The 285,634-nt window shown below is 45.9% G+C and overlaps 2 protein-coding genes and 1 long non-coding RNA gene across 10 annotated transcripts in view, besides 27 other annotated features; 1 reads left to right on the top strand and 2 right to left on the bottom strand.

Moving 5' to 3' along the window:
• ARK2C (arkadia (RNF111) C-terminal like ring finger ubiquitin ligase 2C) overlaps positions 1 to 88,722 on the bottom strand; it is a 129,123-nt gene extending 40,401 nt beyond the window's left edge. For 3 of the 5 annotated variants that reach the window (NM_152470.3, XM_011526016.4, XM_017025788.3), the window contains exon 1: positions 88,405 to 88,722. In NM_152470.3, coding sequence (NP_689683.2) covers positions 88,405 to 88,465 — 61 coding nt within the window. In that variant the 5' untranslated portion in view covers positions 88,466 to 88,722. Of the gene's footprint in view, positions 1 to 85,088; positions 86,853 to 88,404 lie in introns of those variants that run through there. The other 2 variants (NR_046357.2, NM_001256758.1) reach the window with 2 other exon arrangements.
• Positions 7,178 to 8,126: an enhancer, noted in NCBI's record as "H3K4me1 hESC enhancer chr18:43994577-43995525 (GRCh37/hg19 assembly coordinates)". NCBI's record gives its function as "activates a minimal SCP1, AML or CMV promoter by ChIP-STARR-seq in naive and primed H9 embryonic stem cells {active_cell/tissue: H9 hESC(naive and primed)}" and the evidence as "EXISTENCE:reporter gene assay evidence [ECO:0000049][PMID:30033119]".
• Positions 10,027 to 10,977: an enhancer, noted in NCBI's record as "H3K4me1 hESC enhancer chr18:43991726-43992676 (GRCh37/hg19 assembly coordinates)". NCBI's record gives its function as "activates a minimal SCP1, AML or CMV promoter by ChIP-STARR-seq in naive H9 embryonic stem cells {active_cell/tissue: H9 hESC(naive)}" and the evidence as "EXISTENCE:reporter gene assay evidence [ECO:0000049][PMID:30033119]".
• Positions 29,543 to 30,076: an enhancer, noted in NCBI's record as "H3K27ac-H3K4me1 hESC enhancer chr18:43972627-43973160 (GRCh37/hg19 assembly coordinates)". NCBI's record gives its function as "activates a minimal SCP1, AML or CMV promoter by ChIP-STARR-seq in naive H9 embryonic stem cells {active_cell/tissue: H9 hESC(naive)}" and the evidence as "EXISTENCE:reporter gene assay evidence [ECO:0000049][PMID:30033119]".
• Positions 33,202 to 34,637, top strand: LOC105372095 (uncharacterized). The gene is made up of 4 exons (XR_007066354.1): positions 33,202 to 33,342; positions 33,482 to 33,611; positions 33,864 to 34,038; positions 34,439 to 34,637. It is a non-coding gene; the product is annotated as an uncharacterized LOC105372095 (long non-coding RNA).
• Positions 35,075 to 35,575: an enhancer, noted in NCBI's record as "H3K27ac hESC enhancer chr18:43967128-43967628 (GRCh37/hg19 assembly coordinates)". NCBI's record gives its function as "activates a minimal SCP1, AML or CMV promoter by ChIP-STARR-seq in primed H9 embryonic stem cells {active_cell/tissue: H9 hESC(primed)}" and the evidence as "EXISTENCE:reporter gene assay evidence [ECO:0000049][PMID:30033119]".
• Positions 48,925 to 49,425: an enhancer, noted in NCBI's record as "H3K4me1 hESC enhancer chr18:43953278-43953778 (GRCh37/hg19 assembly coordinates)". NCBI's record gives its function as "activates a minimal SCP1, AML or CMV promoter by ChIP-STARR-seq in primed H9 embryonic stem cells {active_cell/tissue: H9 hESC(primed)}" and the evidence as "EXISTENCE:reporter gene assay evidence [ECO:0000049][PMID:30033119]".
• Positions 78,654 to 78,833: an enhancer, noted in NCBI's record as "active region_13279". NCBI's record gives its function as "activates an Ori minimal core promoter by ATAC-STARR-seq in GM12878 lymphoblastoid cells {active_cell/tissue: GM12878}" and the evidence as "EXISTENCE:reporter gene assay evidence [ECO:0000049][PMID:35858748]".
• Positions 88,669 to 89,279: an enhancer, noted in NCBI's record as "H3K4me1 hESC enhancer chr18:43913424-43914034 (GRCh37/hg19 assembly coordinates)". NCBI's record gives its function as "activates a minimal SCP1, AML or CMV promoter by ChIP-STARR-seq in naive H9 embryonic stem cells {active_cell/tissue: H9 hESC(naive)}" and the evidence as "EXISTENCE:reporter gene assay evidence [ECO:0000049][PMID:30033119]".
• Positions 89,280 to 89,891: an enhancer, noted in NCBI's record as "H3K4me1 hESC enhancer chr18:43912812-43913423 (GRCh37/hg19 assembly coordinates)". NCBI's record gives its function as "activates a minimal SCP1, AML or CMV promoter by ChIP-STARR-seq in naive H9 embryonic stem cells {active_cell/tissue: H9 hESC(naive)}" and the evidence as "EXISTENCE:reporter gene assay evidence [ECO:0000049][PMID:30033119]".
• Positions 110,615 to 111,248: an enhancer, noted in NCBI's record as "H3K4me1 hESC enhancer chr18:43891455-43892088 (GRCh37/hg19 assembly coordinates)". NCBI's record gives its function as "activates a minimal SCP1, AML or CMV promoter by ChIP-STARR-seq in primed H9 embryonic stem cells {active_cell/tissue: H9 hESC(primed)}" and the evidence as "EXISTENCE:reporter gene assay evidence [ECO:0000049][PMID:30033119]".
• Positions 127,759 to 128,260: an enhancer, noted in NCBI's record as "H3K4me1 hESC enhancer chr18:43874443-43874944 (GRCh37/hg19 assembly coordinates)". NCBI's record gives its function as "activates a minimal SCP1, AML or CMV promoter by ChIP-STARR-seq in naive H9 embryonic stem cells {active_cell/tissue: H9 hESC(naive)}" and the evidence as "EXISTENCE:reporter gene assay evidence [ECO:0000049][PMID:30033119]".
• ARK2N (arkadia (RNF111) N-terminal like PKA signaling regulator 2N) lies at positions 155,748 to 249,187 on the bottom strand. Of its 4 annotated transcripts, none has more exons than XM_011525822.3 (5): positions 249,028 to 249,187; positions 206,145 to 206,929; positions 182,553 to 182,735; positions 168,917 to 169,043; positions 155,748 to 159,811 (listed from the first exon to the last, which is right to left on the bottom strand). In XM_011525822.3, the coding sequence occupies exons 2-5, from the start codon at positions 206,857 to 206,859 to the stop codon at positions 159,622 to 159,624; spliced, it is 1,215 nt and encodes a 404-aa protein (XP_011524124.1). In that variant the 5' UTR covers positions 206,860 to 206,929; positions 249,028 to 249,187; the 3' UTR covers positions 155,748 to 159,621. The 4 variants fall into 4 exon arrangements, with proteins under 4 accessions (XP_011524124.1, NP_659492.1, XP_016881044.1 ...); NM_145055.5 differs by lacking the exon at positions 249,028 to 249,187 and adding an exon at positions 248,410 to 248,706; XM_017025555.2 differs by lacking the exon at positions 182,553 to 182,735.
• Positions 160,675 to 161,176: an enhancer, noted in NCBI's record as "OCT4-NANOG-H3K27ac hESC enhancer chr18:43841527-43842028 (GRCh37/hg19 assembly coordinates)". NCBI's record gives its function as "activates a minimal SCP1, AML or CMV promoter by ChIP-STARR-seq in primed H9 embryonic stem cells {active_cell/tissue: H9 hESC(primed)}" and the evidence as "EXISTENCE:reporter gene assay evidence [ECO:0000049][PMID:30033119]".
• Positions 162,552 to 163,115: an enhancer, noted in NCBI's record as "H3K27ac-H3K4me1 hESC enhancer chr18:43839588-43840151 (GRCh37/hg19 assembly coordinates)". NCBI's record gives its function as "activates a minimal SCP1, AML or CMV promoter by ChIP-STARR-seq in primed H9 embryonic stem cells {active_cell/tissue: H9 hESC(primed)}" and the evidence as "EXISTENCE:reporter gene assay evidence [ECO:0000049][PMID:30033119]".
• Positions 163,116 to 163,680: an enhancer, noted in NCBI's record as "H3K27ac-H3K4me1 hESC enhancer chr18:43839023-43839587 (GRCh37/hg19 assembly coordinates)". NCBI's record gives its function as "activates a minimal SCP1, AML or CMV promoter by ChIP-STARR-seq in primed H9 embryonic stem cells {active_cell/tissue: H9 hESC(primed)}" and the evidence as "EXISTENCE:reporter gene assay evidence [ECO:0000049][PMID:30033119]".
• Positions 171,937 to 172,572: an enhancer, noted in NCBI's record as "H3K27ac hESC enhancer chr18:43830134-43830769 (GRCh37/hg19 assembly coordinates)". NCBI's record gives its function as "activates a minimal SCP1, AML or CMV promoter by ChIP-STARR-seq in naive H9 embryonic stem cells {active_cell/tissue: H9 hESC(naive)}" and the evidence as "EXISTENCE:reporter gene assay evidence [ECO:0000049][PMID:30033119]".
• Positions 171,992 to 172,051: an enhancer, noted in NCBI's record as "active region_13278". NCBI's record gives its function as "activates an Ori minimal core promoter by ATAC-STARR-seq in GM12878 lymphoblastoid cells {active_cell/tissue: GM12878}" and the evidence as "EXISTENCE:reporter gene assay evidence [ECO:0000049][PMID:35858748]".
• Positions 172,102 to 172,181: an enhancer, noted in NCBI's record as "active region_13277". NCBI's record gives its function as "activates an Ori minimal core promoter by ATAC-STARR-seq in GM12878 lymphoblastoid cells {active_cell/tissue: GM12878}" and the evidence as "EXISTENCE:reporter gene assay evidence [ECO:0000049][PMID:35858748]".
• Positions 172,573 to 173,209: an enhancer, noted in NCBI's record as "H3K27ac-H3K4me1 hESC enhancer chr18:43829497-43830133 (GRCh37/hg19 assembly coordinates)". NCBI's record gives its function as "activates a minimal SCP1, AML or CMV promoter by ChIP-STARR-seq in naive H9 embryonic stem cells {active_cell/tissue: H9 hESC(naive)}" and the evidence as "EXISTENCE:reporter gene assay evidence [ECO:0000049][PMID:30033119]".
• Positions 202,330 to 202,530: a silencer, noted in NCBI's record as "peak3131 fragment used in MPRA reporter construct". NCBI's record gives its function as "represses an SCP1 promoter by STARR-seq MPRAs in K562 erythroleukemia cells {active_cell/tissue: K562}" and the evidence as "EXISTENCE:reporter gene assay evidence [ECO:0000049][PMID:32103011]".
• Positions 229,205 to 229,294: an enhancer, noted in NCBI's record as "active region_13276". NCBI's record gives its function as "activates an Ori minimal core promoter by ATAC-STARR-seq in GM12878 lymphoblastoid cells {active_cell/tissue: GM12878}" and the evidence as "EXISTENCE:reporter gene assay evidence [ECO:0000049][PMID:35858748]".
• Positions 247,693 to 247,822: an enhancer, noted in NCBI's record as "active region_13275". NCBI's record gives its function as "activates an Ori minimal core promoter by ATAC-STARR-seq in GM12878 lymphoblastoid cells {active_cell/tissue: GM12878}" and the evidence as "EXISTENCE:reporter gene assay evidence [ECO:0000049][PMID:35858748]".
• Positions 248,423 to 248,472: an enhancer, noted in NCBI's record as "active region_13274". NCBI's record gives its function as "activates an Ori minimal core promoter by ATAC-STARR-seq in GM12878 lymphoblastoid cells {active_cell/tissue: GM12878}" and the evidence as "EXISTENCE:reporter gene assay evidence [ECO:0000049][PMID:35858748]".
• Positions 248,503 to 248,762: an enhancer, noted in NCBI's record as "active region_13273". NCBI's record gives its function as "activates an Ori minimal core promoter by ATAC-STARR-seq in GM12878 lymphoblastoid cells {active_cell/tissue: GM12878}" and the evidence as "EXISTENCE:reporter gene assay evidence [ECO:0000049][PMID:35858748]".
• Positions 249,083 to 249,132: an enhancer, noted in NCBI's record as "active region_13272". NCBI's record gives its function as "activates an Ori minimal core promoter by ATAC-STARR-seq in GM12878 lymphoblastoid cells {active_cell/tissue: GM12878}" and the evidence as "EXISTENCE:reporter gene assay evidence [ECO:0000049][PMID:35858748]".
• Positions 254,572 to 255,433: an enhancer, noted in NCBI's record as "H3K27ac-H3K4me1 hESC enhancer chr18:43747273-43748134 (GRCh37/hg19 assembly coordinates)". NCBI's record gives its function as "activates a minimal SCP1, AML or CMV promoter by ChIP-STARR-seq in naive H9 embryonic stem cells {active_cell/tissue: H9 hESC(naive)}" and the evidence as "EXISTENCE:reporter gene assay evidence [ECO:0000049][PMID:30033119]".
• Positions 257,084 to 257,583: an enhancer, noted in NCBI's record as "H3K4me1 hESC enhancer chr18:43745123-43745622 (GRCh37/hg19 assembly coordinates)". NCBI's record gives its function as "activates a minimal SCP1, AML or CMV promoter by ChIP-STARR-seq in primed H9 embryonic stem cells {active_cell/tissue: H9 hESC(primed)}" and the evidence as "EXISTENCE:reporter gene assay evidence [ECO:0000049][PMID:30033119]".
• Positions 257,584 to 258,085: an enhancer, noted in NCBI's record as "H3K4me1 hESC enhancer chr18:43744621-43745122 (GRCh37/hg19 assembly coordinates)". NCBI's record gives its function as "activates a minimal SCP1, AML or CMV promoter by ChIP-STARR-seq in primed H9 embryonic stem cells {active_cell/tissue: H9 hESC(primed)}" and the evidence as "EXISTENCE:reporter gene assay evidence [ECO:0000049][PMID:30033119]".
• Positions 266,649 to 266,855: a silencer, noted in NCBI's record as "fragment chr18:43735851-43736057 (GRCh37/hg19 assembly coordinates)". NCBI's record gives its function as "represses an EF-1alpha promoter that drives an FKBP-Casp9 reporter gene in an ReSE screen in K562 erythroleukemia cells {active_cell/tissue: K562}" and the evidence as "EXISTENCE:reporter gene assay evidence [ECO:0000049][PMID:32094911]".

The raw sequence follows: 285,634 nt of genomic DNA, 5'->3' as shown, positions 1-285,634 counted from the left end.
AGGGCCCTTTTTGGCCCACCAGGAGATGATGCAAATTCCCTGCAACATCTACCCTCCTTTTGGCCTGATCATAGTTAAAGTTGCCAAACTGGACAGTCACCATCTGTGAAGGCACAGAGAGCTGGACCTCGGTCGGGGGGAAGAAGCATGGCAGTAAGGAGAGAGCAAGTCTTGGGTCCTCAGGGAGCAAGCCGGTGGGGCTGCGCCCAGGTGGAGGGAGATGTAGTCCAGAGGAGGCCCATGTCCAAAGACAGACTTCACGTTCTACTCAACATGGCCCCCAGGGAGCCTCCTCTCCCCTCTGCATGGATACAGCTCAGAATCTTGTTTCCTGTATCTTCTGAGTCTCTCAATGGCCCACACTGACTTTTCTAGCCTGGGAGAAATTCGGATTTCATGCAACTAGGTAATGCACCCTTTGTGAGTCATTCAGAGGCAGGGTGCTTGGGAAAGTGATACAGGAAAAATGAGGGTGTGGGGAAATTGTGGGGAACCTTGAACGGCAGAACTGAGAGTCTGGGGTACACTACATAAGCTAACTACTTGACTACACACCAGATAAATCAGAGATGAAGAAAACGAAAGTGGGCCATCTGCCCAGAACCCAGCTTCAAAGGCCATTCTTTCCGGGTTCCTTATGTACTCCAGGTGTATCAGTTTAACCTCTTTTGCTCCAGTCTCATCAACCCCAAGAGGCCTATTGCTTGGCTTAGCCCCCAGGGCTGCCATGGGTCTGCTTTCCTCCCTCTCTATCTATTGGTTCCCAGTCCAATGGAGTATGCCAAGGGCCTAGAAAGAAAGTGATATGCCCAAAGGGATCCTTTACAGCCAAGAGCAGCTTTGTGATGCTTCCCCAGGGCCAGGCTTTGATCTCTAATGAAAAGCTCAGCTTCTTCCAAGGAACTGAATTCCTGCTCTCAAAACACTGATGGGAGGGGACTTTGCATCCTAAGGAACCCTACTTGCCCATGGGTATGAGACAATTAAGCAGCAAGCTTCCAACAAGCAGCAAAGGGCCAGTATTTAGCTCCAGTTGCCATCATGGACCAGGAGTAAGGGAAAGAAGCCTAGAAGATTTGGTTAGAGACAGGATACAATTACAGAAGAAAACCTCTGTGCATAATGGGACAATATTCTGGGCATGATCCATCCAAGAAGATACTTTCCCCATCTAAACCAACAAAGTGTATGGACACATTCCTGCCACAATCCTAACAAGGCATTTTGTGGAAGGCATATGTGGTCAGAAGACTGTACACTCCATGAAGGCAGAGCCTAGGTCTGTCTCATTCACCTTTACCCCTACTGCCTGGCACAGATCCTAATACACAGTAAGAACTCACTGAATGAATGAATGAATGAATGAATGAATGATCACGAACAGGTGAGCATGGAGGAAGCATCATCTTGCCAAAAACCTTGGTCATGTGCAAGCAGCTGCCTCTCAGCATTTTAAAACTGCATGGAATTTGATGGTGTCAGAGGGAGAAACAAAACTAAAGCAGATAAAGTGCAAGGTAGAAAGACTAGCTTTGAAGAATTACAGACAGAAAGACTGGGAATTCTTTGCAATGAGTATAGGGGCCCAGTTGCAGGTCCAGCATGAACTGAGGAGACCCAGGACGGAGGTGGTCAGTGTGCATCACAATCAACTAACAGAAGAAGAAGCAATTTCAGACCCAAAACAGAAGTCCTCATCCTGCCATTCCTGGCCAGGGAAGGAGGGGTCTGCACTGTGGATGGCATTGGGTGGCTTTTGCAAACCATGTAGAGTTCGTCTTAGGTCATGAGTTCAGATATTCTCCTACTATTATATTTTTAACAAAGACTCAAGTAAATTAAAAGCAGAAAAGCAAATCTCCAAACCCCAATAACTTTCTTTCTTTTTTTTTTTAAGATGGAGTCCTGCTCTTGTTGCCCAGGCTAGAGTACAATGATGCGATCTAGGCTCACTGCAACCTCCACCTCCTGGGTTCAAGCAATTCTCCTGCCTCAGCCTCCTGAGTAACTGGGATTACAGGCACACACCACCACACCTGGCTAATTTTTGTATTTTTAGTAGAGATGGGGTTTCACCATGTTGGCCAGGCTGGTCTCGAACTCCTGAACTCAGGTGATCCACCCTCCTCAGCCTCCCAAAGTGCTGAGATTACAGGCGTGAGCCACCGCATCTGGCCCAAACCCCAATAACTTTCAAGACATGCTAGGGTGGCTACCTGGACCACGTTAGCATTGTCTGGTGCCAAAAGGAGGGGACCCAGTTCAGAAAGCCACTTCGATGGGGCCCCTTCCTATTGAGGTGTGCAGAACACACAGTATGCTTACACAAGCCCGGCCCTGTGAATACGGTGGACAGGACAGAGAGTAGCTTTATTCCTCTGCCTCCCATTTCTCCTGGGAGAATTGTTTCGTCTGATGCCCCTTTCTCCTGTGCCCTCCTCTGTTCTGCCCCAAGCCTGGCTCCCGAAGCCATCCATTCTGATGTGTGATGATGGGGAAGAGTTTAGAAGAAGAGCTTGGACCATGGCTTTTCTCAGGAGTGGTTACGTTTTAAGGAGCTGGTGCTATGAAGTTCTAATGGTGGGATTTCAGACAGCAGCCGGTGAGTGGAGGCGCCATGGGAGTTGACCTCCACACGCCCCTGAAATCAGATCACATCAGTGAGTGGATATCTGCTTGCTTTCAGAGGGAGCCAGGGTCAGTAAAATTAGATTCCCAACCATCACTGCTCATGGGGCAGCCCTGTCTAGCACTCTGGGGTATTGGGGAGGGGAGGTGTGCATGAGAGAAAAAGAGACGGTGGACGTCAGTGGAAATACATGAGAAAGGAAGACAGGAAAGAAAGAAGGTTAGAGGAGAGCAGGGGAAGAGAGATAACAAAAGGATGCAAAGAGGAAGGGGGGAGGGAGGAGATGCCTGGGAAAGGCAGAGCTATAGGCTTCTTGGAGCTGCCAGATCCCATATGCCTAACAAGCAGCAGAGGCCTGTCCGTCTCCAGTTACCTCGAGGGGCTCCATCAGCCCCTTGGCTGCCCCTGCCTTGTGACTGCCCTGCCTCCCACCCCTGTTGGCCTTCCCCAGGTAGGCCTGGTCCAGCTGTGCGCTGCCCACTCCGCTCATTGCTTAATATCATGCAGTTATTTCAAGCCAGCAGCCCTTTGACCCGGTCACTCCAGCTAGACCCAAAAGGCCCCTCAGGCCGAGATTGTGCCTGCTCCCCTAGAGGAGAGTCCCGGCAGGCTCTCAGGGGAGTGACTTGGGTACCCACTTCCTGTCTCTGGACTTCAGCTTTCCAATCTGCAAAACAAGCATGTTGTGTCTTGCTTGCCCACCTAGCAGGGGGAATGCTATGAAGTTCCCCCACCTCCTCCCCCATTGAAAGTGTCTTACAAAGTATAGAGGCTTTTCACCCTCCCTGAGGTCTGGCCTAGGGCTGGCTACGGAGGATGGCTCAATGATTTCCTTGAACTGGACATATTCCCAAACTCTGAGAGCACCTGCACCTCCCAAGTCCCCCTCTTCCCATCAAGCTCCAGTGCCGTCTGTAGTAAAATACCAGGCAGGGGAGAGTAGCAAGGGCACCCAGCAACAGGCCACCCAAGGGCAGCCTGTCAACAGAAGCACCCTGGCTGACAGCCTACTTCTGGGGTGAACTCGGGGACATCAGAAAGACTCATGGTCCAGTAATAGCGTTCCCACTAGAGCCAAAAATTCTCCAGGAGGGAATCATTGCTTTGGATTAAGCATTGCTCTCTCTCTCACTTTTACTTTCAATGTGCAAATGCCCAAAAGAGGGCAACACATTAACTCGCTATTGTTTCCTAGTGTGGATGAACTTGCAAGATTTTCTGTCTGTCCAGAGAGAATGGAAAACCACGGAGGTGCTGAATGACTTGGCAAGACTGAGACAGAAAAACTAACTTTCTCCCCTTCACAGTCCTGCCCTCACAGCCCAGAGCATGGATATAGCCAGTTGATAGCTCTTTTCTGGGTCTGTAACTATCTTTCCACATAATTGTATTTGATTCAGAATTTGACTTATTCAATCATCAAATATTTATTGCATGCCTTCTACATGTGAGACATTGTTCTAGGTGCTAGGGAAGCAGCCGTGATGAAGCAGTTAAAAATCCTTGCCATTGTGGAACTGCAATCTAGTTCTGTCCTGTCCTGTATGGTTACCAAATGTGAAATATGGCTAGTTCAAATTCACATGTGCTGTCATATGTAAAACAGACACAAGACATCAGAGACTTAGTGCAAACAAAATAATGTAAAAAATTAGTAACTTTTAAAATTAATTAAATACTGATAATATTTTGGATGTAGTTAATTAAATAATGTATATTATTACAATTGATTTCCCATTTTCACCTTTTTTTTGGAGACAGTGTCTTGCCCTGTCACTCAGGCTGGAGTGCAATGGCATAATCATGGTTCACTGCAGCTTCTGTCTCCTGGGCTCAAGCGATCCTCCCATCTCAGCCTCCTAAGTAGCTGGGACTATGGGCATGTGCGACCACACAAAGCTAATTTTTTTATTTTTTATTTTTTGTAGAGATAGGGGTCTCACTATGTTGCCCAGGCTGGTCTCAACCTGCTGGCCTCAGGTGACCCTCCTGCCTTCAAGTGCTAAGATTATAGGCATAAGCAACCACACTTAGCCTGTTTTCACTTTTTTAATGTGGCTGCTAGAAAAAAATAAATTATATATGTGTCTTACATTATACTTTTTTTTTTTAAGAGTCTTGCTCTGTTGCTCAGGCTGGAGTGCAGTGGTGTGATCTTGGCTCACTGCAACCTCCACCTCCCAGGTTCAAGCGATTCTCCCACCTCAGCCTCCCGAGTAGCTGGGATTACAGGCGCCTGCCACCAAGCCCAGCTAATTTTTGTATTTTTAGTAGAGACGGGGTTTCACCATGTTGGCCAGGCTGGTCTCAAACTCCTGACCTCAGGTGATCCACCTGCCTCGGCCTCTCAAAGTGCTGGGATTTACAGGCGTGAGCCACCGCTCCCGGCCTTATGTTATACTTCTATTGGACAGCACTGGCCTATCCAATAAGTAGATATATAAGAAAATATGTCATGTATTGATGATGACAGAGCTATGGAAAAAATGAAGCAGGAAGAAGAAAAGGTTGGGGGGGTTCCATTTTAAATATGACTGCCAAGAGAACCTTCACTGAGAAGATAACTATTGTGTAAAGAGCTGAAGAAGGTGAGGACTGAACTGGCAGATATCCAGGCAAAGTGCTTTCTGGGCAGACAGAACTGCACACGCAAAGGCCCTGTGGTGAGGGCAAGCCTGAATTTTGAGAAACTTCGGGAGGCTTGAGTGGTAGGAGTTTAGGTGATACTGATCTTGGGGGCTGGGGAGACAGATGGTGCAGGACCTCACTGGTCATTACAGGATGTTGCCTTTGACTCTGAGGAGGGTATCTGAGCAGAGAAGTGACAGGTCTTGACTCTCTGGCTGCTGAATAGAATAGGCTGCAGAAGGCAAAGGTAAGAAGCAGGAACCAGGGAAGAGATGATGGTTTCTTGGACTAGGGTGGCAATCGGGGGAAGGTGAAAGGAATGGTCAGATCCAAAATATATTTCATTTCAAGGGTACAGGTGACAAGATTTGTTCATGGATTGGATGTAAAACCTGAGAGACAGAGGACAAGATAGACTCCATATCTTGCTTGCTAAGCAACTAGAAGATTGGTGTGGCTGATAGTTTGCAAAAATGGCCTCAATTTCTCCCCTCCTTGTATGCTTACCCTCCCATACAAGCTCCTCCCATTAAAGGCAGAGTCTACTTTCCCACCCCTTGCCTCTGGGCATGGCCACGTGACTGGCTTAGGCCAATAGAAGGTAGCAGAAGTGACATCATGCCAATTCTGAGCCCAGGCCTCAAGAGACCTTGCAGTTTCCACTCTCTCTTGGTCTCCTGCCTCTACCATAAGAACAAGCCCAGGCTAACCTGCTGGAGAATGACAGACCATGTGATATACAAATAAACTGTCCTAGACCCATCTGTCCCAGCTGACTGCAGCAATGTGAGTGAGCCCAAGAAGACCAAAAGGACTTCCCAGCTGAGCCCAACCCAAATTACCAACCCACTGACTTGTGAGCTGCATAAAAGGTTGTTGTTTTAAGGCCAAATTTTGGAGTGATTGTTATACAGAAAAAGCTAACTGATACAAATGGCGTTGTCGTTTATTGAGGTGGGGACTCAATTTTGAGTTGTGCTCTCAATGTTCTGAATGTGAATCTGAATGCTTAAAGAGAAAAGTCCCTGTATTGTCTCCATGCAACACCCAGAGCACCCTCAGGACAGGGCTGGATGCAATCTGGGTGCTTGGCGGATGCTTACGGATGGAGGGAGGGAAGGATGGATGATGACTTCTTCATTGGCTTCCTTATCATGAGCCAGGTTTCTGTGTCACCCTTCTCCTCACAAAGCCAGAAGAGCTTTAAATGCCTCCTCCCTCCATGCCCACTGCTGTCTCAAGAGTTTATAGTTGAGCTTTGACTTCCTAGAGCTTTCCTGCAGATCCGTGTGTTTCCTTGAGAATGCAAAGCACTGATTTTTAGCCTTGATTTTGACCTCCCACACCCAGCCTTTTCCCAGATGTGCTGGCAAATAGACAAATCAATTGTTTTGAGTTTTTCTTCCTCTCCACCCCCATGACATGTTAATTAGCCATGAAAATGCCAGCAGCAAAGTCAGGAAGGCTGAGGACAAACCCCAGCCCTGAGTGGCCAGCTGGTGCAGCACTGGGTGTCCAAATTGGTTTCCATTTTCAAGGCTTCAGGCACTGTTTTCTGCCTCCCTGCTTACCTCTCCTCCCACCTGGCACTCCAGGTCCCTCGTGAACTCTGCTTCAGTCCCTCTGTGATGATCCCAGTCATATCAGCATATCACTTTACCTGTCACAAAGCTTTTCCCAAATTCAGCCCTACAACCATCCAGTGCAATGAATTATGGGCATTATTCCCATTATTCCCATTTTAGAGATGAAGAAACTGAGGCTCAAGGGTTAGAAAGACTTGCTCAGCATCACTTGGCCCAGGTTGGGAATCTGGAGCCTGTTTGATTCCAAGCCCGTCTTTCACTCTCAGCACCACCAAAACACGTTCTCAATAAAGGGCCTAGTGCACCAGGGAGGGGGCTCCTTCAGCAACTTTTTTATTTTTATTTATTTTTTTATTTTTTTTATTTTTTTTGAGACAGATCCTTGTTCTGTCGCCCAGGCTGGAGTACAGTGGCACGATCTCGGCTCACTGCAAGCTCTACCTCCCAGGTCCACGCCATTCTTCTGCCTCAGCCTCCCGAGTAGCTGGGACTATAGGCGCCCACCACTGCCTATAAATATAAAAAATTTTTTGTATTTTTAGTAGAGATGGGGTTTCACCGTGTTAGCCAGGGTGGTCTCCATCTCCTGACCTCGTGATCCGCCCACCTCGGCCTCCCAAAGTGTTGGGATTACAGGTGTGAACCACTGTGCCTCGCCTTCCTTCAGCAACTTACTGGTAAGGTCACTGCCTTGGGGCTCACGTGGGTATTCACATTTCGATGAGTGTCAGTCAAACTCTGGCAGAGGTCATGTAGGCCTGGGGAGGGGACACTCTGGACTGACACAGGGACTCCACCAGGCCCTGAAACTGCAGCAGCGCACAGGCTGACTTGGCTTCTGCTCCCTCCCCTGCCCATTTCCTGGGCTTTGGCTCCAGATGTTATCTGAAGCCGATGGAGTGTCCATGAGCTGAGAATAAAGGCCCAGCAGGACTGCGGCTTAGCTCAGCCCCTACTCCCTCACACATCCTCCTGCAGCCCTGGGTGGAAGTGCACGCTCCCCATTCACAAGGCTGTGATGACACAAAATGAAAATGTTTCCTAGGGGTGAAATGGCTCCCAATGAATCTAACACGGCCACTCATATGGCCTTTCCCAGAGGCCTCTGCAACCTGCCCTCCGCACTGGGGCAAAGGAGGACCTGAGGACCAGGATTCCACGTGCTGTGTTTGCCCTTCTGGAGTCTCAAGGCTGTGTGTATGTGCATGTGTCTGTGAGCGTGCATCTGTGTATGTGTGTATTGTGTGGTACGTGGCATGATCATGAATGTATAAGCATGTGTGTGTGCATGGTGTAGGTATGGATATGGGCATGTGCGAGCATGTGTCTGTGGGATTTGTGTGAACGTGTTCATGTGCAGGTATATGTCTATTCATGGATATGTGCATGTACATGCATGTTGTGGCACCTGTGATGTGTGTGTGTGTACATGTATGTCTGCACGTGTGTGTGTGCACACACAGAGAGCAGCTGTGGTCTGAGTCTCCACAACCTGCCCCATGGCCTGCTGGGGTTAGTCAGGTCTGCCTGTAAGCAGCACCTACACAGAGCCCTGGTTTGGAAGGCTAATGATTTTTTATAAACATCTGCTGTTTACCAACACAGCATAGGGAGATTAAAGCAGTTTCCCTTAAGGAAGAAGACACATCTGCCCAGAGAGTCAGGCAGGTTGTGTTCAGGTCCCGTCTTAATCAGTCACTCACTATGTGGCCTTAGGCAAGCAGCCTGGCCTCTCTGAGCCTCAGCTTCCTGACCTGCAAAATGAGCATAACGATATTGCCATCTCTACCTCCAGAAGGCCGTGGATTCAGATGAGAACTGCTGGGGGATGGTGCCTTGAAAATTGTAGAGCACCCTACACAAATGAGGCCTGGTATTAAGGACATTATAGCAAACATTTCTAAGAGAGGAACCCGAGCATGCTGCATGACTTTGAATTAAATTATGTGGTTTAGATTACAGTGTATGTGCAGAAAAGTAAACATGCAGATGATTCCTGGAAGGATCCATGAGACATAACAACAAGGCTCCCCATGAGGAGAGAACCTGGGCAGCTGGGGCAGGGGGAGGAGTGTTTTTCTCTGTATGTACATCCTTTTGCACCATAGGAATTCTTACCACGTGCATATGTAATGTGCTTTTTAAAACACACAGAGCAGTTTTTAAGAGTAAAATGATTTTTAAATGTGAGTAGAGCAGAATGGAAAAAGCGCTGCTCTCCTGCCCTTTCTCATCTCCCACCCCTTTGCCCTGGGTTCCCAGGGCCTCAAATAACTGTCTCCCACTCCTCTTCCCAAATGTCAGCTCACCTTCTCTCCCCAGGTAAGAGATAAGTAAACTGAGACTCAAAGAAAGTAAACAACTTGCTATCCCGTAGTCCAGGTCGCAGGGCTAATAAGACAAGGCAGATGTGGTTTCCACAGAGCCTGCAGAGCTCTGTAGGACTCCAAACCCAGGGAGCGCTCACCTATCCCACTCAGAACTGACTATAAAGCTCAAGGAAAGCCCTACAAGGCTGTGGGTTTGGGCACGGTGGGACAGGCTAATGCAGATAGATTTGGGGATGGGAGCATCTTCCCAGGGTCCCTGGGACGTCACCACATGGTCCACTTCTGGATAGGGCTGGGCTTGAGCGACGCTGCTTTATAAAACTTGAGGATCAGTACCCTTGGAACGGGTCGGGGCAGGCTGCCTTATTCTAATTCCACTCGAGAGAGAAGAGGACCTGGCAGGGTTCCCAGCTTGCAATGTTTTAACCAAACAATTTTCAAAACCGAGTTCAAGATCTGTCACCCAAAGCAACAAACTTGAACAGAGTGCCACAGAGTTGAGCTCCCCCATCCCCCGGCTAAGGCGGGAAGACTCCTGGAACTCCTCCAGCTTCTCGGAGAGGGGGCTGTGTTGTTTGACGTGCAAGCATCCCTCATTCTTTGCATCCAAAGGCCTCAGGAATTCTGGGGGATTTTGAGGGTCCTAGTCAGGGAGAGAGGGAGGATCTGCTAGTGACCTTGACCAAAGGGCTCCCCTTTGGGCCTCGGTCCTTATCTATAACAAGATATGGTGGCCCCTGGCCCACAGGTGTGCCATCTGAAGCATGAAACGTGGTCACTCCGCGTTGGCTGTTAGCAGCATCTCCGTACCTGCCCGAGGCGGCCTTGTCATTTTCTAAGAGTTGGGAGGGGTGGGGGTAGTCAGGACCACCAGCAATTCCCTTCCGGCCTGACCACATCCTCTGGAGGGAGAGCATTTAACAGCCAGCTACTGGAGTAGGGAGGAGAGAGGAGGTGTGACAAGTGAGAAGAAACTGACCAACCAGGCAGCCTCATCAGCACATGACTGGACATCGGCCTCCCTGATCTCCTCCCACTACCCTGGGCTGCACTCAGTATGAGGCTCATCTCCTAGCAGGACATTTGGCAGGAGGGTGGCTGCTTTCTGCTCTGTTTTCAGAGCCTGACAGGCAGCTGTGAGCTGCTACCAAGGGTCAAGACAGCAGCAGACTGGCAGGGACATGTTTGCCTGCAGGCTTAGTGGTAACCCTCTGGGGCTGCCAGGCAACCAAGAAACCAAGGCTGTGGGTCTGCTTCTGGCCAACTGGGCAACCAGCCCAAACCAGCCCTTGACCCCATGGCCCCAGGAGTCCATCCTTCCCCAAACTGGGACATATGATCATGGCAGGATTTGTGGGCAGTTGCCCAATTTGAGATCTGATTTTGAAGAATGGGGTTGGAAGGACTTAAACCTTGAGGGGAGGGGGCTGTGCTTTGATTCCCAGGGCTGTGAGATGAGCCGTTGTCTCCCGCTGAGCTGAGATCTGCACTTGGGGAAGAGAGGGCATTTAAAAATAGCACCAACTGACTCGAATACCTCTGCTCCCTGCCTGCTGCAAGTCAGATCCAATTACTCTGCTGACAAGAGGCTTTTAGCCCAGGGAGCCTGGCATCATCGACCCCACTCCAGGGAGCTGGGCTCCATGGTGCCCCTGCCCTTCCTCCTCTCACTGGGCATCCACAGGTTCAGGAGAAAGGGACCAGGGAGGTGTAAAGATCACACATACACGGCTCAGCCCCAGGCTGTGATTCCTGCATGTCCAGCTACTTGACTGAATCTGGCTTGCTGGAGTCCCCCTTTTGTTCACATTGGGTGAGCAGCCCCAAGTATCTGACCCATATCTGAGATTCCTTCAGTAGGGCCTCACCCCTTTGGAACATGAAGACTTTTTCAAGGTCCCCAACTAAGATCCAAGTGCCCCTCCCTGGGATGGGCTCTCGTCACAGCTGGGGACAGGAAACTAGTACACATATAGAATATCAACTCCGTGAGGCAGAACCTCAGCTGTCCAGCTCACTGCTGGCACATAGTAGGAACTTACCAAATGTATGTTGAAATGAATCAATCGATAGCAAAGGGGACTTGGTGAGAAAATGCAAATGGCTCCATGCAAATCCTTGCTCAACTGCAAGAGTGAAAATTAATCAGCTGACTCAGAGCATACGTCCTATTCAGGATAGTCACATAGTGTCAGCTCATCTGCAAAGGCCAAGTACAGAGGCCTCTAGGAAATCTCTTTCCTTTCTCCAGCCAATGCCACCATAATTATCTTTCAGCAAACTCACCCAACCCAAAGCTACTTGCCAGTGACCCTATTAAACCAGCAAATGCCAAGAGCTAAGCTCTCTCCTGCAATGCCTCACACTGCCTTCCCCAAGGGGCTGTCGTTTCCTTTCTACCCTGGCTCTCTCCCTTCATTCAACTCTCAAAATTATCAGGTGCTAAGGGAATGCCAACAAAAAGAGCTGTCATTAAGGGGTGCCTGAATCCATCAGGCGTGTCTTACCTGCCTTGTCTATGACACCTGTCACTTTTCACTTTGGGAGGCTCATCTCAGCAACTTCCCCAGAGTGGAGACAGAGCCTTGGGCATCTGCCACCCATGCACAGCCAGCACCTGACACACACTGGTGCCCAGGAGATGTCTGATGAATAAATAATTGGGGGTGAGGCAGGGCCTCCCGTAAACATTACAAAGGCATGTGTAGAGTTTAAGGAGGACTTGCTGACCACTTTCATGAGCCTGGACAATTGAAGAAACGATGCTTAAAGTGAGTTTACCATGCAGCAGCCAAACCAATGAGAACAAGAGGAATGAGTGGCCCTCCTGGTCATGGGGTGTGTTTGCTTCCTTTGTGACAGATTTCCACTTGTTTGTTTGTCAGGGAGGCTCCCCTTCAGCCAGGCCCATGGACAATTATTGGTGATAGATTTGAGTGTTTCTGGGCATGGCTCCAGGTCATAACCAAGATCTAGGTCCTGCCAGCATCTTCCTGGGACGAAATTGACAGCAATTGTCAGAAGGCTTGTTCAGCTTGTTAAGGGTGAGCCTTCAGCTGAGGCTGTCAGTGCAACCCTGGATGGTGAGTTTGCCCCTCAGTCTCACAGCCTAACGGGTTCAGTCCTTCACACAGCTGGCTGGCTGCCTCCTCCTCCACCTTAACTGTGGGAAGCCAGGTGTGTGTACACAGAAGCTGGAATGATGATAGTTGCAGGCACAGCACCAGTAAGACATTGAGCACCTGGAACACATTCTCTGTCTCTAGCTTTCTCTCTCTCTTATTAGGGATAGCTGGAAAGCAGAAAAGCCAAGGTGAGAGGAAGCAGCAGAGCTGAGGTGCAAGAAGCCAAGCTTGGCTAAGCATTTGGGGCCTTAAGAAATGGGATCTGACCAGAGCAGGGCCCTGAGGTCATGTGACCTTAGAAGTGGAAGATGTATTGATCGCTTGATCACCAAGACCTCCCACCCACTACTCCTCACCACATAAGTAAAACAGCAGGGCCCACAGTTGGCAGTAAGATTATAATTTGGTGCAACCTCTAAGGAGAGTGATTTGGCAAGATCATGAAAATCACAAATGCTCAAATCCTGTCTACTGCAATTCCACTTGGCATCTTAAAGACAAAATGCATATAACTCCATGCAGATACACAAACAAAATGTGCTCTATGGCTGGTAAGTACAAAAGACTGGAAACAACGAAATGTCCATCAATAGGAGAACATGCATTATTGGGGAATATTGTGCAGTTATGAGAAAGAATGACAGTAATCTCCAGGATGCCTTGAAGCCAAGAAAGCAAGACGCCTGAAGGGCCCATCTATCCTGAATCCTCCCTTTTACAAAAGGGGAGCCTAAGACCCAGAGTGAGGACTGAGTGGCAGAAAGCCATGCCCCTGCTACTCAGAGGCAAGTTCAATACCAGGACTGAGACTGCCTGACCCCCAGACCAGAGGTCCCTCCTCTGCACCACAACTTCCACTCTGGTTAGATGTGGCCAGGAGCCCACAGCCTCTTAGCTTCCCCCAATCCTAATACTCAGCAGCTCAGAGTCAGACGTCTCTTCTACTGTCAAATCCAGATTCTCAGTGTCATTTCTTCACTTCATTTCCTCCTGCCCTGTCCTCGGCTAAACTAACGAAGAGTGCATCACCACCACCGTTTACCTGCAGATGGGCCAAACCTCAAAGGATCCCTTGAGCTCATTCCTTCCCTCTTTCTCAGAAGATCACGTCAATCTCACCGGACTTGTTTGTTCTAGATCATGATGGCTGCTCCCAGGACAGTGTCTGTCCTGGCAAAGGTATCTCATATTGCTGTTCCCCTTTTTTCTCCTTTGAAGTGGAAAATAAACTTGCAGACTATCCTTTCTTTTGAGGCATCAACATTCTTTTCCTGATCTTGAAGGCCTGCAGTTGTAATAATGGCTGACATTTCTATTGCACCCCCTGTATGCCAGGCACTGTTAGGTGCTCCACATATATTAACTCATTTAATCCTCAGAACTCCATGGTGTAGCTACCGTTATTATCTCCACTTAACCACTGAGTGACCAAGGCTCAGAGAGGTCAAGTAACTTTCCCAAGGACAAACTTTAAATAGAAGATGGTCCTGCGGGCAGCTAGGCAATGAACAGGGAACTGAGACTTGGAACAAAAGCCACAACTTGCAGAAAGTCCTGTGTGATGACTCAGAAAACAGATAACAGTACCACTGGGATGAAGGCTCATCACAGACTATCTAAGCTCAAAGTCTTTTGACACCAGCTCATTCACAACCATCTGTTCCAAGATAAGACCACAGACAAACTGATCTGACAGCAATTCCCTAATGGCTGGTGTGTTCTAAGGATGTGACCTCGGACTGTTCCAGCAACCCTTCAAATTCTGACCAAGATGATGCTCTAATTAACTCCAGCCCCCAAACTCTGTTAAGTGTCCCTCCTACAGTGCCCCCTTTAGGATGCCCCACAGTTCCCATGATGTGCTCTCTTCCTCCCCGCAGCAGGCTGATAACCTTAACTCTGTTTGACTACGGGTAAGTTCCTCATGGCCCTCTGCTGGTGGGTTTTAATGGGTTAGACCTGGAATTTGAAGGCTCTGTGTGCTCTTTAACCTCTATGGACATTCTGCTGCCTCCAGATTGTCATCGCAGGTGCGTGTGCCAGGCTGACACCAGTCACATCAGCCTAAGGCCAACTCTGGCTCTGGGTAGAAGGGAGGTGGGACCAAGAGATGACAGGACAAGGCTAACTCCTTGGCAGATGCCCATCTTCTCAGTAGCCCCTTCACAGTTTCTTAAAGCAGACCTAAGACACCTTCTGCGGACCTTCCCCTGAATCAGTAGCCTCCATCACAGCCTCTTTATCAGCCCCCACAATTCCTTGCTTCCTCCAGGGCAGACTCCTCAACCGAGGGGTCATTCCTGACTCCAATCCACTGCCCCGACCTATCTGAGCTACTTCCAGGCCTCCAGACATCCTGGAGCTTCCCCACTTCCAAATATCTCCCTTGGCTTTTTCCCCAATCCCTGCCACCCCATCCATGATGTCCAAACTGACTCAGACTTCAAAGCTCAGCTGCTATGCCACCTCCCCCAGGAAGGCTTCCCTGACCACCTCTCTGGATCTTTGCCACTGTGAAATCCTGAAGACGCCACCAATCTCTGTGCTTCTCAGTATGCCAGGTTCTCCAAGCAGCTTTGTGACATTTGTGATGATGTAATGCCTGTGGTGTCACCCAACTTTTCACATGGGTGGATCTCATCACTCCAACTATAATGTAAGTTCTCTAAACATAGTATTCTCCAGATATGTCTCAAGGCATTGAGCCCAGCACCAGCTCCCAGCATGTACTGCCCTGCTCTTAATTTTTAAAATCCAACTATGAATAGCAACTGTGACTCATTTTTCCCACGCAAGCCACGGCTGGAGTCTCAGGTCTGGAAATACCCTCTGCATTAGAAGGGATTAGCCTCCAACTTCAAAAACAAAACAAAACAAAACAAAAAAACACTAAACAAGACCTCTGCCTAGGAGAAAATCTACAAGGAAGAACGTCAACAGGCTAACACTGTCCTGTCGGGTGATAGGATTAGAAATGATATTTGGGGAGAGAAATAAAGCCACATAATAATAATGATGATGACGACAATATGTCACAAAGAAAGAGAAAACATGTGAGCAAGCAAGAAAGGGCCAATCCCCATGCTATCCATGGGCAGCAATTCTCAGTGGGGTGTCAGGAGACTGGTTAGGAGGAGAAGAAGAATCTTACCCCAAAAGACTGGGTAGGTTTGAAGCTGGACTCTCAAGCTGGAGCTGGTCTCCCACTCTGTGGGGTGAAAACTGCACAGGCCCCAGAAAGGGGAGCAGAAGCCCTGGCCACTGATCCCAGTGCCTCAAATAGATCTCAAACTCAGGGGAATTCAAGGCAAATCAAAGGTAACCCAACTTTGTGTGGTAGGATGCAATTTATAGTACTCATTTCCCTCCAAGAGGTGGTAGAGGCCGAGGCAAAAGTCGAGTTCAAGAAGGTTTTAGATAATTCTTAAATAAAAGCACCATAAATAGTCATTTTTAAAGGGAAACTAGGCTGTTCAGGGACATGATGAGGGTGATCTCAGGAAAGACAGCCACCCTTTCCCTACCCTATCCTTATGTGTCCCATCAGGGTAAGGATTCTGGGCTAGAGGGGCCAGAGCCTGGAGCTGCCTGACATCTGCCCTCACCATCCGCTCCCAGCCACCTGCCAGGCCCAACGCCAAGGAGGCAGGTCCCTGTGGGACAGGATGAGGAGCAGAAGCAGCCCATAGCCCAACACCTGGCTGCATTACCGGTGGCTGGCCCTGTGCCCAACCTGTACACTGTGAGCCCACATGTGATCCCTCTGTGGTCAAACTTGTCAGCCAGGGCACACTGAGGGCACCCGGGCCAGGTAGAGTCAGCCTGGGGCCCCAGCCTCCCATCTCCTGGCAGGGAGACCCTGGGCAAGCCAGGACCTCTCTGAGCCTTGGTTTCCTCAGCTGCATGAGACAGATGAGAGGCACTCTAGAAACTCTCCCAGTTCCCACCTGTGTTCCACTCCAAGGACATCCTGCTCTTGGGTTTTCTGGAAGCCTGGGATTAAGAAGACCAGAAGGGCTTCCAGTCCTCAGAGGCTGGATTCCAGCTGGCCAGCCCCGGCCAGCACCCACAGGGCAATGGCAGTAAGAGGCTGGGGCCATCCCAAGTGTGGGCTGCCTGGCTGTCGCTCTGCTGCAGCTCCCACGCCTGCCCGGGGCATCCAGTCCCGTGACAGTGGCCACTCTCTGGGGAGGTTGAGAGGGGGGTTCAATGCAACAAGAGCTATTGGGAGTGGAAGTTTGTGACGACTCTGGATGCAGGCGTATTGGGGGTGCACATGGGGTGAGTGTCTGCATGTGTGTTGGGGTAAGTGTGTGTCTATGAGGGGAGTGTAGGAGTGGATATGAGTGTACACAAGGTCAGTGTGTGAGTGTGTATGTGGGAGGAGTGTGTACATGGGTGTGTAAGGGTGTACACACACACAGGGGTATGTATGCGAGTGTCTGAGGGGAGTGGGTGGCATGTGTGGATGAGTGTGTAGGGTGTACACATGTGTGCACATGCCTAGGCAGAATCCCACTCCGGGAGGAGGAAGGGAGTGTGGGTCCTGCAGGAAGGTTGATACAGGGGATGGCTTCCCTGCCAGTGATTCTAGAAAATAGTGCCTCTCACAGCAGTAACCCCAAACCTTAAGAACCTCTCACCATCCCCAGACCTTAAGAAATTCTTTGCCTGGATGGCTCACATAGACATCATATTCAACCCATCCTGGATGGCCCAAATACACATCAGACTCAAACCATCCAAATCAAGTCCATTTACCGGGCCCTGCTCCTCCCCAACCCTACCCCTCAAGCTATATAGAAGCCTCATGGCCCCAGGGGCCCAGGTCAGCATCCCAGGAACCTTCTTAGCATTTTTCCTCTTGCGCTGTCTCCTTCGCCCTCTCTCTCCAACCTTTCACCCACTTTTGCTGTTTCCACATCGCCAACAGCCACTCCCACCCACCACTCCATCCTATTGCCTCAGCTGTGTCTGCAGCCCTCCTGTCCCTGCCTGGGCCACTGCTGTAGCACCTCACTGTTCCCACTGTCTGTCTGGTCTATGCTGCCTGCACATTTCAGCCAGGCCCCCTTCCGAGTGCCAGCCCTGTGGACCTGCAGAGCTTCCCTGGCTCCCAGCAGCAGCAGGGACAACCTGTCTGGCCACGGGCACCTCCCAGAGACTCTACTATTTCTGGGGAGCCCTCAGAGCTGATGAATTGCTGACCTCTGAGCTACACATTTTACTATGGGATACTCTCCAAGTCACTTGACCTCCCTGTGTCCCAGAGAGCAACCCCACCAGTATGCCACACTGTACACCATAGACATGTTGAAAATAATAAACTGCCATTTTATGAATCAGGTCCTAGATAAAAGGGGTTCTATGATGAGCCTTACCAAAAAAAAAATTGGTGGGGTCTTGCCATATCATAGTTGCCAAGCTAAGCTCTGTGGTCCAGTGGAAACAACAGAGACTTTGGAGCCAAACGGAGCTGAATATGTCTTCTGCATGTATCATACATACCAGCTGTGTGACCTTGAGCACCTCACGTAACTTCTCTGAACTTCCTATGCCTCTGTTTCTCCAACTCTAAAATGGAACTAATAATCCCTACTTCATTGAGTTGTTTGTTTGTTTGTTTTGGTGGGGGGGTTGTTGTGTGTGTGTGTATGTGTGTGTGTGTGTGTTTGTGTGTGTGTGTTTTGAGATGGAGTCTCGCTCTGTGCCCCAGGCTGGAGTGTGGCGGCGCGGTCTCGGCTCACTACAACCTCAACCTCCCAGGTTCAAGCAATTCTCCTGCCTCAGCCTCCCAAGTAGTTGGCATTACAGGCTCCCGCCACCATGCCCTGCTAATTTTGGTATTTTTAGTAGAGATGGGTTTCACCATGTTAGTCAGGCTGGTCTCGACCTCCCGACCTCACATAATCCACCTGCCTCGGCCACCCAAAGTGCTGGGATTACAGGTGTGAGCCACCACGCCTGGTCAGTACTTCACTGAGTTTTAATGAGAGTGAAATGATACAATGAAGATGGAGTGCATTGCATGTCCCACACGAAAAAGGTGCTTAATACCTGCTCATGTCTTCCTGTCATCCTTCTTCCTATCCTTGACCCACATCCATCAAAATTACTTGGGAATAATTCATTAGCTTAAGAGAGGAAGCGAGCCATCCAGCATACTCATACCACCTACATCTTCCAACAATGCTATGCTGTAACGTAGCACCAGGAAAGAACTCGCAGGTGTGACCCTAAAAACATTGAGCAGTTTTCGAGAAATCAAGAATCATAGCTGAGGGGTTTTAGACCGTAAATCATATTTAAATTTTTGCACAAAGAAAAAAGATGAAATCCTGAAACTTTCCATGGGAATGTAAAAACACCTTGACAAATCTGTAATGGATTTTGAAGTGGTTTGGATCACTTAAAAAGAGAAAGGGGGGAAAGAGGGAATTGTTAATCACACAGGGCAGTAGAATCCCCTAAAGAATGAGCTTCTATGATGGGGTCACCCAAGTTGGTAGATGAAGAATACCAGAGTGCAATGGATCTGATTTTGTTTTGTTTTGTTTTGTTTTTTTGGACAGAGTCTCACTCTGTTGCCAGGCTGGAGTGCAATGGTGTGATCTCAGCTCACTGCAACCTCCACCTTCCAGGTTCAAGCAATTCTCCTGCCTCAGCCTCCCAAGCAGCTGGGATTACAAGTGACCGCCACCACGCCTGGCTAATTCTTATATTTTTAGTTGAGATGGAGTTTCATCATGTTGGCCAGACTGGTCTCGAACTCCTGACCTCAAATTATCCACCCGCCTCGGCCTCCCAAAGTGCTGGGATTACAGTTGTGAGCCACTGCACCCAGCCGGATCTGATTTTCATGAGGCATCTGACACATTGCATACGGAAGCATTCAATAAGTAGTCATTGAAATGAAAGAGTCAAGAAATTGAAGACTGTTATGAAATGTCTGTGGATAGAAATAATAAATGTAGTCTAGGTAATGGATACTACACTTAGGTGAGTTGGCCCAGTGAGTATGGGTTGATGTCAACCTAGAGGGAGACGGGGGGCAGGGAGGGCTCTCTCCGGGGGCAGGGAGAGCTTTCTCTAGGAGCACAGCACAGGCTTCTGTGCTTAGCCTTGGGCTGTTCTGCATTTCCATCAGTTACTTAACTGATGATCTAAAAGTCATGCTTATCAGGTCAGAATAGATTCGAGTCTGGGAGAGATGGACATTTTGCCAGGTGCCAGACTCTGGCACACTCTGGAATTCACAAGATTCCAATGGCCTGGAAGCACAGACGAACCAACAAGGTGAAATATCACAGGCCTAGATGGAGAGGCCAAGGTTTCATGCAAAACCTCTGCCTGGGGCTGCCTAAGGGCTGGAGGGGCAGCCTGCCTGAGAGCAGCTGAAAGGAAGTGAGTCTCGTGTTCTGAGAGCAACAAGCTCAACAGGAGCCACAGACGTGGCTCAGAAAGGCTAAAGTAATCATAGCATCATTAATTAAACCCATGGTGTTGAGACTAGAGGAAGCACTGTCTAGTGTCCTGAGACACCAGGAAGGTTCAGAATACTAGAGGTACTGAGACCTGATTCTATACAGCTCAAGAGGGGTGACTTCAGGATTCCAGAGTTCACAAATAAAAGGAGAATGGGGCCAGGCGTGGTGGCTCATGCCTGCAATCCCAGTACTTTGGGAGGCCAAAGCCAGAGGATCATTTGAGCCCAGGAGTTTGAGATCAGTTTGGGCAACATGGCAAAACCTTGTGTCTACAAAAAATAAAAAATTATCCAGGCATGGTGGTGCATGCCTGTGGTCCCAGCAACTTGGGAGGTTGCTGATGGGAGGATCACTTAAGCCTGGGAGGTCAAGCCTGCAGTGAGTCACGCACTCCAGCGTGGGTGACAGAGAGAGATTCTCTCGAAAAGAAAAAAAAACACACACATGTAGAAAGCCCAGTTAAAGTGGAATTTTACACAAGAAACAATTTTTTAGTATAAGCATGTTCCATGCAATATTGAGATATATTTACATCAAAAATATGTTCATTTTATCTGAAATTAAAATGTAACTGGGCATCCTGTATTTTATCTAGCAATTCCATTGGAGCTGGATTGAGAAAATCAGATTTAGAGGGAAGGAGGTTTTAACTAAATACAAGTTTTTAACAGATTCTAGCACATAGTATATAATACCTGCTCAGTAAGTAGCTGACCTAATCAATGAATTAATAGATGTGCAAGAAGAGTTAACCAACAGGGTATAGATGCTTTCATAGGTATATACATGTCAGAACTCACCAAATATACACTTTAAATTCATGCAGTTTATTTAGCATCAGCTATACCTCAATAAATTTTTTTAAAGGAGGGTGGATTGCCTCACAAAACAGTGGAGTGACTGCCTCATAAACCGTGAGAGATGGCTCCAAGGGAAAGTTCAGTCCAACCACTTGTGAGAGCAGTGAGGAGAGGTTTTCTGAATTCACATCAGATTTGTAGTGTTTAATTTTTTTTCTGTGTAAATAAACCTTCCTGAAAGCGCCACTGTGTAAAGCAGATGCAAGCTGATGGTCCCTCCCAGTGTGAAGCCTCCGGCCCTTCAACCAGAGCTACATGTGGTCACCAGAGGTGCCTTCCTACCCTATTTGGAAACCATAGAAGGAGATCCTCTCCAAGGCCTCCTCAACTTTAAAGTCCCATGACTCCAGGAAGCTCCGTGGAGAAGCCTGAACCTCACGGGGCTGACTTGAGGATTTGTGTTCACTTAACGAGCAGCCTGAAGCATGCTGAAATTTGTTCAAGAGGGCTCAGTGGGAAGATCACAGGAGGGAGTGAGACCCAGTTTCATTTGTGTGTTCCTTGGCTCTGCTCTGTGACCCAGGTGCAGTCTTGGCACCACCAGGCCCTGAGTAGCAGGGTGATCATGGGCAAATCACTTCACGTCTCCAGAAGAGGATGAAGAATTGCTAAGGTCTTTTTGTGCTCTCATGCTCTTGCATCTGTTGAAGAGCTTAAATACAAGGAACCTCCATTTTTAATTGAATGACACTGAGAGATTTGAAAAATTGCATAAGAAAAAATGTCCCTGACTGACATTTGATGTTGGTGATGGGAGAAATAGGGGGTGGGGTGAAGCGCACCACATCCCCTCTGCCATCAGCTGGAATTTGGTGTGGCCATGCCTGGGATGGTGTGGCCAGTGTAACAGCTCCTGGGAAATGGGTCTGCAGTCCCCAAATCCTCACTCACGGACAGGCCTGGGAGGAGCAGCTGTGAGTGAGGACCAAGTAGGCCCCTGGGGACCCAGGGCACAGTCTTCCTGTGCCCTCACCTCCTCCTAGGCTCCAAGCTTGTGTCCCACGTCCCTGTGTCTCTCAGCCAGGCACAGTGTGCCCCTTGCTCACTTATGGGGAGGGGGTCTGGCCTCCCCAGCGTTTCCAGTTCAAGGCTTAGCTTTGCGGGAGGTCATCTCTGCCTCCAGCATCTTCATGTTCCCCGTATCCCATCTCCCACCACTTCCACCTGCCCAGTCAAAGCCCAGTACACCTGAAGGGGGTAAGTGGTAAATGTCTGCACGAGACCTGATCCTGAGGCTTTACCAGGATTTTCATTCTAATAGAAGACCAAGGGGGAAGATTCAAATGGTGGAATGGCAGGATTTTGCCATTAGGAGCACAGTGACGGGGCTACTGAAAGCCGACACAATTTAGGCTATTCAGACCTAGGGAGACAACAGAGGCTTCCCGACAGGCTGTCTGAGTCTGAGCCCACTGCACTGAGAGGCACGCTGACACACCCGGGAACTTCCTGAACAGATGGAGACCTGTGAGAATGGGGGAGTTCTGACTGCCTAGAAACCACCCTAAACAGGTGCGGGTGTTCCCTGTTTCTCTTCTCCTTCTCTGTTCCCCAAACACTTAACACAGGATGGTGGCAGGTCACACAGTCTTACGAACTGCCCGTTACAGACTGAGGGTCCCCACTGGATCTGAGTTGAAGAGGTGACAGGGGCCATAATGGCACTCTCCCAACAGCCAGAAGGGAGACATCAGAGCTCTTAAAGCCATATCTATGCACTGGGAACCTGCCAGGTGTCCAATCCCTGTTCCGGGGAACACAGAAATGAACAATCAGGTTCCTGTCATCACTGCAGGACACTGGCCAAGCCCAAGTAAAGAGAGTCCCCCAGGCCTACCCACATGGCCAGGGTGAAAGGCTCAGAGGAGGGTATAGGAGCAGAGCCCATGAGAGGGGTGACCAGCATGAGGGTCGGGAATATCCAGCCCAGCCTTAGAAACAAGGCCTAGAGCTGGAGCTGGAGGAGCAGGACACCCGCCAGGAGAAATGAAGCCAAGCGATGGGTAAGAGGTACCGTGGGGGTCCCAGTGCTCCAGGGACCAGAGTGCCCAGCACCCCAGGGGCCCAGAGGCTGAAGATCAGAACACCTGGGGTGTGGCCCCAGCTTGCACCTCACTAAACCTGAGCCACTTGCCCTGATCACCTTGCAGGGTTTCATGTGAAGATGCACACTGAAGTGCTTTGGAAAAGCCACCTGCCATGTGGGTTGTGAGGGGCCACCCTCAGGGAATTAGAGAGAAAATCAGAGAAACAGCCAGACCTGAAGGAGAAGAATAAGAGCAGGGCCTGGTGAGGGGAGGAGGATGGCACAGACTCTGAGTCTGCTCTGAAGAAAGGGCAGGGCCTCGGGCCGGACACTGTCCTCCTCTGCCTCTCAGTTCCTCACCTGTGAAATGAGATGCCTCCCATTGCTATAGTCTACTGCTCCTAGAGCGCTGGTGGCCCCAGCAGTAAGAGGGCAGGCCTGGCCAGGCAGCACTGGACACTCATTGCCAGCCCACCCTCCCATCATTGCCTCACCGTTTTCCCATCAAAGTCCACTCATCCTGCCCTGGCCCCCTGACTCTGTTCTCCACTACATCAGTAACCACAGCAACACGAGCAAATCCCATAAAACCGGCTCCTCACAGGAGGTCACGTGCCGAGGCCCAGTACAAATGCACACATTCCCTGGAGGCCCCATGGCCTGGCCCAGCCTAAAATGGGGGGCGGGGGACACATGATGGAGGGAAGGGGCCAGCACCCCAGCATCCTTTGATGCCCGCGTGATCCCCATGCAAGCGCAGCCCACGTCCAAGCTTTGTCCTTTTGCCCAAGCTGCCGGAGCACTGCCCTGGACGTCCAGAGTACCAGTCCCACCCCCACCGCCTGTGTGACCCTAAGGAGACCTTCTCCTCGAAGGATTCACTGTCCTCACCCAAAAGATAAGCACAGCTACCTCTGCTTGGCCAACCTCGTGGGCAGCAGCAAGTTCTGAGGAGACCCTATAGTTGAAGGTATCTTGTCAGTCATAGAAAAACGACAGTTTCTCCTGATCTCCTGGGACCATGTTGAACTGCAGACTCCCGGGTGTCGTGGTAACTCACAGAATCAGGATCTCTGGCGGCCACACCCAGGAGCCTGCCCTTTAACAAGAGCTCCCTGGGGATTCTTTGGCACAGTGAGGTTTCAGAACCACTGCCCTACATGTGCATCCTAGACGATGACTAGATGTTGTCGACGTGTCTCATTTGAGATAATGACCAGACGAGAGAGGGCAGAAGCCAGCAGGTCAAAGGACAGTAACCACACCCCACCAGGAGCACTGAGCCATGAGGGAGGAGCCCGAGTATTTGGGATATCTGGCCCCTCCTGTCACAGGTGCCAGGAGCTTTAAGGGCACTGGTCTTACAGAGCCTGTGGGGCTAGACCGTGTGCTCTCAGTTCAGCAGCGTGGACCCCTGCAATTCAGACCCACCAACCCATGGTGTCAGCCCAACTCCAGCCCTTCTCTTCCCACTCTCCCTGATCTCCCACCCATGGGTTCCTCTAGCACTAAAGTCCCGGCCACACTCTCTGATATCTCACCGGACACTGTCCAGATTTGCTGGCCAATTGTCTCACCTGTGTCAGCTTCCTGTGCCCACCAGCAGGCACCTTGGGGGTAAGGGGCTAGGTTTCTTCTGCCAGACCCTCCACAGCCCTGATGAAGGCTCGGGGCACTTGACACACACTTCACTTGCCATCCAACACCTGCTCGCCTGGTGTCGCTCCCCCTCCCTACCTGCTTCCTTCTTCCTGCCCTGCGGCCTCACTGTGAACACACACACTCACACACACACCACATGCACACACACCCTCACACCTCCGCATGACCCCACACACACACCACAGGCACACACACCCTCACACTTCTGCATGACCACACACATACACCACATGCACACACACCCTCACACCTCTGCATGGCCACACACACACCTTCCCACCCCAGCATGATCTCACACACACACCACATGCGCACACACCCTCACACGTCAGCATGACCACACACACACACCACAGGTACACACACCCTCACACCTCCACATGACCACACACACATACCACATGCACACACACCCTCACACCTCCGCATGACCACACACACACACCCCACATGCACACACACCCTCGCACCCCAGCATCATCACACACACACCACATGCACACACCCCCTCACACCTCAGCATGATCACACACACACATACGCACCACATGCACACACACCCTCCTACCCCAGCATGACCACACACACACACCACATGCACACACACCCTCACACCTCAGCATGATCACACACACACACCACATGCACACACACCCTCACACCTCAGCATGATCACACACACACACCACATGCACACACACCCTCACACCCCAGCATAACCACACACACACACACACACAATTCTGCCCCAGCATGACCCCACACACACACACACCCTCACACCTCAGCATGACCACACACACACACACACCCTCACACCCCAGCATGACCACACACACACACACACCCTCACACCCCAGCATGACCCCACACACACACCACCTCACACCTCAGCATGACCACACACACACACACACCCTCACACCTCAGCATGACCACACACACACACACACCCCCTCACACCTCAGCATGACCACACACACACACCACATGCACACACACCCTCACACCTCAGCATGACCACACACACACACAGGCACCCTTCCCTGTTCCTAGTGACTGATATAATCTCTGCTCTGTCACCTACTGAGAAACCACATACACTGGTCTTGTATTTCCTGATCTGGAAGGAATCTCACTTCCCCTCCCACCCCCAGTCCTCACTCCTGACCCTAGGAAAGGCTGAAGGAGGGAAGAGAGAGAGGCATGACATCTACCTAAGGCCAACCCTCCTCCTCCAAGTTGGAGTGCAGAAAGAGGGGACGCCTCCGGCAGGGCCCTCCCAGACAACACCAAGCCTGGGTTCCAGGCCGGGCCCAGGGGAAGCCAACCTCACGGACTCCTGACAGAAGAAAGCTTCCTGCTTCTAAGAATCTGGGCCACGCTCGCACAGCCAGCACTGAGGTAGAAGGGAGCCATAGGCCACCCTTCCAGAGCGATTGGGCTTGCAAAGGAAAGGGGAACCCCCCAGGCTGCCCAGGCACAGCTGGATGTGACTGAACTGAGCCAGTTGGACAATTAGCGGAAAATCCACCCAACCCACGTCATGCCAAGAACCTGGGAAGAGTTTCCAGAGACAGGGCCCCACCACGCCCGTCCTTGGATGCCCTGAGCTGTCCCGACATAGGCGTGGTGCACATGGCCAGCACCATGAAGGCTGCTGGTGTCCCTTCTCTGCAGTCCCCTATCAATTGTGCCTAAGCTTTGGTTCATGGTCCCGACAGCCAGGCCGAGAAGTGAACAAAATCTCTGACTCCCTTGGATTCAATAGGGCTGAGCTCAGTGGACAGTAGATACTTACCAAAGACCACTGAATTGAGTTCAAGAAAACAAATTGAAATAATTTCACATTTACCAACTATTATCTGAAAAGCTACTGTGTGCCAGGCACCTGCTAGGTCTTGGGACTCAGGGATGAATAAGGCCCATACTGTCATGGAGTTCACCATCCTGAGAGGTGACAGGAGACCTGCTCTGTGTCTGGGCAGGTAGAATGTCTCTGCAAGAGCCTGAACCCACTAACGCTTCACTTCTCTCTCTCACTGATGGGCCACGAGCTTCCAGGAACTGAGCCAGAAGACCAGATGAGCACTATGAGACAACAACTACAAAAATGGCCTCCATTCCCTCCTCTTCACTTCTGCTCCCTTGTGATGTGACTCTGCAGCTCTCTCAGTCAAGAGGTAGAGTCTATTTCCCCATCTTTGAATGTGGGCTGGCTTTGTGACTTGCTTTGGCCAATAGAAGAAGGTGGAAGTGACTGTTCTAGCTCCAAGCCTAAGCCCCAAAGGGTCTTGCATATTTCTCTTGGTCTCTGTGTCTCTAAGATTCCTGCCTTTGCTATGTGAGCAAGCTGAGCTAACCTGCTGGACCATGAGAGACCACACAGAACAACGCCAAGTCTGCCTGGTCATTCCAGCCAAGGCCATGTGACAGAGCCCAGCCAAGAGCAGCAAGCCACACGTGTCTGAGTGAGCCCCAATGAGCCTAAATGAGATCGGAAGAACTACTGGGCTTTCCCATAGAATGGCGAGCAATAATAAGTGATTGTGGTTCTCTACTCAACTCCTTCCTCCCATCACCACCTGGCCCCAGAAAGCTCTGGAAGTAAGAGAATTCTTAGGTTGAGACCCTTGCATTGGGCATGACTATTTGTTCACTTCTCCCAAACCCAAGCTTAGGCATTTTCCCAGGTAAACACCAGCTGAGATCCTGGGCTCCTTGGAGCTCCAGACAGTGAATGAGATCTTATCCCCTGCAGCAGGAATTATGGTAAAATCCCGGACTTTGGGGCCATACAGACTCAGGTTTGAGTCCCAGCTGCTGTAGATGAGTTACTTAGTATCACTCAGCCCCAGCAAACTCATCCTTAAAGCAAAGATGACAATAAAGCTGATTCTTCTAAGGGCTGCCATGAGGATTACGTGTGATGATATATGCACAGAAGTAGTTCTCAACAACCAAGCCAGGGATGCTACTAGCATCTAGTGGGGAGGTGCCAGGAATGCTGCCAAACACCCAACAAAGCACGGAACAGCCCCTGCAACAAAGAATCATCCTGCCCAAAATGTCAGTAGTGACAAAGTAAAGAAATCCAGTCTCTGGGCCAGTCCCTGGCACTATGGTAAGCAGCCATGGAGATGGTCACACAGTCCCCTGGAGACGTGGGCTCAAGGACCCCTGCACTCTTCCTGGAAAATCCAGGGGAAAGTACTAATAGCAAACGTGGTACTGGAAATAACTGGTTCAACTTCCATCTTTTAATCCCTCCACCCCATAGCTCCATAAAATGGGAGTCCAGCTAGTCAGCGTTGACTTCAGGCATAAGCTTGAGTTCCAGCGAGGAGAGGGGGTACCTGTATGACACTTCTGAGTTTCTGGCAGATTCTTGGTCCGAAAGAAGCTGTCTCCACAGGCTACATGAGGCTTTGCATGGACATTATAGCACATTCGGAGCAAAGCCCCACATACGTGAAAGTTCATGTTAGTCAAATGTTCCAGGTTTGCAGAGTTATTCTGCATCCTCTACCAGGGCATCTATTTTCAAAGAACTAGCCTGTAATAAAATACCTGCAACCTTCCTTTGTTTATTCAGGAAGCCTTTGGATCCTGCAGAAACACACTCAGGACCATTATCAGGATCCACAGTCGTCCTTGAACAGTGGTGTGGACATGAAGGAAAGCTGTGGGTTTCCTGCTTGTTTGGAGGAGTCTATCAGAGCCAATTTAGAAGTAACCTCGCCAGGGTCATTAGTTTGTTATGAATGTATTTCAAACCAGGGGAAACTGTATTCCATTTGCCCAATCTGGGCCTCAGCAGAGACTTCCCCTCTGTGGCTATGTGAGCAGAGATGAACTGAATGCTGAATGAGAGTGGGCACTCAGCCTGGCTGGGGGGAAGGTGGAGGATGGAGACTCGTGACCCACAGAACTGCACATCCCCAGAGATGCCTTAGGCATCAGGCAGCAGACAGTTCAGGAGGAGAGGGAGAGCTGTGTCATCTCCGAGAGTGAACCCCGTCACAATTACATTTCAGGGACACCTGGCAAGCTAGAAGGAGGGAGCTCTCTCTGTCTTGGGCAAAGGATATGACCAGTGAGCTGGGACGCAACTAGAGATTCCCAGGCCAGGGCTCTCGCTTTTGCCCCAGAAGGATTCCTCTGCCATGGTGAAATCAAGGCAGGCACCTTGTCCCTTCAGGCCCTTGTTTTTGCCCTGTGTAAATTCTGTCCCTCGGCAGGGGACCCCATCTGTCTCATCATCCCTAGTCACTTGCATCCAAGTGAAAAGGCTCTTGAGGGAGGAAATTAGAGTCTGGTGTGTGGCAGGATTTCCGGTACCCGAGGGCAACAGGAAGCTAACAGGGAAGGTTGGGGTTACCTAAGGCGAGCTGCACCTGCTTCCCATGATGCCAGGGGCCAGCCCCACTGCATCCTCCCTCCAGAATCCCACAGGATCCCCACCAGGCAGTGGGCACTATTGTAAGCCTCACATCAACTAATATTCAGAAGGATTAAGTAACCACAGAGCCACGAAGTGGCAGAGGCAAGATTTGAACCCAGGTCTGTCAGACTCCAGAGCCCAGCAGAGCAAGACCAGCGCTCATGACCTGCCAGGCTCTCCAAAAGGTGAGTCCACCATCTTTCTACTTACTGGCCTCTCTCCCCACTGGCCTGCAGAGTAGCCAATGTCCCTGAATACTGGGAAATGACTTCCCTGGGTGGAAGGTTTCAGGCATGTGGAAGATACATCAAGGTTTGAGAAGAACTGGGGGTGGGGTGACCTTAGACCTTAGTGGTCTAAGACCTTACACTTTGCTGATTAAACAGCATAAGGGCCAGCTCCAGTCCTATGTAGATGGGGTGGGGTGGTGGCGGGGGGCGTCCAGACAGGGTATGAAGCTCTGGCAGAAAGAGAAGGAAGCCTCCCAGCCCCATTTCTAAAGCCCTGGGCCAGAAGAGGAAACAGCGCACCCTTCTGGCGTCTGCCCTCAGGCCTGCCTCCCACAGAGAGCTGGTGGTCAGCGGGAAGGTGTCTGCCTGTCAGGCAGGGCCTGGCCAGATGCACCCCACACCTCGAGACTGCTCTCCACCGGCCCAGAACAAGAGCTGGGAACAGTCACCCCACAAAGTTTTCCGCAAACTTAAGTGGATGTTGTCAGGATGAAACCAGTGGTCATAACCTCTTGGCAAAGTTAGAATTCATATCACAATGCCCTTTCTTGGTGTTGCTTTTAAAAACAGACCCACGATGTCAGTAAATCTGATCAGAAAAAGTCTGGATTTGTGAAGCTCAGACAGCAGGAAGTGACTCCTCACATTGCGAAGGACTCATCCTGCCACTAAGTAGCTGTGTGCCTGTGAGCAAGTCCCCAGGCCCTTCTGGGTCTCTGCAAAATGAGGTGAGGAGGCTGCCTTATGGTTGCCGATTTCCCTTCCAGGGTGGTGTGTCTTGGGTTTCCATGGTGTTTCTTGGGTTTCTGGAGCTGGAATCCAGAGGGTAGCAGGATTAGGAGTCACTCCCCAAAGACCAGGAGGTCATCTCACTGAAGGGTCCAACTCCACCCAGGCGTGTTGTCCTCCTGGGTGCAGGAGCGGTGCCACTGCATGCGTGTTCCTCACACAGGCCCCGTCCGGGCTGGGTACCTGGCGGGGCACACTGAAGAACTGAATCAAGGGCTCTGGCACCCAGAGGGGAGAGACTGACAAGGCACAGGACCGTGTCACCCTCAGCCCGAGGCTGGCCCAGTGTCCCCCAGCCTTGGCCTCACTCCATGGGTCTTCCCCATGAACTGACCCATCACCCCGGACAAGGGCTCCCCAGAGCCTCTCCTCTGAGCCGTGTCCACTGACCTGGCAGGACAGGGGCTCTGGCCACAGGGAGCCTTCAGAGACTCCTGGAGTGGCTCTGAGAGCTGGCAAACAATAAAATACGGAGTTCTTGTCCATTCCCGCCAAATGTGGTCAGCAAGCCACCAAAAGAGGGCCCTGAGGGCCCTGAGGGCCTTAGCCTGGGGGAGCTTACAGAGTGGACACCAGGACAATCTGCATAGCAGGGAACCCTGAGCTGAATCTAATTAAATGTTCCTTCAAGCATTCAGGGAGCGGGGGGCATCCAGGTGTCTTTGGGCAAGAGGCGGATCTAAGGTGAAGGCCAGGTAAGGTGACCAGGTGAGAGGGGAACAGGATGGGGATGAGTTGGAGGCAAGGATGACCACAGTATGTGTGCATGTGTGTGGTACACGTGTGTGGTGTGCATGTGTGTTTGTTGTGTATATTGTGTGTGCTGGGCACAGTGTGTGTATGCGTGGTGTGTGTGTATGTTGTGTGTTGTATATATTGTGTGTGGTGTGTGTGTTGTATGTATTATGTGTGGTGTGTAAGGTGTGTGTGTTGTGTGCATATGTGTGGTATGTGTGTACGTGGTGTGTTGTGTATGGTGTGTATTGTGTCATGTGCGTGTGTGTTGTGTGCATGGTGTACGTGTATAAGTGTGTGTTGGTGTGTGTAGTATGTGTGCATGCTGTGTATATGGGTTGCATATGGGGGGTGTATTGTGCAGGGTATGTGGTCTGTACATGTGTTATATGTGTGTTGTGGTTGTGTATTATGTGTGTGGATGTATTGTATAGTGTGTGTGTGCGTGTGTGTGTTTGTGGCACAGATCTTGGGAAGGGTGAGTGAACAGAGGATGCTGACTGGAGATTGACATGTCCCAAGCCCTTTACACCAGGTAAGTGGTGTGCAAACATTTTAATATGTCACCAAACCAAGCAGAACAGCTCAGGGTGAGGGAAGGTGGGAAAGCCTGGCTGTGCAAACTACCCTGCTCGAGCAGGGCCTGCCCCATAGAGGCCTCAGGAGCTCCAGGCTTCCCACAGAACATGGGGCTACACAGAGTGTGTTCAACACACATGACGGATGAGGACACTGAGGGTGGAATAGCGGCAACCACAACCGTAGTGTCCTTTCCCTTGATCTGAGAGCATACAGTGAGCCCAGCCCCGTACTAGGCCTCGCCTCTGATTCCCAGGACAACCTGAAAGAGCTGTAATGTCGTCCCATTTGGCCAACAGAGAGCCCATGGGACACAGTGGTTCAGGTGCTTACCCCAGGTCACCCGCTACAGGTGAAGGTGCTGAGTCTAGAACCCCAGCCTCCCACCTCAAGACTAAGCGAGATCACTCATGTGAAATGAACCCATGAGCAAGTGCTCTGTGACCTGTAAACTGTAAGTGATGAATTGCGAAGTGGCGAACCCTGTTTATGGAGGCGATTGGTGCCATTTTGTCCTCAGACCCATGGGGTAGGAACTCTCTCCACAGCCACCCAGCCAACAAAAGCAGAGTTCAATTCAGACCCAAGGGCAGACTTTTACATCATTATTAAATGTGCAGAATTTCCATTTCATTTGCTGTTTTCAAGAATCCCAATGACACCCTTTTATAGATGGTAGAGGTGCAGGTCAATAAATAACCCATTTGGTAGAATAGTTGCTCCCATTTTCTGAGTGCTTCCTCAAGTGATTTATCCATTGTTTCATCTGATCCTCACACCCCATGAGGCATTAATATCCCCATTTTACAGACAAGAGAATGAAGCACCAAGAATAAGGGTGCCCGGCTCAGAAGTGGTGCAACTGGAACCTGAGCCCAGCCCAGTATAGGATTCCGAGCCACCGCCTTCCCACATTTCCTTTGTATCTCCTTAGCCTGATATTCCACACCCCATAAATGCTGCTGAATGGGGGCTGATGGACTAACTGTCCTACAGAGAAAAGAAAAGAGAAAACGGCTTATTTCTATCACTTTGAGAAGGGTTAGTATTTTTTTTCACACAAAGCTGGAACTCCACAAGCTTTAAATATGAGTTCCACTGAAAATAGATAGAATATATATGCCCGTCTTCTGAGAAATGAGTCACACTACCCGAAGACATAGAAGCAGTGACCCGTCTTCAAACACTGTCATTGGCTGTCAGGCCAAGGATGGCTGATGAAGTCAGCAAAATTTCCTTCAAGTCCCCAACTCTGGCTTAATCTCCACAATGCCCCATTCCTGCACCAACACCCAGCGGGCAGGAAGAGTCACAGGGTCTGGAGATGTTGGGGATGGCTGTGAGGCTTCTTCACCACCTGGAAAGATGGGGTGATTTAGACAGTGATGGGAAGGAGGAGCAGGACATCCTAGGTGAGAGTCCCAGCAGGAATCGGCCCAGTTCCCACCTGACTTGCCAGCCTGGCTCATCCCACAGGGGTTGGGGTGGGGAGGTCAGGAAGAGGGAGAGGAGCATATTTGCAGAAGGCAGGGAAGCCAGAGTGGCTTTGAAGACCCAGGGGAAGAATTGGGGAACAGAGCCTCTGGTCACTGGTTAGAAATGACCATTTCATGGTGGCTCACGCCTATAGTCCAAGCACTTTGGGAGGCCAAGGTAGCAGGTCAGTTGAGCTCAGGAGTTTAAGACCAGCCTGGGCAACATGGCAAAACCCTGTCTCTACAAAAAATACAAAACTTAGCTGGGTATGGTGGCACGTGCCTATAGTCCCAACTACCAGGGAGGCTGAGGTGGGAGGATCAGCTGAGACTGGGCAGTCGAGGCTGCAGTGAGCCAAGATTGCACCACTGCACTGCAGCCTGGGTGACAGTGTGAGACCTTGTCTGAAAAAAAAAAAGGAAAGAAATGACCATTTCACTTCCTGGAGAGAGCTGCTATGGCTTGAATAAAATCTAGTAGGGGCCTAAGACAGCTCCCGGGTGGGCCCAAGTCCCTGAAGTCTGGAAGTCTGGGTTTGGAGAAGCGATGAGGGATGGGCTGGGGAAAGCGTAATAATCCACCCCCACGGTTGCCCCTGACAACAGCAAACTCTAGACCGGGGTGGGAGACTGTCTCTGCTCTCATCAGCTGTGGGCCTTGAGCCAGGGGTCCCTCTCACTCCTACATATACTTCCGTGCCTACAAAATGAAGGGATTGAACCAGATGACCTGACACTCTTTGTTTCCTAAAACAGTGTGAGTCTGTCCAGTGGGACTTTATCCAGTGTGTTTAGAACTTACAGTGATGTTTTATTTATCAGCATTGTTGGGAAAGATGCACATAAGTAAATTTTCTCTATAACAGAAATTTACCCATTGAATCTCTATCTTTCAGTTTGGAAACCTTTCCTAAATGCTCGTGCACTTAACTTTCTTGGTTCCTTCAGAGGTGAATAAATACAGTGGATGTTTCCCTGTTTCCTTGTGGTCCTCACTACCTGATGGTGACTTATGAGACAAGATGGGTATGTGCCCACTCCTCTCAGCTATCTGCTCTGTGGTCCCTAAGCCTGTCTTCCCCCTCCAATAGTTGTTCCCAATCTGTTGTGGACCTTGAGCCAAGATAGGACCCTGATTCTGGTAGAATTCCTCGTGAACCGAGAGTCAATAAGCTATTAAAGAAATCCAATAAACAGCCACAGAGTTAAGTACATGAGCTTCATGGCAATTGCTTCAATGTTTCGTGTCTTTTTTTTTCTTTATCTCTGTGTTCTTAGGTCTGTTTTTAACTGCCCCTAAGTGGGGTGTGAAATTTTCACCCACACCCACCTCTCCACAAAAACACACCTCTGAGTTCTCTACGTTTACCCCTCACTCGGGAAATGGAAATTGCTTTGATTTATCCTGAGCCCACCTTCTGAAAAAGCTGCTTTTTCCTGTTGTCTAGGATTGGTGAGTAAACCCATGCCCAGCCCCAAGCCCCTTCTTCATGTCTTGAGGAACCTAAACCTCCCGAGTGAAAAGAAGTCACAGAGGTCCATCGCTCCCCAGATCCCAATTGAGGGCAGCTTGGTTCAGTGCCAACCCCGTGTGCTTCCTGCGCCCTTGATCATGGCCAAGGTGCACCACAAAAACAGAGTTGTGTGTGTCTTGCTGCCCGATCTCCTGCTAAACGTGCAGGTCCCAACATGTGTTTCAGGAACAAATTGTTCCACAGGATTGAGCAGCTGCTAGGTCACTGAAGGGTCCCAGGATCAAATGTATCTAAGAAGTGCATGGAAACATTATAAAGTTGAAAAAGTTAAACAAGGTTTTTGTTTTGTTTTGTTTTGTTTCCTGCCAACTTCTCCAGGTTTGCAACCTTTCCAAGTCTTTTGCATACTGTATGAGTGGTGAATCTTCGAGTTAGAGGTGGTATTACATACAGGATTTCTCCAACTTACTTAGCCAGGGAACCCAAACACCCCTTGAAAATGCCATCTTACTATGTAGCTATCTCCCTTCACCTCCCAGCTGTAATCCCAAATAAACATGTAACCTTCAGTAAGCCACTTTCTCTCTCTCAGCTTTATACTCTTTGTGTGTCAAATAAGGGTGTTCATCTAGATGGGGAATGGCAAAGAGGCCTGCTTGGAACGCAAGTGCCAGCTTGAATCTTGGAAATCCCCAGCCTGTGGGGATTGTTCAGAGGAATTCTGATGCTGCCTGTAGGCTTGAAGGAACAGCTGCCACGGTTGATTAGGCGTGACTGCCCCAGTCCTAAGAGCTGGACTGGCAGCCTGCGTTGCCCTGCACTGGCTGTCCCTGTAACTAAATAACCCCTAAGGTCAGCTTCTGCTTCAAGAGGCTGCTTTGGGTGCACACAGATCCCTGAGCTGACCCTGGGATTTCAGCAGTCCTCGATGATGAAGACTAGAAGCTTCTCCCGTCCCAGCGTTTGACTTCCAAACTGAAGCTATCTGTGGTTTCTGGTCTGTTCCCATTCAGGGGCCCTTGCACCCTCCACGGGTCTGTATGCCCAGCTCTGGACTTCTTCCAAGTGGGGAATGTTTTTCTTGCTTCATGCCCTCCAGAGCTACACCCAGGTGGTGCCGGGAAGCACAGGGACTTCCACATTTTGCACAGCCTGGAGGGGAATTTGGCACTAAAGTTGGGACAAGTTTCTCCCCTAGTCCTGGAATATTGCAAGTTCTGTACACATTTCTTGTCCTCAGAGCTAATGCTGTTTTTGTACTGGATTCACTCCCAAAGGCCTGCACTGTCCAAAGGAAAAGCTGCTTTCCTTACTTCAGAGTGGTTCCCCAAGCTCTGCACTGGAATCATGGAGGATGGGGGCTTGTTTCAATGCAGATCCCCAACCCCCTCACCCACTTGCTGAATGGGACTCTCTGGAGGTGGGGCCTGGTTATCTGCCTTTTTTTATGCATGCCTCAGCTGGACGTTGAAGTTTGAGAACAAGCCATGAAGAAACTTGTCTGCTAAGCTGGACAGACTGTAGCCCTCTGTTGACAAGCTATGTCAGAGTGTCACTGCTGTGAGACCACCAAAAATCACTGCTTCCCTGGCCTGGCGCACTCTCCTCAGCCTCTTTACCCAGCCTGTCTACTGCCCCTCAGAACTGTGTGAGGAATGAATTAGAAGAGAATGTTGGCCAAGTGCCTGGTTCAGCAGCGGCACGCAGCAGTGCCCAGGAATGTCAGTGTCCCCCGCCAAAAGGAGTAGCTGCTCCTCCGCCACCCAAACACTGCCCATGATGCCAAAGGTACTAGAAATCAGAAAGTGGGGGACTCCCAAAATGGCCTAAATCCTGTCTGCTGTGGGAAGAAGGAAGGAGGAAGTGATGAGAAGTGAAAACAAAATGTTCCTCTGAGAGCCGCATGTCCAGCTCCCCAGTTCTTCCTACCTATAAAGACAGCACCATGTCCCAGAAAGAGAATCTCCACTGAAAGGACAGCTGCCAGGGACAGGGAAAAGATCCTGTTTTGTTCACTACTCTATAGCTATCTACATGGTTGGAATGAAATGAGCACTTAATAATTATCTGCCGGATGGAATGATGGATGGATGGGTGGATGGGTGGGTGAATGGATGGATGGATGGATGGATTGATGGGGGGTCAAGACATAAGATAGCTTAGCAAAAGACCTGGATTCTAGTTCTGGCCCCAGTCCTTACCAGGCCTTAGGGAAAAAAAAATTGATATTAACCCCTCTGCCTCTGCTTCCTATAAAACAATGAAGTTTACACCTGCCCCAGCTCCACCATAAGGGGAGCTTGTGTCTCAAATGAAATGACTATATATTTGATGGTACCTGGTAAGCCATCAGATTTGTACAAATGTCAGAGATGAAGGCAACGATGACAATGCTGATGATTAAAGAGTAGAAGGGTGTCGGACAGTCTACAGATCTTTGTATGTGCAGAGAAGGCTTTCATTCAGCTCCCTCGCCAGTGTAAGAAATGAGGCAGCCAGAGGAAGAGAAACCCTGGCATGTAGGTAGCTAACAGCATTTCCCTGAGAACATGGCCCCTGGACAGATGGGCCTTGGCATTTGCTTCTAAGGCCTCACAAAACTGAGGGTGAACCCCAATACTTTATTTTTGGCAAAACAGCTGAGAAAGAGGCCCAGATGGTTGGAAGCAACTCCCTTCCGGAGACAAGGGGTTCTTGGGGCCAGAGCATCAGAACCACCACACACCGCCATGAGGTCATCTAGCCCCATCCCCTTATTTTATGAAGACAGCATTACAGTCTTCTTGGCATGTATTAGTAAAAGCAACTCTTCCAGCCCCAGATACCTCACCAGGCTCAGCTGAAACACTTATCACTTACAGAGGGGGCAAAAATCTCTTTTCCAATATAAAGGCAAACACTGATTTTTTAATTAACTGCCTCGAGGGGGTCCTGCCAAAAGTGCAGGCTTGGAGCAAGAGGCTGGGGAGGGGCACAGAAGCTCTGGGAAGAGCTGGTGAGGGCTCAGTTCATGCTCCAAAGGGGGACAGCTGACACTTCTAGATCAGGGGCTGTGGGGCTTGTATTAAGATTTTCTGTCTGTGCATTTCAAAGTAAGTTTTGTTCCTGCTTCTACCTATCAGCAGACAGGAGCAGAATCTGGGGGATTTGGAGCTCCAGAGCCTGTTCTCTGTCCACTAGAGTCAGTAGAGCCACGCTAGAAAAGCTCCTGGGTTTCAACCTGGACATCCTTGTGCAACACCTTCCTCTTCAGAATCCCTCCCTGCACACATATGCACACGCACACTCACACACACATGCACAGGCACATGCAAGTCCTTCCTTCCAGACAAAACAATCTGTTATCAGTCATTTACACCCACTTGTCCTCACAAGCCACCACTTTCATCTCCCAGGAGAGCTCTCATCTCTGTGCAATTAGATTTGAGGCCCAGGAAGCAACCCTGTAATTGGTGAGGCAGGACAAGATTCCCCTGGCCCATGACATCACACCACCCAACCAAACATATTCTCTAACCCAACAGACAAGAGCTGGCACCAGTGTGGTAAGCAGGATCTCTGAGAATATACGCCAGAGTTGGCTGGACCATCTCCCATGGAGATGTCAAAAGGTTTGCCAACTGAAAGGGAGCCCTGCACACCACTCTGGAAATCTTTGAGGGGGAGGGAACAGAGATACTGTCTACGGGCACAAAGGTGACCATCAAGAAGTGAGTGGAGCTGAACCAGCTGTGTGTGTGCCCTGGCTCTGGGCTGTATCTACCAGGGAAAAGGCAGGACATTTTCTTATTCTATTTTATATTTAATTTTGTTTTATTTTATTTTTGTAGAGACAGGGTCTTGCTATTTTGCCCAGGCTGGTCTCGAACTCCTGGCCTCAAGCAATCCTCCCACTTCGGTCTCCCAAAGCACTGGGATTACAGGCATGAGCCACTGTGCTTGGCCATGATGGGCCATTTTCTAATTCATGCAAGAGTGCAGAATGGGTTGGCCATGGTCCCAAGTGGAAAGAGGTGGGAGATAGGGAATGAGTCCCCTCTCTGTTGGGAGGCTTTGCTGCTTCTCCAGGGAATCTGAGTAGGTTTGGGTATATGGGAGGCATTATGTGTGTGTCCATATGGCAGGGGTGGAAGTGGTGTGTGTATCATGGGGTGTGTATCCATGAGAAATATTCAAGGAAAGGGCAAGGGATTCAGGGGAGGAAAGAAAGTCGCCACCAGATATATTTTAAGAAAGAGGGGCCTCCCAAGCCCCAGCTAGGGGCAGATCTCTGAAGAAGAGCATCTCTGCAATAAGAAGGAAGAAGTATCAAGAATCCCCCCCACACACATACATGTACACACCAGCCTGCATGTCCTCGGGAAGACTGGACACTACGGGGAGCACCAGGTGAGGCCTTGGGCATCCCAGCCCCCTGGGACTCCAGTGCCCAGGTGGTCTTAATAACCAGAGTGGAATTCTAGATGGAGGGAGGGGTTGGCCCAGTAGATGAGGTTGGGCTGGAAGCACGGCCGGGGCAGTGGTCTTGGACAGTAAAAGCCCTGCTGTACCAACTCTGTCTTCACCATCTCTGTGTTGAGCTCTCTGGCTAGAATCCCACAGTTTCACCCCGACTGCCTCTGTCTGCTGTTAAGAAAAAATATCCAAAACTTTGAAATAATACAGAAAGAGGACTGTGTGTCCTTTTAAAGTCATGTTACAGCATTGTCTGACAGACTTCCCTAAGAGTCACTGGCCTTCCATGGCAAGATATAACTTCATCGGACTGACTACTGAGCAGACCCTGGACTCTGTAAAGTTAGTCGTTATCATTAGAAAACCAACATGGTGGCCGGGCGCGGTGGCTCACGCCTGTGATCCCAGCACTTTGGGAGGCCAAGGTGGGCGGATCACGAGGTCAGATCAAGACCATCCTGGCCAACACGGTGAAACCCCGTCTGTATTAAAAATACAAAAAATTAGCCGGGCGCGGTGGTGGCTGCCTGTAGTCCCAGCTACTCGGGAGGCTGAGGCAGGAGAATGGCATGAACCCTGGAGGCAGAGCTTGCAGTGAGCTGAGATCGCACCACTGTACTCCAATCTGGGTGACAGAGTGAGACTCCGTCTCAAAAAAAAAAAAAAAAAAAAAACAGAGAAAACCAACATGGTGCCAAGGATTTTTGTCCAATGGAGAATATAATACCAAAGGTTATGGTTTTACTGTCCTGCTAGATATTAACTAGTCTTGTGTCTAATTTAGCAGCATTAGTTTTCTCATTAACATGTGTGTGTGTATACATATTTTATATATACGTATTTTTCCTTACATCCCCTTTCGAACCAGGTGCATCATCCTGCTGGTTCCCTCATTAGCAACTTAAATAAATCACTAGATATTTGTAGAAAAATTGTATTTTTCACATTTTGAAATTTTGACTTGATGCCATCTTGGACTGACCCTCTCTGTCTTCAGCCCCCAACACCCACTGCCTCCCCTGGGTGGGAGGGGCCTGACGGCATCTCCCTTTTTGGAAGCCATCATCTGGCCATGTCTGCCTGACCCAACCAGCACCTACCCCGGCCTAGGCTAGGCCCTTGGCCTGCTCCTGGCCCAGCATGCTGAGAAGAAGGCAGGCATGAGATGGATGCCATGATCTGGCCAAGCTGGCCCAGCAGGCTAGGGGGTGCATGAGGTTCCAGACCCAGGGGGTGGGGGGAGTGAGTATTAATACATGCCAAGAAGAGTATGACGTTGTCTTCATAAAATAAGGGGATGGGACTACATGAGCTCATGGTGGTGTTTGGCAGTCCCGAGGCTCTGACGGTCCAGGAGGGATGGGTGCTGCCAGTGACCAAGCTGCTCAGATGCCAGACCTTGCCATGTTTGAAACCTGCATAGTCTCTAATTTAAGAACCTAGGCTTGGCCCTCAGTCTGCTGCCTCTTCACCCAGAGGGACACTCCATGAGCCTGTCTTTCTTTCCCTGCACACAGAGGAAATCACACCTGCCTAACTTCACGGGGCTGTGGTGGACATCAGAGGAGATGGACAATAGACAGAGGATGGTTGGGAAAATGGGAAACTTAAGTCATGCAAGGCTAACTGAGCCTGCTGAGATTCATGGGGCAGGTAGGGTTTTACTCTCAGTAGTAAGTAAAATAAGCAGTGAGAAAATAAGAGACTGACACTAGATGAATGTATTGATTTTTAAAACATTCATTGCATATAAGGGGAGGGATTCCTCTTTGTGATGAAAAGAAAATGGTAAACAACTCATCTCTGAAAACCACAGGTTTGCAGACTCAGACCCAGCCAGGACCAACCCAGGGCTCTGAGCTATGTAGTAAATCTGAAGCTGGACAGAGCCTGTGGGCCATGAGGGTCTGACAGCATGGGCCAGGCACGGGCTCCTGCACTGCCTGATTTCCTCCCCAGATGCAGATCTAAGCAACCCCTGCCTCCATGGGACCTGTCCTCAGCAGGAGGGGAAGATGACAGACCGTCCAGGAGGGATGGGTGTTACCAACAACCAAGTGTTCAGATACCAGACCTTGCCATGTTTGAAACCCTCATGGCCTCTAATTTAAGAGCCCAGCCCCCAAAGCCAACCTGGCTCTACAGATGCCCAGGCTGAGGCAGGAGGGAAGAGAGCCTGCTCCAGCTGCAAAGTTCCATCTCCCGGCACTGCTGTGGGGCTCCTGCAGAGCATCTCACCCCTGAGACCTAAGAGAAGGGAGGCCCTGCGGGTGCTTAAGCCAAAGCCCGTGCCAGAGAGCAAGGGAGTCGCACATCTCTCCAAAGACACCTGCTCGCCGGTGGTGCCTGAAACCCCACCTTTGGAGTTTTATTCCTAAGCATCTTTTTTTTTTTGAGACAGGGTCTCGCTCTGTCACCCAGATTAGGGTGCAGTGGTAGAATCCTAGCTCACTGTAGCCTCAATATCCTGGGCTCAAGCGATCCTCCCACCTCAACCTCCAGTGTAGCTGGGACTACAAGCACTTGCTATTACGCCTAGCTAATTTTTTTTATTTTTGGTAGAAACAGGGTCTCACTATGTTGCCAGGCTGGTCTTAAGTTCCTGGGCTGTAGCAATCCTCCCGCCTCAGCCTCCCAAACTGTTGGCACTACAGGTGTGAGCCACTGCCCAGGCCACCTGAGAGTCTTGAAGGATGTTTTTCCCTCCAGGAGGCTTCTCTGGAAATAGAAGGACCGTGAGAAGGACCAAACAGGGACTCAACGGATGTCCCTGAGAGCACTGGGTGAGCAATAGATGGTGATCAACTGGGACAGACATGGGCTCTGACTGCAGAGGTGAGGCCCAGGAAGCGGGGAGAGAGCAGAGAAGCTCCAAATTCTCTTGGCATGGGTCACTGTTTCTTGCGGCTAAACCTGCTCTTGTGGCCCCACATGGCAGAACCTGACTCCTCAGAGACCACGGAGGGGACAGCAAGTCTGGATGGAAATCAGGCTTTGGCCACAGAAGACAAAGGCAGTGCCTGGCCTTATCCCAATGCCTGGCTGACAAAAACAGCAATGCCTCCTCGCTTCAGAACAGCGTTGCCGTCTCACTCCATGGGGAGGGCAGAGAGATAGCCTTGTCCCTATTTTACAGATAGAAAAACTGAGGCGCAGTAGTGTGGCATGCCCAGGGCTTCCCCCACACTCCCACACATGGCCAGAGGACATGAGGCATGCGTTCCTACTCTGGAGTCAAAGGTGCTCTCTGTGACAAATGTGCTTCTGAGAGAAGGAACTCCAGCCCGGCTGGGTTTGCTCTCTGTGTAGCCTTCCTCTGTCCCTGGCCTTCCTTCTCCACTGCAGTGCTGAGACGTGGGAAGGAAGGCTGGGGCGAGTGTGATGGGGACCTGCAGGAAGGGCACCTGGTCCTAGCCCCGGGGGTTGGGGGAGCACTAGCTTTGCAACCCCTCTTTGTCCTTAGCTAGCAGGCCACTCACAAGCAGACAGCCCAGATCACACAGGCTGGGTTCGAGGCTCCAGAGTCTCAGATACTGGGGGTTGGAGACCTCAGAAGTCCCTGCTCCCTGCTCCCAGCTCCCAGTCATAGGAGATTCTCCAGCCTCCCAGCGACCAGCTCAGCAACTCTCTAAGGCAGCAGCTTCTGAAGGATGAAGCACTAGGACCTGAGGAAACGCAAGCGCCTGGGTCAGAGTTCACACAGGTAGAGCCCTGAGAACGATGCCTGGCACACCACAAGCACTGTGCAAGCGCCCCTCATAACTATTCCTGCTTTGTTCTTGATGTTGTTATTGTCATTATTACTGTCACTTCCTTCTCAAAGAAACCTTAAGCAAGTTCCTCTGGGCCTCCTTCAGCCTGCTGGATGTCCCCTGCGCACACTCCCCAAGTCGCCAGAGGAAAAGGCCAACAGCCCCCGTGGGCACCATCTTCCAAGACGCCCTTCCAGGCCCCAGCCCAGGTTCTGCACCAGCTGTGCCAGATGCCATAGGAGAGGAGACTGGCACAGCCAAAAGGCAGCAGAGAGACCATCCAGTCTTCCATTTTATAGCAGAGGAAACCAAGGCAGAGACACGAAGATGGAGAAGAAGGCAGAGGTTCGAGGCCCCTGCACTCCACCCCCACTGGGTGGGCAGTTTCTAAAAAGTTTAACCCGACAGCAGAGCTCATGGATGGGGAAACTTTGAGGCTAATAGTTGGGAGGGATTTGGGGGTGGGGTGGCCTCTGCCTTTGGAGCCTCATCTCTTCTCTGACGTTCCAGTTCCATTTAAGATGAAGCCAGCCAGCAGAGCCACTGGCAGCAACGTCCCAGTGGGCCAAGGAGGCCAGGGGCAGGACAGCCATGCAGATGGTTTCTGAAGGTAGGAGTTTAGCAAGGGGCACCCTCTCAGGACAGCCTCTAGGCATCTCTTGAACGGGCCCTGAAACAGATCCCTTGTATCAAACTCCTCTTCCCCTGTCTGTGGTCCTGAAGTCACATGTCGCTTTAGATTCAGAAAGTACATTAGCTCCCCAGGGTGGCTGAATGAACTGGCCACCTCTGGAAAGGCCACACTTTCGCAGTTGGTGGGGAGGGCCTCAGGGAGTGGGGAGAAGAATTCTGAAGGTGGCTTCAAAGAGCGACTTTGCCCTGTGGGGCTGGTGGGAAGAGAAGGCCTCAAGAGAAACAAATGAGGGCGGTGCTGTTGGCCAGGCCCGGAAGCCGTTACTGTGTGACCTCAGGTAGGTCACTTAACCTCTCTGGACTTATTCCCTCATCTGTAAAATGGACTCGGGGAGGGAAGGTGGGTGTGAGGGTAAGTAGAGGCCTTTAGAATCTGGAAGAATAAGATATGAGCCCTGAAAAGAAACCAGCGCTTAGTCTCGTGAGATTGATTTGTTCTTTTAAATTTCAAGTTAAGTTTAAGGAGAGGGTTTTGTGTTTGTCAAAGTGGAGACAAGTACGGTCAATAAGCTTAAAAACCTGTGGACTAGATGCACCCCAAAAGAGATTAAAGAGGTTTTCCTTGACTGAGTGACTTGCCAGAATGATAGCGTTTCCAGCAACTCTTGTATGACAGGATAAAATCAGAGGGTTGGGGGGCCTGGGGGCTCCCAGCAGGGAAAACGAGGCCCCCAAGCCTTCCCTTTCCTTCATTGCCCCCAACACCCACACACTCTGAGGAACAGATGCTGGCTGATGCCCTCTGGTGCCCCGCTCCTTCCCTACTCCAGGCCTAATTAGGAGCAGGTGAGCCCTGGGGACAGTGAGGTCCCTTCATTTGACATATGGTTTGTTTCAGCTGCTTATTCATCAGAGCCACACTGGGGAGGAAGAGTGGAAGGTGGGTTAGACAGGACCATAGCGGGGTGCTTCATAGGAGGGGCACCTCTCTATCCTGCACCCCCTCCGTTGTGCAGCTCCCCACCATCCATAGCAGCGCTCCTCTCCAGAACTTCCTCTTGGATGCTTCGTGATGCCAAGCCCCACCCTCTTGCACCCTCTGCCCTAGACATGGTGGCCTGAGCACCACACCTTAAGTAGAATGTGTATTTATGGGTTCATGCCACTCCCTCTGCCCAGAATGCTCTCAACCTTTGTTCATCAAACTCCTATTTGATAAACAGTGGCCCTGCCTGCTGGCCTCATCCTAAATGAAACTGGAACAATTGGACCATACATCAAATGGAGGGATCATCTGACACCTCTGGGCTTTCTCCAAGCTCCCCGAAGCCTTTCCAGTTTGGGTGGTGACTTACAGAAAGCGGTGCAAAAGCCCATCACTTCTCACGCTGCCCCTCCACGGTGGTCAGGGGGAATGAATGTGCTGGAGGACATGCCCCAGGCTGAAAAGACCAGGAGCCTGGATTCTGTCCCTGGTGCTGACTCACACTGCTGTGTGGCCTTCAGCAGCCACCCAGCCTCGGTTTTCCCATCTGTAGTATGGGCAAAGGGAGAAACTACGGTGTGTGTAAACTAGAGCTAGGGCACGCAAGGGCATGTGCAGGGTCCTTGTCTTGCTTTTGGACACCACGACCTCAAACTTGCTTCCCCAATATAAATTGATAAATGGTTTGGTGCAGGGGACGTACCTTGGAGCATTAATGGAACCTGCATTCAATCTGGAAGAGCAGTTAGCTCAAATGCAAATCTCAGGGCCAACTTCCACTGGCCTCATTTCTCAATGTCTGCAACTCAGCAGTTGCCAAGACCCCTCACCCTCTTCCCAAATGCCTCTTAAACCCACCCCTCCTCTCTATCCTGCACCACCTCTGTTGTGCAGTCCACCACCATCCATAGCAGCCTTCCTGCCCCAGAACTTCTTCTTGGATGTTTGGTGATGCCAAGTCCTACCCTCCTGTACCCTTTGCTCTAGACATGGTTACCTGAGCATCACATGCTAAATAGACCAGGCATTTATGGATTCTGCCCACTCCCTCTGCCCAGAGTGCTTTCAACCTTTGTTTATCAAACTCCTATTCATCTCACAATGCCCCATCACATAGCAACTCCTCCCTGAAGCCTTTATTGATCTCTCATGCCTTTGCCCTCATGCGAAATTAATGACACCCTCCTCTGACCTCCCATACATTTGGTTCATAGAGCCTTCATATGTGCCTCTCCCTTTACCTGATAACCTCTCCCTGGCTCCCTAGCTCAACCTCCACTCCTTCATCTAACAAAATACTGCTCTGCTGCCCTTCAGGTCACATCTCCCACACTGCTTCCTCCAGGAAAATCCCCTCCAGCCACTTGCTGCCCCTCCTATGAAGCACCTTCCTGTGGGTTCTCGGGATGCTCCACACAGAGCCATTAGGGAGCTGTTACTGCTTTTTATTTGTCTGTTCTCTTGGCCTCACTGAAAGACACACATCATTGTGTGTCTAGACCAATTCCTGGCATATAGCGAGTTCCCATAAATACTTGTTGAAGGAAGGGAGAGAAAGAGGGATGACATGAACTGTCAATCTCAAGTTTCCCATCTCAGCTTTATGAAACTTTTTTTCTTTAAAGGATATTTGCTAAAGATGTGAATTTAAAAGGGGTACATTATATACCTTTTTCAGATATTTCATATGAATATATTTGCAATTTAAATAATCCAAGGTCAGGCCATGTGCTGATTGGAGTTCTGACACAGTCACCATATTCAAACCTCTCCTAGTACATGTAAGATGCATTGCTGCCTCCTCCTAGGTGCCTGACCACTCCCTGAGGTAGGGGCTGGGTTTTGCATCTTTGACTCTCTCACAATCCCTACACATAAAAGATTCTTGGCCGGGCCCTGTGGCTTACGCCTGTAATCCCAGCACTTTGAGATGCCGAGGCGGGCAGATCGCGAGATCAGAAATCAAGACCATCCTGGCCAACATGGTGAAACCCCATCTCTGCTAAAAATACAAAAATTAGCCAGGCATGGTGGTGCGTGCCTGTAGTCCCAGCTACTTGGGAGGCTGAGGCAAGAGAATCGCTTGAACCTGGGAGGCGGATGTTGCAGTGGCTGAGATTGCACCACTGCACTCCAGCCTTGGCATCAGAGCAAGACTCCATCTCAAAAAAAAAAAAAAAAAAAAAAAAAGATTATTAACCAGTGCTGGCTGAACTAACTTCAAATAAACTGAACTGAGGCCCCAAAAGAAATTTCTTTCCAAGTCACAGGGGCATAATCTTGCAACATCCCACAAAATCTGGTCGAATAGTCCAGAGCATAGGTGTGGTCTGAGGTCCCATCAGGGGATCTTCCAAACATCCCTGACAAAAATATCTCCACAAGAGGCTGCATCTTCTGTTTCCTTTATGCTCTCCACCTGCCAGGAACAAAGTTCAAAACTAGGCAGTCCAGGGCCACGCTGTGGCCTCTACCACATCCTGACTGTTGTCTGGCCATGCTCCTTAACCACACGGAACCTCAGTTTTCCTGTCCATTAAGTGGGCATCCTAACATTTACCTCATAGAGATTCTTGACACAGAGAAAGTACCCAACTAATGTCAGGCCCTTGCATGCTGTGTGTTGATTTTAGAGAGAACTAAAAGTGAACAGGAAGGGCAGGTGACCGTTTTGCTGCCAAGGCTGTTAACAAGCCAGGGGCCTAATAGCAGGTGCCAAGAGAAGTCCATAGGCCCCTCTGCCACAGGTGAGGGTGACACTCAGAGCAGCTGAGGCTTGCTGTGATGACCCCGGGCCCGGCCCTGTTCTGAGCTGTGCACACTCACTGCCTCATCTCACCCTCAGGCCACCCTCTGAGCTATTATCATCCACTTCGTAGACAAGAAAATGGAAGCAAAAGAAGATTAAGTCACTCACCCAAAATTGTACAGTCTCATCAAAGGCAGGGACTGAACCTGTTTTGCTATTTCCCCAGCCCTTAGCCCAGGGCCTGGAACCCTGATCAACCTCCAGTTGTTTGATGTAAGCAGAGTCCATGGTTGCCAGGTGGGATTGGAGGGACACTCAAAAGGGCTTCTGCCCTATGTGCTGCTCCCACCTCAAAATATCTCCTCCAACTTGCCTGTCATGGGGTCTCACCTTAACATAAAATTGCTGGGAACAAGAGAACTCCCAGGATGCATAAACCCAGGATGTGGCAGCTCATATAACGGCGCAATTCATTCAAGGAGCTAAGGAAATGGAAGCCAGGACAAGTTATTATTATTATTATTATTATTATTATTATTATTATTATTATTAGAGACAGAGTCTCACTCTGTCACCCAGGCTGGAGTGCAGTGGCACAATCTCAGCTCACTGCAACCTCCACCTCCCAAGTTCAAGCAATTCTCTTGCCTCAGCCTCCTGAGTAGCTAGGATTACAGGTGTGTACCACCATACCCAGCTAATTTTGGTATTTTTAGTAGAGACAGGGTTTTGCCCATGTTGCCCAGACTGGTGTTGAACTCCTGGGCTCAAGTGACCCACCCACTTCGGCCTCCCAAAGTGCTGGGATGACAGGTGTGAGCCACTGTGCCCGGCCAGGACAAGTATTTTTGATGAAAGGGAAAGGAACTATCTAGAGTCAATATATAGATGCGGCCAGTGACAGCACAAAAGAATGCGGCCAGGGCGGCCTGGAAGGAGCCTGGGGCCTCTGAGGGCGGGGGGAGTTGGGAGGGTGCCAGAAGAGACTCAGGCAGATGCAGATAAAGCCTGCCTGGGTGAGGTTTGTGGGGAGAAACCCCAAATCCTCCGGCAAAGCATGCTTGTGCCTCTCTCTGGTCCTCCACCTATTACAAGGGCCTGGGGCCTGGCTGGGGCCCAAGACCTGAAGAGGACATTTAGGAGGGAAGCCAGGAGGGCAGTAGGGAAGTGCAGTGACTGGGGAGGCCCTCAAGACCAAATGTCAGACTCAAGGGGCTTCTCACTCATGACCCAAGTCAATCAAATCGGCCCCTCTCTCCAGGCATGCAGGCACTTTCCATCCCCAGGAAGTGTCTCCAGGAATGCCAGGCTTGGGGTGTAGGGTCTCTAGCCCCCCCAGTTCAGCCAGAGCCTTGCTGCTTTTGTGTGCTGTATTTACTAGACCTCCGTATGAGACTCTGTTGAAGGGGGAAAAGATGGGGGAGGATTCCATTGCTTTTTTCTTTTTTAAGTTTAAAAACCAAAGAATTAGAGCACAAAGAGAAGGCATAAAGCCACCTGGCTGGGGAATGAAATCCTGACACAGGGTGCAGCACAGGTGAACCCTGAAGACGTTCTCCTGAATGAAATAAACCAGACACAGAAGGACAAGCACTGTGTGATTCCACTGACATGAGGGGCCTCAAGTAGTCAAATTCACAGAGACAGAAAGTGGAATAAAGGCTGCCAGGGGCTGGCGGGAGGAGAATGGGGAGTTCGTGTTTAATGGGGACAGAGTTTTCATTGGGGTAGGTGAGAAAGTTCTGGAGATGGATGGTGAAGATAATAGCACAGCGATGTGAATGCTGCTAATATCACTAAACTGTGGCACTTAATGGTTAAAATGGCAAATCATACAATATGTATATTTCCCCACCATAAAAATTCATTAATTAAATAATTGAAAAAAAACTATTTTGGTGGAAAAAAAAGGCTTCCTGGCTGACCCCTGAGTTTCTCGGACTCGTTCAAGCTGCCTGGGCCCCAGTCTTCTCGTGTGTGAGAAGTTTCCATAAGGGGACCCCTGGTGGGGAGGGGAGGTGGGGGACAGGGATGACAAGAATGCCCCAGCCTGGCCCTGCTCATGCTGCAGGAAGAAAAGAACACCAGGAGTAATTAGAAACATGAGGGGCCTGGGTTTACCATGGGAACCACAGCATGGGTGCCACACAGCCCCTTTGTCGGAGCAACTGTCCATCTGCTTCTGGGAAAACAGGCAGCTGCCAGGAGGGCTCAGGGGCACAGGGTCTGGGACCGGGGGTGGGAGGGGGATCTGAGGGCTAGCGAGCCCCAGCTCTGCCTTTCTCTGGCTGCACGGTCTGGCCTAGGCACTGAGCCTGTCTGAACTCAGCTTCCCCACGTGTAAGATTCAGATAACAATTCCCCCCACACCTGCAGAGATCCTGGAGACAGCCCTGTCCTAAGAGTTGTAAAGTGCCATTTACACACCTGTGAGCCTCTGGTGGGCTGTCCCTGGAGCCCGAGGAGCCAGTGTGGCAGCACTCAGCTCTCAGCCTCAACGTCACTGGGGATCTATAAAGCCCTCAGCGTCCAGGCACTGTGCTGTCTCTCGTTACCACATCACTTTCAACTGGGTCATCAACAGCCAGAGACATCATGCAGTGACCTGCTCCCCAGGATGCACCCAGGCAGGCCAGTCCTTCCACAGCAGGATACTGTGGGGCACTGTCAAAAGGCCTGGAGAGAGCCCACGACTTGCTGGGTGACTCTTGCCCAGTCCCTCCTGTACCTGGCAGGCCAGCCGCCTTCCAGATGACTGTCAAGATGAAGGGCAGGAATGGAATCTTAGAAAGCACTGGGCAAGCTCTGAGGAAATGTGCAGTGTTACACTCTCTGGCCTTTGGCTGGGCATTAGCCATGCCAGTCCAAGAGCCAGGGATCAAGCTTAATGCCCTGGAGGCCCATGAAGGAGATGACACCCTGGCAGGGCCTAGAGAATGGGGCAGGAGGCCCTTCTGCTTACCTGGGTGTGTGATGAGAGGGATGAGAGAGCCCTCTATTTACTAGTTACCTTTGGAGTTTCTAGCCTACCTTTTGACACATCCTCCAATGTGTGCACATGCACACGTACACACACACACACTCGCACATGCACAGACACACAGAGCTTCCAGTTTCCCAGCAGGAGGGTCCCCCTCCCTGAGTGAGGCTGATGATGGTGGCATTAGGAGGCTGTGGGAAAAGAAGGGAGAAGTGGAGGCCACAGTGGTGAGCAAGCTCATTGTTCCTGTGCCGCGGGAGGCTTCCTGGACACTACACAGTCCTTACATAATAGCACCGCAGTGTGGTTAGAATAAAGGAAACGTATGGATTTTGGCGCTCTCGAAATGCACAGGGTTTAACAAGTATGGATAAAACAGCCTGGCCACAGGTAACAGAAGCTTTTTGTTCCTATTAGCCAGAGCCCGAGAAGGCTCAGCTCCCTCCTCCTGCGTCTCTGCCCCCCAATTCTAACAGGAGACCCCCAACCCCTTAGGCCAGCCTCTCTCATTGGAACCCAGACACCTGCCTGTGACCATGGTCACGTGTCCTCACATGGTGTCACTCCCTTCCAGGCCTCCAACAAGCTAGAATGTGGGGTGAGCTGGAAGGGGGCTTACTAAGGTGGCCCCACATGGGGTTCATTGAGATGACAATGATGCCCTTTATGTCACTATTTTCAGGCTGCCCTGGGCACTATATCACTGGGTCTGTATGCAGCCTCTGGGAGGGGTAGTGGTGGGTTTACTGCTCTCAGCTGAGCAATGGTGGGACCGAGGCAGGAAGAGCGAAGTGACTTGCCTCAGGATGCACAGCAAGTGGGTGGCTGGATGAGTGCAACAACTTACCACCACATCTCAAACTGGGCTCTCTCCAGAATACTATGCTGCCAACCTGATAGCATCCTCAGGAGGGCCCCAGGGAGGACCCTTCAGTGCCTCTGAACTTGGCAGTATTGAGGTATAGCCCCGTCCAGCTCCTAAGGCCCTGCAGCCAACCTCCAGCCACCAGCACTGTCATCAGGGTTCACATCTGTGTGGATGCCAGTCCCTTTCTTCTACCCTAAAGGAACTGTGGGCCTCATCTTCAGGACATCTCCTGATATGGCCCATCCAGGACCCTACAGTCAGCTCTCGGAAGTGACATGGGACCAAGTCTAGTACGTTAGGAGTCAGTATTTAATAAACAGCTGTTAGTTGAATGGATAAGAGTAAATGATGAACCCATGAATGTCCCAGCCTATGTCTAAGTCTATCTGAACAGCGAGGATGCTGCAGTACAATAGAAAGGGCCTTGGACACAGGTAAATTCCACCTGCCACTTTGTCACTGTTTGACTTTGACCCAGTCACTAGTCTCTTTGGTCCTTGGTCTCCTCATCTGTATCACTGGGAAGAAAGCGCACCTGAAGCTGGGAAACACCAGTGCTTCTCAGAAGGGTTCTCAAACCATTGTTTCAGCTCTCATTTCCCAGAGAGGCTTATCATCAATACTAACAGCTGCTGTCTTCTGGGTACCAGGTGCCCAGGTGGGGGCTTCATGCCCAGGATATCATCCAAGCTTCATAAAGATCTTGTTTGCTCAAAATCCTCTTTTGGTCAGAAATGCTTTTAAAATGTCCAATCTCCTTTAACTTCTCCCTTAACCAGAGAATCTCACTGAGTCTCTCTGAGATGACTGAGAATCCAGTCAGGGCCTGGGTCATCCCTGGGATGAGGTTGCATTGTCAGAGCCTCCTCGCTGGCCTGGGCTGTGCTTCCTCCTTATCAGACCCCGTGACCCTCCTTGCAGTGGGCCATCTCGTTGGCCAGGGGAATGCTAGGCTCCTGTCTCCCCTGACCTCCTGATAGGGTTTGGCTGTGTCCCCATGCAAATCTCGTCTTGAATTGTAATAATCCTCACGTGTCAAGGGCAGGGCCAGGTGGAGATAATTGATTCATGGGAGCTGTTTCCCCTGTACTGTTCTCATGATGGTGAATAAGACTCATGAGATCCGATGGTTTTATAAATGGGAGTTCCTCTGCACACACCCTCTTGCCTGCCACCATGTAAGACGTGCCTTTGCTCCTCCTTTGCTTTCTGTAATGATTGTGAGGCCTCCCTAGCCATGTGGAACTGTGAGTCAGTTAAACCTCTTTTTCTTTATAAATTACCCAGTGTCGCGTACGTCTTTATTAGCAGTGTGAGAACAGACTAATACACCTCCCCTCTCCCACAATGTGCCCATCCTCCTTTTCGTGTACCTGATTCCCATTGGCTTCCAAAGCTCATGCTGACCTCACGCCCCCTGAGTTCCAACAGCTTGTAGGATCTTGGCCTCCCAAATCTCTCTGGGATGGCCTTCTGCCTCCTGTCAACCTCTGTCACAACCCAACTGTCCATTGGGTCTTGCCACCCAGAGAGTGGCTCAAGAGAACGAGGACAGAGATGGTATCTTATTCTATTCCTTGATCCCCTTAGCACCTGGCATGGGGCATTCTGGGGAGGCCTCACCCACACCTGGTACGTTTAAGATCAGACGTGAGAAGGGTGGCAAATAGCGATGACTGCCACCTGGGACCAGACACACTCTTGGATCCTGAATCTGAACACAATGTTTTCCCTACAGCCAAGGACAGAAAAGTCATTCCTATTCATCACAGACCCTGACTGGGGAGCAGGGTCCCCCTAAACCCCCTCCTCCATCCACCTCAGCTCATGAGAACTAGACCTGTGTAAAGAATTGGTTGAAGACACAAGCTCTGCACACTGATTTCCCTGCTTCTAATTTTGGCTTAGCACCTTATTAGTCTTATCTTGGACAAGATGATTATCCCTTCAAGGCTTCAGTTTTCTCATCTGTAAAATGGGAATAACGATGTTTCCCCTCCCCTGCCTATAGAGATGATCGTAAGGATATCATGTGAACCCCTTAGATGAGCCTGGTCCAGTATGGTCCTCACAAATGTTAATTACTATTCTATATCTTCCTTCTATCAAAGCAGGGAAGGAAGTGGGGACCCAGATTGGTAGATGAGCCTGGAAAGTGATGCTCAAAGGGAAGAGGAGCAGCAAGGCCTTTCTCAGCTCCTTCACATTGAGGGGGCCACAGGCAGCAAGAAGCTGTTATGGCCCCCAGAGTCCACACCAGAATCATTCCCAAGTCTAGGGTGCGTGTGTGTGCATGTGTGCGTGTGTGCGTGTGTGTGTGTGGAGGGCCAGCAGCTCTCCCAAGAGTGGTTTCTTGGTGTTAATTTATAGCAGATGGGCCCAACGGGCCCCGGGCTCTACCCTGATACCAAGATCTTAAGAGGAAAAGCAAGCAATGGCTCTCTCAATCTCTTGAAATGCGCATGCAAAGTCTTACTTTGTCCATTAGAAATGGGAAAAGGGTGTGCGTGATGAGAGGAATAAGGACCCCCCGGTTTATGAGTTACCTTTAGGGTTTCTAGCCCACTCAAAGCAAAGCAGAACTAAATGAGATAGGCTAGAAAAGTGCCCCCACCTCCAGCAAGGAGCTGTCTCCAGGCCAAAGTTTTCTGGCTACATTGTGTGTTAGGGAGTGGGAATAGGGAATCCCGCCCTGCAAACCTAAAGCAACACCTCACTGACCAGCAGAGGGATTCTGAGGCATTTCTCGTTCCCTGACTCCCTTCACTTCACAACCAGGACTTCAACATTCCCCGGAAGCTGGCCTGTCTCACCTCTTCTTCCCGAGTCAATCAGCTTCCTCCCTGCCCTGTCCTCTCCCACCCCCCTGCCACCCCAGCACACACACACACCAGGATTCTACAACACTCTCTGCTCAGCCTTATCCCCCTGCTTCTCCAGTAAATCCCAGCTCAGGCCACCCTGCCTCAGCCAGCCCATCTTGATGATGGATGCTGCCACCTTGAACCACCCTTCAATTGGCTCCTGGGTATCTGGAAACAACCACACGTTGCTTCTAGATACAACAAGCTTTCTTGTCCACAGAGCATACACACAGGGGAAAACAAAAACATGGCCTTTTAGATCATAGAGGTCTAGATTCAAATCCTGGCCTACCATTTATTAGTTGTGTAAACTTAAACACATAGATTAATTTCTCAGGACCGTGAATTCTTAATCTCTGTAGAGTAACACTTAAACTACATGATTAAATAACATCAGACAATCTAAGTAAGTACCATAGTGCCTGGCACATAGAAATGATGACAGTAAACATTCACTAAGCAATTACTGTGTGCCATGCACTGTTCTAAACACTATGTGTACTAACTCATCTAAATTCTCCCAACCACTCTATCAGGTAGACATTGTCATCATGCATTTGAAACATGAGGATATTGAGGTTCAAAGATGTTCAATGATTTCCCCAAGGTCCCACAGCAAGTGAATGGCAGAGCTGGGGTTTGAACCCAGGCATTCTTGCTCTAACCCTGACCACTACGCTAAACTTTCAGTGTGTGCTGCTCACTCCTGATGCTCAGCCAGGTTTAGGTACACAGTAAGCACTTCATGGTGCCTTGTGCAACTGATTAAGACTCGACTCCATAGAGCTGTCCTGAAAAGAACAGAATTGAATTGCCTCAGAAGGTCCAACTGGCTTTCCCTAAATGACCAGTGGAGCTGGGAACAAAACCCAGGCCAAGCTTTGATCAAGGTGACCTGGGCACACGCAGACCCACAGGGAAGTGGGGTACTCATGAGCTTCTGCCAGCTCTTCTATCTCATGACCAGGCACTATTCTGGAAGTCTTCGTTTCCCACCCAGTGGTTCTGGGGGTTTAGGGTGATGATATGAGCAGGGGGTGGAGGCAGAAAGGGAGGCAATGGGGGAAGAGTAAGTGCTTAAACCAACATATTTTATTCTTTATTTAGGCCTCCACGTCCCAAGCCAATCTCAGCTAACACCAGGTAGGCCTAACCTACACTTCCAGGATGAATGCATTTAGTGAACTTCCAATAAGCTTAGCCTGGAAAGGATGTTTTTCCTCAAGCACAAAGTCTCATGGAGGTCCAAGGAAGCAGATAAGGTCTAGAGCAGTAGTTTCCCACCATTTGTATGCATCACAATTACCCACGTGGAGTCTCAAGCCCAACCCAAGATTCTAATCCATGGTTCTGGGGCCAGGCCCAGGAATCTGCATGTTTAACAAGCCCCTCCCAGCTGGGGGTGCTGCCTAGGGCACCACACTTGGAGACTCACTGGCCTCAGATGATTCTCAACCGTAACTGGGCATCAGAATCATGGAGGAAAGTGGTTCAAAGTACAGATGCCTGCACCATCCCACACCAACTGCAATGAATATCCAGAAGCAGAGCCGAGAAATCCGAATTGTCTCAAGCACTGAAGTGATTCTGACACTCAAGAAGGCTTGAGAGCCATACCTCTAACCTAACATTCAGGGGATCTGGGCTCTGATCTTGACTAAAGCACAAAGTCACAGGCTACTGGTGGGGACACCGAGGCCAGTTTGGTAGAGTAACTTGCCAAAAGTCATATGAATACAACTTGTTCCATGTCAGAAGCTTTAGGCAATGTGGGTTTTAAGACCCAAGTTACAGTCCACCTCTTCACTGAGACAGCCTGATTATGAGGGCACAAGGCAATGGGTCCAATAGACCCACCTATTATTCAATAACCAATTCTACCCTGCCTCAAAGAATGTCAATGCAAGGCTTTGGCACAAATGAACAGAACCAGAGCCACTTCTTTTCCAAGAAGGAGACGGCTTCTTTTTCAGGTCACTACTATGGACAAATTGTTTCCTACCTCCCACACTGAACATAAATGCAATCCTCCAATTTGTGCTCAGACCCTAGATTATCCTGAAAATCACTGAACTGTTGACTTTTAAAGCAAATGGAAACCTCAGAGGTCATCTGGTCTACCCTATACCTGGAAAGCCAGGTATGACAGCCAGGATGGGAGGCGGAGCAGAATTGAACCAGTTGAATAAGAAGCTAAATATTGCATAAGGCTCTTGGAAAACCCCCAAAACTCTTCATCCGTAAGAAGAGATCCCACATCCCCCAGCAGATGGGCAGCCGGTAGGAGCCTTTCATCCACCCAACTCCAGTGTCTTCCTGTTGTGTTTGCTTTATGAGGTCCATAGCGTTATTTTGCTTGGTGATTTTTTCTTGGAAACTAAGTATACGATGAATTTCCTCTTGTTGTGAATCTCAGAAGTCCAACGGGATGACTGGGCCCTAAGCCAGTGTTAGAAAATCTGTTCCTTCCAGCAAGACACAGAAGACCTTTTGCTGGACTTGGATTTTTGCTCTCCAAGACTGTTTTGTTTGCTGTGGTTTCCCTAGTACCTAGCACAGCGTCTGACTTATGGCAGGTAGTCCACACGTACATGTTGAGTAAATAAATGAATGAGCATGTGAATGAATAAAAGAATGCACATAATCTCAGGACTAGGAAGGTCAGAGAAAGCTTCCGTGGCAGAGCTACATTTAAGCCTTCCTCAAAAGAAACACCTTGCTCCCAAGTGTAAAACTTCTCAGAAACCCTACTATTCCTCTCAGCCATGACTCTCATCTTTAAGGACCACTGGGCTGTGAACAAGTTCTGGAAATTCTGCATTGCTAGGCACTGCCATTTACTAAGGGCAGAAGAAAACCAGTGAGCAATTCTCCATGCCTCCTCACCAAATTGTCTGGGCCTCATCATAAAATGAGTATCTGAGTGCAGTATTTGGGAGAATGAGAAGTCCTCTGCAGGGGCTGGGCTGGGCTTGCGGAGAAGGGAGAGGTCATATAGTCAGCTGTTCCCAGCTGTCTCTCCCTAATCTGCCAGAGGGCTTAGGCCTATATCACAAGAATTATCTCTCTCTCTATTTTTTTTTTTTTTTTTTTTTTTTTTTGAGCCAGAGTTCTGCTCTTGTTGCCCAGGCTGGAGTGCACTGGCGTGATCTTGGCTCACTTCAACCTCCACCTCCCGGGTTCAAGCGAGTCTCCTGCCTCAGCCTCCCGAGTAGCTGGGATTACAGACATGTGCCACCACGCCCGGCTAATTTTGTATTTTTAGTAGAGATGGGGTTTCTCCATGTTGGTCAGGCTGGTCTCAAACTCCTGACCTCAGGTGATCCGCCCTCCTTGGCCTCCCAAAGTGCTGGGATTACAGGTGTGAGCCACCGCGCCCAGCCAAGAGTTATCTCTTAATTAGACCCCACTTTGCACTGATCCTCCATTGTCTGTTCACAAGATGTGACTTTTCCTTCTCAGGATTTGAACTTCCTTCTGAGTGACCCCCATGTTTCTACCTCCCCTGCAGTCATTCCTCAGTCATTCCTTGCCCACACCCTCACCCCCATGCAAATCTAGCCACAAAGCTGGAGCTTCCCTACTGAATGAGGATGGGGAAACCCAGCAGCAAAGTGAGATGTCCCACTTTGGGAGGCCAAGGCAGGCAGATCATGAAGTCAGGAGTTCAAGACCAGCCTGGACAACATTGTGAAACCCCATCTCTACTAAAAAATATAAAAATTAGCTGGACTTGGTGGCATGTGCCTGTAATCCTAGCTACTGGGGAGGCTGAGGCATGAGAATCGCCTGAAACCAGGAGGCAGAAGTTGCAGTGAGCCAAGATCGCACCATTGCACTCCAGGCTGGGCGACAGAGCAAGCCTTGGTCTCAAAAACAAAACAACAAAAAAAAATTCAAGATCACAAAATGAGAAAGTCATCCAGCCAGACCTCAGACTTGGTGCCCTGCATATCAAGAGCCAGATTCTTGTGAAGACATAGGTACATCTGTTCATTAGTGGAGAAAAGGCTCTTCCAGAGACTTCTAGAGACAGACATAGGTCATCCCAAAAAAGACCTCCTGGACTCGACCCTGCGTAACCCTGAGTTGGGGAGTGTAGGGTGGGGACCACTGACAGGGGGCGTGGGTTTCTGAAGAGCCCACATGGGAGCCTCAAGGTCTGAGCTTAGGCCACTCCCTGCCATCCATACCCCCTCCCCTTCAGCCAGGTTAAGTTCCAAAGAGCAACTCTACTTTCCCACCTCTAACAAGAAGGCAGGATGCTGCCTGGAGAGGACATGGCAGAGACGCAGGGAATGGTGATAAAGCAGGAATATCAGGAGAACCAGAGACTTATAGGGCATTAGAAGAAAGGGAACTCCCAGAGACCCCCAACCCCTCACTCTTCTCCTGTCACAGAGGGAGAAACAGACCTCTGAGAGTGTAGGAGAGACCCAGCTGGGACCAGAGGGCCAGCTCTCCTGAGACCTGGGTCAGGGCTGTTTTCTACCCTGAAGTTCCAGTAAAGCTGGCCAGAGTCAGCCGCCTGCTGAGGCCCCAAGCCTCCTGCCCAGAGAGCAGGAGCCCAGAGATATCCAGTGGACCTGACTCTTCTGCAGGTTCTATGACCTCGGTGGCCGTGCGATCCTCAGAAAAGGCCACCCTCCATCAGTATGTGAGCACGGATGGGCAGAGAGAGCCTCAGGACAGGAATGTCCCAAGAAGCCATGTGAATCACCAAAGGAGAGGCTGTGGTGCCTCCAGCCTCACTTTTGGCCACATCTGAAGAAAACAAAATCCAGCTATAAGCCAATCCTAAAATCCAGGCATCAGGCAGTAGGTGTGAAGGCTTTTCCAGTTAGAGGGGAGGTGGCCTGAAATGATATGTCTGGTAGTCACCTTGTCTGTCGGCATCACGAAGGGTTCTCTGGGGAGCCCACAAAATGTGTCCCTTTCCAGTTACTTTAGAATGCGTGTTCTACGACTTTAGAGCTTTTTTTTTTTTTAAGTTTCTTAGACCACACCAAAACATGTTTTGTTTAATGTTGTTAACTTCTGTGAATTTTTGACCCAAGCAAACTTTGGTTGGTAAAAAGTGCATAGGTGGAGGTGGGGAGGGCAGGAAGATCCCAGAAAACCTTTGTCCTCAGAAAAGCAGGTCAGGGGCCTGGCACAGTGGCTCATGGCTATAATCCCAGCACTTTGGGAGGCTGAGGCTTGCAGATCACTTGAAATCAGGAGTTCGAGACCAGCCTGGCCAACATGGAGAAATCCCAGTTCTATTAAAAACACAAAAATTAGCCGGACATGGTGGTCCCTGCCTATAATCCAAGCTACTCAGGAGGCTGACGCATGAGAACTGCTTGAACCCAGGAAGCAGAGGTTGCAGTGAACTGAGATTGCACCACTGCACTCTAGCCTGGGGGGCAGAGAGAGACTCTCTCTCTCTCAAAAAAAAAAAAAAAAGAAAAGAAAAAAGAAAAAAAAAGAAAAGAAAAAGAAAAGCAAGGTCAGGAAGCAGAGTCAGGGCCTCAGACCCACTGAAAGGTGACCCTGGAGGTCACACCCTCAACGGTGGCCCCTATGAATTCATGTGACCACCTCAATTCTGCTCAGAAAGTCCAAGGAGACCCAACCTTAAAAAGTATGTTTCCTGCCCTCAAGGAGCTTATAGTCAGCTGGGACTACAAGGCCAGCTCATTATAACGGTGAGAATCTTAGCTCCTCAAGCAGCCCATAAGTCTCCCATGGGCAGGGCTGTGACTTGACAGCTGCTCTCCTCCATGTCCCCTCCCCTGGGCCCGTGATGGGGCTGTACACTGAGTGGACATCAACCAGCACACAGGAGGGAGGTTTGCAGGGGTGAATCAGGGATCCAGAGACCACAGGGTGCATCCTGATTTGTGGATGTCTCAAGTGAAAGAGCCCTGAGGCCCTAGAGAAGCCAGGAACGGGCACTGTCTCCAGGCAGGCACATGCCCCTGATGGCCGGAGAACTGCAAAAAAGAGGAGCTCTGGCTGAGGGCACTGTGGTGTGTTCCTTTCGATATTTTTTAACATCTAAAATACAGCTGTCTCTTCTGCAGGGTAGAAGACCTGGCCTTTGCTTCCTCTGCAGCCAAAGGTGGTAGAAGAATTAAGAGTGCTGCTCATCTTCAGGGTCCCGTTCAAAGCCCAGAGAAGGAGGGATGTTCTTGGCTGACAACACAGTAAAGCCACATTCATTTAGACTCCAGTGATTTAGACTGTTTTGTCATTCCCATTTATTCAGTCTACAAGTACTTATTGAGCACTTATTATGTTCAGCACTGGGCCAGACAATGGGGATATAGCAGTGAACAAATCAGGCAAAACTCATGCCATTGAGAGCTTCCATTCTGGTAGCAGCAGAGGTTGGTCTGGTTTTAACTCTACACTTTTTCTGTGGGCGTGGAAAGATCTCTGTGGACTCCACACAAGAGCCCCGGGGTCTGTCTGATTCTTGGCCACTATCCCTCCCGGTGATTTTTCTTCCCCTTTAGAACTCAGTTTCCATATCTGAAAGTGGAAGGACTGAGTGAACACACCTCTAAGATTCCTCTTGGCTCTCGTATGTTGTGCTTCTAGAATTTAAGGAAGAGGACTAGAGGGAAGTGCAGAAAAGAGAAACTTGTCAAGCACTTTGAGCATGTGTACTTAAGTGCCATTCAACCTGATGTGGTTGTCGCAGGGCATTATTCTTTGTTCACTGAAGCAAGTTCCCAAGGTTTCACTGGCTAAGGCCAAGAAACCATATGTCTGGAAATAGCAAAGCTTTGAGGCTCTCATTAGTCAAAACGAGTGAGGCTTGGCTGTGCCACTATCTATTTGGGTGGCTTCTATGCTGTTCTTCAGGGTTTGCAGGGACAGAAAACCCCTGAGTGACAGAGAGGGCTTCCAGGATGAAATTCTTGGCTTTGCTAATGAGTGAGCCAAACCCCTTGGGGCGCGCACACACTCCTCCCCTCAACACACTCTCCCCTCAACCACTGGGGTAAAGCAGGCATCTTATTAAAAGTCTGTTATTCCTTTTAGGGGTGTCCTGAAACACTCACCTAGCAGGCCCTGAGACAGTAAACCGAGGCCTAAGAGTCTCAGTTAGAAACCAGCTTTCTTGCAAAACCCCTGAAGGAAAACCCTGCCTCCCCAAGAATCCATCCCAAAGGCCTGCTAGGGCCCACTTCATGGCCTGGTGGAGAAAAGATTGACCTTGGAGGGGACAGCGACTGCCCCTTGACTCATTTGTCACCTTGGGCCTGCCCCTAAGCCCAGAGCTTGGGCACCCCATTACACTCCCATATGAGTGGGGCTTGGGGTGGCAGGGGGGCCTTTGGCAGGCTAACTCCAGCCCAATTCAAGCTCCATTTTGCTTGCCATCTGTAAATGCCTTTGAAATCCTCAGGGATATAAATGAGCTATTATCTTCAATGCTGCCCTATTTCTTAATTTCTGTAAGTGGGGAAACGGGGCATGAAGTAGATAATAGGATCATGGAAATTTGAGCTGAAAAGGATCTTCCAGAGCATATCACCTAACCTCCTCATTTGCTAGTGCAGGAAGCTAAGGTCAGTGGGGATCAGAGTCTCATTCACTCAGGAGCACACAGCCAGCAACAATGGGTGGTGACCTGCAGCAGCTCCTGGCTCCCGCCTGGGGAGGGGATAGGACTTGGTGCCCAGGCCAGTGCCCTGCACCTTGAGTAGGGTAGGCTCTTCCTCAGACAGCCAGCTTGCTTCATGCTCCTGCCATAATCATGTATATTGAATGATAGTACTGAGAAGAACATTAACAAGGATCAAGAGGACCAAATGGAATAAGCAAGACCATCTTTGAAAGCATCCAAAAGAAACTGTGGAGGGGAACCGTGTGGCCGGGCACAGGGGAGAGGAAGCCTTGCTTTGCACTGTGGCACTGTCTGCCTTTTTTTGGACACTGGATCATGTGCCTGCCATACTCAGTTAAATATTAATGTACATATATGCTGCATATGTACAGCAGATCGACACAGATATATACACAGACATATGTAATGATTTCTATATCATTATAAACATATGGAAGTAATATGTTCTTTTTCAGAAGAGCAAGGCTACAGGGATTCAGTTGAAATTTCACTTTGGAGAGCAAGGTTGAGAGTTCATCTTTGTCTTTTGTTTTCCCATCTGGAGCTGGGGTGAAGCCCAGCTTAGAGCACCCAAAGGCTCTAAGGAGTTTCAAAAGGTATTACTAGAAAAGACTCAGTATGGTGTCAAGGGGTTAAAAAAATTTTTTTACACTGGGCATCAGGAAAAATGTGCTCACAGCCCAGTTAGCAGCGTGATCTTGGGCAAGTTCCCAGCTGCTCACTGAGAGGTTAGCTGGAGTCTTAAACCTTTTCCACTTGCAGAAAAGGTAATGTTTCAGTTCCTTCAAGTGCAGTGTTCTGTGGACGTCCACTTGGAAAGCTTGGGACAGCTATGGAAAGTCACTTGCTGTGGGGCTGACGCCTGGCCTCTGGGCCAAAGCTCCTCCACAGCTTTGTCTCCCCAGGAGTTCCGCTGCTGAACACCCCAAGGCTGAACAGTGTTTAGGTGGGCCCTGTGACCCTGCCTGGTGCTACCTAGGTAGGATTCCACATACCCGCCTCGTGTGCCCAGGCGTATTAGAGGGCAAGGGGGGCCTGCAGGAAGGAGGTGGTGAAGGCAGGCCAGGGGCAGGGCAGGGTTCTCCCATAGCACCCCATCCCCTGGCCCCCAGGGAAGAGCTGACTGATTTACTAATGCAGGGGTCTTTCGCCTGGGGCTGCCTGGTGCTTCAGCCCCAAAAGAGGAGAGGAGAAGAGAGAGGGAAAGTCTGGAAGGCAGGGGTTGCCATGGAAATGTCTTTCAGAAAAGGACACAAGCAACCTGGGCCTCCAGGGTCTGTTTGTAAATGAGGTGTTTGGAATTCCAATTGCATTTTCCTCAGGAACCCTGAGTTCCCAGGATAGCCCACAGAGGCAGTAAAACTGCTTGTCCAGCAGGGCCTACCCTCCAATTTTGAGCACCATTGTGGGGAGCACCTGCACTGTTGCAGGGGAGCACCCTCTGTGTTCCTCCATGGCTGGCCACAAACACATGATACCCCGCCTCTGTGCCCAGCAGCAGGAGTGAAGACCTCCAACACCATCAGCACCCTTGGTGGAGACTGAGGGCCCCATGCGGGAGAGGAGGAAGCCCTTGAATGAACCACACTGCCAGGAGAGAGGACAGCTCTGTTTGGAGGAGTGAGCTGGAGGACCTTCAATGGGGCCATTGCATGGACTTGTGATGCGTCTCAGGGTATTCTGGACCTAGAGTGCTCCTCATCAACTGAAACACTGGACATGATGACTATGGTAGAGACCTTGAGATGTCTCCCAATATCCTTCTTCCTCCCATTCTTAGCTGACACATGGATATCTGGAATAAAGATCCTTTTCCAGGTTCCCTTGCAGCTAAGTGTGATCCTGTGACTAAAATCTGTCCATTCAGATTTAAGTGAAAATGTCACGTGCAATTTCTAGGAAGTGCCTTAGTTTCATAAGGCACTCCCATCCCATCCTCTGGCTGGAATGCAGACTCAAGGGCTGGAGAGTTAGCAGCCATCTTGGGCCATGTATGACTTTGAAAAGGGAAGTTGTGAATGGCAGAGCAATAAGTAGAAGGAGCCTGGGTCTTTGCCACTGAGGGGCACCACACCAGCCCTGGATTGCTACCTCCAGACCTCTTCCTGAACATGTGACAGAAATAAACTGCAGATTTTAAACAAAACAGAATCCTAGCTCATACATGGGCTTTCAGGTGGAGTCCATGGCTCTCAGGCCTCAGTTCTTACATTCTCTTGGCTCTCTATCTCCAGCCCCACCAGTCAGCTTGCTATTCCCAGGACAAGCCATGAGCCCTGGCCTCTAAGATGCTACTCCCTCTGCTGAGAACCCTTTTTTCTACCTGGCTAACTGCTCATCAGTGGTCAGGTCCCCTCCATGTGCCACCTGCTCAGGAGGCCTTTGCCTGACCCTGGAACCAGCTGAAATCCCAGCTGTGCCTCCCCACAGCTGCCTGCACACTCCCTTTGTCACGTTCATCGTTTTGTGAACTGCTTACATAAGATCCCTCTCTCCCAGCAGACAGACCATAACCCCACAGGCAGGGAACAGCCCACCTGGCCCACCCTGAACCCCTGGGCCTGGCATCATGCAGAAATTGCCATGTGGAAACTCAGATTGTCAGACTGAATTGAATTGCATTGTTCTAGCTTCTAACGTCTTCCTCTCATGGGAGCCCTATGAAGGAAGTGGATGTTACTGCCTCTCCTTTTACGGGGAGGACAACTGAGTCCTGGGAGGGGGAAGTGACTTGCCCAAGCTTTGTGTCTGCTCAGTGTCAGGACTCGAGCCTAGCTCTCCTGACCCACACAGTGGCATGGACAAAGGGGTAGGGGACCTGGGGCTCTGTGGGGACAAGAGTCCGGGGGTGTGACTGAGAGAGTCTCTCCTCTCACTGTGGTCTTTAAGTCAAAAGCACATTTCTTGTGAGGCTGCTCTGAGCAGGCCCTCCTCTAGGCACCGGGACACAGTGATGACCAAGGCGTGTGTCACTCTGCCCATGGGTTTCTCCCTGAGCATGTGAGAAGGAAGGGGTGAGAAGCTGGTCAGTGTAGGGACAAGAAGGAGAGGAAGGGGTGTTCCTGGGGGTCTGGAACCTGTCAGTAAGGGCCGGAGGCTCTGGGCTTTGGAGAGAGGGATCAGCTCATTCTACGAGCCTAGGTGACAGTCACCCCTCCTTTCTCCACAGCCACCACACCTGAAGGCCAGAGCTGCAGGAGTTGAGGAAGGTCACAGAGGGAGGCTGAGGCCACTCCAGAGCCCCACAGCTTCCTTCAGGGGAGGAGCAAGTGGGTTACCTTTCGGGTACGCTTCAGGCTTCAAAATTGCCGTGGCCTCATTTTACGTGATTCCCAGTCCCAGAGGGCAGCTCTGAGGTCCGCAGATCCTGTCCTATGGCTGGGTGTGCTGTGTACATTCCTGCCTCTGCTGTCCTTCACTCGTTCACTTCCTCACACTAGGCCCTGCTCCCCATGTACCTGGATTCTCTCAGACAGGGAGGCCTCCCCTTCCTGGAGCCCACTGCCCTGTCCACCCCAGCCTGCGCAAAACATGCCCTTTTCTCTGAACGCTTGCAGCCCTCACAGGGGGTCCAGCTCATGAGGCCTGCATGACTCATCCTAGCTGTGGTTTGAGTTGTGCCCCCTGAAAAGATAGGTTGATGTCCTAATCCCCAGTACCTGTGAGTGTGACCTTATTTGGAAACAGGGTCTTTGAAGATGTGATCAAGTTCAGATGAGGTCATACTGGATGAGTGTGGCCCTAATACAATGTCATGATAGGCCATGTGGAGACACTGAGACACTGTGACAACAGAGGCGGAGACTGGAGTGATGCGGCTACAAGCCAGGGAGCCCCAAGGACTGTGACTGCCAGCAACCCCCAGAAGAGAGGAGAGATGAGGAAGGAATCTTCCCTGGTGCCTTCAGAGGAGACGGCTGGCCCCGCGGACAGCTTGATTGCAGCCTTCTAGCCTCCAGCACTGTCAGAGAACACTTCTGTTGTCTAAAGCCACCCAGCGTGTGCTATTTTGTCACAGCAGCCACAGAAGCCAACAGACCCCTCATCGGAGGCAATTCCTGCCTCCCTAACTGGAGGGTGACTCCCAGGCATCTGGAGGCATCTTGCTGTCCTCTGTGCCCCAGGCCTCGAGCCCAGTGCCCCACAGAAAGAGATGATAGAGAGGGACTGGTGGCCTGACCAAGGGTCCTGAGACCCCCAGTGGTTCCTTCACAATCACCTGGGATTCTGCAAAGGAGTTCAAGAAATTCTCATCCCACCTCCACCTCTGCCAGCACAGCCCACCAAAATCAGGCCACACTGCTGTTTTCTTGCCTGACACCCTGTTCTTTATTTCTGATCCTCAGCACTTTTCACAATTTCATATTGACTTGTGGATCATTTGCTTACTCTCAGTTACCTCCACTAGATTCTAAGCTCCACAAAGGCAGGGACCACCTGGGCTCTGTTCACTACAGTCTAGGCCGTGGCTAGAGCAGTGCTTGTTACTTAATAAATGCTGGGTACTGACCACTGTTACCACTGGGGAAGAGACCTGGGTAGCAAGGGTGAGGTGGGAGGAACAGGAGAGAAACTTACTATTCAGCGAGGAGTCCTTCATATTGTTTATATTTTTCCTATGTGCATTCTGTCCTCTTTAATGATAAAACAACGAGTTCATACTTGAAATTCGCAAACACATAAGAATACAGATTCCTACCTCAGAAAGGTAGATCTGGTGTAGGGCCTGGGAATGTGGATTTTGCAAGCTCCTCAGGTAGCCCAAATGACAGGTGTGGGAGTTGGACAAAGCCACTTGTCCCCCACCTGAACTCAGCATTGCAATGCAGGGCACAGATCACGCCTTTCCAGCCGGGGCTCCATCTGGTTCCAGAGGAAGCCTTTTAACCTCTGGAGTTTCCGTTTTCCCTGAATGTAAAGCCTCTGTCTCTTGCACCATGCCTGAATAAGACCAACATCTAGAATTGAGGCAGGAAGCTGCGGGGAGAAGAGGTGACACGGTGGAAGGAGCAGATGACAACGCCATCAGAAGGGCTTTGGGGAGGTGGAGCCCTGGGAGAGGGTGCTAAGCCCCAGGCACCCTCTCAACCTTCAGCTGCCTGTGTCTGGGGCTGGACATGTGGGAACCCATGATGGAATCTGAATACTCCCTTCTGTGTGTTCAGAGTGAGTAGTTAGTCCCTGATCTGGAGGCAAGAAGTACGCATTCCGTGCCTGCCCAGGACAACAGAGGCAAGAATCAACCCCTGGGATCTGCAGGGCTCCCTCTCTCTCTGCCCTCAGGCTCAGGGCTCTGGTAAATATCACACTGACAGCAAGGCTCTTTCTGAGTGCCAGGCATAAAATAAGCACCTCCCCACCCCCACTCCAGCATCACCACCCTTTGACCCTGCGCTATTTTGCACCATGGCACATGTCACCTCTGATGTGCTACCTATTGGCCTGCTTGTTTGCTGTCTGCCTTCCCCACTAGAATGCAAGCTTCTTAAAATCAGGTGATTGTTCAATGCTGCATCCTCCGCACCTAGAACACACCTGGAACAGGGTCGGCTGGTCACGGATTGACATTTGCAGAATGAATGAATAAATGGACAATAAGGCAATTTGTTTTTCAGCTTCTGCATATCACAGAGTGAGGGCTTAATTAATACTTCAGTAGTCAATAAAGGAGAGAATAAGGGAAGAAAGGTGGAGATTTGGGCCAGGGGCCTGCATGGAGCCAAGTTCGTCCTGGCCGAGGGCTGAGGGCCACGGGAATGCTGCCAAGGACCAGACGGGTGGCTTGGCCCAGCAGCCCCATCCCTCAGCCATGCCTCCGCCCACTACAGAGGCCCATCTGCATCATCATCATCATCATCATCACCATTGTCGTCATCATCCACGGCAGTCACATACCCAACATGGCAGGGCCATACTGGATATTTAAGGGTCCTCCAGGCACAGGGGTGCCATGCAAGGCTTTGGATCATGTGCAAAGCTGGGTTTGGAGAAGGTCTTGAGGGGGCATGTGTGCACATGATGGGTGGAGAGATAGAGGGGAGCCACAGCTCTGCCAGGAAGCCAGGCAGGCACTGAGTTCAGGGGCAGCCAGGGGCACTTAGAGATTGTGGCTGCTGGAGGAGCAAGAAGAGAAGGAGAGGCCAGCATTCCTGGAGGTCCCCAAGTGTCTGGAAAAATAGGCGGTCCTCAGATAGGCACAGATGGGAGCTGGGACCGCTGGTTTGGGGAGGGAAGGAACATTGAGAAAGTCAGTGTTTTTTCTAGAATATTAGACTGGGGCACTTCTGTCCTTTCCAAGGCTTTCAGACAGCAAGGATCTCCTGTGATCCTCACCAGAGCCTAGAGAATGAGGCAGAAGGAGAATCCTCATCCCATAGAACCAGTGAGGAGCCCGAGGCCCTGAGAGAGAACCAGGCTGGTCCTCTTCAGAGGGACCTCGGGACCACTGCTCCCCTCAGATATGTTCATCCTCAGTTCTTGGGTGTGAGCTGCCATGTTAAAAAAAAATATTAAAACAGGCCGGGCCCGGTGGCTCATGCTTGTAATCTCAGCACTTTGGGATGCCGAAGTGGGTGGATAACCTGAGGTCAGGAGTTCCAGACCAACCTGGCCAACATGGTGAAACCCTGTCTCTACTAAAAAAAAAACAAAAATTAGCCAGGCATGGTGGCATGTTCCCGTAGTCCTAGCTACTCCGGAGGCTAAGGCAAGATAATTGCTTGAACCTGGGAGGTGGAGGCTGCAGTGAGCTGAGATTGTACCACTGCACTCCAGCCTGGGTGACAGAGTGAGACTCAGTCTCAAAAAATATGTATATATTAAAAGCAAAATGAAGGAGTGTGTCTATGGTGAAAAAGAAATCTAGGTCTCATAAATCACAAACTTGGCACTGATGTTTGTCTTTAAAGAGTCAATAGATTTACTTATAGGCCCCAAAGCTTTGTGTATGGAGCACACACAAAATGAATGTCAAATGTCAGCAGCCCTAAAAGGCCATCTATTGCACAGTGGACCATCGCTTTATGAACCACTAAAAGATTTTTAAGAGGCAATTAAACTAGGACAAACTGTCATTTATAAGGCGCATCCCAGTTTCCAAGATGTGAAATGTGAAAGCGCATGCATCTTAGCATGGTGCTGATGCTGTGGCTGGCAGGGAAGGTACAGTCTTTGAAAACTCTAGAGAGGATCGGGCAGAGACCCTGGAGATATTCTAACCAGCTCTCAAGTCTCTTGTAAAGGTTTCTCAAGTTCGGCCTCTAAGGGAGCTGAGAACTCCATCTTGTCAGCAGCACTACTGGGTTTGGGCGCCTATGGGCCCTGATCATGTGTTCTCCAATCCTGCACTTCGTGCATGAGGACCCCCCATCATTACAGCCTGAGTGTGTGCATGGGCCCTGGCAGTGTACAAACCTGCATCAGTTAATCACTCTAATGCTGGGAGGTGTGTCCAATTCTGCCCACACTTGTAGAGCTGAGCCCAGACCCCCAATCCCTGGCCTAGCAAAGCTCCCCTACATCACAGCTACCTCCTTCAAGAGGTGTCCCCTGTCTCTGGTGCTGGCATCTCTGCTAACATACATGCCCTTCCCTGGGCCTTCGCTGGACATAGGGACTGCAGTGTGGGAAGAAATGAAACAATTCATAAATTTGGGCAAAAGGAAGAGGAGAGAATTGGGGAGCCTGGTGAACGTTGTGGCTCCTGCCTTCCTGGTTTAGAGTGAGAGTGGAGACTGAGATGTGGGGAGCTTGTCTTCTCCCCAGCTGAATGATCTTGGCCAAGTCCCCGTAAAATGAGGGGGTGAGCTAAATATCTTTGGGGTCCTTTCCAGGCTTCCAATAAAACCCTTAGAGCTGGGTCTTGGTGAATGGGAGGCAGAGTGACCTAGGGCCCAGCCAGGCCACCCCACCACAAGGCCCCGCTACTCCATCTCCCAACTCCAGGTCTCTGGGTCCTTGACATGGGCTGTCTGTATCTGGTTATCTCTTCTGGAGGGCCCGTTTCCTTTCCCTTCTCAGATCAAGGATCCGAGGCAGCAGCATGGGAGGGGGCCACAACGCTGTGGGAAGGAGCCAGAGTCCTGGCCCCCTGCCTACCAGCAGCATGCGTCTCCAGGGCCCCGTCACTCCCACTCTCTGACTTTCAGAGTCCTCCCACACACTTCCATTTGTAGAGGGATGGAGTGGGATTAAGGGTTTTTAGGTAACATCCCTTACCAGTGACAGTGGGGTAGCGGACGGGGAGCAAACTAGCATTCATTGAGTGCCTACGACCTGCCAGGCACCTGTGCTAAAAGCTACACAGATTTTCACTCCCACAGCAACCCTGTCAAGAGGTCACAGACCCTTGCTCTCACCTAGCAGCCTGACTCACGGCCCAGACATTGCACCTGGTGCTTTCCATGGACTCTGGCTGAATCTCCCCAACAATCCATGGAGGAGGTCACGATGACATCCCCGTCTCTCAGATGAGAAAAGTGAGGCACCAAGAGGTTAAATATTTTGCCCAAGGATGTGCAGCTTTCATTCAGTGTCTACTGTCCACCACACCCTGGGCTGAGCACTTCACAGACATCATCTCATTTTTAGATCTAACATTCTACTATAGTCTTTTGGATAAGATGGAAAATGCAAGCTAGTCATGAGACAGGAAGATTTGTAATGAGATGAGTAATCACATCCAATCGCCACAGGCCGGTGGTTTGACACCAACTTGGAGGATGGCTTCTCACTTCCTACCTTGGGGATGTCTTTGCCTATTTGGGTGAAGCCATGGAGGGCATGCTAGTCCCACCCACAGTGCCACTAATGCAAGAAGGGTAGACAAAGGAGGAGCTCCACCCAGGATCAATGTAAGACCTGACGTGTGGGTTCTAAGCACCAACTGAGGCAGAGATGACCAACTGAGTGCTCCCCCCATTATCTGTTCTCTCCTTCTACGGTAATGCAACCCCTAAATTCAGCTGGGCACATGGCCTTCAGTATATAAGACTTCCCAGCTTCCTTTACAGCTAAGGGTGGTTACGTGACCCAGTTTAGCCAATGGGGTGTGAGTGGGGGTGGCTTGTGCAGTGCTGTGTCATGCTCTTTCTAACCTTTCCCTTCTTCCTCCATCTTGATGCTTGGAAAGTGGATAAAGGTGTGAACCATCCTGGACCATGCAGAAAAGGGCCATATCCTAGGGAGGGTGGAGCAACAAGAGAGAAGGCACCTGAGTCCTTGATATTGAGCACCACTCTAGGCTGTTCTGAGAGTTGCTATCCCTTTAAGCCACCTTTATTTTGGATCTCTGTTACCACAGCCAAACTTACATCTGACCCAATAAACCTACTCCACTAGGCTGGGACATGAGAGTCTCCATAGCAGGTGTTATCAGATTTGGGAGCTCTGGTCCACATGAAATAAGCTTGGGACAGGATGATGTGTACCCAATATAGCCAGTGCAAACTGAGGCTACATTAACAAAAGTGTAGATTCTAGGTGGGGAAAGAGTCTGATGGAGTCCATACTGGCTGCCTTCCCATTTTCTGGGCTTTGACCAGCTGGAGTTCATCAAGGTGAACCTCCTGGATAGGACCCAAGGCCCCCAAGGAGGAGGGGAGCCTGGAGGGTTCCCAAATGTCTCCAGCAGAGCCCTGCAAAGGCTGTCCAGGGCCAATGGTGGGGAAAGGAAGGTCAAGGCCTGGGAGGTAGAGGACAGGGCTGCCATCCTGGGAGTGACAGGGTCTGCCAGGCCACCAGGGCAGGAAGACTCCATTGCATTCTGAAGGCTATTCACTCCAGAGGCTCCCAGGAAATATACCCACCCCTAGGAGAAAAACTGCGTAGATGCACGGTGCAGGAGGACCTCTTTATCACCTCACATTCTTGGTATCCCATCCCAACACACACCAATAGATTTACCGTTTGCTGAGGCTGCAATGTTTGTGCGCAGTGGATTGACGTAGCCAGGCCCTGCCGCCACGGTGGGACACTGCCTCAGGTCATGGAAAGAGCATGAGCTTGGGGTCCAAGCTGGACTTAAACCTAGGCCTCTGTTTCCAGGCGATGTAACTGAGAACTGTCTAAGTTATCTTTCAGTGGGGTTTCATAAAAAAGTAACTCAAAGATCAACATCAGAGGACAAAGAGATGATGCCTATAAAGCCCCTGATGTGCCCCTCATGAGCGGATATTTCTGTCCTGCTTAGCAGGAAGGGGCTGGGCTTAGCAGGAAGGGGCTGGGCTGCTGAGGGAGGACAATGGCAGGGCGGCTCTGCAGGTGCAAGGAGACAGCCTTAGCAAACCTTACCATTTGGCTCAAGGACCCAATCTCTTTAGCTTTTTGCTCCAGGTCTATTATTTGCCAGCTCTTGATCTTGTCTTTTTCTGCTCAGATATCCACGGAAGGGACGCCTTTGCTTGGAACTAGGGGCACCTGGAGGGAACTGCTCCAGCCCATCTCACAGCCCATCCCTGCCCCCAGCCCTCAAACTTCAGACTGGAGGGAAGTCCCGAGCTCCACTCACAGAGGTGGTGACTCTGTAGGGCTAGGTCATCTGTATTTTAACAAGCTTCCAGATGATTCTAATTTAGTGTCGACTCCAGTGGGAAGCTCCTTGGCAGGGTGATCTTCCAGGGCCTCCTCCCAGCAAAGAAGATTGTGCATCCCTGCCTCCCTCCCGGGCTCTGCAGACTGGCATACCTGCCAGGGAGCCCCTCTGCCACACGTGAGCTCTGGGGTCTGCCCGCTAGGGCAGCTCCCAGCCCTCTGGTCTCAGCGCTGCTGGCGTCTGCCATGATTTATGGCTGCACCTCCTGCACACACGCCAGGGGCAGAGGGACTCAGCACACTGTTCACAAATTAAACCCGGCCCTCTTCTCCTCCCAGGTAATGGGCCCATCTGATGATGAAAGAGCTTATAAACAGCTATCGTCAAATTAATCTCTATGTCAGAGATATAATATTGGCCGTAAATAAGACTGAGTGTGCCTGGCTCGCCAGCTTGTTAGGACACTTTATAAAGCAGAACAGTGACATTAGTATCATATGATCTCTTTCATTCCCCCAGTGTGACAGCTGAGCACTAGCTAAGGAGTCTCTCAGCTACTGGTGACCTCAGCCAGGTGTCAGTGCCACCACCGAGCGTGGCAGGAGGAACGCCAGCAGAGAGCTTCTGGCCATTTCCTGGCCCTGCTGCTTCTTCCTCCACCTCTACCCAAATGTTGCTGTAACTGCTGCAGGGGTTCTTGGGGTTGGGGGCGCTCCTGACCATGCTTGCCCCTCTTGACACCCCTCGTGTGACCCCCATACCTCAGCGCTCCCTTCTCTCATGCTCTACTGACATGGACCTCACGCTTCCATCCCAGCTGAAGACTCAACGCCTCCAGGAAGCCCTCCCAGGCCACATGGCATCCAAACAGAGCTTTGTGATGATTGTTTTCTCCATCATAGTGGGGAGCACACCAAATGTGGCCTGGTATCAAAGGCCCAGGCTCTGCGGCTGGCCTGCAGATGTGGACACACGCATACGCATGGTGTTTTCCTAGATAAGGCCTGCATCTCCTGTTGAAATATTGTTTGAATTCAGCGATGGTGGGGTAGGGGCTTCATAGGGGCACAGGTGACATGTCAGAGAAAAGAAGGGGAAGGCAGTACCTTCTGGAAACATTTAAGCCTGTATTTCTCTGGGTATGTATCATGGGGTATGCATGTGTGTACATGTATGTGAGTGGTGAGTGGTATGAGTCTGTGCATGTATTGGCATGTGGAACATGGGTGTGTATATGTACTGTATATTCTCATCTAATACAGATACGTACGTGTAAATGAATGCGTGCTGCTGTTATAACTGTATGTGAACTGTGGATGAATGTGTAAATGCATATTGCATGGGGCCCATAGAGGGATGGGCATGTGTCAGGGTGACCATCTGGGTGCACGATGATGTGAGCATCAGGTGCTGGGTGGATCGTGTGCAGCGTGTCAAATGTAGCTGTGGGTTACTGGGCAAGGGGTGCCCAACTAGATAGGCAAGAAACTCCACTTCAAGGAATCTGGACAAGGTCAAAAATGTAAGACAGAAGGTGGGAAGGAAGGCCCTAAGCTGAATAGGGCTTTGGCACAAGGCAAGCACCCCCAGTGGCCAAGAGCCCACTCCAGAACTGTGACCACTGGCAGCTTCCCCTGGCTGGCCAGCAAAAATGCCACTGGGAATGAGAGGCCAGCTCACCGCTGACCTCCCTCTAGAGTTCTCTAGAGTAGGTGCTATGACTTGAATGTTTGTGTCCTCTCAAAATTTATATGTTGAATCTTAACCCCCAAGATGATGGTGTTAAAAGATGGGGTCTTCGAGAAGTGATTCGATTCCAAGAGTGAAGCGCTCATGAATGGAATTAGTGCCGTTATAAAAGAGGCCCCAGAGGAGTCCCTCTCACCATCTGCCATGCAAGGTTACAGCAAAAAAACAGCCATCTAGGAAGTGGACCCTCACCCGCAACAAACCTGCTGGCACCTTGAGCTTGGATTCCCAGCCTCCAGTACACCGGGAAACAAACTTCTGTTATTTATAAGCCACCCAGTCTATGGCATTTTGTTACTGCAGTCCAAATGTGCTAAGATAGTGGGAAAAGATGGCACTCTGGGATGAAGACTATGGTGGGAAGTAATTCAGGCAGTCACCAATCCATGAGTTCCCTTTTATGGCCTTTTTCTCAGTCTCCCTACCTCCACAGTATAAGGGAGTTGCTTCTGGCCAGTCTTGAGCTAGATGACCCAGTTCCCAGGCTAGCATTCCCAAACTGTGCTCCATGCAACCAAGTTCAAGGTATGCTTCTAGAAATCACACACACACACACACACACACACACACACACACACACACACACACAGAAAGAGAGAGAGAGAGTTCTGTGGTCAGATAGTTTTGGGAAATGCTGCTAAAGCAAAACCAAAGGGCTCTCTTGGTTGCAGGACTTACCAGGGACTTTAATTTGCTAATACGCACACCGACTCTCCAAGACTGGGATATAGTGTGTAGTATTTCCAAATTGTTGGAATATGTAACCTTTCTGCAGAAACAACTTTTAACAGCTCAAGAGGCCCCAGTGCTTGCTTGGACACTGTGGAAAATGCTGCCCTAAGCCCCTACTTCAAGGATCAGTCCCACCCCTGTGTCTTCCAGGAGGTCTCCCAGATACCACACCACTCTGCTCTTTTCTCTGAAGTTTCCCACCCTCCCAGCAGTAGCCCATGGTACCTCTTCCTGTGGAGGTAACTGTCCCAGCATTTCTTCACCAGGGTTTGTTGAAACTCCTACCTCACTTTCTTGTACCCTCAGCCCTTAGCTCAGGACACACAGAGGTTCTGTGCACTTTATTCTTGACAAAAGACAATCAACCACCAGCAACGCTGGCCAATAGGCAAAGCTGCCATGTTGACCAGGAGGGCCAACAAAGCCTTAGCTTCCCTGCATGCCATCAGTCCCCCAGCTCCCTGTCCCAGTGACCCCTCTGCATGACTCTCCTTCTCAGCCTGCCCTTCCCCTCCCCTCACCCCCCCCAGCCCCTTGGCCCACAACGCCCTCACCCCACCCCTTCCTGGGCAACCAGTTCCTTTAAGACTCACCCAGGCATCAGCTCCCCCAGGCATTGCCCTCCCCAGGATGTCTGCCGCAGGCTAAGAGAACACCCAGCACATACCTTAGGGCCATGCTGTTCCTGCGTCTGTCTGTTTCCCACGAGGTTCAGTATTTTTAAGGCAGGCAAAGTGCTTAGGAGGGTGCCTGGCACAGAGTAAGTGCTACGTGAGCATCTGCTACTGCCCTTATGGTTATTATTATTATCCTTGTGTCCCCCATGCCTGCACGGGGCCTGGTCCAACACAGGTGCTCAGTGGGTATGTGTTAGATGAGCTGAACAAATCCATGATCAAATCTGAGCCTCACTATCACCCTGCCGGGGGACTTGCTGTAATTATTCCCATTTTACAGATAAGAACACTGAGGCTCAGTTTCCCCCTTCCTTTTATTTCCCTTATAAAATTCAAAGTGCCTCCTAGGAGCAGGCAGGGGGACTCTGTGCATGGCAACTCCCTAGCAGATAGCCATATAGAACAATTAGTGTAGCCCCTACTCTGTGCCAGGAGCCACTCACGGTGGGTACATTACATCCACCGTCTCGTTTAATCCAGATGAGGATTAAACTCACCTGGCAGGTAAGAATGAGTACCCTTTTCTGCAAAGAGCAGAACCAGTGCCCCAAGAGGGTTGCCCGCTTCAGAGGGAGGACACGAAGCCCCCAGCTCCCTCGAGCAGCGACCCCTCCACGTGACTCTCTTTCCAGGGGCGGCACGATGACCCATTGGAGCACTCAGGCAGCTCGGCTGGGCAGAGGGGCAGGAGAGGAGGCAGAGAATTTCAGCAGGATGGCCAGGGCCAGGGGATGGCAGGGAGGATGGAGACTGGAATGGGAGGGATGACAATGAAATGAGAGGGCCCGATGCTCCAGAAAAGAAAAAGAAAATTCAGACGAGGGTGACAGCCACAGGACTCTGACATTTACCTCTTGGATCAGATCTGGGCCTACATGGGAGAGGCGCAGGGAGCAGGGCTGACCCGATCACTCCCCAAGGCAGCAGAGCTACAGCTCTTCCTCCTCGGGGAACAGCTCCAGTCCTGCCTCCTCCGGGAGGCCCTCCTGATTTTCTCCAGGCCTCAGTGACCTCTCCCCATCCCGTGCGCTAAGATATCTCCCTGCTAGGCCACACTTTCTGGCCAGCATGACCACTGTTTGGCCATTCTTGTTGCCCATTCTCCACCCACATCAGGAGTGTTCGGGGGTCTCCCCAGTTAGGCTACAGGTCACAGGCTGTCTGTGCCAAAGCAGGTTCTCAGTAACTGCTTACACAATTAAGCTGAAATATGCCCAGCCCTTCCCTGACTGCCCAAGGGCCTGCTTTGCACTCCCCTAAGACCCCTAAAACTGTCCCAGGCCTGAACAAGCAGAGGTGTGTTTGCATGGGGGAAGTGGGGTGTGTGGTGGGAGTTGGGAAATGGCCATCTTTTCTAAACACTTCCCAGGATTTCGGGTGTCTCGTACTTTATATGAGTGAGAACTCTCTTTCATCCTCACCACTCTGTGACACTGGTATTTACATCAATTATTTCCATTTTTTTAGAAGAGACTGAGGCTCAGAGAGGGCCAAAGTCCCGCAGCTGGTAGGTGGTCAAGCTAAAGACTGCCTGATGGCAAAATCTGTGTATTCTTTGCTACAGCTTAGTTTCCCATCCCCTCGGCCCCCAAGAAGTCCCAGCAAACACAGCCCTTAACCTGCCTGGGAGGAGGCCCTAAACCCAAGGGAGCTCTTAGTTTCTGTTTCGGGTGATTTAAAAGTTTTGGAAATAGAAAGTAGTGATGTTCGCACAGTACTGTGAATGTACGTAATGCCACTGAATTGTAGTACACTTTTAAATGGTTGAAACAGCAGACTTTATGCTGTGTATGTTTTACCACAATAAAGAGTCCTGTGCCCCCCTCAGAAGATCCCCTTCCCACCCACTGGTGGGGTTCTCTCCGTCTCCTGGCCTCCCCTCTCAGGCTCTGGTTCCTAGGCCTGGCACACTTGAGGATCTGCCACCATGTTGAAATGCCATCCCTTCTCTCTCTGCCCAGTTAAACCCAAGCTGTCCTCAAGCCTCACCCAGTCATGCATCCCACACAGCACCCCATGGCTGCCATAGCTCGTGCCACTTACAAATGGCATTGAGTCAAAACACAAAACGTCCACCAGCCCTCAGAGTCGAGAAACCGAGTTCCAATCCTGACTAGAGCTCCAAGAGCCAGCTCTGACTCTCCAGCCACTGAACAACTTGGGTCCCCAAGCTCTGGGAAGATGAGGCCTTGGGGTGACCCTGAAGAATTACTCTCACTCACCCCTGGATGGACCCAAATGCCAGAGGAGTGTATAGCCACCCCGGGAGTCGGGGCACAGCCTGGACTGACCTGCCTGAATGAAATGTCACCAAATTCTGTATTTGCATTCAAAGGTTTATGTAAAATTTGCAAATAGAGGTAGAAGAGTTGCTTGTTTAGTTTAATATAAACTTCATGTTTTCCCCAAATTGAGAGGTAAAACTAGAAACCGTGTCCATCCTGCAGCAGGCCCAAGCCCTGTTTTGCCCTAGGAGTCAAGACTCTGCTCTCTGCTGCGCACACGTCTAGTCCACCCCCCAGCCAGATGCTCCCCAGGTGCACCTGTGCAGGGATGGGGCCTGACTTAGGGAATACCCAGGAGATGGCTGAGAGACACCAGCTGAGAAGGCGGGAACCTGATGCCTCCCTCCTCCTTCCCACCACCTCTCTGCTGGGGGAAACTGAGACTTGTCAGGGACCTTCAGGATGGGACTGTGCCATCTCAGGTTGTCATCTGGCCTTCTCTCCCACCTCAATCAACACTCCCACCGCACCTGCCCGGGGAAGACCAAGCTGGGGGCTGGCTGCTGCCCCCTCACCCCAGATGACCTCTCTTCCCTCACCCCCTCCTTTAGTTCCTTTCCTCCTGGCAGGAAGAGGGCTGGACTCTTCAGGTTCCAGCGGGCGCAAACTTCCTTCCAGTTGTCCCTTGCTGCCCTATCCCTCTGGTTCCGTGGCAGGTGGCAGCCAGCAGCCCTGCATCGCAGGCACCCCTGCATCCCAGGCACCCCTGCCCCGAAGCAGCCTCAGCATCAGCTTGGCCAGAAGGAGCGAGGCAGGAGCTGCCTCCCAAGCTCAGCTTCCCTCCTGACCCAGCCCTTAGGGAGGGAGACAGGTCTGATGTCCCCCTCCGTCCTGAGGGACATGAGCCCACCAGAGGGGAGGCCTGGGCCACAGCCCACCACCCTGGTGTCCAAGATGAGGAACTCTGGAGAGTGCTGACAGAACCAAGCCAAGGCTCTGGCCCAGCTACCTCCGCTGTCTCTCTCCTCAGCACAGAGGTTGGGGACACACACACCTCTGGGCCATGCGAGGACCAGTTCTTTGGGCCCAAGTCCCCCACTGTCACTCCCTCACCTTCCCAGAATCTGACTTTTCAGGTCTGGTCAGAAGTCCCAAACGTCACAGGCAGAGGGGGCAGGTATGGTCCCTTCCCCTGAGTCCATGCCTGCCCCTCCAGGGAATGAGCCCACTGTGGATGCCGAGGTCCCCTGTGGAGGCCAAGGTCCCCTGGGGAAGGGCCATCCTTCGGCTTAAGGAAGGCCAGTGTCTCCACGCTGGGGGTGGGAGTGGGCACATTCTCCCATTAGCTCGAGGGAATTTGAGGAGTAGAAGCAGGTGTTCTAGGAGGTGGGTGGTCCTCGGGCACAGGCAGCCCGGAGGGGGCCCCTGAGCTTTTGAGGAGGGGGTGGCATGGGGGAGGAAGGCTGGAGCTAAGCAAGCTAGCTGGGGGCGGGGGGAGAAGGGGGAAGACATGGAGAGCGCCTCCACCCCTTCCCTCCCACTCAGCTTCAGAGGGGGCACAGCAGCTGTTCCAACGCTTCCTGCCCTTCCTTGAGACAGGTGTCCACTGAATTCTCACTTCCTCCCAGCCTCAGAGAGCTCCTCCACCCCCTCTCCACCTGCAGGCTGGTGCTGAGTCAGCAGCCGCCGCTTCCTTTCCTAGGTGCAGTGAGGCCAGCACTTAGATCTAAGGGATACAGTGTCGTCAGGGGAGGCCAACGTGGGTGACTGTCCCCCTCCTTCTCTGGCAGGGAGGACTTCCTGGAGGGCTCAGCTGCACACAGCGGCACACCCAGGCATGTTTCAAGGAAAGGACAGCAGGAGGAAGCAGCAGCATCCGGGGGAATGTCCCGCTCAGTGGCCCAACAAGAGCAGCAGCACCAGACTTATGCCAGCCTTGAGCTCGGGGTCAAGGAGCCCTGTGTCTGTGCTTCCAGGTTTAGCCCATGCCCTGGGTGGGCTACTAGCCAGGCAGGGGCAATTACTGCTCCCTTCCCACCTACTGCATGGTATGACCTGGCCAGTGGAAGTTCACGTGCCTACTGAGTCCTAAAGGTCATGTGGCTATCTTCCCAATGAAAAAGCAAAAAGGTGATAGGAATAGAAGCTCTTCTCATCACGAGGAAAGCACAGTGCTTTAGAGCAGGCAGGGGCAATCCAGTCAATTCTCTCCCTTGGCAGATAGGCAGTGAAGTCGCGGAGTACTCAGGCTTGGCCAAGACCTCACACGGGTAGTTACTGGCAGAGAGGCCATGAAGCCAGGACTATTTCCACTGTCCCACATGGCCTGTCTGAGTGCCACCACTATGAAGAATGTCAGTGATGATCTTCACTGTCGCCTTTGGCTGGCTTCTCGACTTGTTTCCTATGCATTACTTCATGTGACGAGTCCAGTAAGGCACAAGCCATAAGATGTGCCCATTTGACTGATGGGAAAACTGAGAATTGATGGAAGGAAACTAACCTGTTCAAGATCACAGTGGAAGTTTGTGGACCAGAATCTAGGTCTCAGAATAGTTTATTCAAGTCATATTCCTTTCCCCAGCCTTCTCTTATCTGCCTCCACTCCACTTATTTGGGCCTCTCGATGGAAGGGGCTGCTGGTGGGCAGAGAGGAGTGAGAGTTGTCACACCTGATCCACTCACTACCTCCTCCCCACATGGCTGGACAGCAGTCCAAGGGAGGTGGGTTAGAGCAGCACCAAGCGGCCTAGAACCTATGGCATTTTGAGTGCATGCGAAGCCAGCAAACTTGGCTGTTGAGCCACTATTCAAGTGGAATATTATGTAGCCATTAAAAGCAGTGCTTGTGAAAACAGCATAGCAGAATGTGAAAATGTCTGTGACATTAATGTAAAATAGGAAATAGAGAATGTAAAAAGTATACATATATTGTGTTTACAGCTCCACTCCCCCCCAAAAAACAACAAATAGATGAACAAAAATATGACTGCATTTCACTCACATGATCACAGAGGGATGGACTCCTATGAGGTTTTTTTTCCTTTGATTTATTTTCTAAACTTTCCAGAATGTGATTCTATCATCTCCATGAAACAACATAGATACAATTTGTTAAGGCTTCAAGAATTTCTAAGAAAAAATGCAAAACGTGCCCTCATCTTGGGGCTCAAGGCCTCAGGAAGGGGACACCTATTATTTCTGTGGAAATCAGGGTACAGACTCCACCTCCCTGGAGTTCCTCCAGCAAGCCAGCCAGGCCTGCTCTGAGACGGCATCTGAGGGTGAAAGGACTCTCCACCCTGGGTTCCAATGCCCTGTTCATTTCCCACTCTGGAGAGTTTCTGGTCCACCATGCACCCTCCCTGTCTCTCAAAGTCCCCTTTTGGGATGTGCAAGGCTCAGGGTTGGGGGTCTAGACCCCCTCGAAGCTTGGCAGGCCATTAGCTGGAAAGATCCTTTTCCACTGTGGACAAAGAGCCTAGCATTCAGAATCGGTCCCACCAGCTATGGCGGGAAAGCAGGTATTCCTTTCTCATTCTTGCCTTGGTCTTGATGAGGCTCCTTGCCGTATGCAGGCCATGGCAGGCAGTGCAGGGGGCCATAGTCGAGTGTCCAATCACCTAGGTTCCCCTTCTGGCTTAGCCATTTACTAGCTAGTCAGGAAGGGTGGCAAAGGCTTTCACCACTCTTGGCCTCAGCTTCCTCCTCTGATTCTCAATTAACTCCTCATGGGCTGTGCCAAGGAGGAAATAAGATAATGGAAGAGAGAGCTTTGAATTGCGAAAAAACCCCTCTTTGCAGACAGGACCAATCTTGAGATCAGAGCCCCTGTCCTTGTCCTCAGTCCCTACTCCCTGCCCTCTCCTCTCCCAATACGCTACTGGGTCGGGCTCCCTCCCGTTCCCCCTGCTCCCATGTGTAGGGATGGCCTTTTGCAAAGTAGTGGAGGCAAAGCTCCTGGTACTTGCCCACTTTGGGGTCTGTCTTTTCAAGAAAGACAAAGTTTGATAAAACTTGTTCCAACTCAGATTTCGGGATACTGATTGGTACAACTCCGGGAGGAGTTCATATTGTAAGAAAGCTTGCTCAAGGGGTGACCTAAGCCAGTAAAGACACATGTGAATAACATCACAAGGGTTTCAGGCATCAACAGAGAGTCTGGGGGGGACAAGTCATGTGAGTATGAGGAATTTTTATTGTTGAAGTTCATTTCCTACCCCAACCAGGAATCTGTATGTAAAGGACTAGAAGTCTCAACTCCCAGACGTTGCCACAATCCCCTTCCATCTGCCATTCTGGCGTCTGAAGTTCTATGTGCTTATCTGTACACTAAACTCAATTCTCACCAAAATGGACTGTTCCTCCCATGTTCCCCGTTTGTCTTCATGGTCTTCTACTCTCCAAAGCACCCCAAAGACCTCCTGCCCCTCAGCCCCTTCCACATAGACTCAATCCTGCTTACTCCACCTTACAGTAAACTCCCTGATGTGAGCCATCTTCTCCTCCCTACCCCCCACGCCTGTCCCACCCCCCTCCCTGACCTCAGCCCTTAGCCCCATCCCTCTGTCATCAGCTGCAGAATAAACTGTTTAAACAGCCCTCTCCCCTCAGAGCTCCCAAAGGCCAAAGAAGCCAGTCCAAACTCTCCAGAGGCCTTCAGAAACTGGCTTCAAAACCTCTTCAAGCCTTTTCTCCCACATTCTCCAGACCTCGTGCTGCTTAACTCCTAGAGTTGTGCTCTGAGGAGAGCCATTCAAAGACAGGACAATGATCCCGGTGCTCCCTGTAGGCCTGCACATGTGCCTCCGCCCCGCCATCAACACACACTCTTCCCTCCTGCTACGTACTTTCTGTTCTTGCCAAATCAGCAGAGCCACTGGCCTTGGCCAAAATCACTCATTCCCTCCACCTGGGGTGCTCTCTCCTCTTCCTCCTCCTCCCTCCTGTATACACACTACCCTTTGAGGCACATTGCAAACCCGCCTCTGCAGCAAGCTCACCTCTGACCTTATTTGATCCTCTGGCTAGCAAACACCTACAGTTGTGAAGGGAAGGGGCAACTGTCTAGCACATCCTAGGCACCTGCCGCGTGCCAGGTATCTTGTAACAGCTTAGACATAGCCTATCAGGTAGGTTTCATGGCAGTCATCAGTCATTGTTCAGAGGATGCTCAAAGCAGTGGCCTAAGATCACCCTTCCAGGTCAAGACTGGGCTAGGACTCAAACCCTGGACTGCTCCAAGCTCTTTTATCTCAGCAGTCAGGACGTTCTGCCATTCGTGTGGACATTTTGGCCCAGAACATCTTAGACAGTATCTGGTTTCCTAAGCATTCTTCCCTCAACCTCAGCATAAGCCCCAGGAGGGAGGCACTCAGGTCTCCATTTCTTCTGTATCCCCCTTAGCGCAGTGTTTGGCCCCAAGTAAGTATTCAATGAACACTCATTAACTAAATGAACAAACAAGTGAGTGAGTGAATGAATGAACAACTAAACACATGAAGTACAGGCATTGCATGAGGTTTGGCTATGGGGTTATAAGGGTTTGCTTTTGGTTCTTAAATCATCCTGAAAATCTGAGTCGTTCCAAGATAAGCCCTCCCCTTTCCCCCAATTCTCTTGGAAATATATTGGTTTATCTGTAGCTAAACCATACCAGAAACTAATAAATACTAATTCACATTCATACAATGTTAAGCCGGGAATTTTTACAAAGCTGTTTAGATCCATAGAGAAACTAAGGCACAAGTGTCTTGCAGATTTGTGTGACAGTTGTGGAGTAGGATTGAGGGAACCAAAGTCACACCCTGAATCAGGGTCAAGGACCTGTCGTCTCCTGCCCTTTGCTTCAGAAAAGGGGTCCCTGCTGCCCTTGGATCCAGCACAGAACTGTTGCTTCCGTAGCCTAAAAACCATTAAATCATCTAATGTGCTACTGCAGGATACTTATTTAAAGATGGGAAGGACAGGGTGGGGCAGGAGGTGAGAAAACTGCAAAAGGAAGATGAGTGGCCCAGGCCCTGACATTTGCACATTAGGGCCTCAACACTTTTGGTGGTCTTTTCCCTAAATTTGAGTAACTAATAGTATTTGCTGGTTTGCGGAAAATTATTATTAAAGAAAACTCATTAACTTAGTGGGTCTTTCTGATGCTAGTTTCAAGAGAGAAGTTCTCTTGTTCAGAAAGAAGAACTGTGTTCCATCTTATTACAAAGCCTATGACATAGGATTCACTGAACTGATGGGGTTTCCAAAATCCTGAAGTCAAGGTGCTAAAACAGACATGTGTCAGGTGGTTGAGAGAATAAATATAAAGAACAATGGCCTTGTAGTTCCTGAATCGTCCAGTCACAGGGAAAGTCTCCTTAATATGTAAGTGTTTAGTTCAGACAATCTGGGTCAAACATTAAATACACTGCATACATTGCTAAAACATGATTTCCCATTAACCCACAGCTTGCTATATTATTACTAGGTTACTAATCATCCTCAAAATGTATTCTCAAACAATTCTGACATACTTAACAAAAATTTAGAAAAATGAAATCCTGGAATTGGTTAAGATTGATCTAATGAGCCACTGTTCTCTAGGGCAAATATGAGAGTGATCACTCAATTCAGGGTAGTTTTATTATTGTTGAGGTTGGATTGGAGGCTTTCTAAGTCTCCTGTAAATGAAAATTTAAAAAGAAGAAAACGAAACAAACAAAATCTTCAGAGGACTAGCCTTGTAAACCTGTATCTCTCCTCTTGCACAAACTACAGCAGAGCCTCCACTGGGAACATCCATGTGTGTCCATGTGTCACAGTAAATCAGCTCAGCTTTCCCATCCAGGCTGGGAAGAGCACGAGAACAAAGAGGGCCAGAGCAGAGAGGGCAGCCATGGGGGGAGAGGAGAGTTGCATGAAGCCACAAAGAAGGCAAGGAAGCGCTGTGGTCAGGCAGGGGTGCACCCGCCAGCGAGGAGCAGGGTGAGCCGGGGAGTCAGTCAGCCCAGGGGAGCAAGGACAAGGCACATCGGCCAAAAGAGGAGCAGCTCCAAAATGATGACCCTTTGAAAGAACCAGGAATTTCTTTAATCAACTCATTTCCTCAGTGTCTAAAATGCCTCATTTAGCAAGGCTTGTTCTGGGCTGAAATTGAATAGGTGTAATTGACAAATGGCTGAATTTGGGTTCCACTCTGGGAAAAAAAATACCTCTCCACTGGCTTCTCCAGTGTAATTATGGAAAAAAAAAAGATATTTTAAGGGTTCTTTTTTCAACTCAATTTGGGGTTAGGTCCTGACTTTACTCCTGATTTCCCCTTCCCCCTTCCCCACCTCAACACACACACTTAGACAATGGCTGAGATCTTAGCTGTCTTTCTCTTAAGAGAGGCCCTAGGGCCGTAGATGAAGCAGCTGTCAGGAAACTAGGCTATAATCAGCTTTAACTGGCTCACAGCCTGCAGAGGGCACAGACCCTCTTATTCCTACAGTAACAGGTCCGCTGCTGGCCCTGGATAGGGGTGGGAGTGGCCTGAGTCAGCTTCTGTTTCAAACATCTTCCTTATCCAGGATCTCAATGCAAAACTTATATTGCAAGTCCTAAAAATTTAAATATGCACATAGAAGAGGGTACTTTAAAATTCCAGATCATGGCTTCAGCTACATGTAACATGTCACCCCCAGCATGATTTATAAGGACAGTAAATCAATGAGACAGCAAACAGAAAAGTTAAAACACAACTCAAAATGGGTTTTTAGGCGAGTCTGAAATGCTACAAGATTGCTAGTTAAGAACAGTATCCCTTTTCTCAACCTAAGTGTTATATCCCCTTCTCTTCACCAGCATCATAAACCCAGTGCCCATGTATCTTGAAAACTAAGATGAAATGTGGAAGCTACTGAGTACACAGGCGGCCAAAGGTAGGGGTTCTCTCTAGGCAGGTGAACTGTTTCAGTGTAACAGGACAACTGGCCCCTCCTATCGCTCCAGACATCTATTGTGAAAAGATATGGACTAAATGAGATTAAAGTCACCATATCTGTACCACAAAAAAAAAAAAGTAAAGTAAAAAGAAAAGGCATTCACTCAAATCTTACAATGGGAGGTGGGAGTGGTGGGTGGGTGAGGGTGGGGATAGAAAAGCAAGGGGGGAAAATCTAAACAGCAGGATACGACAATAAATGGGAAAACAGCAAGAGAAAAAGCACACTAGGTTAATATAGGAAAACTAGTTCTTTATTGAGAGATTGTATATTAGTATTAGTGGATTCTGTGTGTAACAATGTCGTCATGCACACGATACAAAAAAAAAGGCTGGGCCCACCATGCTTCGGAAGGGCAACAGAACAAAAGCAGCGTACAATGAGCAGATGGCCCGGGCTACACGACCACAGTACGTTTCAGCAGGGTAACATCTCTAACCGAGCGCTGTACATTGTCAACTGGGGGATGTAAAAAAATACAGATCATGCTTTAGTTTTAGTACAAGAAAAGGTGAAAAAGATACACAACCAAAAGGATATTTGATACAGAAAAAATTACCCACAAAATAAGAACAGGAAGTAATTCAGCACAGCAGAACACGCTACCCCTGTTTAATGGAAAACCATTTTGCTGGGATTCTTTTTTCTTTTCTTTTCTTTTTTCTCTTTCTTTTCAGATTGCCAAATGGCAGTCTGGGGAGGCTATTTGGGACTTTATTTTGGAAGGGCCCTCAAAGTAGGGGCCTTATTCTTTTATTATTGCTGCTGTTTTGTTTCAGTTTTCAAGCAGGTCTGGCTGGCGAGCAGCAGAAGGGAGCCGGCTGTTAAAGGGGCAGCTCTGAGGGCCAGGGCGGATGTCCAAAGATGCTCTTGACATTGTACAATTAAACAATTAAGACGCTATGGCCATGGCTCCCACTTAAGCCAGGGACCTTGGTGCACCAAGTTTTCAGAGGCTATGGGATAGCAGCAACTGTCATTTCATCAAAGATTTTTTTAATACATATGTTTAACATTTTTTGCCTCCAACTAAGTGCAATCTTCAGTTATGCCTGGGTGCTGCCAAGAAGCTAACTGATAGTCACCCAGATAACTGAAAAATGAAGTGCTGCAGCCTCTAAGCCAAGGCAAAAGGAATCCACTTAACAGGGATTTACAGTGCAATGTACTCGGCTAAACAAGATGAAGATACAAAAATGGTTATTTCTCTACATCTATTCTGAAATGGCCTACATCCTACACTACTACAATGGAAACTAAAAAGAACAGATTTAAGCTGGCAAACTCTCTAATAGTTTTACAAGAAGATTGTGGTTTAGGACCTTGTTGAGTTAAGCATTAGTATCCTCTATCGGAAGGTCATGAACTCTTATCACATTCTGCGAAATTTTACCCACAGACCAACTCACCCCTCAGCCCTTGAATTTCCTGTGGGCATGTTTGCCGTGAAAGTAAACTTTAACTGATGGGCAGAATTTGTGTTGTTGGATTTTTTTTTGTTGGGGGGGGTGAGGGAGAAGGTAGTATTAAAAATAAAATTTAAAGGCAGCTGAGCAATTTGAATTTCAAAACATGGAATCAGCATCCTGCAATGGTATTTAGAGATTGGTGGTATTAATGAGGATGGTAATGATTTAATCAGGATAATTATACTTTCAGGCTCAACATCCTTCTTAATCATTTTTGAATTTCTGCCTAGTGTAATGTTCCACACCCGTTTTAAGAGGAAATGCCAAGTAATAAGAGATAATTGTGTATTGAGAGAGGGGGTGGCATTTCAAGGAGATCGCATCCAGCCCCCCTCTTTCTTCCTCACACACCCACTCCCCCTCACCCCCATGGCTAGGCTGGCCTGAGATAGGGGATACTGCCGCTTAAATAGCAATGCCTTCCTCAGATGGAGACAGGAAATGGTTAAGAGGGTGTCACAATACAGCTAAATGCGGAGGCAGAAGGGTCACAGCGCACACAGCAGCGAGTTGACCATTCACTGAGCTACACAATGAAGAAAAAAAAAGATTTGATAAATGCAGAATGTCATCATTCTATCATCACACAAAAAACTGCGGTTCAAACAGGCCTAAGGGGGCCAAGCTTGCCTTTTAGGTTCTGGGGAGAGGCGCGGGGCTGGGGACAGCTGGGCTGGATAAAATAGGGCTGGGCTTTCCTTTTCTTGCCCAATCGGGCCCCTGGGGCGCACTAAAGCGCTGGCCCTGCGACCCCACCCCCCACCCCGACTTGGTAGAGGAGCCCTGGTCGGCCAAGGGAAGACATCATTCTGTGTATGAGGGAGTGGGGAGAGGGGGAGGAGGGCCTGAGCCAGCAGGGATTTAAGCAGACGTGGAGTGGGAGAGGATAGAAGAAACATTTCCAAGACGAGAAATGTGAGTCCAGAGGCAGAATACAAAAAAGAAAAAAAATGAATCTAAATGCATCTCGGATTTGCTTGGGAGGTGGGAATTTTTTATTAAAAGAAAATGAAAGAAATGTGGAGTGGAGGTGGGGAGAAGAGGGGAAAATCAAGCTATTGTTGTAGCAGAATGTGAGGGAGAGGGGATGTGGGGAAAGGGGACCGTGCAAACACACCCCATTTATCACAGTTAAAAACAAAGCCCGCGCCGGCCCGCTGCTTTGTCAACCGCTGCCCGGGGCAAAGGCCTGGCGTGGGGGCAGCTTCCCACCTCATCCTCACACACAGCACAACACCCAAGGGCCGGACGCCCCGCTCCAGCCGGACCCAAGGAGGGCACAGCAGCGCAGGTCTGACTCTCCGAGGCGCGCGCGCACACTCGCACACATGCACACACACATACAGACACACACACACACACACACACGCGCCCAAGCATCTTGAACCCGTGTATGCAACTGTCATACAAAGACAGTTGCGGGGGGCGGGGTGAGCAGGGCAATAGCACAAGGGCGATGCACAAAAAGGGTTAAAGACGAAAAAAGGATGGGATGGAAAATCGTGCAAGTGCCCACGAGAGGGTGGGGGCTGGGGCATGGGATAGGGCAGAGACCCAGGTCCCAGCTAGCCAGCCATCGGTACTAATGAACAAAAAATGAATACAAAACACACATAACACAAAACACACATATACCTCAAAAAAAGCAAACCACAGAAAACCAAGCATGCTCTCGCGCGCGCGCTCTCTCTCTCTCTCACACACACACACACACACACACACACACACACACACACACACACGGTCATGTATCTTTCTCCTTTCGATCATACAGGGCTAGGTATTAGGGGAAGGGGCTGTGATTTGGGGGAACCACGTCCGCCGCAAAAAATAAAAAATGGGGCTGGGGAGGAAGGGACCCAAATTCGCCAAACCCTAACTTCACTACAAAAGCTCCCACGAGGGCGGCCGCCCCCACCCTCGGGGGTCCCCCTAAAATGGGGTGGGGGGAAGCCACCGCTCGCCCTGCGTCCTCGCGGGTGTGCCCTGAGCCCCCGGCCGCCCGCGGCGCCCGCCCCCGCCCCGGTGCCTGCGGCGATCCACGCTCCGAAGCAGACCCCGAAAGGAAAAAGCGATACCTCTGTTTCGCACAGAGCCAAACACTGGAAGCACGAGATAGCCGACGTGGACCAGGACCATCCTGGCTCCTCGCGCGGCGGCGGCGGCGGCGGCTGCGCGCGGGCCCTTTGTGGCGCGGCTCCGGGGCGCGGGCGCGGGCGGCGGCGGGGCTGCGGGAGCCGCCGGGGCGGGAGGCGGAGCGCGGGGCGCGGGCGGCGGTGGGGCGGCGGCTGGCGGGGAGACAGATGGCCCATGGAAAGGCTCCCTTCCCGGCCCCTCTCGACATTCAAAGGCGCTGGGGCCGCAGCTGCCGCCACACAAAGGCGCGCGCAGCCAATGGGAGCGGAGCGCAGCGCGGCGCGGCCTCGCCGGAACCGCGGGGGACAGCGGGGACCGCGGGCGCGCGGGTGGCGGAGGGAGGGAGGGGTGACGGCTGGAAGGGGGCCGGCGGCCAATCGCTGCGGCCCGCTGCGGGGCGCGAGGGAGGGGTCAGCCCCACGGGAAGCGTGGAGCCCAGCGCGGGTCCCTGGCCGCCCGCGGGCCGGAGAGGGCGCGCGTGAAGCGCCCCTGCACAGACATGGGCGGCGTGAACACGGAACGTGCACACATGGAGAGGGACGTGCACTCAGACATGTGGAGGTGCGTTCCTTAGTGCAGAGAGACGGGCACGAGCGCCCTTAGTGCACACGACCCTGAGGTCCCTGCACACCGCGCACGGGTCACTCGGGGACGTGCGCTCGGAGGCTGGCGCACGTGTAGAGCCTGACTGCGGGCACAAGGGAAGCTGGAATGCGAACAAGCAGCCGCAAACAGGACCCAGGCACTGTCACACAGACATGCACACACCAAACGCCTTGTTAACGCAGGACGCGTGCCAAGAACGCATTCTCAGAGACACACAGAGGGAACACACGATGCAGACACAGGTAAGACACGCACACTCCCCAGGCTCTCTGCCTGGCGCACCGCGTCGTTGCTCTTGGAGAGCACAAAGCTCACAATAATTATTTGCTGAATTGAAATTCACTCATTCACTGAGGTCTTTGCCAACAGTCTACACAGAGACACACTGCCCAGAAAACCCAGGGCCACTCATCTACCTTTTGCCCTGATCTGAGACAGGTACACCCAGCCATGTGCACAGACACGCCCACTTCCACAGCCAGCAGGCGGATATGTAACATCAGGCTCTGAGGCTCCTGCAAATTCACACGTGGAGGCGCAGCCACCGTGTCACATGTGCCCTGTGACAGTCCAGCTGGGGACAAGCAAGACCCAATCAAAGAGCCTTCACCGCAAGCTTTGTTGCCAGGAGGACGACTGAGGCGGTGTTCTTGCATGCTCAGCTGACCTTCTGTGAAAACTCCCAAGGCAACCCTACGCCTACAATCAGGCTCACAGTTCACACACTAAGGCCAGAGAATGCTTCAGGGGCCCACCCACGGGCAGAAAGACAGAGGACATTCCCTACATTGGGACTTGTCTTCAAAGCCCAGTGGTTTCTTTCTTTAATGAGTCTGATAAATAGGAGATGGTAAAAATCACAGTATGTGGAGCTGGAAAGAATCTAATCCAACCCCAACCTGCCCTCACCTTGGAAAAGGAGGGTCATTCATTTAATCCATGCTGTGTTGAGCAAGGGCATAGGGAGGTGATCCCGATCTGCCCAAGATCCCAATTCTTGGAGGCCAGAGAGGGCCTCAGAGATGCCAACGGGCAATCACCATAGAGCTTGTTCCATGCAGAAATGGGCAGCACGGGAAGCTGGGCAAACGGGGAGCCTTGGAGGGGCACCCAGCCCAGTGGGTGGCAAGGGGAGGAGTTGAGGCTGACTCCGGGAAAGTGACTTCTAAGGCTTTTGAGACTTGAAGAATAAAGAATGGGAGAAGTGAGGTAAGACAATGGACAAGACAGCAAAGGGAAAACCACAGCCTGGCTTTACCCAGACAGCTACCATATTCCCAGTGGCAAGGGCAGAACCCAGGGTTCACCATTCTCTCTCCCATAAGCCCGTGGATCTCTCAGGCCTGAGCTCTCTTTCCCACCCTAAACTCTGGCTGCCCCCAGAGAACTCAGGGATGAAGACGGCCAGAGGCAAGTCTCCCAATAGCAGTCCAAGTCTCACCCTAGGCAATTTTTTTCAACCCACTTCTACCACCAGCTCTTTCCTTTTTTCATTATCTGATAAATAAACACAATGCCACTACTAATTGAAATCTGAAAAAAATGAAAGGATTTTAACAAACACCTAACTACTAGAAGTTTTTCCTGTTCTATTTCAGGCTTGGACAGTATGCATATATATCAGAATTGTCATCATAATCTACATATTTTTCATCCTGCTTTTTAAACTTAACATTTTATCAGAAACATTTTCCTGTCCTTTTACGTAGCCATTGTAATTATCATTTCAAATGCTTTTATATATTCCAACTAGTGAACGTATCATGATACTACTTAATCATACCTTATTCTAGGGCATTTAATTTGCTCCCAGTGTTCCATTATTACAGATCATACAATAAACTTCATGCATATGGCATCTCATTTTGGTCGAACTATAAACGTAGAATAAACTTCTAGGATTGACATTCATGGATTGACAAATACGGAAAACTATGGCTCTTGCCACAAATTGCTTTATAAAAAGATAAAACTCATTGTCAGTACTATCAGCAGTATGTATATGGTATGCCAGTTTCTCTGTGCAACCTTGCTAGTTTTGGATGGGCATTCTTTTTTAAAAATCTTACTTTGTACCAGAACAGCTTGCAAAAGCTTATGATTACCCAATCTGACCTTGACAGGAAGGAGGTCAGGGTTCAAACTCTGTAATCAAATTGCCTGGCTTCACATTCTGCCTCTGACACATAGTAGCTCAGGCAAGTTATTTAACTCCTCTAGGCCTTGGTTTCAACATCTGTAAAATGGGCTTGATGATAGCAACCTTCTTGGTGGGGTTCTTTTGAGAACCAGATGAGTTAATACTTGTAGAGTACACAGAATCGGGCCTGGCTATTAGGCTCTTAGTTCTTTCCCTTCACTTGTCCATCTCTCCTTGCTCACCACCTCTTGCCCTCCACTTGCTATTTATGATTGCCTAGTTAATGCAGTTAGTGTAAATTATGCTATAGCATGGAACATCCCTCAGAGAAAGGCAATCATCAAAGAACAGACCAGCAATGCAAACCAAGGGAAATCTATGAGTCCACCTAATAATTGCATCCTTCGTATTTGCACATCAGAGAAACCTGACAGACAGATGCCTGCATTTTCAGTACACCAACATATAAACACAGGCATGAGCCTCCTGCTAAGAAGGAATTTTTGTGGATTAGGAGGAGGAGTTTCATTTTTAATGAAACCTTGTTAACTACCTAACATTTCTCAGCCCCAACACACCCATCTGTATAATGGGGATTAGCACAACCCCTGCCAGACCTACCTTATAGGTTTATTGTGAGGATTCAGTGAGAAAGTGATAAAGAATCTGAAAAAAAAAAAAAAAGAAAAGAAAACAAAATTCTAGAAGCATAAATTCATTGATGTCTCCAGAATGAAAGTCGATTATTGTCTTGCCCGTCTCTTGTTTTTCAGGTGAGGAAGCTAAAGCTCAGAAGGTTGTAAACAAGGTCACAGCCATTCATGGCTGAGCTAGAACTAGAATCCATATTTCCTAGCACATAGCCTAGTCTTGCTTCTACTTTCTATCTGTTTCCGTCAGGCTGGGATGACTGTTTTCCACTCTCCCTCCCATTAGCTAAAGTCCATAGAAGTACAATAAGAAGATTTCTGGAGTAGAAAGATTTGTAGAAATATTCCATTCTTCAGGGTTTTTTCTTTGTATGTTCTGCACCCCCTCAATCCCTGCCAAAATCAATGCCTAGTGCATGTTTGTGGCATAGCATGTAAGGCTCAAGAAGTATAAAAAAATGAAAAGTGAAGGTTGATCTATAATTCCTAATCCAAAATGGAAAAACATGGCCTTAGAGGATGGAGAAAGCGCTGTCACTTTGGTCTCTGACCCACACTTTGAATCCCCACTCTCTTTTGGCTCCACTATGACCACCTGCAAAAAGATTTCTACAGATCATCATGTTTCTGGAGCCCAGAAGTATCTGTTTTAAGAACAGCTCTTTTGGAGCCCAACCTTACATCTAGGTTATGACCACATTGTCCTTTAGTCAACAAATGAAAACAAACCCACCACATCAGTCATGTAGATAACAAAAATGTTCAAGAATGATGACAGCATTCCTGCTCTTCTCCATGTTGTGTTGACATCAAGTTGACAACTTGCAAAAGCTGTGCAAAACAGCTATGCGTCAATCAGTGAACCTACTGGGACTGGTGTCACGACAGCCCTGTGCTGAACGTGGCAGGGGATTCTAGATGCGGTCTGCTGCAGAAAGAGCCGTGGCCCCAGGCACTGATGGCCGCTGGGGAGCCAGGGCATAAACACAAGAAAGTAAAGAGTAATCAGGACAGGCTGCCCATAACGAAGGATGATGGTGAGTCAGACAGAAGTCACGGTAGGCCTGAATACTCAGGAAATCCTCTGGATGGATCAGGGGAGATGAGGACCCTAAAGTGTGGGTCTATTTTGAACAGGCTGAGAAAATGGGAGTGGCATTGAGTCAAGGAAGCAAAATATGAACAAAAGCCCAGAATTAAAAGCAGAAGAAAGAGAAGGAACTGGAGCCAGGCGTGGTGGCTCAGGCCTGTAATCCCAACACTTTGGGAGGCTGAGGCGGGCAGATCACCTGAGGTCAGGAGTTCGAGACCAGCATGGCCAACATGGTGAAACCTCGTCTCTACTAAAAATACAAAAATTAGCCAGGCATGGTGGCACATGCCTGTAATCCCAGCTAGTAGGTAGGCTGAGGCAGAAGAATTCCCTGAACCTGGGAGGCGGAGGTTGCAGTGAGCCAAGATGTTGCCACTGCACTCCAGTCTGGGCAACAGAGCAAGACTCCATCTCAAAAAAAAAAAAAAAAGAAGGAAAAGGAACTGGAAAAGGTGGAAGTGGAGGGGAAGGGGAAGAGGAGAAGGAGGAGAAAGAGGAAGAGGAAGAGGAGTGAGAAGGTCAGAGAAGAATAGGAGAAAGAGAGAGAAGAGAAGCAGCAGCTTGGAACAAATGTGCTATATAGGAAGGAGCTCAATGTTCTTGGCCGAACTGGGAACCTGGGTCATGGAAAGCATGGGAACAGTGAGGACTGCACCATTTATTCATATGTTCACTGCACAGTCACTGAGTAGAGCCTTTTGCATCAGAAAGTGCAAGGGATACAAGATAAGATGAATGAAGCCACTTCAGCCCTCAAACAGGTATGGGCCAACAGGAAATGAAGCAGTTACCAGGGTTCACAATCCCCTTCTCCAATGTAATTGGGAAATTACCTGAGCACCTGGCTGCCCAGGTTAAATCCCAGCTGAAGATCCCAGACCCCCTGGCAGTGAGGGAAGGCTGTATGATTAAGTCCTGCGGACAGGGATGAAGATAGGAATGTTGTGGGATATCTTTCGTAGAAGATAAAGCTCGCTTGGAGGATGCTAGAAATTGGTAAATAAAGAGAAAGAATCAAGTATGTGTCCTGGCTTTCCCATACAAACTCTATTATTTTAAGATAATGAAATATTTAATGAGAGAAATTTCTTTTTATAGAAATATTGGCAAACAAATAAGAAATGATATCATGAGCATGTCATCTTGATGAAATAAAAGTTCTAGGCAATGACCGTTAATGGCTGCTAATATCAGCAAAAGAGAGACAATGGGCCATGATGCGTTTCTGATAGAACACACCACCATCCATGAGGTGGTCTTTCCAGAAAATGAAACCTGAGCCTGATGAAAGCTCCAGATCTAATTTCCAATTGTTAGGAAGCACAGGAAACAAAGAAACGTAGTAAAAGATAACATTGGGATGCAATCTGCAAAATTCAGATTAGGGAAACTCTATAGGATAAACCAACCATTTTCTTCAAAAACCAAATTAACAGGTGCTAAAAGGAGATGGAGGGGGAGCCTATAGAGACATAAGGGATCTATCAACCAAATGCAGTGTTTAGATTTTCATGAGATGGAATTAGAACAAGTAAACTATAAAAGTAATTGGGGGCCAGGCATGGTGGTTCGAGCCTGTAATCACAGCACTTTGGGAGGCCAAGGCAGGAGGATCACTTGAGCCTAGGAGTTCGAGGCCAGATTGGGCAACATGGTGGAACCCCGTCTCTAAAAAAAAACTTGCTGAATGTGGCCAGCTACCCTGGAGGCTGAGGCACCTGAGCCCAGGAGCCCGAGGCTGTAGTGAGCCATGCTCGTTTCACTACACTCCAAATAAATAAATAGTAATTGGGGAAATGCACACTGACTGGATATTAATGATATTAAGGAATTATTGGGGTATTTTTAGGTGGAATAATGATATTATGGTGATGTTCACACAGAAAACCCTTACACAGTCAGTTCTATGTACCTGCAGGTTCCACATCTGAAGATTCAACCAACTTCCAGTTGAAAATACTTGAAAAAAAAATACAAATAACAATACAACAATAAAATTAATACAAATTTTAAAATACAGTATCACAACTATTTTCATAGCGTTTGCATTGCATTACATCTTATAAGGACTCTAGAGAGGACTTATAAAGTATACAGGAAGGTGTGTGTAGGTCATATACAGATACGTGATTTTATGTAAGGGACTTGAACATCCTTGGATTCTGGTACCTGCAGGGGTCCTGGAACCAATTCCTCCACAGATACTGAGAGATGACTGTATTTACAGATGCTTTACAGATTATATTAAATGACGTCTGGAAGGTTCTCCCTCTTTGAAAAAGGGGAGGGGTCAGTGAGAAGCCATAGCGATGAAACTAGATTGGCATTGTGTTGATAATTGCGGAAACTGGATGAAGAATACCTAAGAGGGTTCATTGCATTATTCTCTCTACTTTTGATTATATTTACAATTTTTTTCAAAAATAAAAGTGAAAAAGGCCAGGCACGGTGACTTGCGCCTGTAATCCCAGCATTTCGGGACGCCAAAGTGGGCAGATCACTTGAGGGCAGGAGTTCAAGACCAGCCTGGCCAAATTGGTGAAATCCCATCTCTACTAAAACTACAAAAATTAGCCAGGTGTGGTGGCACGTGACTGTAATCCCAGCTACTTGAGAGGCTGAGGCACGGGAATTGTTTGAACCCGGGAGGCGGAGGCTGCAGTGAGCCGAGATTGTGCCACTGCACTCCAGCCTGGGCGACAGAGTGAGACTTCATCTCAAAAAAAAAAAAAAAAAAAAAAGGAAAAGGTAAAAAAGCTAGCACATATCCTTGCGTTCTGCAGGCACACAAAAAGATGTTATCTCTGGGTGGATAAGTTAGGAAGCAGCGCTCTTTCTCACCTTTGACACAGACGTAGGCCAGAACTTCAGGCTGAATTTTAGTCCCCACTCACTCCCTTGGATGGTCTCCCCTCTGCCGCTGAAGCCCTCCTTGGACGGTCTCCCCTCTGCCGCTGAAGCCCTCCTTGGACGGTCTCCCCTCTGCCGCTGAAGCCCTCCTTGGACGGTCTCCCCTCTGCCGCTGAAGCCCTCCTTGGACGGTCTCCCCTCTGCCGCTGAAGCCCTCAAGAACACAGACGGCTCCCACTCACCACACATGGCTGCGGTGGACAGTGTGTCCCCTTCACAACCTCGGTGCAAGAAAAATAAACTCCTGTCTTTTTTAAACTACTGAGACTCGGGTCTCTGTGTTCATGGCCAGATCTAATCCTAACTGAAGGTAGAAGTGATTCGTACCCTAAAACGAGTCATTAAAAATACTGCAGGCCTGGCGCGGTGGCTCACGCCTGTAATCCCAGCACTTTAGGAGGCCGAGGCTGGCGGATCACGAGGTCAGGAGATGGAGACCATCTTGGCTAACACGGTGAAACCCCGTCTCTACTAAAAATACAAAAAATTAGCCGGGCGTGGTAGCGGGGGCCTGTAGTGCCAGCTACTCGGGAGGCTGAGGAAGGAGAATGGCGTGAACCCGGGAGGCGGAGCTTGCAGTGAGCCGAGATTGCGCCACTGCACTCCAGCCTGAGCGACAGGGCAAGGGCAAGACTCCATCTCAAAAAAAGAAGAAAAGAAAATACTGCAGAGGGGATTAGACAAGGGAAGAGCATGTCTAGTCAGGTGGATGCGTTAGCGATTGCTACCAACCTATTACATCATTAATAATTATCAAACCGGCAGTGGCACACAACAGTAAGCATGTATTCTCCCTGAGCTGCAGGCTGGCCAGCTCCAAGGCGGCTGCGGCTGTTGTTTCTCATGGCGTCTGTGCATTGCTGGGTGGTTCTGACCCACATCTTTCATCCTTTTTCCGCTGGCCAGGACATGTCCTTTTCCTGCGTGGCAAGTGGACACCTGCAAAGCCTCTTAGGACATGCCCAAAGTGACAGCTCACACGGAGATCCAGGGTGAGTTAAGGAAACATGAATTAATGTGATGGGAACAAAGAGTGTGTGTGGGCACACCTGGTGAAGAAACCAGAAGTTTCTCTGGTACGCAGTGGGGAGCACCGGGGGATTCTGAGCATCAGAGTGAAGTGTCAGGAAAAGTAATCTACCATCTAGGCACAACATGAACAAAGGTGGGGGTAGATTCTAGGGGCTGGGAAATCAGGTGGGATTGAAAGTCAGGCTTAGGAATGGCACATTGATCCTGAATGCAGGGCCAAGGAGGAACCAATGACATGCCTGATCTGTTTTTTGTTTTTGTTCTGCTGCTTTGTTTTTGAGACAGAGTCTCACTCTGTCACCCAGGCTGGACTGCAGTGGCTTGATCATGGTTCACTGCAGCCTCGATCTTCCAGGCTCAAGTGATCCTCCCACTTCAGCTTCCTACGTAGTTGGAACTACAGAGGTGCACCACAGCGCCCAGCTAATTTAAAAAAAAAAACAAAATTCTTTTGTTTTGTAGAGACAGGGTCTCACTATGTTGCCTAGGCTGTTCTCCAACTCCTGGCCTCAAGTAATCCTCCCACCTCAGCCTCCCAAAGTACTGAGATTACAGACATGAACCACCACACTCGACCAACACCTGACCTTTTTAACCAGGGAAAAGAATGTTCTGCAGGCACTCTTTTCCTTATGATGACGTTAAGATTTCAGTGGTGGTCTCTAATCCAGTCATTCTTAAATCCAAACGACACCATTCAAATGAATCACATGTACTCATCTCTGAAAAGCTAAACTTTCCTCTTAATCCTTTTGTAGTTATCTGATTCTAACTTCTACTGACTTTTCCACATGCTGTCTGATTTTGCTCTTATTGGACATGAGACAGTTTCATATATTCATAAATCAGCTCAAATATTGGGCTTACCAAGGCAAACCTGCAACTGGGGTAGGCTGCCAAGGTGTCGCAGGGAATGCTAGCAGGCCCTGTTATCTATTCCTCACTTCTTTCTGGATAATAGAGTCTCTGACTTTTAGTTCAGCATATGGCCACCTGGATTAAAGACTACATTTCCCAGATTCCTTTGCAGTCAGGCATGATTAATTCTGAGCAATGGGATGTAAGCAGAAGTTCATGTGTGACTCCCAGGAAGTGTTCTTTAAGGCAAAGAGCTGTGCCTTTCTCCACCTCTTTATCATTTGCACTAACTGGAAGATGGATTGCAGGGCTGGACTGGAACAGCCATGTAGGACTGGAGGAAAGTACACCCTAAAGACAGTGAGGAAGCATGTTTGAAAGAGGCTGGATACTGGATGATTTCATAAAGCTACTCTACCAACCCCAGACAGCCTCCTATGACTTCTTTGAAATGGGAAATAATTAGATTGCAGTCTCACTGAAGCTGTTGTTATTTTGCAACTCTCTCTCACTCTCTCCTACTTGCAGTCAGGCGTAAAATCATCACATGACCACTGATTCCTCCCCAGGTGGGCCAAGACAGAGATGACATGTTTTGGTTGTGATACAAGATTTTGTTCAGGTTTATGGAACTGGGTAAGTTGTGTGCATAAGAAGAAGCACTGCTTTAATGCACAAGGAGAGGCAAGCAGGATGGGGAAACATGGGGAAGTGGCCCCAGTGTGTTCAATGAATGCTAAGAGCAGACTGAACAAGCGAGATGTGACAGGTGTGATGATTTAGGCTTTCCCTGCAGGCAAGGGAGACATCATGACCTTATTTCATTCCTTACTTCTTCATTTTCCCTCAGTAACTCCCTCCTTGGTCGGGGAAGCAGGTGACTGGTAGAAATCCACAGAGAGGGCCGGGCACAGTGGCTCACGCCCATAATCCCAGCACTTTGGGAGGCCAAGGCAGGAGGATCACCTGAGGTCGGGAGTTTGAGACCAGCCTGACCAACATGGAGAAACCCCATCTCTACTAAAAATACAAAATTAGCCGGGCATGATGGCGCATGCCTGTAATCCCAGCTACTCGGGAGGCTGAGGCAGGAGAATTGCTTGAACCTGGGAGGTGGAGGTTGCGGTGAGCCGAGATCGTGCCATTGCACTCCAGCCTGGGCAACAGGAGCAAAACTCCATCTCAAAAAAGAAAAAAAAAAAGAAATCCACCAACAGTGCAGGGCAGTCCCTGGATGCATGTCCTTATGGGGCTGGTTCTCACACTTCAGTGTGCATAAGAATCCTGTGGAGAACTTGTTTAAAAGATAGATCCTGACTGTGTGCAGTGGCTGGTGCCTGTAATCCCAGAACTTTCAGAGGCCCAGGCTTGAGGATGGCTTGAGACCAGGAATTCAAGACCAGCCTGAGCAACATAGCAAGACCCCATCTCTACAAAAATAAAAAATTAGCCAGGTGTAGTGATGCATGCCTGTAGTCTCAGCTACTCGGGAGGCTAAGGCGGGAGGATCGCCTGAGCCCAGGAGTTTGAGGCTGCAATAAGCCATGATTGCACCACTGCACTTCAGCCTGGGCAGAGTGACAGAGCGAGACCCTGTCTCAAAAATAAAAAATAAAAATAAATAAATGGTAGATCCCCCAGGTCCCATTCCCTGAGATTCTGACCCAGGGAGGCTAAGGGCATGGCTGAGGAACATGCATTTTAGCAAGGACGACCTCTTGGCAGGTGAATCTCATGCAGATGGTCGGAGGCCCCTCTTTGAAAAACATGGCTCTGAGATCTAGCCAGTCAGTCCCTGAGGCTGGGTGGCCCTGTGTCTGCTTTGCTCTCCACTGAACACCCAGCACCCTGCGCGCTGCTGACCAGAGGCTGCTCACTGTCCCTCTATTAGCACCGAGGAGCCACTGTGCATTCTTGAGCAAAAGCGTGACCTAAAGAACACTTCCACTTCTCCCAGCTCTGCTGCCCTGGAGCCTGCTGAGGGAGAACAAAAGAAATGTCTAATCCTACGAGAACTGAGGATTTTCTTTTTTAAAAAAAAAAATCAGGTTCTCAGGCCAGCATTTTGATAGTGTTGTGGCTTAGCCTCCTTTCTGACTTTGCAGCTGGTGTCTGACTCCCGCGGTGAACTCTGTGCTTAGTATTAGGTGACTCGTTCTTTTGGAGACAGGTCCTGAGATGTGGGTCTGAGACCTTGGGGGAGGGCGCTTGCAGAGCTCCACACCAGCACTGCTCTGTCCCGTGTCCTCGTGCCTTCTCACCTGCTGCTTACCATCCCTCCCTGCGGCTCAGCTTGTCCTCCTCTCACTGGTGAGGAAACTGAGAGGTTGGGATACTTTATCCAAGTTGAGGCTGCAAAATTGGCATTCGGGCACACACCCGGGTGTGCCTCCCAGCCCTGGTCGCTCCATCAGGAGAGACGTGATGCACATTGTTTGCATAGTGTTACTTTTTGTCCCAACCCCCAGAAGTGAGGCTGGCCACACCTAGCTAGAGGAACTGGCCTCACCTTCCAGTGGAATTTGAGTGGCTCGGGATTCCAACGGATGCCCTCAGCAGTCTCCTCAAATCAGGCACAGTGCCTTAAAATGCCACCATCTCCATCCTTTGGGTTAAGGTATTGTTTAAAATGTGCCCTTCGGAAAAGCAATAAGTTTTCATGTAAATTTACGCAGAAGCACCCGTCTGATCTGTCAGCCTTCTGGAAGCTGAGTCTTCTCACAGCTCAGGAAACACAGGCACAGCCCTCCTTAGCATAGTTACTGAGGCTGCTGAATTTCCCTCTCTTTTGTCCGTCCCTCTCTCCCTTCCTGGGTCCCCTGCCCTCCAGTGAAATCTGAGAGCGTGCCTCTCTGGGTAGTCACAGTGCCTTGAGTCAAACACCTCAGACTCTAAAGATAGAGTTTCAGGTTTGGGTCAGGCAGAAGGGGTAGATTTGAGAGGCCTTCAGAGTCCCAGGAAAGACAACTGCTGATTTATAAGACTGGTCCTGGGGACTTGAAGGAGAGAGGCCAAGGGCAGAAGCAGGGCCTCTATGGGTCCAAAGAGGGGTGGGAAGAGGTCAGAGGTCATCCAGACCTCCTGGGAATGTCACCCTGCAAGGCAGATGTGGTCCAGGCTTCAGCCAACAATGTGTTCAGGCTGCATCATTAGAGATGAATTGATGGTTGATTACCAATAATAACCTCTCCAAAGCAAAGCCAGATGAGGAATGAATTTAATGAAGAGGGAAATGAGCTGACAGTGGCTTCATGGGGGGCCTTGGATCAGGGACTTTCAAAACCAGAAGGGTGAAATTTGAGCCTGACTGTTTCATTTTGTTTTATTGGTAATGGCAAAACACACATAACATAAAATGTATCATTTTAACCATTTTAAGTGTACAGTCACATCAAGGACATTCACATTAAGTACATTAGCAATGTTGCATAACCACCACCACAATTTCCAGAACTTTCATCATTCCAAACAGAAACCCCCAATCCATGAAGCACCCCATTCTCCACTTCCCCAGTCCCAGGTAACCTCTAATCTACTTTCTATCAATGTGCCTGTTCTAGGTACTTCCTGTAAGTGGACTCATAAAATATTTGTGGTTTTATGTCTGGCTGATTTCTTGGCATTATATCTTCAAAGTTCATCCACGTCATAGCATGTGTCAGAATTTCATTCCTTTTTAATGGCTGAATATCATCCCATTGTGTGTATATACCCACTTGGTTTGTTCATCCACTGATAAACACTCAGGATGTTTCTACCTTTCGCTATTGTGAATAGTACTACATAATAACTGAGGTACAAATACCTGTTTAAGTCCCAGTATCCTGTGCTTTTGGCTATATGTCTAGAAGAGGAATTGCTGAGTCATATGGGAATTCTATGTTTAACTTTTTGAGAAACCTCCAAACAGTTTTCCTGAGCCTTGCTCTTAAATCCTGGTAAAATATCACCCCCATTGTGCAGCGTTCAGTCCCCAGCTCTCTCCCCTTCTCCTAAGTCAAAATCCACCTAGCCCTCCTTTGTGCTCCAAGGCCACCTGTGCACATGATGAATGCAGCTCCTATCACTTGGCCTCTGGTCATCTGCTTACTGGTGTCCATGCTACAAGGGCCCTGGAGGCAGGGACAGCGTCTTGTCTGGTCTCACATCCCGGAGCCTAGTGCAGTGGTTGCTCATGGTAGGCCCCATAAATGATGACATGAACCCACATTAGTTTGAATGGGTGATCTGTTGCTCACTCACTCACTCCTTAGCTGTCTGATTGACCAACACAGCACTTCTCCCTGTTCTCTGCCAAATTACACCCTTTTCTTCTTGGCTGCAAAAGGGGTGCTCATGACCTGTCTACCTGTGAAGTGCTTAAGTGTAGGGTAAAGGATTTGATGCTCACTAGCCAAGTTGCCATGAGAAAGTTTTCTAAGCTCTCAGAGCCTTAGTGTCTTCATCTGCACAGTGGGGTTAATACCATTACCTACCACAGGAGGCTGGTGTGCACGTGAAGTGATATGTGCTTATCACAGTGCTTGGCCACGGCAGCGCTCCGCATGTGTTCACTAGCAGTCAGAGCATCAGGAGGACCCTGCTTCATCTCTTTCTTGTTGATGCCTCCCACATCTTCCAAGTTTGGTTTTGGATTTCAAATCCAGAACCTAAGTCAGTACCTGGCACACAGTAGGGACTCAATAAATATTGAATGAATAAATTGCTAGTTTATCTTCAACTCCAGTGAGCCATAGCTTTCTTTCCGGAGGCCAGAACAATTTGAGACCAGTAACATGGTCTGGGAGTGTTATTAGTCAGGCTGTTTTCACCTGTAATGAAGAGAAAATATTATTAATGGAGGCTTAAACCACTAGTTCATTTATTATTGACTTGGCACGTCCTGCAGTGGGAGTAAGTATGATATTAGATGAGTTCAGAGGCTCAACAATGTAATCAAGGCTCCATGCTCTTTTCATCTTTTCACTCCTTTAACCACAGTATATGGGCTTCAATTTTCTAGTTTATTGCCTCATGGTTGCAAGATGACTGCCCAGCTCATGAATCATACCCTCACATCATAGCATCCAAACAAGAGGGAAAGAAAGAGAGGAAAGGCTTCTCTGTGTCTCTCTTTTTTATCAGAAAGGAAAATTTTCCCTAGAAATTGCACCACACACCACACCATTCCCTAGCCTATAGGCATATCCCATTTGCCAGACCTGGGTGACATACTCATACCAGTGGGGGTCTGGAGGTCTAGTCTCTGCAGAAGATAAAGCCAGGAGTCCTTGGCAAAGAATGAATCAGTGCCCTGACCCCCACCAAGGTCTCCATAACTCAGCCTTCAAAACACTGGCACCAGACTTTTCTCCTTCAGACAGGACATCAGAAGATAACTCCCCAGGCATTTCACCACCCAAAAGGAAAAACCTGAAGACACAGACCCAGGAGTTTCCCAACAAAGGGCCCATCAGGATCACCTTACACTGAAACTCAAAGTTGACGTGCCTCACTTACCTACTCAGAGTTTCCAATTAGTATTTTGTTTCCTTCCCATCCACCACTACATTTAATTACAAGGAGATGACCAAGGGTTATCGGACTTCCTAGAAAAGCCTCTAATAAGGAAGACAGAGACCACACAACCTGGAAGCAGCAGAGATGATGCAGGAAGAAGAAGAAGAAAAAAGTGCTTAAAGATCATTAATATCTCTAGAGAAATAAGAGAAGATGTCACATACGAAGAACAGAATGTTATTTTAAAAAGAACATTGAGAGAACAAAAAAAAAAGAGTTCTTGGAAATCAAAAACATGAGAGCAGGCACATGAAATTCAATAGAAGAGGTGGAAGATTAACTTGGGGAAATCTCCCAGAAAGTAGAACAAAGAGTCAAAGACATGGAAAGCCCAAGAGGAGCTCTAGCAGGAGAAACAGGAGAGAGCGAGAGAACACACAAAACAGAGATGATGAAATCCTTCTCAAAATACTTCCAGAATATTTCCCGATCTGGAAGAATATGAGTTACAGAACTGTTGTGAAAATGAGTTCTTCTGGGTCTTCATCTCTTGCATGCACCAGGATTCAAGGAGAATTTCACAGCATCCCACATTAAGTAGTAAGAAATGGCCTTTACTGGAGAAAGAGAAGACAAGGCCCAGGGTTGTAACAAGGGCCATGAAGACAAGGGATGGGAACCCCCGAGTCTACCCTCATTCCACAGAGGGTGCTGCTGGGATGCAGTGTCATTCTGGTTCCAGGAAAGGACCCCATCCTCACTGTGGATTCCACTTTTATATCCCCTTTTACAGGCAACGGTAAGAAAATTGCCTTGTCTTGAGAGTAACAATAGGCTTCTAGGCATCGGGCAGTCTGGATCCAGGGTACTTGATGTTTGTCGTTGTTGGTAACCAGCTGCCCAGCATCTGGAGGCCCTGGAGTCTGCAGGAACTTGTAGGCCCAGGCGCCCACTCGGGGACAAGGTTGGGGAAGGAAGATGTTGGTTCTGCTGAGCTCCTCCTACTGAGAGATGGGAACTTGGAGCCCAGCAGGCTTATGTCTAGGCAACCCAGAACAGGCTCAAGGGTCTTTTTAATAATTCTGCTCTCTGCACCATGAACACTGAGTGGCCCACTGAGCTTCCAGCACAGTGGCTGAAAACAGTTCCACTCCAATGCCTACCACTGGGAATTTTTGGAACACCGAGGACAAGGAGAAGATCCTATCAACTTCCGGGGAGAAAAGCACAGGTTACACATGAGGGGTCAGTGATGCCAATAGACTTCAACGTCTCAGCCTCCATACCGGCAGAGAAAAGGATGAAGCAAGACCCTCAATAGTCTAAAGAAACATAATTTCCACCCCAAAATTCTATATCCACACAAATTGTCAGTCAGGTGGGAGAAGATGTTATTCAGTCACGCAAAGTCTCCAAAAATTATCACCCCAATCCTTTCTTAGAGAGCTACTAGAAGTTATTCACCATTAAAACCAAGGAGGAGGATGCAGGGATCAAAATATACATTAAAGAAAAGCCAAGAGAATTTCCAGGAGGGTAGTACAGGGACACTCAAAAGGGGCAGTAGGCAGCCAGTCCAGACCAGTGCAGTCATTATTATGACTCTGCTGCTATGCCATAGTGTTAGCCAGATGATATGCTTCCAAAGAAAGAGAGTAAACCAAGGAAGAGAATGCCATGAGATCCAGGACACAGAGGCTCCAACTCAGAGGAAAGGCAAAGGGAATTTTAAGAGTGACAACAAAAGGAAGTCACAGGTTGACAACTGGATGGTAGGCCTAGAGAAGAGCGAATTCAGATTGGTGGAAAATGAGGTCTCCAGTAGGGACAACTCCAAGAAAAAACTGGAAATAACAGGTTACTTTCTATGATTGACTTTATGGAAAAGTATATGGTGGGAAGAATATGCAATGGGTACAAAGAAAGCTAAGCAAATGAAAACAACAAAACAATTATTAACTTTGGGAAAAACAAAAGCAAAAAAAGAAAACAACATGTATTACAATACATAGCTGTGAATAAATTTTGCAAAGGCATAATAGCCCAGACTGAATGTTGATTTAAGCAAAAATTGTAAAATAGCCATATCGGAAGGATGAGGGAGAGAAAGGAGAGAAGAGAGAGAAGATTCTTTTGTAAGACCACTAAACCTCATCTATCACAATAAGAAATCAATAGGTAAGACCTACGATTAAGGAATCAAAAGATACCAGCATAGGCATATTCTTCAAACATGTAGAAGTGAGTAATTTCCAGAAGAAACAATGAAGTTTAGTACTTGCCTTTAAGGAAGAAGTGGGATAGTAGGGAAGAGTGGTGCTGGGAACTGTCACATTATATCATAACCCGCTTAGTACTATTTGGCTTTTTCATTCTTTTGTTTTTTTGAGATAGGATCTCCTCTGTTTTCTAGGCTGGAGTGTAGTGGCACAATCATGGCTCACTGAAGCCTCAACATCCTGCGCTCAGGTGATCCTCCCACGTCAGCCTCCCAAGTAGCTGGGACCACAGGTGCATAGGGGTCTCACTATGTTGCCCAGGCTGGCCTTGAACTCCTGGGCTCAAGTGATCCTTTCGCCTCAGCCTCACAAAGTGTGAGCCACTGTACCCAGACTATTTGGATTTTTTAAATGGGTGTAGATATCATCCTGATTTTTATAATTAACTAAACGATTTAAAGTACAGCAATATTGAAAGGCAATGACTGAAATTTTTTCAATGTCTGATTTGATTGACTGATGAGCACTGTTCAAAGACTCATGAATTTGCTCTTACTTAGTAGTTTTGGGTCTGTGCTTCTCCCCAGAGGGGTGAATATTTCCAAGGTATACAATAAGCATTTGTGGACTGAAGTAATGAATCAACAAATGAACCAACAAGCTACAACCACCAAAGTCTAAGCATAATGTACTTATGGTCCATTATAGTGGAGCCCAGGAAGTCCCTTTCTCTCTAGGAGGTCTTGTGGTCCCAATTCCAGAACAAGGGACAGCTAACCCCAAGGCACAGATGCCTGTGTTTATAGGGCCTTGATCTTGGTTAGTTGGACTTCTTTGGTAGAAAGAAACCAAGCCTTACCTAGACTACCTTAAGAAAGTATAATGTACTTATAAGAACCCAGTAGGCATTGTTGTTGTGTGGACAGAAGCCATCTGTTAGGGACTTGGATTAGTCAGCGTTCTCCAGAGAAAAGCAACCACTAGGATAGAGAGAGATATATCAGAGGGGATTTATTATGGGAATTGGTTCACGTGGTTATGGAGGCCGAGAAGCCCCACGATCTGCCATCTGCAAGATAGAGAACAGGGAAGCTGGTGGTGGAATTCCACTGGAGTCCACAATCTAGAGAACCTGAGGAACTGATGGTATCACTCTCAGTCAGAGGCCAAAGGCCTAAGAACTTGGGCTCTGGGAAGTACCAGGGTCTGAAGATCTGAGAACCTGGAGTTCTGATGTCCAAGGGCAGGAGAAGATGAGTATCCCAGCCACAGAAGAGAGAGCAAGTGTGCCCTTCCTGTGCCTTCTCATTCTATTCAGCCCTTCAGCCAATTGGACAATGCCCTCCCATGTGGCGAGGGTGTTCTCTACTGTGTCCACTGACTCAAATTGCAATCCCTTCCAGAAACACCCTCACAGATGCACCTAGAAATAATGTTCACCAGCTACCTGGGCAGCCCTTAGCCTAGTCAAGTTGTCACCTGAAATTAACCATCACAGGGACCAAGGCAGGGGATGCTGCCCAAGATCCAGTGGGCTCTCTGTAGGGGATGGTGGGGCCCAGGAAGTCCCTTTTCTCTCTAGGAGGTCTTGTGGTCCCAATTCCAGAACAGGGAACAACAAACACCACGGCACAGATCCCTGTGTTTATAGGACCTTGATCTTGGTTAGCTGGACTTCTTTGGTAGAAAGAAACCAAGCCTTACCTAGACCACCTTAAGAAAGGCGAAAGTGCTGGGCAGGAAACTGGGCCAGACAGGACAAACTGGGAAAGCCACTCCAGGCCACCCTGGGGACCTGCCCCTCTCTAGGGTCATGCCTTCCTGCATGCTCTTCTCTGCTCCTCTAGGGGAAGTGGACAGTGCTGAACAGCCTTGCTCTGCCTGGGGGAATTTCCAGCCGTATGAGTCCCTCCTCCCCACTGCTGAGCTCAGAAACCTCACCTCTGCAGCCTCCTTGCAACAACACCCTAAGCAGGTGACCTAGATTGCACCATTTAGTCTCACCCCAACAGGCTTTGACCAAACATGGGCACCTGAAGAAGAAAGTACCACAGGGCAGAGGCACCAGCTTGGGACAGTGGCCCTGGCTTCCTCTGTGGCATGGTGTGGGCTATCCTGCCTGGTAGCTGCGCCTGCAGCCTGGCTCCCAGCCTGCCAAATGATTGTGTGGCTCTTGGTTTAGGTTCTCCCAGCAGCAGACACTGATTCAAATATTCAAGTGTAAGGATTTATTTGAGAGGAGATGCCAGAAGACAATGGTAGGAGACAAGGGAAGGAAGGGAAGATAGGAGAAGGGAAGGAAGCTAACAAAGTTATCAAATGTGGCAGATTGTTTCATAGTTGTGACTTCTCCCATTGCAGTATCCTCAATTCTTGTTAAAGAACTTGATCGCCCTTCCCATCCAGAGGTGGAGTATATTTCTCCACCCCTTGAATCTGGCCAGTCTTGAAGACTCATTTTGGCCAACAGAATATGGTAGAATTGGCATTGAGTGTGTTCTGGAACCTAGGCCTGAAGAAGCCCTGCCACTTTTGCCTGGGCCTTCTCGGAATGCTGCCCTGAGACCGTCATATAAGGAAGCCGGTCTAGCCTCATGCAGGATGAGAGATCACGTTGAGGGGAACCAAGGCACCCAGCCACCCACCAGATGTGTGAGTGAGCCCGTCTTGGGCCTTCTGTCCTGGCCAGCCTCCAGCTGAACGCAGCTGCATGCATGAGCCTGGGCAAACCCAGCAGAAGACCCACCAGCTAACCCAGACAATCATGAGAAACAATTCATCATTATTACCTTAGGCCACAGCATTTTAGGATGATTTGTTCCATAGCAAAAGCTAACTGTTATTTTAAGCCAGTTACCACTGAGGGCAACCAGAGCCCAATCCTGCAGGGGAACTCTGGGAGACAGTGTAGACCAGGCCTCAGTGTTACCTCGATCAAGGGAAGGGAGAGCTGGGGTACTTATTCACCACCTCCCCGCCCGTCATTGGTTGAGAGCTGCTCCACAGGCATTAGCTCCAGCACTTCCAGTTTGCCCCACACACAGGCCAAGCATGTTCCCCACGTCCAGTGAGCTGTGCATTGTCACAGTAAGCCGACTTCAGGGTGTGGCGGTGAATGCAAGGGCTCTGGCCATAGCACTAACAGGGCCTTCTCCAGTGCGTAGCCCAGAGCCCTTTGCAGAACCTTCTTTTCCATTAATTAAACTAGAGTCAATGCCTGTCAGTTGCCTCCTGGAACCCTGGCAGGTGAATGTATTTCTCCATTGCAGTCCTTCCTGGCTACCAGCTGACTTGGCCCCTCTCTATTCTGCGGTCCATTTTCCACAGTGGATTGGCTTTGCCAACCTCCATTTCCCCAGACGGCAGTGTTCTTTCAGCCAGGTGGTCACTAAGTGGCCTGCACATGGGCTGCCTGCAGCCGGGAGCCTGGTTGGGCCAAAGTTCAGTCGCACCCAGGGTCATGGAGAGTGTACAGGCACCATGGCCGATCTGCCCAGTGAGGTGGGGGAGAGGCATTCGTGTCTGGATTCCTGCCCCTGCCCCATCTCACTGTGGGTCTTTGCCCATTGTTCCTCAATTCAGAACCTTGGGGACATGGAGCTCTCCATCTGCAGTGGGGGTTCCTGGTACCCAAAAGTACTTGCCCTTCCTTCAGGTTCCCCACGACACCCCTAAACCCCCTAATGCCACATAGAATTGAGATGCATGCCTGTACTCCAAACTGGAACCTGACATGCATTTTCCCACATACGTCACGCTCTAAATGGTGACCAAGCGCAGTTAACGTTGCATTGCTAATGATAAACTCCAGGAACACTATGAGTTAAATAGGAATTTGTGGACTGGCCTGAAAAACCAACCACCATTTATAACTTGGTTTCTATGGGGAAATGCATTATGAGTTCCAAACAACTGGCTCACATAGAGATTTCTGGAACACAGCCTGGTCGACACGTTGGGAACTGTAGGTGGCTTCTCCGTATACCCAATTAACATGGTCATTGTAGGCAGTTAACGGTGGGCTCTCGCTCCAGGCTTGGCGAGCCCTGAAGAAAGGTGTGGGATACTCCAGGCAACCTCGTGGAGTACTCTACTCCTTCCTTCTGGAAGCTGGAAGTGACCTCGGAGCTGAGGGGGACGCGAAAGGCCACCTTGCTCTCCAGGATAACATTCCTGACTGGCTCTCCTTATATGCTTCCAAGCCCAAGGACCTTGCTGCCTCACAGAGATTATGGGGCCACCTGTCACTATCCAACAATTCTTTCTCTACTAGGCTGAAATCTACACTTCTCTTTCTAACCCCCCCTACCCCAATTCCACCCTTCAAACCTTGCTCAAGCATTAACTTCTCTGTGAAGCCCTTCAGCTGCTGTAACAAACAAGCCACAAGTGTTTCAAATTAGATCTCCTTATTAAATACTGGATATTCCTGGCTGGCAGGCAGGCAGCATTTCCCACCTGGTAAGTTAGGGTCCTCAGCTCCTGCTAACCTGCCAGCCTCCCCTGGGCAGGTGGGAAGGAGAACAGAGAGAAGGCATACATGCTTCTCAACAGCCAACATATCTTATCTTGGAAGTGACCCAGTATTACTACTCAGTGTCATTGGCAAGAACCAGTCACATGGAAAAGTAATGATCATCACTCTTATTTGGTAGGCATTCAGTGTGTGCCTGGCTTTGTCCTGAGAACTTGACGCTGTTAACTCTATTAGCCCTCTTTCACCCTAGGATTGAGTTCTATTGTCATGCACTATATTACAGACAGGGACGTTGACACCCTGAAGTTAAGTGACTTGCCCAAGGTCAGAACTAGGATGTGCGGGAGCTAGGCTGCAAATGCGCATACTCCGGCTGCAGAGCTGGAACATACTGGAACAAACTGCCCTGCTTGGGACACGTAAGAGGTCTTCAGTCTTGAGCACTGTATTTATTGTAAAGACATACAGCACCCTTCCATTCAAGGGAAGGAGGAGAGGAAAGGGAGCATGAAGACTAGTGGCTTCTTCAAGGCTGGAGAGGAGAGGAAAGGCTCCCCTAGAAATTAAGGGAGCCTGAACCCTAACTTGGATGATGGCCTGGGTCCCTCGCTTCCCGGGTGAGAAAGCAGCATTCATGGGGCAGTGTGGGTCTAAGGGCTGTGGGCTCACCTCACCACCACCTGGGTGCACCCCTGTCAGCCACTTGTTGCCAGAGGGTGGCACAGCAGCTGTGCCCGAGCACCCCCCAACCCCACACCCAACTTCTGCTCTCTGCAGCCAAGAGGCTCTGAGACAGGAGAGGGGAGGCCGACCGGGGCCAAAGACCCCAGTGGGCTTTTCTGCAGGGACCTGCAGCAAATCCCCAGCCTCTATCCCCTTCCTCCTTCTCCTCCTCCTCCTCCTCCTCCTCCGCCACATCCCACAGCATGATCCAGACCAGCTCCAGACCAGAGGCCCCTCACCCACCCACAAGGCTCCTCCTTTCCAACCAGTGGCCCCTGGGTGGCTGAGAGACCAGGGCTGGGGAAGAAGACTGGAGGAGTGTGGGCCCCACTGTTAGGTTGGGGGACAGGTGTGGGCTTAGGCTGAGACGGTGAAGGCAGACAGAGTAGGCAGGAAAGTGTTTAGGGGCCAGGCCCGGGATTTTCTTTGTCACCTCCCCCAAGAGCTCTGAGCAAGGAGCACCATGATCCGATTTGCTTGTTAGATCAGGCTGGCAGCAGGTAAGAAAAGTGAGGCTCTGAGGTCTTAAGAGGCTACTAAGATATTAAAATATACATGATAGGAAGATATGAGATTTGAGCCTCCCTTTTTATGTGTCCAGTGGCCCTGTAGTTGCAACTCTGTCACAGGGACTCAAGAAAGCTATCTGGTCTCTAGCCCTGTAAAGGCTGCAGCTCCCAGCTGTCACTTCATGAACACTCTATCCTTAGTCTGGCTCCCAGCATCTTCCAGTTGCTCCCTTCCTTGGCTTACCACACCCTTAATTTCAGGGTGCCCTGCATGAGCCCCTTATCCCCTGGACCAGTCCTCACCACCAGGCAGAGGAAGAGCTTTGGGCAACAAGTCTCTAACAAGGACTCAGGCCTAGGGCGGGCGGAGGGGACAGGTGCCTGGAGGATAGGCAGCATTCCCCTGCCCTCTGAAGGAGAGCGTGACGGAAGATGAAAGCTCCCCGGCAATGGGACCAGTGTGTACTGAGTGACACAGATGAGGGGCACAGACAGAGTCCAAACAGAGAGAGGACAAAGTGTGCCAGGCGTATGGGGGCTTCGGGGAGGAGGGTGACTTGAGCTTCAGCTCTGATTTGAAATGCAACAGGACAACACTCTCCCCTCTGTCCCCGCCTCCATGGGTGAGTCTCCTGGTGGAAAGATCCCAGCATCACCCTCCCCCTGCTCTCAGCACTTCAAAACAGGGACCCATGCTGAAGGAGAGGCCCAGGCCCAGCTCTGCCACCCTCCCCATTCAGGGGCCTGCAGTGGCATCTGGAGCCAGGGGATTTTTCATCAGCTTTTGCTCAGTAGGTAGCTCCCAGCTCTAACCTTCCCCTTTGAAATCTGCATGTCATTCACTTTTTCACCTACTCCACACGCACAGGCCTGGGCCCACCTGCACACCACCCACCCCCAAACCTCACAGTCTTTGTGCCCCACCCCAGGGTGAGCATGACACAGATGCTGCAGTTGCCAGCCTCTCCCTCGGGAACCTTCCTCCAAGGGCCCCTATTCTCCCTGCCTACTTCAGGTCTCTTCACATAAGCCTTTGGTTAGCGGACCATAGCAAGTCACCTGACCTCTCAAGGCCTGCATTTCCTCATCCAGGAAGTGGGATCATCATACCTACAGCTCAAATTGTTGTGAGAGGCACAGTGCCCAGCAAATGCCAGGACCTCCTGGGAGTGTGCACCCACTCCCTTCACCCAGCGGACAGATCTAGACATGAGCGCCTGAATCCCTGCCATCAAAAGGATTCAAATCTCTAGTGTCTTCTCTCAAGGTAAAGTCATGGCAGGGCTTGTCCTGATAAATATGATCTGGATTCCAGAAGGCATTGGTGGGAGCATGGGAGGGCACAGAGCCCTTCACAGAGCTTTAAAGCAAACCGGGTTTCCAGGTAACGCCACTTGCTCCATCGTGTCTGTAATCCACTCTCACCTGTGCAGGAAAGTTTTCATTTTCCCGTATGATTTTCTCTGGGGTTTATTTCTGGCTTTTAGTTCTGTGCCTGTTCTGGATCCTGCAGTTTACTCCTTGTGCTCTGTGTGCACCCCCAATTCCATTCTTTGGAGTTAGTTCAAGGGTGGGGGGAAGTTCATCACTTCTATCTCATACCCCCAGGCGGCCTGGGGATGCTGATCGCAGCCTCCTGGCATTTTGCACAGTGTCAGATTCTTGCTAACTTGGTGCCCCCGCTGCACCTACTCTCAAAACCCTTTGCCTCCCATAGCACAAAAATGCCCAGAAATTCCTGTATGTGTATTCCCTAGCCATAGAAAATGGATATCGTAGAAAAACACTTCATAGCATGGAGAGATGTTCACTGTATGTTGCTGAGTGAAAGGGCAGGTTACAAAGCAGTACATTTAGGTGATCCAAGTTTTATTTTTAAAATATATGTATAGGCTGGGCACAGTGGCTAATGCTTGTAATCCCAGCACTTTGGGAGGGCGAGCGGGGAGATCACCTGAGGTCAGGAGTTTGAGACCGGCCTGGCCAACATGGAGACCAGCCTGGCCAACGTGGCAAAACCCCATCTCCACTAAAAATACAAAAACTACCAGGGCATGGTGGCACATCTATAGTCCCAGCTACTCAGGAGACTGAGGCACGAGAATTGCTTGAACCCGGGAGACAGAGGTTGCTGTGAGCCAAGATCGTGCCACTGCACTCCAGCCTGGGTGACAGAGCAAGACTCTGCCTCAAAAAAATAAACACATAAATAAAAATTTAAAAAAATAAAATACATCTACACACATATATATCTGAAAATAAGAAGCTACCATAGTGTTCATAGGGTTGAGTAATTACAGGAGAGTTTTAATTTTCTTTTTCTTGCATTGTAGCTTTTAAAAACACATTTTATATAGGTATTTGTTATCAGATTAAAAATGTTTCATAGGCACCCAAAACCTTAATTTTACCATGTTCACTTTCCTGCCCCCTAGAAAACACCAAAGGCTCCTTCTAGCCCACATGATAAAGTCAGTGAGAGACCTTTCATGCAGGAAGCATCTGGGTTAGTGATTTTTAACTATTTGGGAGCTGCAGACCTTTTAGAGAATCTGATTAAAATTGTGGGCCTCTCTCCAGAAAAATAGCATAGATGCAAAACGTATGTGATTTGGCAAGAGGTTCTTAGACTCCCATGAAATCTGTCCATGAACTTCAGGTTAAAAGCTTCTGATCCAAGTAAATCCCCAGGTTTTATGGATGAGGAAGCAGGCCAGGAAAGTCAAACCAATTTACCAAAGTTTCCAGCAGGCTAGTAGCATTTAGATTCCTTTAAGGCCTTCTAGAGTTTGGCTCCCACCAAACCCACCTCCCACTACTGCCCTACACAGACAAATTGGTCTCCACTCCACCAGTTTCATCTTCCCCAGGCTTTCCTCCAGCATTGCTCCTCATCCCTCTGCTAAATGCCCTTTCTTCTCCCCTCTACATTCCTAATCCTCCTCATCAGGATCAAGACTGGCCTCAGCTGCATATAACTGAATCCCTCCTCCCCCAGTAAAAGTGGCTCAAACATCCAATGGTATATTCTATAATATCTGGGTAGAGTAAGTCCAGGGGTGAGCAATCCAGGGCTGGTGTGGAAACTCCATAAAATTGTCAGGAACCCAGGCTGCTTCTGTCTTGTTGCTCTGGCATCCCCATACACCCACTCCATACCCCAAGTATGCCTTGCAGACCAAGATGTCTACTAGGAAGAAAAAGAAGGACAGAGAGAACAGCAATGAATGCATATCTCCCCTGTGAGCCACTTCTTTTGAAGGAAACTTCCTCAAAGTCACAGACACCACCTCTGCTGCATCTCATCCACAGAACCCAGGCTCATGTCCACATCCAACTATAAGGGAGGCTGGGAAACTCTTCTCAACTGAGCACAGGGTTCTGTTACTAGGGAAGGAGAGTGCAATGGATATTGGCTAGGCAACCTTCAGCCTTCACTATGCCATCTCTAAAGCTGTGTTCAAATCCCACTTCATTTATAAAGACTTGCCTGCTCATTCCCAACTGCTAGTAGTCTTAGCTTCCAATGAAACCTTCTAATTTGTGTCTAAGCTCTTTATTTTCAATTTCCCATACCCAGCTACTATTTAAATATTTTATTGCCATTTAAAGTGGCTTTCTCCTACAAGATATCAAAGTTTGTATAATGCAGGTAAAGTAGTGCTTTGAGGGAAGTTTATAACACTAAATGTTTTTATTAGAAAAAAGAAAGATCTCAAATAGTAAAATAAGCTTCCACCTTAATAAACTAGAAAAAGAAAAGTAAATTAACCCAAGGCAAGCAGAAGGAGAGGCATAAAGAACAGAAAAACAACAAACAAAATCAATGGAAACAAAGCTGGTTCTTTGAAAAAATTAATAGAACTTATAAACATCTAGCCAGACATACTAGCAGAGAGAGAGAGAGAGAGAGAGAGAGAGAAGACACAAATTACCAAGATGGGAATTGAAAGAGGAGACAGCACTACAGACTTCACAGACATTAAGAGGATAATAAGGGAATGTAGGTAATTTCTTACACAAACAACCAAATTTACTCAAAAAGAAGCAGATAACCTAAATAGTCATATATCCATTAAATAAATTGAATCCATGGTTTAGTACCTTTCAATAAAGATAACTCCAGGGCTTCCCATTCTGTCAAACATTTAAGGAAAAAATAATACCAATTCTACATAATATCTTCCAAAAATAAGAGGAAGAAATACTCTCCAACTCATTTTACCAGGCCAGAATTACCCTAATGACAAAACCAAAGACATTACAAGAAAAATAAATTAAAAACAAATATCTATCCCTCATGAACATAGATGCAAAAATCCTTAACAAAATGGAAAATCGAATTCAGCAATTAAAATTAAAAAGATAACGTACTAAGACCAAGTGAGTCTTATCCTAGAAATGTAAGACTGGTTCAGCATTTGAAAATCAATGTAATTCACTGTATTGACAAAGTAATAAAGAAAAACAATGCGATTATTTTATTAGATATAAAAAGGCATTTGACAAGATTCAGCATGCCTTCATAACAAAAACTCTCAGCATACTAGGTATGGAAGAAACTTCCTTAACTGGATAAAGAGCATCTGTAAAAACCCTACAGGCCGAGCGCAGTGGCTCAGGCCTGTAATCCCAGCACTTTGGGAGGTGAAGGCAGGCAGATCACGAGGTCAGGAGTTGGAGACCAGCCTGGCCAACAAGGTGAAACCCTGTCTCTACTAAAAATACAAAAATTAGCCAGGCATTGTGGTGCATGCCTGTAATCCCTGCTACTCAGGAGGCTGAGGCAGGAGAATCACTTGAACCCAGGAGGCAGAGGTTGCAGTGAGCAGAGATCGCACCATTGCACTCCAGCCTGGGCAATAGAGCGAGACTGTCTCAGAAAAACAAAAAACAAAAAACAAAAAAAAAACCCCTACACCTAACAGCATACTTAATGGTGACACACTAGACGCTTTCCTCCTAACATCAAGAATAAGAGAAGGGTGTCCTTTCTCACCCCTCTTATTCAACATTGCACTGGAATTTCTACTCAATACAATAGGCAAGGCAAAGAAATGAAAGGCACATAGATGGGAAATAAATAAATAAAATGGTCTCCACTCACAAATAACATGATTATCTCTGTGGGAAATCCTAAAGAATCTACAAAATGCTCCTAAAACTCAAAAGTAAGTTTAGCAAGGTTGCAGGATACAAGATAAACATACAAAAATCAATTGTAGGCTGAGCATCGTGGCTCATGCCTCTAATTGTAGCACTTTGGGAGGCTGAGGTAGGAGGATCACTTGAGGCCAGGATTTCAAGACCAGCCTGCGCAACATAGTGAGACGCCCCCTGCCGCCGCCTCTACAAAAAATGAAAATGAAAAATTAGCCAGGCATGATGGTGCATGCCTATAGTTCTAGCTACCTGGGAGGCTGAGGTGGGAAGATTACTTGGGCCCAGGAGTTCAAGAGTTCAAGGTTGCAGTGAGCTATGATCACACCAAGGCACTACAGCCTGGGTGATAAAATGAGACCCTCACTCTAAAATAAAATAAAATAAAAATCAATTGCATTTTATGTACCCCAGCTATGATATGAAAAACTACAATTCAAAAAAATTTTAAGGTACTATTTACTATAGCACCCAAAAATGAAATTCTTAAGTATAAATCTAATAATATATATGTAGGATCTGTCTGCTGAAAACTATAAAATACTACTGAAGGAAATCAAAGATAAGTGGATAGACACAGAGTATTCATGGGAAAAAAGACTCAATATTGTTAAAATGTCAGCTATCCCCAGATTGATCTATAGATCCAACACAATCTCTATTAAAACCCAGTGGGAGTTTTTTGTAGATATAAACAAGATGATTACTTTTTCCTCCTGAGGCAGGAGCATTGCTTGAACCCGGGAGGCGGAGGATGCAGTGAGCTGAGACCATGCCACTGTGCTTCAGCCTGGGTGACAGAGCCAGACTCCGTCTCAAAAATAAAATAAAATAAAGGACAGCACATGGAATTTTGGGGTGATGGAACTGTGTCGGGCCACTGGTGGTAAGTATATGACTGTATGCACTGGCCAAAACCCTTAAAACGATACACCACAAAGAGTAAATGCTTATATGTAAAAGTTTTTTAAATTAAATGTTTCCTTCTAGCCTTTCCCATTGTAAATTTCCTCAAAATGGAGACTGTAATTGACATTCTCTGAGCAGCCCAGCTCCAGAGCTCTAGCTTTGGGGAAAACAGGAGGTAATTTAGAAGAGCAAGGCTGGAAAATGGGTGGAGAAAGGAGGAAACCACTAGAAATGGAAATGCAAATCCCATCATTTCCCATCATTGCTAACTTTTCCTGCAGCCTTGGCACCAGGCATGGCCCAGGTTGAAATACGGGAGAAAACGGAATTTCCCTTTGGATGCCTTCTCTCTTTTCCTGTCTTTCCCTTCCAGGGACCTTCTGCCTCCATCAGGGAATCCATACAGGGGCCCCAGGTGCTTCTATCTCAGGGATTTTCATATTAAAAGATACTGCAGGATATGACAGATCTTATCTGCATCCATGAAGGAATTTTGGACCTTAGTTCAAAAGTGTGATGAGCATGATGAGTATGATGGGGAAAGGGGAGGGAGGAACACTGTGTAATACCCAAAATTCCACCCTAAATTTGAGGCATCGTTTCCGGCATTGCCTCCTGCCCCCATCCCCGGGGAGAGGAAGTGCTGTAATCAGGTCTAGGCATAAGCCAGTTTATTAGATCCTCTTAAAAGTAATAATAGGGGAGGTGGCCAGGCACAATGGCTCACGCCTGTAATCCCAACACTTTGGGAGGCCAAGGCAGTTAGATTGCTTGAGTTCAGGAGTTCGAGACCAGCCTAGCCAACATGGCAAAACCCTATCTCTACCAAAAATACAAAAATTAGCTGGGCATGGTGGCAAGCACCTGTAGTCCCAGTTATTTAGGAGGCTGAGGCGGGAGGATTGCTTGAGCCCAGGAGGCAGAGGTTGCAGTGGGCTGAGATTTTGCTACTGCACTCCAGCCTGGGTGACAGAGATCCTGTCTCAAAAAAAAAAAAAAAAAGAAAAAAGAAAGAAAGAAAGGGGAGGTTACAGGCCTCTGACTTCACCACCTTCCGCTGCTCCTTCCCCTGACCCCTGCTTTCATTTGGCTCCTGGGCAGACCTGCGGACCTACTTCCCACAGCTTCTCCAGTCCTGGGCCAGAGCCTGGCCAGATGCCCCTAAAACATAGTGGATTAGGCTCTTTCTCTGCCACACAAGAGCAATCCTCAGATCCTCAGCTGCTTAGACAGCTGCCCCCTCCCCACAGCTGGAGCAAGGTGTGAATCTGGGGCTCAGCACTCTGGGAGAGATGCTTGCAGGCCTGGAGCCCTACCTCCTCCCTGGGCAAGGCTGAAACCCGGGCCAGGAGGTGGGAGGTAGCGGGTGACCTCTGTTGCAACTGAATAATGCAATTCCAGAGAGAGTCCCTGGGAGGGACAGAGCATCCAGGGAGGGTGTCTTTAAAGGCCCCCCTGCCCACTGGGTTTGTTTTCCAGGGCTGCCGTAACAAATCACCACAAACTTGATGTTTAAAACAACAAAAAGTTATCCTCTCACAATTCTGGAAGACAGAAGTCCAGAATCAGGATGTCAGCAGGACTGGACTTCCTCCAAAGGATCTAGGAGAGAATCCTTCCCATCTCTTCCAGCTCGTGGTGGCTCCAGGCTTCCTTGGCTTGTGGCCACAGCACTCCAGTGCCTGCCTCCATCTTCCCCTGGCTTCTCTGTGCCCTGGGTTTTCTCTCCTCTTCTGTTTCCATAAAGACACTTGTCATTGGATTTAGGGACCACCTAGGTAATCCAGGATGACTCATCTCAAGATGCTTAATTTAATTACATCTGGAAAGACCCTTTTTTCAGATAAGGTCACATTCACAGGTTCTGAGGGCTAGGACATGTGCATGTCTTCTGGGGGGCCCTCATTCACCCCACTACACTCATCAACTCCCAGAGGCACCTCACACCCTCTCTGCCTTCATTTCCCATAGCTCCTCTGAGGCGGGTCACCTTTCCTCTCATTTTGCTGGGGAGAGGCCTGGTTTATACCTGTGCCTCACTGTAGTTATCAATAATGTCTCTTTTCACTCTCAGAAGTTGAAAGCAAATTCCACGGTGACCCTGTGCAAGGGTCAGACTCCTCCTAGCCACCTTCACAGGCAGTGTCTCACACCATCCTCCCTTTCCGGGAGTGGTAGCAAGGCAAGTCTTGCTCCATTTTGCAGCCGGAGATGCCGAGACTCCCAGGTTAAGGACCTGCTCAAGGTCATGTAGCTGGTGGCAGAGACATGACTGGAGGCTGGAAGGAAGGGCTCCTGACTTGGTGCGCTGTATGAAAGACACTTGCTCTCATGATGAGCACCCTTGAGCCAGCTGATGCCATCAGTCAGGGACCGCTGGAAAGACACCTGCAGCCAACCAGAGCTACATCTATTGATGCAGCTGTGACGGGGGAGACCACACCCCTGGGGAGCTATGGCGCATCCCGGTTGGAGGGTTGTGTTAGAAGGAAGTTGCAGGGTTTGTGTTTCTTTGGTGACTTTGGGAAGGGTTCGGAGAAGTGGGGATTTCCTCTCCACTGGTTGCAGTCAGGGAGCAGGAGAATTCTATGATCGAGGACATTAGAGTATCTTTAGGATTCTGACCTAGAAGCGGAGGAATGAAGCAGTGCTAACGCTGTATTGGGTAAAGAAGCCGTAGCCCCTCCCATCGGCTGGGGGAGGCAGATGTTGGTTTATTTCTGTGGTTCAGCTAGTATTCTTGTTTTTGTCTGTGCTCGTGTGGAGGGGTCTTATTTCTGTCGTGGTCTGTCACGGTCACAAAGCAGCCTTGTTTGACATTGTTGTTCTTTGTCATTGTTTCTGTTCAAGGAGGAGGGCCGGCCAGCTCAGCCTCTCAGAGGCTGCCTTTCTCTTTTGCAAACTTTTGTTAAGTTTCCTCTTAGTTTCAATTCAGGTTTGGTTTCCTTAGAGGGTGGGGATTGAAGAAGCTGAAAAAGCTAGTGGAAGTGCTCCCGGGGAGCTAAAGATGATGGGGTGGGATGGGAATGGGATGGGGCAGAGTGGGGCGGGGTGGGATGGGGTGCGATGGGGTTGAATGAATGGGAGGGGATGGGATGGGTCAGGACCGGACCTGAGGGAACAGGATGGGAATCACTCATGGACCATACTCAGGATCTCATGTACCCTCCCCATGCAGCTGTCTCACCTTCTACCCACTCCACAGAGAGTGGAGAACAAGGAACATGCTCCTTTGCCCGGTGCTGGTTGAAGGGGGGTCTGCAAGAGGTCTGGCGGGTGGACCTATTTCTGGTCAGCTGGGTAGTCCACCTCCATCTCAGGACGACTACAGACATTCTTCCCCGGATCATAGATCATTAGTGGGGGTCTCCCTCAACCCCTCCCTATCATCTCCTGGCATCTTCCAGGAGGAAGCCCCCAAGTCTAGCTGCAGAGATGATACACTGGGGCAAATATTAGGATGTATGTCCAAACGCCCTACTCCTGTGGTGGTCGAGGGGAAACCAAACTAATGGAATGCCTGGGCCAGCCTCATGGTGGGTGGAGCAGCTGGGAGGCAGCAGGGGAGAATGAAGACTTTTACTGGCCGACCGGGGCATGGTTTTCATTCTGCTCTCCTGGGCTGAGCAGCCGCCCTCCGGGGGACAGGGGATGGGGAGGCGTCCAACACCCCCTCTCCCTGGGCTTAGATCAGAGCACCTTTTCTTTATTGTTTTGCTGATGGCGGTTCTGCAGATACAACATCACACGTGAACATCCCTGGGTTTGAACATGAGCCCCACCTGCTCTCGCCCACAGGGCATTTGTCCTACAGCCCTCCAGGTGTACTGGAAGGTATCTGAGCACCTGGGACCAGCCCACCTGTCTCTTTCATTCCGCTGAGGAATGAGCTGAACAATTCCTGCCTGCATCTGACTCCAAGAAGAAATAAACCAATCAGGACACATGGAGACAGTTTCTCCCTGAACAGGGTTGACATCTCCTTGGCGGGGGGCCTGAAGGAGGTCAGGAGTTATAGTAAGAAGTGTCCCCCTCTGCTCAACAGCAACCCAGTCACTTCTTCAATGTCATCCTGTCCGCCATCTCCCCCACACACCTGCTGGCCAGGGTGAGTGAGCCCCACTTGCCACTTTGTGTGTGTGCGGCATCTCCTGCTGCTCCCCACTCCTAGTGAAAGTCCTTGTTCTGTCTGCAGGCTCCCTTGTGCCCTCCCCCTGGCCAAGCTACAGCCCCTGGAACGCGTGGAGAACAGCTCTTCTGTTTGCCAAGCCACACTCACCACCATCACCGCACTAGCAGATGGCACACACACTGGTGAGGCAGGGAGTTATTGTAAAGATACGAAAACCAAGGCACAGAGTAGAGAAAGTCCCATGGCATGGCTAGGGAGAAATGACAAAGTGCTATTTGGGTCCCTTAGTCATTCATTCATTCATTCATTCATTCATTCATTCATTCAACCTTTTGGTAGAGGCAGTGGGTAAGGACAAAAGATTTTAGGGTCAGGCAGACCTGGCTTCAAATTATCCCAAGATCACTGGCAGATACAACCAGTAATTACCCTCACTGAGCCTCAGTTTCCTCATTAGTAAAATGGGAATGACGAAGTTCTGGTTTCAGAGTGTTGTGAGGATTAAATGAGACAACAGATGCAGGGTACTGGCAATGTCCAATGCACAGTTAAGTGCACAATACATGAGGGATCTTATTTTTTTTAACTTTTATTTTGAAATAATTTCAAACAGAAAAGTTGCACTACTACTTTAGCATGTATTTCCTAAGAACAAGAATATTCTTCTGCATAACCAGTGTTTAATATACTATAAACATAATTTACATTTGTCACATTGATACAATTATTTTTTCCTAATCTGAAATCCATATTCCAGTTTTGTCAATTATCCCAATAATGTTCTTACTATACTGCAAAAAACAAGCCTCCTAAGAGATCAAGACTTGCTTTTGACTCTTTTTGTCTGCAGACTGAGGGTATGTGATCAAAGTACTGTGTTCAAAAATTACTTGGGGCTGGGTGCAATGGCTCATGCCTGTAATCCCAACCCTTTGGAAGGCCGAGGCAGGAGGATCGCTTGAGCCCAGGAGTTCAAGACCAGCCTGGACAACATGGTGAAACCTCATCTCTACAAAAAAAAAAAAAAGTTAGCTGGGGATGGTGGTGCACACCTGTAATCCCAACTACTTGGTAGGCTGAGGTAGGAGGATCACTTGAGCCTGGGAGGTGGAGGTTGCAGTGAGCCGAGATCATGCCACTGCACTCCAGCCTGGGTGATGGAGTGAGTGAGACCCTGTCTCAGAAACAAACAACAACAACAAAAAACAACAACAAAAAACCAAACAACAAAAAGAATTACTTGGTTTCCTTTTTTTCCCCTTTACTGTGGTTATTTTAGTCATTTGAAATACATTTGGATTCATTTGTTTCCATTTAAACTCAATTTTAGGGTTTGCCACATCCTTGTTGATTTACTATTCGTTTTTTAATATATATAATATTTATATAATCTAAAAATGGAAACTACTCAGAGAAGCATCACTGTCACAAACTCCTCTCCAGTCTTCGTCCCCCACCTCACCCTTCAAAGATAATCAATTTTATTTGTTTCTAGTTTGTCTTTCCTGTGCTTCTTTTTGGAAAACAAATTAGCTGACATATACAATTTTTCTTATTTCCTGTATTTCTTACATAAAAGACAATATGCTACATATTCTCTTTGCATTTTGCTGTTTTCACATAACATTTCCTGAAAATCACTCCGTATCTGTTCAGAGATCTTCCCCGGTCATTCTTATGGCTGGACAGCACCCCGCTGTGTGGCTGTCTCCTAGTTTATTCAACTCATCTCTTATGCTCTGACATTTAGGTAATTTCCTATATTTTTGCCATTACAAATAATGCTGCCGTGAGCATGTGTACTTACGTATTTTCATACTGTTGAGATGTGTCTTCAGGGTAAATTCCTAGAAGGGGGTTACTGAGTGGAAAGGTAAATGTCTATGTAGTTTTCTCAGATGTCGACAAATTATTTTTCATGGGATTTTGCCATTTTTCATTTCCACCAGCAATGAATGTCTAAGAGGACCTGTCTCCCCACCGCTCTCAGCAGCGTGGATTGTCAAGCGATTGCATTTCTGCCTATCTGATGAGTGACTTTTAATTAGCATTTCTCTTAATATGAGTGAAGCTGAACATCTTCTTCTTTGTTTAAGGGCTATTTTTGTATCTTTTATGTGTGTGAATTGTCTGTTCCTATCTTTTTACATTTTCTTATAGGATTTTAAGTCTGTTTTCCTTCAGTTTGTCCATATTCTTCACTTGTTAGGGACAGCTCATTTTATTATTACTGTGTATTGCGTGCCTTCTCTGTGCCAGGTGCCATACTGGGTACTAGGAGTCCTGGGTCTGGGACAGCCATAGTTTAGAAAGAAAGATAAACTATGACACCACTACCTCAGGGTTGTAATAGGGGCATGAAAAAGGTGGGAGGGAATTCTCTGCCTGATAGAATTCAGGAAGGCTTCATGGAGGAGGTGACCTGTAGAAAGCTAACTATCAAAACTACAAAACATGGAAAGGCAAATAGACCCAGTGGGGAAAGGCCAGAGCCCCGCTCCATGACTCTCTCCAGCACCTTTGACACCCAGGCTTGGAACTGAGCTCAGACTCTCCCACCTAGACCTCCTCCAGGGTCACCCCAGTATCCTTCCCTGGAGTCCCAGCTCTGCCTGGTGTGTGGTCCACCAAGGTCTGCCAGCTGCCGCAGCAACTCTCACTTACCCACGTGGGTGAGGACCCAACTTCTCAGCTGTTTCAGGCACAACTGGCCTCACTATCTTGTTTGTGGGTCTGAAGACGTGCGTGCACACACGCATGCCTGTGTGTCCAAGAGAAGAGTGAGAGAGTACATAGAGGCTCATACCCAGGAGAAATGTAATCCATTACCAAGAGGTCCTGTTTCCTCCACGTGCCTGAAATCCGTGGGTTTGTAGCTAAAATTAGCCTTCACCTTCTCTCTGCGACCTGGGACTTTTACTATCCCAGTCTGGGAGGATCCACATCCCTGTCTCCCCCATTTTTCCCCCCAGGAAAGAATCCAGGAATGGGTTCATGGACTGGCCAGTCTGTGAGGGATCAAGCTGTCAAAGGCCTGGCCTGCAGTGCTCAGGGAGGGCTTCTGAGCAGGCAGCGGGTCTGAAGTAGACTGGGAAAATTGAGGGGGATTCAGAGAAGCTGAAGAGGCAGTGAAGAGTGTGAGCAACACAGGAAGACATGAGTCCTGCACCCGGCACAGTGTGCACATCCAAAAAAAGTCAACAGCATTTGTAGGATGAATGGGTAGATGGGTGGATGGATGGAGGAGTCCAGCAACTATGGAGGCCTAAGCAGGGACAGACTCAACAGGGGTAATGATGTGTGCAGGTACAAGCCTGGGAATGCTGAGTATTAGGGCAGGTAAACAGCTGAGATAACCAGGCCCTAGATGCAGAGAGGCTTGAACACAGTAGAAATCTATTTCTCCTGTCCGAGTCCAAGGCACAGTCCAAGTCCCGTCAGGGGGCAGCTGTCTTCCTTGTGATGATTCAGGCACCCAAGCTCATTCTCTTCTGTGGTTCCACCAACCCTGGCCTAAGGCCTTGTGGTCTGCAACTGTGCAGTGGAAAGAAAACTTAGAGGAGGCACACCCACTTCTTAAAAGCCCCAGCCTGGGGTGGGGAGGGGGCGGGATTAGAGAGATGTCTATCAAAGGATATGAAATTTCAGTTAGGAGGAGAAATACATTCAAGAGAGCTATTGTACAACAGGGTGACTATAGTTAATAAAATGCTGGACACTTGAAAATGGCTAAGGAAGTAAATTTTAAGTGTTCTCACCACATACACAAAAATGATAAGTGCATGTGGTAATACATATATTAATAAGTGTGATTTAGCCATTCCACAATGTTTACATATTTCAAAACATCATGCTGTATAGCATAAATATATGCAATTTTTATTTGTCAATAAGTAAATAAATAAAACCCAGCCCACAAATTCCCACCAGGGACACACATCATTTCCACTCATGCTCCTGGAGGTGGTGGCCACTCCTCCACGTACTTGGGGCCCTGAGCCCTTTTCTCTTTAATGGGTCCTGCCAAGTGACAGGCCTCAGGCCCCTCCCCTGCTGACCATGGCTTCTATAAACCTGAGCCTGCTCTCTTGGGTCCTCCAAGAGGTTTGCTGGCCTGCACCTCCATATTTCCTGGTGACAAAAACTGCAACCTTGGGCTTTCTTCACTGGGTAAATTTGGGCCCTAACCACCCCTTCCCTCATGGCTATGTGTACACAGGTGCTTGCCTGTGCATGCACACACACACACACACACACACACACACAAACACACACATGGGAACTGGCTGGCTCAGGAGGAGACTCCAGCCTGCCCACCACACTTGCCCCTAGAGGAGCCTCCTCCACAGGGCATGAAGAACAATGCCCAGCTCCAGGTTCAGACTCATGCCCCTTTCAAAGGTACTCAGAGAGACCAATCAAAGGAGTGTACGCAGGAGGTCTCGCATGCCCTCTTGCAGATGAAGGGGTCCAAACCAGCTACCCCTGCTTCCAGAGTGCACAGCACTCCTGCCCAGCCTGCTCAGCCTCTGGCTTGGTGCTTCTGGCTTCTGGTGCTCGCCTCCTTCAGGAAGCCTCCTGGATTGGCAGTCTCTGACCACAACCCACCATGCAAGACCTCAGTGAGGGCTCACTTATTTGGTTCATGCTTGCTTTGTGAAACGTTCTGGAGTCATTTAGTCTATGGGGCTCCTCTTCTTCATTGGAGAGTAACTCTCCAGTGCAGAGTGTGTGTAATTCTCCATCCTCTTTTTTTCTTTTTCTAGTTCAGGTATCACCCTGGAATCGTCTCGTACCTTCACATGGTCAAATTCTGACTCTCTCTGATTCCACTTGCAGGTGGCCTTGATACAGGGGCAGTGCGGCCACTGTAATGGCATGGGATCAGCTCAGACACACCTGTCCCTTCCTATGCACAGAGGGACTTCTTTTCTTTGTTTCTACCACGTTTTAAAGAGAACATTCTATCAGTCCTTTGCCCTTTGCCCTGCAAGCCATGAAACAGCCTTCAGGAAAAAGAAACACACACACACACACACACACACACACACACACACACACACACACACACACACGTCTGCTTTTAAAAAATGCCTAACTAAGACCTGGTGTGGTATGGCTCATGCCTATAGTCCGAGAGATTTGGTAGGCCGAGGCAGGAGAATCACTTGAGGCCAGGAGTTTGAGACCAACCTGGGCGACACAGCGAGACCCCCAACTCTACAAAAATATAAAATATTAGCTGAATGTGGTGGCGCACGCCTGTCCCAGCAACTCCAGAAGCTGAGGCGGGAGGATCACTTGAGCCCAGGAATTTGAGGCTGCATTGAGTTGTGATTGTGTTACTACACTCCAGCCTGGACGACAGAGTGAGAGACCCTATCTCAAAACAAACAAACAAAAAACACTGACCAAAACAATTTTCCATTTTTGAAAATCGTATAGGCTTTATTTTATGTGAAAAAAATATATATATATGTTAAATAAATCCAAATTTTATTCCCAGAGGAAACATTCAGAAGTGGCTTAAAGAGTTTGCTTGCTTTCATTTTTCTTCCTTTTTCCTCTCCCTCTCTCTCTCACTCCCTCTCTCTCTTTGTTCTCTGATTTCTTGTTGACCCCACTCCCTACTCTCTTCCTGTCTGCTCCATGGGGCACCTTGCTAACAGACTTCATGTTTTTATACATGCACATCCTCGTTTGGGGCACATTTATTTTAATTAATGTAAATGGGTTGTGTTGTGCATCTCACGCTGACTTTCTTCTCTCGGCTCTGTTTTAAGCTCCTCCATTTGGCCGTGCGTACATCAAATCTGTTACTTCTGACTGCTGTGTGTGGGGAGGAAGGAACACTGGCTTTGGCATCAGATGGATCCGAGGATAGAACAGGGAGGCTGGTGTCCAGGACACGGGATGTGTGAGGACCTGGGGGTTGAGTTAACTCAGAGGGCAGCACCAGAGGCCTTCAACACTAGAGCCCCTTCTGCCCTGCTCCAGCAGGGCCTTCCTCCTTGGTCACATTTATAAAATGCATGCTGTGGTTCTCATGTGTCCAGCCAGGGGCTGCCCAGTAGCCTGGCTGGATCAATTTCAGAGGGATTTGTTTGTTGGGGGTGGTGGCCGCGGCAAACACAGCAGAGAGTGTGGGACCTCCAGTAGCATTTCAGGGTACAGGAGGGAGTGATGGTAGGGACAGGAGGGATAATATGGAGTGACAGTTCATCTCATCAGCCCAGTTGGGCTCTGGGGACCCTGACTCTAAAGTGCTCTCATCCCTAATCCCTGGCGCAGGGAGGCAAGAGTGTTGGGAATAGGTGGGGTTAGATCTTCATTTCTGTCCCCTTCCTGCAAGCTCCCAGGACCAGGAAACAGAAAACCCCCAGACAAGGGCTGGAGACCTCAGGTTTGGGGCAGGAAGGGTCTGGCACACGGTCCATGCTCAAACACCGGAGTGGGTCCTCAGGCCTGCAGCCAGCCTGGCAGGATGGGCAGACGAGAAGGCTCCCCCTCAGTCCCCACCACCAAGGGCGCAACAGAAATCTGGTGACAGGGTTCTGAGTTCAAGTGCTGACTCTGCCTTTCTTGGCTCCAGGAGTGGGGGGTGGGGGGCGGTTGGCTCCCAGGGGAAGGGGACAGGGAGTGGATGGGCCTCAGAGGCTCTTGTGGCTGAGACTCCCTGGCAATCATCTCTCCTTTGCTGTTTGGTCATGCTTCCCTAGCCCCAGGGACCCAAGGGGTACCCCTGGGACTGCTGTGTGTGTGGCAGGGATGATGCCAAGCTCCCAGTCTCTTTCCAGTCTGAGCACTTGAGTAAGGAACATTTGAAGAAAGGGCTCTGGTGCCAGTTGCAAAATCACTACAAGGTATTGCCCCATCTTAAATGCGACACTTAATGGGTGTGGTTGACTGAGCCCTTTTCCCCTGCATGGAGGGCGCTTTCGTAGTGTGAGTGCCTGCACACCTTGGGGATCAGGGCTGCCAAAAAAGAGGGAAGAGGGGATTCTGGGGAGTCTGTGAATGTGCCTCCTTCACAGCCCTGCCAAACCCACCCCCAGCCCCCCAGCATCCTTCTCTGGTTCCAGGCTTCCCACCTGTTCATGCTGAAAAGGAATGCCTGTCTGTATGGCTCTCCCCTCACTGAGAACAGCCCCCAGAAGAGACAGAGCGCGGGTGACACTAGAGACTCTCCGGTTCCCCAAACCAGTTTCCCCAGCTTCAGACAAAGGAGGGTGGTCCCAGCTCCAGCCTGAAAGGAGATCTGGCTGGGCTGGATTTCCGGAGGAGCCTCTAGCCATTGGCATCTCGCCTGTGAAGGAGGGAGAAGAGTCTGCAGCTCGCTTGAGCCCCAGAGCAGAGAATATTCCTTCCCCTTCACCCTTGTCTGATGTCACCATTGGAAATAACAGCAGTGGCTAACATTCTTGAGTGTGGTGTGTCAGATTCTGTGCTAAGTGAGTTATCTCACCTGAGGTAAGGGCTTCCGTGATTTCCATTTTGTAGATAAGCAGGCAGAGGACTTCAGGGTCAAGTGACTTGCCCAAGGTCAAATAGCTCCTGAGGAGGTGGACCAGGGAAGTCTGGCTTCCCAGCCCTGGCTGTATACACAGCCCTGACTCCACGCTCCCCTAGGAGCAGGTGGTTACCTTCAGCCGTGAGCAGATCTGGGTCCCCACGAACTTGTTACTCCCATGAGCCCCTTGGGCTGTGGTTCTCACTCTGAGAATGGATGGGTATCAGATTTGCCTGGGAAATTTTCCAAAATGCACCTGTCTTCTCCCTATCCCTGCTGGTATTAGAATAGGTTGGGATAAGGTACACAGCACATATATAAGAAAAGCTCTCCAAATGTTTCTGATGCTGTCCCCTTGCCCAGAGATTTGCTGTCCAGGGATCTGTGCCCATCAGACCCCAGGGAGACACAGCCTCAGTCCTCTCCATGCTCAGAAGCATCCCATCAGCTCGGCTGCAGACAGCCCCCCAGCTGCCACTGGCTTCCTGCCCCCACCCTGAGGATCAGAGGTGCTGCCTGTTTCTAAGCCAGGCGGAAGGATGCAGATGTCACCACATAATTACACATGTCATGTGCCATGAAGTGTGGGGACAGCATGGAGAGAGGAGTCAAACTGCAGAGATTATACGTCTGGCCCTGCCATTCCGGAGCCCAGTGCCAGGGAACCTCACCAAGCCCATCCCGCACCGTGTGCCGCGGGTATTCACCTCCTTTTGCATACATTCAAACACTGCCACAATGAAAACATGGAGTTTTTCCCTAATGGTTTGCAGTAAGGATCAAATAAAGCCACGTGCTTTTGCCTCTGCAGGTGTCAGGGACGACCGAACAATTAACAGGATCATCTCTTTAATTCTCCCTGGAAGAGGGTTCAAGGCAAGGTCAGGGCCCCATCCCTGCCTAGGAGGAAGGACACAAGGCCCAAAGAGAGTGACCGAGTCATGGGTCTGCAGTTTACTGGGGGCGGCGGGGGAGGTTAGGTAAGAAAAATAACACCAAGGCCGGGCGCGATGGCTCACGCCTGTAATCCCAGCACTTTGGGAGACCAAGGCGGGCGGATCACCTGAGGTTGGGAGTTCGAGACCAGCCTGACCAACATGGAGAAACCCCGTCTCTACTAAAAATACAAAAAATTAGCCAGGCATGGTGGCACACGAGCATAATCCCAGCTACTTGGGAGGCTGAGGCAGGAGAATTGCTTGAACCCGGGAGGCAGAGGTTGCAGTGAGCCAAGATCGTGCCATTTTACTCCAGCCTGGGCAACAAGAGGGAAATTCTGTCTCAAAAAAAGAAAACAAAAGAAAAATAACACCAAATAACTAATACAAAATTAGCACAAACACGACAATTTATTAGGAATGAGAAAAGAAAGCATAACAAATTACAAGTGTTAAAAAGCGGAGAACTACCACAAATATCACAAAATCCAGAAAAATAAAACAACCTTTTTATTAGTTAACAGCCCAATCCACCTCTATTAAAATTTTCCTGTATATTTTTTGAGGGGCTGCATACCTTTTGATTAGCTCTTCTTGGGACAATTTTGTAATGTTTTTTCCATGGAGAAAATAGAAAGATATTTTAGTCTTTTCTCTAACATGGTTAATCCAAATTTGGTTTTTATTATGGACAGTTTAGAAAATTCACATTCACAAATTATTATTGGTATTGTCATGTAACTGTTGAGGGTTGTTGCTAATGTTGGGGAAACCTCTATCAGTTTTTGGACATGAGCTATAAGATTTGAGGGCATTTCAAGTTTTCTTGTTCAAATCAGCCAGAAAATTGCACACCAAAAAATCTGATTCTATTACAGAATAGAAATATATTCTATTACATATGATTCCCACTTAAAAAAAAAACAAAAAACAAAGTATTGTTACCAGGCGAGGTGGCTCACGCCTGTAATCCCAGCACTTTGGGAGGCTGTGGCGGGTGGATCACCTGAGGTCAGGAGCTCGAGACCAGCCTGGCCAACATGGTGAAACCTCGTCTGTACTAAAAATAAAAAAATTAGCCGAGTGTGGTGGCAGGTGCCTGCAATCCCATCTACTCGGGAGGCTGAGGCAAGAGAATCACTTGAACCTGGGAGGTGGAGGTTGCAGTGAGCTAAAATCATGCCACTGCACTCCAGCCTGGGCAACAAGAGTGAAACTCTGTTTCTCAAAAAAAAAAAAAAAAAAAAAAGTATGGTATGCATTATAGGATTGTACTTCCATTGAGACGAGCCCAAGCTTCTGATGTTATGCATTTGATGGTCAGAAGAATGTTCCCCAGACCAGCTTCTGGCTCTTTCATTTCAAACCTTACTTCTCCAACACTACCCACATATACCACAGTCCAGCCTCACCAGACACACTCATATTGCAAACAGCTGCTGGCCCTAAGCCTTCATGTCATGGCATTGGAGGAGTCAGTAGTGAGCCGCAGGAGTCGCCTGAGAAGCCATTTCTACACTAGGATGACTAGCAAGAAGCAAAATATACACGGAAGTGGCTGTGAGCCACGTAAGAGAACCCCACTTAACCCTAACTCAATGTACCTCCAACTCCACTTCCCCTTAGCCAGATCCCCAAATACCCAGAGCCACCCCAACACCATCTGTCATAAGAGGAAGTGTGACAGGGGGCAGCAGAGGAAAGGGACAATGGACTGAACCAGTGCCATTTAAAACTATCTTAGTCAAATTTACCAAACCAGATGGCCATGTGCACACCGTGCTAGGGCCTCTCCTGGTGCAACCTCTCCAGGTGGGGAGCCTCCAGTCTGAGGTGGGTTTAACCTCTGCCTCCCACCTTCAATTCAGCAAACATTCTGACCACTTGACCACCTGGCACAAAATATCATCCTGGGCGTGGTGTGGAGGAAGGACTAAGAAACTAATATCCAGGCTCCATTGTTAGGTGTTTCTTAGTGGAGGGGATGAGTGTGTCCAGCAAGGTGCTAAGGGTGGAAAGTTCAATGAACTTGGCTTCAGGAGTCCTGGGTCTGGTCCAGCTCTGCCACATGACCTCCCCAGGCCTGTGTGCTGTGCTGCAAAATGAGCATGGATGAGACCTTTTTTGAGATAGCGGCTGGGAAAGCACACTGTGAGCTGCAGATCCCTGTGCAGGTACCAAAGGTGACAAGAGTCGGCGGGTATGGCAAGGGTGCTCTGAGGAGAAAAGCTCCTGGAGGCGATGGCACTGAGCTGGGCCTGGAAGGCTCAGAGCAGCCAGGAGATGGCACTCCGGGCAGAAGACCCTGTGTGCAGATGTAGGCCCCCCGCTGGCTGCCTCTGAGGGACAGTGGGAGAAGAGAGGCAGGTTCTTTTGCTTTTTAATAGAGATGGGATCTGGCTTTGTCGCCCAGACTGGAGTGCAGAGGTGCAATCATAGCCCACCGTAAACTTGAACTCCTGGGCTCAAGGGATCCTCTCGCCTCCGCCTCCCAAGTAGCTAGAACTACAAGTGTGCGCCATCACACCCATCTTTTTATTTTTTGTAGAGACAAGGTCTCACTATGTCACCCATGCTGTTCTTGAACTGCTGGCCTCAAGCAATCCTCCCACCTCAGCCTTCCAAAGTGTTGGGATTACAGGCATGAACCATTGCACCCAGCCAGAGAGGCAGGTTCTGAATGACCCCAGCAAAGAGGGGTCCTGGAGATGTGGGGAGTGACTCCCTGAGAAAAGCAACACTGCAAATCAGCCAGTGGGTACGATGGGAGCTGGGGGTGGCCTGTTCTTGCTAAATGCCTCTCGAGGAGTCGTCTGATCATAAGGAATGAAAAATGCCCCAAATTGTCTGTCCTGGTCTGCAGGTCAGGCAGCTGGGGAAGGTGCCAGGTCAGTGTCTGGGCCACTTGCTTCCTGCTATTCCTCAGTGGTCAGTGGCACTGAGTGGTGTGTGAGCCCCTACTCAGGCAGCCTCGAGGGCCACCTACTCAGTAGAAATGTGCTCTCCCTTCATTCTGTCCCCACCCCCTAAACACTCCTATGATCTCTAAGATTACTACATCTGCCTTCTCACTGGTCTTGACTCTACGCTCTCTCCCCACTAATTTGCTTTGCATTCATTCATTTGACAAATACTTACCAAGTCCTGTTATGTACTGGGCACTACATTTTTCACTGGGGATACAGCTCTGGCCAGAAAGAGTGTGTGAAGGGAACAGACAAGTAAATTGACACCATGGTGAAATAAACTCCATGACCCAGAAAGGATGGTGCTCTAGGAGTGTGTAGACAGAACTCTTAGGCTGTGGGGAGGGGAGTAGGAACCCTATGCCAGGACTCTCTTTCAGTTATCTGGCTGTGACTTGAGAGGCATCAAAACCTTTCCTGGCGATAGCAAACACAGCGGCTGCATAGCAAGAAATATTTGGGAAGGCTCCAGAGATCTGTTTTCCCTGATACCACTCACTCTTCCCTGATATCCCCATTCCAGTCAACGAGGAGACATAATCCACAAACTAAAATCAGATTTAGAAATGATGCCAGGCATAGTGGCTCATCCCAGCACTTTGGGAGGCTGAGGCAGGAGAACTGCTTGAGGCCAAGAGTTTGAGACCAGCATGGGCAATATAGTGAGATCCCCGTCTGAATTAAGAATTAAAAAAAAAAAAATAGCCAGGCACTGTAGTAAGCATCTGTCATCATATTACTGGGGAGGTTGAGGCAAGAAGATCGCCTGGGCCCAGGAGTACAAGGCGGCACTGAGCTATGATCATACCACTGCACTCCACCCAGGGCAACAGAGCAAGACCCCGTCCCTTAAAAAAAAAAAGAGAGAGAGAAATAGGCTGTGTCAGAATTTTGCTCCTGTAATTGATCAAGGCAAATGGATTTCTGATCCTTCAGCCATCTCAGATGAGTGGCTTTTGGCAGAAAGGATTCATTACATCATGGCATATTTATTATTCTCTATCTACTTTCTGCCCTGGCTTAAAGTTTTTATCTCCACCTTTTAACACCTACACATATTAGAAATACATTCATATAGTGTATTTCTCTAAAATACACTGATGTAAAACATAGTGCTCTTTCACTGTTAAATTCCCTAACACTGGGTGGGTACATAGCCTGAGTCTGAAAAGAGCCACGGTTTCAGTGATGTCTTTACTGCCAGACCCTCCAGGATGTGAGAATGCATGTTACCCTTCACCTCACTTTTGCTCAGTCCATCTCCCACGGACCCCACAACAGGACTTCAGAAGTGGGCTGTAGCCAGGGGCTAGACCACTGGAGGACATGCAGACAGTCCCCTCCCAGTATGTCTCATCTTGGCCCTTCTTGGCATACCTATCTCATTTCTTCCTCACCGGGACCTGGCCCTCTTTGATGCCCAATTCACAAGATAGGATATTAGACCCGCAGCTCTCAAATTTACAGTGACTGCAAGAGATCACTGAGACTGATGCCAGCCAGTGATCTAGTGTCCCAGTTCCAAATTCCCTGGAGGGACTCTGAACATCCCAGTTTGGTCAGGATTCCATCCCTGGACCAGTCAACTCTGGCCTGACAGACAGGTATGTCCTCATAACTCTTCTTGCTGTAATTATGTAGACTGGGATGGAGCAGTTTTCAGAAGGGATAAAGATTAGTTGGGCTGACAGCCCTACAGATGTGCAACCAGCATTTTTGTTTTTTGTTTCTTTTTTTTTTTTTTTTTTTTTTGAGACGGAGTCTCACTCTGTCGCCCAGGCTGGAGTGCAGTGGCATGATCACGGCTCACTGCAGCCTTAACATCCCAGGATCAAGCCATCCTCGCACCTCAGCCTCCTGAGTAGCTGGGACCACAAGTATGTGCCACCATGCCCCGGCTAATTTTTTATTTTTTATAAAGATGAGATCTCCGTATGTTGCTCAGAGTGGTCTCAAACTCCTGGGCTCAAGCAGTCCTCCTGCCTCAGCCTCCCAAGGAGCTGGGATTACAGGCACCCAGCCCCCAACCAGCTTTTAAGGAATGCTGGAAATAAATGCAAACACAAAGTAGACTGAGAAGGACCATGCCATCGTTTCGCCACCATATCGTAGACCTTGTTTTTCCATCTGCTGGGAATGATTTCCACCATCCATCCCACCCATGGACCATCCCAGAGAATTCTCCGTGTGCCCAATTCAGATGTCACCTCCTCTCTGGTGTCTTCCTTGACCCCTACAGACTAGAATAATTGTACCTCTATCTGGGCTCACAGTTCACATTACATTAGTCTGTTCTAAGTGCTTTCATTGCTTACATTTGTGTCTCTCCTCTCAGACTGTCGTTTTGTGGATGCCTCTGGGGTGATGGCTACGTCTCTTCCTTGTAGCTTTAGCATTAAGCAATATAGCTGGCATACGGTAAGAATTCAGGGTATGTTTATTGCAACAAAATGTTGATTAATAATTATTCTTCATTTGAGGTTCAGTTCAAGCCCTTCTACCCACAGAAACATTCCCATTACTTACCTAATGTATGTTGAGTGCCTACTGTTTACCCTACCCTGTTCAGGGTAATGAAAAGAACCCTTAGCGCAACTGCGAAGCAAGCAAAGGCTTTCTTTAAATATCACCAGAATTCCTATCCTCACCACTCCTGTTCCTGAGACTTAGATCCCTCACCCAGATTTTCAGGGACCTGCTAACTGACCTGATGAATTTAACTTTCATCTTCCAGGGTGTCCCATACTCAGCTCCCACAAGACCTAATTACATCATATGCACATCAGCGTCTAGCACATAGCTAGGGCTTCATAAATGTTACTAAGCTAAATGAATGAATAAGCAAATGAATGTCACTATCTTAAGAATCCCATGAGGCTCCCAATTGTAATACTGATCGTTATGGACTGAATGTGTGTGTCCTCCTGAAATTCATATGTTGAAGCCCTAAGCCCCAAGGTCATAGTATTTAGAGATGGGGACTTTCAGAGGCAATTAGGTTTAGATGGGGTCATGAGGGTGTGGACCCTATGATGAAATTGGTGTCCTTATAAGAAAAGGAAGAGAGTATGGCGTTCCCTCTCTCTACCAGTCGGGACAAAATGGAAAGGTAGTCGTCTGCAGCCCAGGAGGAGAGCTCTCACCAGAACCTGAACTCTGATGGACTTTGATCTTGACTTTCCAGCCTCCAGAACTGTAAGAAAATTAATTTCTTTTATTTAAGCTACCCAATCTATGGTATTCTGTTATGGCAACCCAAGCTAAGACATGATTTTTCAGAGAGTTTTGCAATTTCAAATACTGTATTCTGTCCTCTTATCCCCATTAACATGCTATTGTTTGTTAGATTATCAGTCCTGAGTTTGGTTTAGCAAATAAAGTCATTTTCATTGCCACTATAGTGACCTTCAAATCTAAACAGTCCTGCCTGACTTTCAAGGCCCTCTGCAATCCATCCCACCCTATGTACATACCTACAAAAAAACTCCCTCCTGCCCCTGCCCTAATCTATTGTTTCAGTAGAGAAAGTACTTCACACATGTAGCAGATACATTACTGGGTTTTAAAATAAGTCAACTGTAGAAAAGTTGGAAAAATCAAAACAATCCAAAGGTGAAAACATCTCCCACAGTCCAAGCATTAATATTCACTTCTTTGCCATCTCTTTTCAATGAATTTAACTATATTCTTCCAACAAAATTGAGAGCACACTGTTTTGCATCATGTTTATTTCCCTTAGCGATAACTAAACACATTTATTTCTGCCTCCATGTCTTCACCTATAGATATACAATCTTAGCATTGAAAGGAGCCAGAGAAGGGCAGGGAATCTTCAGTAACATTCAGAGAAGAAAGTGACACAAGAACTAGCTTCCACTGAATACTCCCAGGAATGGGCACTCCCCTCCCTCCCAAGGCAGCCTGACCCCTGAGGGAGAATTTCTTCCTGGAACGCTCTTCCCATTGTCCATGAGCTGAAATTGGCCTCTCTGAGCCTCTGTGTTCTACTCATGCCCCCTTGAATGGTACCCGATAGACTACAGATTCTTCCTGACAGCCTGTTGACTCCTCAAAAACTGAGAGCATGACCCCTTTTCTAGGTTCAACAATTCTGAACCCCTTGCCATCTTCTATATTACCTAAATTCCACTCTGCCGGTAATTCTTGTCAGCCGTGTTATTAAATCATGCCATTCAGTTAGAATTGTAGGTGTCTTTTAGTTACTTCTTTACAATCTTCTGTATTTTCCCAATTTCTTACCATGAATGTATATTACTGCCATTATTACAAAGAATAATTTCATGTATGATGTTACTTCTCTGTTGTCCTGCTATTGCTTTTCACTCTTAAATGGCTGGCGCCTCCAGAGCCACTGACATTCTCTAATGTGCCATCCCTCCCCATCAGAGAGAGGGTCAGGGTGCTCCTCTGACCCTCCAGTGACTGGATTAGAGCCCCTTGGCTTCCACTGTCATGGACTTCGCCTAACGGGACATCCCCCTGTTCACACATCACTTTCTCATGACCACACAGAGAGCATGGGAGACTTCGTTCAGTGCCTTGTGATGATACCCTTTGCATTTCCTATGATGCTGACAATAAATATGTGACGTGAATGAAAAAAAATTATTGGCTGAGCACGGTGGCTCATGCCTGTAATCCCAACACATTGAGAGGACAAGTGGGTCACCTGAGCCCAGGAGTTTGAGACCAGCCTGGGCAACACAGCAAAACCCTGTCTCTACACAAAATACACACACACGCACACACACACACAAGAAAAAAATTAGCCGGGCATAGTGGTGTGCACCTATGGTTCCAGCTACTTGGGAGGCTGACACTGGAGGATTGCTTGAGCTCAAGAAGGCAAGGCTGCAGTGAGCCATGATTGTGCCACTGCACTCCAGCCTGTGTGACAGAGCAAGATCCTATCTCAAAAAAAGAAAAAAAAAAAAAAGGAAGAAAAGAAAGAAAAAGAAAACAAAATTATTTGATAACGCAAGTCCCTGGGAGTTTGATTTGACATGATTTTAATGAGTTAATTCCAGGATGGGCACAGTTCTTCGCAAAGTGCTCCCAAACCACCTGTTTAATAATTCTAGAATGCTACTGAGTGTCGTTAAGCTTACATCCCAGGAATCATGTTCTTCACTTTTTGGAAATCGGGACATTTTGCTCCCTCTGGCTGGTTGGTCCTTCCTCTCTTTCTGAACTCATCCTAAAAGTCCTGTCTCCTTCTCCGGCCATTCAGGACCACTCGGTGGACTCTCCCTTCCTGCAATTGTGGTAATTATTCAGAACCAGAATGAAACAACAGCAGTAGTAATAGCTGCCACATACTGGGAGCTTGCTCTATGCCAGACACCACGCTCAAGGACTTCACAATGCTTCATCACGTGTATCACTTAGCACTGTATCATACTTTTGAATATATATGTGTGTGTGTAAAGTTTTAATCACTTGAATAACAGCTGCTATTATGACCATTTAGCAGATGAAGAAACTGATTCAGAGAGGTTCAGGCTCCTGCACTGAGCCTTAGACAGTGAACAATTTCAGGGTCCAAACCTGGGTTTATCTGGGTCCAAAGTCCAAGTTCTTACTTCCTCTACCCTGGCATTGTTTCTGGGGCTTTCTATGATTTCTGAGGCTTCCATCTGAATATTTCTGGCACGTCCTGTGCAGCACCTAACATGGCCATAGGCACACAGTAAGGGAGTCCTTAGGGGCCAAGTGGTTTTTCTAGAGCACTGGCCGTGGTCCTGCCTCTTGTGGGTGCTGGTGTCATCTTTCACCTCTACCTCCAGGCACCGGGAGAAGCTGACTGGAGGGGATTTGGCAGAGGCCAAAGAGGGCTCAGCCCAGCTGTCTCCACCTCTCTTGCTGGATGGGAGAGGCACCACATTACAGAAACTGATATACCCAATGCCCTGAGACCCAGGGAGGGCAATCCTGTGAGAAGTTTCCACCCTTTGTTCTCTCCCACCGAGCCCCCAGGGGCTGATAATCTAATTCTCAACAAGTCCTTCCTGGCTGGTAATTGAATTGTGTTTTCCTCCCAGTCCAATCAGGGCCCTCATCCTACATCTGTCTGACAAAACACTAGGCCAGGCATCTTGGGAGGGGCAGAGACCTGGGAGGCACTTTTCAGCTTCCAGGAGCTTAATATTTCAGTTGCCACAGGTGCAGGGACTGACATCCTATTGACTAGCAATCCATGACTGCTGCCCACTTCCAGGACAATCGCTGAGGTCAGGAGGGCTCAAGGCGGTGAGCCTTAAAGGAGGGTTGTGTTGTGGAGGAGGGGATGATGGTCAGCTGGGTTCTGGTAGACAGGGAGGAAAGGCGGAGGTGTGGGCAAAGTCCTGGAGGTGGGAACATGCACGACACATTCAAGTAACAAGAAGTAAGTCTGCCTGGATGGGCCTTCACTGTCTTCAACCGAGGGATGACGAATGACTCCAAAACACTCAAATTGTTCCTGGGAAGTCGGGTGGGGGGAAGTGTGAGTCAGCAGGCTCCTCTCACTATGCCTATGGCCCAGCCTCGGTCTACAGAACAGAGAGAGCCTGGTGCTGGAACTGGGTGTGCAAGGGTGCCCCAAATCAGGACACAACCACCTCATTCGTCCAGCCCAGAAATAGGGACATTTCTTCATCTCCTCTCCCACTCCTACCTAATCTAATCTGTCTCCAAGTCCTGCCTATTTCACCATCTCAGCTCTTCAGTCATCTCTCTGGCAGGCAGGCACTGTCACATCTCCCCCGTCTCTTGGGGACGAGCCCCTCCCTGATTGCTCTCCTCCACCTTGTTGCTCTCTGGCACATCCACACATATCTCCATGTGGCTCCCCCATGCATGCCACTTTCCATGGCTTCCCAGTGCCTTTAGGTCCAGAGCCTTTTGTGGCTTTGTCCTCTCATCTGGCTGGTGCCATCTCTTGCGACTCTTAAGCTCCCCAAAACATTCTGGTTTAGTGCTGGGCCTTTAGCTCAATTTATGATTACAACGCCCATACCACCAGTGCCTTCTATATGTGCTTAATCCTCACGGAAACCCCGTGTGGAAGAGGAACAGAGAGGTTAAGTGACTTGTCTGTGGTCACACAGCTGGTAAGGGCGGAGCAGGATTCGCACCCAGGTGACTTATTCCCATAGCCCAGCTTCTTTATTTTTAGAGACAGCGTCTTGCTCTGTCACCCAGCCCAGAGTACAGGGACATGATCATAGCTCATTGGAACATTGAACTCTTGTAGTCCAGCTTCTTAACACTAGATTATAGTCTCTTCAGAAATGTCTATGGACACCAGTGGCCTCCTAGCCCTCCACATTCCCCTCCAACGTATGTTCACTATCAAGTCCCAACTGCATTTAAGGTTTCTGCTTATCTGACACCCCTCCACGAAGCTTTCTCTGGTGCCCCACTGTCCAGGTTTGGGTTAGGGTAGTGGTTCCCCTACTTTAATGCACACTGGAATTACCTGGGAATCTTTGTAAAAATCCTGCTGCCTGACTCCCACTCCTAGACATTGCGATTAAATCAGTACAGGGCGCACCCTAGACAAAAGCTCCGTAGATGACTGTAACTTGCAACAAATCTGGTAACAAAAGGCAGTGCAGTCATTCTGAAATTGGAGCAGGCATCAGAATTACCAGGAAGGCTGATGAAAACAGATTGCTGGGCACGGCCCCAGACTTTGATTCTATACATCTCGGTTAAGGTCCGAAAATATACATTTCTAGCAAGTTCCCAGGTGAGACTGCTACTGCTGTGGGTCCAGAGACCACATTCGGAGAGCCGCTGAGCTAAGGAGTCCTCCAGGTGCCCAAATGATCCCAGAGCACCCGGTGGTCATCGCCACCTAAGCCCTTATCACATCTATTCTAATTGTCTGTGTGCTCCTCCACTACCCCGGCCAGGCCACAGCTTTCTCTGTTATCTTTGGTAACCAGTGTCAACAGAGGTTGGGTCAATGAATCCACGAGACACCCAGGCAGGCTGCGCACTCCACAGCAATCCTTGTTTCTAACTGGAAAAAGTTAGAAACTGAACGCCTCCTGGGGGCAAGCACTGTCCTAAGCACCTCACACCAACGGCCCCTTAATCTTCACAAGCACTCTACAAGTAGGTGCTACTACCATTCCATTTCAGAGACCCTCAAGGAAACCTGAACACAGAGGGGTGGAGTAACCATTGTGCTGGGAGGCCCTTTATCAGGTGACCCCAAAGCTCTCCCCCACCACCGGACCCACATGCCCAGTCTAGACTCCCAGTGGGTTTCCGAGTACAAGTCTCCATCTATTGGTGGGTTGTGAGATCAACCAGTGGGTGTAAGCAGCATCTTTTAAATGACCCAATCTGGCAGACCTGAACAGAAATAGACAAGAATACACTCAGGTAGTGACAGTAAGTGTTGTTCAGCAAAACATCCATGTGCATAAGCCTATACTGGCTCATGATATAAAATCTATGTCTGACTGTGAATCATAGTCAACAAAGTTTTCAAAACATTAGCTTAGAGAAACAGCCTCCAAATCTCCAAGCAAGTCCTCCGTTCTCCTGCCAGAGACGGAACTAGGGAAGAGCTAGGTTGGCCTCTGCTGGGCACTGCCGGGACTGCATCATGAGCCTGGTAAAGTGCCCCTGGGCAGGAGGGCTCTGCTCTGCGTGGCTGTGGAGAGGGAGTTCCAGTTTCAAAATACAAAATAATAATAATAATAATCAAATAAATAAAATAAAATGTTAATTCATTTTTATTTCCAAAACAAATTCTTCCCTGGCCATCAGTCCCACACTGTCTCCGCTGTGGTCGATGGCTTTGTCTGTAATCATTTCATCTTCTCAGGTAGAGCAGAGGCTCCTGAGGGGCCCCAGGGATTTGTGTCTCCACCCAGACCACTGTGGCTGGCTGACTGGCCAGCATGGAAGAAGGAAGCTGTTGAATCATTTAGCTCATCATGTAGAACCATTTAGCTTATGATACTGAACATCCAAGCAAGAAATATTAAGGCCTGGGCCTTTCTCTTGTTGCAAAATCAAAGACGGGATATAGTGTGTAAAATATATTAAGTAGCTGACCGCGCACAGTGGCTCACACCTGTATTCCCGGCACTTTGGGAGGCCAAAGCAGGAGGATCACTTGTGGCCAGGAGTTTGAGACCAGCCTGTGCAATATAGTGAGATCTTATCTCCTGCCAAAAAATTGTTTTAAATAGCCGAGTGTGGTAGTTTGCACCTGTAGTCCCAGCTATTCAGGAGGCTGAGGTGGTGGGGATCACTTGAGCCCAGGAGGCAGAGGTTGCAGTGAGCCATGATGGCACCACTGCACTCCAGCCTGGGTGGCAACAATGAGACCCTATCTCAAAAACATATCAAGTAGCTACTGAGGCAGGTAAGCATATATCCTATATCACCAAATCTTTGTTCCCACCTCACTATACTCACTTTACAGATGAGAATACCAAGGCCTAAGATAATAGGCTGATAAGTAGAGTAGCAAGTTCCAGAAGCCAGGCCTCTGGACCTCTAGGCCAGTCCTCTGGAGACAAGCAGAGGGGGCAGGGTTGGCCGGGACCCTCTTCCCACCTGGGCCTTTCATTTGCCTCTACCTTTGCTGTGCCTTTCAACTCCCTACAGTGTCCCTGGCAAAGCTAATTCCTTACAGATGAGACTATGGTCTTTGAAGAGTGGGGCCTTCCCAGTTGAGACCTCTTTGAGGTTCCCAAACCCTAACTACTCAATTTGTGGCCTTACAGATAGTACATTTTCACTATTTTTCACAATAACCGCCTTCTATTGGAGCGTAAATTCGACTAAAAGGAGGCTTTCTTATCTACTGTGCACCATGATAGTTTGAGCTAAGCCTGTTTCGGGGTGGGGAGCTCAGGACAGCTGGGTAAATAGTCGAAGAGGGATTTGGAGATGGGGAAATTTGCAGGGAAACAGATGAGGAGCAGTGAAGAAACGAGGATCGCAAGGTGCTCACAAAATGGTACGAGGGTACTACAAGATCTACAGTAGACCCAGCCCACACCCAAATGCTTGGGCCCTGGCAGTTCTGTGGAGTAAGAGAAAGGTTTCATGTCCAAGTTTGAAGTCCATGGCAGAACAGAGGGAGCACATGCAGACACAGGAACCAAGAGGCAGAGGTAACCCCAAGAACCTACACCTGAAGTCCACAAACATCTTGGAGTGAACTTTGAGTTTCCACAGGGCTTTCCACAGAGAAGACGGGAGTCTCAGCTGGCATCTCAAGAGAAACCCGAGTTTCTGGGATAGCCCTGTGTTTACCTCTAAAACACACCAGGAAAGAAGGACAAACTTCCCAAGAAGACCCTCGGGAAAGCAGAGCAATGCAAACTGCAGTAAACCACCATATGTAATCAATCAACAAGGAGGTATTAATACCAGGCCTCCTACCTTATCACTTCTGCACTTATAGCCTGCAAAACAAGCAAAGAACAAAAAAGGCTCACAGGTTAACTCTCTCGACAGTCTACCCTTCCTCCCTGACAACTGTAGGTATAACTATGCCCACCCTTGCCTCCTTCCAGCTTCCAGGGAAGGTTTTCCTTACCTGATCCAAGTTAGTTCATCTGGCTTTGAGTACCACATTATGTCCCGGGGCTCTCTCTCTTCCATCAGTCATCCCTTTCTGGTGTCCCAACTGGTGCTTTGTCATCAGCATATACAGGATGTTTATCATTCCAGTATCTTTTAAAACTCTTCCTTGACTCTACAGCTCCTTCTGGCTAAGCCCAAACACTTGCTCTTTTCCTTCCCCTCAAAGCTCCTGGAAAGAGTCTGTACTCATCTTCATCGACTGCCTTCAAGGCACTGGCTTCTGCCCCATGGTGCTGAGCTCAATGGGCAATAATTGGTTCTTACTTCCCATGGCCCCTGCAGCACTGCCTGCTGGCCCCTCTGGCTATGTGAAACCAGCTTTCACAGCATCACTCTCATGGTACTTTGCAATGCCCTTAGAACAGGTTTCTCAGCCTCGGCACTAGTGATATTTTGGGCTGGATCATTCTTTGTTATGGGGTTCTGACCTGTGCACTGTAGGATGTTCAGCAGCATCCTTCACCTCTACTCATTAGATGCCAGTAGCAGGTTCCTGTTCCCGTTGTGACAACCAAAAATGTCCTCGGGCATTGCCAAATATTTACTGGGGGGTAAAATGGCTCGTGGTTGAGAACCCCTGCCTTGGAAGGATGCCTCTGCACTGGCCTCTTAGGAATGCATTTTCTCTAGCCTGTGGTTTTATCTGTCACCACATGCTGATACATAAATCAGCATCTCCAAAAGTCACGTGGCCACTGCCTGCTGCACATTTCCACGGGATGTCTCTTCAGCACGTCAAGCTCAGAGTGAACTTGACCTTTTCCTTCCTGTCTTAGTTTGAATTCTCCTAGGAGCAGAGATTGAGACAAGGATTTAGATGCAGGTGGTTTAACTGGGAGTTGATCTCAGGACATAGAAGTGAGGAATTGAGGAGAATGAAAAAGTGAGAGTGAGGAGGAAAAGCCAATATAAGGTCCATCATCAAAGTCACTGCCATGAGCAATGGGGGCTCAATTCCGCTGGGATCTCCTGAAAAACATACAGAATGCTTCCCAGAACTGTCCAACTCAAAGAGGCTGGGGCATATGTCTACCGGCTCCCATCCTCCATTGTTGAGGGTTGTCCCAGGGCCATTAACTCCCCTAATTTCTGGGCTCTGCTTGAGTCACACAAGCCAAACAGACTCCTGGGACTTCGGAGGAGGAGCTGAAATAGAAATCTGAATGATGCACTCCGTGTGATGGAAATCGGGGTGCTGTCAGCATGAGTCCAAGCTCACACAGAACTGCCTGCCACAGCTGCAGCTGGTCAGAGGCCGAGGAAGGGGATGTGACGCAGGACATGGAAAGTGGTCTACTCCCTGCTTGCACCACTCTGATCCACCCATGCCCCACATTCATTAAGTCCATTCTGTTACTGGGTCTTCAAGGTGGTAGCCAGACATCTAGCAAAAAGATTTCATACAAGAAAGTTAACAGAAGGAGCTACAACCCTGCTCCCTGCTGCTGTAAATCCAGGGGCTGACGTTGCTGTTCATTGTCTTCCTTCTCCAGCCTCTATTCAGGATTTTCCTCATTTTCAGCATTTGGGCTGTTCCAGGTTGCTTGCCTGATGGGTTGACACTTATTGATATCCCTGGGGGTCTGAGCCCTCAGGTGACTTCGCTTTTTCAGGCCATGCTTGCTACAAGGGCCCATGGCACCAAGAGACATTCTCCTGGATTTCAGACCTATTCTTGAGTGTATTTTCTGAATGTTAGACATTCTTTCACCTTGGTGCTAGTGGATCACTGAGAGTGATGGTGAGAGGGACCAATCCTGTATCTACCCTTGATTCCCGAATCTGTGTGTTCCAGCAACTGGTACCACGTATCAGCTATATCCTGAATGACAATAGCCAATCCCAGTGTATCATCCTTGAGTTGGGAACCTTAACTGAGTTTTTAAATATATATATATATATATATATATATTTTGTTGTTGTTTTTTGTTTACCTTTATGGTTTGACTCTGGGAAACTGAGTTTTTAACAAGCCATCCCATCATTCTATTAGGTCCATGGCTTCCCCTAGTTGCGGTATATAACCACATCAGTGAACCCCCGGTCATGCAACCCTTATTGCACCTAATTTGCCACAACATGGGCCTCTTAATCTACAGTGATGTGATGAGGCATCATATGTAGATAAATCAGGCACTCCAGAAACCCTCAGCTTAACACCAGAGGTAGCAACACCAGGAAAAAGGATTTGCTGCCCTTTCCAAGGTAGAAGGGCCCTGGTGTAGTCAAGATGCCTCAAGTGGCTGGCTGATCAAAGGCACAGGGCCTGTCTCTGCACTGACAGATCACCAGTCAGCAGTGGCAGTAGCTATCTCCGTGGGCCCATGCCTCACCTCCATCCTGGTCACCATGGCTACTCCATTCATAGGCTTACTGTGCAAGCCCTGGGGACAAAGCTGGCCTCTACAGGGTGAGTCACATTGTCCATCTTGCTGTTCGGCACCCTTCCCATGGTGGATGCTCTCTAGGAAGCATTTGTGCCCACTCCCATGGGATCATCCACATGCGTCTTCCCCAGACCTCCTTGTCTCCTTTCTCATCTTTTCCCTTTCAGGCCCCTTACTGACCAACCAAGCCATTTGCTGCCCAAGATTCCATATGTATTCTTATGGAACCCTAAGTCATACAGTCCAAGCAACAGAAATACATACACTCCTATGTATTGCAATAAGGACAATCTAGAATAGAGAGAAGGAAGACAATGAACAGCAATTTCAGCCTCCAGATCTGCTGCAGCAGTGAGCAAGGTTGTAGCCTGTTCTACTTTCCTGTACAAAGTATTTTTACGAGATGACTGGCTGCCACCTTGAAGACTCAGTGGCAAGACAGTCTTAATGTGGGGCATTAAGTGGCTTGGAGTGGTAGATTTATCCCATGCCAGGGAGGCTCAGAGAGTGTGCAGTGGGGAAGGTGGCACTTCCAATCCACCCTATTTTTATTTCTTCCTGCATCAATAGGTCTTTTCAAGCTGTATATTCAGCAGGCCTGACCATGGCCACACACGAACATTTACAAATCAGAAATTTCATCGCATCCCCTTCTTCAACCTCTGATTTCAGCTACAACTGTGACAGACAGTTCTGTGTGGCCTGGATACTTTTCCCCTCTTTTCTAAGTTGGTGAGCAGGCGTACATGAACAGGCTTGAAGCTCTGCCCACTGCAAGAATTTCCCCTACCCACTGTCTTTCAGAGCTACCTTAACTGGGGCTTTAAGTAGAAACAGCAGTCCATTTTGGCTAACACCAACACAATGAACTAGGCCTAGGATTATTCTAGAGTAGTCACAAGAAAATCTTTGGTGTGAAGTGAAGGAGAGTCATTAATGCCACAAGGTGCCAGCCTTGGGGGCCTGAGGAAGAGGCATGTGCAGCTTACTTTTACCCTCTGGCCCTGCTCATGCCTGATCCCTGAGCTGTACACCTTCCATCTTAGAATGAATTGCTGTTGGCCTGCTTGAATTTATGACCTGAGTGGCACAAAACCCAGCTCATGATAAACATCTCTGATGTCTTGATTAATTATATCCAATGGTCAGATGCTCTGTCTCTACCAGGACCCAAAACACATTGGGATCTGCTTTTCAAAATGTTTATAGTTCTCTGCTGCAGAAGGCATAGCCTTGCTCCAAAATCCTTAGGAAATCTATAACACACCTCTCCTATTGCAGCTTGCCAGAGACTCCACACTTCATGTCTCTCCACTGGGAATACTTCCAGCATCGTGGATTTGCTGGGTCATATGGTCCAAGTGACAGGGCAGCTAGCATCGTAGCCTGGCTTGTGCTGCAGAGCCTTTCCTTGCTCCAAGTCATGCAATAAATGGCTTGGAGCAGTATTTCTAAATATGGTATGTGTTGTGTTCCAAAGCCAAAGAGCACCATGTGTTCTTCTTAATGGCAGAGCAAGGGTCCCCAACCCCCTGGTCGCAGACCAGTAACCGTCTGTGGCCTGTTAGTAACTGGGCCACACAGCAGGAGGTGAGCAGCAGGTGAGCAAGCATTACCACCTGAGCTCCGCCTCCTGTCAGATCAGCTGTGGCATTAGATTCTCATAGGGGCACAAATGCTATTGTGAACTGCAAATGCGAGAGATCTAGTTTGCATGCTCCTTATGAGAATCTAACTAATACCTGATGATCTGAGGTGGAGCAGTTTCATCCTGAAACCATTCCCCCCATCAGCCCCCAGAAAAACTTTCTTCCACAAAATGGGTCCCTGGTGCCAAAAAGGTTGGGGACCACTGTGATGGAGGATACAAAAGGCAATTAATTTATCCTCACCTCAGAGGGCACATGTGACCCAAAAGCATCTGCTACACTCTCCAAACCTGATGCCTTTTCTGTATTTCCTACTTAGCGAATGCAACATCTGGCAGCCTTTCTTCCTTTCTTCCTCACCCATGGGCTCTGCACCTCATCCCTCACCCCTGCCAACACTGCATGAACAAGTCCTACAGATTCAAACTTTATTCATTCTGACCTCTCCTTTCCATTTCCCCTCCCACTGCCTTGATTCAGCCTTCATCATTTATCTGTTTTGATGCCTGCAGAAGCTTCCTAATAAAATTCCCTACTTCCAATATCAATTCTCCTCTAATTCACTCCACTGCCAGGGAGAGTGGCTCTTATTCCTCTCTTCTATACAATACTTACATTGTTCCCCATCATTTCAGAGGTACATCTTTGTTGCATTTATGTATCTAGATGCCCATTTTCTACCTCCAACAGTAGGCTTTTTGCAGGTAATAAACATGTTCTATTGGTTTCCAGAGGTGGAATGTCTGTGGAATGTTAGTGAGGCATTCAAGGTCCTTTGCCACATAGCTCTTACGTCTCCAGCTTGCTCCCTATCACTTCTGCTTTCTCCCAACTACTAGTCCCTCTACTGAGCCATGCTCTCTCTCACCTCCATGCCATGCCTGAACTTTGAATCTGAATGACTCCTACCCACACCCTCCACTCTTTACCTCCCTGGATTCCATTAATTCCTACTCATCCTTCAAACTCAGCTGAACTATTGCCTTCTCCAGGAGCTCCTCCATCATTCATTCATTCCATCCCACCAGCTAGTTTAGGGAGCCTTTTTGTTCTCAAAGCACCCTGCATTGAGTGCTAATCTTAGCAGCATTTGTCAGGTTTTGTGACAATAGTTTGTTACACCAGACAGAGGTAGTTACCTGAGGATGAGGATTGCCCCAGGGTCTGGCTGAGTGCCTAGCACATAGCAAATACCAAGCACTGGCTCAACCAGTGAAATGTGCATAGTCCAGAGGTAGTAAACCCCCAGCCCTCAAGCTAAACCAGTCCTGCAGACAAGTGTTGTTTGGCCCACACAGTTCCTGGCTGAGAGGACAAACAGGATTGATCCAGGTTATAAGACTTTCAAGACTGATGACCCAGAGCTGGCCTCCATTCTCTTTGGTTATCTGTCTAGCCAGCCAGAGATGTACACAGGAAACGTCAGACCAAGGATGCAAGTGACCACAGCTCCCTGGGTGCACTCAGTCCCTTACAGCAGTACCTCAATTAAAACTCCAGGTCTCAGTAGTCTGCACAAAAATGGGGGTCAGAACACCAGAACCACCCTAGGCTGTTTTTTATCCCGTGCCAAGAAGGCTCACAGTGTGGAGTGGGGAAGGTGGCACATCGGTGACAGTCCACCCAATTTTTCTTTCTTCCTGCACCAACAGGTCTTTTCAAGCTTTATATTCAGTAGACCTGACCATGGCCACACATGAACATTTACAAATCAGAAATTCCACATCTACATTTTTAAAATCCAGATTTCCATCTTTTCTTGAAAAATCCATAGATATGGCAATACTGAACATTTACTTTCATAACAGTTGCAGCTTCCTCCTTTAGACTGGCATAAACTCTATCCAGTTTGCCACACTCCCCATTTATCTGGACCAACGAATTATTTCCATTAACAGCCTTGCTTCTATAGTCATCTGAATCTGCAAATTCCAAACTGCTGTCTTGTTACCTTATTTGATCCCTCCCCCCAAATCTAGGGACGGTGGTAGGCATACAACTATCCTCCCTTTTAGAGATGAAGAAGGTAAGAACCAGAGAGGTGGCTGGCCTCGTAGGTCACACAGCTTGTTAGCAATGAAGACATGACCCAAAACTAGATCTTGGGACTTGTGACTTTTCACCACCCCAGGCCAGTTATCACATACCCAACTGTTGCTTGCTCCTTTCTCTAAAGTACTTCATTTATGTCTCAAGGATGCATGTAATGCTTTAACTGTGTTGCTGTGAAATAGACGGCAGGCCTACAGACAGATTTTGTTATGCACACTTCTCAGCTGAGCTAGCCAAACAAGGACCAATGTAGAGCTGACAAGATGGATGGAGTGAACTAGGCCTCCACTCATTAACTCTTTATGACAATCCTGTAAGGTAGGAACTATTATCCCCATTTTATGAGTGAAGAAGTTGAGGTCCGGGGAGGTTAAGCGAATGTATTCTTTGGTTCTATTGGCTGTTAAAACAATGACATACTTCAGTTCCAGCTGGTAAGGGGCCCCTGCCCTGAGCTGCTTGAGTGCCTTCCTCACCACCCTGGCAGCCCTGCCAGGATTCACACAGTGTAGCAGTGTTAGGGTTAATTCCATATCTGTCACAGACTGCGGTTGCCAGGAACTTGTGGCAGCCACACCTCCAGTGTTAATTCTAACTGGTTGGTGCCTGAAAGGATGCTGAAAAATTTTTGAATATTTCACCTGAATAAAAGGTTTGCATTCTTAAGATATCCACTTTTAATGTTATGGCAAATGAATCCACTCTACCAAGAGCCCAAAGAGCTAATCAGCAAGAATTTAGCCAAGACTTGAGGAGATGTAGAAGACTATTAAATAGACCAAAGAGAAGTGCCCAGCACTGACTGAAGCCAAGGTCCCAGCATGTTTTCTGCCTTCACAGCCCTAAGGAATGCCACGAAATTTCAGCAGTTATGACAGTGACTCTCAGAGCTTGCAACCAAGAGAGGGAGTGGGAATCATGGAAGCAGCATCTCAGAAGGAAAGGGCATGTATAATGAGAAAGCATCCCCATCCCCACCTCACTGCCCAAGGATAGAGTTATGGGCTCTCTGGCAGGTATGTCGGAGCGACTGCAAAACTTTCTGGGCAAAAGCCAGGGGAAGGCCCAGGAACTCACAAGCTATGGTGATGTTCTTGCCCAGAGGGGAAAAACGCCTGCATCCTTCACCCCACCTCCCAAAAGCCTGTCTGTGGAACACTCCCTGGAAGTTGATAAGCACTCTAATTTCAGCAGGGAATAAAGGTTAGTTTCTTTCTGAATAATCTTCGCCCTTGGGTGGCAGGTTTGGAAGGCACAGAAACCTCAGCAAGCTACATTTCTCTTCACAGAGGATAGGTCTCCCACTAAAGGCACATCTCGGGGTCAGGGAAGCCTGCAGCCAGGGAGAAAGTTGGTCATGCTTGCCTTCAGTAACTGCCATCTTGGTCTTTGGGGTCCCCTGTAGCTGAGTTATACCTTCCTACTATCCTTTCTTCCTCCACTATCTCAACTCATTTTCTCAAGTGTGGTACCTATTCACAACATGGTATTAACAGCTTAAGGCACTATACCCTCAATTCCAAAGGTTATGTGTATTTTCATGTAACAGCTTTATTGAGATATAATTCACATACCATAAAATTCACCCGTTTATAGTGCACAATTCAATGCTGGTTAGTACAACAGTCCCCTTATCTGCCGGGGATAGATTCCAAGACCCCTAGTGGATGCCTGAAACCATGAATAGTACTGAACCCTATATATAGTGTTTTTTCCTATGCATATATACCTAAAGTTTAATTTATAAATGAGGCACAGTAAGAGATTAACAAAATAGAATTTTAACAATATACAGTAATGTTATATGAATGTTGTCTCTCTCAAATCTTACCGTACTATACTCACTCTTCTTTTCATCAATCTTATAAACAAGACAGCTAGTAAGTATCTAAATGAGCAGACAGCATATACAGTATGGATGCGCTGGACAAACGGATAATTCATGACCCAGGTGGGACAGAGAGGAACGGTGTGAGATTTCATCATGCTACTCAGAACAGTGTGAAACTTAAAACTTATGAATTATTTCTGAAATTTTCCATTTAATATTTTCAGACTGCAATTGGCAGGTTACTGAAACCACAGAAAGCAAAACCATGGATAAGGGTGGGCTACTGAAATGTTCAGAGATGCAACCATCACCACTCTACTTTTAGACTATTTTCAAGACCCCAAAAAGAATCCCCTTACCTATGAGCAGTCACTCCCTATTTCTACCTCCTTCAGCCTCTGGCAACCACTAATCTACTTTACTTCTATAGACTTATCTATTCTGGATATTTTCTGTAAATGGAATAATATGTGGTCTTTGGTAACTGGTTCCTTTAACATCGTGATTTCAAGGATTATCAATGTTGTAGAATGTATTGGCATTTCATTGCTACTTACAGCCGAGTAACATTCACTTACACGGCTACACCATATTTTGTTTATCCACTCATTGGCTGATGGACATTTGGGTTCTTTCTCCTTTTGGCGATTATGAATAATGCTGCTATCAACATTCATTGTAACTCTTAGGTTTAACCATTTGAGGAACAGCCAAACTCAAAGTGGCTGACCATTTTATATTCCCACCAGCAATGTATGACAGTTCTGATTTCTCCACTTCCTCACCAATACCTATCTTTCTTATTCTAGTTATCCTAGTGGGTATGAAGTCGTATCTCATTGTGGTTTAGACTGGCATCTCTCTGATGGAAATGTTAAGCATATTTTCATGTGCTCATTGACCAACTGTATATTTTCCTTGGAGAAGAGTCTATTCAGATCCTTCGCTGATTTTTTAATTGGATTTTTTTTTTTTTTTTTTTTTAGAATTGAGTTGCAAGTTTTTTATATATTCCAGATACAAGTCTCTTATCAGATTCAATATTTCCAAATATTTTCTCCCATTCTGTGGGCTGTCTTTTTACTTTCTTGATGGTGTCCTTTGAGGCACAAGTTTTTTTTTTTGATAAAGTCTAATTTATCAATGCTCACGCATTTGGTGAACATAGCTAAGAAGTGTTGAGAGTTTCTAAAGGGAATCAGCTTCAGATCTTATTTGTTTCCACTAACATTGGGAAAGTCACAAAAGAGTTTTCATTCTCAGGAAAAAATTTGATTATGAAATATTTAAAATATACAAAAAGGTACAATGAATAACATACATTTGTGTCCTTGCTACCCAACTTATGAAATTTTACCAATAAAGCTGAAGTCCTCTGTGACCCCTCCATACCTCCCCTTCCAGAGGCAACTATTACCCTGAATTTGGTGTTTATTATTCTCATGCATGTTTATACTCTTACTAGATGTGTATGTATCCTTTATCTGTATGCAGTATTATATTGTCTTTTAAAATTTCAAACAAATAGCAGCATGTAGTGCATATTCTGCAACTTGCTTTTTCTCTGCCCCAAGTGAAGAAGCAGAGAAAATGGGCAGGAAAACCAGAAAATTGAGGTTTTGTTTTTCTGAACAGTTAAAAGGTACTAATTTGAGTCATTTTTTTAAAACATCTACTCTCACAAAGTCTACCTATGTAAATCCAAATACACAGTTATTCTTCTGTTACCAGTTTTCCCATCTGTAAAATTAGGATAATAATCTGTACTTCTTACCCCATGTGAAACTTTTGAAATAAACATTCTTTTAAAACTTTGAAAATCGCTTGTAGAAATTCAAGGTTCTGTTGGTGTTAGTCATCCAAAGCCTTCCCAAGGCTTAAGTGAGATGACAGAACTACAGTCTTTTGAGCAGTTTTTTGGAGTAAGCAGCTCTCTTGAGTTACTGCTTGAAAAGCCTGATGGCTCTGCAGAACAATGAATCATCCCCTAAAATCACATAGCCTTTTACTTTCAAAAAAGAAACCCAAGACATTCTTCATTTTACAGGTGCAGAAACTAAATCCTATAGCAGTCACTTGGCCTTTCTGGGATCTCCTGTTCCCTGGGTCAGGCCTAAACTCACTCACCTGGCCTCTGATCTAACCCTCTCATGCTGCAGAATTCAAGATCCATCCTCAAGTCAGATTTGCTTGCTTTAGAATCAGTCACAAAAGTGAGGGCTCAACAGTCCACTACACTTTACCTTTCCACTCTCGGGATGGAGCAATCATGAAAGGGGAACAGATGTGACTCTGAGATGTCAATTACCAAAGCACAAAAGAAAAAGCTGGTATCTTCTAAAAGCTTCAGCAAGGCCAATGGGGAAAAAAAAATTTTAATAAAAAAGAAAAAGTTGGCACCAAATAGCTTCCTTCACTAAAGGGTAAGAAGCTAGACAGATATAATTTACAACCAAGGTGTGTTCCCAACAGCAGGCCAGGGTCTATGAGCAGATTATACCAGCTGCTGCTGCCACACTTCCTTTCTGAGGGCTGACTTCGCTGCCAGCACTCACTCTCATCATTCACACTACCCTATCAAATGGGTCCTCAAGGCTTGGCAGGGAATCCTCATCACACAGAGAGATCCCTGCCTAAAGCCATCACCACCTAGAAGGCATGTCACGTGTACAATGAATTAAACCAACAGAGAGTATCAGGTGAATGGGTGCTCCTTCCAAATTTCTGACACTCATGATCATTACTTGCATCTTTTTCTGAACTCACTGCTCCTACCACTACTTACTGTTGCTTTCTTCTGCTCCAGGCAGATTCTCCCAGCCAAAGTTCCACTATAGGCCAGAACCTCTCTAATTCTATGAATCAGTGCTTTCAATCATGGAATCATGAAAAAAAAAAAAAAATCGTGCCTACCAATGACCTAGGAGGATCGCTCTTTCATAGAGCACTTGGTTCCAAGTGTGGTTAAAACAAAACCTAGAAGAAATTCACTTTACTTAGGTTGCAAAAATGGAGCTGAAAAGATACATATATATTTGGTAAAGATTCTTTATCTGTAATTAGACTATAATTATAAATAGTTGGTATCTACTCTGAAAAACAAAACAGTAAGGGAAGGAAAGGCCAAATGCCTGCAAAAGAACAGAAAGAAGCAGCCCAAATGACATAAAGCACTAGCTACAGGTTATATTACTTACTTGTGCCTAGTTTCTTCTTCAAAAGCAGTATCCAAGGGCAAAAGGGTTCAAACGTGAGATCCTAGGTAAACAGTTTCCTTCTAGAGTCAAAGAAGAGTTTTCCTTTTTTTATTTTTATTTTTTGTTTTTTGAGACAGAGTCTTGCTCTTGTTGCCCAGGCTAGAGTGCACTGGCGCGATCCTGGCTCACTGCAACCTCTGCCTCCTGGGTTTAAGCGATTCTCCTGCTTCAGCCTCCTGAGTAGCTGGGATTACAGGCACACGCCACCACACCCAGCTAATTTTTGTATTTTTAGTAGAGGCGGGGTTTCGCCATGTTGGCCAGGCTGGTGTCGAACTCCTGACCTCAGATGATCCGCCCACCTCGGCCTCCCAAAGTGCTGGGATTACAGGCGTATGAGCCGCTGCACCCAGCCAAAGATTTCTTATAGGTATTAATATGTCTACGTCTCAGATACAGGGTGGTATAAAAGAACAATTTCAAAAATCTGAAGATATTTCCTACTAGTTAATATTGTGTTTCCTAATTGTTAACAGATCATTTTCCAGTACAAGCAGAACCAAAAATTCTTGAGGAAAACTAAGAGATTCAGGAGTTGAATGTTTTAATAAAAAGAGGTTTCACTCTCCCTGGTTCCTCATTCCCCTTTATGTGAAGATAAGTTACAAACATCATGAGGTGTTAATATGGTAGTTCCTATCATTTTAATAACCAAATTAAAAATCTGAAAATAGAACCAAACTATGGAAAAAATTATTCAGTCTATTTTTCAAACACCCTATACCTGCTTCAATGTTTAACCACATGCAAAGTGCATGCCGTTGCAGCATCTTACCTTGACTCTCTGATCTCTGCAAAGTAATAACCAGCAGTGAAGTTTTGTTGCCAGGAGTAAAGGTGCCCAGAACAATAAGTCTTTGGCCCTCTTTGAAATCTCAGGTGGGGTTACAGGAAAGCTAATGCAAAGCTATTTTTATCAACATCCAACAATTATCCAAGGTTACTTGCAAAACTTCTTGGGAGTAGTTTTGCAAGTAACCTTGCAAGGATACAGCTCTTGCTTTGAAAACTCAGACATCTTATAAAGATAAGACTTGTTAACAAAATAGAATCCACTTTCACATTTAAAAGGTAACTTGGAAATTGCTCCAGGTACCACCTAATTAACTGAAGCAGATAGGGACAAAGAAAAAAAAAAAAAAACCTCAGAAGATATCATTGTTTAAATACACTCTATTTTATTTTGTCTTAAAATAGTTTAACCTTTATGCTACAGACTTATTTCAAAAAACAGAAAATCTTATCTTGCACCAAAAAATATATATATAACACTCTGTTTTATTATTTTTTCTCCAAAGACCATTAAATACTAAAGGGAAACAAAAACGAAATAATGAATGTAAAGAACCAAATTTTGTTTTAAAAACTAGAGTTGCACATTTGAAAACATTAATTCTAAGCAATGATTTGTCATCACTGCATCAAGTCCACGCTCACACTCCAGCAACAGCAGATCCATTAACTGCCAAGTGCATTGGTTCCTAGCCATACAATGGCTAACATTTCATTTTCACGGTAAGAGGAGCAAAAGGCTTCAATGGCCTCTGTACTCTTTAAGAAACAAAACAACAACAAAAATATTTCCTAGTTATCCAGTGATTTTTTTTTAAGATCACTACCTTTTAAAATTTGTTAAGAGAATAAGAAGTAAGTAGTGTTTTAAATAAAATGAAAAAATACAACAGCATCAGACTAAAATACGTGATTATTTTAAACAAACAGTGCACAATCTGAGGAAGTTTGGTTAGGGCACAATCATTTTTATATCTACATGGAAGTCACATCATACACATATTGGAGAACAGGGATTGGGGAGCTTGCTTTGCCTTAAAAAAGTTTAAAACTAAAAGACAAAATAGTGTCCCCAGCTTTTTCAAAAACCTTTGTGACAGTATAAAAAGCAGGTAACAAACTTAGTTTTAAGTTAGTTATGGTGCTAATCTGCTAAAAGTAAAGATGAACAAATGACTACATTAGTAAACCAGACAATTCATATTCATAATTGATAATAAAAGCAAAGTTTATGGGATGTTTGATTGCCAAGAATAAACTGAATGAAATAAATTGAATAAAAAAGAATGCATTATTCATTCAGTCTGGCCCCTACCATCAAAATGAAAAGACAATTACTGGAGAGCAGCAATTACAGGTTACATGGCAGTCATGATGATGCAACAGCTAGGTCACTGCTCTGTTTTTCACAAATTGGAGGGGGTGGAAACTTAACCAAGTCAGTGGCATAAACCAATCTGTGACCCACATGTACCATTTTAGCAGAGAGATTACTCTGAAGACAATGTCCTGTGAAGCATAAAGAACTACTTATGCTACCAAATGTAAAACTTTGATTAAGAAAAACCCCTTTAAAAGAAACTTCAAATGTCACAGGAGCTGTATACCACGGAATTGTATCATTAATACCTTGCCTGAAACCACACTCTCCACTCTTCTGGAAACAGCAATGAAAAGAGAGTTGAAACACAGTCTCTCTATAGTTATTAGGGGAAATGACCCAACCTAGTAGGGGAGAGCTGTCTATCTCTACCATCCCTTCCCCTCCCCCTCTGCATCTTAATATCCAAATCTCCGTTCTGGTCCATTAAGTCAGGCAGTTGGGAGCTGGACTAGGAATAAGTGAGGCAAAAGTGCAAGCTGACATAAAGGCAAAGGGCCAGAGAAGAGACTGGTTACAGCTCCACTCTGTTCCTAATCCACAGTGCACACAGCACGCCAACTCTGTAGAGGATGACTATATTAGGGACTATGAAGAAAATATGTCACACGGGAAATCACCTGCTGTGTGGAATTGGGAAAAAAAATATGTGGTTAACATAAGAACAGGTCATGCAAAAACATTCATTAAAATGGGCCTCTGCCCTGACAGTGGGGGAAAAAATAAGCTGCAAAAACTTCAAGTCACATCATCCACTCTATTCTCTTCTCTATGAATTTCCTGGAAAACACAGACCAGAAATTGTACATTTCTGCTTTGTCTAGTATTTTAATTCAAGTCAAAAACTATGTGTAACAGTAAAATTCAATAAATTAATCCTAAAGTAAAATGTGAAGGTCCAAGGATACACCAGTAGTGAATCTTCAGAAGGTCCTACTTTGCTCTGGCCTCTGGGTCTTTGGTTTTTGTCTAGAATTGTGGCCATGTGAGAGACTGATATATGAGTTGCTAAAGCTGGAGGTTCATGATCTTAAAAGCCTTATCTAACAAAAGCAGAAAATAAAAATAAAAAAAATAAAAGCTGATGAAGGACAGAGGCCAGATCAAATGAGATGCTATCAGAGAAGATCAAAGAACATATGCACAAATACATTCCTGTGGAAGAAGGAACATACAGGAGAACTAATGCAACAAGAAGCGTAAAGGAATAAACTTGTCTTTACAAAAAAAAAAAAAAAAGAAGAAGATGAAGAAGAAGAAGAAGAACAGGCTGGGCAGGTGGAGGCAGGCAGACACTGATGCATGTGTATGTGCGGTGTGTGTCATTCATCTCAGCAGCCCCCAGAGCACCCACCCCTCACAGTGCCTTATGCAGAGCAGGCACTTGGTAAATTTGTTTGCTGAATGAAAACTGAAAATGGTAATTCTCATACTCTTAATGATAAGAAGAGCCACCAGGGGATTTGGAGAGACAGGCAAAGGGCCATAGCAACGGTAACAATGGAAACAAAAACAAAAACAAAACAAACAAAAACCATGAAAAACAAAAGGTGAAGTCTTCTAAGCCAATATTACTTCACTCCCCCTGTGCAGAGTACATAGTGTTCTAACTCTAGGTATTGCTTTTAAAAGAATTCACTAGTAACTACAACATATTATAAGAAAGAAGGTAGTAACTAATGCCACAAAATTCCAATGCTGGCATTTCCTGAATTCCCTGAAGCTCCTGCTACCCTTTGCTAATCCTTTTAGACTCTGTAAAACTTACCAATGACATTAACGTGCTTTGCATCTGATTTCTTATGGTACATTCTGATTCTTCTTATGGTATTTTTTTTTAGAAGGTAGAGGAGAAAAATACCCAAATACAGCATCAGGTCCACTTCATCTCGGATGTTAAACAGTTGTTGCTACATACTCTTTATACAGAGACCAGCTATGAAAGACGGCACTTTCCTCTCGGATTTGCAAGTGCCTGTAGCCTCAGAGGCCACATAACTTTTCATATTCTTCCCAACAGGTTTCTATGTTCACCCGTTATTTGACTAAACCAGAAAAAAAGGCGAGGGAGAGAGATTTTTCCCACTGAACTCTTAATACCTTCAGATGCCCAGAACACCTCATGGTGGGTATCTATCTGAAATGCCTCTGTCTCAAAGGAGACATTTTGCAAAGAGTTATTAATTATTGCAACAAGGAGAACAACTAGGTCACCTTAGTAGTATTTATAAACACAAAGGGACATGTCAATTATCTGTGCTGTGGGAAGTCAACAGGAGCAAACTCAAGAAAGAAGGCAGAAGACTTAAAATAAAAGAAAATATAATTTTAATACTTCTGTCTTCTATTTTTAAGGACAAGTTTTTAAATGCACATGCCCTACTAGGTGCCAATAAGGACCTGACTGATATGTGTGCGAATGCCCTAAGATGGGAGTGCCAATGGGGTGGGCAGATAGTGGTCAAGTCTAGATATTAATTTCATTATACAGAAAAATAAATACAAGATTCAAAAACTGAAACCCATTTTGCCTGGCAATTAAAATATTATTCTAAAAGGAAGGCAGAGTTTCCTAAGATTAAAAGTCACCAAGTAAAATAAAGTTGTCTAATAAAATTCATCATTCTATATTCCTACTGAGGGAAAGAAGAAATTCTTTTCTCTGTGATGTTATTTTCCTAAGTGACTTCTTTTAATTAAAAAAAGGGGGGAAGAGGAGGGAATTTTCCATGAGTTTGAATCCTACAAATGCCACAAACAGCTTCTGAAGCTGAAGCTATGACAATGAACTTCCATGTCACAAAGAGGATGAGGAAGTGGAAGGGAACAGTGCAGAGGAAACACAGTGACATTGTATTACAGTAGGTATTTACGCCTGCTATCCTCATCCAAGGTAAGGTCAACAACTTCTGCTGGTGAAGCCCAAGTCTGCTGGGGAGTCACAGCAGTCCATGACTGTGTTTGCCTGGTGCTAACATACTGCGTGCCCGAGCCATGCTTCCATGAAGAAACACTCTGAATCACACCACCTCGAGGATGAACACACCTGCAATTGAGATGAAGAACAAAAGCATGGTTAATTCCACCACAGGAAAAACAGAAGACAATATGACCTCAGTTGTACTTATCAACATTTTTACTAAGATAAACCTAGTATGCAAGTTCATAAAACCCACAATCAATATCCTTCCCTCCATCTCTGTCTCCCTCTCTCCCTACCCCACCACACCCCACTTGGTCCCTCTCTCAGTTTAGCCTTAAAAAGGCCAAGGGTCTTATCTCAGCCAGAAACTCCTGAGTTGTGTCACTGACCATGGGTGACAGGATGTTTCTCTGGACTCATTTACACCTCTGGGATCTTCATGATAGGGCAACACATAAATCCAGAACAAAGTTAAGATGCCCAAACAATCTTAGTCTGAACAAATCAAACAGTAAGAAAAATAGTTAAAACTTGTTCTTAAAATAAGCTTTATAATTGGTAATAATGCCTTCAAAGACAGTGACAGTAATACCCTTTCACAGATTAAATTTCTAAAAGTCTGTAAGTAATAGATCATGAATAAAGGATCAATTTCCCTTGTCCTGAAGGTCACAACAGAAGCACTTGGTTCATTCAACAGAATCGCTTATAATTTGGTTCCGTGAAAGTAACACAGCTGAATCTTCAGTTTAGATCCACTAAAAGGGTTCTATCGGAGGGAGAGAACTGCCTTGTTAGCAAGTCACACCAAGAGTTCACTGAAATAAAATTGTTTCAGAAACACTGACAGTTTGAATTCCACAGTCCAGTCAAATGATAGAATTGTGAACCTCCAGGCCAAAACACTAAGTTCTGACTCAAATGAGAGGAAGGCAGGCAACTCATGTGATCAATGCTATGTCCTCTCATCTAAACTTCCTGACCAGCCCTCAGGTAGCTTATGTGAGAAGTAACAAGTGGCATGAGTCTAGTCACTAAACTACCACAGTGGCTCCTGAGCAGCTGTTTGACAATCTGTAAGCAACAAATAATGCTGGGCCACTTGAGAATTTCAGCTTTGGTTTAATGCTACCTACACCACCAGATTCAAAAGAACATTAGGGTAACAATGGACACGATTCAGTTGCAAAACTGCCCCAAGGACCCTTAAACTCCTGCAAACATGCCCTACTCCTACAAAGGCTTAATCTGATAACTTCTCCCTTACTAAGAAAAATTCCTAAGAACAGATCTCTCAGGGCCAGAGCAGAGGGCAGAACGCAAATTTGCTACAGTACCAGAAGCCCGTCATCTGTCCAGAGATGGGCTATGTAGTTACTAACCCAGAGGCTACTACCTTTTCAAAGATTAGCTAGAGAAATAAATAGGGACATTAAAATAAGGGACATAAAGCCCAATGTCTAATTCACATCTGTTCAACCCATTATATAAATTCATATTAAGTGACCATGTAGTCATGGAAAAATGTCAGCCAAAGGAGTCCATTCAACATTTATAGAAATGGTTTTGATGACTGAAGGCCAACGGAACACTACCTTTACTAAGCAGTTTCACATATATTATCTCATTGGACAATTCTGACAGACCTATGAGGTAAGCATGGAATTTACTATCCTCACTCTACAGAGAGGGAAACTGAGGCTTAAACAGGTTACATGATTTGCTCAGAGTCACAATGCTTGAAAGTGATAGGCCAAGGAAGACAGGTCTGATTTTGGGTCCAATGCTTTCCATATCATGTTGTTGCTTTACAGATGTGTGTATTAAATCGGGTGCAGCAAAACACAACAAGAATCATCAGAGTACAAAAATAGACCCAAACTAACAATTTAGAAGTATAAAGTTACTTGACAATTCAAAAGCTCACCTGTATAAGCACTAATTGAAGTAAAGCTGGCTAGAAACCTGGTAAGAATTCAGGCAACGAGTGGCAAAGAGAGTCAATGTAATCTTTGGCAGAATTTCTAAAAATATCTCCGAAGTAAAAGAAGTATATAGTCCCAATTGTTTATCTGTATTGCTCACTAAGTAATCATACAATGTAACGTCAAGCAGTGGCTTTTTAAAAAATCTGATCTAATCTGTTTATTATACAGAAGAAAAAACCTAGGCCAAAAGACAACCATCCAGGCTCTTAAACAAGTTAAGCATAGAACTGGAGTAAAATCAGGTCTCCACTCGAGGGTTTATTTTCCACTGAATAACAATGCCTTCTTCAGGCTATACCTGAAGTTACTACATCATGTTTGACTGAAAGAAGCACTGCCTGGTTCCCAGGGCCATTCAATAAGCGGCAAAGAAGAGTTTAGAAAGTGTCTGGCATAGGAAAAGAACTAGGAGAGTGAGAGGTTTAGAGACCTTATTTCCTACTGAGGAATGGCTGAAGGAGAGAGAATAGGAGACAGGGCACTTCAACTATCTAAAAATAGATCACTTCTGAAGTTATGTTACAAATGGTTCCAGTTACCAAAAACCAGCTTAGGCTACTTTAAACAATGAAGAGAATTTATTAGTAGGACACTGGGCACCTCAAAGAGCCTAAGATGATGGAACAACCCCTAACCCTCTCTATTTCTCCTACTTCAAAATTTTAGATTATCTGGAGAATGTGATGATACTATCTTCGGTCAAAAGCTTTCCTAACTCTAATTATTAATAGTTGTACATGGAATTCCCAAAGGGAGAATCACTGTGAGGTGGAAGCCACCATGAAAGGTACTATTTCATGCTCGAGGCAAACCACTGAGAGCATGCTTAGAACCATGAATCAGTTTCTAGAAGGCAAGTTTCAGATAATCATTGCTATAGAACAAAGCCACTAAGAAATGGAATGAATTGCCTTTTAAGTACTCAAGTAATTGCTGAGGCATCTGTCAGGAATGTTAAGGAAAATTTTAAGATGCCCTCCAAGCTCAACAGTGACTTTAAGATTTGTTCAAAAACAGGCAAAACTATCAATAAAAGTCAGAATAGGCTGGCACAGTGGATCATGACTGTAATCCCAGCACTCTGGGAGGGTGAGACGGGAGGATCACTTGAGCTCACAAGTTCGACACCAGCCTGGGCACCATGGTGAAACCCCATCTCTGTCGCACACACACACACAGACGGGAGGATCACTTGAGCTCACAAGTTCGACACCAGCCTGGGCACCATGGTGAAACCCCATCTCTGTCAAACACACACACACACACACACACACACACACACACACACACAGTAGCTGGGTGGGGTAGTGGGCACCCATAGTCCCAGCTACTCGGAAGGCTGAGGTGGGAGGATGGCTTGAGCCTTGGCGGTCGAGGCTGCAGTGAACAGAGATCATGCTACTGCACTCCAGCCTGGGTGGCTGAGCCTCGGTCTCAAAAAATAAAAACAAAAAAATAAGTCAAGATAGTAGTTACGGGGAAAAGAAAAGGGGGAGGTTGTAATTAGAAAGTAGTGCAGAGTGGCTGGGCGCGGTGGCTCACGCCTGTAATCCCAGCACCTTGGGAGGCCGAGGTAGGCGGATCATGGGGTCAGGAGATCAAGACCAGCCTGGGTAACACGGTGAAACCCCGTCTCTACTAAAAATACAAAAATGAGCCAGGCACGGTGGCATGCGCCTGTAGTCCCAGCTACTCAGGAGGCTAAGGCAGGAGAATCGCTTGAACCCAGGAGGCGGAGGTTGCAGTGAGCCGAGATCGTGCCACTGCACTCCAGCCTGGGTGACAGAATGAGACTCTGTCTCAAAAAAAAAAAAAAAAAAGAAAGAAAGAAAGCTCAGAGTGACTTCTGTGTTCTGATCTGAGTGCTTGTTACTTGGGTATAAGCAGTTTGCAAAAAAGGTACGTTATTAGTTATCTGTATGTGTTATTAGCCAATAAAATATTCACAAAAATTATTTACTTTAATGATCTCAAACACACTGAATAAAATGGGAGTTAGGAGATGGATGAGGACAGAACAAGGCTTTTAACACATTTTTTTTTAACTACAGAGGGAAAAAACAGTCAATCTAGTAAACAGAAGGGTGCTAGAGAAATATTTCAACTATTTTATAAGAGAATATACATTACACAAAAATTTATACCAGATAGGGAAAAAAATTCAGGAGAAAGAGGGAGCACAATGGTTGTTAAGCCTCTGGAGTGGTCCTATAATGGATGCAAGAGGCTCGAAATTTTGTGACGCAACATAAAAAAAAATAGTTTCATGTATTATCACATATGCTTTTTCTGTATCATGAAAGACATGAGGTAGGAACATACTCAGCTGGTTTTTAATTGGTCCAATCAATTGTATTACTAATCTGTATTAGTGCAGATACAGGCTTTGTTCTCACAAAGTGTTTAACCTGCATGCAATTGGTGACAGGTATGAAACACAACCTAGAGCCATACTTTGCATTTTATAACCAAGAAAATGCTTGGGTCTTGCTTCCCAAAATGTTAGGAAAAAATAATTATAAATAATATGGTTTGATAGAATAATTTCCTGTTCTTCATACACTAATATCAATAGAAAGGCTGCACAGTGGAAATGAAGTGTGTGCGCGCACACACAGCAGGCTCTGACGGTCAACTTTTGATATAGTTAGCTTACCATTCTAAGAAAACAACATTAAAATTAATCAATTTTACTCTCATTTACAGACAGCCTGAAGGTGACCTCTTAGATAACATTTCTACTTCTTTTTCCTAACTGAAGAGGAAATGAATCCTTGTGATTGTAGGGAAACACTCATCTGTATCACTAGTTTTTTTTGGAGTTAATATTAGCAACAGGCCTGGGCATGGTGGCTCACGCCTGTAATCCCAGCACTTTGGGAGGCCGAGGCGGGCAGATCGTCTGAGCTCAGGAGTTCGCGACCAGCCGGGGCAACATGGTGAAACCCCATCTCTACTAAAATACAAAAATTAGCCAGGCATGGCGGCGTGCACCTATAGTCCCAGCTACTTGGGAGGCTGAGGCAGGAGAATTGCTTGAACCCAGGAGGCAGAGGTTGCAGTGAGCCGAAATCGTGTCACTGCACTCCAGCCTGGAGGACAGGGCGAGACTCCATCTCAAAAAAAAAAAAAAATTAGCAACTGGTCCTATGAAGCAATGAGTCTCAAATACAGCTTCCTACACCAATTACTTTGCTGAGGAATAACCCAACATTAACGCCAATGATCACAGGATTAACAGACTAGAATGAGGTCCTCAGAACAGGTACCAAAAGGAACTGTTCCAACACGGTTCCATAACATACAGATCTGTGCTATATGTATTCCTCTTCCTAGAGCAATTACCAATGAGGTCGGTAGAAGGAAAAAATAACAGGACCAACGACAAAAAAAAAAATTATTGGCCTGAGGTTTGTAAATTAAAAGTTTTGGCAAAATTAAGTGGGCAGAGAAGAACTAGAGATGCTGGGAAAGTCTCCATCTCACTAGCAAAGAGCATCTGTGAAACTGGACTGTCCAAAAATTAACATCTGGAAATAACATTTAGGTAACCAGGAGTTCAACACAGCAATACAAGGCAATCATAAAATATGCGTTCAACCATTAGCTCAGAAAGCATGCTTTCTAGTCTAGGACTAGAGGATACACAAAAGAGAAATGAATACATCAAAATCTAAAATAAAAGAATAGGAGAAGATATTAGCATGCAAGAAAAGAAAAATAACTATCAAAAAAGGAGGGGGAGAGGCATATCACAACTAGAATTACTGAGTGCAAAGGCCAAACAAAATGCTTCCAATATGGAAAAATGGCACCCCACACAAGTCAGGGCAGCCACAATTCCAGAGAACAACTCAAGGACCAAATCTGAGTTCTTAAAAACTCTTAAAAACCCAACAACAAGGTAGAATATGAAAAGAAAAAATAAGAACAGGACAACTAAATCCAAACAAAACATCTACTCTATACATGCAAATCAAATGAGAACAAAAAGATGTGGATCAAAACCTAAAACCTTTTTCCAAGTGATAACCCTGCCAGAAGCACATCAATACTTCATAACTGCAACCCTAGACCCGTAAAAGAAATAAATTCCAGATGAGATACAGGCAGCCAAGGGGCAACTCTGAAGCAACCAACAAGAAAGCCTCTTCTCCTACTTGCTTCTCAGCTTTTTAATCCCAATGTTTGAAAGATTAGCAGGCTACTGATACAGAAGCTGCTGAGGGAAAAAAACATCAGAAAGACTCAGTCCTAGACCCAAGATCAATATAAAAGACACCCTCACAAAATAATAAAGGAGTCAGTGAAAAATACCCCAAAGAATCTGTAAACTCTACATTCCATTATACGGACAATTTTAACCACCACTGAGGTTTTAAAATGGATGTCACCTACAAGATACGATTTCCCAGGATTCAAACCAATAAGTAAGAATAAAACACAGCTTTATGCTTCAGAGCCTGTAAGAAAAAATCCTTGAAAATAATGTAACGTTATTTAAAATGTAGACAAAGTCACTTTGTTCAAGTGTAGAATAGGGATTGTGTGTGTTAGGGGTGGGGAGAACTGAGAATTTAAATTTCCAGGTTTTCATAGAAATATAATGATAACTGTAACTCCAGATACAAAAATATTTTTTTTTAAAAAAAGAAGATAAACATTTAATGATGAAGAAACATTGAACAAAGAAGCTAAAAATAAGTGTGGTTCATGCTGTAACATTTCTAGGCATAAGGAAACAATAAAAAGGGAGACGAGTTAGAAATTAACAGAGAACTTGACCAAGTGATATGTCTTAGCACAGAGTAAGAGACTAGATAAACAATACAGGTTACTACCTATTCCTTCCCTATTTAAGTAGGAACACATAAGTACAATGAATTAAAATTTGAAATGTAACTCAAAAGGAAGTTGGTGAATGAATAATATGTCCCTGGCACATTTGAAGATAATTCACCCACACTGACCTGTCAATGGGCAGGGTATCATAGTAGGAACCCTAAAATTTAAAAATACAATAGTCTAGAAAGATCCTGACATGGGGCTTAAAAGGATAATTTATATCATAAGCAACAATGGTGAAATAAACCAAAGACAAAAATTTGCTGATGTAAAGGAAGAAATCAGTAGTTCTAGCTTTCTCATCTGGTAGGTAAGTCAGCCTAAACAGAAAAATGGAAAAAAGGAAGAGAATTTAATAGGAAAAAATTTGTAATTAAGGCAGAAAACAGAGAGTAAAGGAAAGACTGAAAAATAAAAATTATTTCCCACCGGAATAGGGAGAATAATCATTAAAAAAAAAGAAAAAGAGGCCAAGCGCGGTGGCTCATGCCTGTGATCCCAGCACTTTGGGAGGCCGAGGTGGGTGGATCACCTGAGGTCAGGAGTTCAAGACCAGCCTGACCAACATGGAGAAACACCATCTCAACTAAAAATACAAAATTAGCGGAGCGTGGTGGCGCATGCCTGTAATCCCAGCTACTCAGGGGCCTGAGACAGGAGAATTGCTTGAACCTGGGAGGTGGAGGTTGCAGTGAGCCAAGATCGTGCCATTGCACTCCAGCCTGGGCAACAAGAGTGAAACTCCCCCTCAAAAAAAAAAAAAAAAAAAAAAAGAAAAGAAAAGAAAAGCAAAGAAAAGAAAAGAAAAGAAAAAGAAAAAGAAAAACTGAAGCAGCCGTACAGGCATACTTACAGAATAAATACAGAAGGTATAAATACAGAATAGAGGATGAAGTGCTAGGACAAGACTAGTTCTGAAAAAGCCAGAATTGGCCACTTTTGGGGAGACGGCATGTTAAACTACAAATTAACTCTACATCCTTAAAGTTCCAATTATTTGACTGAAAAATGCTCTCAAAGTATACTTAGATCTCTCTAGAAAAAGATACCCTTAACGTACATGTATCTGTATTTCATCTCCACTCTATACTTTTAAGTTTGTCTTTTATATAAGAGACAGAAGAAATGCTGGCAAATGTGTTTTATTACCTGGGTAACCAGAGTAAAATCAGATCAAAGAGCCAAGTAATGAATACACTATGTTATATACCTATTTACCAGAAAATCACAACTTCACTCTTGTGGCATGGGAGAAAAGTTGTTTGCTTTATACAAAATACACAAGTTCTAAAGTCTAAATTTTGGGGGGTGGGTGGGTGTGTGCATGTGCGGCAGGGGAGGTGGGGAAAGGATGTTCCAGAATGTTTCAGAAGAATATCGCTGAAAGGGTTGGAACCAATTATTATGAACATACCTTAAAGCAGGAGTCAGCAAATGTTTTCTGCAAAGGTATTGACTTTTCAGACAGTACATATCTTAGGCTTTGGGGAGGACATATAATCTTTGTTGAAACGATTCAACTTTGCCAGTGGAGTGCACAAACAGACATCGATGATTATATATAAAATGAACAAGCATGGTTGTTAAAATAAAACTTTATTTATAGACTAAAATTTTAATTCCTGTAATTTTCACATGTCACAAAGTATCAGTCTTCATTTGATTTTTTTTTCCCACCAGCCACCTAAAAAGGTAAAAATCATTCTTAGCTCACAGCCCAGACTAAAACAGGCAGCAGGCCAGAATTGGCCTATGGGCCACAGTTTGCTGACCCCTACCTTAACGAATGCCAAACTTCATAAATTATGTTTATAATGCTACACACCAACTTGATGTCTTGTGGGGTTTCTTTTAATCCTAAGAAAAAAGACTCCCTTAGTTATATGAGCATTACTGGAAATACACTCTGTAAAAACAGACCAAAATAACTTGCAAGTTTGCTTCTAATGAAAGACAAGGAGAGTTGCTCTAGGAAACCAGTCAAAAAGGCATGATGTCAGATGCATGTTTCCCAACTGTTTGCTCCTAGTATATTTCCAGGTAAAGTGAAAGGCAAGAAAGTATAAACGTGAGAGAAAAAAGTACAGTGATACTTCTGCCTTAAATGAAAAGTCTGTCAAGCTAACTAAACATTTGCTTAAAAGAAAAAAACATCAGCTCTAGTTCACAGACATGTATGGTTGAAATGTCCTTGATATGAGACAATATATAACACACTCTAAGGCTCATATCATGTCTAAACAAAAAGTGTTTCTTAAACAAAACAAAACCAAGAACTCCCATCATTCATTCATGCCAGCTATGCCATAAAGTCTACCATTTTCTTTTAACTTGTTTTCTGGTTAAAATAGAATTTATAACTTAAAATATCAGACTACTCCAATTAGTATCCTACCTTGCATGTTCCTGAACTCCCACAATCTCTACTTCACTATCTGAAGACGCAATGTTAATTTCTTCATTGAGTGGCGCATTGCCAGCAGATGTTTTGTCACTTGCTAGGAATCCTGGATCCAAATGACCTGAGAGAGAAGGGGAGGAAAAAAAACAAGCACTATAATTTTATTCCTCACAAACAGTGGAAACAACTCATTGACAGATTTGTCATCTAGGTTTAGTCACAGAAACAGAATCACCCTGTGAGAGCTTGCCACAGCAAAACTGTCAAATAAGCTGGGGCAGTGTTCTTTGTTCAAAAAATATACAGAATATATGCTCATGATGTATATTCAAACAACATGGCAGTACATAAAAGTATGAACTCAAAGTCTCTCACTCGCTACTCCTTAGGATAAAAAAATTTAAATGCTTTGGTAAATACCTATATCTGTCTACCTAAACCATAACAAACTCTATATATTTTATGCTGTAATGCTTTTTGCATTCAACTCCAGTCAGCTTTTAAACGACCTGCGTAACCACCTAGAAGGCAGTGGGGCTCTCTACTGCTTATCATTTTAATAGAACCAAACTCTAAACCAGAAAAGCCCAAAGGCACATATAGAATAATAGAAGTAATCACTAATACCATATTTATACTGAGATGCTTTGTGAAAGATTTAGCACATGTCCTCTCTAAAGAAACATAGATTTGACAAAATCTGACCCAAAACTACATCTAAAAAGGAAGGCTGGAGGTAAATCACAATTTTGGCTCTGAGCAACTGAAATGTAACTTGTACATTGCTGAGAGTTCTCCTTAGAAACAAACCACACACTCTGGAAAAACATAACAGTTTGTGGCACTGGGGGATGTAAGGACTTCTTTACAAGAGTCTTCCCAAAGCACGTATTATATGATGCAATAAAATACATTCTCCAACATCACAGAAAACATGAGCTTCACAGAACTCTCAATAATGGCTAATGGCATGGCATCAAAGTACATGGCTCTAAAAACAATTCTAGCAAGAGCTAAAATAATTCGGCCTATGTACCAGCTCTTGAATGTTCTGATTTAAAAGGCTGAATTTTAGAATACCTAGGAGTTAACATAGAATAAACAGAGTTGCAATGAGTACAAATTCTCATTTACCCTCTAAAGGGTATTTTTATTTAAATATATTGTGATCTGATACAAAATTATTTCCCATATTTAAAAAAAAAATCTACACAACACCTAATCTAAACTAAACCAATGTAAATAAAATAAAATTTTGGCTCATGCCTGTAATCCCAGCACTTTGGGAGGCCAAGGTGGGCGGATCACAAGGTCAAGAGATCAAGACCATCCTGGCCAACATGGTTGAAACCCCATCTCTACTAAAAATACAAAAATTAGCTGGGCATGGTGGCATGCCTGTAGTCCCAGCTACTCAGGAGGCTAAGGATAGAGAATTGCTTGAACCCAGGAAGCAGAGGTTTCAGTGAGTCGAGATCGCGCCACTGCACTCCAGGAGCCAGGCGACAGAGGGAGATTCTGTCTCAAAAAAAAAAGAAAAGAAAATTTTACATGCAACTCTCTTCTCCCTTTACTCAACCCAATGCTTCAAGGTTATTGAGAAATCTTGTACCTTTTTTTTTTTTGAGATGGAGTCTCGCTCTGTTACCCAGGCTAGAGTGCAATGGCACAATCTCGGCTCACTGCAGCCTCCGCCTCCCAGGTTCAAGCAATTCTCCTGCCTCAACCTCCCGAGTAGCTGGGATTACAGGCGCACGCCACCACACCTGGCTAATTTTTGTAGTTTTAGTAGAGATGGGGTTTCGTCACGTTGGCCAGGCTGGTCTCAAACTCCTGGCCTCAGGTGATCAGCCCACCTTGGCCTCCCCAAAGTGCTGGGATTACAGGCTTAAGCCACCGCACCTGGCCAAATCCTGTACTTTCATACTCCTGTCACCCTTGAGTGTAAACCTTTTGGAAGCTACAGACAGTCTCAAACCAAGGCTTACAATTTTTATACCTTCTGACCCTGTAAACCCATCCCTAATAATTTACTCCTTAGCCTTTAAATAAGCAAAATGTTATATCCAAAGATATTCATTACAGTGCTATGTAGCAACTTGGAAAAATGTATACTAACATATAAAGTATTACACATAACACTATAAAAATATGTAGATTCTGAGTAAAGCTGTGAAAAATAATCAAGTTTGAATATGATTGTGGGTCTTTTTCATAATTCTTTAGTACTATTTTTACCTTTTATTCTTCGACTGAAAATGATGCATATATGTGAAAAATTTTTAATGCTTAGAATGGCTCCTAGATAAACCAGTGATTGAGATTATATATCACAGTTTGCGTGGGTTTGTAATCCAGATTATGTGGCACTAGCAGTGGGCACATATCTGGACCCTATAAGCATACAAAAGGTGGCATTCACCAGATAAAACTCTGTTTTATTAAATCTAGGGAGGCTGCTTAAATGGAATTGGTTAAGTCTTGCTTTCGTAAACCTAGATTCTTGCTCTGATCCCCAATACCTTGCTTGTGGCCAAGTCTTCATCCAAGTTCTACTTCAATGTTTTAGTTATTCCTATCCTCATGCACACTGTTCCAACTGTACTGCTAAGGAAGAATACAAAATCACAGACTCTCTTCTTTATAGCCTTCAACTTTTCCATATTCAATAATTCAAACAGTCTTTACTGTTTACTTTATTTGTTTGTACCTACAATAAATACTTGCGACATGCTATGCACTGTGCTAAGTGCTAGAAATACTATGGGGAACAAGGCAGGCATAGTCTCTACCCTCAATGAACCTGCGATATATGCAGAGATAATAAAAAGCAGTCTATTGCACCATGGCTTGAAAACTGCTCTGATAGGGAACATTCACCAGACTTGAGGGTAATCAGGGAAGCTGGGTTCTCAAGGAAGAGTAGGCACAGATGAGGGGAAGTGGCATACAGAACATTCTGTTGTCCTTTAAGGTATAAAAGTTTGGTGAGATTTGGGGGTAACAGTCAAAAGAGTAATAAGAAACAAGGCTACCAAAGTCAGCAGGTCAGATCATGGTAAGCTGTCTGGACTTAGCTTTGAGAAGTAGGAAGCCACTGAACCATTTAAGCAGAGGGTAAGCAGAGGGGTGACGTCATCTGGTTTTGCATTTTAAAGAATTTCCTTTCAGAGTATAGAAATGAAACTGATAGCAAGCAGGACAGGAAATACTGGAGGCAACAAAACCAGTTAGACTGCTGCAGCTTCCTGGGTGAGAAATGACTGTGGCTGAACTAGGAAAAAAAAACAATGGAAAATACTGTGTGTGTGTGTGTGTGTGTGTGTACGAATGGAGGGTTAGTAATGTTGGGAATTAGGCAAATGAAAGAACATAGAAAGTCAAAAATGATGCTTAGGTTTCTGACTTAGGTAAATGGATAGAGTTACAGTGCCATTCAGTGCACTAATAAAAGCTGAGGGTGGTTGCTCAGGGCATGATGATTATGTGCCTTTAATATGTCCAATAAGCAGTTCACATAACTTTTCACATAAATAATGAGTGTTCATGATAGCAGGACTTGCAAGCAGAGACAGACTAAGACAGGTGCCAGGAATGTTTCATAAATGAGTGAAACTATCACGGAGTAAGCAGATGACAGTCAATGGTACAATCGGTACTGTTCTAAAGCTCAGGTCAGAGGTCTAAAGAGGAAATACAGACTTGTTAAATCCTCAGCAATAGATGAGAGAATAAAGATCATCCTGAAGAGTAAAAGTGGTCTAGAAAACACAACCCAAGTATTGATGAACATAAATAATTAAGAGATGGGGTGGGGCGAGGGGGGCGGGGAATTAGACGTGGTGGTGTGCAACTACAGACTCAGCAACTCGGGAAACTGAGACAGGAGGATTGCTTGAGCCCAGGGAGTCAAGGCTGCAGTGTGCCATGATTGCACCACTGCACTCCAGCCTGGGAGAAAGCCAATATAGCAAAGCAATCTGAAGAATAATGAAAGGGAAGGAAGAGCAAACACAGTTTAAGAAGTTTGGCTATGGAGGAAAAGGAGATAGGATGGTACTGAGTAAGGAATATGGGCTTGAGGGAAGGGTGTTTGTATGTATGTGTATATACATAGTTTTTAACAATGAGAGAGACCTGTTCATATTCCAAAAGGGCAGAGAATAGGTTTGACAGCAGAAAGCTGAGGTAATCTGGATTTTGAAGAATGTGGCAAGGCCATCTGCAGAGAGTAGGTGTGGGCAGGTGCAGAAAAGCGAAGTAGCCACTACGGAGAAAGAATGCAAGGCCGGGCGTGGTGGCTCAAGCCTGTAATCCCAGCACTTTGGGAGGCCGAGGCGGGTGGATCACGAGGTCAGGAGATCGAGACCATTCTGACTAACACAGTGAAACCGCGTCTCTACTAAAAATACAAAAAAAAATTAGCCGGGCGTGGTGGCGGGCGCCTGTAGTCCCAGCTGCTCAGGAGGCTGAGGCAGGAGAATGGCGTGAACCTGGGAGGCAGAGCTTGCAGTGAGCTGAGATGGCGCCGCTGCACTCCAGCCTGGGTGACAGAGCAAGACTCCGTCTCAAAAAAAGTAAAAAAAAAGAATGCTGCCTAAGGAAAAGGGGGAGTTTCTGGGAAGCGCTGAGAGCCTGGATGAAGCCGCAGACTAGGAAATTAAGGCAACCTTTAACTCTGTGACAAAGTGATTTTCTCCAGCTATGCTTAGCATGGGGGATACAGGCTCAAAGTGTGCATCCAGGGATCAGACTCTGCCAGGTAAGTACAACAGGAAAGTCAACTCTATAAGTGACATTGGCAAAGGACAGCTGGGCCTATATAGGCTTGATAGGGAAGGACAGGAAGCTGGGAGAGGACTGATAAAGGGATGGGGGATTGGTCCAATGAAGTAGAAAAGTAGTGTGGTGGAAGTAGCTGCGTAAGAGTATAGAGGCCAGGCGCAGTGGCTCACGCCTGTAATCCCACCACTTTGGGAGGCCAAGGCAGGCAGATCATGAGGTCAAGAGATGGAGACCATCCTAGCCAACAGAGTGAAACCCCATCTCTACTAAAAATACAAAAATTAGCTGGGTGTGGTGGCACATGCCTGTAGTCCCTGCTACTCCGGATGCTGAGGCAGGAGAATCGCTTGAACCCAGGAGGCGGAGGTTTCAGTAGTGAGCCAAGATCGTGCCACTGCACTCCAGCCTGGTGACAGAGCAAGACTCCGTCTCAAAAAAACAAACAAACAAACAAACAAAAATAAAGAGTATAGAAAAGCCTACGTGGAAAAGGAAAAAGCAGTAAGGAGGGGTAGAAGGAAAACCAGTGGTCATGAGAAGTAAAACACTATACTTTCACCCTCTTAGCTACCTACAAAATATAAGCACCTGGGATCATCCATTTTTTGCCATCTTATCCCCAACTCTGTTGTCTTCCTTTGCTCCAGCCACCCACTGCTCACCCTCCTACAACTTTACCTTCTGGAATGCCAACTCCATGGTAAAATACACTGAACTTTCTCTCCACCTCCTTGTGGAAACCTGACTGACGTTCCTGAAGACGTTGTCTCCCCTGCAGTCTTCTGAAGAGGAAGCTGCTCTTAACCCCCAATGCTGGGATGCAGATCACTTATAAATTACTCATCTCCATCCTCATGTACCAACACCAGCAGGCAGTGCCTTCCAGGAGGTTACCGTTTCACTGCCATCTACTGACTCCATGACTGTTACTCATTCATGAAACAGTCCTGGCACCTATGTTAGTCTCTCTCTACTTACAAGTCCTGCTATCATGAATACTCATTATTTATGTGAAAAACCACCTCAAAACTGTGCCTACTCACTAAGAAGCAAGAAGCTGGATTGGGCTCCATGGCTCACACCTGTAATCCCAGCACTTAGGGAGGCCGAGGCAGGCAGATCACTTGAGGTCGGGTGTTTGAGACCAAGCCTGGCCAACATGGCAAAACCCGGTCTCTACTAAAAATACAAAAATTAGGCAGGTATGGTGGTACGCCCCTGTAGTCCCAGCTACTCAGAAGGCTGAGACAGAAGAAGTGCTTGAATCCAGGAGGCCGAGATTGCAGTGAGGTGAATTATACCACTGCACTCCAGCCAGGATGACAGAGCAAGATGCCATCTCAATCAATCAATAAGCAACCAAGCAAGGAGCTGAGCTCCAAGAGGTACTAAAAGCCACTTGTGGCAGACTCACAGTAAGGGGTTCAGCCTGTTGGGATCCTAAAAATAAATAAATGAAATTAATTAAACCAAATTAAAAAGGCAGAGTGTAGACAGGCAGGATCACTATAACCAAACTCTTCCTCCTTGATCACTCAATGCTTTTAAACAATGGTAATTAAGAAAATACAACAAGAATATGATGGAATTAGTTAATTCTTAGTATCTCTTTGCTCGGTTCCTATAACCATCGTTCTAATTTATAATTCTACCCTCTCTAGCAGGAATGTTTTGTGAAATATCTGTCATCAATATTTCTGAATAACCAGTCTTCACTGACTAGGACCCTGCCATCCTCACCTTACTACCTCCAATAGCCTTATTCCAGAGCTAGAAATGTCATCACTTTATTTTTTATGAAACGAAAAGTTACTATGCTACTTTTGTTAATTTTATACTGTCTTTTAAAAAAAAAACAAGGTACCATCACCAATATTTCAGATTCTTCTAACTTTATTCATTCATTATGGATCTAGAAACTAGTAATATTCCTTCCACATTGTTAGATAATCCAAACAATTCTGGTAGTGCAATTTTTGCCATAAAAATTGCAATCCAAACCTGCTGGTATTTAACATGGTTACAAAACCCAGATGATATGCTAAAACTGGTCACTTTAAATTGGGGTCTGCTATTTTTTTTTTTTTTTTTGAAATGGAGTTTTGCTCTTGTTGCTCAGGCTGGAGTGCAAAGATGTGATCTCAGCTCACTGCAACCTCCACCTCCCGGGTTCAAGCGATTCTCCCACCTCAGCCTCCTGAGTAGGTGGGATTACAGGCATGCACCACCACGCCAGGCTAATTTTGTATTTTAGTAGAGACGGGGTTTGGCCATGTTGGTAAGGCTGGTCTCGAACTCCTGACCTCAGGTAATCTACCCGCCTCGGCCTCCCAAAGTGCTGGGATTACAGGTGTGAGCCTCCGCGCCTAGCCTAGGGTCTGCTCTTATCTGTAATGCTTGGTCAATATACTAGTGCAAGATAAGAGGCATGAGAAAGTGATGGGGGTGCTAAATACAGACTGCCTCGTGAATGTTAACAACTCCTAGACTAATAGTGTGAGACATTTGCCAAATTTCCTGTCAGAGCCTTAGATAAATTGTGCCACACAGAAAACAAATCAGCTAGGACCCACACCAAGGCAATGAGATGCCGTGCTCTACAAGAGACACCAAAGGCATTCTGGGATGCCTCTGCCTCTTCCTTCTTCTATTTCAGAGCCAGGACCATTAGTCCTTTTCTGTCACTGTAACCCTCTTCAGCATCCCACACATTCCTTTGGGAGCTCCAGTATAGAACCTGACATTCTCTGGCCTTTGGGCCTTTTCTGCTCTGCCCCTCCCCACCCCGCCTCACCCCCCATGGAGGACTTCACAGGATTCCAATGGCAGAACAGTGCCTAAAGCATACAGAAAAGTGAGCCAAAGATGCTATGAGGTTCTTCAAATACTGTCAGTGGTAGTAATCTTTTCCAGTTCTAAGACAAGAACAAGCCCTGTAGAGAAAAATGTAAATACCGCAATTACCATATATTAAACTGAAAATAAAGCAGAGCACTTATATTTAGCTATTGTGACAGCTGGCTGTCTCTGTGTAGGTCTCTGCCTGTGTAGGTCTTTGGAAAGATAACTTCTTTCACTATATGAGAAAATTCTAAATTTTGTCCTCCCACTACAGACCTTTTCAACAAGAAAGGGTAAGAAAAAGTTACCAAGAAAAGGTAGTTATCAAAATAGGGTAAGAAAAAGAAGCACAGAAAAAGTAGTAACTAAATTATCATGGAAAACAGTTTCTTTCTGTCTTTAAAGGAAATAATCCAGCTACTTTTTAAACTGTAAATCCACTGGGTAAGAACTAGGCCTGAGCTTTGCAACACACTGAAGAGAAAGTAATACTACATACTGTATGACAGTCGCATGCTAGGCATAAAAAAAATAAAAAAATAAGTCACTACTCATTTAGCTTTAAAAACAGCAAATTACTACTTTTAGTTCTTTTTTTCTTTCTTTTTTTTTTTTTTTATTGAGACAGAGTCTCACTCTGTCACCCAGGCTGGAGAGAGGTGGTGCAATCTCGGCTCACTGCAACCTCCACCTGCCGGGATCAAGCAATTCTCCTGCCTCAGCCTCCCAAGTAGCTGCGACTACAGGAGCCCACGCCACCGTGCCCAGCTAATTTTTGTATTTTTTTTAGTATAGATGGGGTTTCACCATATTGGACAGGCTGGTCTCGAACTCCTGACCTCGTGATCTGCCCACCTCGGACTCCCAAAATGCCAGGATTATAGGCGTGAGCCACAGCACCCAGCCTACTTTTAGTTCCTTAAACAGCACGTTAAACAACCTTAAAAAGTGAAGGAAGAGGGCTGGACATGGTAGCTCACGCCTGAAATTCCAGCACTTTGAGATGCAGAAGTGGGCAGATTACTTGAGATCAGGAGGGCAAGACCAGCCTGGCCATCATGGTGAAACCCCATCTCTACTAAAAATATAAAAAAATTAACGGGGCGTGGTGACGGGTACCTGTAATCCCAGCTACTGGATAGGCTGAGGCAGGAGAATCACTTGAACGAGGAGGCAGATGCTGCAATGAGCGGAGACTGCCACCGCATCCAGCCTGAGCGACAGAGCTGGAATCCATCTCCAACAACAACAACAAAAAAGAGTGAAGGAAGAGCTCAAAAATCTAAAATCTGGCTGGGTGTGGTGGCTCATGCCTGTAATCTTAGCACTTCGGGAGGCCAAGACAGGCGGATCACTGGAGGTCAGGAATTCGAGACCAGTCTGGCCAACATGGTAAACCCTGTCTCTACTAAAAATACAAAAATTAGCCAGGCGCAGTGGCACACACCTGTAATCCCAGCTACTTGTGAGGCTGAGGCACGAAAATTACTTGAACCCGGGAGGCAGAGGTTGCAGTGAGCCCAGAATGTGCCATTGTACTCCAGCCTGGGTGACTGGAGACTCCCTCTTAAAAAAAAAAAAAAAAAAAAATCTAAACTCTTACCATCAATTTGATGCAGATAAACATGAAGAACATGACCATACTTCATCTCCTTCACTATACTGATTCTGAAACATGGCCATTCTGGTCTAATTATTAAAAACCCTACACTAGGAACAGGAAACCCAGGATTCATTTCTCTGTACTGCCACCATGTTAGGGACAAATCAAGATTACCATCCCTATTGTAAGGATGGGGAAAATGCTCAGAACCTACCTTCTTGACAAGAAGGCTGATGGAAAAGATAAGGTATTTAAAGTTTTAACTTCCCAGGGAAAAAAATCCTAAATAAGTTCAGTTTACCACAGCTATAAGCCTTCCTCACCAAGACTTCTGCTTCTTCTTGCCCCAACTACATTTGTTTGCAGTGAGCCCTTACTAGCAACAAAAATGAAGCCATTTTCAGATATATTAATACAGTTTCCTAAACATGCTGGATACAAGAGTTACCTGAGGCTATTATTAAAAAGAGATTCCCAGAAACCATTTCAGATTTATTGACAGAATCATCAGGAGAAACCTAGGAGTGTGAATATTTATAAACACACTGGGTAATTTCTACGCTCTGGCAAAATTTAAGAAGTACTTGTAGCAAGAGCAACTCGTTGCAGTGCAAGAGAGTAATTAGAAATCCAGTGACTGAGCCACTAATCACTTCCTTACTCAGTCTACTTCAGCATATTAACATAATGCTGGTTAGCATTTCTGAGGGCCTACTATGTGCTGTCCTCCGTAGTAAACACACTGTATTTCACTTAGTGGTAACAATAACCTTTTGGAGTAGATACTATAAAGGTTGTGCCCCAGTTTTGTAGATAGGGAAAACTGAGGCTTTATATAATTTACCTGAGGACATGCAGTTTCTAAGTGGCCACTGGTTCAAAATCACCCACTACAGTGTTCAATTCCAGCATCAACTTAAAAAAAGCAAACACATGGCAAGAATTGAAATGGAAAATTCAGGTCTTTTGTTGATCAGTAGCTTCTCTAATTTCGACTTACTTTTTAATCCCTGCATGTGGTTCAAGTCTTTTGCCTAGGTTAAAACTAAAACTAAATATATATTTTGGATGCAAGATAATCATCTAATTGCTTGGAAAAAGGCAACCTACTCTATCTTTAGTGCGTACCTATGTGATCCTAAATGGGATGGGGCTGTGGACCTGGGTTGAGATGCTGCTGTTGATTAAAGTGAACCCCTGAATAGTCTGCTCAATAACTAGGCTTGCTATTTTGTTGTGAAAGGGAAAGACAGGACCCAGATTAACCATTAAAATTTTAACTTACACTCACACCATAAGAATGACCATCTGACTAATAGTCCAAGCCTCAAAACTATTAACTGGCTCCTAAGCATAAATTCTATTAATATTTTATTGAGACACTGTAAGCACATTCAGATATCTTCACAAGATGAGTTCCACTATGATAATCACATCAAGACTACAGTATTATTTTTATTTATTACCCACATACCAGTATTGTCAGATTTAAGAAAAAAAAATGCCTTTGAAAGAGCCAATAAGCTTCATAACAAAATGTCATGGGGATCTGCTGAGCAGTGGTGACTGCATCCTATGATATACAGAAACCTACACAAAATTTATAGTCCAATATGCACAAATGCTCTCTCTATATATTAATTATATCCTAGAGAAATTATCATATACATATACCAAAAAACACATAAAGAAATGTTAAGAGCAGTATCACTTAAAATAGCACCCTAAATGTCCAACAAGAGAATGGGTAAATTGTGATATATTCATATAGTGGAATACTAAATAGCAGTGGAAAATGAATGAACTAGAGCCACACATAACAACAACAAAACTCATAAAATGTTTAACTAAAAAAGCACATTTCAAATGATTACCTTCAATGTGATACCAATTAGTTTTAAAAACATGCTTATTTAGATATATAACAAATGTAGTACAAATATATAAAGAAATACACAGGAATACCACACATTAAATATCCAATTTAGGATAGCTTTGGCATGGGAAGGGCAAAGGGAAGGAAAACATCTGAAGCCACAGTTGTTTTCCTCCTCACATACTTTTACCACGTTTTATTTCTTAAAAAGAATGGTTGTAGTTTCTTAAGAGTGATTTTTAAATAGGCTAACAATTACTTGAATCTGAAAATGTGAATGCCATCCCAAAAGCTAAACTTTAATGATATTTTAAAACCGCAAACTTTGCATTATTCGGTCAAGTCATAAGAAATGGCTGATTTTTTGTAGGTCAAAAAGTCAAATATTAACAATTCCATACGGTTCAATCTAATATTAAGAATTCTGCATATGAAGAGCAAAACGTTGGTAATCATTCATTTTTTACCCCAAAACTTTACCATAAAATGGTCTATATTTAACGGCAAGACTCAGAAAACAGAGAAATAAAACTGAAGTGGAATGGATGACTTAATTGCCAAAGGATGAAAAACAAAGATAAACCATCTAATATACAAATTACAAGGCTGGGTGCAGTGGTTCACGCCTGTAATCCCAGCACTTTGGGAGGCCAAGGCAGGCGGATCATCTGAGGTCAGGAGTTCCAGAGCAGCCTGGCTAACATGGTAAAACCCCATTTCTACAAAAAATTAGCCAGGCGTGGTGGTGCGCGCCTGTAATCCCAGCTACTCAGGAGCCTGAGGCAGGAGAATCGCTTGAACCCAGGAGGCGGAGGTTGCAGTGAGCTGAGATCGCGCCATTGCACTCTGGCTTGGGCAACAAGAGCGAAACTCCATCTCAAATAAATAAATAAATAAATAAATAACTTAGAAACACATATTGTACAAAATGTGGCCAAACTACTTTCCACTGATATAAAGCATTATTACTTCTTTTTTCTTTTTTGGGGGGATACAGTCTAGTTTTGTCACCCAGGCTGGAGTGCAGTGGCACAATCTTAGCTCACTGCAACCTCTGCCTCCCAGGTTCAAGCAATTCCACAGCTGAGATTACAGGCGCCCACCACCACGCCCACCACCACACCCATCACGCCCAGCTAATTTTTGTATTGTTAATAGAGACGGGGTTTCACCATGCTGATCAGGCTGGTCTTGAACTCCTGACCTCAAGTGATCCTCCCACGTCGGCCTCCCAAAGTGCTGGGCTTACAGACGTGAGCCACTGTGCCCAGAAGCATTATTACTTCTTTTCAAAGTATTTGTATTAATACATATTAATAAATCCTTAAAAGACACTTGTTGGGCAAAACAAGGATTTATACATATAAAAACTGAAGTCCAGAGGAGAAACAACTGGTCCAAGGACAAACAGGCAGCAGTTACCAGTCAAAAAAAATCAAAACTAAATTCAGGTTCAGTTCCAAAATTAGCTACAGTAAATCAATCAGGTCAACAAACAAGTGATTTTTCTGTAATTCCAATCAAAGATTATGAAAGGAATAATTTAAGACAACAACAATCAATGGAGTTCTGTCTCAATATAAAAAGTTCTAAACTATAACTCATTTTTTTGTAAAACTCATTTTTCATAAAAATAACTTTAGGTAGTGATTAAACTATTAGATTAACTCATAAAACCAATGCATTTATAAATTAACTAGAAAACTATAATCTTTCAGCAACACTGAAGAAATTATACACTGCATAAGCAGTCTCTCAATCCCCTTCTCTTCTTAAATGTTCAGTGCTAGTATTTTCACAACAACAACAAAACAAGGTTTAAATTAGAATGCTGAAAGAAACTTTTGAAGAAAATATTGAAGAAGACTTGGAGGTATTGTGAAAGTTTTTCAAAGGTAACAGCAGTGGATTTTTTAGTGAATAAATACCACCTTAAAGAATAATCACAAAACTAAAAAAATGTAAGACAGGGACAGAGATTTTTTTTCCTGAGCTAACAGAGACAGAAACTAAAAGAAAGGAGTTAGAAAAGACAAATGAGAACTTACTGACGAGGAATTAACAGGGTCACTCCACAGCAAGAAGCACAAGAAACAGCGGCAGCGCTGTGTATGAACAGCCAGCCCCACAGGGAGAGATTCAACGATTCCCTATCCAAGCTGCAAGGTCACTACCCAGAATTAAAGTGAGAGAAAGAACTGGCCAAAGAATATGAGCATATCTGGGTCATTTTTGCAAATATTGGGCATTTTTAATCCAAGAAATATGCCTACTGAAACCTACCAATACCTACAATTAATGTCTTAAATGCTCTTATTTCTACTTCCTTCTGAGTAGGAAAGATGAATGACAAGCTATCCAAATTGTTTCAGGTATAAATGGCAGCCTGGATAGTCACAACCAATCATTCAATGCCAGATGTCTCTGGTATGACCTGTTCTCCTCATCAGGGTCCACTACAAGGAAAACAGCTCCAGGACACATGCATATTACACCGTTAGAGAAGGGGGATGGGGAAGACCAACCTGCCTCTGCATTCAGCTCCTCTAGAAGCCCGCTGGTCCTCCAGGTAGCTCCTGTGTCCTGGCCGCCTACAGAATTACTGTGCTCTTGAACTACTGCAGCCGCCAATAAATTGTCCACATTTACCACTTCTGGGTCAGAGTTGGTGTCAGACATATCATAATGAGCTACAACTGGAGGTCCATCTAGGGAGGAAAGAAAATGTATACTTGTATCTAACGTGTGGGGTGAAAAATACTTCTGAAACTAGTAAGAGCCCTCTAATGTCAGTTGCCTTCATTATTCTATCTCATCAGAAAAGCTGCACTTTATAGATCTAATATTTTGTACAAAATGTGAAAGTGAAAAAGATAATCCAAGCTTACAAAGATGATGGACACATTTTGGAAGGAGGAAAAGGAGTGTTACTATGAAGAACAGAAGACAAGACTATACTCAACAATGTTACACTGAATTCCTGTCATACTTTTAAAGAGCAAGATTAAGAAAAAAAGGATGACTCCACAGAGAAAGTGGAACTGATTTCTTAAAGGAAAAAACTGATGCAAATTATTAAAACCCAATTTATATTTTTTAAAAGAATGAATCTAGTTCTTTCTCTTACTGGGTAATATAAAAAGTCTCTAGTAGATTCAGAAAAGAAAATCAAATATATTTTCCTATGTCCTAAAGAAATAAGGTTAACACTAGAGCTCTGTTTGACTAACATATCTATTTCCAGTAAAGTCCTTTTATAAAAACAGGGATGTTATACACTTTATGACATTCTGTAAAAAGACAATACAACAAATCCATTTTCAGGATTTTGCTTTGGATATCTTATGAGGGATATTTCTATTTCCTTTTCCTTAAGAAAGACAACCAGCTCATACTCCAACTAAACAATATGCAATCTTATGGGTGATTTTACAAGAAAATATTGAAGTTCTTACTGGAAGAGGACCCTTCCACCCTCAAATCCCCCTAACTGGCTGAAAAAGGCAGCTGAGTTTCAAAGTAAATTAATTACACTGCAGCAATTCATGCTAAAATAAGTCAATATTCATGCTTGTAGAATAGATACATGCTTTAAAATGCTAATTCTACCCCTTTTTTAAGAAAAACGTTAACAGCAAAAAGCAAACATAAAGTTTTCCTTCAAGTAAGAAATCCCTCTACTACCCCTATTTTAATATAAAGCAGAAATAAACGAATGCTGTTTTCTCCCCCAAAGGCTATTTATGAAGCGCAAGCAAACTATTTCCATTAAGGTTTTTAAGATATCATCCAACAAATGAATATTAAACACACCTATTTTATGAAACTCTTGACTATGAAGGAATGCATCTGTGCCAATGAATCATAAAAATGTAACACAATGAAGTATTACTATTTTAATACAAATATCCATTGTGTCAATTGTCACTGAACAAAAACACACTTTGGGTAGTGATCCCTTAAAACTAAACTACCAAACCACAGGTTTATGTAGTAATATTTTTTAAATAAAAAATGACCAAACATAAAAGTAAATGAGTTGTTAGGTGCCACTGTATAAAGAACAGACATGTCACAATATGAAATTCTGACGATCATGACAACTTTAGTTGACTACTTAAAAATAATTTCCAGATCCCCTTAAGGGGTAAATCAAGTTCAATGACCATAAAATTCAACAGTGTGGCCTTGGTATCAGTTGGTAATTGATTTTAGTTTAAATAGCAAGAAAATGATTCGTGTTTCAGGTTTTTCTTTTCTAAAAAAAGAAAAGAAAGCTGCAATATTCAATGGCGTTCTCGTCAGAGTTCAAAATGATTATTATGGAATCAAGATACTGTGTGATGTCCAAATACTTGGATACAGAAGATATAAGGGCCAAGTACAATATTGACTATTTGACCATATGTTCTATTTTTTAAGGGCTTTTTCTTAGGTGTTTGTACTAAGTTATTTTAGTGAGTTATTTTAAAATTTATATGACTAATACCATTCAGAGCCTCTTGCCCTCATATTCTCCACCCCTACCCCCAAATTGAGGCAACAGGTCAACAGTCAAGTCAAAATTGTACCACTCCTACATGTATAATCATGCAAAAAAGTATAAGTGTATACATGCAGAGTGACATCACCTACCCATGAAAATAACTCGTCTGAAAGTCTTCATCAGTAGGAAATACAAGCATAAACTTGTTATCTGGCTTCATTCTTGTTTCTTCCATATTTCCAAACAGCACACCTTATAACTTAGCTTAAATTTAGTATTCATCATAAACAGAGACAGCAATATTTTCATATATTACACTTAAAATTGAAAATAAATTATGATCACTGTCATTTTTCATTTTCAATATATTCAAACAATGACAAGTCAATACTATATAAACTTCAGTAAAATAATGAAATGGTTGTCCTTCCAACTTCATCTTCCAACAAGAAGCCACAATTAAGGATCTTGTGTTCCAAGGTCATTTTACACTATCATTAGGAAACCAAAATTAAGTAAGATTTGTTTAAAGCACTTGGGGCCAGGTGTGCTGGCTCACGCCTGTAATCCAAGTACTTAAGAGGCCAAGGCAGATGGATCACTTGAGATCAGGAGTTTGAGACCAGCCTGGCCATCACAGTGAAATCCCATCTCTACTAAAAATACAAAAAATTAGCTGAGTGTGGTGGCGCACACCTGTAATCCCAGCTACTTGGGAGGCTGAGGCACGAGAATCACTTGAACCTGAGAGGCAGAGGTAGCAGTGAGCCGAGATCGTGCCACTGAACTCCAGCCTGGGCAACAGATCAAGGCTCTGCCTCAAAAAAAAAAAAAAAAAGCACTTGGCCTCAGGATTTGCACTCTGAGCTACTATACAAATATTAGCTAACTTATGGTAACAATTTGTGATATTCTTTTAAAATGTGATTCTTGCTATACAGAAGTAAATGACAGGTAAGATTCTGCAGTTATTTTATCTGCTTTTTAAAAGAAATATCTCTTGAAGGGAAAAAAAAATCACTAGGGAGGAACTAGGAAAATTCAGCACATTATTAACAGAAGCTGACTGAGCATGGTGGCTCACACCTATAACCCCAGCACTTTGGGAGGCTGATGCAGGTGAATCACTTGAGGTCAGGAGTTTGAGACCAGCCTGACCAACATGGTAAAACCCCGTCTCTACTAAAATTACAAAAATTAGCCGGGTGTGGTGGTGCGTGCCTGTAATCCCAGCTACTTGGGAGGTGAGGCAGGAGAATCACTTGAACCCAGGAGGCGGAGGTTGCAGTGAGCTGAGATCACACCACTGTACTCCAGTGTGGCCAACAGAGCAAGATTCCATCTCAAAAAAAAAAAAAGCAAAAAACAAACAACAACAACAACAACAAAAAAAAAACAGAAGCTGCTATCTATTTGACTCTATCAGTTCATTATAGGATAGAATAAACACGGGGATACTGCCCTTGCTCTGACATGATTATTCCTCTATGCTACTAAAACAACTGCATTGCTACAAAGAGACTGTTTTGACTTTCAAAAACATCAAAGTAATTACTTCAAATAAAGTTATACATGAAAACATTTCCAATTTAAGATTCAGTCATTAACAGAGGCACATTCCATCCATGCTTACAACATTTAAGTTATCCAAGCTGCACATTCTCCCATCTGCCAGCTCTGATGTCTGTCACAATCTTAAAACATAAATTTCTAATATTGAACTTACTGGTTTTTCTACAATCATTAAAAGCATCTTTCTCTAGAGGTAAATGTAACACATCTGTGTTAAATAATTAATAACCATTCAATCTGTGGTTAACTCAGGTGCTATTTCTCCTCCTGATCAAATTCTTTTGAAATGTTTGCTGTTACAATCACAACACAAGAAAAGTTAAAGGTCAAAAACCCACGAATGGCTGGGCACAGTGCCTCATGCCTATAATCCCAGCACTTTGGGAGGACGAGGCAGGAGGACTGCTTGAGCCCAGGAGTTCGAGACTAGCCTGGGCAACACAGCAAAACCCCATTTCTACTATTAAAAAATAATAACGATAAAATAAAATTTTAGAATTTTTAAAAAATCTACCAACTACTTTTTATTTAAAAACATCAAGTCATCCATTTTATGCTAGAAATGGATTTGTACTGTCTCACTAAGCTTCTATCCTATAATAAATAGGTTCGAACTTTTCAAATACCAAAATATAGAAGTATCTGTGTTGTCACATATTCCTGATACAGTGAGGTCTACCCTCTTATGACCTTAAGCCTTCTTCGTTGTTGCCATCAAATGTTTAATTTTACGAATTAGTTTCCTTTTCAAGTATGTTCTAAATCTCATTAGAAAATTTGAATCACAAAAACAAATCAAAACAAAACCTAACTTTTCCTTTACTGTTTATCCCATGACAAATTCCCCTTTCCAGGTTTGACAATCAGAAGCACAAGATTTTAAAACTAAACAAACACTACTCTCATTTTACAGATGAAAATTTGAGTCCTAATTAGGTGAAACCACAATAGACTATAATTGTTCTCATTGTTGAAGGAAAGAAGAATATACAGGATGAGACTGGTAGCAGCATAGGAAGTACAGATTTTTGGCAGCAGACACAAGTTAAAGCCTTGCCTACTCTCTCTTAGCTACATAGACCCTGGTAAACTATTTCACTCCTCAGTGTCTTCACGGAGTTATGGTGAGGGTTAAAGAAGACGTTAACAAAGAACACAAAAGCAATTTAAATATTGGTCCACTGCCCTACCTTTCCATTATACTTAGCACCTGCCCTATTTTGTTGTTTGTTTGCTTACTTTTGCATGTATACTCTGCTGTACACCACTGGCATGCAAGAAGCTCTGAGGAACATCAGTGCCTAGGCCAGTGCCTCATGTTGGTCATAGATGAACCCAACTCGGTAAGTAAATGCTTTGGCTAGGATTCATAGTTGAGTAAGGTCATCACAAATGTGACTTTTGTATTTTTGTTTGAAGTGAAATATCAGCTTGCGTGTATTCATAGAAAAATGTTTCAAAGCCAAATGGAAATTGCTCTGGATTAATCTATATTTAGCATCATCTTGCCTACAAGAGCACCCCCACTAACACAAGTGTTGTCACTCTCTCATTATGAACTCTAAATCTAGGAAACAGGAATAATTCTTGTAACCCAGAGACACATGGGACTATCATTCCCCCCTCCCTTTCTATTGCTAAGTCTAAGGCACAAGGAAAGGTGGGGCAATGGACAAATACATGGTTGGCCCCTTTGACCCCCATTTCAATGTCTATGCAGCCATAGTAATATACAATAAAGCGTAGAGGAAATTCCCTTCCTCCTCTTTGCCATACCTAATCTTGCCAATCTCCTCACTAAGAGAAGAAAAAAAATCTGTCTTGTTGCTGTCAAAAGACCCTATCACAGGCCCTTTGATGGCCTAGGCCCGGTTCTGTTATCCACACAACACCAAGAGAAAGAAGGAAGGGGTAAACATCATACTTAGCCTCAATCCAGACAGTGAAAAGCAAAAAATCTTACACCTTATCTAGCCAAGGAATCTAAATAGGGGGAATAAGGTGTGGGCATGAGGGACTGAGGGAAAGAGGCAAACCTCAAGAGCTACAGAAGGAAATTTGCATTTTAATACTCAAGACCTACTCAAGAAAAAAAAAAAAGCAGTTTTATTACACATCAGAATATTTACCAAGATGAAAATGTATATTTACAAATGAGGCCGGGCACAGTGGCTCACGCCTGTAATCCAGCACTTTGGGAGGCCGAGGTGGGTGGATCACTTGAGATCTGGAGTTCGAGACCAGCCTGGGCAACATAGTGAAACCCCCGTCTCTACTAAAAATACAGAAATTAGCCCAGCAGAGTGGCATACGCCTGCAGTCCCAGCTACTCGGGAGGCTGAGGCAGGAGAATCACTTGAACCTGGGAGGCAGAGGTTGCAGTAAGCCAAGATTGCGCCACTGCACTCCAGCCTTGGCAACAGAGCAAGACTCCATCTCAAAAAAGAAAGAGAAAAAATAGTAATAAAAATACCAATCATCGCTTCTCGGCCTTTTAACTAAGATCAAGTGTAAAAATATCAATCAAGAAAATAGAAAATACATGCAGAATAATTTGAAAAGAAAGCAGTCATTTTCAAAACATCTCTTAGAAAAGAAGAATTTCATCAACAAAAGATAAAAATCTATAAAGGGCCATTTCCAGAAAAAAGCCTTAAATACCAAAAACTACATGTGTATTATTTTCTTCAGAATAACATCAGAAAATTATTTCAGTAAAAGGAAAAATGTCTAAGATAGGGCTACATGGAAACGAAATGCAGCAATATGCACTGAAACTTTGTTTCGGAATTAAGTCGTTTTTAAAATAAAACCAAATGAATGTATTTTGTACTTTTTCCATTATACTCAATTATTAAAAATTTAAACTTTTTATTATAAAGTTTCCAAGATGAAAATAAGATTTTAAGGATTACATTTGTCCTTATACTGGTAAATGTTACATCATTTTGTCCACCCAGGAAAGCTATTTATGATATTCATGAAGGGTTTACCATTTTGAAAAGATCAAAAGAGGTAAAAGCAAAGATCCAAGATTATCAGAGTAATGGAAAAGCTGATCAAAAGAAAAAACAATTTAATGTGTCACCACTAACTATAAAGTTATGAAGCCTCTGATTCAAGTGGGGTTATTTGGAAGATAACTCAGGTAATTCATCTGGATATTTAAGAGAAGCTATAAATACAGAAATGAGGCACCTGAAGAGGTCACCATCTTTCAATTTATCTATTTCAGGGACAAATCCATGACCTACTGCTTTGAGGATTTAGATCCATAGATAAAAAAACTAAAATATCTGTACTACATACAGCAAGAAAGAGCACAAAATTTAGATATATTAGCCACATCCCTATGTCTATGTACCCTGCTAAAGAGTCATCCATTCCACATTCTAGCCTTTTGATTTCTCCTTGAATCAGTCTAAATTTTGCTATTTTTCCAAATATCCATCAATTTTTAATAGGACAGTTTAGTAGGACATATAGTTTAAAGAAAAAGAATCTTGACTTTTTATGTTCACAGTGGTATTCTTTTTTTCAATTACCAAAAAAACTAAAAATAATCTGCCAAATATGCAAAATCTATTGTTATATTAACTAGAAACTAATACCATTTATTTCATTACAGAAAAGCAAGTTTCTTGATTCAGGAACACCTAATGTGAATTAACTGGTAGGGAACCACATAACCCCATCCTCAACAGAGTAACAGGAAACATTTCTTTTTCAAAATTTTTATTCATCTAGGTTACATGTCAAATGCACAGTGAGGAAAAGGATATTAAGAAAATGCAATAAAATAAAAACAGTAATTTCATAACATTCTTCCCAAATCTTAAAGTTATATTAGGAATAAGACTTAATTGCCATAGAATACACTTCTTTGTGGATTATTCCTTCACTTTTTATGACATCTTCTATTTTACACTGTGGTAATTTAATACAACATGAGAATATCTACTCAATACTAGCAAACAAACAGTTTGGTTGCAACTTCCACTAACTTTCCTAAACTTCAGAGGAAATAAAAATAGAAATCGGGGGAAAAATGAGTAAAGAAACTTGGAAGTTATTCCCTGTTACTTACAATTCACAATCTCGTAACTTCTAAACAAATTAAAATGACATGTTTTTTATCTGTACTAGGATTAAGGGCATATGGTATTTTTGAAGAGGATTTTGAGAAAAAAAATTTACTGAAATTGTTTTGACACTGTATTTTCTGACATGTGGCATTCCACAAAATCTTTTTCATTTCACCCTCACTGTACTATTTAAATAATTTTTTAAAAGGGGAGATGAAAATCAACATAAGCTAAATAAAATATAAAAGGTACAATTAATTTAAAAGGCTACCTTTTTGTAAGATAACTTGCCCATAATTTGCTATTTTAAACAAATGATAACACAAAGCCTGTTTGCCATCTTTCTTATAACATTCATGTAACTGTATACCTTTAGGCAAAGTCAGCTATATGTTAAAAATAAAAATTACCAGTAATATCAATTTAGGGTACTTTGGTTAAAAAAGAATTCACTATATTGTTTCTTTCATTAACAAGCAGACTTAATACACTTTAAATCATTCTGCATACAACTTTTAAGAAATAAATCAGACTGAGCGCTGTGGCAGCACTCTGGGGGGCCAAGACGGATGGACCACCTGAGGTCAGGAGTTCGAGACCAGCCTGGCCAACATGGTGAACCCCTATCTCTACTAAAAATACAGAAAATTAGCCGGGCATGGTGGCAGGCGCCTATAATCCCAGCTACTCGGGTAGCTGAGGCAGGAGAATCACTTGAACCTGGGAGGTGGAGGTTGCAGTGAGCCGAGATCATGCCATTGCACTCCAGCCTGGGCAACAAGAGCAAAACTCTGTCTCAAAAAAAAACAAAAAACAAAAAACAAAAAAAAAAAGAAAGAAAAATCGTATGTAAATTGAGATATACCTAGACCCAGAGACTCTTGCTGTTAAATCTTAGTAACAGCAGGGAATGACAAAAGCAATACTCAAAATAAATTAGTTACTGTATATTCTTCTATTCGGTCTGCTAGTGAGATTTAAAAAAAAAAAAAAAAAAAAAAAAGCCCCAAACCTTTAATCATTTTTAAAAAGACATTTTTTCTCAAGCTTAATTACCATAACTAGGTTTATATGTAGGCAACTTTTATTTTCTTACATACCTTTAGGAAGCAATAAACAGGTATTATATTAATAATCTGAATCCATTCGAAATCACTGTAGCAACTGTACAGTTATCTGCCTCCAGCCATTTGTCAAGTCTAATATTAATGAAATTCAGTTACTTCAGAATTCTGAAGATGGGTACACACATGCATACACACATCCCTGAAACCAGGCTAATTTCTCTTAGTAAAAATCCATACAAACAAAAAACAGATAACACTTTCCCTTGGAGCCCTCCAAATAATTTGTATGCTACTCCTAATTTTTAAAAAAGTAAAACTTCATGTAAAATATTAAGCCTTAAGATTTTAACTTGACCTTGTTGGGCTCTAAATTAAAATTTTATGTGGGCTTTAAAAATTATGCTCAATTTTAATAATGTACAAAAAGTACAATCAATATGATTAAGAGAGTTATTATTGTCTAATAAGTGGCTCAAATAACCAGATCACTCTAATCCGCTGGTTGAATTCTCTTAAGATGATTAGATATCTAATGTCCTAGGACTGAGCTAGCACAAACTAGGCAGAAAGCAGGCTGTAGCTAGATTATCAAAAACACATTTACCTTTAGTGAGAGGATAATGGCCTCTTAAATGCCAACTAAAAAGAAACACTAAAAGGAAGTATCAACATGTAACAACCAGTAATAAAATTATAACTGTGGTAGTTAAAACTATAATTTGTTTCCTAACATTTCTCAAGTTATTCTTTTTACAACATTCGGCGATTTTTTAAATGAAGTAACTTTTTTAAAAGTCTGCAGCTTAATCCTTTTAATTCTCTCCCATGAAAACAAGAGAAAAAAATTATCTGATAGATTAGACAAAGGGAAAATTCCATATGCACATATTAGAGAGATACAATAGTCCGGATATGGGATTTTATTCTTAAATAAAAAAGCATTTCAACCATTTCTGGATTAGTGTTGTAGGTTGAAAGAGATTTCTTTCCAGCATTAACCCTTCATAGAGTACAAATAAATACAAACAGGACATGGTCCTTAACCTTCTTAAAATTCTAGGAAAATTAAGGGAATTCAGAGGAAACGAAGGGAGGGCCACTAGGGACTTAAACAATAGCTACATAAAAATGCCGTCATGTAATCCAAAAGTAATTCCCACTTATTACTATTATTAGTACTATACATGTAATCTTGAGAATACAGACTGCCTCAGGGAAAGAGAATGCAATAACCTACACTAGTCATGTAAAAAATGTACATATTAAAACTACTTCACAGGCCAGGCGCGGTGCCTCACGCCTGTAATCCCAGCACTTTGGGAGGCTGAGGCAGGCAGATCACCTGAGGTCAGGAGTTTGAAACCAGCCTGGCCAGTATGGTGAAACCCCATCCCTACTAAAAATACAAAAATTAGCCGGGCCAGTTGTGGGCACCTGTAATCCCAGCAACTCAGTAGGCTGAGGCAGGAGAATCGCTTGAACCCAGGAAGTGGAGGTTCAGTGAGCCAAGATCGTGCCATTGCACTATAGCCTGGGCGACAAAGCGAGACTCTGTCTCAAAAACAAACAAACAAACAAACAAAAAACACTACTTCACAAGGCGAGGCGTGGTGGCTCGTACCTGTAATCCCAGCACTTTGGGAGGCCGAGGCTGGGGGATCCCTTGAGCTTAGGAGTTTAAGACCAGCCTGGGCAACAGAGCAAGACCCCACCTTTGCAAAAAATAAGAAAATTAGCCAGACATGGTGGCACACATTTGCGGTCCCAGCTACTAGGGAAGATCACTTGAGCCTGGGAGGTTGAGGGTGCAGTGAGCTGTGATCGTGCCACTGCACTCCAGCCTGGGCAATAGAGCGAGACCTCATCTCAAAAAAATTAAAAAAACAACACCAGCACTTTGGGAGGCTGAGGCAGGCGGATCATGACGTCAGGAGATCGAGACCATCCTGGCTACAGTGAAACCCTGTCTCTACTAAAAATACAAAAAATTAGCCGGGCGTGGTGGCAGGCACCTGTAGTCCCAGCTACTCAGGAGGCTGAGGCAGGAGAATGGCATGAACCCGGGAGACGGAGCTTGCAGTGAGCTGAGATCGCGCCACTGCACTCCAGCCTGGACGACAGAGCGAGACTCTGTCTCAAAAAACAACAAGTACTTACCATATTGACACTTTTTTAAATGTCTGTAATATAAAAACAAAGTATGTTGAAAGGGGAATTTTTTAATTGCACTACCTGGAAAAGGTGTAACCACTTTAAAGCAAAATCTATTTTTTTTTTTCAAAACAACACTCCTTCAGACAGCAATGTATTACCTTCAAAGCACTCTGCAAAAACTGAAAATCAAGATAAAAATTTTTCATATATATGATTCTGTTATAAATTACTCCTAAAGTTAAACTCTCCAAACCACAGAATGTCAAATTTTACTTTAGGAAAAATTTTTAATATTTTGGTATAGGTTCTAAGAATTTAATCAGTGTATTCTGGCATTCCTTATCTTTCTGCCAAAACTTCTTTTTCTTCCTTTCCTCAAAATTTTGTAGAAAAGGCTTTCCAAAATTATTAGTGTTCAACACCTTTTCAAATATTCAAAATGTTATTCTTACCTTGAATATAACTATTAATACCTATGTTTTAGGCCAGGTGCGAATCCCACAGAATCTCAGCACTTTGAGAGGCCAAGGTGTGCAGATCGCTTAAGCCCAGGCGTCTGAGGCCAGCCTGAACAACATAACAGAACCCCGTCCCTACAAAATATATAAAAATTAGCCAGGTGCTAGTCCCACCTATTTGGGAGGCTGAGGCGGGAGGATTGCTTGAACCTGGGAGGCAGAGGTTACAGTGAGACAAGATGGCACCTCTGCACTCCAGTGTAGATGACAGAGTGAGACCCTATCTCCCAAAAAATAAAAAAGGCTACCTATGTTTGTTAATTCCATTCCACTGAAATTTTTTTCTTAAAGGCAAAAAAAAATCTACAGAGCTCTTGCCTGATTATTCAATAACAATAAAAATCAGAATGGATCCAGTCAATACAATACTAGCAATAAGTTGTCTATGTTATTCTTAAAAGATTAACCTTTTCTATCTTAAAATGCATTTCAAAGCATGCTTAATATATTAATTATCGTATCATAAAACAAAAAAGAAGCCTGTTAAGTGCTTGAAGCAGTTTACACATGCATAGAAAAGTAGTCCTTAACATGATGAAATTAAATTAATATTTTCTTACATCTAAAAATCCATGTCTAATAAAAATCTGGGTTTCCAGGAAGAAGGTGAAGACAGAACTTCCCTGAAAACACCTAAACTTCAAGTAAAGACTGTAGATTCATTAAAATTCAGTCAGTCATCCAAAACCAATATGCTCTTCCTGTTGATGTAAAACTTAATTTTAAAAAAAATCTGTTTGAGGAAATAGTTAACCAATGTTGCACTATAATTTCAGAGGGAAACCCATCAGTTATAATAAACTCATATATTTTATACTGAAAAATCATACTAACATTATTTATTGTAAGTTGCTTGGTGTTCAAACCTTACCTCTACTGGTCAAAATTAAGTTCAGAAAATCTAAAAATCATTACACACAAAAAAAAGAGATCGGCCAGGCACAGTGGCTCACGCCTATAATCCCAGCACTTTGGGAGGCTGAGGCAGGCAGATCACCTGAGGTTGGGAGTTCAAGACCGGCCTGACCAACATGGAGAAACCCCATCTCTACTAAAAATACAAAAATTAGCCAGGCATGGTAGCACATGCTTGTAATCCCAACTACTTAGGAGGCTGAGGCAGGAGAATCACTTGAACCTGGGAGGCGGAAGTTGCAGTGAGTCGGGTTCGTGCCATTGCATTCCAGCCTGGGCAACGAGAGCAAAACTCCATCTCAAAAAATGGAAAAAAAAAATGCAGAGACCTCTAGTCATATGTATATATTTATATATGTATCCTTATACAAGGATGTATATATCCCTAAACAAAAACTGAGCACAGAAATAAGCCATCCCCAAAGTTAACTTCCAATTCTCATAAAACCAGTTCTAAAAGGAAAAAAACAAATAAAGCAGTAATTTTTCAATTCAAAACCAGAAAAGGAAAAAATGTGGTTCAGTCTATTACTGGTAATTTACAAGTTACAAATATGTGGATATAGAACTGAATTAAAACAAAGTGGTGACATTTTTTCTGAGTAACGTTCCTAAGAAATATTGAGACATCGAAGATCTTGATTGTTTATATACGACTCTAAATATACCGCCTATACTTCCTCTTAAAAAACACATGCAGAATTACGTTTTTTTCCAAAGTGGCAACTTCATTAAATAAAATGAACCTTTTTCATATTGATGTTATTATAAATGTGAAAGAATAATTTCCTCTCAAAAATAAATCCAGGCCAGGCGCAGTGGCTCATGCCTGTAATCCCAACACTTTGGGAGGTGGAGGTGGGTGGATCACCTGAGGTCAGGAGTTCGAGATCAGCCTGGCCAACATGGTGAAACCCCCATCTCTACTTAAAATACAAAAATTAGCTGGGCATGGTGGCAGGCGCCTGCAATCCCAGCTACTTGGGAGGCTGAGGCAGGAGAACTACTTGAACCCCGGAGGCAGAGGTTGCAGTGGGCCAAGATCCCACCATTGCACTCCAGCCTGGGCAACAAGAGCGAAACTCCATCTCAAAAAAAAAAAAAAAAAAGTAAATCCAGTGGAAAACCCAGTTTTAAAAAACCACTTAGTGTCAGCAAACTTACAAATTCCTATTGAAGACTGTCATCCTAATTTAGCTGTGTCTCACAGTATTACTAGAAATCTTTAAAAGATAAAATGCCAGCATTTACCAATCCCAGGCTGCACATAAAAACATCTATCATGTTGCAAGACCTTCAATCCTGTGGTATTTTCTATCTTTTGACACACTCTATGAGCTCTTTAACATAACTAAGGCCCATTTATTTTTAGTTTGAGGATTGAAAACAAAATTAAACTGGTAGTACATTCATTAATAAACTTAGTCACTAGCAATTTAAAACCCCACCCAATACATACCCTTGATATAGTGACCATTTTATCTTTACCCTCTACAGGTATCCTTTACAACAGAGTACCAGAAATTCCACTGGCTGATGCCTACCAGATTATTGCCTTGGGCACTGAGCTTTAAATTAAAGCTCAAAATAAAAATCCATCTCCATATCAATGAAAAATACTATTTTTCTCATGCATGAAATCAAGCTGCAGTCTAATCTGCTTTTCCTACATTATCTTGCATAGTAGGCACATAGCAAATATTTGCTCAGAAACGAATTGTGTTCTTCCTGCATACAAGTAATACGGAATATAATTCATGAAAACTAGCAACAAATTAGATTATTAAATGACATGTGGAATAATGACACAAAAATGTTCATGGAGTAACTATGATCTTTACAGTTAACTATGAGGTCCCCCAATTAGAAGCAGAAGTCAACAGTGTCTGTAGAGAGTAAGTGCTAAGAGATTCTCAAGGAATTAACCATCTACCTATTTGGGTTCACTAAAATTTTCAGTTTTTTGTTTTATTTATATTTTTGGTAAAAAGCAAGGAAGAGGATGGCTCCCACTATTGTATAAATATGGTTCTATGTTCCCACCATACATAACAAAACTCAAGCTAAAATTTACCAAATTCTGGGGCTTTCTGTTGTGAATACCTAATTTTTAAAAAAGAAACTGTTTACTACTGCAGCTTTTAAAACATCATCAGGGCTGGGCTCGGTGGCTCAAGCCTGTAATCCCAGCACTTTGGGAGGCTAAGGTGGGCGGAGCACGAGGTCAGGAGTTCGAGACCAGCTTGACCAACATAGTGAAACCCTGTCTCTACTAAAAATACAAAGAAAATTAGCCAGGCGTGGTGGCGGGCTCCTGGAATCCCAGATACTCGGGAGGCTGAGACAGGAGAATCGCTTGAACCCAGGAGGCGGAGTTTGCAGTGGGCCGAGATCGCGCCATTGCACTCCAGCCTGCGCGACAAAGCGAGACTTCGTCTCAAAAAAAAACAGCAACATCATCAAAAGAAACTTACAATGGGCAAAAGCATATTATTTCTTACACAATCCAAAACGCAGATTGTCAATACAATTAATTTTGTGATAGATTCAAAGGTTGTTCTGTAATATTTCCATTTCCAGCAACGTTAACTAGAAAATTGCAATTATACATCTTTGGGAACTCTGACATACTGTCAATATTTGGACAAGTCAGGTAAGAACCAAAGGGCTGCTGTGGCAGTACTTGGAAATCAGGCATCTGCCATGTAAGCACTTGATGGGGTGACAGGGAAAATTCTTTGGCCAACTAGTTGCATCTTAGGTCCCCTGGGTTCCAGTAGCTGCTTGTTCTCTTCGCCAGTGTCAAGATGAGTTACCTTTTCCATCCACACGTGGAACTTCTCTGTCTGCCTCTGCATCTTGGAAAAACAGCTCCTGGCCTCTTCTAGGCCACTGCCTGTGCAGTTCCTATCACACAGTACCCCTGTCAAGTAATCCTGTAACTTCCCTGGGCACTCCTTCAGATCCCGCAGCATGACTGAAGGCACCTTTAAAGACACTGAGGCCATTTCATAAAACATTATTGCTTCGGAAATTGTATTTTTATTAAGACACACTTACTCAGGAAAATGACACAAGCATTGCTAAGAAGAGCCTGATAGATCCAGCATTCATAGGCAGTGATTAAATTCATTAATCAAAGTCACTAATTCCAAAAAAATAAAATGACTAACATTATCATTTTTCATAGCTTTAATTTATCTACCTAGCAGCATGTATTCTGTTACTACACAGACTGAATACAACTGACTGAATCTTTAACAGTAGTTTCCAACCTTTGCTGAACAATAAGAACTGGAGTGGCTTAACAAATACCAAAACCTAGGGTGGCTCCAAGTCTTCTAAGATTTGTTTCGGTTTAAGCTCCCCAGGTGATTTTAATGTATGTCCTTAGTTGAGAACCACTACATTCTTGAGTATTTTAACTCCTTTCACTTTAAAATTCTAAAAAGTTGTTTTGTCAGCTGGCCCATACTCAATCATTACACAATCACTCTTAGGTGATGATTCTTATCACACAAAAGATCTGTTTTAATTTTTTTTTAATTCTTATGGAAAACCACAGGAAGGAGATGATACAGAATACCTCTGGGTCAGCTTTTACAAACGCTGGTCTGTGTGAAGTGTTAAAATGCATGCCATACACACACACAAAAAAATGTAGTTAAGTTTGGGATATACTACAAATCACATCCTTCCCCTCTGGAGAGCACATTCATTAATGGCTGAAGTGCCCTGTGGTTTAAAACAAAAGGCATCTGTTAACACATAATCCAGCACTTTCCAAACACCTGAACATGTGTACAACTATTAATACCCAGTAGCATAGTGGTCCAGTTTAGGATATGGCCCCATATATATATAATTTCATCCTTGAACTAGGCTAGATTATCTTTGGTTTGGGTCACCTATAGTTTGGGTCTCTAATAAAATAACTATATTGAACTCTTCATTCTAAGGGACCTAATAAAAATGTTACTTCCTCAGATCATTCTTGACTAAAATAGCTTTTCTACCCCATTCCTAATCTTTATCTCTTATATCCTGCTTTATTATTATTCACATCATATATCCCTACCTGATAACATATGATAAATTCATTTATTGTCTCCTCATGAAAGATTAAGTTCCATGACAACAGAGACTTCTTTCACTGTTGTATCCCCAAAGCCAATGGACTGGGTGCTCAGATACTTGCTGAATAAAAGAATGATTGATGGAATCAACCAATCTTAGCCTTATACCATCAACCTACATCAAGAGTCTTATAAATAATGCTCTTATGAAATGCTCTATTGAGCATTTGTTAAACTAATTTGTGAAAACATGGTTTGCTTTATCACATAGTGGCCTTTTATGAAGATGCAAAGAGAAGTTTCCCCTGTCTCACTATCAAATATAACTGTTTCTCCTAGATAAAAAAGAATGTTTAAATCAGTCAGGCCACCTATTTTCAATGCCTAAAAGGCTGTGAGACAAACATTTAGCCCAGCTCTATCCAGCAAACAAAAACCTCATGAAGTCGGTCACCAACCTCTGCCTAATTTCATAATGTTCCTTTTCCTCTGATTACTCCATCCCCTATGCTGTTTTCACTTTTTAAAAAAGTTTTGTTTATACGAAAACTCCCTCAAGAAGGACATACCTTTCCCCAAAGGTTAGTATGTTTAGCTTATGGAAAAAAAGACTAAATGAAATCTAAAGTTTAACTTCCTTTAAGCCCCATTATAAGTGCTGGGCAAACTTAAGCATAGGACAGGAAATCGGATGGCTCCTTTGATCTGCTTTAGATTCTCGCATTACTTATTTCTCAATGAATACTAAAAATGGGTATTTAAAAGCTGATAATGGTATAAGAACATTTATGCTGGGGGCAGTGAGATAAGTTGTAGCCTCATAGATTCCTACAAGCAATAATCACTGATAAGCAAGACATTTTGAGCCCTTAAAAACAGGAACCACTTACGCATTTATCAAAGCCCACAGAACTTACAACACCAAGAGTGAACCCTAACAGTAAACTACAGACTTTGGGTGATAATGATGTGTCAATGTAGGTTCATAATTGTAACAAATGTCCATTCTAGTGCAGGATGTTGATAGTAGGGGAAGCCGTGGCTACGTGGGAGAAGGGGGTACATGGGAACTCTCTGTCTCCTCTGCTCGATTTTGCTACGAACTTAAAACTGCTCTAGAAGCAAAATCTATTAAAAAACAATGACAAAAAAAGGGACCACATTCTCACCTTAAACACACACATGCTCTTTTATTAACACTAAGATATATCCTATTTTGAGAAAAAGACCTTTTCCTTTTACAAAGTTAATATAGGCACTCACTTCAGAAAATAAGCAGGCCAAAAATAGTATCTTGGTGCTTCAACATGAGAAATTGCCAAAGGATACCCACCAGTAAGACTTCAAAGCTTTTTAATTAACATCATCTAGACCTTGTAGCGTACAGAAAACCACATTTAGACATTGCATGCTTTTCAAATAATCGCTTAAATGAAGTAAAAGAGGGCACTTAATGCTTGTTAATTAATATAGAACTGTGCTGTGATTTATAACTAATGTAATTTCAAAAAAACCAGACTCCACTGTTTAGAACTTGATACCCATTAGCAGTAAGAGAACTTAATTGAACCAGACTACCAGTTTCACAGTGATTTTCAGATACAGGAAACTTAACATATCACTGCTTAACTGAGCGGTTCTGAGCCCTGGCTACTCAGTGTCATCACCTAAGGTCAATCATTTAAAGCTGATGCCTGGGGTCAGACCCCAAAGATTCTGATTGAATGGGGCTAAAGTGGGGTCTGGGCATCAGATGGTTTAAATACCACCCAGCTGATTCTAATACATAGCCAGATTGCAAACCATATGTATTTTACCCATCTGATTTGCATTTACCAATCTGAAAATAGACAGTTTTTACCTGATTATTCTGTGTCAGTGTTTTGTTATCAATGTATTTTGTGAGTCTCTTAAATAGCTACCAAACTACAACCAGATTACAAAAGGCTTAAAATAGGGACATGAGGCTTTTAGCCACTGAAATCCTTTGATATTCAATCTAGGAAAAAGGTCAATTACTGCGCTTCATGGATTCACTATGTGGGTTTGGGATCTTCAACCATGAATCCTCCTCACTGCCTTATATTTAAAATTTGCCAAGCAATTAAACCCCCAAAAGGTTAAAAAGCCTCAAAAATTAGTAAGAAAAAACACGTCAGAAGAAAAATGTGCAAAGAATATGAACAGACTTTACCAAAGGAATACAAATAGCTAAACGTTTTTCAATTTCACTAGTGATCAAAGAAATGCAAATTAACATCAAAATACCTTTTTTTTTTTTTTTAATGGAGTCTTGCTGTCACCCAGGCTGGAGTGCAGTGGCATGACCTCGGCTCACTGCAACATCCACCTCCCAGGTTCAAGTGATTCTCCTGCCTCAGCCTCCCGAGTAGCTGGGACTACAGACGCGCGCCACCACACCCGGCTAATTTTTCTTTTTTTTTTTTTGTATTTTTAGTAGAGATGGGGTTTCACCATGTTGGCCAGGCTGGTCTCGAACTCCTGACCTCAGGTAATCCATCTGCCTCAGCCTCCCAAAGTGCTGGGATTACAGGCATGAGACACCACACCAGCAAGATATCATTCTTCTATCAAATCAGCAAGCTTTTAAAAAAAATTAATATTCAATAGCAAGAATACAATGCATGAACACTCAAGCTCCCAGGTGAAATAAACTTATTTTTGTTTTTGTTTGGATTTTTTTGAGACAGAGTCTCGCTCTGTCACCCAGGCTGGAGTGCAGAGGCTCAATCATGGCTCACTACAGCCTCTGCCTCCTGGGCTCAAGCAATCCTCCCACACCAGCCTCCGGAGCAGCTGGGACTACTGGTACATGCTGCTACACCTGGCTAACTTTTGTATTTCTAGTAGCGATGAGGTTTCACCAAGTTCACCAGGCTGGTCTCAAACTCCTGGCCTCAAATGAACCACCTGACTTGGCCTCCCAGAGTGCTGGGATTACAGGCGTGAGCCATCGCACTCAGCTTAATTATTTTTTAAAAGCAGTATGGCAGTATGGCAGTATGGCAGTATGTGGTCAAGAGCCTTAAGTGTTCATACCCTGAACGTATAACAGCAAAAACTTAAAAGAGCCCAAAGGACCATTAGGGAAGTTATTTTTATAATTAGCTAAATTATTCAAAATCCATATGTTCTAGGGAGAATATTTAGTGTTCTGGTTAAATGCTCAAAATGCAATATTAAGAAGGAAAGGACGACATATGCAATACCCAGACAAATTTTGTTATATATCATGGAAGACAACATATTCAAATGTTAACAAAAGCAGAATTGTGGGTGATTTTAACTTTCTACTTCAAATATTTCTATTTTCAAAAATTTCTACAAAGAATTTGTCACTTAAAAATATTTTTTAAATTTCTAAGCAAGAGTTAACTGATCAAGCATAATAAGTTAATTATCTCTACCAGAGAAAAAAACTATGAGGTAAGATGATAGCTGGTCATGATGCAGCTCACTGCATAAATATGTATGGTGAGTAATGGGTGCTGAGATTTTGTCTTGAAGTGGGGCTGAGCTGGTCTAGCCTGGCTGCATGGATTGAGAATTCAAGTAAACTTAAACAGCTGTCCTCAGTAGCCTCAATGACATTCTCCAAAAGAAATGAGATTTTCAAAGGCAAACAAACCAAGACAACCGACTCTTACCTGCCACGAGGGGTATTATTTTTGGAACTTCGGTGTGAATAAGCATTTAACCACAAAGCAGGTCATTAAAGACAAGACAAGATAAAGCTACCCTGTATGGAGGTCCACTCTGCTAAATATTTATGAAAAACAGTTACTGGAAAAACTTTTCCCCACTGACCATGTACACCGATGCACGTATGTTAGTATGTTCAAAAAATTAACTTTTTCAAACTGAATGAAGGCTAATGTCCATTATTTACATTAAAATCAAAATCCCTCCAACTACAGATTTTATAGAGCTAGTCTCAAAACTGCTTTTACAGAGAAACTGACCCCCCATGAACAGTAATACTCTAATCATAAAACTGCAGAGCATGATCAAAGCACAAAAAGATAATGCATAAGGAAACCACTTGATAATGGCCGGGCGTGGTGGCTCACACCTGTAATCACAGCACTTGGGAGGCCAAGGCAAGCGGATCACAAGGTCAGGAGATCAAGACCATCCTGGCCAACATGGTGAAACCCCGTCTCTACTAAAAATACAAAAAAATTAGCTGGGCATGGTGGCACACGCCTGTAGTCACAGCTACTTGGGAGGCTGAGGCAGGAGAATCGCTTGAACCTGGGAGGCGGAGGTTGCAGTGAGCAGAGATCGCGCCACTGCACTCCAGCCTGGTGACAGAGCAAGACTCGGTCTCAAAAAAAAAAAAAAAGAAATCACTTGATAAAAAGCCTTGATACTCAAGATAACCATCACATAGTACTTTTACATGAATTCACTATAAAATATTATAAATTTACTATAAAATGCCCTTTACTCAACTCTAAGTCTGCCAAATGAAAGTACTGCCAGCATTATTTTGATATGATACCTCCAAACAGATTCTTAAAACATCAATATATTTCCAAAAACTTCAAAGAGAGATGATCTAGTGCCGATACTAAGCTGCCTGTCAGTTAACTGCTAACTTTAAAAAATCGTCATAAACATCTGTTGCCCAGATATCAAACTCAATTAAAGTATGATCATGCACTACACTGGTCTGCATTATTAATTATTTGCACTCTCTAAAAGAATATGCATTAACAGTTACAATTATTTGGCATAACATTTAGGATTAAGGTATTAGGATATCCTAACAGGAATTATTTAGGATAATGCCTTCAACTTTTAAGCTGAGCCCAAACAAAAGCTTATAAAGAGCATTTTCTGAATTACTAAATTGGTTGTACCTTAATGAAAGAGTATGGCAATAATCGGTTTTTACTTTTCCACTTGGTTTCCATTCTGTGTAAACAGCTGAATTAACATTCCGACATCCAAGAGATTCTGTTAGGCCCATCCAGCTTAAGTTCACCTGAATGTCCATGTTGTTGAACTCAAGTCAGTTCATAATTTATCCTACCTTTACAATTTAGGCAACTTTTCGACAACTGCTCTTACTATAAGGTTGAACGTGCCTCCTCTCTTCCCCAAAGTCATAAGGTGACTCAGTAAACTGAAAGATACATCACTGTTACATTAAAAATTCACAATGTCACAATTTTTCAAGAGACAACAATATGGACAATTGAAATGAAATTCCTAATATTTGAACTCTAAGTTGTTCCATTTTTGCTGCTTTGCATAATTCCAGTAAAGATCATTCATACCTGTCTTATGGGAATGGCAGGTATACCATAAGACCTCCCAAAACTGCCAGCACACACACAGGCAGTCACATACAGTGACCCTGTACCTCAATCTACCATTTGATTCTCCAGGATTACCTTAGAAAACTATGTGTATTTTCAAAAGCCACAAAGTTACTAAATGGTGTGAACAATAGAAACCAAACTATAGATTCAAATTAATTTACTTTGGTGTTCAGTTAGTACACAATTCAGAAGAGACAAGAAACAGACACTGGTGTTTTAAGTTTTAAGCAGTGGTCAAGATACTCAATTAGAAAGAAGATTAGGAAAATATGAACAAAGCACATCTAACCTATTTAAGCAAAACAGGGAAAGTGCCTATGAAGACATTTCTCAAGCCACCTTACAATAGGGTTCTGACTTTAAATTTTGTTTACCCACCTTCTTCCTTTCCACAAAAAGGCAAAGTATTGGGGTAGTTACATAAAATCCTGCTTAGTAAGTGGAAGTAAGTATTGTATTAAGAGTTCCATCAAGGTCTTGATTAAGAGGTTAGAAGAGGATATAGGAATGCACAATTTTACAGGTATTAATAAGGTTTTTTTAAAAATATTAATACATGTAAAACTAAAATATATACCTAAAACCTGCCTTAGAACAACCCCAAAGTCTGTTTCTCTCATACATTTAACTGATGAGCTTCATTGAAATCCCCCTCCCGGTAGTTTTATTACAAGGAACAATAGCAAAGGAATCCAATAGAGATATTAAAACAGTAAAAAGCATTTCTAAAGATCGTTTGAGACTCATATTTATATTATATGGACAAGACTTATTATCAGAACTTGAACACCTATAAAGTGCTTTAAAACCAATCATTCTTGTTACTGAATTTATATAAGTTTGGGAAGCTATAGATTCCATTAACCAATATGATTTCTCTTGAAATGTTCTTTGTATATCAGCAATATGCTGTCTTCACATGTAGAAACAGAAAGCTTTCAGAAAACAGGGAGAGAAAAAACATAGTCACCCATAAAACTTTAGAAAACCCAAACTTGCCCCTCTTCAATGTGGCAATAAACAATACTGCCATGACCTATTCAATGCCATACAGTTTACAAAATGTTCCTGATCATATTGTAAGGATCTCTTGGATAATAAGAATTCACTACTTAAGAACCATTCAGATACATCTTTCTTCCACTATGAAATCTCAAGACTGCCTTTGTATTATAGTACACAGTACCAGATGCAATAAGAATGGGGAAAGCAGATTTACCAAATATGTAATAAGTTACAGACCCTTATACCAATGAGAGCTAGAACAAGCGGATTTCTAACAAACTTTTTTAAAACTTGGGGAACTAATGGGAAATTTTTCAGAAAGACATTCTTTTCAACGTGAGGATAGAAAGATTTGTAACAAGGATAACTAGCTTCTCATGCATTGAATATGGGGGAAACACATAAAACTACTGTTTTTGGAGGAAAAATTATTAGAAAACTTTAACAAAAGATAGAATGTGTTATTTCAGACACTATAAGCTCAAGTGCAGTGGCTATATAATAAAGCAAGGTGCCTATTCCTGAGGAGAATGTACTCAGTAATGATGCCGAACAGTGAGTATTAAATCTAAGCAGTGCCAAAAAGGCAATGATTGGGAGTTCAGGTAATGTGTTACAGACAGACTTATGAGAAATTCCATTACTTAAAAATAATCTTGTCCCTATCATTAACCCTTTAATTTTGTTTTTCCTGATGTGCTAAAGTTCACTGGAAACCTCAGAACAGGTTTTATAAATTGGCCATGTCTTGTTAATAGACTGCAGTCTTCAAATTTACACAGAGCTGCAGGTCTCCTGGATTTTTTCAAGTGTCACTCATCTAACTGAACCTGATAGCTGAGAAATGCCATCAGGTACTTTACAGTCAGTTTAAAAAACATCCTCTACCTGGTATCTCTGCAGTGATTGTCTTGCTGCTCCCTGAAACCTCTTCATCATCATCTGATGAGCTCGTGCTTGAGTCACAAGTCAGGTCACTATCACTGGTACTACTGTCCTGCAGCAGGTTATATTTCTTCCTTGCAGCAGCCTCCCGTTTCTGCCTCAGTAGCCTGATCCTCTCCTTGTGCTTTTGGCTCCGATGACCTTTAACCTTGGCGACTCGGCCATTCTGTTTATCACTGGATTGCCGGTTTTTCTTGGCAGCCATAGTGGAAGTTTCACTTTCAGATCGGGACCGCCTAGACTTGCGCCCAACTGTGGCACCAGACACTCCTGAAGGGTCTCCTTCTACCGCCGTTTCTGCCTGAGAGGGTTCATTCTCTTCTGCGGAAGACAACGTATCTGAATCAGCCAGGTGACCACTAGAGGAAGGGGAAAGCATGCAGTGATTAGAGGAGTCACTCTCATAAACTCGGCCAGTTGTAGGCTTGTCACTCTCTGTGGATGCTAACTGAGACTCAGAAGAGTCCCTTCTCAGTTCCATCAACAAGCAGGGCATTGAAGAAATAACTGTAGAATCCGCTACACCATCTTTCTGAACTTGAGATTCCAGTTCTACAGATCCATCTTCCTCCTTGGCTGTCTCTTGTTCAGATGCTTTTGGTGGGGCTTCGGACTCAATGAGTTCTTCAACTTTTCCCACTGCCTCCTCCATCTTCATTTCAGAATTTCAAGTTAAATCATGGAGTAGAGTCTAGGAAATGATATCAAAGATGCAACAGGAAAGCAACCTGTACAAAAACACACAAAGTCAATAAACAGAATGCCAGATTATTTAGTCAACACAACATGCCTACCTTTCTAAGTGGGTGGGGCAAAACTTACTATTACACAGGCCTTTAAAATATATATATATTATTATCTGCTTGTTTGATCAACAGTCAAATTCAAAGGACTTAATACGGTCAAAATCTAAGCATACTGAGCTACTAAAAATGCCATAATATTAATCCTCTAACTTGAAAGGCCAACATGTAATGAACATTTTCAAGTTTACAATTTTATTTAAAGTGTTCTACAAAGAAATCTTCAAAACTCTGATATAATTAATATGCATTCATTGACTTTGATATAAATGAAAAAGAATGCTTTAAAACTAGTCTAGAAATGCATTACCTGGAATGACTACTTTTACATTCAAATCCAAAAAGAAAGGAGGTGGGAGGAGGGGAGTTACAATAGAGAAACATCAAATGTTTTTGTTTGTTTGTTTGTTTGTTTTTGAGACAGGGTCTTACTCTGCCACCCAGGCTGGAGTGCAATGGTGCAATCTCAGTTCACTGCAACCTCCGTTGCCCTGGCTCAAGCAATTCTCTTGCCTCAGCCTTCCAAATGGCTGGGACTACAGGCGCACACCACCACACCCGGCTAATTTTTGTATTTTTTGTAGAGACAGGATTTCACCATGTTGCCCAGGCTGGTCTCGAACTCCTGAGCTCAAGTGATCCACCCACTGTGGCCTCCCAAACTGCTGGGATTACAGGAGTAAGCCACCGTGCCTGGCCCCTACATTTATGTTTAAAAAAACAAAAACACAAACACACTCCAACTACATGCATTTGGCAAATGAGCAACCAAATACTATGCATCCAACTTGTCTGCAGTCCCCTCAATAGGAGTTGCTCTAGTGAAGCATTAAGATGAAAAGCCAGAATTTGATGCTTCCTCAATCCTACCTAGCTCCCACATACCTCATCATGCTGAATTTGAGTCTAGTGTTTAAATAGATGTTTTATCCACAATGGTCACTAAATACAGAACCCAGAAAGCCTAGTATATTCTATGAATGAATAAAGGGATTTAAGAGAAAATACTCTACACCCATTGTACACTTTGTATGCTAAATTTAGAACCTAACACTCTACCACCACTGTGAGTGATACAACTCCAATTAACCATACAGGTACAGGACATAATATTTAACCTCAAAAGCTTATGACCTATATACAGTTAAGTCCTTACTTAACATTGTCAACAGGTTCTTGGAAACTGAGACTTTAAGTGAAATGACATTTAACAAAACCAATTTTTCTCATTAACCTTATAACTAAAGGACATCATTCAAAGACCAGCAGTATCTTGTTCCATTTAAAGTCGCAGTTTCCAAGAACCTATTGAAAATCTGGTGGTTTTTAAAGAGGATGCTAAATATGGAAAACAAGTAAATACCTTGCCCTGTATGTGTTACATTACAGAAAGCAACTATCATGTCCATAGGTCACAGACACACATAACCATTATTCTATACGGTATGCTAGGTGCAATATGGCATCTCCATCATCTCACTCCATCAAGTTACCTAGATAGTTCAATCTATAGCAGACAAAAACTAGGAAATATTTGCAAAATCCTTTAAAACAGATCTAACATGCCAAGCCCACTTTTTGCTTAATACAAACATAAATATTCTATATGCCTGTTGTTTTTCATAGCCCTGTTCTCAGCTGTTGATAAAACAGGCATTCTGATTAAGTTTCCTTAACACATTCATGGAAACCAGAACATTCATGGCCACTGAAACATCTGTTAATTTAAAACAATCCTAGGCCAGGAGTGGTGGCTCACACCTGTTATCCCAGCACTTTAGGAGGTGGAGGCAAGTGGATCACCTGAGGTTGGAAGTTCGAGACCAGTCTGGCCAACATGGTGAAACCCCGTCTCTACTAAAAATACAAAAATTGGCCAGGCATGGTGGCGAGCGCCTGTAGTCCCAGCTACTCGGGAGGCTGAGGCAAAAGAACTGCTTGAACCTGGGAGGCGGAGGTTGCAGTGAGCCAAGATCACGCCACTGCGTTCCAGCCTGGGTGACAGAGCAAGACTCCATCTCAAAAAAATAAATAAAATAAATAAAAAATAAATAAAACAATCTTGTGTGTAGCCTACTTCACAAGCATATTTGTATCAATTATAATACTAATGTTGGAGGCTAAGTGAAAATCAGCATAAATATTTTTTCTGACACCATTACAAAAAAATGTAACACCTCTGAAAGCCAACAGAGGGAGTAACAGTTAAACCAACGGAGACCGTTATAAATAAAGCATGCTGTCAATACAAACACGAAATAAAATATTCACAGATACAAAATACCCCCAGGTATGAGGAATAAACCCAAGTTCTTTTTTTTAAGCCAGTCAAATTTAGCAGTGGGGGGGACAAAGATTTTCTAACTGAATAAAAATGAGAGTTAATTCTATTATGGAGATTCAAATTGTATATTCTGGAATAATGATTCTTCTTAAGGCTGGGCACGGTGGCTCACGTTTGTATTCCCAGCACTTTGGGAGGCCGAGGCAGGTGGATCACGAGATCAGGAGTTCAAGACCAGCCTGGCCGAGATGGTCAAAGCCCATCTCTACTAAAAATACAAAAATTAGCCAGGCGTGGTGGCAGGCACCTGTAATCTCAGCTACTTAGGAGGCTGAAGCAGGAGAATCACTTGAACCCGGGAGGTGGAGCTTGCAGTGAGCCGAGGTCCCGCCACTGCACTCCAGCCTGGGCGACAGAGTGAGACTTAGTCTCCAAAAAAAAAAAAAAAAAAAAAAAAAAAATTCTTCTTAAAGCTAAAATATCTGAGAAAATATACTCAGATGGAATTAATGTCAGCTATATAGGACAAGCATCAAAAGTCTCAATTTGTGAAAGAAGGCAGCACTGGATATTTTCAAAGTACATAATACAGCATCAGACTAAAAAGTAAATTTGTTAAAATGACCATACAACGCTTGTTTCTTCAAGAAATAAGTTGTGTGGATAAAACAGGTAAATCTAGATTGTTTTTCCCTGTTAAAAAAAAATGACAATATGGCACATCATTCAATTTAATGATTATCTTTCAAGTTCCTTAAATTTGAGTGTTAACTGAGATTTAATTTATACTACCTAAATTAGTAACCGGTATTGCAGTCAAAACCACTTAAATATGCTCAAATCAATCACAAAAGACTAGTATTGACCACAAACAGGACAAAAGTTAGCTCATCATGGTATGTTCATACAATGTGGCCATTAAAAAAATGAGAAAGCACTTTATATAGAGAGGTAAGAAACAGTTCTCACGCAATTTTAATGAAAAAAGATACATTATAGCATTTATGTAAATAAATAACAAAACTATATTTACATGAGTTTATCTGTAGATGCATAGACTCTGGAAAGATACTTAAGAAAATAGTAATACCAGTTGAGAAGGAAAGCAGGTGAATAAGGGAACAGGAGAAGACAGTGTGGTATGCAGTTTTGTATCTCTTGAATTTGTGATGTATACAAACATTATCTATTCAAAAATCCACTCTGACATAAAAGTCTTCTGAAGAAAAAGAAGTTGTGCTTTTCTGGGGCCATAACACTAGACTACTCTTTGGGTCAAGCTTAGTCAATAAATTCTACTATGCTTTCTTCCTATAGTGGAATTTTGCTATAATTAATTAAATACAGGAGAAAAAAGTCACAGAAAGTGAAAATATAAGCTCTGACTAAACTCCCTTCAGTGGAATAAAAACGAAGTGCCCTAACCACAGGGGGAAATGATGTCATACATAAAGATTAATCTTTCCATACAACCAGATTATTTACTGCATATATTGTTTTTGGTCAAGGGGAAAAAAATAGGTTTTTCTGGTAGGAACAGTCAAGTAGCTAGCAGTATAAAATGATATAATTGTCAAATAGGAATTGCATCACATAAATGGCATAAAAGGCTATCAACCCTCTGGGTTAATGTTGACAGTAAATTTATATTCAGTGAAGTAATAAATACACAACATTTTTCCTATTAGAACAGCACTTTCCCCCATGCTGTTCTTCCCTCCAATCTAAACGCAACCTCCTCTACATGAGTACTAGAGCTCATCTCCCTCTCATTTCCCTAATATCTTACATTATTGATTATTCCTTGGCTCTCGTCCACCTGCCACACCCAACTGGACCATTCATTCATTTTTGAAATCCTCCTTTGACCTATCACCTTCAATCTCACATCTCCCTCTCCAGGTATCATGCTCGTCTTTCACAGTCAATCTTATTGTGAGAGTTGTATAAACTTCTATTTCCTTAACTCTCACACTCCCTTCTGCAACCCAATGCAACCTGACATCTCCTTCTATCAAACCAGTGGAACAAGCCTAGGCAACATGGCAAGACCCCATCTCTACAAAAAATTTAAAATTTAGCTGAGCATGGTGGCACATGCTGTGGTTCCAGCTACTGGGGAGGCTCAGCAAGGAGAATGCCTTGAGCCCAGGGGGTCAGGGCTGTCATGAGCCGTGTTTGCAACAGTACGTTCCAGGCTGCATAACAGAGCAAGACCCTGTCTCAAAAAATAAAAACAAAAGTAAAAAAAACCAGTGGAACATTTATTACCAGGGTCATTAATGACCTCACTATCTCTAAATCCAACATATTTTGGCCCTAATTTTACTTAATATTTAAGCAACATTTTATGCCTGACGACTCTCTCTGCTCTTTAAACCAATTAATGCCTTTCTTTGGCTTCAAGGTTTCTCTATTCTTCTGGTTAGTCCTTCCCAATCTACTTTGTAGGCTTAACTTCCTCTACCAAATCTCAGGATTTAATCCTAGGTCTAGGTCCTTTTCCCATCCACCAACGTGAGTTCTTTTTTTTTTTTTTTTAAGACAGGGTCTCACTCTGTCGCCCAGGCTGGAATGCAGGGGCGCCATCCTGGCTCACTGTAACCTCTGCCTCCTTGGCTCAAGTGATCCTCCCGCCTCAGCCCCCTCAAGTAGCTGAGACTACAGGTGCAAGCCACCATGCCTGGCTAATTTTTGTATTTTTTGTAGAGACGGGGTATCACCATGTTGCCCAGGCTGGTTACACACTCCTGAGTTCAAGTGATCGACCCACCTCGGCCTCCCAAAGTGCTAGGATTACAGGTGTGAGCCACAATACCTGGCCCAAAGTGAGCTCTTCTAAACCCACATTTTCCAATACCATCCCTAGACTAGTAATTTTATTTCTCCAACTCAGATCTCTGAGCTCTATACCAGTCCACCCAAATACCCAGTTGACATCTGTATTTAGATTTTGGAAAGGTACCACAATCACATCATATTCAAATCCAGATCATCTCTGATCTACCCCACTCTGCTCCTTCTCTGGCTTTCTCTAGCTCAGTAAATAGTACTACTATTGCTATTATCTCAGTTGCTCATGTCAAAAGCCTGAGTTATCTTTGACAATGCCTTCTTCTTTACTCACTGCATCCCATCATTCACCATGTCCATCATTCACTAACTCCTATCAATCCCACCTCTTTAATAGTTTTCTAGTCTGTCCACTATTCTCCATATCCGCTGTCACCACTCTAGACACAACCTCCATCATTTATTTTCAATAGTATTGACTATCATCACCTGTCTCTTCAAACTCAGTCTTTCTCCTATGCACCAACCTGTTCTCTACATAGCAGGCAGAACAATATTTCTACAAGGTAAATATGTTCTCTTTATGAGAGAAAGTATTTTTTTTTAAGTCCTAGAAGGTAGGGTAGAGGAGGATGGGTAAAGGCAAGTTGAGATTTATCTGATGTTTTTCTCTCCTTTTAAAAGGGGATTAAATATTGCTTTTTGATCAGTGGTGAATGTGGAGGAAAACAGATTATATGCAATAATCTGAAAAAACAGTTTGTTGGCCAGGCACGGTGGCTCACGCCTGTAATCCCAGCACTTTGGGAGGCCGAGGCAGGCGGATCACGAGGTCAGGGGTTCAAGACCACCCTGGCCAACATAGTGAAACCCCATCTCTACTAAAAATACAAAAATTAGCCGGGTGTGGTGGCGGACGCCTGTAGTCCAAGCTACTCGGGAGGCTGAGGCAGAAGAATCACTTGAACCCGGGAGGCAGAGGTTGTAGTGAGCCAAGACCACGCCACTGCACTCCAGCCTGAGTGACAGAGCAAGACTCCATCTTTAAAAAACAAAACAAAACAAAAAACAGGTTGTTAATTATGGACAATGAAAATGAATTCACTTTTTAGCCCTTGTACTCTTTAAGAAACTAAGATGACAAAAGATGTGTACAGCTCAAAGAGTTAAACCATGGAATTTAAGCAGTATACAGTGCTCAAACAGGAGACAGGAACTATAAAGTATAAAGCTGAATGAGGCTACTTGTGAAAATCTGGAAGAGAAAAGTTGAGGAAGTTCATATCAGACCTCCTTCTTGGTCAGCAAAGCTTAATACAAAGTGGAAAGAAGGCAGGCTTGGGGGTTTGTAAAAAAAAAAAAAAAAAAGTGGAGAAGTATTATAACATCTGCTACAGAGAATCTGACAGAGATTAAAACTGCTGAGTACAATAATTCATATAGTCAGAACAATTCACAATGCTCAATTTCCAAACTATGGGATTAACACAAACTTAAGAGGGAAAATGTGATTGCTTTCCCCTGCTCAAAACCCCTGCCCACCTTTCTAGTTTTCATCTCGGACCACACACACCCTAGCTCCCTCCAACTACCAAGAATGTCACATAAAAAGAGTTTTTTCCAGATCTCTGGCCTTTCACAGTCATTTTCATTTTGTACCTATCTTCTTGCTGGCTACCCTTCAGAAATTAGAATAACCCTTTGGTAAATGATACAGGCTAATATTTTTAGCCTTTGGTAAAATTACATACTAATATTACCCCTATGAAATGCATATTACCCACATTATCCTCCTTCACAGTACTTTGCACAATTTAATTAAGTAACTGTATACTATAACTGTCTGATGTCCATTCCACATACATAAGGACACATAAAAGATTTAAGAACAGAGCCGGGCATGGTGGCTCACGCCTGTAATCCCAGCATCTGGGAGGTCAGGGTGGATGGATCACAAGGTCAAGAGATCGAGACCATCCTGGCCAACATGGTGAAACCCCGTCTCTACTAAAAACATAAAAATTAGCTGGGCATGGTGGCACATGCCTGTAATCCCAGCTACTCGGGGGGCTGACGCAGGAGAACTGCTTGAACCTGGGAGGCAGAGGCTGCAGTGAGCCGAGATCACGCCATTGCACTCTAGCCTGGTGACAGAGCGAGACTTCATCTCAAAAAAAAAAAAAAAAAAAAAAAAGATTTAAGAACAGAAAATCCCATAACCAACTACCACCCCAGCTGATTTATCTCTATCTGTAATACACAAAACAGACCTTAACACAAAAAATATTATCACGAAAAAAGGCATCATTCTAATTTTGCATGGACTAATGATAAACATTATAAGAACCTGTGTATGTTTTCCCTGGATTGCAAATTTCTTAAAGCATAAAGCAAGGTCATTAGTTAAGGTGAGGATGAATGAGGTAGTACTGAAGTTTATCAGAGGACTAGGTGTGAAACAGTACTAGGAAAGTGAAAGAACCAGGGAAGTACAACATAGTATAATACAATTTCCAGGCAATAGTAAGGGCCCACTCTAAGGATTGTAGCCATGAACTTAAAGACTGGTATATAGGTATATGTTTTTCTCCTTTCAAGTTCAGCTGCATAAATACAAGTGCAGAGAAGGTAAAAGTTGGATTTAACCAGAATTTTAGTTTTGCCCAACAAGTAGAACGAAGCAAGAAAGAAGCAAGAGTGTATGCAAGGAAATCATTCTAATGATCACATCAAGAAAGTACAGAGCACTAAAAATGGGGTAGGCCAATGGAATGGACATCCCAACAGAGCCAAAGAATGTTGAAATCAGGGTACTGTAAAGAATGAGCTAGAAAGATAGAATCCAAGAGTGCTGTGAATGAAACAGATTATGGAAGGGTTGCAGTTATTGATAACTGACAGGATCTAAAACAATGCTACTGAAAGTGTTGTCTGTAAATCAATGTACACCTGCAGTGAAAGAAGTATAGAAGGTCAGGCGCCGTGGCTCACGCCTGTAATCCCAGCACTTTGGGACACCAAGGCAGGTGGATCATGAAGTCAGGAGTTCAAGACCAGCCTAGCCAACATGGTGAAACCCTGTCTCTACTGAAAATACAAAAATTAGCCGGGCACTGTGGCATGCGCCTGTAATCCCAGCTACTCGGGAGGCTGAGACGGGAGAATGGCTTGAACCCAGAAGGCAGAAGTTGCAGTGAGCTGAGACCACACCACTGCACTCCAGCCTGGGTGACACAGCTAGACTCCATCTCAAAAAAAAAAAAAAAAAAAGTATAGAAACTGAGTAATTACTGAGAAACTTAGAGCAACTTTATATTGTTACAACAATCAAAATCAGTACTTCAGCTACCTAGTAATCAATTTTTATCATATGTTATAAAATAATCAATCCACAGTGGACTAGAAATAAAAATATACTAGTCCTTCACAATGGATAGTTCAAGAAGCACTGGTTAGGGTACAACCATGGAAGTAGGTGACTGAGGTAAGGTAGTGGACAAAATCTTACAGGAGAGTTCCTCACATGACTTACTGAGTAGCGTCAGAAGGATCACTTATGTGTACACTGAAATCAGTAAGAATTGACCAGGTTCAGCGGCTCATGCCTATAATCCCAGCACTTTGGGAAATCAAAGTGGGAGGATTGCTTGAATCCAAGAGTTCAAGACCAGCCTGGGCAACACAGTGAGACCCTGTCTCTACAAAAAAATTAAAAATTAGTTGGGCATGGTGGTGCATGCCTGCAGCCCAGCTACTTGGGAGGCTGAGGTGGGAAGATGGCTTGAGCCTGGGAGGTCAAGACCGCAGTGAGCTGTGATTATGCCACTGCACTCCAGCCTGGGTGACAGAGTGAGGCCCTGTCTCAAAAAAATAAAAATAAAAGAAAGGGCTATGGCAGAGAGAGGAGGAGAATGAAGAGAAGTGGGTTAAAAGGTACTAACATACGGTAAGATAAAAGTAATAAATTCAATGTTTGATAGCAGGGGGAAAAAAACAAAACAAGGACTGTGTTTTAAGTATCCCCAACAACTCAGCTGAGTGATTCTCAAAGAGTTAGTGTTTAATGTCTGAGATGAAATGATTATTTAAATTACCCATAAATGAGATCAAACAGTATCAGTAAAGTCAGATTTGAGAGAAGATATTTTAAAGAGAGAGGAGACAAGTTTTCATCACAGATCAGGGAAGTTCTCTAAAAGAGAAAAAATGGGGCTGAAGACCACTCTTTGGGGGACTACAGGTAGACTACAGGAAGAGTAAAAAGTTTGGTGGTACAGCCAAGCAGTGGCTCACCCCTATAATCCCGGCACTTTGGGAGGTAGAGGTGGGAGGCTCTCTTAAGGCCAGGAGTTCCAGACCAGCCTGGGAAACATAGTGAGACTCCATATCTACAAAAAATTAAAAAACTAGCCGTGTGTAATGGTGCATGCTGGTAGTCTCAGCTACTCAGGGAACTGAGATGGGAAGATCACTTGAGCCTCAGAGGTTGAGGCTGCAGTGAGCCATGATCATGGCACTGCACTCCAGCCTAGGAGACAGAGCAAAGAAAAAAAAAGAAAAAAAAAAGTTTGGTGGTAGAGAAATAATCAACTTGGATTTGGACTGGATAATCCTCATAACACAGGTCTCTACTGGGGGCAGTGGCTCATGCCTGTAATCCCAGCACTTTGGGAGGCAGAGGTGGGAGGGTAGCTTCAGTCCAGGAGTTAAAAATCAGCCTGGGAAACATGGTAAAATCCCACCTATAGAAAAAAAATACAAAAAAATTAGCCGAGCATGGTAGCACATGCCTGTAGTACCAGCTACTAGGGAGGCTAAGGTGGAAGGATGGTGTGAGCCCACGGGGTCAAGGCTGCAGTGAGCCATGACTGTGCCACTGAATTAAATAATGCCTGCCTGGGCAACAGAATGAGACCCTGTCTCAAAAATATAAAACAAAACAAAACAACCCACAGGTCTCAAAAATATAGAAATACAGATTTTGACATCATTGGTATAAGGACAGATGATGGCTAAATACATCAGTTCATCCAGGGAAAAACCACAGTGAACACAGAAGAGACTTTAACAGAAATTAAAGTTCAAAAGATGTGAACCAATTGTTTTCATATATAAACGGATAGGCAAGGAATTATTTTTGGAGGGAAATAAGACATACCCGTAAAACACAGAGAAAACATTCCTTCTCGAAATGCGCTTTTTTGATTGTTAACAACTTCCTGTAGACTCAGATTGTAAGAAAGGACCATGATTAATGGAATCTTACCAAAGACCAAGCACTATCGGAAATCCTCCTGAAGATTTAGACATAGCAATGCATAAAATCATTAAGCACTCAATATAACTAAGACTTGCTTTTTACCCCTTTCCGTATTACCTGTGAACAACCATCATTAACCATCCTTTAACATCACTAAAATGATATAATGCTCCCATTAAAACAAATGAATAGGCCAGGTACAGTGGCTCACGCCTGCAATCCTAGCACTTTGGGGGGCCGAGGCGGGCAGATTGCCTGAGCTCAGGAGTTCGAGACCAGCATGGGCAACATGGTAAAAACCCGTCTCTACCAAAATACAAAAAATTAGCCAGGCGTGGTCGTGGGTTCCTGTAGTCCCAGCTAGGAGGCAGAAGTTGCAGTGAGCCGAGATCGCACCACTGCACTCCAGCCTGGGCGACAGGGCAAGACTCTGTCTCAAAATAAAAAATAAAAAAAATAAAAAAAAAAAGAAAAAAGAAAAGAAAAGAAAGCAGGGAAAAAAAAAACGAATAAACTAAAACTGTATCGTCCTTCCTAATGTAAGGAATGCAAAAGTCATCTGCTGTTACAAGTTTTTTGTTGCCACAGGCCCTTTTCCTTTTCAGTTGAAACCACAAGTTGACACCATAAACTGACAAAAGCACAGCCCATTAAATGATACGTTTCTAAGTAAGATTTTCCTCTACATTCATGTAAAATAGGGTATTCTAACTGCTAGCATTCTTGCATCTATTTATTTTATATTACCAACCTAGAATTGTAAGAAACACAAGCAGCTAATGCCTCAAATACGGTCTACATGAACCAGTTAACTTATATTGCTGCTCCACATGCAAAAGTATTAATATTAGATAATTCATGAATTCCATGTTGCTTTATTTTACAAAGCAACACTGAATTAAATAATGCTTTCTACTTAGACCAAAAAAGAAAGGCAACTTTAAAGAAGGTCAATGTTTTGCTAACAAAACAAAGCCTTTGCACACAAGAGGCTATAGTACTTTCCCTGTCACAGAAATTCAGGCTTACAAAAAAAGAAAAAAGAAAGCCTAACAGGTGATCCTGTTGATTCCCTTGCAATCTAGGACTGGGCCTAACAGGAAACCTTATGCTATTTATCTAATTTAGCTTCAATATCAAGTGATAGGGTATATACCAATCTCCCTTGAGAGAATGAGAGAACAAGGTATTTTGAATAGAATTTATCACAGTTTTTTCTAAGATTACTGCAGTCTTTCACTTTATATAAAATTGATACTAAAAATTCTGTAATTGTGACCAAAAAAAAAAAAAAGAACATAAAAATAAGTCTATAAGACACATACTACAGATCAACCTTCCATGCAGGTCTATTCTTACCTTCAATATTTAAATTCCTACCCACTTCCCTCCCCGTAAAAACTCAATCTATGCCCACAAATTTTCAAAAGGAATATGAGCCCACTAAAAAACAAACTAGGGGCTGAGTTCTCTGCTCTTTAAATCAAATCAGTCAGACTCCTTAAACATTTTTGGGGGTTGCGGTGGCTCACACCTGTAATCCCAGTACTTTGAGAGGCCGAGGCAGGCAGATCACTTGAGCCCAGGAGTTTGAGACCAGCCTGGGCAACATGGCAAAACCCCATCTCTACTAAAAATACAAAAATTAGCTGGGCATGGTAGTGCATGCCTATAATCCCAGCTACTCAGGAGGCGAGGCACAAGAATCACTTGAACCTGGGAGGCAGAGGCTGAGATCGTGTCCTTGCACTCCAGCCTGGACAAGAGTGAGACTTTGTCTCAAAAAAAAACCTTAAGAAAAATTTGATTGTAGTATTACCACACAGAAATGCACATCGTTAAGTGTGCATCCTGACACATTTATATAAAATGAACATATCCACGTAATGACCATATACAGAACATTCCCAACACCCCAGAAGCATCCCTCATGTCCCCTCTAGTCACTACCCACCCTAAAAAGTAACCACTTTTTGACATTTATCACAAATCATTTTGCCTGTTCTTTTATTTTCGTGTCAAGTTTCTTTAGTTCAACAATGTCTCTCAGGTTCATCCATGCAACAGTATGCAACAGCAGCTTATTTTCATCACTGCAAAGTATTCCACTGTATAACTATATCACAATTTATCTATCCATTCTACTCTTGATAGACATTTGTCATTTTTTCAGTTTGGGACATCATGAGCAACGCATTCATGAAAAGTTTCATACATGTCTTCTTGTGCACGTTTGCACATGTTTCTGTTGTATATATACCCAGGAGTTAATACAACTCCTAGATTAAGTCATAGAATATGCTTATGTTCAGCTTTACTAGAAAGTTTTCCCAAATGCTTCCATCAATTTGTCCTCCTGCCAACAATGTCTGAGAGTCTCTGTTTTTTTCATGCTTTACCAACACTAGCATGGTTGGTTTTTTGTTTGTTTCAGGCATTTATTTTAGTCATTCTGGTGGAAGTAAAACAGTATTCTCTCCAAGTCCATCATATCTAGAAGATACATGATCTACATATTTCTATTTCAGTCTCCAACAGAAAAGAAATGGGCAGGAATATCAGATCTAGTTTTCTTTTCTTTCTTTTTTTTTTTTTTAATTTTTATTTTTTTGCGACCGAGTCTCACTCTGTTGCCCAGGCTGGAATGCAGTGGAGCGATCTCTGCTCACTGCAACCTCTGCCTCCCGGGTTCAAGCGATTCTCCTCCTTCAGCCTTCTGAGTAGCCGGGATTACAGGCACCCGCCACTACGCCCAGCTAATTTTTGTATTTTTAGTAGAGACGGGGTTTCGCTACGTTGGTCAGGCTGGTCTCAAACTCCTGACCTCAGGTGATCCAACTTCCTCAGCCTCTCCACACAAATATAGTCTACACAATCTCTTCAAACAAATATAGTCTCTTCCTTCTCTATAATCCCTCCAATGACACTAATGCAGCAGTTATTTGAGAATATCTTATTTCATCCTTAAGTAAAGTGCCTAGCTCATGCTAACTACACACAAATAAATGCCTTTCCTATGTTGAATGCCTTTTCTATGCTACAAGTACATGGGTGCTAGTAGGACACTTTTCAGCTAGTGTGCATGCTACCCAAAAAGGGCAATCAGATCCTGAGGAAATTGCAACATTTTTAATATTTTGTGAACTATCAACAAAGTAAGAGAAACTCAAAGTGTACCTCCCAACAGACACAACAGTGAGCTAAAAATTGGACATAAAACAACCTAGAAATACTAGAGTTGTCCTGGGAGCAAATACCATACTAGTTTGAGAACAGAAGATTAAGCTTTAGGCCAGGGCAAAGTTAAGAAAACTAGATCTAGGCCAGGCATGGTGGCTCATGCCTGTAATCCCAGCACTTTGGGAGGCTGAGGAAGGTGGACCACCTGAGGTCAGGAGTTCGAGACCATCTCGGCCAACATGGCGAAACCCCATCTCTACCAAAAATACAAAAATTAGCCAGGCGTAATGGCGCCCGCCTGTAATCCCAGCTACTCAGGAGGCTGAAGGAGGAGAATCGCTTGAACCCAGGAGGCAGAGGTTGCAGTGAGCCGAGATCACTCCACTGCACTCCAGCCTGGGTAACAGAGTGAGACTCGGTCTTAAAAAAAAAAAAAAAAGAAAAGAAAAGAAAAGAAAACTAGATCTGATATTCCTGCCATGAGTTGGGACTCTCACAGTAGCTTATACCGCTAGTGAAAGGGAGATCTAGGGGAAAAAAAACACCTGCCAACAGAGGGCTTACCAAGAAACTTGTAGGTCAATGCTGGGAGATCAGAACTCAGAAAATTTGATACTACTTCCTTATTATTACTTGGATCTAGAATTCAAATTTACACTGTCCATGTGGTCAAGAAACCCTGAAAAAGCAAAGAAATCCGCAATGAAGGAAAGCATCGTCACCCTAGGATCTCAGAATCTCCACCACATAAATTTAACCAAATAGAGTTTATAGGACAAAAAAAAGTCCAAAATGGACAAAAAAACAAGTCTACTTCACAGAGTCTGTTGAAACTACAAATACATATTCAAACCCGCAAGGAATCATCCTACACATATTTTTTTGAAAGCCTATATGAAAAGTATTTCAAAATTAAAAAACAAAACAAAACCAAGGTCAGGCATAGTAGATCACGTTTGCAATCCTAGCACTTTGGGAGGCCAAGGTAAGGAAGGATCTCTTGAGCTCAAGAGTTCAAGACCAGCTTGGGCAATATAAGGAGATCCTATATCTACAAAAAAATATTTTGAAAATTAGCAGGACATGGTGGCATGCACCTGTGGTCCCAGCTATTCGGGAGGCTGAGGTAGGAGGATCACTTGAACCAGGAGGTTGAGGATGCAGTGAGCTGTGATCATACTACTGCACTCCAGCCTGGGTGACAGAGCAAGACCCTGTCTCAAAAAAAAAAAAAAAAAAGAAAAAAGAAAATGATGTAATCAAAATCGTAGTAGTGCCCTACTAGCACCCATGTATTTGTAGCACAGAAAAGGCATTCAACACAGAAAAGGCATTTATTTGTGTGTAGTTAGCATGAGCTAGGCACTTTAGTTAAGGATGAAATAAGATATTCTCAAATAACTGCTGCATTAGTGTCACTGTCTCAAAAAAAAAATGATGTAATCAAAATGAGCAGGGACAATGACAACAAATGCTAAAAAACATCCAGAGTTCCAATGCAATGCTTTGCAGCTGTAGAAATGAATAAGAAGCCACTTCATGGATACTGCTACCTACAGCCAGACTTCAGCTGCCCTACCTGTGCCAAAGCCCAACCATAAAAACCCCATCCTGGCCAGGTGCGGTGGCTCACATCTGTAATCTCAGCACTTTGGGAGGCTGAGGCGGGCGGATCATGAGGTCAGGAGTTTGAGCCCAGCCTGGCCAACATAGTGAAACCCCATTTCTACTAAAAACACAAAAATTAGCTGGGCGTGGTGGCACGTGCCTGTAATCCCAGCTACTGAGGAGGCTGAGGCAGGAGAATCGCTTGAACCCGGAAGGCAGAGGTTGCAGTGAGCCAAGATTGCGCCACTGCGCTCCAGCCTGGGTGACAGAGCAAGACTCTGTCTTAAAAAAAAACAAACGAACAAACAAAAAAACTGTAACCTGTGACATCTGACATCTTGTCCCTGGCAAATCCTGAACTCAGTATAAATGACTCCCAGTTTCCATAAACTGATAAAATTGATTGATTAGATAGATAGCAAATGTGGTCTTTCGGAAAAATGAATAATTCAGGTTTGGTCAGAGAAACAGAACCACCAGGTCTTAAAAATACACCCTCTGCCCCCAGCACGCGCGCGCACACACACACACACACACACACACAATAAAGAATTTTCTGTAAGGCTATCTGCATCTGATGCTGGCGCTTAAAATCCACAGGGCCGCAGGTGAGACAGAAAGATGGATGTGGCAGAGAACAAGTAGGAGAGAGCAAGAAACAACGAGCTAGAAATCACACACACAAGCTTAAGTCCACAGGACAAACTGAACTCTGTATTAGTTCTTGTTGCCTCTAACCTTGATGGTATAGATGTCCTATAGAACCAAACCTCTTTGTCAAACAGCTAAACATATACCTGGCCCAGGAGTCAGCAGAGCTGAAGAAGATTGGGAAGGAGATCTAGGGGAGAGTTAAACAGTTGCAGTCCCATAAGCTGCTTCACTACAAAGAAGTGAGGTGACTCAACAGATAAGCAACAATGTATGTAAACAACAAAATGGCCACTCTCCAAATCTCCTACAGTAATCTCTCTTGTGCCCAACCTTACAAGAAAGACACAGGAAAGTGTAATCACAGCATTTTGGGAGGCTGAGGCGGGTGGATCACTTGAGGTCAGGAGTTCAAGACCAGCCTGGCCAACATGGTGAAACCCCACCTCTACTAAAAAAAAAAAAAAAAAAAAAAAATGAGCTGGGTGTGGTGGCACACACTTGTAGTTCCAGCTACTCAGGAGACTGAGGCAGGAAGAATCGCTTGAAGCCAGGAGACAGAGGTTGCACTGAGCCGAGATCACTCCACTGCACTCCAGCCTGGGCAACAGCGAGAGATTCCATCTCAAAAAAATAAAATAAAATAATTTTTAAAAATTAAAAAGAAAGATACAGGAAAGGAGTTTCTAGGAAATGTAGTTCAGCCTGAAATAACATATAAGCCCACCATGGAAAGGTAAAAGATGGCATGAATACTGTGAAAGTTAAGATAGAGGTGCAAAACAAGCAAGAAGGTCTTAAATATTGACTGAGGGCAAGTTTCAAATTTAATTTTGTTTTATCTCATTTACTCCCAGACTGCTTTAAAATCCATAATCTTTGCGTGCTCATTTGCTGTAATTCTATGGGTTCCATATTTCCCATCTCATCTTCCAATTCTAGCTGGACTATAGATGTAGGTTTATGATTATCATGACAAAACTAAGCTACAAAAGGACTATGAATGAGGAACTCTTTTCTATATTAGAAATGATCTCCAGGGTCCATTTTTAAGAAGGAAAAAGGCTGGGCACAGTGGCTCACATCCGTAATCCCAGCACTTTGGGAGGCCGAGGCAGGTGGATCACAAGGTCAGGAGTTCGAGACCAACCTGGCCAACATAGTGAAACCCCATCTCTACTTAAAATACAAAAATTAGCCAGGTGTGATGGTGCACGCCTGTAGTCCCAGCTACTTGGGAGGCTGAGGCAGGAGAATCACTTGAACCCGGGAGGTGGAGGTTGCAGTGAGCCGAGATGCACCACTGCACTCCAGCCTGGACAACAGACCAAAACTCCATCTCAAAAAAGAAAAAAGACAAGTGGGTACAATATGGTATTTGTATAAAACATGAGGGAAGAAAATCTACCTACATTTGCGTATTTTAAAAATCTATAAGGAAACAAGAAATTAGTAATTCTTACTTGTGAAAAGTAGGAAGGTGAAAGGTAGAGAATCAAAATGGGAGAATGAACTTTTTATAATATTGTCTCATAGTTCTTCGTTTTATGGACCAATGTAAAAATCTTTCAAAACTGCATTACAATGTAACTATTAAAAATTAAATTTAAAAAAGAGTCAAGCTTCTTTTTTTTTTTTTTTTTTTTTTTGGAGATGGAGTCTGGTTCAGTCATCCATACTGGAGTGCAGTGGGGGCGATCTCGGCTCACTGCAACCTCCACCTCCCGGGTTCAAGTGATTCTGTGATTCTCGTGCCTCAGCTTCCCAGGTAGCTGGGACTACAGGCGCCACCACCATACCCGGCTAACTTTTGTATTTTTAGTAGAGACAGTGTTTCACCATGTTGGTGAGGCCGGTTTTGAACTCCCGACCTCAAGTGATCCAGCCACCTCAGCCTCCCACAGTGCTGGGATTATAGGCGTGAGCCACCACACCTGGCCCACAATTTTCAAAAATGGAAATATCGTAGGAAAAACTGGGCAGGTTAAGTAACAGATTACACACAGCTAAAAAGAAAACTAGCAAACTAAAAGACAGATTTGAAGAAAATACCCATAACGGCATACAAAAAATATGAGATGGAAAATATAAAAGAGGTGAAAGTACATCATGCAGAATCATAAGTCCTAATCAAGGAACTACCAACACACGTCCTCCTGGATTTCAGAAATGCTATTTATATCAGTGACTCCAGTGTACTTCTTGCTTTCCCCTTTTTGAAAAGAGAGTCTACAGATGTTATCCAACGACTAACTGGCTATTATATGTTGGGTATATATACAGGAGCAGGTAAGTTCTCTCTGTGGTTCACAGGTCTTCAGATCAAATGAAACTGTATTCATCAAGGAACTACATTCAAGGAACCTCACCAGAGAAGCTTCAGCCGTACTTGGACTTAATTAAATGCTGTAAAGAGAGAAGACTTTGGCTAGGCGTGGTGGCTCACGCCTGTAATCCCAGCACTTTGGGAGGCCAAGGTGGGTGGATCCCTTAAGGTCAGGAGTTCGAGACAAACCTGGCCAACACGGTGAAACCCCGTTTCTACTAAAAATACAAAAATTAGCTGGCGTAGTGGTGGGCACCTGTAATCCCAGCTACTAGGGAGGCTAAGGCAGGACAATCGCTTGAACCTGGGAGGCAGAGGTTGCAGTGAGCCATGATTGCACCACTGCACTCCAGACTCCAGACTCTGTCTCAAAAAAAAAAGAAAGGGACACGACTTTTGGGCAATCTTGGGAGTTAAGTATATCTGGCATGTGGAAAAATGTAAATAACTCATGGCCACAAAACACAAGCTAAAATCTTTTTTTATCTGTTCACAAATTCTTTAATGTTCCTCCCTTCAAAAGGGTGACCTTAATTCTCCTCCCTCGAATGCAGGCTGGACTTGATGGCTTGCTTCTAATAATAGAAGACGGCAGAAGTAATGTTCTATGATTTCCAAGATGAGGTTATAAAGAAGACAGTTACCACCTGACATGCTTTGCTCTCTTTCTTCTCACTTCTCTCTCTAGGATTGCTCCCTTTGGGAGACACCAGCCACCATTCCATGAGGGCACTCTTGGAGAGGTTCAAATGGAAAGAATCTGAGGTTTCCACTAAAAGCCAATACTATCTTGCCAGCCATGTGAGTGAGTCACCTTGCAAATGGATCCTCCAGCCCATCAGGTCTACAAATAACTGAAGCCTCAAGCTGACAACCTGACTGTAATCTCATAAAGTCATAATTGACCAACTAGTTAGTTGCTCCTAAATATCTGACTCTCAGATGCTGAAATGATAACGTTTATTGCTAATATCACCCCACTAAATTTTGGGACAATTTTTATGCAACAATAGGTACAAAAATACAAGTGGTATTATCTTACAAATGCAAAATAGGCTTAACATTTACAACTCGGCCAGGCAAGGTGGTTCACACCTGTAATCCCAGCACTTTGGGAGGCCGAGGCGGGTGGATCACGAGGTCAGGAGATCAAGACCATCCTGGCTAACATGGTGAAACCCTGTCTCTACTAAAAATGCAAAAAATTAGCAGGGCGTGGTGGCAGGCGCCTGTAGTCCCAGCTACTCGGGAGGCTGAGGCAGGAGAATGGAATGAACCCGGCAGGCAGAGCTTGCAGTGAGCCGAGATCACGCCACTGCACTCTATCCTGGGCGACAGAGCGAGACTCCGTCTTGGCCGGGCACGGTGGCTCACGCCTGTAATCCCAGCACTTTGGGAGGCCGAGGCGGGTGGATCACCTGAGGTCCGGAGTTCAAGACCAGCCTGACCAACATGGAGAAACCCCATCTCTACTAAAAATACAAAATTAGCTGGGCGTGGTGGCGCATGCCTGTAATCCCAGCTACTCCGGAGGCTGAGGCAGGAGAATCGCTTGAACCCGGGAGGCAGAGGTTGCTGTGAGCCGAGATCGCACCACTGCACTCCAGCCTGGGCAGCAAAAGTGAAACTCTGTCTCAAAAAAAAAAAAGAAAAAGAAAAAGTAAACACAGACTAGACAGTAAATTATTTTATATTATTATTGTTAATTGTTGCAGATGACAATGGTATAATGGTTGGGTTTCTTCAAAAGTTTATCTGGACCAGGCACAGTGGCTCATGCCTATAATACCAGCATTTTAAGAGGCTGAAGCAGGTAGATCACTTGAGGTCAGGAGTTCGAGACCAGCTTGGCCAACATGGCGAAGCTCTGTCTCTACTAAAAATACAAAAATCAGCCAGGTGTGGTGGCACACACTTGTAATCCCAGCTACTTTGGAGGCTAAGGAGGAGGACTGCTTGAACTCAGGAGGCGGAGGCTGCAGTGAGTCCAGATCGTGCCACTGCACTCCAGCCTGGGTGACAGAGCAAGACTCCCCCTCAAAAAAAAAAAAAAAAAAAAAAAAAAAAAAAAAAAGTTTATGTGGGATGCAAGGCGTGGTGGCTCAAGCTGTAATTCCAGCACTTTGGGAGGCCAAGGCAGGAGGACTGCTTAAGCCCAGGAGTTTGAGACCAGCCTGGGTAACATCATGAGGCCCCATCTCTACAATGGGAATGACAGTGCACATCTGTGGTCCTTGCTACCTGGGAGACTGAGGCAGGATTGCTTGCTCCCAGAAATTCCAGGCTGTAGTAAGCTATGATCGAAACACTGCACTCCAGCCTGGGCAACTGAGTGAGGTTCTATCTCAAAAAAAAAAAAAAAAAAAAGGTTAAATAAAAGAATTTAGGAAAAAATTAATGAAAGCAGAAAGCATAACCAAAAACAAATGGCAAAATGTGGATAATTATTGAAACTGTGTAATAAGTAGGTACACAGGGAATCATTATTACACATCTCTGTGTATATTTTAAAGTCTTTGAAAATATATTTGAGGCCAGGCATGGTGGCTCATGCCTGTAAATACAGTACTTTGGGAGGCCAAGGCAGCTGAATCACTTGAGGCCAGGAGTTCGAGACCAGCCTAGTCAACATGGCGAAACCCCGTCACTACTAAAACTACAAAAAATTAGCCAGGCGTGGTAGCACACACCTGTAGTCCCAGGTACTCTGGTGGCTGAGGCAGAATCGCTTGAACACAGGAGGTGGAGGTTGCAGTGAGTCAAGATCACACCACTGTACTCCAGCCTGGACCACAGAATGAGACTCTATCTCAAAAAAAAAAAAAAAATTAATTAAATTTAAATTTAAATAAAAACAAGAATCCGGTCGCGGTGGCTCACACCTGTAATCCCAGCACTTTGGGAGGCCAAGGCTGGTGGATCACGAGGTCAGGAGTACAAGACCAGCCTGGTCAACATGGTGGAACCCCGTCTCTACTAAAAATAAAAAAAAATTAGCCAGGCATGGTGGCACACGCCTGTAGTCCCAGCTACTCAGGAGACTGAGGCAGGAGAAATCACTTGAACCCAGGAGGCGGAGGCTGCAGTGAGCCGAGACCATGCCATTGCACTCCAGCCTGCGTGACACAGCGAGACTCCGTCTCAAAAAAAACAAACAAAAAAAAAAACAAAAAAAAGATTCTGTAATAGCTCCTTTTAGTAGAGATGGGGTTCCACCATGTTGGCCAGGCTGGTCTTGAACTCCTGAACTCGTGATCCATCCGCCTCGGCCTCCCAAGGTGCTGGGATTACAGGCGTGAGCCCCCGCACCTGGCCTATTAAAGAATCTTAAACCTCCCCTCCATAACAGGAAAGACATGGGAAAAATCAAAAGAAACCAGAGGGCCAGGCATGGTGGTGGACACCTGTAATCCCAGAGCCTTGGGAGGCCAACGCAGGAGAACTGCTTAAGTCAAGGAGTTTGAGACCAGCCTGGGAAACATAGCCAGACCCCATCTATACAAAAAATTTAAAAATTAGCCAGGCATGTAGAAGGACTGCTTGAGCCCAGGAGTTGGATGTGGCAGTGAGCCTTTGCACTCTGGCCTGGGCAACTGAGCAACACTGTCTCTTAAAAAAGAAAGAAACAAACAAGAAAAGTTAGGGGCACTGAACTTAAAACCCAAGAAGAGATTTCAAAGTTTCATTTGAGCTAATTTAAAGGTGTGTAAATATCCACTACAATATAAGGTTAGGGGACCCGCACCGTGGCTCACGCATGTAATCCCAGCACTTTGGGAGGCCAAGGTGGGCAGATCACTTGAGGCCAGGAGTTCAAGACCAGTCTGGCCAACATGGCGAAACCCCATCTCTACAAAAAATACAAAAATCAGCCAGGCGTGTTGGCATGCACTTGTAATCCCAGCTACTCAGGAGACTGAGACACAAGAATAGCTTGAACCCAGGAAGTGCAGGTTGCAGTGAGCTGAGACTGCACCACTGCACTGCAGCCTGGGTGACAGAGCAAGACTCTGTCATTAAAAAAAAAAAAAAAAAAAAAAAACCCGGCTGGGCGCAGTGGCTCACACCTGTAATGCCAGCACTTTGGGAGGCCGAGGTGGGTGGATCACTTGAGGTCAGAAGTTCAAGACCAGCCTGACCAACGTGGTGAAACCCCATCTCTACTAAAAATACAAAATTAGCTGAGCATGCTGACACATGCCTGTAATCCCAGCTACTCGGGAGGCTGAGGCAGGTGAATCACTTGAACCCTGGAGGTGGAGGTTGCCGTGAGCCGAGATCATGCCATTGCACTCCAGCCTGGGTGACAAGGGCGAAACTCCACCTCTAAAAAAAAAGCAGGGGTGGGGAATCTGCATGAACTCACAGAACCAATACTGCCAATGCTGTAGGTAGTACTGTAGAGTCAGGATTTTAAATAAAGTCATTCCAGAGTCCACATTCTTACATTCTTTGTTTGTTTGTTTTGAGACAGAGTCTCACTCTGTTGCCCAGGCTGTAGTGCAGTGGTGCAATCTCAGCTCACTTGCAACCTCCACTGCCCAGGTTCAAGCAATTCTCCTGCCTCAGTCTCCCAAGTAGCTGGGACTATAGGAACGTGCCACCATGCCCAGTTTCACTATTTGGCCAGACTGGTCTCAAACTTCTGACCTAAGGTAATCTGCCCACCTCAGCCTCCCAAAGTCCTGGGATTCCAGGCGTGAGCCACTGCACCTGGCCCCAGAGTCCACATTCTTTTTTTTTTTTTTTTGAGACAGTCTCAGCCGGGCGTAGCGGCTCACGTCTGCTGTAATCCCAAGACTTTGGGAGGCCAAGGTGGGAGAATTATTTGAGGTCAGGAGTTCAAGACCAGCCTGGCCAACATAGTGAAACCCCATCTCAACTAAAAATACAAAAATTAGCCAGGCATGGTGGCGGGCCTGTAGTCCCAGCTACTCTACTTGGGAGACTGAGGCAGGAGAATCGCTTGAACCTGGGAGGCAGAGAATGCAGTGAGACGAGATCACATCACTCCGGCGTGGGCGACAGAGCAAGACTCTGTCTCAAAAAAAAAAAATTGAGATGGAGTCTTGCTCTGTCGCCAGGCTGGAATGCAGTGGCATGATCTCAGCTCACTGCAACCTCCACCTCCCGGGTTCAAGCAATTCTTCTGCCTCAGCCTCCTGAGTAGCTGGGATTACAGGCATGCACCACCACGCCCAGATAATTTTTTTTTTGTATTTTTAGTAAAGACGGGGTTTCACCATATTGGCCAGGCTGGTCTCGAACTCCTGACCTTGTGATCTGCCCACCTTAGCCTCCCATATTGCTGGGATTACAGGCGTGAGCCACCTCACCCAGCCAGAGTCCACATTCTTAATCACTCTCTGCTCTACAGCAAATCCTACCTACCACTACATCCTATAATAATGAGCTGTATCAATAAATTGGTAAAGTCAAGAGAAAGGATGCTTCTGTTATAATTATGCTCTTTTAACATTATGATTTTCAGTCAAAAATGCTGAAAAACACACTACCAAAAATTGGAAGCAACCAACTGGAAGCAAACATACTATCAAAAATTGGAAGCGACTTACTATCCTTCAGTAGGTGAATGGATAAACTGTGGTCATCCAGACAATGGAATATTATTCATCCATAAGAAGAAGTGAGCTACCAAGCCACAAAAGAAACTTGAATACTATCACAAAGTGAAGAAACCAATCTGAAAAAACTACATATTGTATCATTCCAATTGTATGACATTCTGGAAAAGGCAAAACTATAGAGACAACAGATCAATGGTTGCCAGAGGGTGGGGGAAGGGAAGAATGAAGAGGCCGAGCACAGAGGATTTTTAGGCCAAACTACTCTGTATGACGCTGTAATGGTAGATACATGTCATTGCAAATTTGCCCATACCCCTACAATGTACAACACCAACAGTGAACTCTAATATATAACCTATGAACTTTGGGTGAGAAGGACAAGTTAATGGAGGTTCAACAATTGCAATAACCGTGCCTTTCTGGTGGGAGATATTTTACTTGGCATTAGGCATTTGTCCAAACCCACAGAACTGTTATTTGGTTTTATTCAACATAGACTCTCCGTATTAATCAATACAAAAAGAGTGAACCCTAATGTTAACTACGAACTTTAATAATGTATCAGGCCAGGCGTGGTGGCTCATGCCTGTAATCCCAGCACCTTGGGAGGTTGAGGCATGAGGGTTGCTTGAGATCAGCCTGGGCAACACAAGATGAAGTTTTGTAGAGACCCCATCTCTACCAAAAAAAAAAAAATTAAATAAACAATAAATAATAATGTATCAATATTGGCTTGTCAGTTGTAACAAATATGCCAGACTAATGCAATATGTTAATAGGGCAAAATGGGTTGAGGACCGTCTGTACTTTCTGTTAAATTTTTCTGCAAACCTAAAACTCATCTAAAAAATAAAGTCTATTAATTTTTTTTCTCAATACTGAGGAAATGAGTTAGTTGAGAGCTACTGGGGGTCAACTCTGCCCTCATGAGAGGAAAGCCTGGCTGAAAATAAAGCCCAAAAGCAGTACACAGAGCCAGTACCCAAAGAGATAAAAAACAGTGCCGAGATAATATCAAATGAGTGCTGGATCCAATTGGGCCAGAGACCAGTTGCACACTGGATTTGTCACAGTTAAATGAATCTATTAAATCTCACTTTTGCTTTAAAAAAAACCACAGATGATGCATACACACACACTACAGCCATCTTCTGCAAAAACATGTCTCATAGGAGCTAGGGTCATAGCATACAGAAAACCAGTGCAGTTAATGGGTCTACATACAGACTTGGATAAGGCAATATGGGAGCAATCTGTACTACCTTGGCCTTTGCTTCTTAGCATTAAAACTAGTGCCTCCACGCTACACTACAGGGGTGTCACTGGGGCTGCTGGTAAACTTTAGATACAGCATAATCTTACTATGAATTAGCTGAGATCTCAATGTTTTCAAAAAGTTTCAAGAAATTTTTTTAAAAGATGTAGGTAATTTCATTTCAAAAATCCATCCAAAGAATGCTCTAGACACTAATGATTTTTTTAAAATGATGAATGTTTTACCACATATTTGCAGGTTTTTTGAAAAGCTGTAATTGTTTTTTTTTTTCGGGGGGCCGGGGGACAGAGTTTCGCTCTTGTTGCCCAGGCTGGAGTGCAGTGGCGTGATCTCAGCTCACCGCAACCTCAGACTCCCGAGTAGCTGGGATTACAGGCATGCGCCACCACGCCTGGCTAATTTTTGTGTTTTTACTAGAGACGGGGTTTCTCCATGTTGGTCAGGCTGGTCTTGAATCCCCGACTTCATGTGATCCACCCGCCTCGGCCTCCCAAAGTGCTGGGATTACAGGCGTGAGCCACCACGCCCGGCCTGAAAAGCTGTAATTTTAAAACACTACACAAGATAAAAATGGCCTTCCCATGTTGACAACTATCTCTAAAAAATTCTATTTAGGTTTTCAGAACATTTTAATTATTTTCATTAATTATTGCTCATAGCTAACCTAAAATGTATAATCCTGATTTCTAAGAAAAGAATATGTAGGTCAGTGGCCAAAATATATTTAGATAGATATATTTAGAAGAGTTTCTGAATTTCCAACCTGCCTCTCAGGATAAGACTAGATCGTGCTACACAAGTAGCCTTCTTCAACCAAACATAAAAGTTCTGAATGTCTGTATCTTTACAAAAGATAAATTAGGTTATACACATTTAAAAGATAAGGTTTTCTTTTTTTCCTTTTTTGAGACAGTGTCTCACTCTGTCACCCAGGCTAGAGGGCAGGGGCATGATCATCACTCACTGCACCATCAAACCCTCAGGCTCAAGCGATCCGCCCACCTTGGTGTCCCAAGTAGCTGGGACTACAGGCACATGCCACCAAGCCCAGGTAATTTTTTATAGAAACAAGGATTTCACTATGTTGCCCAGACTGGTATCAAACTCTACCCTCCCTGGTCTTGCAAACTACAGGGATTACAGACATGAGCCACCACACCTGGCCAAAGATAAGGTTTTATCTGGGCACCATAGCATGTGCCTGCAGTACCAACTATTCAGGAGGCTAAGGCAGAGGATCACTTGAACCCAAGAAATTTAAGGCCAGCCTGGGTAACATAATGAGACCCCATCTCTTTAAATAATTTTTTTTAAAAAAAAGTTTTAATACAGACTCCTTTAAAGTAAGTTTTCCTAATGTATTTGAAGGTTGCTATTTAGAATTTGGTTGCCCACAAATACACAAGAATACACCTTTTGTGTAAATAAAAGCACATCTACATTTCATACATAAGAAGGGGAACAAAACAGCTCCTTGCCTTGACCTATACTTTCCCTATACGTGTTTCCTTCCAATTAGAATAAACTTTGATTTTTTTTTTTTTTTTTTTTTTTTTTGAGACAGTCTCGCTCTGTCACCCAGGCTGGAGTGCAGTGGCATAATCTTGGCTCACGGCAATCTCCACCTCCCAGGTTGAGGCGATTCTCCCGCCTCAGCTTCCTGAGTAGCTGGTATTAGAGGCACCGGCCACCACGCCTGGCTAATTTTTTTATTTTTAATAGTGATGGGGTTTCACCATTTAGTCTAGGCTGGTCTCGAACTCCTGACCTCAGGTGATCCACCCGCCTCGGCCTCCCAAAGTGTTGGGATTACAGGCGTGAGCCACCCCGCACCCGGTCAACTTTGATTTTTTTTTGAAGCCCAGATATGTGTCACTCAAATCTCATCAGCAGCATCATTTGCCCTCATTAGGCTCCAGATCTTTCAACATACCAAGATCTTTTCTGACTCAGGATCTTGAACTCCTGGGCTCAAGTGATCCCCCGGCCTCTGCCTCCCAAAGTGCTGAGACTATAGGCATGAGCCACTGCGCCCAGCCAACATTTTGATTTTTTAAAAGATAAGTTGACATTTCAAAATCTTATATTTTTATGTTAGTAATTCCCTAACCACTTAAAATTTTTGCCAGGCATGGTGGCTCACACCTGTAATCTCCAGCACTTTGGGAGGTCAAGGTAGGAGGATTGCTTGAGCTCAGGAGTTCGAGACCAGCGTAGGCAACATAGTGAGACCTCGTCCCTACTAAAAATAAGAAAAACAAGCTGGGCCGCCACATGTCGCGGCTCACGCCTGTAATCCCAGCACTTTGGGAGGCCTATGCAGGTGGATCACCTGAGGTCAGGAGTTCCGAAACCAACCTGGCCAACATGGTGAAACCCCATCTCTACTAAAAAAACAAAAATTGGCCGGGTGTAGTGGCAGGCACCTGTAATTCCAGCTGCTCCGGAGGCTGAGACAGGAGAATCACTTGAACCCGGGAGGCAGAGGTTGCAGTGAGCCAAGATCGTGCCATTGCACTCCAGCCTGGGCAACAAGAGCAAAACTCTGTCTCAAAAATATATATATATAAGATTTTAAAGGACAAAATCTGTACAAGTGGACAGTTACTCTTTACCTCAGTTACTCTTGCCTGACATTATCTGCCAAGGCATCATAAAAACAGTATGTGCCCTTCAAATAGGTTTAATAATACTAGGCTTACAAAAAACTTCCATACTGTGCTTACTTAAAATTATGCTCAATGTATGCCAAATGCTTAATCAATAAAAGAAAAACTATGCCATACAAGGAGGGAAGAGGGAGTTATTAAGCAAGGGAGTTACTTAGCGGGGGAGTTCCAGTTTAGCCTCATAGCAGTTTAGTCTAAACAAATTTTTTAAGTTATTTTTTAATAGGCTTAGCTTGAAAACCCAAAAACTGTCAGCTGGCTTACAGTTTAAATATTAAACCATGTTATGTTTATTACTGAATCTATTATTCAAAAATTATGTACTATCCTAGCACCAAAAATCAAGGAAACTGGGCACTTCTCATATGAATGAAACTAAATAAACTGAAGTCAAGAGACCACAAACAAGAATATAGTTAACTCCAAGAAAATAAAAATTTCTGCCTTTAAGACAGTTATTGGCCGGGCACAGTGCTCACGCCTATAATCCCAGCACTTTGGGAGGCCAAGGCGGTCGGATCACCTGAGGTAGGGAGTTCAAGACCAGCCTGACCAGCATGGTGAAACCCTGTGTCTACTAAAAATACAAAAAGTAGCCAGGCGTGGCGGCGTGCACCTGTAATCTCAGCTACTCGGGAGGCTAAGGCAGGAGAATTGCTTGAACCCGGGAGGCGGAGGTTGCAGTGAGCCGAGATGGCGCTACTGCACTCCAGCCCGGGTGACAGAGCAAGACTCCGTCTCAAAAAAAAAAAGACAGTTATCATATAAAACATTATAGTTGGCATCTACTGCTGATTTTTTGTTTGTTCGTTTTTTCATGAGACAGAGTCTCGCTCTGTCACCCAGGCTGGAGTGCAATGACGCGATCTTAGCTCACTGCAACCTCTGCCTCCCGGGTTCAAGCGATTCTCCTGTCTCAGCCGTCTTTTTAAAAAAGTAGTAGTAAGGGCTGGGCAAGGTGGCTCATGCCTGTAATCCCAGCACTTTGGGAGGCCAAGGCGGGCGGATCGCCTGAGGTCTGGAGTTCGAGACCAGTCTGACCAACATGGAGAAACCCCGTCTCTAACAAAAACACAAAATTTGCCAGTCATGATGACGCATGTCTGTAATCCCAGCAACTCGGGAGGCTGAGACAGCAGAATCACTTGAATCCGGGAGGCAGAGGTTGCAGTGAGCCTAGATCATACCACTGCACTCCAGCCTGGGCAACAAGAGAGAAACTCCATCTAAAAAAAAAAAAAAGTAGTAGTAAGTTCTTTAATAGTTGGGAGTAAGGTTAAAAAAACAAAATTCGGCCGGGCACGGGGGCTCACGCCTGTAATCCCAGCACTTTGGGAGGCCGAGGTGGGCGGATCACGAGGTCAGGAGTTCAAAACCATCCTGGCTAACACAGTGAAACCCCCTCTCTACTAAAAGTACAAAAACAAAATTAGCTGGGCGTGGTGGCGGGCGCCTGTAGTCTCAGCTACTCGAGAGGCTAAGGCAGGAGAATGGTGTGAACCCGGAAGGTGGAGCTTGTAGTGAGCCGAGATCCCGCCACTGCACTCCAGCCTGGGCAACAGAGCGAGACTCCGTCTCAAAAAAAAAAAAAAAAAAAAAAAATCACCAGTTGGGTGCGGTGGCTCACTCCTGTAATCCCACCACTTTGGGAGACCAAGGCAGGAGAATCATGAGGTCAAGAGATTGAGACCATCCTGGCCGACATGGTGAAACCCAATCTCTACTAAAAATACAAAAATTAGGTGGGCATAGTGGCGTGCACCTGTAGTCCCAACCACTCGGGAGGCTGAGGCAGGAGAATCGCTTGAACCTGGGAGGTGGAGGCTGCAGTGAGCCGAGATAGCACCACTGCACTCCAGCCTGGCGACAGAGCAAGACTTTGTCTCAAAAAAAAAAAAAATTCATGATAATCAGCTGTCCATCTTTAAAAACCACTCTCCATAAACTTTTAAATCAATCAATAAAAATAATAAAATAAAAACACTCCTAGCTCTTTGTGAAAGTTTGCCTATTCTATACCTAAACACTTCAAAAAAATGCCCCCCCTCCCTGTCCAAAATGCCCAACTTAAGGTATTTTCGAAGTTTTGCCTGTTTTTTTATTTTTATTCTTTGAGACAGGGTCTCACTCAAGCTGCCCAGGCTGCAGTGCAGTGGCACGATCTCAGCTCACAGAAACCTCCACCTCCTGGGTTCAAGCGATTCTCCTTCCTCAGCCTCCTGAGTAGCTGAGATTACCAGTGTAAGCCAGCAAGCCCAGCTAATTTTTGTATTTTTAGTAGAGTCGGGGTTTCATCATGTTGGCCAGGCTGGTCTCAAACTCCTGACCTCAAGTGATCTGCCCGCCTAGGCCTCACAAAGTACTGGGATTACAGGCATGAGCCACCACGCCCGGCCTTACCTGGTTTTTTAAACAAGAATTGAGGATAGGGAATATGCAGACTGGAAAACAAGAGACAAATTGCAATGCATGAAGATAAAACTAGAATGAAGCAGGGCTTTCAAACATTATTGTGGACCTACTTCCTGCTGGCTTTAGCAATTGTCACAAAAAGACTTAAAAGTTATTTCAGTTAGACAAGTTGGCTAGCACAGTAGAGAGCTATGACAATGGTGGAAGACAATCACAATACTAGTAATCATCCAAGAAAATTAACACCTAACAATTATTACCTGATTTTTCTGACTGTGGCACATGTGCACACACAGAGCTATCAGAGGAAATTTAAGCCCAAGAAGTTAAGAGTTAACTTTATACATGAGGGAGGAGAATAAATAGCACACTATGAGAAAGACAACTGAAAAGAAACAAATTATGCACCTAAATGTTTTTACTTACTCCCTCAGCCCTCTATGTTGCATCTCCCATGAAAACAGGGATCATGTTCAGTATCAGTTCACTCACAGTTCCTAACACATAATCAATATCTGATATTTGTTGAATTGATCAACTGAATCTTTTAAACCAAGACCACTAATGAAACAACTTGTTTGCTTAAAAGTACTATTCATTTGTATATGAAAATACATTCCATTACATAGAATCAACATGATTTCTCACAGAGTAACTTCCCTTTTCTTTCTACATAAAACCTAAGACAAAAACTGACTCAACTGCTAATAGCCTAGTAAAGCTGTTTCCTTACATTTAGAATACTGCATTTAAAGTGATTGTGTGTGTATACGCAAATATGCAAGAATCAGGCACTATGAAACTAAGTATCTTTGGCTACATAACCACAAAATGAGGTAGAAAGCAGTATCTTACTAAAATTCAAATGAAGGCCCCTCTCCTTACACATTCAATTCTATGAAGAGACTCCATTGCATTCATAATACTCATCTTCCTAAATCTTTGTTGTTGTTGTTGTTGTTGTTAGAGACAGGGTCTCACTTCTATCACCCAGGCTGGAGTGTAGTGGCACAATCACAGCTCATTGCAGCCTTACCTTCCTAGGCTCAGGTGATTCTCCCACCTCAGCTTCCTGAGTAGCTGGGACTACAGCCGCATGCCACCAAGCCAGGCTAATTTTTGTATTTTTAGGAGAGACGGAGTTTCACTATGTTACCCAGTCTGGTCTCAAACTCCTGTATTTAAGCCATCTGCCCACCTTGGCCTCCCAAAGTGCTGAGATGACAAGTGTGAGCCACAACACCTGGCCATAAATTTTGGTTTTCGAGGCCGGGCGCAGTAGCTCACGCCTGTCATCCCAGCACTTTGGGAGGCCGAGGCAGGCAGATCACAAGGTCAGGAATTCGAGACCAGCCTAGCCAACATGCTGAAACCCCGTCTCTATTAAAAATACAAAAACTGCTGGGCGCAGTGGCTTACACCTGTAATCCCAGCACTTTGGGAGGCCAAGGCAGGCAGATCACGAGGTCAGGAGTTCGAGACCAGCCTGGCCAACCTAGTGAAACCCCGTCTCTACTAAAAATACCAAAAATTAGCCAAGCGTGGTGGTAGGCACCTGTAATCCTAGCTACTCAGGAGGCTGAGGCAGGAAAATCGCTTGAACCCAGGAGGCAGAGGTTGCAAGTAGCTGAGATCATGCCACTGCACACCAGCCCGGGTGACACTGTGAGGCTCCGTCTCAAAAATAAAATACAAAAATTAGCCAGGCATGGTGGCACACACCTGTAATCCTAGCTACTCAGGAGGCTGAGGCAGGAGAATCGCTTGAACCCGGGAGACGGAGGTTGCAGTGAGCTGAGATCGCGCCACTGCACTCCAGCCTGGGCGACAGAGCAAGACTCTAACTCAGAAAAAAATTTTTTTAAAAATTTGGTTTTGAAGGACTTCTTTCAATTATTTGCTGGGATTTTGAGTCAGTTTTCCCACCAAGAAGCTGCAGCATAGACAATGCAGACAATGCAAGAACCAAAGATTAGGACTAAAATAAAAAACACTTACAGAAATACAATATAGTAGAAAGAGCCCTTTTCTCCACAGCAACTCATCCCTTCCCTTAATCCTCAAAAGAAAGAAAAGTTTGAAGAAGCTATAAACAAGCATAAAAGACTCAAACTAGGACTGATGAGAGAGGATGCCCCATTCAGAGTAAGGAATTATGAGTAACAAATTAACACAACTGGGCAACGATCACCAACAGCTACTAACATCACAGGGAACCAAATATTATGCACCTACTGATCCAAGTACCATCTATAAAGTATTCCCCTCATCCCCTGCAAAAGAAGCAAGAGAAAGAATATATATTATAGAAACAATCTGATCAAGCTTCTAAATCTAATACCAATTAACTAGAAACCCAGGGGTCAGAGAAAAACGTTTACCACCACCACCACAGAAATCCAAAGGAATGTAACTGCTAAATCCACACTGGGAAAACTTCTTTTGTAACTAATAATCTGCTAGGGAAAAGAAATGGAGGGGGAACCTACAGATTACAAAACAATGCAGAGACCTTATTTGGCTCTTGATCTGACACATTTATGAGATAAGAGGGAAATCTGAACACTGACTATCATATTACATTAAGGAACTCTTCCTTTTTTTTTTTAGTGTGGTAAGTTTTTCGGTTTTCTTTCCTTCAACAGTGAAGCTGACTGGGAAACTGGAGTGCTAAAAAGTTAGAGTACAGAAAGGGAACTCTAATATTAATACAGCTGAATGGATCTGTCCATAATGCACTGAATTTGGCCTACCCGGAACTTAAATATAAATTGTGAGATTGCAACCACCAGAGATCAGCTTTGCTTGCTTGCCAGCCAACTTTTTCTCCACTGATATAAACTCTATAAATAGGTCAAAGGTGATAATGGCTGCTCAAATCACTTCATATTGCAGATATTACTACTTCTGGCATGTACCTGGACCTGCACCAGGGCTGTGAATAAACTAGCATCAAGTAAGAAGCCAAAGAAGTTATCAAATGCAAAAAAAAAAAAAAAAAAAAAGCACTGTGGCTAATGACTCTCTAAAGTACTCAAAAGCATCATCAGTGTAAATCAAGAATAATTTAAAACAGAGGTTCTTTTAATTTTTAAAAATAATTTTTTAATAGAGACAGGGTTTCACTTTGTTGCCCCGGCTGGTCTAAAACTCCTGGGCTCAAGCTACCCTCCCAACTCTGCCTCCCAAGGTGCTGAGATTACAGGTGTGAGCTACCATGCCTGGCCCTAAAACAAAGGTTCTAAATTTTCTCCAAGATTTCTGCCCTGGTCATTTTCTATCTCCTTCAGAAGACAATTCACATAAAGATGGATAACCACATGCCAGGAACTGAGGTCCCAAGATAAAAGCTGCCAAAATTCTCTCCACTATACACACCTTCAGGCTCACTGCAAAGTGCTTAGTTGATTTCAGCAGAGAAAAATAGTAAGAAACCCTTGACACTAAACTGTTGATTTAAGAACAAGCTATGATTCTATGCTAGGTTAAAACTAAGGCAGACAGGATACTGCTTAAAATTTTAACCACATGAAGTTTTTGTTCTTAATACAGAAAGAAAAACAATCCTGTTTTCCTTAAATTTTAGTCCACACCCAACTTCCCTATCCCCGACAATACCTTTCTCTAATTATAAGGCACCTAACAAAATGCAGACTCCAGACATTATTGTAAAGGTCATTTTTTTAAACTAGTCAACTCAGTAAAAAAATAACTTCTACTGGTCACTTTGGTCAGTATCTTGTTTCTCTAATGCTAATTATGCTAATAAAAACTTAATTTCAGCCAGGCACAGTGGCTCACATCTGTAATCCCAGCACTATGAGAGGCTGAAATGGGAGGATCACTTGGGCCCAGGAGTTGGAGACCAGCCTGGCCAACATAGTAAGACCCCATCTCAATCAATCAATCAATCAATCAAAATAAACTTAATTTCTAGACTACCCAAGCACAATTCTAGTTTTTTGTTTTTTTTTGAGACGGAGTCTCGCTCTGTCGCCCAGGCTGGAGTGCAGTGGCGCGATCTTGGCTCACTGCAAGCTCCTCCTCCTGGGTTCATGCCATTCTCCTGCCTCAAACCTCCCGAGTAGCTGGGACTACAGGTGCCCGCCACCACGTCTGGCTAATTTTTTGTATTTTTAGTAGAGACGGGGTTTCACCACGTTAGCCAGGATGGTCTCGATCTCCTGACCTCATGATCCGCCGCCTCAGCCTCCCAAAGTGCTGGGATTACAGGCATAAGCCACCATGCCTGGCACAATTCTAGGTTATATACATTCTTAGGAATGGCTGCTCTAAGTTTTAACAGATTTAATGTTGTTTCTCTCTGAACAACAATCAGAACTTAATACATGAACTTGAATTACAAGCAAATGTATTTTGTAAATGAACTGGCATTACAAAAAAACGACATTTCCCCCCCCACCTCCCGAGAGGGAGTCTTGCTCTGTTGCCCAGAGCTGGAGTGCAATGGCATGATCCCTGCTCACTGCAACTTTCACCTCCCAGATTCAAGCAATTCTCCTGCCTCAGCCTCCCAAGTAGCTGGGATTACAGGCGTGCACCACCACACCCATCTGATTTTTGTATTTTTAGTAGAGACACGGTTTCATCATGTTGGCTAGGCTGGTTTCGAACTCCTGATCTTGTGATCCACCTGCCTCGGCTTCCCAAAGTGCTGGGATTACAGGCGTGAGTTACCATGCCCAGCCCAAAAAACGACATTTAAGTTTCCAGCCTTTTAAAGCTTAGAGATACCAAGAAAAATGCTATTTTCTAATACCTTATTTAAAATGAATTTATAAGGGAAAACACTAGTTCCATACTACAGTTGTTTTGTTATGCAGTACTTTTTTCCCTTATAATCTACTTTCTCTTCTCCACATTTTAGAGCAGGAAGGAAACTCAGAAATCATCTGGTTCACTAGGTTGAGTTCTGTGGGCAGAGACTGCTTGCTTGTTTTGTTTTTATTGTTGTTTTTTTTTTTGAGACAGAGTTTCCCTCTTGTTGCCCAGGCTGGAGTGCAATGGCACAATCTTGGCTCACCACAGCTGCCTCCCAGGTTCAAGAGATTCTCCTGCCTCAGCCTCCTGGGTAGCTGGGATTACAGGCATGCGCCACCATGCCCAACTAATTTTGTATTTTTAGTAGAGACAGTGTTTCTCCAAGTTGGTCAGGCTGGTCTCAAACTCCGAACTTCAGGTGATCCGCCCGCCTCGGCCTCCCAAAGTGCTGGGATTACAGGCGTGAGCCACCGTGCCCTGCCCCAAACTGCTTATTTTATGTGCCCATTACCACCTGGCATGTAAATGCTCAGTAAATGGGTTTTTAATTTAACCAGGTATAAATACCACATATGCATTAAGTCCCTGCTGATAGATTTCCACTTTAGATTAATTGTCACTTAACTAGAAAATACTCATTTAGGTAGGTTTTAAAATTATTTAAAGTCAAGTTAATAATTTAGGAATTTACACCATCTACCTATTAAGTGGCAGAGTCTGAGCAAAGAGGAATGAGGTCCCTTATTTTGAACAGACATGAAAGAGAACAGAAACAAAACTTAAAACACTGTAAATTAAAGCCAAAATTCCTAACAACTAATCAAACAACTTATCAAATCTCAGTTATATTGGCTACTTTAAAGTATTTTAAAATCACATTTACTATTATCAGCTGCTACAAATATGTTCCGATAAATCTGTATAACACATAGATCACATAGTTTCCTCTCCTAGCAGTTCAGGAATATAGAAGAGAACTTTAGGCCGGGCGCAGTGGCTCACACCTGTAATCCCAGCACTTTGGGAGGCCAAGGCGGGCAGATTACCTGAGGTCGGGAGTTTGAGACCAGCCTGACTAACATGGAGAAACCCCTTCTCTACTAGAAATACAAAATTAGGCAGGCGTGGCAGCACATGACTGTAATCCCAGCTACTCGGGAGGCTGAGGCAGGAGAATCGCTTGAACCCAGGAGGCGGAGGTTGCGGTGAGCGGAGATGGCGCCATTGCACTCCAGCCTGGGCAACAAGAGCGAAACTCCGTCTCAAAAAAAAAAAAAAAAAGATAACTTTAAAAAAGCAAGATTACTTTTTAGTTTCACCCTGCTCCTGCTCCTTACTTTTACAAGGCCCTGTAGGCTGAGTGTGAAAACTGACTGACTGAACATCAATCCCACTTCTGCTGAGAGAAGCTGCCCACACAGAAGTAAAAAACACTGCTTCTTTAAGTGGAATCATAAGAGTTCTGAAAAAGTAAGGAAAAGAGGTACAGGTAAAGGCTAAAAGGATTCAGAAGAGTATCATGACAACAGTCAAACTCAAAACCAAGACTGGAAATTGACAACTAAAGAAAAATAACTATCAGATTTATTTAATCTGATGACCAAGAAATCAAAATAAATAAACCAAACTAAAATAAATAAAACCAATAAAATTTATATTCACTGGGCTGGGCTCAGTGGCTCACCTCTGTAATCCTAGCACTTTGGGAGGCCAAGGTGGGCGATCACTTGAGGTCAGGAGTTCAAGACCAGCCTGGCCAACAGGGTGAAACTTCGTCTCTACCAAAAATATAAAAAATTAGCTGGGTGTGGTGGCACGCGCCTGTAATCCCAGCTACTCGGGAGGCTGAGGCAGGAGAATCACTTGAACCCAGGAGGCAGAGGTTGCTGTGAGCAGATATCCTGACACTGCAGTTCAGCCTGGGTGAAAGGGCAAAACTCCATCTCAAAAAAAATTTGTATTCACTCAACTTAAGGATAATAAAGAAAAATATTTTTGTTGTTTTTTTTTTTTGAGAAAGAGTCTCAGGCAGTGGCATGATCACCACTCACTGCAGCCACAAACCCCTGGGCTCAACTGCTCCTCCCATTTCAGCCTCCTGAGTAGCTGGGACTACAGGCGTGTGCCACCACACCCAGATAATCTTTTAATTTTTCTGTAGAGACGGTTCTGCCATGTTGCCCAGGCTGGTCTCCTGGGCTCAAGCAATCCACCGGCCTCAGCCTCCCAACGTGCTGGGATTACAGGCATGAGCCACTGCACGTAGCCCCAGAAAAATCTTTAAAAAGTTATGTCAGGGCCAGGCATGGTGGCTCCCGCCTATAATCCCAACACTTTGGGAGGCCGAGGTGGTGCATCACCCGAGGTCAGGAGTTCGAGACCAGCCTGGCCAACATGGTGAAACCCTGTCTCTACCAAATACAAAAATTAGCCTGGCATGACGGCACATGCCTGCAATCCCAACTACTCGGGAGGCTGAGGCAGGAGAATCACTTGAACCCAGAAGGTGGAGATTGCAGTGAGCGGAGATTGTGCCATTGCACTCCAGCCTGGGCATCGCAGTGAGACTCTGTCTCAAAAAAAATAAATAAATAAAAATAAAAGGAATGCCTATCTCATTCTTCACATTCTACCTGGAATTCTTTCCTCCAAAAAGAAGAAAATTCCCAACCCATTAGCGGACTAATAAGGTACCTTTGCAACTTGGCCCTATCTCCATCTGCCCTATCCATTCCTTTTGAAAACTCAAGGCACTGGCCCCACTTAACCATTCAAGTGCACTGATAATCATGACTTTGGTTAGGCTGCCCTAGCCTGGCATGCTCACCTGGAAATCCAACTCGAACCTCAGGTTTAAATGTCTAAGCTCCTTAAGCACCAGGTGGCCTTGTTGGTCTTATTCACCACTATAGTTCCTGCAACTAGAGCACTGCTGGCACACAGTAAACACTCAATAAATTGTTGTTGTGAGAATAAAGACTCTCCATATGAATTATTATTTTTTGAAACAAGGTCTCACTTTGTTGCCCAGGCTGGAGTGCAGCGGCACAGTCACAGCTCACTGTAGCCTCAACCTCCTGAGCGATCCTTCCACCTCAGCCCCACAAGCAGCAGGGACTAAAGATGCATACCACCCCACCCAGCTAAGTTTTTAAATTTTTTATAGAAATGGGCTCTCAAGGCCGGGCACGGTGGCTCACACCTGTAATCCCAGCACTTTGGGAGGCCGAGGCAGGTGATCACTTGAGGTCAGGAATTCGAGACCAACCTGGCCAACATGGTGAAACCACATCTCTACTAAAAATAAAAAATTAGTCAGGCGTGGTGGCAGGCGCCTGTCTTAGCTACTTGGGAGGCTGACATGGAAGAATCATTTGAACCCGGAAGGCAGAGTTTGCAGTGAGCCAAGACCGCGCCACTGTACTCCAGCCTGGGCAACAGAGTAAGACTCCATCAAAAAAAAAAAAAAAAAAAAGTAAAGAAAAAAAGAAAGAACAAACGAACAAAAGAAGAAAAAGAAAGGGGCTCTCACTATGTTGCCCAGGCTGATCTCAAACTCCTGAGTTCAACTGATCCTCCCGTCTCAGCCTCCCAAAATGCTGGGATTAGAGGTGTGAGCCACTGTGCCCAGCCCCTTACAAATATTTTATCCACTCTATTTTCTATCCCCCTTCTATATAGCTCTCCCCTTTTATAGTCTCACAACTTTTTATTCATAGTATCATATGTACTTCATTTTGCCTAGAGAATTACAGTAACCCAAGAAACTTTATTTGGTCCCAAACTCTTTCCTAAAATAACAGAAGATAATGAAATCACTATTCCTTAAAGGAACACATTAAAAATCCAACATTTAGGCCGGGTGCAGTTGCTCACAACTCTAATCCCAACACTTTGGGAGGCCAAGGCAGGAGGACTGCCTGAGCCCAAGAGTTCAAGACAAGTCTGGGCAACATAGGGAGACTCCATCTCTACAAAAAATTTAAAAATTAGCCAGCCGTGGTGGCTCACACCTGTAATCCCAGCACTCTGGGAGCCGAGGCAGGCAGATTGCCTGAGGTCAGGAGTTCGAGACCAGCCTGACCAACACAGAGAAAACCCGTCTCTACTAAAAATACAAAATTAGCCAGGCGTGGTGGCACATGCCTGTAATCCCAGCTAATTGGTAGGCTGAGGCAAGAGAATCGCTTGAACCCAGGAGGTGGAGGTTGCGGTGAGTGGAGATTGCACTCCAGCCTGGGCAACAAGAGCAAAACTCCATCTCAAAAAAAAAAAAAATTAAAAATTAGCTGAGTGTGGTGGCGTGAGCCTGTGGTCTCAGCTACTTCGGAGGCTGAGGTGGGAGGAATGCTTGAGCTCGGGAGGTTGAGGCTGCAGTGAGCTGTGATCATGCCACTGCACTCCAGCCTGGGTGACAGAGCAAGAGTGTCTTTAAAAAAAAAAAAAAAAGCACACACACACACATTTTTCACCTTTACAGGTTTTTCTCAAGTACTGTCTATTCAGTAAACATGAATACATGCTATTTCCATATCCTCAGTTATGTGCAGGAAAATGAGGAAGATCTAAGATGATTTACCAAAGGTTTGGGTCTCTAGTGTACATGAATTCCAAACTTTAGAAAGAAGAATACTGAAATTGCCTATTTATCAAGTCTGTTCATGCACGTGTCAAAAAAAGCTGTAAGATTGGGAATCCCAACAAAACAACTTCTTGTATAATGAGTAACTACAGAAGCGCACAGAATTTACTAGTCACACAATAAAGAGACTGAAAGTACCAATATCACTATTAATATTAGAAGCAAGAAACCTTTGAAGGACACGCATTAGCCCTCAGTTCTAATGGAACTGCATTAAATTAGAACCTAAAGCTGAATTTATCTTTACTATATGGGTTTTGAATTAATCATAACCATAAAACAAAGAGTATTATGACAGTTACTCTCACATAAATGCATGTTAAATATAAAGTGAATAAGTAACAACTACACGGTGAACTTATTCTAACAATGGAGAAAGTTTCCAGCTCCAATATCCAGTCCATCCTATTTTCCACAAAAAGTTGTCAGAAAAAATTTTTTTTCCCATTAAGAAATCTGATTCAGTCCAGGCGCCACGGCTCACGCCTGTAATCCCAGCACTTTGGGAAGCCAAGGCGGGCAGATCACGAGGTCAGGAGGTCAAGACCAGCTTGGCCAACGTGGTAAAACCCCGTCTCTACTAAAAATACAAAAATTAGCTGGGCGTGGTGGCGCGTGCCCGTAATCCCAGCTACTCGGGAGGCTGAGGCAGGATAACTGCTTGAACCATGTGTTTTTTTTTTTTTTGTCCTGAGACTCCTCAGGACATCAGGCAGTAACTATCAATTGTAGGCCTCTAAAAATGCTTGTTAAACCAAAAGGCAATGCTCTGATTACTGGAGGAATCTAGATTGCCAAGATCAGCAAAACTACATTAGAAAGTTAATAGCTTCCATCCTTAAAATATCCCAAGAGAAGAAAGGGAGTGATTCTGTTAGCATGTACCCAATACTACACAATAAAAGCCTAAGCAAAATTGGCAGATGTTTTTGTAATTAAGAGGTCCAACCTTGACGAAGTATCATCAGTAGGATTTTAATTCTACTGGGTAAGAGGATTCAGAAAGCAAAAGGTCAGGCAAAAAACGAAAAACCCATCCAAACAGAAACTGCTCAAGGATCTGGTAGGGCTCGTACCGATGTTCTCTACTTCAACCTGTGAGCATCAATTTTGTGATGGGGGCTGCCGGGGACGGGGGTCGGGGCGGGGGGGTGGACAATTTTAAAGTGAGAATGAATGGCTTGCGTAAAGGCGATAGTCTTTAACACGGGTTCGTCAGTGTACATCCTCGCCGGTTTTGAAATAAAGTTGACAAACTCCCCAGAAGCGGTCTATTTTGGAGACTGACACATCTCTCGCATTGACTGGAGGCGCCTGCCGACCGAAGGTAGTGGAAGCGCCGAGAGGCAGGCGGCGCCAAGCCTATAAGAAAGCCTTTTCTCCCTCCACCAAGGCCACTGCGGCCGCGGCGCCGGAGCTCTCCGCTGCAGGGGCAGGTGTCGGCGCCAGACCCCCTACTCTCGGAGCTGGCGGAGTTGCCGCCACTGCTTCCCCCGCGGGCCTAGGAGCCGGAAAGTTGCGTGAAGACAACTCCAGGGCCGTGAAGTCGCTTCCCCCCGCAGCCCGGGGACTGCGGCACCTCCAGCCTCCCCTCAGCACCCCCGGAAAAGGACTCGCCTCAACCCGGCCCCAGCGTCTGGGGGCTTGGAGTGCCGGAGCCAACTCCGCCGGGCCGGGAGGACGCTAGGGTCACCAACGGCGGACGAGCAAGGAGGTCGGAGAGGTGCGATGCCCCAGCGTCAGCCGGCAATCCAGGCTGCGAGTTCCCGGCGCCCACCAGCCAGGCCCGCTAGGACCCCAGCGTCCGGACGCCGCAGAGCCCTCACCGCGGCCCGCAGCCCTCCGATTCGCCCCGACCCCTCCCTGGGACGCAACCCGGGCCCCCCAACTCGACCAGTAGCCAGGCCGCGGCCCTGCGCCCCTTCCCGCCTCACCTGCGCTCCGCGGCGACTCCGTGCCTTCTCGCTCGCTTCGCGCGCGCCCCGTCGGGGCACGCACCGAACCCCCGGCCGGGACTCTTCCCCGCTGCGGTGACTCAGGACGCGACGGCCACCGCCGCCTTCTCCTCCTCGGAACAAGCCCCGGCAGCGAGCAGTGGGTCGCGGTCAGAGCCCCTGCCGGGACCAAAGTGAACCTCGCCGCCTCCGCAGCCTCTACCACCAAGTCCCTTCAGTCGTCCGCGCCGCCCCCAAGAAAATGTCACCAGAGGCCGTTCCGCTGGGCGCCTCACTTCCGCCCGGAAACACAGAGCCCGCGTCGGCCGGCTAGAGAGGCAGCTGCGCCGGAGACCTCTGGAGACTGGCGCCCGAGGCCCGAGAAAAGCCAGACAGCGCCATCTGGCGCGATGGAACCCGCGCTCCTCCCGCTGCAGACCGCGGGGCGTGAAGGCGCCGGCTCCCCGGGCTTCTTTCCCGCGCTCCCTCCTTCTGTTGAGACCGTCACCTTCCCGAAATGTCTTTCCCGGGGGGTGGGAAAGCCACTCAATGCAAGCCAAGGACAATGCCTTCAGCAAAGGACAGCGCTCCCTTTTCTGTGCGCTGCTCAGTACTCACCCCCTCCTGAAGCCCTTCCGAAAGCAGCTTGCGGTGTCTGAATCCCAGAGTCGCTCCAGCGGAGAGCCCGTGCCCTTCTCTCCCCGCTTTTTCGCGGATGCCGATAGCTGGGCTCGGGGAGACTCGGCTGAGCTCTTCTCGGGCAGCGGCACCAATATCTGCTCAAGTTTCTGTCCGGGCACCTTGCAGGCCTTGCAGATCGACCGCCACCTGCTGGTGGGACGTGGCCCGCTGGGGAGACCCCGCTCTGCCCCGAATTCCGCCTCTGCAGTCGCCCTCCGATTTGCAGTCAGCCCTGGGGAGGGTGGGGGAAACGAGGTGGACCCGAACCCCGAAGAAGGGGAGGAGGGCGCAGGCCCACTGGCGGGTGGAGCGTTTCCCAAGGAGGAGCAGGAGATGCTGAAGACATATCTCAAGACTCAAGATCTGGCCAAGGACCCGCGCTCCCCCAAAGCAAAGCAGTGTTTTGAGAAGAAAAATAATAATAATAAAGCTTTGAGGAGGAAAATGTAAACGGTCTTTACCTTTACAGAGCTGTGCTGGAACCTCGGATGAGACCCGTCAAGAGGAGATTCTGAAAATCTCACACCACTGGGTCCGCACTCCCCTAAATATCAGTCTCCCCCTTCAGACCAGGCCCCTTAGTTCCCCCACTTCACTCATTTTTTCTGACTGCCTACAGGAGTGCGAGTTTTTCATCCCCAACTACAAGAATAAATTAAGAAAAGAAAATAATTTTATTATACCAGGCACCTTGCATTTAAATGGGTTAAATCCACTGAATCCTCATTACAACTCATAACAACCCTATGAGTTGGATGGCGTTACTAGTCCCAAATTGCAAAGGTGGAAACTGAGGGACAGAGTGACCTGCCCAAGATGACACATCCAAGTAAGTGGCAGTGTTGGATTCCAACACAGGCAGAGCTTACTTTCTTAACCACAGCCACCAACTGCCTCACTGAGAATCACAGAGAACGTAGTGTGTGCTAGCTAAGTAGTTTATCCGTGTATGTTATTTCACTCGTTCATTCATTTATTTACTTTCTGCTACCTGAGTCCTCAAGGGATTTGAGAGGTTATGGGGTAGTGACAAGAGCCCAGCCTATTTCAGGAAAAAAAGAAAAGAAAAGGAAAAATCACACTAAGATCACAACTTTCAGTCTGGAAATGAATGAATGTGGACTAATACATTGAGTTTTTAAAAGATTCCTTGACAGTCTGATCTAATCAATGCTGCAGAAATACTGAAGTAGGACCCTGACTACTGAGATACCATCTTGGGTCCTTCTCCTGTTTTTTGTTTTTTGTTTTTTGCTTTGTGGTTGTTGTTTCTTTGTTTTTTGTTTGGTTGGTTGGTTTTGGTTTTTTGGTTTTTTTCTTGAGACAGAGTCTTGCTCTGTCGCCCAGGCTGGAGTTCAGTGGCGCGATCTTGACTCACTGCAATCTCTGCCCCCCGAGTTCAAGCGATTCTCCTGCCTCAGCCTCCCGAGTAGCTGGGATTACAGGTGCACGCCACCACACCCAGCTAATTTTTTGGTTTTTTAGTAGAGACGGGGTTTCACCATGTTGGCCAGGCTAGTCTCAAACTCCTGACCTCAGGTTATCCACCCACCTCAGCCTCCCAAAGTGCTGGGATTACAGGTGTAAGCCAGCGCACCCAGCCCCTTCTCCTGTTTAATACCAATAAGTCAATTTCCTACGTCGAATGGCCTTTGTATATTTTTGGAGGCTAGGGCATTTGATATCCTAATTACTAATATTTTTATTACTACTATATTTCCATTATTAAATGGTACAGTTACTTGCTTCTTCCCCTTCTTCTGTAGGAGCAGAAGGGATCCTACTTCTGCCTCAAAGTCTTCTGTGTATCCAATACTTAGCTCTACAAGCTCCTGAAATGCCATCTCTCCCATAAAACCAGCTCAGCCCAGACACAACCCCCGTCACCACTACCCTTATTACCCCCTCCATCCTGGCCTTCCACTGTGGGTCAGGACTCCCCTGCTCACACACACTCTCCTACAAACATGTCTGCCCTTGGTCTATCTGTAGGGTTACTACTAAACCATATTCGTCATCCTCTCAACTTCTGTCATAGCCCTAGAGGCCAGAGCCAAGCCTGTCAGAATCACTCTTCACCATCATTTTTTGCACCTGATATACCGCCTAGCCTGGGGCTAAGCCTGCAGCAGGTACCTGCCAGCTGTGGTGGCCTGGACAGTAGCATCAGGGCGTGGCTGGTCTGGCTTTGACTGTAACCTGATCTCTCCTGACTGAGCAGGTTACTTCTACCATTTGCCCTGTAAAATGGACACAATTATGAGAACCACTCTAGAGATGATGAAAGTAGGGGGAGACGAGGGGAGGGAACCCTCATTTCTGGGCTCTGGGCTGCCCCCTCCCTTCCATCTCAGATTGCTAAGAATTGGGCAACCTAAGGCCAGGCGTGGTGGCTCACGCCTGTAATCCTAGCACACTGGGAGGCCAAGGTGGGCGGATCACCTGAGGTCGGGAGTTCAAGACCAGCCTGGCCAACATGGTGAAACTCCATCTCTACTAAAAAAAAAAAATACAGGCCGGGCACGGTGGCTCACGCCTATAATCCCAGCACTTTGGGAGGTTGAGGCGGGCAGATCACCTGAGGTCAGGAATTCAAGACCAACCTGGGCCGGGCGCGGTGGCTCACGCCTGTAATCCCAGCACTTTGGGAGGCCGAGGCGGGTGGATCATGAGGTCAGGAGATCGAGACCATCCTGGCTAACAAGGTGAAACCCCGTCTCTACTAAAAATACAAAAAATTAGCCGGGCACGGTGGCGGGCGCCTGTAGTCCCAGCTACTCGGGAGGCTGAGGCAGGAGAATGGCGTGAACCCGGGAGGCAGAGCTTGCAGTGAGCCGAGATTGCGCCACTGCAGTCCGCAGTCCGGCCTGGGCGACAGAGCGAGACTCCGTCTCAAAAAAAAAAAAAAAAAAAAAAAAAAAAAAAGACCAACCTGGCCAACATGGTGAAACCCCGTCTCTACTAAAAATACAAAAAATTAGCCAGGTGTGGTGGTGCACACCTGTAATCCCAGCTACTCCGGAAGCTGAGACAGGAGAATCACTTGAACCCTGGAGATGGAGGTTGCAGTGAGCCAAGACTGTGCCACTGCACTCTAGCCTGGGTGGCAGAGCGAGACTCTGTCTCAAAAAAAAAAAAAAAAAAAAAGAAAAGGCTGGGCACTGTGGCTCATGCCTGTAATCCCAGCACTTTGGGAAGCCGAGGCGGGCGGGTCATGAGGTCAGGAGTTTGAGACCAGCCTGGCCAACGTGGTGAAACCCCGTCTCTACTAAAAATACAAAAACAAATTATCCAGGCATGGTGGCAGGCACCTGTAGTCCCAGCTACTCAGGAGGCTGAGGCAGAAGAATCACTTGAACCCAGGAGGCGGAGCTTGCAGTGAGCCCAGATCACGCCACTGAACTCCAGCCTGGGCGTCAGAGCGAGACTCTGTCTCAAAAAAAAAATTAGCCGGGTGTTGTGGTGCACTCCTGTAGTCCCAGCTACTCGGGAGGCTGAAGCAGGAGAATCGCTTGAACCTGGGAGGCGGAGGTTGCAGTGAGCTGAAATTGTGCCACTGCACTCCAGCGAGACTCCGACTCAAAAAGAAGAAGGGGCAACCTGGCCTCCCTCAACGTAACCACCCACCCCCACCATAGCCAGCACCCACTAGGATCGCCCAGGACCTGCTAGAAGGCAGTGGCCTCTGGGGAAATGCTGACCTTCTGCACAATAGTAGCCACAGAACCTCAGACAAGTCACCGCTTCCAGGGTTAACATGACTCGCTCTGCCTCACAGCGTCATTCCATAGGATTAAATGGCCTCCTCCAACACAAGGACATCCAGAAGCATTCTAAGGACTCTGAGTAGTGGAAGATCAGACAGTTGTCAGGACCAGGGGCTCTGGGGTTTGACAGATGTGACATTGGACTGAGTTCCACCTCTCTAGCAGAGTGACCCTCAGGCAGTTATGTAACCTCACTGAGCCCCATTGTCCTCGCCTGCCAGACATGGATGACCCCCCAGTACTCCCTTGCAGGCTCTGGAGGAGTGAGGGTAGAATGACTCATGATTTCAGCTCTCAGCTCCATGCTCGGCTCAGACAGAATGCTCTAGAAAGAGGCTGCCGCTCTGATGGCAGCACTCCAGGCCAGCACCTTCTAGGCCACAGACTCTCAGTGGTCAAATACAGTGAAATTTCCATCTCAACAGACTCATTTTTCCAGAGCAGCAGGTTCACGTGGAACCAGAATGGAACAGTGCAGAAGGATACCATGAAAGTGTAGCCAAGGGTGACTGGGAGGGGGCCCCCTTTCCCCCACAAACCTCTAGCTCCCCACCCTGGTTCTCTGGGCTGGCCAATTAAGACTGGTCTGTCTTGGGTAAAGTACTCTGAAACTCAGCTCCAAGTCTCTCTTTCTAACCAGGTGATTCCCCTGAAACTCCATCTATTTAGAAAGTCTGTAAGTTCTGAAAATGGGGGAAAAAAAGTGAAAATAAATGCAAAGGACAGTTTCATTTTTTGTTTGGTTGGTTGTTTTTTGTTGTTGTTGTTGTTGTTGTTTTTTGAGACCGGGTCTCACTCTATCTCCCAGGCTGGAATGCAATGGCACAATCACAGCTCACTGCAGCCTCAACTTCCTGGACTCAAGCAATCCTCCCACTTGAGCCTCCCAAGTAACTGGGACTACAAGCACATGCCACTATCCCCAGCTAATTTTTTAAAAAATTTTGTAGCCGGGCGCGGTGGGTCATGCCTGTAATCCCAGCACTTTGGGAGGCCAAGGCAGGCAGATCACCTGAGGTCGGGAGTTCGAGACCAGCCTGACCAACATGGAGAAACCCCGTCTCTACTAAAAATACAAAATTAGCCGGGTGTGGTGGTGCATCCTTGTAATCCCAGCTACTCGGGAGGCTGAGGCAGGAGAACCGCTTGAACTCAGGAGGCGGAGGTTGTGATGAGCCAAGATATCGAGCCATTGTACTCCAGCCTGGGCAACAAGAGTGATACTCCCTCTAAAAATAATAATAATAATAATAATAATAATAATAATAATAATAATAAAATAAAAATGTTTGTAGAGACAGGGTCTCACTATGTTGCCCAGGCTGGTCTTGAACTCCTGGACTCAAGACATCTTCCCACCTCGGCCTCCCAGTGTTGGGATTACAGGTATGAGCCACCATGCCTGGCCCAAAGGACAGTTTTTAAATTTAACAAGTATGTATAAGCCTCTCATATTTTAATGAAAAGAATTGCCCTGTGTGACATAGTGCCTGACCTTGGGGGACCTCCTGGGTGGAGCAGAGGGTCCTCTGACACCCCATTTAAACTAGCACCCACACTCCCCATTACTGCACCCGTCTTCTTGTTAACACGTGCCCTCATGTGTTCCTGCTTTGCATGCTCTCTTTCGCTTTCATTGGACACACCAGAGGGACGAGCGGCCAGGGGGCGGGGTCCATGCTGTCTGATCGTGCTCAGTGCCTCACGGAGAGACCCCAGACACACTCAGTGCAAGTGTAGTGAATGGAGGAAGTAGACCTAAGATTCCGAAACCTACAAGGATGTCAAAACAAGGAAGTGGTGCCAGGTGCCAAGTGGGTTAGAAGCCAGGAGGAAGGAGGGACCCCTGCAGACAAGGCAGTAGGGGAATGCCTCAGGGAGTGTCTGAAACCTGCCTGCAGGTGGTTAAAAAGGAGGAAGACTCAGTGCCTTGAGGGCAGAGCCAGGTCATCCTTCTTCACTGCCCCCTTGGTGTCCAGCATAGAGCCTGGCAGATGTGACAGCCAAAAAGAGTTTGTGTGTTTGAAAGGACAAGTGTGGAGAGAAGTGACTTTGTGGGAGGGGTGGGTAAGAGGTAGAAAATCCCCTGGGATGCTGGTCGCGGTGGCTCATGCCTGTAATCCCAGCACTTTGGGAGGCCGAGGCGGGCAGATCACGAGGTCCGGAGATCGAGACCATCCTGGCTAACACGGTGAAACCCTGTCTCTACTAAAAATACAAAAAAATTAGCCGGGTGTGGTGGCAGGTGCCTGTAGTCCCAGCTACTCAGGAGGCTGAGGCAGGAGAATGGCGTGAACCTGGGAGGCAGAACGTGCAGTGCGCCGAGATGGCGCCATTGCACTCCAGCCTGGGCGACAGAGCGAGATTCCGTCTCAAAAAGAAAAGAAAAGCCCCTGGGATATTTGGAGGACAACTACCCAAGGGCCAGATGCCTGCAGCTGGACAGCAGAGGAGTGAGTAGAGAGAAGGCTTCAAGGGAAGTTGGGGGATTGAATGAGAGCGTAAGAAGCCTGGGATTTATTTTTTATTTTTATTTTTAATTGTATTTAATTTTATTTTATTTTGAGACAGAGTTTCGCTCGGTCACCTAGGCTAGAGTAGTGCAGTGGCATGATCTCAGCTCCCTGCAACCTCTGCCTCCCGGGTTCAAGTTATTCTCCTCCCTTAAGCCTCCCAAGTAGCTGAAACTACAGGCGCCCACCACCACGTCTAGCTAATTTTTGTATTTTTAGTAGAGACAGGGTTTCACCATGTTGGCCAGGCTGGTCTTAAACTCCTGACTTCAAGTGATCGCCTTCCTTGTCCTCCCAAAGTGTTGGGGTAACAGGCGTGAGCCACCGCGACTGGCTGAGACACTGTTTTGGAAGAAAGGGCTTGGTAAAAGCTTCAAAGCCCTTGTAACATCAGCTTTATAGAGACTGTCTTCACCTTCCTCTCCCCAGCTCCCAAAACTACAGTATTTAAGTAAAGACAAAATTAGGGTATCTGTGGTAGAATAAAAAATACGCATTTGGTCTTTGCCCCAGTTCCTAGCACAAAGCTCTTAAGAGCCTCAGGATCTCCTGAGTAGTAGGAATGTCCTTTGTTATTCAGGACGAGCTCCTTTCAGCCACACCTGAGTCTGGCTCTTGGAGAGTCCCTATATAGCTTCTGGATGAGGGCTGGTCACCACAGGAACCAACCATATGATTAGAGAGAGGGTTGGAACATTCAGCCCCCTCCCCACCCACAACCTCCCAGGATGGAAGAGGGGTTGGAGATTGAGTTCAATCACCAAAGGCCAAGGAAACTTCAGTAAAATCCCCAAAACCACGTGTCAGAGAGTTTCCAGTTGGTGCTGGGAGGATGGCCCACTGGAGAGGGCATGGAAGCTCAAAGCTACCATCTGCCTTTCTTCCTTGCCTAAGGCAAGGAAGGATATTATAAAGGATCCAACTCGGGACCTCCCATTTAGGTTCCTGAATTGAATCCTTTATAATAAGCTGGTATTAGTAAGGAAAGCACTTTCCAGAGTTGTGAGCCCTGCTAGTGAATTATCGAATTTAAGGGGGGAGAGGTCATGGGAACCCCCAAATTCACAATCTGCTAGACGTAAGTATGGGAGCCCAGGCACCTCACTTGTGGCTAGCATCTGAAGTGGGAGCAGCCTTGTGGTACTGGGCCCTTAGCCTGTGGGGTTCGAAATAACTCTGGGTGGTTAGTGTCAGAATTGCGTTAAATTGAACTGAATTGCTTGGATACTCACTTGCTGTCAGAGAATTAGAAAACTGGTACCAGAAAAAAAAAATACAGGATTCTAAAACTTTGACTTCATTCTACTTTTTTTATTTTTATTTTTATTTTTGAGACAGAGTTTCGCCCTTGTTGCCCAGGCTGGAGTGCAATGATGCAATCTCAGCTCACCGCAACCTCTGCCTCCCGGGTTCAAGCGATTCTCCTGCCTCAGCCTCCTGAGTAGCTGGGATTACAGGCATGCACCACAATGCCCGGCTAATTTTTTGTATTTTTATTAGAGATGGGGTTCTCCATGTTGGTCAGGCTGGTCTTGAGCTCCCGACCTCAGGTGATCCACCTGCCTCGGCCTCCCAAAGTGCTAGGATTACAGGCGTGAGCCACCGTGCCTGGCCTATTTATTTTTATTTTTATATTGTTTTTAGAGACAAGGTTTCTCTATGTTACCCAGGCTGGAGTACAATGGCATGATCATAGCTCACTGTAACTTTGGATTCCTGGGCTCAAGCAATCCTCCCACCTTAGCCTCCTAAGTAGCTGGGACTAGGGGCACATACCACCATGGCCAGCTAAATTTTTTTTTTTTTTTTTGTAGAGACAGGGTCTCACTATGTTGTCCAGGCTGGTCTGGAGCTCCTGGCCTCAAGTGATCCTCCTGTTATGGCGGGGGCGGGGGGGGGTCCTTGCTCCCAGAGCTCCCAAGATGACAGTGGGCTGCTTCCAAGATGGCGGCAAGCCTTTTGTTCTCTGACCTGGGGTTCTTGGCCTCACGGATTCCAAGGAATGGAATCTTGGGCCATGCAGTGTTATAGCTCTATTAGAAGCCGTAGGTCATGGAAGAGAACCATGGAACCCAGTGACTAGCGTTCAGCTCGATTAGGACAAACCCGGGCACTTAGCTGTGCAGGAACAATGGCAAGCCTCCAGCCTGATTGGGAGTGGCAATGGGCGCCTCGCTGGATCAGGAGCACAGAGGACACCCTGCCGGATCCAAGGGATGGAAGTCAGCGGCGGGTCTGCAGCAGCGGCAAACAGCAGTGGTGGACGGCGAGCCAAAGCTCAGCTCCAGCCGTAACAAACATGGACCAGAAGAGAGTGCAGTTGCAAGATTTAAGAGTGAAAACAGAGCTTCCATACAAGGGAGGGCACCCAAAGAGGGTAGCAGTTGCCAACTGGAATGCCTGGGTTTATATCCCGATCATTATCCCTCCAACTGTGCTCTCAGGCAATAGATGATTGGCTATTTCTTTACCTCCTGTTTTTACCTAATTAGCATTTTAGTGAGCTCTCTTTACTATCTGATTGGTCGGGTGTGAGCTAAGTTGCAAGCCCCGTGTCTAAAGGTGGAAGCGGTCACCTCCCCAGCTAGGCTTAGGGATTCTTAGTCAGCCTAGGAAATCCAGCTAGTCCTGTCTCTCACTCCTGACTTGGCCTCCCAAAGAGCTGGGATTATAGGCATGAGCCACTGTGGCTGGCCTGACTTTAAACAAATATGTTATATGTGGTTTGAACTGGATATGTTATATTAAGCAAGACCAGTCATAGGGCAAATCTCTTATGAGGATTCCTTGCCTTCCTTCTGTGTGACCCTCTCTACCTTTTATTTAGGTGGCAGTCAAAGCGGCCATTCCCCCAGACACCAGAAGGTGAGTTGGTTTCATGCTCTGCCTCTCCCAGGGGTCTTGAATTATAAAGGAGTGCCTCTGAGGTGGAATCCATGGGAATTCATCTTTCCTGGTGACATTTCAGGTAAAGTAGTGGGTGGGGAAAATATTACCAGGTGGGGACCATCCCAACATTCCTTGTATGCACACATGATTACGTGGCCGTCTTCTCTAGGTGGGTATTAAGAGAGCCAAATGATGCGTGTTGTTCGATTTTATTCTAAAGGTATTCGTTGGAAGCCTGCCCACTAACCACAAGGCACATTGTTAGGCTCTTGTCATATAATCCTCATGACAATGAGCAGGACAGGTAGGTTTTACAGAGGAGGAAACTTAGGCTCAGAGAAGACAATTCACCTAAGCAAGTCACATGGGCTAAAGGTCAGGGAGGGAGTCAGGATTCCTGGAAGAGAACATGGTCACCTCCCTCAAGATTACTGCTGTCTGTCTAAGAACAGGGCTCAACCTAGAAACACATCACAATAGCAGAGGGGGTCGATGCAGAATAGGGACATGTCGCATGGAGAAATTAATTCCCAAGAGCACCAAGGACTTCTTGGAAGAGGAAGCTTTTGACTAGGGCCTTGGAGAAAGAGCAAAGCTTCCACGGATAGAGATGAAGAGAAAGGTATCCTGGGCAAAGTCTGGCATAAGGGAAGGCTGGTATCAGGAAAGTGCAGGGCACAGCCAGACTCCAAAACAGGTGTGTCTCTCATACAAATGATACATAAGGGTCATGTGTTGGGCCCTTATCCCCTCCCCTCCAATTTTGTTTTTGTGTTTTTGCTTATTCATGCCAAGAATGTACATTTATATAGAGCTTAACTTGAACCCTCTTATAAGGAGGATTTCATTAGCTCCTCTAAACAGCCATGAAAGGTAGTTAGGTTAGGTGGGTATTGCTACCATTTTGCAGAGATTATACAACTGACACCAAAAGATTTCAAATAAATGCCTATTGAATGAGTGAATGAATGAATGAATGAATGACTTGCCCAAGGCCACAAGCACTAAATGGGAGAATAGGGACTAAACCTCATTTTGCTCCTCCAAATCCCAAACTCTTTTCACTACTGTACATATCTGGGGGACTTAGCAGTGCCATCGTGTCTGTGTATTGGGGGTGGGGAATTAGACTCATTATTGTGTTTTATAATGTGCTGATCATCTGAAAAAACTCCGGGCAGGAGAACAATACAAGCATTCATTAAAGTACTTCAATAGACTGACAGCAGCAACAATAACCTAAAATTAAATGAAGCAGAGTATCTCATGTGAGTCTTCTCTTGAGGAGTCCGGTGCAAAGGCACCAGGCCATGGGGAAATAGAATGGGACTCCCTAGGAGAAAGACAAATAAGAGATTTACAGAATCTGGTTGGAGGTAGGGGACAGCAGGCTAGGAGGGCCCCCACCAGCCAGGCGACAAACCACCAGGACCACAGGTCTCTGGGCAGCTTTCAAAAGCTCCACAATTCATGATAGCTATAATTTACTGGTAACCACCAGTAAGCACCAGCCTAGAAGCAACCTCAGAGATCACTATCGTATTTTAAAGAGTCCCATCTGGGCGCGGTGGCTCACACCTGTAATCCCAGCACTTTGGGAGGCTGAGGCAGGCAGATCACGAGGTCAGGAGATCGAGACCATCCTGGCCAACACAGTGAAACCCTATCTCTACTAAAAATACAAAAAATTAGCTGGGCCTGGTGGCAGGCGCCTGTAATCCCAGCTACTCAGGAGGCTGAGGCAGGAGAATGGCGTGAACCTGGGAGGCGGAGCTTGTAGTGAGCCAAGATCATGCCATTGCACTCCAGCCTGGGCGACAGAGTGAGACTCCGTCTCAAAATAAATAAATAAATAAATAAAGTAAAAAAAAAAGAGTCTCAACATAATGGCATCTTTGTACTAACTTCACTTTTTGGAGAAATGTGTCCTTAAAGTGCATAGTACAGCTGTTCTAGCTTTTTAATTCTGCTGGTGGTTTCTTTCATTAGTTCTTCGAGTCACCAGAAGGGCAGAAGGCCAGCTCTGCAGGGAGGCTTACCTAAATCCATCCCTGGGATATCAGGGAGGCCTCACAGAGTGAGGCCAGGCCCACCACAAGTCCAGGATGCCTGTAAAGCTGGAGGGTGAGCTGCAAATCTGGCCCTATCCCTTTAACCCAAGAGAGCACACACCCATGCACTTTGAGTCAGACTGAGGGGTATATAAGGTGCATACGGCCAGTCTCTGCCTGCAGACAACTAAGACTGTCAGAGGTGTTTGAACCAGAGCGACTCCATCTTGAATAAGGGCAGAGTAAAATAAGGGTGAGAGCTACTGGCTGCATTCCCAGGAAGTTAGGCATTGTAAGTCACAGGATGAGATAGGAGGCCGCCACAAGATACGGGTCACAAAGATCTTACTGATAAAACAGCATGCGGTAAAGAAGCTGACCAAATCCCACCAAACCAAGATGGTGACAGAAGTAACCTCTGGTTGTCCTCACTGCTCATTATAAGCTAATTATAATACATTAGCATGCTAAGAGACACTCCCACCAGTGCCACAACAGTTTACAAATGCCATGGCAACATCAGGAAGTTACCCTATATGGTCTAAAAAGGGAGGAACCCTCAGTTCCAGGAGAATTACCCATCCTTTTCCAGGAAAACTCATGAATAATCCATCCCTTGTTTAGCATATAATGAAGAAATAACCATAAAATAGCCAACCAGCAGCCCTCGGGGCTGCTCTGCCTATAGAGTAGCCATTGTTTTATTCCTTTCCTTTTTTTTTTTTTTTTTTTGAGACGGAGTCTTGCTCTGTTGCCCAGGCTGTATGGCACAATTTCGGCTCACTGCAAGCTCCACCTCCCGGGTTCACGCCATTCTCCTGCCTCAGCCTCCCAAGTAGCTGGGACTACAGGTACCCACCACCATGCCTGGCTAATTTTTTTGTATTTTTAGTAGAGACGGGGTTTCACCACGTTAGCTACGATGGTCTCCATCTCCTGACTTCATGATCTGCCTGACTTGGCCTCCCAGAGTGCTGGGATTACAGGTGTGAGCCACTGCACCCGGCCTTTTTTTTTTTTTTTTTTTTTTTGAGATAAAGCTTCACTCTTATTGCTCAGGCTGGAGTGCAATGGTGCAATCTTGGCTCACTACAACCTCCACCTCCCAGGTTCAAGTGATTCTCCTGCCTCAGCCTCCCGAGTAGCTAGGACTAGAGGTGCCCACCATCACACCTGGCTAATATTTTGTATTTTTAGTAGAGACAGGTTTCGCCATGTTGGCCAGGCTGGTCTCAAACTCCTAACCTCAGGTGATCCACCCACCTCAGCCTCCCACAGTGCTGAGATTACAGGTGTGAGCCACCACACCCGGTCTGTTCCTTTACTTTCTTAATAAACGTGCTTTCATTTTACTGTATGGATTCACCTGGAGTTCTTTCTTGCGCAAGATCCAAGAACCCTCTCTTTGGGTTTGGATTGAGACCCCTTTCCGGTAACAAGACCTGTTAGTGAAATGATCAGAGGCCAAGCAAGGTGGCTCACACCTGTAATCCTAGCACTTTGGGAGGCTGAGGTGGAAGGATTGCTTGAGCCCAGGAGTTCAAGACCAGTCTGGGCAACATAGGGAGACACTGTCATCTCTACAAAAAAAATTAGCTGGGCATGATGGTGTGTGCCTGTAGTCCCAACTATTCTGGAGACTGAGGTGTGAGGATCACTTGGGCCTGGAATGTTGGGGCTGCAGTGAGCCATGATCTCACCATTGTGCTAAGCCTAGGTAACACAGTAAGACCCTGTTTCAAAAAAAGAAAAAAGAAACAAACAGCAGTTTCCTGAATGAGTTGCCTTCACTACAGGAAGCCTTACCTAAGCAAATATATGAACCCAAAGTTTGTCTTTGGTGTGTCCTTCCCTGCTATGCTCATGACCTCTTAAACCCAGCCAGTGCCTTCTCTCATCATTCAAGGCCCCAGGACCTTAGCCCTCTTTGCCCCTCCTCACTTCCAATAACCAAACCTTCCTGGCCTAGGACTCAATCTCTAAGGCTTCCATACTCCATGTCTTAACAACGATTAATTACAGAAACTAATTCTTACTAGAGTGGTAGCTGGCTAATATACTGCCCTTCCCAGGTGACAAAATACTCTGTCTGTCTAAAACAAACACTTCTCTAGAGGCAGTCAAGGAGTGGCATACAGGGTAGGAATTTCAAAGAGTAAGGCAGCTCAGCTCGGGAGAGGGAGATCTTTTTGTTGAGTCACATTTTTTGTTTTGTTTTGTTTTGTTTTGTTTTTGTTTAAGATGGTCTCACTCTGTTGCCCAGGCTGGAGTGCAGTGGCGATCACAGCTAACCACAGTCTCGACTTCCCAAGCCAGGTTTTTTGTTTTGTTTTTTCCTCACTGCAACCTCTGCCTCCCAGGCTCAAGGAATTCTCCTGTCTCAGCCTCCCTAGTAGCTGGGACTACAGGCACACACCATCATGCCCGACTAACTTTTGTAATTTTAGTAAAGACGGGATTTCACCATATTGGTCAGGCTGGTCTCAAACTCCTGACCTCAGATGACCCACCCGCCTCGGCCTCCCAAAGTGCTGGGATTACAGGTGTCAGCCACCGTACCTGGCCCCCAAGCCAGGTTTTATAGAATCCTCAAATTATAACATTCTGGTGGCCTAAGAAAGCCAGTCTAACACACACACACACTCGTGGATTCTTACTGATTCACAAATCCAACTATTTTCTAGTCCTGGTGTACCAGGAACCAGGAAAACACAAAGCTCCAGAATTTATTTATTATTATTATTATTTTTTAATTTAAAAAAAATTTTTGAGTCTTACTATGTCACCCAGGCTGGAATGCAGTGATGCAATCTCAGCTCACTGCAACTTCCGCCTCCTGGGTACAAGTGATTCTCCTGCCTCAGCCTCCTGAGGAGCTGGGACTATAGACATGCACCACCATGCCCTGCTAATTTAACTCTAGAATTTATAATACAAAAAGACAAGAATAACTTAAAGGAAAAGAACAATAAGAAGACAATTGAGCTGGGTGCAGTGGTCCATACCTATTAGCTACTCTGGAGGCTGAGGCAGGAGGATCACTTGAGACCAGGAGTTCGAGGCTGCAGTGAGCTATGATTGCTCCACTGCACTCTAGTTCTGGATGACAGAGCAAGACATCTTCTCTAAAACATAAACATAAAAAAATTAAATTTTAAAAAAGAGGACCATTGAGAGCTAAAGCTAAATCTGTGCATTGATATTATTAGAGCTATATTAATTCACAAAGGGAAAAGATCATTGTGGAAATGAGCCCACAATGGACTCATAGTGTGGAAAGAGTCCCACACTATTGTGGGATAAGACTGGGTCTAAAGTGTAGATAGAATACAAGTATGGAATGTTCCAGGCCTTTACAAAGGGTACTGAAAAGGTTCCCCTGGAACCCTTTTCTTACTTTTCCAAAGATTTCCACTTAATTTCAGAAGCTCCTAGAATCCATCTCCTCAAATCCATCCAATCCTGGGGGCTATATTGATGGCGGGGAGCAACCTTAACCCTAACTTGGGGGGCCACTGCCACAAGAACTGTAGGAAACTTGTTTCCATTCTAGCAGGTCATGACCCTTTTATAATCCTGTTCCTTCAGCCTGCCCTTTGGGAGAGGTGTGTTCTCAGCTAGAAACTCTAAATTGGTATTGTTGAACTGGAAGAGTCAGGAATGCTCAGGAGACAGCTTATCATCATGGGAGGCCCAAAAGAGATTGCCCCAGGCTACAAGGGGGTGGGAATGTACAGTTACTGCCAGGGCCACTCATTCCTGCCAGTGGGCCTGCCAGAGTCTTGTAGCAGCAAGAACTCTGTACATTTCAGGGCTTATTCTCACCCTAGCCAGTTCTAGGAGTTCGGCAGAGGCCCCGGCTGCTGAAGGGCTGCCTCTGCCCTGCTCACGTCTCTCCCTGAAACAAGGACTGTTTATGGTTGCTTTGTCTTCTCCTCAGTTGTCCTCCTGAGACTGCCCCCAGAAGGCTGACAAGAATTGTATGCTGGGTTCTGGACAGAAATATAGTTGTAATTAAACACTAATCAGGCTGCACTCTGCCCACTTTCTTGTTGCTAAAAGTCACTAGTTCCTGACCATTTGCATTGCCTTTTTGCCTACAGGTAGGATCTCTGACATTAGGGTCATAAGACTAATAATTGATTTGCATCCCCATGGTTCCTGGCTAGAGTGCAGTGGCGCCACCTGATCTCAGCTCACTGCAACCTCCGCCTCCTGGGTTCAAGCGATTCTCCTGCCTCAGCCTCCTGAGTAGCTGGCGTTACAGGCAAGCACCACCACACCGAGCTAATTTTTTGTATTTTTAGTAGAAACAGGTTTTCATCATGATGGCCAAGCTGGTTTCGAACTCCTGACCTCAAGTGATCCGCCCGCCTCGGCCTCCCAAAGTGCTGGGATTACAGGCGTGAGCCACTGCACCCGACCTAAAAGGTTTTTTCAGACCCCCCAATTCCAGCACCCAGTCTGAAGATCCCCACAGAGGAACGGGATCCCCGTGAGAATACAGCTTATTCCTCTCCCTGTCCCAGGACTTCAGCCTGCAGTCTTCCACCAATCAATGATCTCCGCACTTCTGCCCACTCCAAAACCCTTAAGAACCCTAACCCCAAATTCCTTGGAGAGATGGAGATGAGGTTTTCTCCCATCTCCTCATTCAGTGACACTACAGTTAAACCTCTTTCTCTGCTTCAACCCGGTGTCTCGGCATATTGACTTGCTGTGTGCATCGGGCAAGCAGATGATGATGGCTCCACTAACCTCGTTTTTCCCTCTAATCTCCATTTTGTGCTGCAGCTTCTTCCTCACCCTTCTCTTTTGTATGGTGCCCCAGCTCACACCTTGGTCCACATTTACCCTCCAGTCATTGTTGCAGTTGCCTGTAGGTATCACCTGCCCCGGGGTTTCCCTCCTGGGACACTCTGGATTGCATGTGGACAAACCTAGAAGACAGAAGGAGTTAACATCCTATGGGGCAACCTTGACCCGAGGGGGCCAGAACTGGTGGATAAACATCCTCTATTATTTCCCTCAGACGAACAATTTTGAAGCTCGTTCTTTGGTTCTCTTTAGGGGCAAACAGGTGGACCACGCCCAGGCGGCCTCCCTGGAGATGAGCTTGATAAGGCAGCACACATTGGAATGGCTCTCCCTCCTTCCTTGGGTCACTCTCTCCAGTTCCTCACTCCTGTTCTGGGGTAATTCCCAAAATTAATGACCTGTGTGCAAGCTCTTGTCTGAGACTCTGCTTCTGTGGGAAACCCCAGCTGAGAGCTCTCCTTTCTCCCCAGGCCCCACTCTGTTTTTCCTTCTCTGTGCTGCTGTTTTTCTCCTCAAGTTCTGTTCTCCTCAGTCAGCCTTGGAGACACTGTGTTCCCAGGCAGGCTGCACATGACGAGGTGGGAGAGTACACCTCCACTTGGCTCACTGGAAACCAAGGGAACCAAGGTCAAGGAGGGCAGCAAGCACAAGAGAGGGACTACAGAGGGGAGGGGATGCTTCCAGCCCTGAGAAGTCTTCTTTGGAATAGAAGTGACTGGTCTAGCCTGAGAGAGAGTACGGCCTGATGTTCTTCCTGGATACCCTGCGCTCCTTGGATGTAGGCCTGGTGCTGGTTGGTGGCATGATCTGCAGGTCTCGGAGGATCCTTCCTGTCCTGCTCAGCTCACCTGGGCTTTCTCTGTGTGGGGCTTCTTCTCCAGCCTCCAAGTATACAACTTGACCTTGAGCAGCCCTCTGTTCTCCATCCTCACTGAAGACACAGCAGAAGGACTTTATTTACATTTAGTCTGTGGCAGGAAGGACCCATCCACTGAAGGGGTTCCCCCTCTGTGTCAGGCTTTGCTCAGGCTGTTGTAAGAACCTGTCACCATCTAGTCTCAGGAATGGTAAAACACTCCCCAGGCCAGGTGTGGTGGCTCATGCCTGTAATCCTAGCACTTTGGGAGGCCAAGGCCAGCCAGTTTACTTGAGGTCAGGAGTCCAAGACCAGCCTAGCCAATATGGTGAAATGCTTTTTCTACTAAAAATAAAAAAAAACAAAATTAGCAGGAAATCGCTTGAACCCAGGAAGCAGAGTTGCAGTGAGCCAAGATCGCACAACTGCACTGCAGCCTGGGCAACAGAGCAAGACTCTGTCTCAGAACAAAACAAAACAAAACACACTCCCCAAACGGTCACATTCCAAGCAACAGGTAAGGGAACAATAGAGTAAATTCTGGACTGATTCAAGCCTTGACAAAATTTCTAGGGTGGAAGAGTGAGAAGGAGAGCAACATTTCATGAAAAAACAAGGTCAGAATTTATTTGCAGTGAATAATACTCTAGCCCTCCAACTCAAGTATGCAAGAAACATCACTTTCTTCATTTCCTAGAAATCAATTTGATTTCTACTTTAAGGCCCCCACCTGGCAGGAGAATTCATACCAGTCATTGCTGAGGTTTCATTTGCCTTCCCCACCCAGGAAACCCCAGACACAATAGTTCTAAGAAGACATAGATGTGGCCAGAGGAACTTCCAGGTACAGCACTCAACCTAGTCTGCTCTATTGGGTAAGACGGGCATGAGGTCGCCTCCCATTAGGACTAGTGATAGCATAATAGAATAGAGTCCTAGAAACTGAGACAAGGAAGCTGCAAACTCAGCCTGAGCTCCTTGAGAAGGATTGACTCACTGAGGGGGAGAACTCTGAGCCATGACTCTAAGAATGACAAGAATTTTGCCTCATAGAGAAGAGGAAAAGCATTCTGGAAAGATGTCACAGTGGAATGAAAGGACTAGGTCATTTTGGGAATGAGTGCCCAGAGGCTGATACTCATTTGGATGTGGAGAAGGCAAGGGTAAGGGAGGAATTTAGAAAAAAGAAAAAAATCTCCTTTGAGACAAGCCTGGCCAACATGGTGAAACCCTGTCTCCACTAAAAATACAAAAATTAGCCGGGTGTGGTGGCACACTCCTGTAATCCCAGCACTTTGGGAGGCCAAGGCAGGTGGATCACTTGAGGTCAGGAGTTCGAGACCAACCTGGCCAACATTGCAAAACCCCATCCGTACTAAAAATACTAAAAATTAGCTGGGCATGGTGGCGGGCACCTGTAATCCCAGATACTCGGGAGGCTGAAGTGGGAGAATCGCTTGAATCTGGGAGGTGGAGGCTGCAGTGAGCCCAGATCATATAGCTGCACTCCAGTGTGGATGACGGAGTGAGACCCTGTCTCGAAAAAAGAAAAAAAGAACAAAATCCCAAGGAAGACTTATAACGTGGACTGTGATTTTTTTTTTTTCTCTTGCTAGGGTTGGGGCCTGTGTAATAAATAACCCTTTCTCTTTCTCTCCTCAAGTTTGGAAGCAACTAAAAAATAAGATGCAGGAAACAGGCGAACACTTAAATGTCAACTTTATGGCAGATCAAAGCTGGATTGGGGGACACGGTGCAAATGAGCAGCCTCCATGAACTTCCTATCCCATTCCTGTCACAGCAAATGTAGACAGACTATTCAACCAGTCACAGGAGCGCTGCCCTGTCTGAGCAGCCCAGAATCTACTCTCAGGCAAGTCCTAAAGAGAATACCTGGTGAGGCTTCCCACCTCAACTTCTCCCTTGAAATCTTCACACCAGAAGGTGATCTGGTTTCATGCTCTACCTCCCACCATGGTCTTGAAATATAAAGGAGGGCAGCTGACATGAGATCCATGGGGATTAATATTTCCTGGTGACATTTCAGGTAAAATATTGGGTGGAGAAAATATTACCGGATGGGAACCATTCTTCTTGCCGGGAGAGTCAGGCCAGAGAGACTCCAGGAATGTGGCTCCAATAGAGACCCCTCCACAGGGAAGCAAGAAGTAGGGGATGGAGTTTCCATTTCACAACCCATATCCACCCTGTGGGCACTCGCATTGTTATTGCTTTCTGAAATAAAGAACTACCTCACATCTGCGTAGAAATCAAACTTTTCAGAGTACTTTCACATCCATAAAACAAGAACATAGATACAAAGTAGAAGAGTTTTCTAAAATCATCTAAGCCTATTTCTCCTTTTACAGATGATAAAATTCAGGCTAAGAGCATTAAGAGACCAGGCAAGGTGGATCACCTGAGGTCAGGAACTCGAGACCAGCCTGGCCAACATGGTGATGGATGCCGGTAGTCCCAGCTACTTGGGAGGCTGAGGCAGGAGAATTGCTTGAAACTGGGAGGCAGAGGTTGCAGTAAGCCGAGATCGTGCCACTGCACTCCAGCCTGGGCAACAAGAGCGAAACTCAGTCTCAAAAAGACAGAGACCAGCCAAGGGCTACACAATTAGTGGTCACCTGTCTCTCAGCATGACCAAAAGTCACAAGTTCCTTTGGCTTTAGATCCCCAACACAAAACCTTCCTCCATCTTTGAATTCTCTTCTCTGCAGCAGCTATCCTGAAAATCAACACAACTGTTGGAAAAGAGGGAATGGAAGGAAAAGAGCTCCTGGGAGTGGCTAACTGCTCTGGGTGGACTCACGACGCTTAGCCTATAAAATCTATTTGTCTATATTTGCATTGCCGGTATTCAGCAGAGGGGCTGATAGAGTGCTACGTAAGGTCTCCATTCTGACGAACCGAATGAATGCTTGCATGAATAGATGAATGGCTGAAGAGCCAGAAAACCGGAGATAGGAAACATTTTTTCGGAAATGGGTGAAGAAGGATTCTTTAAACAGCAGAGCAGTAAACTTGGCATTGCTCAGAGGCCTGTGTTGGGCTTGTGCTCCGGCTGGCGCCTCTCCCCATTCTCCAAGCATCTTTAAAGGTCATCTTGGGTTTTTTCCTCTCCTCTCCTTCATCCCTGTATCAAATTTGTTTCCAAGTTCTCTCATATCTCCTTCTTTTCCATCTCTGTTGCTACATCCTGGCCTAGGTGCTTATCACTTTGTGCTGGCCTGGACTCATATGTTGGGGCAGGGCTGAGCACAGAGGCCTGGGAGGCAGTTAGGAGGCTATCTCCCTGCATCAGGCTGCAGCTGACACCTGCTTTTGTCTCCCCTCTCCCTCCACTGCCTGTGGCCTCCTCCTTATCGGCTACCCTCATGTGCACCTTCAGCCTCCTCCCAGCCAGCTCTCAGCTCTCACCAGGCCAGGCACTTCCCACACTTTCAGGCTCGCTCCACCCCCTCACCCGTGCCCTCCCCTCCCCCAGCCCCTTCCTCAGGTTTCAATTAACTAGCTGCCCATAGATTGCAGCAAATTTATTCTCCCTGAAATAGAAGTGACCCATAACAAGGCTTAATGAGATCATCCCCCAAGGAATTTAATAAGGGACAATCCCTTTAGCCAGTCAGATGAGCGTGTCAGCTGTGTGTGAGGGAGTATTGGGGGAGGGAAGGCAGACAGTGGGTGCCCCACCTCTGGGGTGTGTTGGTGGTCCGGGCCCCTGGGGCAGGCGGCAGCGGGTGTGGGAAGCAGAGAGACCTGGCAGACCGGCTGGGTGGGACAGCACAGAAGCACAAGCTCACCTACTTCAGAAGTGTGCCAAGAGCTAGCAGGAAACCTGATGCCCTCCCTGACTCAGCTTCCCAGGAGCTCCCCAGGGCAGTCCTAGAGGTCACAAGCCCAAGAGTTTTAGGTATCATGGGAGGAAGATTGCAGAGTGGACCCTTTGCCCCCCAGTAAATTAACAGAGGTGGGGATGGATGCCCAGCATGGTTGCACGTCCCTTACAGAGCAGGGGAAAGAGGACATTTGTTTTTCCTGCTCTTGAAAGCTGATCGCCTCTGCAGCCAGGCGTGGTGCCAGTTGTGGTCAGCGTCTAGCCTGCTGGCAGATGGGTCATCAAGGACTCAGGGTGAGTCCTCAGCTGTCTGCATTTTGCAGCAGCCACCTCAACGACACACCTCCTTGGCACCCACAGCCCCCCACATGAGAGCACTAGCCTGCTCACCCATTAGAGAACGATTCTTCCTTCTCACAACGGTGCAGCACTCAGCATCTGCCCATACAGAGTCTCCAAAAGCTAGAGCCTGAGAGGCTCCTAGGTGTGACCCGGTTCAACCATTTCCCTAATTTACAGATGCACAACTGGGACCCAGGGAGGTTAAGAGACTTCCCTAATGTACTGGCTTTCTGTGTTGCCCACAAATCATCTAAAAATGATTGTCATATAGCAGATTAAAATAGCACATACTTAGCGTCATTTCTATGGGTCAGGAACCTGAGCTCAGCTTAGCTGCCTCCTCTGCTCCATGGTTTCCCCAGGCTGAAATCAAGGTGTCAGCTGGGGCTGGAGTCTCATCAGAGGCTCAAGCAGGGAAAGACCTGCTTCCAGGCTCCCTCAGGCTGTTGGCAGAATCCATCTTCTTGCAGCTGTAGGACCGAAGTACCCATTTTCTTGCTGGTGGTCAGCCGAATGTTCTCGCAACTAAATGCTGCCCCCTCTTCCTTGCCAAGTGGCTCTTTCCATAGGTCTTCTCATAGCAGGTCAGTTTCTTCAAAGCCAATAACTGAGAGAGAGTCTCTAACCTCAGGGAGGGGCCAGTCCTTAAAAGCCTTTTAAGGCTTTTAACTGATTGAGTCAGGCTCACCCAGATGATCTCCCTTTTGATGAAATGAAATCAACAGATTTGAGACCCTAATTACATCTTCAAAATTTCTTTACCTTTGCCATATTCTGTTTGTGAGAATCAAGTCACACAAAATTTGAATGTGTCCCACCCACATTCCAAGGGAGGGGATTATATCCCAGCTACTTGGGAGACTGAGGCAGGAGGATTGCTTGAACCTGGGAGGTGGAGGTTGCAGTGAGCTGAGATTGCACCACTGCACTCCAGCCTGGGCGACAGAGCAAGACTCTGTCTTGAAAAATAAATAAATAGGCCAGGTGTGGTGGCTCACGCTTGTAATTCCAGCACTTTGGGAGGCCGAGGTGGGTGGATCACGAGGTCAGGAGTTCGAGACCAGCCTGGTCAACACAGTGAAACCCTGTCTCTACTAAAAATACAAAAATTAGCTGGGCGTGGTGGTGCACACCTGTAATCCCAGCTACTCGGGAGGCTGAGGCAGGAGAATTGCTTGAACTCGGGAGGTGGAGGTGGCAGTGAGCTGAAATCACACCACTGCACTCCAGCCTGGGCGACATGGCTAGGCTCCACCTCAAAAATAAATAAATAAATAAATAACATGAAAAGTAGCAGATGGGAAATTTTAGGGCCATTCTAGGGTCTGTCTACCACATCTAATGTCACACAGCTAGGTAACAGCAGAAACAACATCTAGAACCTAGGTTTCTTATAGAAACAGGTCCCTGGGGCCAGTTACATTTCAGAATTCAGAATGTTCCAGATTTCAGATAGGTAATCAGGTGCTTATACCATAAACATAATACCCCCAAGCAGCGCCTGGAGGAACACCCAGGAGTCACACGCCTTAGAGTTCTGCAGTAGACCAAAATGGGGGTTCAGGTGAGGTTCTGCTGCCAAATGAATTCAGGTCAGATCAGGTTTTGTCAAATGAATTATGAAAAACCTTTGGGTTTTAGAGCTTTGGGGGCTTTGGAAATTCCAGTAAGGGATTGTGAGCCCATAATTGACACTCATTGAGTTCTGACCATATGCCAGATTTGGGCTAAGGATGTGCATTCTCACAGCCCTGTGGGAGAAGCAGGTTTTTGAGATTTTTTATTTTATTTTATTTTTGAGATGGAGTCTTGCTCTGTAACCCAGGCTGGAGTGCAATGGCACAATCTTGGCTCACTGCAACCTCTGCCTCAAGGGTTCAAGCGATTCTCTTGCCTCAGCCTCCTGAGTAGCTGGGACTACAGGCTTGCACCACGCTCAGCTAATTTTTGTATTTTTAGTAGAGACGGGGTTTCACCATATTAGTCAGGCTGGTCTTGAACTCTTGACCTCGTGATCTGCCTGCCTTGGCCTCCCAAAGTGCTGGGATTACAGGTGTGAGCCACCGAGCCCGGCCATTTTTGCGATTTTTAAACCATTTTCCTTCCTATATATCCTTCCCTTCACTTATTCTCATTCAAGTCAGAATAAGGCTCTGCATTCATTGATGTGGAGGTGGGAGGAGGCTGGGTAGAGCCTGAAAATCTCTCTTGCTTAATTTTGACAAAGCTGCTCAAGCCTCAGACTGGGGAGGAAATGTAGGCCTTTGATAAAACACTTCTGATAAGCAAAATAAATACATAAATAAGTAAAAAACACAAAACAAACACAAACACCAAAGACTGGAAATAGATCCCACACACCAGGCTAGGTAGAGGAAGGAGAAGGGCTGGGGGCTTCTGGCAGCATTCCCAAGCCGGCAACACTCCCTGAAGGCTGCATGCTGTGTCTAAACAACTGGCATCCTGGGTGCCTCTCAGTGTGCTTCCCTGGGAATGGAGGGAAGGGGCATCCTGGCTAGACACTGCTTGGCTCAGGATTGTCTTTCATTTGCTTTCTCATTATGTTGTGTAAGTGAGTCTTCTCTTTGCACCAGAGCAAGTCTATTTCTCTCTAGCCCAAGTACAGAACTTGTTGTTGAATAGATATTGCTCAATAAATGCTCATTTAGGGCCGGGTGCTGTGAGAGGTCAAGGAGGGTGGATCGCTTGAGCCCAGGAATTTGAGACCAGCCTGGGGAACATGACGAAACCCCATTTCTGCAAAAAATACAAAAAGTAGCCGGGCATGGTGGCAATAACCTATAATCCCAGCTACTCAGGAGGCTGAGGTGGGAGGATCTCTTGAGCCTGGGCTGCAGTGAGCCATGATCACACACTCTAGCCTGGATAAAAGAGTGAGACCTTGTCTCATAAAATAAAAAACAAAATAAAATAAAATAAGCTCATTGAGGGACTCTCTTCAGTGAGTACTGTGGGTCCCTGGCCCCTCCCTCTAGGACTTCCTGTGTAGTTTACATGCTCTGAAATATTTGCTTTGGTTAGGAGACCCTCTGTTTGTGTGTTTTTTGTTTTGTTTTTGTTTGTTTGTTTTTTTGAGATGGAGTCTCGCTCTGTTGCCCAGGCTGGAGTGCAGTGGCGCTATCTTGGCTCACTGCAAGCTCCGCGTCACAGGTTCAAGCAATTCTCCCTGCCTCAGCCTCCCGAATAGCTAGGATTACAGGCATCCACCACCACGCCTGGCTACTTTTTGTATATTTAGTAGAGACAGGGTTTCACCATGTTGGCCAGGCTGGTCTCGAACTCCTGACCTCAGGTGATCCACCCACCTTGGTCTCCCAAAGTGCTGGGATTCCGGGCGTGAGTGGCACCCAACCCTCTGATCTATTTCATCAAGGCTTCTGTCAGATTTCATGTATCATCCTCCCCTCAAGGGACCAGAGCCTCATGCTAAATGAGTGCAATCCCCAGGCCTAAAGTAGGAGAGTGGTTTGAGTGCTAGGCTTGTCCTTTTGGGAGCGAATCTTACCATGTGATTTGACTTTGGCCCCAGAATCCCAGGGATAGCCTTTGAAGGACTGGTTTTGTCCTTTTCCCCTTCACTTTGAAAGTATCTTAAAGATATGACTGCCCTCTGGTGGCTAAAATTATATATGTCAACGGCCCCCTGCCCTTCAAACATGATCCTAACAAGTGATTGAATGTCCTAGGAAGGAGTGAGCTGCAGGGTTAGGTTATGGGGTTTGTTTGGGATTGGGGTGAGAGAGTAGGCCATAACACTTCTCTCTGTGTTTACTGGCATAAATACCAGACTTCGGGTAGTTAACAGGATCTGGGTCATTTTGGGTGTAAAGTTCTTGAGGGCAGGGAACTACTTCAGTTTGGCTCAATGTTTTATCTAGTGCCTAGCAGAGCGCCGGGCACACAATACCTGCTCAAAAATGTTTATTGAATGAATAAACTGCTCCCTCAAAGGGAGCAACCACAACCTCGTTCATTATTACCTCACTTTGCTGCCTTTTCATAGATGATACAAAGGCATTTGAAAAAATTCACTACCTATTAAAAAAAACCAAAAAACAAAGCCAGGTGCAGTGGTTCACACCTGTGAGCCTAGAACTTTGGGAAGCCAAGGTGGGCAGATCACTTGAGCCCAGGAGTTCAAGACCTGCCTGGGAAACATAATGAGACTTCGTCTCTACAAAAGATAAAAGCAAAATTAGCTGGGCATGGTGGTGCATGCCTGTGGTCCCAGCTACTCAGGAGTCTGAGCCAAGAAGATCACTTGAGCTCTGGGGGTCGAGGCTGAAGTGAGCAGTGATGGTGCCACTGCACTCCAGCCTGGGTAACAGAGTGAGACCCTGTCTCAAAAAAAAAAAAGCCAGCCTCCCTGGGTCCTGGGACCAAGGGCGGTGCAGTTTAAAATAAAAAAAATAAATAAATTTTTTAAAAAAGAATAAAATTGGACTAAAAGGATTTCCTTGACATGATAAATAAATAAATCTGAACCCAAGCTTAAAGGCAAAACCCCTTTAGTAGAAGAATTTCCATTCAACTTAGGAGCACAATAAGGCTGTTCTTTCTGGCCGACTGTTTTCCAAAGGTGGTTATGTGCTTTTCTTATGATGTAATCCTAACACTCCACCCATTGTGGGGAGTCTATGTCCCCTTCCCTTGACTCTGGGTAGACTACTATGACTGCCTTGATTGATATGTATGGTGGAAGTAATTCTTTGACTCTGGGTGGACTACTATGACTGCCTTGATTGATATTCCATGGTGGAAGAAATCCTTTGTGACTTCCAAGGTTAGGTCATAAAAATGCCATATACTTTGTTGAGACATTTACCCTTAAAAACCAGCCGTAACGTCAAAATAAACTCAAACTAGCCATCACAGAGGAGCTACTCAGAGAGGTCATGTATAAGCGTTTTAGCCAGAGGCTGAGATCTTGACCAGCATTCAGACATGAGTGAAGACATCTCCAGGTGATTCTACTCCTCAGCTATGGACTGGATGATTCTTTAAATATTGCTAACTTGAGGCCCCAGATAGTAAGGAGCAAAGATAAGCCATGTCCACTGTACTCTGTCAAAATTTCTCACCCCAGCAGATGTGATTGTTTTATTCCAGTTTTCAAGTAGCTTGTTATACAGCAGTAATGACTAAAACACTTATTATCACTACCACCACCACACTGGTATTACCTGTTAAACATAAACACAGCTGCACAGTAGTTAAAGTGGTGAAAACAGATTTTACTGGCCAAGGGCCTTGGCTCATGCCTGTAATCCTGGCACTTTGGGAGGCTGAGACAGGAGGATTGCTTGAGGCCAGGAGTTTGAGACCAACCTGGGCAACACAGTGAGACCCTTGTCTCTACAAGAAAAACAAAAACACAAAACTCGGGTTTTATTCAGCAACTACTGACAGAAGAAAGAGCCAGACTCCATTCTGCACTTGATCCCAAAGGCCGAGAAGCCCAAGCTCCATTCTAATTTGTGCTGAGATGACTGGGCCTTTTAAAGGCAGAATGACAGAGGAGACAAGTGAGGTCCCGCTAAAGTCAGCGAAAGGAAAAATTGCAAAGGGTTGGTCAGTATCAATGCAATTAGGCCAGCTGTGCCTGCTAGCTGGCAATTATGCAAGTTAGGGATTCTGCCCTTCCACAGCAACTGGGAGACAGAGGGCCTATCCTTTTTTGATGATTATATTTCAAAGGAATGGCTCTCTGGTCCTTGAGAAAGACACTTCTGAATTGGAGGAATTATATATATACCTCAAAGGGAGAAATGAAGTATTCTTAATTTTAAGCCCTTCTTACTAATGCTCTGAGAAACAGGGGGTCTATCATTAGAAGTTTGCTAGAACAAACAGTAGATTCTCCTGGCAGCATCGAGCTTGCTTTCTTTTGTTTTTATGTTCAGTTTTTGTGAGTATATATATTTTGTAAGTATATATGTATGGGGTATATAACATAATTTGATACAGACATACAATGTGTAATATTCACATCAGGGTAAATGGGATATCCATCACCTCAAGCATTTATCCTTTGCATTATGAACAATCCAATTATACTTTTGGTTATTATTATTATTATTTGAGACGGAGTTTTGTTCTTATTGCCCAGGCTGGAGTGAAATGGCACAATCTCAGCTCATCAAAACCTCTGCCTCCTGGGTTCAAGCGATTCTCCTGCCTCAGCCTCCCAAGTAGCTGGGATTACAGGCATGCGCCACCACGCCCGGCTAATTTTGTATTTTTTAGTAGAGACAGGATTTCTCCATGTTGGTCAGGCTGGTCGTGAACTCCCGACCTCAGGTGATCTGCCCACCTCAGCCTCCCAAAGTGCTGGGATTATAGGCATGAGCCATCGCGCACACCTAGTTATTTTATTTATTTATTTGAGACTGAGTCTCACTCTGTCGCCCAGGCTGGAGTACAGTGGTGCAATCTCGGCTCACTCAACCTCCGCTGCCTGGGTTCAGGTGATTTTTCTGCCTCAGCCTCCTGAGTAGCTGGGACTACAGGCACGCGCCACCATGCCTGGCTAATTTTTGTATTTTTAGTAGAGACGGGGTTTCACCATATTGGCCAGGCTGGTCTTGAACTCCTGACCTTGTGATCCGCCCACCTCAGCCTCCAAAAGTGCTGGGATTATAGGCGTGAGCCACTGTGCCTGGCCACTTTTAGTTATTTTATTTTAGACAGGACTCTGGCTCTGTCGCCCACACTGGAGTGCAGTGGCACAATCTTGGCTTATTGCAACCTCCGCTTCCCAGGCTCAAGTGATCCTCCCACTTTAACCTCCTGAGTAACTGAGATCACAGGTACGCACCACTACACTGAGCTAATTTTGTTTTGTTTTGGTAGAGGTGGGCTTTTGCTCTGTTGCCCCTGCTGGTCTCAAACTCCTGGGCTCAAGCAATCTGCCCGCCTCTGCCTCCCAAAGTGCTGGGATTACAGATGTGAGCCACTGCACCCAGCCCAAACTGTGTTTTAAAACTTTGTTTTCTTTCCTCCTTTCTCCCCAATCTCAAGATACAACTGTGAGACAAACTGCGTATGTCTTTCCTTTCATCTTCAAATACAGCTTCGGAATGTGCTGTGAACCTCCAATCCTTTTCTTTTCCTATTCTATGTTCCCAAGCCTTACATATACATATTTACTTAGATGCATGTTAAGCACATACCATACTCACTTATCTGGTCATATATTTCCTTAGAAGCTTCAGGGGCTGGATCCTGATATGGACCAGACACCTCGAGCCACGAAGTCGCCAACCCCCTCACCGGATGGAACAATAATTCAAGACAAGCTGTTGGAGGAGGTCACGCCACCTGACACCTGCTAGCTCCCCTTCCTCTTCTGCATTCCAAACCCTCTGTGTGTGTGTGTGTGTGTGTGTGTGTGTGTGTGTGTGTGTGTGTGACAGGGTCTCACTCTGTCACCCAGGCTGGAGTGCAGTGGCACCATCACCACTCAGTGCAGCCTCTACCTCCTGGGCTCAAGTGATCCTCCCACCTCAGCCTCCCAAGTAGCTGAGAATACAGGTGTGTGCCACCATACCTAGCTAATTTTTGTATTTTTTGTAGAGATGTAGTTTTGCCATGTTGCCCAGGCTGATCTTGAACTTCTGAGCTCTAGTGATCTGCCTGCCTATGCCTCCCATATTGCTGGGATTGTAGGCGTGAGCAACCACACCTGGCCCAAATCCTCTCTTTAAAACCCCCTGCATTCCCTCTACAAATTCAAAAGTAGAATTTTTTTCATTCTTTCCCTTACTGGCATGGATAATAAAGTCTCGCTCTCTTTTTTTTTATCACATCTTGTTATTATTTTGGCTTCTTTTTACACACGGTGAGCAGCCAGACCCTTTTGCCAGTTACAATATCAGGGTTGTGAGATAGATAGATGATTGATAGACAGATAGATAGATAGATAGATAGATAGATAGATAGATAGATAGATAGTTTTTTTTTTCTTGGACTATTCTTCATAACAAAGGGGTGTGATATAATATTAGCTTCCTATAAAAGGAATGTGGCCAGGCACAGTGGCTCATGCCTGTAATCCCAACACTTTGGGAGGCCGGGGTGGGAAGATTGCTGGAAGCCAGGAGTTTGAGACAAGCCCAGGCAACATAGAGAGACCCCATCTCTACAAAAAAAATTAGCCAGGCATGGTGGTGCACGTCTGTCATCCCAGCTACTCTAGAGACTGAGAGAGGAGTATTGCTTGAGCTATGATGGTGACACTGCACTCCAGCCTCTGTAACAGAGAAAAATCCTGTCTCTAAAAACAAAACAAAATAAACAAACAGAAAATGTGAACTGTAGTGGTTAACTTCAGACCTGGTGGGAAAGTATGGCGAAATCTATATTAAGTAAAAATGTAGGCCTATGTGAGTAGATGAATCCTTTTGCAGAGAACAACTAGGAAAGCTGAAAAAATGCAAAGTAAAAAATTGTTTGGGCCCAGTGTGGTGGCTCATGCCTGTAATCTTAGCACTTTGGGAGGCCAAGGCAGGCAGATCACAAGGTCAGGAGATCAAGACCATCCTGGCCAACATGGTGAAACTCTGTCTCTACTAAATACACAAAAATTAGCTGGGCATGGTGGCACACACCTGTAGTCACAGCTACTTGGGAGGTTGAGGCAGGAGGATCACCTGAACCTGGGAGGGGAGGCAGAGGTTGCAGTGAGCCGAGATCGCGCCACTGCACTCCAGCCTGGCAACAGAGCAAGACTCCGTCTCAAAAAAAAAAAAAAAATTGTTTAAAGGTATGAGAGAGCTGCCCAAGCAGCCAGTACTTGAGGGGCTAATGTTCAGAGGGAAGAGAAACTTCTTGAATGAAGCCTCTCTTTGCCCTTGAGGAATGTGCTGATTCATAAATGGTGTAGGATAGGCATGCTGAAAAGCTGAACAAAAACTGGTTGACAAGCTGGGCACAGTGGCTCATGCCTGTAATCCCAGCACTTTGGGAGGCTGAGGCAGCAGGATCACTTGAGCCCAGGAATTCAAGACCAGTCTGTCCAACATAGTGGGACCCCATCTCTATAAAAAGTTAAAAAAATAATAAAAAGAAACATCCAGCCGGGCGTGGTGGCTCACGCCTGTAATCCCAGCCCTTTGGGAGGCTGAGGCGGGCGGATCACGAGGTCAGGAGATCAAGACCATCCTGGCTAACACGGTGAAACCCCGTCTCTACTAAAAATACAAAAAAAAAAAATTAGCCGGGCGCCATGGTGGGTGCCTGTAGTCCCAGGTACTCGGGAGACTGAAGCAGGAGAATGGCGTGAACCCGGGAGGCAGAGATTGCAGTGAGCCGAGATTGCGCCACTGCACTCCAGCCTGGGCGACAGAGCGAGATCACCTCAAAAAAAAAAGAAAAAAAAAAAGAAACATCCAGACTGAAGGAGGAAAAGACAATGGGGAAAAAGAGGAGAGAAAAAGAGGGTGGAAAATAGAGAAAAGAGTGCAAAATATCTACTGAAGACAGTGAGAAAGTCTAACATCTAGGTCATTGGAGGTATGAGAAACAAGGAGGAAAAGAATGGAGCAGAGGCAATACTTAAAGAGATAATGCTGATTTTTTTCCAAAGAGATGAAATAAGTCAAGCTATTAATACAAGGAGTTCTATGAACCCTAATTAGGAGAGGTTAAAAAAGAAAAATTCACCTAGCATGTCATAGGATTGCTGAAAACCAAAGAGAGAGAGACAATCTTAAAAATGACCACAGAATGGCCAGGCACAGTGGCTCACACCTGTAATCCCAGCACTTTGGGAGGCCAAGGCGGGTGGATCACCTGAGGTCAGGAGTTCCAGACCAGCCTGGCCAAGATGGTGAAATCCCGTCTCTACTAAAAATACAAAAATTAGCCAGGCACGGTGGCAGGCACCTATAATCCCAGCTACTCAGGAGGCTGAGGCAGGAGAATCAGTTGAACCGGGCGGCAGAAGTTGCAGTGAGCCGAGATCATGCCACTGTACTCCAGCCTGGGCAATAAAGTGAGACTCTGTCTCAAAACAACATGAATAACAACAACAACAAAAACACAGAAAAAAATACACTTACTTAAAAATAAACAATGTTAGTTTGGTGGACAGATGATTTCTTGGCAGAAATTTTATGTAGTGGACAGACTCAGAGTGGTCCCCACGAGCCTTGCCTCCTGGTGTTCATGCCTTTGTGTGATTTTTCCCTCTTGTGTGGAGACAGGGCCTGTGGCCTGCTTCTAACCAATAGAATAAGGCAGGCCACTTGTGGTGGCTCAATATCTGTGATCCTAGCACTTTGGTGGGTGGATTACTTGAGGCCAGGAGTTTGAGACCAACCTGGGCAACATAGTAAGACTGCGTGTCTACAAAAAAAAAAAAAAAAAAAAAAAAAATTAGGCTGGTTGCAGTGGCTCACGCCTGTAATCCTAGCACTTTGGGAGGCCAAGGCAGGAGAATCGCTTCAGCTTAGTAGTTATGTTTTTAGTTTTTATTTTTTGAGACGGAGTCTCACTCTGTTGCCCAGGCTGGAGTGTAGTGGTACAATCTCAGCTCACTGCAACCTCCGCCTCCTAGGTTCAAGTGATTCTCCTGCCTCAGCCTCTTGAGTAGCTGGTATTACAGGTACGCGCCACCATGCTTGGCGAGTCTTCGTATTTTTAGTAGAGGCAGGGTTTCACCATGTTGGCCAGGCTGGTCGCTGGTCTTAAACTCCTGACCTCAAGTGATCCACCCATCTCGGCCTCCCAAAGTGCTGGGATTACAGGCGTGAGCCACCAAGCCTGTTCTGAGCTCAATAGCTCAAGACCAGCCTGGGCAACACAGTGATACCTTGTCTCTATTAAAAAAAATTATTTTTTAATTAGCTGGGCATGGTGGTGCTTGCCTGTAATTCCAGCTACTTGGGAGAGTGAGGTGCTATGATTGTGCTACTGCACTCAGGCCTGGATGACAGAATGAGACCCTGTCTCTCAAATCTCTTTTAAAAAAAAAAAAGGTAAAGGTGACAAGATGTATGTGATTATGTGCATGTGACTACGTGAATTACAAGATTACATGATTGTGTTACAGAGGATCATAACACTTGTCTTACTGGAGTCTCTCCTCCTTTGCTGACTTTGAGGAACAAGGAGCCATGTTGGGGACTGTCACTTGGCAAGGACCTGTGGGTACGATGAGGAACTGAGGTTGGCCTCAGCTGATAGCTAGCAAAAAACAGAAGCTCTCAGTCCTACAGACTCAAGGACCAGCATCCTACCAACAAACGGAATAAGTTTGGAAGCACATTCATTTTTAGTCAAGCCTTAGGTGAGAATGAAGTCCTGGCCAACCCTTTTTTTTTTTTTTTTTTGAGATGGAGTCTCGCTCTGTCACCCAGGCTGGAGTGCAGTGGCGCCATCTCGGCTCACTGCAAGCTTCGCCTCCCAGGTTCATGCCATTCTCCTGCCTCAGCCTTCCGAGTAGCTTCGACTAGAGGCGCCCGCCACCATGCCCGGCTAATTTTTTTGTATTTTTAGTAGAGACGGGGTTTCACCGTGTTAGGCAGGATAGTCTCGAACTCCTGACCTTGTGATCCACCCACCTCGGCCTCCCAAAGTGCTGGGATTACAGGCATGAGCCACCACGCCTGGAGTCCTGGCCAACTCTTTATTTGCAGCCTTGTAGAGGACCCAGTTAAGCCATGTCCAGATGGCTGACCCAGAGAAGCTGAGATAATAAATGTGTTTTGTTTTAAAATGCTAAGTTTGTAGTAATATTTTCACATAGCAATAGAAAACTAACACATGACCGGGCATGGTGGCTCACACCTGTAATCCCAACACTTTTGGAAAGCTGAGGCTGAAGGATCGCTTGAGCTCAGGAGTTCAAGAGCAGCCTGGGCAACATGGTGAAACCCTGTCTCTACAAAAAAATGTAAAAATTAGCTGGGCGTGGTGGCGCACGCCAGTAGTCCCAGCTACTCAGTAGGCTAAAGCAGGAGGATTGATTGAACCTCAAGAGTTTGAGGCTACAGTGAGCTATAATCGTGCCACTGCATTCCAGCAGCCTGCGTGACAGTGCAAGACCCCGTCAAAGGAAAGGAAAAGGAGAAGGAGAAGCAGAAGGAGAAGGAGAAGGAGAGAGAGAAAGAAAGAGAAGGAGAGAAGGAAAGGAAAGGAGAAGGAGAAGGAGAGAGAGAAAGAAAGAGAAAGAGAGAAGGAAAGGAAAGGAGAAGGAGAGAGAAAGAGAAAGAGAGAAGAAAAGGAAAGGAAAGGAAGAAAGAAAACCTAACACATAATGGAAGTATGAAAACACTTGAATCATGTATTGAAGCTGCTAAAAGAAAATAACCGCCAACCTATAATTATAAACCCAGTGAAAATAGCTTTAAAAATAAAGGTGAAAGCACTAATCATAAAGGAAATGATTGATAAATCAGATACTAACATTAAAATCTGTTCATCGAGGCCGGGCATGGTGGCTCATGCCTGTAATCCCAGCACTTTGTGAGGCCTAGGCAGGCAGATCACTGGAGATCAGGAGTTCAAGACCAGCCTGGCCAATTTAGTAGAGACAGTGAAACCCCATCTGTACTAAGAATACAAAAATTAGCTGGGCATGGTGGCACACGCCTGTAATCCCAGCTACTCAGGAGGCTGAGGCAGGAGAATCGATTGAACCCGGGAGGAGGAGTGTGCAGTGAGCCGAGATTGTGCCATTGCACTCCAGCCTGGGTGACAGAAAGAGACTCCATCTCAAAAAAAAAAAAAGAAAAAAAATCTGTTCATTGAAAGATGCTATTAAAAGGGCAAAAAGGCAAGCCACAGAATAAGAGAAGACATTTGCAATATTTTAGCAGGTAAAGAGCTAATATCCAGAATATATAAAGAACTGCCACAAATCAATAAGAAAAAGGCACAGTCTAATAGAAAAATGGGCAAAAGACTAAACAGCCAATTTACAAAACAGAGTATCTAATTAGCCAACAAGTATGTGAAAATGTTCTTAACCTCATTAATCATATAGAAATGTCAAACTAAAACTAGAATTGTTTACTACTAACACTCAAAAAATAGTTTAACTTTTTTTTTTTTTTTGAGACGGAGTCTTGTTCTTTCGCCCAGGCTGGAGTGCAGTGGCGTGATCTCGGCTCACTGCAACCTCCACCTCCCGGGTTCAAGCGATTCTCTTGCCTCAGCTGGGATTACAGGCACCTGCCACCACGCCTAGCTAATTTTTGTATTTTTAGTAGAGACAGGGTTTTACCATGTTGGCGAGGCTGGTCTTAGACTCTTGACTTCAAGTGATCCACTCACCTCAGCCTCCCAAAGTGTTAGGATTACAGGCATGAGCCCCTGTGCCCAGCCTAAAAAAATTTTTAATAGCAATACCAAGGATTTATGAGAAGGTGGAGCAACGGGAACTCTCACACACATAGCTGATGAAAGTGTAAATTAAAACACTCATTTTGGAAAACTTTTTGTAGATTTTTCTAAAGTTGAACATACTAGCAATTTTAGTCCTACATATCCACTTTACATAAATGCACACATATGCATACTAAATAACATGTATGAGAATGTACATAGCAGTTTTATTCATAAGAACGCCAAGTAGAAGCAACACAAATGTCCATCAACAGTAGAATGGGTAAATAAAACAATGAAGTATTCTAAAGTAGGGCACTATTGCCATTTTGGGTGAGATAACTTTTTGCTGTGAGGGGCTAACCTGTGTATACCAAATACTATTTAGCAGCGCCACTGTCCTCTACCCACTAGACTGCAGTACAACTAGCACTACCCTAGCTGTGACAACCAACAATGTCTCCAGAGATTGTCGAATGTCCCCAAGGGAGATTAAATCATCACCAATTCCCACCCCCAAGAATCACTGCTCTAAAGTCAACAGAAATAAACTAACTTCTGCTACGGGCAACGTTATAGACAAATGTCAAATACGTAATGTGTGAAAGTGGCTAGGCACAAAAGTACATGCTGTCTGATTTCATTTAAATAAAGTTCTAAAACAGGAAATACTAATCAACATAATACAACTTGGGATCTTCATGACTTTGGGAGAAGGTACTGACTGGGAGGGGACATAAGAAAGGTGGTCTCCGGCCGGGTGCCGTGGCTCACGCCTGTAATCCCAGCACTTTGGGAGGCCAAGGCGGGCGGATTACCTGAGGTCAGAAGTTTGAGACCAGCCTGGCCAACATGGTGAGACCCCGTCTCTACTAAAAATACAAAAATTAGCAGGGCGTGGTGGAACACGCCTGTAATCCCAGCTACTCGGGCTGAGACAGAAGAATTGCTTGAGCCTGGGAGACGGAGGTTGCAGTGAGCCGAGATCTTGGCACTGCACTCCAGCCTGGCCAACAGAGTAAGACTTTGTCTCAAAAAAAAAAAAAAAAAAAAAAAAAGGTGGTTTCTGATGATACTTTATATGAACCCTAATCTGGGTAATATTTCCAGGGGTGTGTTACTTTGTGAAAGTTTATCAAGCCATACCCTTCTGGTTTTGCTATATATACTCTGCTTTAAAGAAAGGTTACTCAAGAATATATGTTTGTGAATCTGGAGATGAGGAGAGACATAATTCTAGAATATGAAGCAAATGTTAAAATGTTACTCTAAAAAATACAAACAGTAGGGAATCTGACATCTCAATTTGGAAGAGAAAGAAAAACTGAGCTTTGTTAGAACAACAGGTGGCAGGAAAAGAAGTGGCAAAGCTGAGTAAAAAGAAAGAAAAGAAATCTTCTTTCCCCAAAGAATAGAAAGTGAGCTAAAGCAGAAAATTCAACCCAGGACTCGAAGGTAAAAAGCATTTCTACTCTGGCAGAAACTGCTAGTTACTCATGTTAATCCTTCCTGTCATTCTTCCTTAACTAACAGAATCGCAAATTTATTCTGTGCAACAATTTGACCACTAAAACACTACATTTTCTAGCCCTTCTCGCAAGTAACCTTTTTCAAACTGATGTGGACACGATTGCTGATGCTGCAGCAGCCATCATATAACCATAAGGTGACCTTGAGGAGGGAAATGTAGTGGAGCACAAAGAAGGAACTTTGAATCCCTGATGACTATAGAGGCTGCCACCTCCAACCTGGACTGCCTGCCTCTGGTATTTTACATAAAAGAGAAATAAACCTCTCTTTTGCTTAAACCATGTTTTTTGTGTTTTCTGTCACATGCAGCTAAATGCAATTCAAAACTGACACAGTGACCCAGAGCTGCATGTGACAGAAAACACAAAAACATGGTTTAAATAAAAAGAGAGGTGTATTTCTCTTTTATGTGATTGCATTTAGCTGCAGATGACAGGAAATATATCAAAAACAGAAAAACATTTGTCTATAATGTTGCATGTAGAAGTCTGGCCAAGAGAGAGCATTGGGAATTATAAACCTGAGCTGATGATCCTTGGCAGCAATAGAACCATAGTTGCCAACACAGCACAGCACAGGGG

The sequence above is a fragment of the Homo sapiens genome, chromosome 18 (genome assembly GCF_000001405.40).
Source record: "Homo sapiens chromosome 18, GRCh38.p14 Primary Assembly".
Lineage (NCBI taxonomy): Eukaryota > Metazoa > Chordata > Mammalia > Primates > Hominidae > Homo > Homo sapiens.
The sequence above is the reverse complement of the archived record's forward strand: the minus strand, read 5'-3'. Positions and strand labels throughout refer to the sequence as shown.

What these genes read in the sequence shown, in the direction of transcription:
- ARK2N (XM_011525822.3), bottom strand. Translation starts at nt 206,859, where the DNA reads ATGAAGATGGAGGAGGCAGTGGGAAAAGTTGAAGAACTCATTGAGTCC. An exon ending in GGAGCTGAATGCAGAGGCAG is followed by an intron (nt 169,044 to 182,552) that starts GTTGGTCTTCCC and finishes CTTCTCTCTCAG; the next exon opens with GTCATTTGGATCCAGGATTC. An exon ending in GGAGTTCAGGAACATGCAAG is followed by an intron (nt 159,812 to 168,916) that starts GTAGGATACTAA and finishes TCTCAATTGCAG; the next exon opens with GTGTGTTCATCCTCGAGGTG.